The sequence below is a fragment of the Molothrus aeneus genome, chromosome 2, assembly GCF_037042795.1.
Source record: "Molothrus aeneus isolate 106 chromosome 2, BPBGC_Maene_1.0, whole genome shotgun sequence".
Taxonomy (NCBI): Eukaryota; Metazoa; Chordata; class Aves; order Passeriformes; family Icteridae; genus Molothrus; species Molothrus aeneus.
In genome coordinates, this window is record NC_089647.1 from 516,251 (window position 1) to 799,609 (window position 283,359).

The 283,359-nt window shown below is 51.0% G+C and overlaps 3 protein-coding genes and 2 long non-coding RNA genes across 11 annotated transcripts; 1 reads left to right on the top strand and 4 right to left on the bottom strand.

Moving 5' to 3' along the window:
- Positions 1 to 3,873: 3,873 nt before the first annotated feature.
- Positions 3,874 to 34,182, bottom strand: SLCO2B1 (solute carrier organic anion transporter family member 2B1). Of its 2 annotated transcripts, XM_066567910.1 has the most exons (15): positions 34,091 to 34,182; positions 26,806 to 26,883; positions 22,773 to 22,910; positions 22,520 to 22,682; positions 20,868 to 21,095; positions 19,729 to 19,827; positions 19,233 to 19,363; positions 14,162 to 14,270; positions 10,272 to 10,436; positions 8,958 to 9,150; positions 8,002 to 8,158; positions 6,585 to 6,745; positions 5,977 to 6,041; positions 4,639 to 4,759; positions 3,874 to 4,421 (listed from the first exon to the last, which is right to left on the bottom strand). In XM_066567910.1, the coding sequence occupies exons 2-15, from the start codon at positions 26,872 to 26,874 to the stop codon at positions 4,247 to 4,249; spliced, it is 1,974 nt and encodes a 657-aa protein (XP_066424007.1). In that variant the 5' UTR covers positions 26,875 to 26,883; positions 34,091 to 34,182; the 3' UTR covers positions 3,874 to 4,246. The 2 variants fall into 2 exon arrangements, with proteins under 2 accessions (XP_066424007.1, XP_066424016.1); XM_066567919.1 differs by lacking the exon at positions 4,639 to 4,759 and having other exon boundaries at positions 4,240 to 4,421.
- A 10,441-nt stretch (positions 34,183 to 44,623) lies between these two features.
- GRIK1 (glutamate ionotropic receptor kainate type subunit 1) lies at positions 44,624 to 148,699 on the bottom strand. Of its 4 annotated transcripts, XM_066571816.1 has the most exons (18): positions 148,388 to 148,699; positions 101,236 to 101,403; positions 96,797 to 97,054; positions 93,889 to 94,070; positions 88,124 to 88,177; positions 87,045 to 87,218; positions 83,388 to 83,531; positions 76,777 to 76,884; positions 76,069 to 76,113; positions 73,411 to 73,524; positions 72,199 to 72,402; positions 71,597 to 71,820; positions 67,563 to 67,681; positions 63,036 to 63,253; positions 58,473 to 58,698; positions 54,190 to 54,440; positions 50,806 to 50,971; positions 44,934 to 45,046 (listed from the first exon to the last, which is right to left on the bottom strand). In XM_066571816.1, the coding sequence occupies exons 1-17, from the start codon at positions 148,512 to 148,514 to the stop codon at positions 50,822 to 50,824; spliced, it is 2,766 nt and encodes a 921-aa protein (XP_066427913.1). In that variant the 5' UTR covers positions 148,515 to 148,699; the 3' UTR covers positions 44,934 to 45,046; positions 50,806 to 50,821. The 4 variants fall into 4 exon arrangements, with proteins under 4 accessions (XP_066427912.1, XP_066427914.1, XP_066427913.1 ...); XM_066571815.1 differs by lacking the exon at positions 50,806 to 50,971 and having other exon boundaries at positions 44,624 to 45,046; positions 148,388 to 148,691; XM_066571818.1 differs by lacking the exon at positions 76,069 to 76,113 and having other exon boundaries at positions 148,388 to 148,695.
- Positions 148,700 to 255,819: 107,120 nt separating this feature from the next.
- LOC136568072 (uncharacterized) lies at positions 255,820 to 268,199 on the bottom strand. 2 transcript variants are annotated; one of them, XR_010785181.1, is made up of 6 exons: positions 268,032 to 268,199; positions 264,828 to 264,951; positions 261,463 to 261,491; positions 258,559 to 258,626; positions 256,936 to 257,081; positions 255,820 to 255,984 (listed from the first exon to the last, which is right to left on the bottom strand). It is a non-coding gene; the product is annotated as an uncharacterized lncRNA (long non-coding RNA). The 2 variants fall into 2 exon arrangements; XR_010785180.1 differs by having other exon boundaries at positions 255,820 to 256,223.
- Positions 256,195 to 270,172, top strand: LOC136568081 (uncharacterized). 2 transcript variants are annotated; one of them, XR_010785182.1, is made up of 4 exons: positions 256,195 to 256,819; positions 256,913 to 257,033; positions 258,539 to 258,613; positions 269,411 to 270,172. It is a non-coding gene; the product is annotated as an uncharacterized lncRNA (long non-coding RNA). The 2 variants fall into 2 exon arrangements; XR_010785185.1 differs by lacking the exon at positions 269,411 to 270,172 and adding an exon at positions 264,641 to 265,144.
- A 4,025-nt stretch (positions 270,173 to 274,197) lies between these two features.
- On the bottom strand, positions 274,198 to 274,860 carry LOC136567818 (claudin-8-like). The gene has a single exon (XM_066567572.1). The coding sequence runs from the start codon at positions 274,858 to 274,860 to the stop codon at positions 274,198 to 274,200; it is 663 nt and encodes a 220-aa protein (XP_066423669.1).
- Positions 274,861 to 283,359: the final 8,499 nt, after the last annotated feature.

A 283,359-nucleotide genomic window follows, 5' to 3' on the forward strand; every position in this document is an offset into this window, starting at 1 on the left:
CATCCTGTCTCTAAGCACAGGAGATAATTCCTGATTCACTCTGCTCTGTTTGCTTGGACCTTCGAGAGGGCACAGCTGGAGGAGATGCACTTGGCAATAAGCAGGAAACTTACTCAATTCAGCAACATGGGGAGATAATTTTATGCCTCCAAGTGCAAGGGGTCATATCTTCCCCTCACAGGACAGGCAGAGAATTGTGGTGACTGCCAATTTAACTCAAAGGGACAATATGAGCCCAAAAATCTTCTGCTCCATTAAGAGCTGCTGCCACATCCCCTTTCTCCCAGGGCAAACTTTGCACCCCAGCCCTCCTTCCCCTGCCCCACTGTTTGGCTCTTGTAAATCCCAATATTATCCATTTCATACCATTTCTCCAATCTGCTCTGAAGGATTTGGATTCCAGTCCAAAGCACTCGTGTCCGTAAGCAGAAGTTTTATTAGCTCCTGCTTCTCTCATCGTCCAAGTAATTAATTAAAATATTGATTAGTCCTAGAGACAGGACAGACCCTGGTGAGATTCTTGTAGATAAATCCTTTTGGGCAGGCAGCAAACTACCTGCAGCTCCTGGAGATGGAGCTTTCCAATTAAGCCTGGTTTTTCTCCTCTTTTTCTCTCCTCTGCATAATTCCATCTGGCTGGTAATTGGTTTATGGGAACAATGTGGGACAGGGTCAAAATCCTTCCTTCAGTCAGGGAGGAAGCTTGTCCAGGTGGGACTGAAGGAGAAATGAAATGTTTGCTATGAGATCTGTGTGAGACAGTCCATGACACCTCCATCCCAGTGCTGCATGTGGATGAGTCTCCTCCTCAGCATCTTTCCAGGGACCAGCGCTGGGCTGGGTCTGGATCTGCCTGATTGCTCTGTTTTCCCCTTCTGAGATCCCTGGAAACCTCCAGTTTCTGGGAATTGTGGTTTTAATTGGTAGCGTTTCAGTGGTTCCTTGGCTCGTGTTTCAAGTGTTCCTCTGGGAACTTCCCATGTTTTCCTGAACTTCAGTGTAACACCTATGGATTGTTTTCCTTCCTCTTCCCCAGCCTGGGGGCTGGATTGCATGCCCAGCTCTGCCTCAGTCCCAGCCACAGCAATTCTCTGTCTTGTGGCTGCAAACTGTGTCTCCTCAGTGGGCATTTCCTTGAGCAGATCTCAGGTTGCCACAGGCAGTGAGTTTTAGGGGAAACATCCAGTGGGTTTTGATTCATGTTTTGTTGGCCCCCTGCGAACAGCCACAGAATCCACCTGGGACCGTCCCTATCCCCTGGAAAACCAGCAGCAAAGCAGGAGAAACCTCTGGGTCTGGCTGCAGCAGTGGCCAGGAGCACTCCAGAGGAGATCTGGCTGAGCTGAACACGCTGAGGGTGATTTAAAAGCTTCAGCTTTGCTCTTTTTTCCAGGGGAATGGGAGCTGTGCCTGGCTCTAAAGGAGCTCTTGGCTCTGTAAGTGCTTTGGGTCCTTCCCCCCAGTTCTAATTCCTCCTCTTGACCCTGTGCAATTCTCAGCAGCCCCAAAGGCACCGTTCTGCCTCCAGGTCTGTGACCCCTGGTACCACAAAGTGCTGCATGAAAACATCCAGTGCTCCCGTTCCAGGAAGTCCATGAGTCCTGGCCCAGCTGGATTAGCTCCTGTTAACCCCCCCAATGCAATTCCTGGCTGGTGCCCAAGCTGTACCCTCCAGAGCTCTGCAAATTCTGTTCCAAGCTGTCTGCAGGGGACATCTCCTCTGGGGAGAGCCTGGCAAACGGCACAGGGTGGATTTTGCTGCCTCTGCCCCTTCCTTTGCTTCCTTTCTCTGCAGCCCTCCTACCTGCCTGCCCCTTGCTCTGCATCAAACACTGCTCCTGCTGCTCCCTCGCTGCTGCCAGCCCTTTCATATTCCCTGGGCTTTTTATGGGAGCAGCCTTTCCAAACGGCCTCTCTTTCATCCTCCCTGGCAAGCCAGTCCCTTTCAACCATGTTCTTAAAGAGCACAGGGGAGGGGATGGGGAAATGGGGGTTTGTTTCTTTTTTTAGAAATTCCAGCCCAAATGGATGGAAATTGCCAGAGTAACAAGCCTAGAGCCAGGACACAGCTTGCAGGTGCCTTGGATGGTTATCCCCAGGGATCTGTCCTCTGCTGGAGGGGTAATGAGGGAAGGAAGGATTCAGGCCGTGCCAGCCTGTGCCAGACCTTTCTGTGGTGCGATGGGAGTTTCCCAGGTGGAAAATGAACGCGCAGCCCTGAGCCCAGCCATGAGAAGGGGCGGGCAGTGAGCCAGCCAGGCCACCCTGCAGGCCCCTGTGCAGCCACCAGGATCCCAGCCAGGCAGCAGAGGGATGAGCAGCCTGCCTGCCACCTGCAGCAGCACCACAGGCCATGGAACTCCCTGTTTGTTTGGGGAAAGGGGTCAGTTGTCCCCTTTCCCCCTCCTTTCTGTAAATGGAACCGCTGCTTTCAGTGGCATGGGGGGCTCTCAGAAAGGCTGCACAGCCCTGAGGGGCTCCAGTGGGATGGGGGAGAGAACCATGGAATGGTTTGGGTTGGAAAGGCCTTAACGCTCATCCCTGCCATGGGCAAGGACACCTCCCCCTACCCCAGGCTGCCCCAAGCCCCATCCAGCCTGGGCTTGCACACTTCCATGGGAAAGAATGGAATCATGGCAGATTCCTGGCAAGGCAGGAATCTGACACTGCAGCTCCCTGGCAAAGCAGGAATCTGACACTGCAGCTCCCCACTTCCCACGCCATTGGAGCGAATTGTGCTGCTGTTTGTTTGTTGTGGTGTGGAAAGTACCTTGGAGTTACTTGGGACTCAGCTGAGCACAGCAGGACAGTGCCTGGGAGCCAAGGCTTGTGCTCAGCCAGGAAAGAACCTTCTTCTCCAGGGATGCCACAGATTCCTGGGCTGCAAGGAGCTGGAACACCCCATCTCCTCCCTGCTCCTGCCCTAAGAACCTGATCCTGCTGCTTCAGCAACAGATGCTGCCTGGCAGGGCTTTGGAAAAGAGGAGAGAGCAAAACTCTCCTGGTTTTGGCTTTCTAAAGATCATGGTCAGCAAATGCTACTTGTCCTTCCCTGGATGGCTGCACCTACACCCCTGCAATGTCCACGCACTCCTCTGCCTTCTAGAACCTTCTCTGAAGCCAGACATCGCTTCTTGAACAGGGCTGTGAACTCTCAGCTTGGTGAACACAAGGCACTGCACAAAAATAGGAAAAAAACCCCAACCCAAACCCCTAAAAAATTCCAATCACCCTCCCAGTCTGCACTGAGGTAACTGGGTCCCTCAGAATGGCTGGGCAAACAGTTTGGGGGAACAGCTAAATTCAGTCACTTCACCACAGGCCTGCTCCCTTCCCTTCTCTGCACACCCAGCCCTTCCCAGGGGATATCTGCCAGGGTGGTAGGAGGGACTGAATTTTCCCCTCTGTGTGTTTCTTTTCTGCATATTTGGGTTGAACTTACAAGTTTTGTTTTCTCTACTAAATTCCATCCTGGAGCCAAAGATGACAAAGCTCCCCAGTGGCTGTGGCTGGGTAACACAATTCACTCCTGGGTGGGAAGGAGCCCCAGGATGGGAAGAATGCAGGAAACAGAGGCAGCTGAACCAAAATAGGGCTAGGCTGGACTTCCACCCCATAATTACAGACAGAACCCCCTTCAGGGAGCCCAGGGCTGCCTGGAGCTGGGCTCAGATGGTTTAGCCACAAGCTCTACCCAGTCTGGAGAGGGCTCCAACCTCATCCTCTGATCCTGGGGAAAGTTCTGCCCTTCTCAAACTGCAAAACCAGGAATGCACCTAAACTCCCATGTGCTTCAAGCACTGACCATCAGAAAGTAAGTGCTGATAACACAGAAAACGAGAATTATGAACATCAGTCACAGAGATCTGCGGGTTCAGTACAAAACCATTTCTTAAAAATGATTTATTTAAAAAAAACACTCCACAAAACCCTTCATGTTTATGGTTTCTGCTCAGTGCTGGCACCACTGAGACGGTCAGCAGGAAAAACTGCTTAGCAGGACACAAACCCAGGAGGCTGTAGAGTCCACGGGCTAAAGAGTGAGGACTAATCCATGTGAAGGAGCAACCTGCACCCCGAGGAGGAGAACAACCTGTGGATGGATCCATGCAGTGCAGGCAGAGTCCATCCCAGCTGGAAGAGCAGGAAGCAAGCCCTGGGTCCATCACTCCAAGCATCCACCCTGCACAGCTTGGCTGTGGGCTGATTCACCTCCCCAGCACAGACCAAAATCCACATTTCGCTGTCACACTTTGGATTCCGGGCTCTTTGAGGACTTTCCCGCCAGTTTCTCCTTCTCTGGCTCTGCCTTTGCCTCCTCTGCCTGGCTGGCTTCCCTCTCCTGCTTCCTGAGGATCAGATACACGGCCACAAAGCACAGGAATGCGCCCACCTCGAAGAAGAACTGAAGCCCCAGGTACCTGTGGGTGCAGAAACAGCGGGTCAGGGCAGTGGGGATGTTCCAGAGAGCTCCAAGGAACACCCCTGGGACTCTGGGGAGGCTGTTCCAGGCACGGCCTCTGCCCCAGAGCAGGGAGCTGTCCTGGAGTGACCCTCGGTGGCCCAGGGGCAGGGGAGCGTCCCTGGGTGTTCCCGGTGCTTGGCACAGGGTTTATCCCGCTGTCCCTGTGTCCCTACCTGTGCCTGAAGAGGGTATTGTTGTAGTATCTGCAGGCTGCCCTGCGCTCGCACCGCCTCTCCCACAGCACGCAGCTGGTGTCGATGGCGCTGCCGTACAGCACCGGGCCCGGCATCCACGCTGCAACAGCCACGGCGTCAGCCAGCCCGCCCTGCCCTCAGACACCCCAGAACAGGTACCGGGGGCACAGACACCCCAGAACAGGCCCTGGGAGCACAGACACCCCAGAACAGGCCCCGGGGGCACAGACATCCCGAAAACAGGCCCTAGGGGCCACAGCCTAAACCATGGACCCATGGCCACCCTGGAAACAGGCCTCAGGGGCCACAGGCCGAACCACAGCCGCGGGGGCCACAGACACCCCCAAAACAGGTACCAGGGGGCACAGACACCCCAAAAACAGATACCAGGGGGCACAGACACCCCAAAACAGGCACTAGGGGCACAGACACCCCAAAAACAGGCCCTGGGGGCCACAGCCCACACCATGGACCCGAGGGCCACAGCTACCCCGGAAACAGGCCTCAGGGGCCACAGCCATCCTGAAAACAGGCCCTGGGCACCACAGCTCAAATCAGGGACCCAGGGGCCAAGTGCCATCCCAAAACCAGAGCCTCAGGAGCTAGAGCCACCCCAAAAACAGACTCCAGGGGCCACAGCCCGAACTTGGGCCCGAGGCCCACAGCCACTCCGGAAACAGCCCTCAGGGGCCACAGGCCGAACCACAGCCTCAGGGACTACCGCCACCCCAAAACCAGGCCTCAGGGGCTACAGCCACCCCAAAACCAGGCCTCAGGGGTTATAACCACCCTGAAAATAAGCCCCAGGGGCCACAGGCTGAACCACAGCTGCGGAGGCCACAGCCACCCCGAAAACAGGCCTCAGGGGCCACAGCCACCCTGAAAAGAGGCTCCAGGGGCCACAGGCTGAACCACAGCCACGGGGGTCACAGCCACTCCAAAAACAGGTCCCAGAGGCCACGAACACCCCCAAAAATACGGCCCCAGGGGCTACAGCCTGAACCATGGCCCCAGGGGCCACAGCCACCCCAAAAACATGGACCTGGGGCCCATAGCCTGAAAACCATGGCCCCAGGGCCCACGGCCATCCCAAAAACAGGCCTCAGGGGCAACAACCCAAACCATGTCCCCAGGGGCCACAGCCACCCCAAAAACATGGCCCCAGGGACTGGGGATGGAGCCCTTGGAGCTGTCTTGTCTCATCCCCTCCACGTGCCCCCAGACCCTGCAGGGCAGCAGCCTTCCCAGCCCTGGGAAAGCCCTCTCCAAGAGCTGCCATTATTTTCCAGGAGGGTATTTTAACACATTTCAATTTACCTAAAACTCTCAGCAGCATGAACTGTATGCCAACGGCAAATGATTTGTCTTCAGGCTGGATGCTCCTGAAAAACAAAATGGAACAAAATGCCCTCTGGCAATCCCTCCAGGATGGATGCTTCCCTCCCTGGCACAGCACCTCGCCCACACACTCGTCCTTCAACCTAGCCTCCAAGGATCCCAGGGAGTTCCCATTCCCATCACCCAACCTGATGAGGGTTCATTCATTAAGGCTGAACACTGCCCATGGCCTTTTCCTGGCCTGAAAATCCTGCCAGGACCAGGAAGAGCTTGGAAGTATCATTTACAGACTAACACAGAGATTCCCCCATGGCTTTCCCCTCTGCCTCAGCTTTACCCATGCTGGGCTCCAGCTCCACCAGCCTGGGCTCCCATCTTGGCTGGCTCCATCCTGCTGCCACCTGCAATCTAGGGCTGGTTTAACTCCCAGGCAGGGCTGGTTTAGCCCCCATTCAGGTCTGGTTTAGCCCCCATTCAGGTCTGGTTTAGCCCCCAGTCCCGCAGGTGGCGAAATCCATCCCCCTGCCTCACAGACCCGCTCTGGACGCCCTCTCTGTCTGGCCAGGAGGTGCCCAAGCCGTGCCCACCTGAGGATGAGCATGAAGGAGGGCGTGTGGGAGGTGCTGGCCAGGATGCCAGCCAGGCAGGAGAGCACCACGAAGGGCACGAAGAGGTGGGAGCAGCTGGTGCCGCAGGGGCCCGGCCTGGCGGCGCCCGCCGCCCCGAAGCAGCTGCAGCCAGTGTAGTTCTGCAAAGAGGAGACAGACCACATCCACAGGCTGCTTCCAGAGGTGGAAGGGAACGCTGCCAGCTGACAGAGCCAAGGAGAGCAGGTAAGGTTTGTCTGAGAGTAATTAGCAGGAATTAGCACTCAGTACTTCGGGGAGAGCTCAGAGACACGTCCAGGGCTCCAGCAGAGCTGGAGAGGGACTGGGGATGAGGGACAGGACACAGGGAATGGCTTTGCAGAGGGCAGGGATAAATAGGATTTTGGGAAGGAATTCCTGGCTGTGCCACCTGTGCCAGGTGTTGTCCTGCTGCCAGACCCTTCACCCCGGGCAGAGCTGCAGCCACAGCTCAGGGAGTGTTAAATCAAACATGTGTAACCTCACCTTTGAGAGAGGCTCATAAATATCTACCACAGCCTTATAGCAAAGGAAAGATGCCTTGGGGTGATGGATGAGGAGTTTCTCCATTTCTCTATTTTTTAGTCACAATTATCTCTTTTTTATCTGTTTTAAACAAGAAAACTCTGGGTTGTTTCTTTTGTTTTAAAGAGACCTTTAAATAAAATGAGTACAATCTTTTGGTTGTTAGGGGGTTGCAGTTGCAGAAGAGTGATCCCAGAGGCAGGGGCAGCTCGGGGTCTCCCAAAACCTCGTTCCTACATCCAAGCTTACATGGTGCCCTCTGGGAGGGCTGCAGCAAAGCTGGGCACACAATTGCAGGGTTTTCTGCAGGCTGGGAGGGTTCCTGGAAAACCTGGGACAGGGAAAGCAGCAGGCCATGAGTGCCACAGGTCCCTGTACTGCTGAAAATGGTAAGAAAAGTGTAAAATTTCTAAGAAAGCTAGGGCTGGAAGAGAGAGGCGTTGTCTGAGGAGGAAAAAAAGCTGTTGGAAAGGATCTGCTGTACAAAAGGCAGGCGTGGGGGTGCAGGAAAGCACATTTGGGACTGAGCTCTGGCAGAAAGCACAACTGTTATCAAAATGAAGCGCCGTTAATTAACAAAATGCTGCTGCAAACCGCCCAGACAGCTCCCTGCTGCCATCACACCCTGTGCCAAGAGTGCAGGGAAAGCCACTTGATCTTCAGGTCGGGCTTTGAGTGGCAGAAGTTTCCTCAGGTGGGTCTGCTGAGCTGCACTGCCAGCAGAACAACCCACAGCAGAGGAAAGCAGGAGGGAGCAAAGCCCTGCACGGTGACCCTGCTCTCCCCTGTCCCACAGACACTCAGGGCAGGCCGGTGGGGCCGGCAGGGCCAGCTGTGGCCAGCTGTGACTCACCAGGACGGAGCCATCGGGGCGCAGGGCCACGCTGCTGCAGCCAGCAGAGCAGGGGGACGTGTACTCCACGCCGTCGGAGCCGCACACGGGGTTGAAGCCGCGCTCGGGGCAGCGGCACCGCACGTTGCACGCCATGGCGTGGTGGCCAGAGCCAGAGCTGGGGCCAGGAAAGGGTTAATGTGGGCATGGGGCATCACCCACGTGCATCTCACAGAGAAAACCCACTGTGTGTGTGCTGGGATCAGCAAAACCCACCTGACTGCACAAGGAGCCCTTCCCCACGGGAATCCCAGCATCACCCAAACCTCTGCTCTGCCTGTCAAAGCATCCCCACCACAGCTGGGCACCGGGGCCACCCACTGCCCTCATTCTTGGTCCCAAACCCGGCCTTTCGGGTTCTTGCAACACTGTGGGAGGGAGGGAGGTTCCCCCTGAGGGCCCGGACCACAGGACACTAACCAGGGAATTCAGAGACCTGGATCCAGCCTCCAGGGCACACAAAAAGCTCCTGCCCACATTTAGCTGCCACAGCTTAGATGGTGTGATCCCAGAGCTGGCCCCTGCCTGAATTATTCATCCACCACTCTTTCCAAGATGAAATCTTGTGCTGTTTGTGCCAAAAACGTGTTTACCTCGGGTTCCACGCTTGCTCCTCGGTAGGAAATCTCACTGGTGGAACCCTTACAACCCTTGCTCCTAAAAACCTCGTGTTAAAAAGGTTTTAGCCCCCAGGAGATAAAGCTGAAATGACTCCACCATGTGTGGGATAAGTCACGAAGGCGAGCAGTACATTTTCTGCCCTAAACCTGAGGACACAGAGGACTCAGATTTTCTTAGTTTACCTTCACTAGCTGCTTCTCCTGAGGGAACAAACCCATTTCTGGGCATTCTGCCTGGCTCCCACTCCCAGGAATGTGCCTGTGGCTGGGGTGTGCCCAGCCCAGGAGCTGAGGTACCTGTCCCAGTGGGTGACACCGGCCACCTTCTGCGTGGGGCAGCCCAGGAAGAGCAAGGGAAAGGCAGTGAGCAGGCAGAGCAGCATGCCCAGCACACACAGGGCACTGCACTGCCTCAGGGACATCTGGAACCGCTTCAGGATGGCGCCGCCCACCACGATCCCCACCATGGCCCCGGGGATGTTCACAGCACCTGGGAAAAGGCAGGCATGCAATCAGGGGACCTTCAGCACCACCCAGTCCCATCCCTTTCCACCATCCCAGGCTGCTCCAAGCCCATCCAACCTGTTCTTGGGCACTTCCAGGGATGCAGGGGGCAGCCACAGCTTCTCTGTCTCCCCACTGTCCCAGGGAGCAATTCCCTCCTAACACCCAATCTAAAGCCATTCCTCCTTAGTCCTATCCCTGTACCTTGTTTTCCATCTCTGGCCTGTGCCAGTCCCTTCTCACAAAGGGAAGGCCCAGAGGATTTGCTGTTGGGTTGCTATTTTTCAGCACAGGTGGTTCAGAAGGGACCAAGGTTTTTGCAGGGATTGGTGGAGTAATGCTACCAAAAAGCTGCTTTTCAAAAGGATCCCACAGCAAACTGGCTGCCTCATGGATCCATGGGTGGAAGATGTCAGGAGCAGGGGAAAGCTGGGCCTCACCCAGCAAAATGTGATTTTTTAGTGTTGACAGGAAGAAACACCAAGTCAGCCTGGAGAGGATGTTTGATTTCTGTGCAGAGCGGGATTGTGCCCATTTCTGAGGTCACCCTTGAAAAACCCCATTTCCATAAACCCCCCATTTTTGGGGGGAGACCAAAGTTCAGCTAGAGACATGCAAAGTGTTTAATTCAGCTAAGAATGCACAGGGAGGTTGCTTTCAGCCCCTCAATGCCCACGCAAGGAAGGAATTTCCAGCTACAGAAAGCTTTTTGATCTGAAAGGAAAAGGCCAAGCGAGACTCAGTGGTGGGAACAAAGGGTAGATCAATTCATCCACGGAGCACGGTGCTGACCTGAATGCAGAGGGTAAATCCAGGCTGGGAACAGCTCAGCTGGGCACCTCAGGGCAGGACAGCACTGCTTCAGCATTTAACCTTCCTGCTGCATTCAGCCCTGGCTCTGCCAGCCTGTTCTGCTCATTTTATTCTGATTTATCTGTCCCAGACCTCAGAGGCCTCGTTCCCTGAGGTGCTGTCTGCTCAATAATGTGTTTTAAACACTTCTCTGGCAGGATCTGTGAACTCTCTGAGAGGGAGGCTTTACTCTAGAGGAACCCTTCCCAATTTCTAGATGGCTTTTTAAGGAGTCAAAAGCTCAGCAGCACTTACCAATGATCATGTTGGCCAGGGAGGCTGTGAGAGAGAACTGCCTCTCCAGGAACTTGCCCATGAAGGTTGCTAAGCCAGCCACCATGGCAGAGATGTTGACCTGAGCCAGCACCACCAGCAGGTACACGGGGTGCCTCAGGTTCCTCAGCAGCACCACGGGGAAACCTGAAAGGACAAGGGAGCAAAATTCTGATCAGGGAGCCACAGAAGAGTTGGGGTTGGAAGGCACTGCAAAGCTCATCTCGTTCCACCCCTTTCCCTGCAGCCTTCTGGCAGAGCTGCTGCTAAAACAAACACAAAAGTAGATGGGAAGTCATTACAAGTTAATTTATTTGTTTGCTGTGGTTGCAATTTCAGTGTCCTTTCAGTTTCAATGAAAAAATGAAACAGAGAAAAGTGCAATTTTTTATATTGCAGCCAAGGAACACTCCAGCAAACTGCCCTGAACCCTTGAGGAGAGGTGTGCAGCCTGCTCAGCACATGGGGTGCCCCGTGCTGCCAGCTGGGAGCTGCCACTGTCCCTGCTGGAGTGATGTCCCCTTCCTGCGCACCCTGGAGCCACCTTCTGCTCCTGCTGCTGCTCCCCCAGTGCCTCCCCCTGCTCGGGCTGGCAGCAAAGGGCAACTTCCAAACAAACTGCTGGTGAGTCTCCCAGATGAGGGCCAGGGCAGCCAATATGCTGGAGCAGAGATAAGGAATTAACAGCGAGGATTAATGCAGAGGACTGCCATCAATTAATGGTGTTAATTCTCAGCAGCTGACAAACAAGAGGGACAATCTTTCTATCTGCTCCAGCACAGCGGTGCTGGGGACATCTCCCCGGGGGCTTGTCTGGGAGCTGGCCCCAGGTGGGGACGGATTTTGGCTGTCCGAAATCTTCTGTGAAGAGCAAAAGGCCTCTCTGAGGGTGCAGTGGGGTCCCCCACGTCCCCAACTCCCCTTCATGGCACCACGGCCCTTCCAGCTCAGCACTTGGCCCTCAGGTCACGCAAGCAGCCAAAAATGGTAGGGAGCTGCAAAAGCAGGTCCTTGGAGGGGCCCAGGCATACACAGCACGGACAAGGACCCTGGAATGCTGACCCTCTGCAGGCTGGCAGTCAGCAGAGAGGGAAGGAGCTGCATTACACCACTGTCGACCCACAGGGGGAGATGATTTTGCTCTCAAGAACCACTACAGGTCCTGATTTTTGAAGAGTATTCCCCGAATTTCTCTGCCATGTTGCAGATAGGAAACCTCAGCTTGCTGGCTGAAAAATCTCCTGAGAGCCAATCCAGCCTTTTGTGGGGATCCTCCACCAAAAAGTCCTTTTTCCTGGAGGTCTCTGGTCTTTTAAATCAAACCGCACACCCCAAATCAGAGGTGAAAAGCTGAGCATGTCCCCACTTCATGGTGGGAGCAGCAAGATTTCCATCCTCTGCAACCCCTAATTGGATCCTCCTTGCAGCTCCAGAGAAGCAGCTGGGCAGAAAGGAAAAGCAGTGGAAACTTTAAAATAATAAACAAAAAACATCCTTGAAACTGCCTTTGGGGACCATAAGAGAAACAAACGAGTCACGAGTGCAGCGCTCCAATTGCTTTGAAGATCACCTTTAATGGGCTAATTCCCAGTATGTGCAGCAGAGTCTGCACATCCTCCCAGGTGTTTCCAACAGAAGCCTGGAAATTAGCAATGGAAATGACTTCAGGCAAGCTAAATCCTACTTTTCCCATTACTGCAGGAAGACCTGATGCCTGCAGCAGGAGGAATTTGGGAGGAGTTAGTGAGTGTGAGGAGCAGGGTGCAAGCTGGTGTCACACAGAGTGTCTGTGCCAGAGCCAAGATCAGTGCCCAGCTCTCAGTCCAGACAGAGCTCCATGCTGGGCTGAGTGTCCCCAGAGCCTGGCCTGACCCTTACCCTGCACACAGCCCCATCCTGGTGCTGCTGCTGGGCTGGCAAAGCCCTCCCTGCCCAGACAGAGCCTCCAGCGCTCTGCACCTGCCCCTCACAGCCTGCCCAGGGAGGCTCAGGGGCTCCCAGGAGGGATGAACAGGCTCCAGCCCACCCTTGCTCTGCTTGCAGGAGTGATTTTGCTCTCTGGGTATGCCCAAAACAACAGAACACAGGGCAAAAGGGTTTCCTCCTCCACAGTCATGGAATGGTTTGGGTTGGGAGGGACCTTACAGCCCCCCCAGTGCCACCCCTGCCATGGCAGGGACACCTTCCACTGCCCCAGGGTGCTCCCAGCCCCGTCCAGCCTGGCCTGGGGCACTGCCAGGAGATTCAGGCTGGAGAATCTCATCTCCAAATGCTGCTCTCCTAAATTATCATGCTGAAAATAATAGTAAAAAGAGAAACAGAGAGAGGAAACAAAGCCAGCAGGAGAGTGGTGAATTGGGAAGGAAATTCTCTTTCCAGTGACTTGCAGATGAGCCAGTCCTGAAGTCTTTGGGCTTCACCCAAATTGTCCCAGGTAACCATCACACACTACCTGCCACCCCTTCCTGGCTCCAAAAGAGTTTTGTATTAGAGATTGCAGCCAGGCTGCTCTCTGACATAAACCACATGCTTCATTTATTTCAGAACTGGGCTTTGGGGGATAAATCCTGAGAAATAATGGATTTATTAGCACAGCCCTGACACAGCAACGCTGATTCCAGCCCCGCACCAAAGCTGCAGCCGGGAGCAGGGAGCTCATTTTGATTCGTGTTTGGGAGGCACAGAGCAGAGGGCTGGTGTGAAAATCCCATCTGAGCACCATCAATCTGTTCCCACGCAGCCTCTCCCAGCACACAGGTTTCCAAATGACAGTGCCACAAGGTCGGGGGGGGAAGGAGCCCCCGAGTGCCTCCTCTAATTGAGCGTTAGGCTGACAGCAAACGCTGCCACCAGCGGGAGGAAAGCTGCCCACGCCTGCCTGGCTGTGCCTGCCCTGCACTGCCCTTCAGAACACGGAGAATGTGCAAGAAATTGACGGGATAATAGCTGGGAAATATGGAGGAAGCTGACACGGAGAGACTTCAGAGGGTCACTTTTCTTAAGTAGCTGCCAAAGTGCAGAGGTTTTAAAAAACCCAAACATCCCAAGCATTAGCAGATGCCTCCACAGACTGAAGCCCAGCTGATCCCCTTCAGCATAAAGAGCCCACTCATTTCCAAACAATTTAATTGCACTGGATTCATCTCCCTCTGGGTTTTAACTGCCCAGACCCTGGCCCCAGGCAGGGCTGGCCACTCTCAGTGGGACAGGAGGTCAGCCTGCCTTGGACAGCATCTCCAGCCTTGCAGGAGGGAGTCTGATGAGGCTTTCTGGGGAGGAGAAGTTGCCAGTGCTGCTGTGGGACCGATTCCTGGTTCCATGGCCTGAGGGCTGAGCAAGAGCAGCCCCCAAACGCCTGTGACTGAAGGGGTCTGTCCCTTCCCATGGCTCTGCTCCAGCCCCACAGCTAGCACCCCTCCTTCCTGCCTGCATTTGGGCTCTGGTGAGACTTTGGCCTCTGATTCCCACTGCCCACATGAGCCATGGATCACAGAGTCACAGAAGGATTTGGGTTGGAAGGAACCTTAAAGCCCATCCCATTCCACCCTCTGCCATGGCAGGGACACCTTCCACTGTGCCAGGCTGCTCCAAGCCCTGTCCAGCCTGGCCTGGGGCACTGCCAGGGAAGGAATGTGACACTCAGAGTGACCAAGGCCAGGAGCTTTGGTTGGCAGGAGGTGCAGCAGGGTGCTGTGAGCAGGGAGCAGAGGGCTCAGACCCAGCCCCGAGCCTAAGGTGCATCTCAAGGGCTGATCCAGGAGCTGTGCTGAGCCCAGGGGGAGCATGCCTGCTCCCTGGCAGCACTGCAGCCCTGGCATGGCCCAGCCTGGCCGTGGGAGCTGCTGTCTGGGCAGGGGCGCTGGCTCACTTACGTCTGATGAACTCCATCAGGGAGAGGCTCTCCGTGTGCTGGGACCTCGGCCTGAGCTGGCTCAGCACGTCCTCCCTCTTCTTGCTGCCTCTGTCCTTCCCTCTCACCACCTGGGGACACACCAGACAGAGGCTGTCACTGCATGCATCATGCCCCAGCTTCCCCTGCCCTGGCCTTTCTCTCCCAGACCCTGACACACAGCAGCCCAGGATGGCCGTCCCTGTCGTGTCCAGCTGTGCTCCCTGCCCACACCCCCAGGTTTCCAGTGGGGCTGACAGCATCCAGACACACTCCCGTGCTGCAGAGGAGCTTTCCCACCTTTCTGACAGTGGTGGAGCACACTCCACCAATATCAAGCTGTGCCACTCCCCAGGCACAGCACGCCGTGTGCTCAGCTCGCACAGACTCAGGAGGGCCAGCCTTTGCAGGGAAAGGAGGTGCCAAACTCACTCAGGAGGTGCCAACCTTTGCTGGATACCCTTAGGGGGATGGTTTTGTGGCCCAGAGCTTGTTCTAGCCCTGTGTGAGAGCACAAGGGACACAGCTGGCTTCCCACCAGCACAGCTTGGGATGGAGGGTGAGCCCAGTCTCTGTGCTCCCTCACAAGCTGCTGGGCAGGAAAGAGGCAGCAATTGTAGGAGGGAAATGTATCCAGCCCGGGAGGGGGTCTGGGATGCAGGCAGGATGTTGGTGACCTCCTAAGGCAAGAGGCTGCCCAGGGCAGCGTGGGGTCCCCAGCCCTGGAGGGCTCGGAGAGGGAAGGTGCATGGCAGCCTCCCTCGGGGCGTGCCACACCCCAGGGCACAGGAAGGCCAAGGAGCATTGCTGGGATGTGTTCTGATCCCCTGCAGGAGCTGCAGGGGAGCCCCAGGAGCAGGCTGGGATGCCACTGGAGCCGCTGGCACTGCCTGCAGATGTGCTGCTGTGCCTGGCAGGGCTCAGGGCAGCGTGCTTTTGCAGGGCAAGGCACAGAGTGTTTGCAGCTCTGCCACCCCATCAGCTCAGCAGCCCTGACCCGAGCTGGGCAAATGAGTTCATCCAGCAGCAATTAAAGAGCTGTAATGGACATGAGGGAACAGCAGCTCTTGGGCTGAAACCCCTCCTCTGCTCTGAGATGAGAGTGCTCATTAAACAGCAGCGAGGTCACAGTGTCTGTGCTGTGGCTGCCACCTGCCCTTTTTGAGGGCAGAGGCAACGAACTCCTTTCCTGTTTTGAATTGCTGGAGCTCAGGCTTTCATACATTTTTCAAATGCAAAGATAAAACCCCTTTCACTTTCCAACTGCCTTACAGGGGCTCTTCTCTGCTCTGAAACTGCAGCGTTTTCCAAAAATACATTCAAGCTGCTCCTGCCCGTGGCTTCCTCAGCTTCCAGCTGTTTGTACTTCTGAGAGTCAACAGCCTGCACGTCCAGACAAAACCCCAGCTCCCCCCAGCTCCCCCAGCCTGGGATGTCCCTGTGTGTGACCCTTGCAGGCCATGTTTCCCTGGCTCAGCTGTGTGCACATGGAGCAAAGCCCTCACAGAGGGGGGGGAAGCTCCTCTCCCTGTGCTGCCTTGGCCCTGCCTTGGTGTTTGGCTGTCTGAAAGGATCAGGAAATACATTCCTGTGGGCTGAAGGAAAGCAGGGACAGAGGGAAAAGCAGGAATCCAGCCTGCTTGCTGTGGATGACGCTGGAAAGGTGCTGCTGCACCATCGGAGATGCCCAAGCCCTGAGGAGGACGCTGTGCCTCTGCCACGGGGGATTTTGGCATTCTCACAGCAGAAATCTGTCAGGCTGGAGCTGGAAGGTGCAGTAACACGAGCTGGCTGCTCAGCCCTGCCCCAGCATCTTGCCAAGGAGAAACAAACTCAGCTTGCAAAATGCCCCCACACTTGGATTCCCCTGGATGAATCCTTAAAGGACTCAGCTCCTTGCTGCCACTCGCTGCATCTCACAGTTTTGCAATCAGATTTTATCTGCATTTTTATCTGCCTCTGGACCCCTGATGTGTCCAGGTTGGACACCGGGGCTTGGGGCACCCTGGGACAGTGGGAGGTGTCCCTGCCCATGGCAGGGGTGGCTTTAGGGTCCCTGTAATCCAACCCCACTGTGATTCCATGAGTCCACTGGCATCACTGCCACCCTCAGGGGGCTGGAGGAGGCAGACAGGCTTTTTGGGGAAGGAGAATGAAGCTGCCTCACACTCTGCATCAGGAAGAGCATCCCCAGCCTGACCTTGGCCTGGGGAAATCCCCATCTCCCTGCACAGACAGGAATAAATCCGGGCGTGGCTGAGCAGGGCTCTGCAGGAGAGGAAAATGAAAGCAGCTCTCCCTGGCAGCTCCTGCTCTCCCCACCTGCTACTGCACCTGTGAGAAGGGCAGCCAGAGGTGCCAGCAGGCTGGCTAGATCCAAATACACCCCTGGAAACAGGGATAAATGACCTGCTCTGTGACAGAGAGGTTCTCTTTGTTTAATTTGAGGTTTCTGCAGAGTTTCCCTCTGGCTGTGAAGAGAACCTGGCACTCCCAGCTCACTGAAAAGTAAGGTCACAGAAGTTATTTTCATATTAGACAAACAAAGTGCAAAGCCTCACGGCTTGGGAAAGAGTTATTTTCCTTTTGACAAGGTCAGGCTCCCTACAAACACCTCATTATGCCTCTTGCAGCAGGTGTGGGTCCCTCCAGGGACCCTATTTCCAGGAGTGTTAAAATAACCAGCTGAGGGGCACCTTGCTCCCACCACAAGGGAGGTTTATTTTCAGCTGCTGTTTGTGCCTGCCTTTAAAGCTCCCTGGGGAAAGTCCAGCTGTAGAGAGCAGGATTCCTGTAGCCTGTCCTGCCACTTGGCCCTCTTTGTTCCTCAGACCGTGCCCTGTGCTGTGGCTCTCCCTGGATCCCTGGAAGTGCCTGTTTTGTCTCTGAGAGCAGCTTTGCCCCTTTCAGTCCCTTGCTGTGTCACCCTCAGAGCTGCAGGACAGGCAGAGCCTGTGTGGCAGGAATATTGGAATACTGCGACAGCACTGCTGCCTGCCTTGGGATGCAGCAACACCAGCAGATTGGCAAAGCATGAGCTAAACTATGGCCACACAGCAACTGGAGAGTGCTGGGAGCTCCTCACAGGAACAGGACACAACCCCAAGGAATGGTTTGGGCCCATGGAGGCAGGATCAAACTGGAATTACTGGGGGAAAAAGCTGTTCTTGACTGAAAACACTTGGTCCAGTATAAGAGCCTCATCCTCTCATCCCCTTCCTGATCTCATGACAGCCTCATGGCTTTGCCATGATCAGCCCTCAGGAGGATTATTCAGGATACTTTGGTGCTAGAAACCCACTGACAAGCAGCAAAGCAGAGAAATAAAAATGTTCTGGGTTTGGAGCGACTAATTTAGGAGAAAAAGATCAAACGAGCAGCCCCACATGGTCATTAATGTTAACACGAGCCATTCCAGGGACTTCAAAGAAAGAATTCATCAGGAAAAGGTGAGGCTGCAGCAGTGGAATGAAACACGCAGATGTGTCTTGGCTGGTGGGAGGAGGCAGCTCAGTCTCCAGAGGCACAGAGGGGTGGCTGATACCCAGCGTTTGCTGCACAGTGATGCCCACTGAGGAGACTGGGCACAAGCGGGACCCCACCTCAGCTGCAGAGCTGTGCTTTTCCAGGCTGTGCCTGAAGGGGTGTGCTGTGGGCAGGACAGCACACACACACAGGAAAACATCCATTTCCAGCACATCTTGGAATGTGAGCTCCTGCAGCTCACAGGTGTTACCCAGAACAGCACGTGGTAAACTCTCTGCGGAGGTTTTTATTTGAATTTTTTTAGGCAGAACCCCTTGCTGGCGCTGATACCCCCATGGGACAGGTGTGGCTGGCCCCAGTGCCTCCCCTTCTGCAAGGAGGGCAGAATTTGGTTATTTACTGTATTTTCCTATTATTATTTTTAACCATCAGCAGATTCCAAGAGCTTTCTGAGGGAGATGCAAAAATGGGGAGGAATCCAAGAATTCAAGAAATTCACATGCTGCAGAGGGACACGTGGGTGCTGGGCCATGTGGGAGTGCTCCCTACAGATCCCAGGCAGCAGAGCAGGGTGAGATCTTCCTGCTCCTTTTAAAATCAATAGCCTGCTCCCCCTTAAACCCTTCCAAGCGGCTCAGAGTGCAGCACTTGCCAGGAAGTGCAGCTGTTTTAGCTGGAAGTGCATTATCTTCTCTCGAGAGGCGTTTATGAAATTAATATTCCCATCAGCCCTAATGAAGAACTTTTCCCTAAGATGAGCCTCGAGCCTGCTAGCCCAGACCTTCCCTCAGGCTTGAGGGCAGCCCAGGCTGCAGGAGGAGCAATCAGGCACTCTGCATTTGGGGTCACCCCTCTCCTGCCATGCACAGGGCACCCCATCACCTCACAGCCCAGGTCAGCAGCAGTAAATCACTGCACCCCCAAGCTGAGCTGGCAGAACAGGTCAGGGAACCCCCAGTCCGCACTGATTCCTGTGGAGATCCAGGCAGTGTCAGGAGAAATGAAGGATTGCTCTGCACAGACTTGTTCAGACAGGGAGCTTTCGACGCTGCCTCGAGGTGCAGCACACATGGAGGGCGCTGACACCACCTCCAGCACGGCCAAGAGGAGCACAGCTTCACCTCCTGAGCGTGTCCCAGCAGCTCCAGCAGCATCCCAGCCTGCAGGAAAACCTCCTCTGCCAGCACAGCTCGTTCTGCTCTGCTGCTCCCAAGGCGCTGCCACGCGCAGCTGGGACACTCAGGGAGCTCCCGAGCTGTGACAGGCTCAGACACCCCTGGGGAGCAGCTCTGCACTGCTCAGACACTCCCTGCCCTGCTTCCCAGCTCTGCTGGAGAAGAGCTGTCCTTGTCTGCCAGGAGCCCACTGATGGAATTTCAAGTTCACCTCCAAAGTTAGTGATTTCTCCCAGACAAAAGCTGCCAGGATGGACAGAGCTGGTGCCTCTGGTAAACAAGAGAATCTGGGACTGCATCCTCCCCTCCCCAAGGCACAGAACTGCCAGTGGTTCTGGTTCCCGTGGCATTTCGGCCCCACTGAGGTGTGTGTGTGTGCAGAAGCTCTCCTACCTCTTTTGGCATGTCCCGTGGAAAGAAGAAGTACGGCAGGGCACACAGGGCCACCAGGCTGGCAGCCACCAGGAACCCGAGCCACCAGGCCCCCACCCAGCGTGGGTCCTTGTTGGTGAGCTGCACCTCAGCTGCAAGAGGCGAGGAGAGGGGCATCAGACCAGTGCTGGGACAAGGCAGGGACCCCAGTGCACCAAAGGCTGGCCCCAGCCACCCCCAGCACCAACCAGCCCCAAGGGGGTGGCTCCCAACCCGGGGACCGTCAGCCCTGGGGCCTGAGCAGCGTTTGCCCTGATCATCCCACCGCTAAATCACATCCCATGGCCTCTTTCCCATTTCACTGCTGCCCCCAGGGTGTCCAAAGAGCTCCTTTGGATGGAGACAGCTGGCACAGGGATGTGCTGGATGCCCACTCTGCCCCACTGGCACAGAGAACCCCCAGGGGGCTGGAACCCCCTCTTCTCCCAAAGCTGTGCCAGGACCTGTGGTGCCTCACCTGAGCTGACTTTGTCGATGTCCACGTAGAACCTCAGCATGGCAGAGCCCAGCATGAAGGCCACTCCTGGCCCCACGACCGTCAGGGAGAACAGGATTCCTGTGGGGCACGAGAGCAGGGAGGGCTCAGCCTGGGCAAGGGACCTGGGGGACACAGGAGCCTCAGGCTGGGCCCAGCCTCTGCTGCACCTGCCTCCAGCACAGCCCATTTCCCTGGCAGCTTTCTTATCTCCAAGAGCAACAGCCTCATGCTCCCCACTTTCCTTTCCCACGTGGAATTCCCTTTGGCTCAGACCTTTCCTGACACTCAGCCTCCTCGAAGGACTGCAGTACTCCCAGGAACAAGAGGTGTCCCTTGGCATCAGTAATCCAGGGAACATCAAGTTTTACAAGGTGAAGGAGATAAAAGTTATCAGTGAACTCTTCTCTGTGAATTGCTGATAAAAGAAATCCACACATGTAAGATTCATCTCCTACCTTACGTGTGAGAGGTTTGGATCATCTACCAGAACAAAACTCGATGCTGTGCTTCCTTTTTTCAGCAGTAATGACCTGGTTTTGATCTACTTTGCTGCTCCTTTCAGTTGGAGGCTGTGACAGGTAGCAGCTGGGAAAGGACTGGAAGGAGCTGCAAGGACCACCTTGTCCATCCCCCCACCCTGAGACACCCCTGTGGGCCTGTACCAAGCTGTTCTCCAGCAGCCCCTCTGCTGAAGGGTACCCTCCCATCTCCCAGGTGCCTGAAACTGCTTTCTTTGGTTTGTTTGGTTTGGTTTTCTTTTGCTTTCTTTGGTTTGTTCGGCTTTGCTGACAGCTAAACAGCCCCTTAAACCCACAGGTGCCACTTGTGAACACAGAGATCAGACTGTCCCTCTAGGCCTTCCTGAAGTCTCTTTGTAGGAGTTTATGGTAATTGCCTCCAGTTTTTGTCACTCTCAGGCCAAAGACCCCCAGCTTCTGCCCCAAGGGCTGTTTCCCAGCTCTCCTGCTGCCTGCCCAAGCCTGAAGCACACAAACCCTTTCTGCAGGAACCTTCCTGGCCGTGGGCAGAGCAGAAGGGCTGTAATGAGCCCTGCTCTCATTAATGCCAATTATCCCAGCCTGGCCATGCTGCCAGCTCCAGCCCAGGAGCAGCCTCACCCAGGTAGAGGGGGGAGTTCCTCTGGCTGGCGAAGTCGTCGATGTAGGAGATGCCGAAGGGCTGGATGGGCACGCCGCCGACGCCCAGCAGGGCCTGGGCCACGAACATCACCAGCAGCACCTCCTGGTTCTCCCTGGAGCCGTGGGGAGGGCAGCTGGCATCGCTCAGGTTGGCCCCAGCCCCCGGGGCCCCGGGCTGGCACAGGTCCGTGATGTTGCTGAAGGTGCCTGAGGTGACAAGGGGACAGCCCTGAGGAGCTCGGTCTGCAGGGAGGACTTCTTCATTTAGGCACTGGAAGGATCTGAGCTCTCCTGGAGCCTTCTCCAGGAGAACACCCCCAGCTCTGGATCTGCTCCAGCAGTTCCACGTCCTTATCTCAGTCCTTATCCTTATCCTTGTCTTAGATGGCAGGTGAAAGAAAACACCAAGAAGTGCAAAGATCACTGCACTGGTGTTCACAGAGACGGACGGGGTCATGAGCCTGGAAAGCCTTCAAGGCTTTTCCTCCATCAAGGGTCACTCCCAGGACCTTTGACAGACCGCCCAATACAGGTAAATGAGCAAACCTGCAGATTTTGTGAGCAGCTACCCAGGAAATGAGAGCTTGTTTTCCTGAGAAGAGCTGCCTAGGTGAAAGGGCTGATTCTAGCACCCTCATCTTCCTCAGAACCCCGGGCAAGGGGGTGCTGGGGCTCACAGCAGGACTTCCATGGTTATGCCCCAGATCCTGGAGAACTCCAAGTGCTCGGACAGCACTGCTGAAACACCAACTCAGCGTTTCCAAGTTGGGGTTTGCAGCTGGCCCCTGCTTGTAGCCAGCAATGGTTCACCTATTCCGCCTTCCTTTGGTGTCTGCAGTTGCCTGAACCAGCTGCTCTCCCTCTGGTGAGCCAAACAAAAGCTGTTCAGTGGAGGTTTCTAGAAGGCTTGCTGGAGCTTCATGGCAGGGATTGGGGAGGTAGCAAGTAGCTTGTTTTCTCCTTTCTTTCTGTTCCCATCCCTTCATTTTCCTTTAGGGAGAAAATCCCAACCCCACCCTGTCCTGTTCACTACATAGAGTGATTTAGACCTGCATGTATCTCAAGGGAGGCTGATATTCCAGTGGGGTTTAAAACCTCAAAGACAGCCCAGCTAGACCAGGGAAGGCAGGAGAGGCTGGATGTGCAGCAAACAAGGGGAATCAGAGGCACAGCCTGCATTTTGATTGTTTTCCTGCCCTTTCCTGTGGTTCCCACATCCCCCTGGCTCTGCTTTCCACCAGTAGCTGTTGCCTCTCAGGGCTGAGATGATTTAATTCTCAGAAAAATAAAATGTCCTGAGGAGAAGGCAACAGCTTGCAGCTCCCAGTGCCTGGAGGGAAGGCCATTTCACAACAGCTTCCCACTGCCAGGGGGCAGGGATAGGTGGGATGTTGGGAAGGAATTGCTCCCTGTGAGAGTGGCTGCTCAGAGAAGCTGTGGCTGCCCCTGGATCCCTGGCAGTGTCCAAGGCCACCCTGGGATGGTGGAAGGTGTCCCTGCCATGGCAGGGGTGGAACGGGACGATCTTTATGGTCGTTTCCATGCGGACCATCCCATCACTCTGTTATTTGCTCCTGGTGGCCCAGGGCAGGTTTCTGGGCGGGTTCCTGAGCAGGTTTCTGAGCACTCACTGGCCACGGAGTGGTCGTACTGGTAGGGCCCCGTGAGGAAGTGTGGCAGGGCCATGAGGAAGCCGGCCAGGGACACCAGCAGGGCCCCGCAGCCGATGAGGCGCGGCCGGTGCACGCGGCTGCCCAGGTAGCTGACAAAGACGATCAGCAGCGTGTTCCCAACCTGCAGGGACAGAGCAGCGCTGTGTCCCCGGGCAGGGCAGCACGGGGACAGCGCTCAGGGGCACGGGGACGCGGCTGGGGCGCCGCTCACCTCGTTGAAGGAGGCCAGCAGCCCCGAGGTCTGGCTGGAGAGGCCGTAGCGTCGCTCGATGGTGGAGATGGAGCTCTTCAGGTAGCCCGAGACCAGGAGCTGGGAGAGCTGCAGCAGCCCGTGGCAGAACACAAAGAACTGCCAACAGAGAAATGGAACCCCCAATAGGGTCACCGGGAGCTGCAGGGTCACCCAGAGCTGCAGCACAACCAACTGCATCCCCCTCAGAGAGGCACCATTATCCAACTTCAACCTCTGACCACGAGCCCTGGAAATATCACCCCTGCTCTGCCAGCAGTGAAATCTCCTGAGATTAGGTCAGAACCGTGGAACTGGCCCCTGCCAAAAGTCACAGCAGGGTCAGTATCTGCGAGGAGGCTGTAATTTCTTAGCTGAGAAGTGGCTTTGGACAAACACATGGCTTCAGCTGGGATGATCCCTGTTTGTGTTGGCCCTGTCCCTCGGATGCAGCAGCAGAAGGGAGGTTGCACAACACTCCTGTCCCCATTCAGCCCGAGGCAGACAGCCATCCCCAGTGCTGGGAGCTCTTCTGGGACAGCAATGAGCCCTTCCAAACACACCAACAAACAACTCCTCTAGAGCAAGCCAGCAGGTCAGGGACAAGAATTCAGGCTGCTTTCCTTTCCTTCTCACAAATCCCTAGATGTAAAACACATCTCCTTTGGAAAATGTGATGGTTCTCTTCCACTTCCAGAAGCAAACCTGGTCAAAGTCAAATAATCTGCCCTCATCTCCATCCTCCCTCCTCCATCTGAGCCACCTCCCTCCTGCTGCCTTGTGGCTCTGCCAGGCACCCCTCCAGCCCCCAGAGGAGCTCAGATATCCAGCCCAAACAGTCACACACCCTCGGGACACAGCCCACCCATCTCCCTGTGGGACAGGCTGGATGCCCTGGCTCCTTCCAGAGCTGCTGCCCTCACCCTGGGCTGTGCCCAAACCCTCGGGCACTGCTCCTGCTCCGTGTGTTTTGCAGCAGCTCCCACCAGAGAGAAACTGCTGAGCCCGGCCTGGATTTCTGCTGTACCTCATTCTGATCCAGGCCTCAAGTGAGGTCACTGCCAAACTGGGCTGCTCTGTCAGCCAAGGCAGCATCCCCAGCACAGAAAGGGGGAAGGTCAAACCCCTGGGAATGGCAGGGCTGGGCTGAGGTCACTGCACACCAGGACAGCATCCAGGACCTCTCCCCTTCCAGGCTCGTGTCACCACTGACGGCTGCAACGTGTCTGGACTGGGAAAGTGTCACCCAGCCAAAGGAAGGCGTCCCCAGAGTCAGCCTTGCTGAACCTCCTGCATTCCTCCCAGCCACTGCCTGTGTCCAGGCTCTGCTTCCTGAGCACATCACTTCAGAGGGACAGGCTGAAACCAGATCTGCTCATTGCAGGCATCCACAGCACACAGCCCCCTGAGTGAGTATCCAGATCCTGGAACTGCAGGGGTTTACAGCAGCTGCCCAGCGCTGCCCCACATCCTCTGCAGCTCAAAATGCTTTGGGAATCTGGTATTTTAGGAGAAATATCCCTGCAGAGGGCCTGCAGTGGCTGGGGCAAAGACCCCAGTCCTGTCTCCAGGGGCTCTTTGCTCTCAGCCATCAATTTTCTGTCAGGAAAAGAAAGAGCAGGCTTTTCCTGGCCTTTGGATCTGCTGGACTGCTGGGACTGATGTGCTGCCCAGCAGGTGACCTGGACTGGCAGACACCAGGCTTTTCCCAAGGCCTTTTCCCTGGCAGCAGGACAGACCACGGACACACCAGGAGCAGCCCCAGGGCTGAGCTGTGCTTGTAAAGCCTTCCCTTACATCCATGGAATTCAACAGCTCAGAGAACCCAAACCCTGGCAAGGCATTGCTGTTCCCACCCCACAAGTGCAGGGGAACAGGGAAACACCCTCCATCCTAGGCAGCCAGTAAATCACAGACCTGGGAATTCAACACCAGTAATTCCTCTCCTGGTGGAGTGGAAAAAGCCCTTTTCCAAGGGCTGCCTGTGTTTGCAGGGTGGATGGAGCAGCTTGGCAGCCAACTCTGCCCCTGAGGGCTCCCAGCTGACAGCAGCACGTCCCCACCACGCTCCCTCCTCGTGCCTGGGAGGTTCTGGGGCTTTTTTCAGAGAGGGTTTGTGCCTCAGCACGTGGCAGAGGCACACTGGGCTGAGCTCATGGCAAATGGCTCTGGGAGGAAACAGCTGGGACCAGTTTGGCTGGGAGGGGGCTTAAAGCCCATCTAGTGCCAGCCATGCCATGGCAGGGACACCTCCCACTGTGCCAGGTGGCTGCCAGTCCCATCCAGCCTGGCCTTGGGCACTGCCAGGCATCCAGGGGCCTCCCCAGCCTCCCAGGGAACAGTTCCTTCCCAATTATCCCATCTAAATCACAATGCTCCTTGAAGCCAAGCAGGGCAGGTTTTAGTTTTGTCCCTCAGTTGCATTTGGACACGTGGTCCATGGTTTTTGTGACACGCTCTCTGGAGATATAAATACCCATAAAAACTGCAGTGCTGTGATTTTTGGTCCTCCAGCCACTTCAAACACATCCAACCACATTGTGCAATGGTTCTGAGTCTCTGCAAGAGCCATTCCAGCCCTGGGCTGCAAGTTCTGTTCTCTGAGGGAGAAAACCGGAAAGAAACTGGTTTCATTTAGAAACCGGACAGGGTGGCTAACTTCTTGAAAAAAAACAAACGCAGGAGAAAAGGGGAAAACAGCCTGTGCTGAGGATAATTGTGTTCTTGGTGACAAGAGCTTCCTCCACATCTGCCCGTGGCAGGGCTTGCAACAAGAGGGTCTTTAAGGTCCCCCCCCAACCCAATCCAGTCTGGGATTTTAGGCTCTACCTTCACAGATACAGCAAAATACAGCTTGATTCTGCTGGCTTTGCCCCTCAGTGGTTCAGTCTTTGAACCCTTGGAAATATCTCCTCATGGGAAAATCAGCAGGGCCATATTTCTAGAGATAACCTTGCTGGGGAGTAAAGAAGAACCAAGCAAAGCCCACCAGATAAAAAGCAGCTGAATGGGCTGAAAGAGGACTGGGCAAGAGCCTCAGGCCTTGGCTCTGTGTCTCCAGCCTCTGTGCAGGCCCTGCTGGCCTCTGCCTCAGTGACTCACTTTGCTCCTGCCACACAAGGAGGGTGAGTAAATGCGCCAGCATTTGTAGAAAAACCCTCAAAACCCCAAATATTGCCCACAAAAGGGACAGAGAAGTCTTGAGCCTTTAAGACCAACTGTCATGTTGTGCTCTCTGGCCTGGTGAGACTCCCTAATGAGCCAGGTAATTGGCTTCCAACTACCCTGAATGTTGTAATGCACTGGTGATAGGGCTGCCACTACTGATAACAGGGAATTATCGAGCCAGAAGGGAACGTTGCAGATGTTGCAAGACACAGGGAAACATTCCAGGTGGCTCTGCAGAGCTCCTCAAACCCCCACATGGTGAGCCTGGGCTTGCACCAAATCCAGGAGGACCCAAGACTTAGAAGAAAGGCTTCACACTGACAAAGCCAGGGCTAGATGGGCTCTTGGGAAGGAATTGTTCCCTGCACAGGGTGCCCAGAGCAGCTGTGGCTGCCCCTGGAAGAGTCCAAGGCCAGGCTGGAGAGGGCTTGGAGCAGCCTGGGATGGTGGAAGGTGTCCCTGGGATGGTGGAAAGTGTCCCATGGCAGGGGTGGTACTGGATGGGCTTTAAGGTCCCTCCAACCCATCCCATCCCATCCCATCCCATCCCATCCCATCCCATCCCATCCCATCCCATCCCATCCCATCCCATCCCATCCCATCCCATCCCATGATTCTCTGGAGGAGCTGGGAGTTAAACCTGCACAGAAACATCACTGCCCCACCACTGGCTCTGGAATGGAGACAACTCCACACCAGAGGCACCTGTGCCCTGGGAAGCACAGGGGGCATTTCCCAACCCCACCTGGTGCCCATAAATCCTGCCAGTGCTTTCTGCAGGAGGCTGAGCTGCTGCTCCCCAGCCCAGGAAGCCCAGGGGGTGCTGGGGGAGGCAGGGGGTGTTTACCTTGATGCTGAGAAAGGGGCTCCTGCAGAGCCTGCTCCGGGCCACGTCCGGCTGGCTGCTCCCCGTCATTCTGTCAGCCTGTCAGGGATAAATCATTCAGCACAATGCTCCTGGCTGGGCCTCAACTCCCCCCAAAGCCCTGCCAAACACCCCCACAGTGGGCACGCAGGTCTCTCCAGCAGTCACTGATTGTTCCTGGCTTTCCTTTGCTCGGGGCACTTTGATTCTGCAAAGCGACGAAGCAGCCTGCAAAATGTGAAACCCCAGAGGCCCGGGAGGAGAAACGCTGCTCAGCAGAGCCAAGGACAACATTGTGCAACATTTCTGGGGTCGGTGTGACTCCTTATCAATGGCCTGGGTGATGGGGCACCCTCAGCCAGCTGCCAGCAGCAAACACTGGCAGCTTCCCAGCAGGGCAGCTGGCGAAGCTGATGGCTGTGCTGCCATCCAGAGGCATCTTCTCAGCTGCCTGGAGAAGTGGGAATCGAAGGGCAGCAGGGAGCTGCAGAAATGGGTTTCCAGAGGGATCCCAAGGGCTGCAGAAATGGGCTCTGAGAGGGATCTCAGTGGACTGCAGAACCCCAGAAGTTCAAGGGGATGCAAAGTCCTGGTCCTGCCCTGCCCAGGACTCTCTGCATCCCTCTGGAGGGATCTGTCCAGATCTCAGGGGGCAGCAGCTCCTTGCTCAGCAAGCCCTTCCCATCCCTCCCTGTGCTGGGCACTGCTGGATTAAAGCCCTGCATCCCTGTGCATCCCATTGTCACCGCGGTGTTCCTGCATCTCCCCTGGAAGAACTCCTCCACTCTCGCTTTTGGGCCCCCAGCCACCACCTAAACGTGACCCTGCAATGGAATTCCAGCCCGTGGGAAGCCAGCAGCCCCTGCCTGCAGGTCTCCTTCCCTCCTGTCAGTGCCTCCCTCCTCCCCAGGGACCCGCGATGTCTTTGTTGGGTTTCAGCAGCCAGGCTTCCTGCTCAGGAAGCTGCATTGTTCAGAGGCACGCCGGAGCCATTAGGCTTTAACTTGTTGTTCAGCACATTCTAATAGATGTTTTCATCTCCGCAGCAAATGGGGTGAAAGGCTTCCCATTATTGTTGTGTGTAATTCTCTTTCCCCCGTGATGAGAGGCAAAGGAGCGAGGACCCGCAGCCTCAAACTAATTAACAAAATGCAGGGGTTGATGTAACTTCTCGCAGGAGGAGCCTGCCTGCACGGTGGTGGTGTTCATAAACCCTGAGAGGAGAATTCCAGAGGGGACCTGCACGAGTTCTGAGTGCCACAGCAGCCTCTGTAGAACGCAATCGCTGCCCTCGGCCCATTCTGAGAGAGACTGCTGTAACAAATCCAGGCTGGGATCAATAGGGCGGATTTGATCCTCAGTGGAAGCAGGCAGGAAAAACTCCCCGGCCCCTGGAGGTTTGGCTCAGCAGTGCTGGGGCTCCAGCCCTGATCAATTATTGACAGCCCTGGGCTTGCTGCTGCAGCCCCTGGGGTGCTCAGGGGGCAGGAAAAGGGTGGAACACCACAGGCAGGAAACCCAAAGGAGCCTGGATTTCCAGGGATGGGAGTGTTCATGGAGCTGGAAGCAGGCTCCATGTCCTGGTTAACTGTGCTCATGTCTTTGTCCCTCATTAGAGCTGCAAACCACAAATCCAGAATGACCTCTGTCATCTTTTCCGGCTCTCCTTTAAATATGTGGAGGAGAGAGGGAGGGCAGCTGACCCCCAGGCAGTGCTCAGCAGAGATCTCAAACACCAGGGCTTGCCAGCAGGTCAAACCCCTGCCCTCAGATCCTGCCCATCCACAACTCTCCCTTAGGAACTAAACTAAACAGAAAAGTACTGTGATCCTGCTGATAGGACATAAAATATAGAGGGAGATAAGACTTAACTGATTAAAAAAAAGAAAAAAAAAAAAGAAAAAAGAAAGAAAAAAGAAAAAGCCAGGATGGATGGATGGATGGATGGTTGGTTGTTCAGAGTGTTGCAGATCCATCAGCTGCTGTTGTTCCTTCAGATACAGGTGCAGGAATTGTCCTCAAATCCCAGTTTTCCTCCACTTCTGTCCTGGGTGCATCCCTCAGAGAGGCCAGGCATGGCAATCCCTGGGTGCAGCAGCCATGGGCAGCTGAGCTCAGCCTCACACTAAGTGATGCCAGTAAAATTCTGCCAGGAATGCCAGCCTCACCTGCCTGGCACCTCCTCCCTGCTCCCAGGGGACAGTGACTGCAGGGAGCTGCAGGCTGGGGAATAACCCCCATCTGTGCAGAGCATCCCTTGGGTTGGGAGAGACCTTAAAACTCCCCCAGTGCCACCCCTGCCATGGCAGGGACACCTTCCACTGTCCCAGGCTGCTCCAAGCCCTGTCCAACCTGGCCTAGGACATTTCCAGGGATCCAGGGGCAGCCACAGAGAGGAACTCCCTGCCCACATCCCACCTAACCCTGCCCTCAGGCAGTGGGAAGCCTTTCCTGTGTCCTGTCACTGCCTATATGCGAGACAATCTCCCAGGGCATTTGCAGCACTGATTAAGATGCTCCACTTGTCCCCAGGCTGCCTCTGCTTTGACACCAGGGCAGCAGAAATGCCCCAAACGCCTCTGGGAGCTGCACCAGGCTCCAGGCTGTGCCAGCAGGGTCTGGGCTGGGTGCTCAGCACCCTGACCCATGCCCGAGGCCGTTTCTCCACCCAAAGCCCTCATCACCAGCTGCTCCCCTCGGCCGAGCAAGGAGAGGCACACGCTGGGCTCAGCAGAGCGTGAGTAAATAACAGCCAATGTAACACAGCAAATTAAACCCCAGCAGGGCACTGGAAATGCCAGCAAATATTCCAGAATCTGTCTTCCTTCTGCTGAATAATTCTGCCTCCCTGGCAGGGAGGCTGGAAGGGTGTCAGGACGTGTATTTATGAGGGGGGTAATTTGTGTATTTATGTGCCTGGGGTGAAGGGGAAGCTGGCTTGGAAAATGTGGGTGCAGAGATGCTCTGTAACACAGCAGAAGGGAAAGGCAGTGGATGCACAGCATGGAAAAAGGGAACAAAAAGGGATGCAGGGATGTGCCCAAGAGCTGTTTCTGCCTTGCACCATGTGGCAAAAAGAAAGTGAAATGAGATGGGCCCAGCTCAGTGACTCTGCGTAATGAGAAATGGGCCACAGATGACAGAAATCTTACAAGAAATTAGAATAGGAAAACATTGCTGGAGGTTAAAAATTAGAGGAAAGAGGAAAACTGGTGTTGAAATACATGACCTGCAAGCACAGGCAGTGAGGGAGAGGCTCCAGCCCTGCCCTGGTACTCCCCTGCTTTGGGAGTGATGGAACCCTGCTCCCCTAGTGTGTGCTGAGGGCTCCCTGCCTCTCCCTGGCACCCCCTGCCAGGGCTGGAGCCCTTCCTGGAGGGATCCTCTCCGGCTCCAACACTGCAGCATGTGGGGAAGGAGCTGGAGCTCACCTGGCAGCACCGCACCAGAGACGGGGACTCTCGTGTCACTGCCTGAGGATGGGGCAGCCACCGCTGCTCTGGGCACCCTGGGCCAGGGCCTGCCCACCCTCACAGGGAGCAATTCCTTCCCAATATCAAATCTACACCTACTCTGTCAGTCTGAGTCCATTCCCTGTGTGCTGTCCCTCCAGGCCTTGTCCCCAGTCCCTCTGCAGCTCTCCTGGAGCCCCTTCAGGCCCTGCAAGGGCTCTGAGCTCTCCCTGGAGCCTTCTCCTCTCCAGGTGAGCACCCCCAGCTCTCCCATCCATCCATCCATCCATCCATCCATCCATCCATCCATCCATCCATCCATCCATCCATCCATCCATCCATCCATCCACACCCCTGTGTTCTGGATGGAGGCAGGTGCTGGACACCCACCCTGCTGGCCTGGCAGGGACAGATGTGGCTGTGCTGCAGGAAAGCCTTGTCCTGTGTCCACATTCTATCTTAGCACCACCTCCTCTGTGTCTGGCAGGCAAACTCTTCCTGCCTCGAGCAGCTCCAGCCCCCGGGTGGGAGTTAAAGTGCTGAAGGAAGGAAGAAGAGCCAAATTCCAGCAGGAATCTGCCCTTCCACAGGCTGCAGGCAGTGCTTGGCTCTATGGACAAGCACCTGCCAAGAGAAGCCTGAAGGGAAGAGATCCCAAACCACAGCTTCCCCCGTTTGGGGTTTCATACACTATAAATACCTTCCTGATGCTTTTTCCCCTCTGTACTTCACTGCTGCTTGGACAGGAGTGAAAACTGAGAAAAACACAGATTTCTTGCTGAGCTCCCCTGAAAGCTGTGAGAGTTTGCAGTGTAAGGAGCAGCTGGAGGAAACGGGCAGAGCCAGAGTGGCTCCAGGGACACAGACACCTCTGGTGAGAAAAATGAACTTTTTGAAGGGGAAGCTGTTGCAAAACAAGGAGCAAGAGACCCTGCAATGACCCCATGCCTCAAACACACATCCTGAGTGGAAACCCCAGCAGCTCCCTGGAGCTGAGACCTCCTGGAGCAAACCAGAGCTTGTTTGCTATTTATTATCTGTAACTTCTGGCAAAAGAAGGCCCAACAAGCCCAGATCCTCCATCTGCACTCATGCTCTGCCCAGGACCACAGACCTGCTCCTCATGCTGAGTATTCCATGAGGAGCAGCTGCACCCCAATCCTGAACATTCATTTCCAAGGGACATTCCAGGGCAGCTCTTTACCCCCTCCACACTAACCCAGGCATTACCAACCAGAGCATCCCCAAATTTTGGAGGTGGACAGTAAAACTTGCTTCACCAGGAGCTGGGAATGGCCAGCTGCAAGCAACAGGGATGGATGGATGGATGGATGGATGGATGGATGGATGGATGGATGGATGGATGGATGGATGGATGGAGCAGGGAAATGCTGCTGCCAGGAAAGGGAACTGAGTAGAGCTCAGGAGAAGTGAGAAAATTCCTTAGCCAGCAAGAGAGGAGCTGGCTGTGAACAGCAGAGGAAACACTGCGGGTGGGACAGACCTGGTGACATTTCTGGGTGCTGATGGACAAGGAGCAAGTGCTGGAGTGAAGCCCCAGCCTGTGGCAGCTGGTGGGGGCTGGAGCTGGCACAGGAAAAGGAGGAAACGCTGGTATTTTGGGCAGCAGGGAGAACTACTCCATGTCCTTCTTCCATTATTTAACATTGGTGGACTGCACTGTCACCTGTATGCCCGGAGGGACCGAGAGAGTCCAGTGAAAATGGAATTATCTCCTGGAGGTGCCCAGACCTGCAGCTGGAGGCACAGCTGGCCCCAGCCGAGCTGCCTGACAGCAACAAGCCCTTTCCTGCATCCCTGGGCGTGATCGTGTCCTGGGCTTTCTCCAGCCATGCACTCACTCTCGGTTTTCCCTGGATGGCGCCTCAAAGCTTTGTGGTGTTCCAGTTGTGTCTCAAGGCAGGAATTCCCCTCACCGCCCACTCTGCCTCCCACACTGCCTCCACTTCCCTGGAAAATCACCTTTCCAAAGCCTGCCGTGCCAATAGCAGGTGCTGAGGCGGGAAATGAGGCTCCCAGGCCATCCCTCAAAGCCACATCATGGCTCAGGACGGCCAATATTTCATCTGCTTCCAGCCAGGGTGCATGTGGCAGGTCCAGGGCAGGGCATGGGGCAGAGCAGCACCCCCAGGAGAGCACTGGGAGCACACTGGGAGCCAGGAACCACGGAGGAACCGGGGCTGGGAGCACGTTGGGAGCCAGGAACCACGGAGGAACCGGGGCTGGGAGCACACTGGGAGCCAGGAACCACGGAGGAACCGGGGCTGGGAGCACGTTGGGAGCCAGGAACCACGGAGGAACCGGGGCTGGGAGCACACTGGGAGCCAGGAACCACGGAGGAACCGGGGCTGGGAGCACGTTGGGAGCCAGGAACCACGGAGGAACCTGGGCTGGGAGCAGACGGTGACCAGACCAAGCAGCCAGACCCAGATAGCTCCGGGCTGCTGCAGGGAGGGGAGGAGGCCAAGCAGCCCTGCAGGGTTTGGGTGAGGCATTGCAGAGCCTGGAAATGGCACCTGTGCCCAGCAGGATGGCAGGAAAACACGGGCAGACTGGGAAAGCAGGAGTGACACAGGGAGGAGGCAGAGTGTGCTGCAAAACAAGCACACAACAGTAACAAGCAGGAAGCTGGCAAGCATGAGGGCTCTCACAACCACCTTGGGCCAGGGGCTCCTCAGGAGCCCCTCAGGAGCTTTCTGAGGGAATTGGCCAAAGCAGAAGGAGTTTTGGATGTGTCTGTGCTTCCAAGGTGGGGGGAGAACCTTGCTCGGGCTGCACAGCTCAACAACCACACGAGGGTTTGGGTTGCAGGGATGTTAAATCCCACCCAGTGCCACCCCTGCCACGGCAGGGACACCTCCCACTGTCCCAGGGTACTCCAAGCCGCAGTGTCCAGCCTGGCCTGGAACACTGCCAGGGGTCCAGGGGCAGCCAGTGTTTTTTGGGACATACAGTGCCATTCCCTCCTGACACAGGAGCTGCCCCTCCAGGGGTGTCCTTGCCCTTGGGTGCCCCTCTCCAGAGGTGGAACCAGAGCAGCAGCCCCCACACAGGAGGGGACACAGCCCACGCACCTCTGCAGAGCTGTCCCCTTGTCCCCATGCCCAGCAGGGACACCGGGCAGAGCAGCAGGTGTGGCCAGCCTCACCCCAGCCCTGAAATCCGTGCTCCGGGGAGCACAGGCTGTTCCCACGGCTGGCTCCCGGACCATGAGCCCATCCCAAAGGCTTGAGGGGACACAGCAGCTCCCCGCTTGCAGGAGCCAGCAGGAACCCAGCAGCTGCTGCTCCCAGAGCCCTGCAGCCACGGAAAACTCGGCAGGAGCCGCTCAGCACTGAGCCCAGACCTTTCCATGACTCTGGGGCTGCAGGATCAGCTCTCCTCCCTGCTGGAGAGGCTCGGCTCGGGCAGGCTCCCTGTGGCAGCCAGGCACAGGTCAGATCCATGCTGCCTCTTCCCAAGATCCGGGCTGCCAAGAGCCAGTGCCCTTACAGGAGAAGTGAAACCACGGGAGAAAGCCAGCGGGGCAGCAGTGGGAACATGGGAAAATTCCCTGCAGCGGGAGAAATAAGTGGGAAGAGAAAAGACCCTCAGACAAATAAGCACAAGCAGAGAGGGAGCGACAGAGCACACGTGCAGAGGCTGGCACGGAGCAGGCACGGTGACACTCCTCTTTCTGCCCCTGAAGCTGCTCCCAGCCCCATGGGAGCCTTGCCGGAGCACGGAGTTCACCTTTGGAGAGCCCGAGGGGCGGCGGAGCCATCGTCCCTCGGCGGGCAGCTCTGCACACTCACCCTTGCTCCCGGGGCTCTCCCGATGCTCGCTCAGCCCAGGCAGCCAGGCTCTGCCCCTGCCACCGCAGCCGGGGCCATGCGCTGTGTTCCTGCCCGCCCGGAGGTGGGGATGGCTCTGCGGAGGTGGGGCTTCCTCAGCAAAAGGAGCAAGTCCGATTTTTGCAATCCCTTTTCCATAGGGTTTCTTTTATTTCTGTGATTTCCTTTTCCTGCAGTCCCAGAGTGCCAGAGTGTGCGGTTTGCTGAGCCAGGGCTTTGCCAGCTGCTTCCCCAGCCCCAGTCCCAACTGGGCTTGGCTTTCCCTCCAGCTCCAGTCCCCTCTCCCCTCCCTGCAAGGGTCCCATTCCTCCAGGGCACTTTCCTTGGGTTCATTTTCTGCTTCAATTTGCTTCATCTGCAGGGTGGTTTTTTCTGTAAACTTTGAAGCCGTGGTGTAATCCTGGGGAAACTTTGTTTATCTAACCCTGGACTATTTATTGTCAAGGTCTCCCCAGTACTCTCTTGCTCCGAGCACTGAGGCATTTCCAGACCAGACCAAACAGGCAGCCCCATCCATGCCTGCCCTCTGGCACTGGGAGCCATTCCCTGTGTGCTGTCCCTCCAGACCTTGTCCCCAGTCCCTCTGCAGCTCTCCTGGAGCCCCTCCAGGCCCTGCCAGGGCTCTGAGCTCTCCCTGGAGCCTTCTCCTCTCCAGGGGAGCACCCCCAGCTCTGCCAGCAGACCAGGTGCACAAACACAGGCAAGCTTTGCCCGGGCAAATTCACTCTTGGATTCCATAAAGTTGCAGCCCCAAGAAGCGCCTGGCTGTCCCAGCTCCGAGGGGCACATTTCCCCTCTACCCAAAGAGCCCCGACACGGGATCCTCCAGGCAGGGAAAGGGGGATACCCAGGATCGGAGAGGCGGGAATGTTCCGCTGCCACATTCCATGGAAGAAGAGCACCATCTAATGACTCAGCTCTCGCTCCGAGCTGCTCGGAGCTCCATGCCACGGCCAGGGGGTGCCCAGAGCGCCTCGTCCCGCTGCTCCGTGTCCCAGCTCCGGGACACCGCCGTGGGATGCTCCCAAGGGATGCCCATCCGTCCCGGGCAGGCTGGACAGGGCTTGGAGCCACCTGGGAGGGTGGAAGTGTGAAACCCCTCAGCCCAGCCCGATCCCAAAAAGCCCGGGGAATGTTCAGAGCAGGGCAGTGCTGGTCCGGGTGCCTCTGGAGCCGTGTCCTGCCTGCTGCTGCCGCTTTCTGGCCAAGGGATTTCCTGCTGCTCCTTCGGCTTTTGGCCCCCGAATGCCTCCCCAAAGGGTAATTCCCGTTACAGCAAGCAGAGGCTGGGTCAGGTGGGGGGGCTGAGTGCTCTGGAGTTTGTGTAGGGAGGAAAATTCCTCGGAACACTGGGGAGCAGCTCACAGGAAATGATAGCAGCACTTACTGGTGCAAAGAGATTGCCAAATCTCACATCTGAGCTCTGGGATGTGCACAGATGAAGAAATCCAGGCTTCCAGACTGGAAAATAGGGATCCCACAACTTCCCAGGTTCTGCTGCTTATTCCAGTCTGTTCTTGGCTCAAGGCTTCAGCTGGGGTTGGAAAGGAGCAGCTCCGTGTCCTGCGTGGGAAATGGGACCTGTGGCCACTTGTGGGGCTGGGGCTGATCCTTTTCTGCACGTGGGGCTGGAAAAACCAGCTGGGATTTCACATCTGGGCTCTGCTGATGCCTCACAGAGTGCCAGCCAAAAGGTGGGATGCAAATGTTTGGAATTGTGCAGAAATTGTTTGCAGAGCTGGGGTTGAAACTGGGGGGCTGGTGGTAATCAGCTGCCTTGCCTCTATGAATTTTGGGGCTGCCTTCTGAATCCCTGCTTGGATCCTGCCTTTTGATGTCTGTGTTTGTAATGCCCATAGAGGACAACAGGAAAGGGCCATCAGAACTGAAGTGAACAACTCGTCCTCTCTGCTTAATGAAAAATCCCAAACCACCACCAAAGGAAATAAGACCAGGATGTGTCAGATTCTGGGAAATGGGAATTGGGAAATCACAGGATTTCCACAGCAAGAAGAGAATTTCCCATTATTTTCTTAACAGAAAAAAAAAAAAAAGGAAAATATTTCTGTGTTTTTTTTTAATGACGATTTAATTTTTTGGAACAGCCTGGGCTGGTGGAAGGTGTCCCTGGCCCTGTTCCTTTCCCGTTCGGAACCGCAGATGGCAGCACGACCCTGGGAATCGCTGCCTCGCTGCTCCTACGGGAGAGCAGCGCCATCCCGACGCCTTGCCTTAAAAACCCCCGAGAAATCCAGCGGGAAAGGGAATTTAAACTATTGGTGGACAAATAGGGCAAAACAAAAGGCCAAGTGCCGCGTCCTGCGTGTGGATGCACATTTACGCACTTTTTAATATTAAATTTTAAGCACTTTTTAATATTAAATGTGCTATTAGTTCAAGGAGCTTCTATCTAAAGGAGAAGAGGTTTTAAAGTTCTGAAGAAAAGATTTGCAATTACCCCTTTTACACAGCATCACTTCCAGCTCTGAGCTGGTGCCATGAAACGCTGCCTACAAAGAGTTAGTGGAGATAAAACAGTAAAAATATAAATATAAATATAAATATAAATATAAATATAAATATAAATATAAATATAAATATAAATATAAATATAAATATAAATATAAATATAAATATAAATATAAATAATTATTATAACGTAGATGTTGAATTGTCTCGTTTTGCTGAGAAGTTAATTGTCATTATTTTGCTGAGAAGCTGCAGTGGGATCTGTGACACTAACACTGTGCCAGATTAATTGAGTGTATTTAAAGAAGAATGAAGAAGTTCCAAGCTCATATTTATCTGCTTACACAGATAAAATATTTGTCAACTCAGCGACACACAGGTGCTGGCAGGAACTTATCCTTTATCTATTATCCATCAGTTTAAAAACCCCCACACTTGTTAGTTCACATCTATGTGGCTCTTTTTCCCCCCCATATTGTTACAGAAAATCCAGTTATCTTTTTACAAAACTCTTCAAATACCCTCAGCAATAAAAGTGCTTTGAGGGTTATTAATTTGATTGAAAAATTACATGCTAGACTGGAAAGCAGCTTTTTGTTGGAACAATAAGTGGGAAAGTCTTTGTTCTTGAGGTATTAAAATGCAAATGCTAAAAGCAAGAGGGTAGTGGTGTCATAAAAAGAAAATCATTATCTCAAAGGTGATTATTGCTTTACAGTTGTGAGTAATTTCCAAGTACTTCACATGCTTTTTTCCTTAGTAATGGAAAATGACCTGTGTATGACTCCAATCACAAAAACAGCTTTGAAAAATCCTTTATTTAAGCCATCCAAAAATTATTTCTGCTCTATCTTGAAACCAAAGAGTTCTGCTTCAAACGAGGGAGTGCATTTTACAGCCGGCTGTAAAACTGTGAGGACACAGCCTGAAACCTGGTGGAGCCAAGGCATGACACAAAGCAGCAGCACATTCATCCTGCTTTTCTCCTGCTCTGAGGATCAGGTCTGTGATCCCAGAAATGCTCCTTGCTCACTGCATTACCCCGTGGAGCTCTTCATGGGGAAAATGTTTGTCCCTGGAGGTGGCCATGGGGCACAGCTGGGGCTCAGGGCTCTTTTCCAGCCTCAGGCATGCTGGGATTCCAGGACTCCACTCCCATGCCTGGGGTTTTGCTTGCAGGGTCACAAATTTGGGTGTCTCTCCATCAAAACCCTGCTGTGCCAGGGACCAGGGCATCCGTGGCAGTTTGGGTTTGTCCTCCCGGGGAGATGCAATTTGAGATGTTCCAACTTCCAGGGAAAATATCTTGGGGAGAAATGTGATCTCCTGGAGCCAGACTGGTGATTCACAGCCACCTGCTGCAGGGGGCCCCGGTGGGAGCTGGAGATCCTGCCCAAGATCCTGCCCTAAAAACCCAACTCTTGGGTTCTGTTCTCATATCAGAAACCAAAGTGCAGCAGGACTGTGTAGCAGGATTCAGGACTCTCCTGTTCACTGTACATAAACCATAATTTATGGTTTTTATATATATATATGTGAGAAACATGTTGTGCAAGACTCGAGAGAAGTCTTGCCCTTTTTGCTGACATCCTGCTGCAGGTTTTCATCCCTTAAAAATTTTATTTTGTGCTACTCAGGCAATATGAAAAACATGGAGAAGTGGTGTAACATTGGTCATTACTCCCCGCGGTTTTTTAAAATTACTTCACACAGGTTTTTAAATGATGACTTAATCATTTCAGGGATGTATCTTAAAAGTTTCCTAATCTTCTTCAAGGCAGGGAGGAAGATCTCATCTTAATCCTTGTATTCTGTGAGTAACATTTGTGTTGCAAAGGCACTGCACAAAAATCGGGGTGTCAGAAGCCACACTGGAAACATTCTTTTTATTCACTGAGCAGTTTTTTCCTGTGTTTATTTGCTGGTCTGTGTAGCAAATTTCTTTTTCCTTCTGACCTTTCCCTGCTCCTCTCAATAAACCCCCAGATAACTTTTGCTGCTCTGTCCAGCTGTATGTGCTCTGTAGGGAAACAATCCAGATTAAGAAAAGTTTAATTCTGGCTCACTGGCAGCAAACTAAGTTGAAAACAGTTCAAAACTCCTACTGAACGTTGGGAAATTACTTTTCCATAGACTCTGCCCCTATTTAAGTAATTTGAATAATTCAGAAACAGATAAAGCAGGAAAACCAGCAGTAACAATGAGGTAAATAAAGTGTTTCCAGGACTACCATGGAAAGTGGAGGGAAGTGAAACGAATTGTGGAATGTTTTAAAAGAAACACACCCGGGGGCTCTGGTGGATTTTAACTCCTGGCTGAAGAGGGAGAAGTGTTGCAGTTGTTCTCTGCCAGAGGATATTTACGGGCTTTCCTTTGTCTCCCCAGACCTTTCCCAGGTCTGGGTGCCTCTGGGCGCAGAAGAAAGCACAGGGGAGCTCCAGCTGTGTGCCAGAGGCAGCTCAGGGCCTCTAATCTCCAGTCTGTACACACTAGATTAAAGATCCGCCCCGAGTTTTGATTAAGAACGCAAAGTTAAGAGATTAAATACCAGGAAGCCAAATTAAAGAGCTTTAAGTCAATCTCTGAACTCATCAAAGTTCCAAATTTCTAAGCTGTCATTACAACACAGGATTAGTGCAAAGCTCCCCTACCCTGATTTGATGTCCTTCCCTGGACAATGTGATTTATTCCCCTGTGCTCCCATAAACCCAGCTATTGTCTTGTCTGCAGAGCTCAGCCCACCTGCATCCCCCGGGGGCTTTCCTGGCATTCCAGCCCTGCCCCAGTTAGCCTGGGGCCCATGGTGAGCCTCCTTTGTGCTGCCCTGCTTGGTGACCCTGGAAAATGCTCTGAGGCACCCACACCGTGGGCTCAAGGAATAAACACATCCCAAGGAATAAACACATCCCAAAAAATAAATGCATCCCAAGGAATTAGTAAATACATCCCCCTTCCTTCTCACCTCTGGCCAGACAGATCCCAAAGACCTGGGAAAAAGGGAGACACCCGAGTGGGACCAGGCCACTGTGGTTATTCACCTCCAGGTACCTGAAAATGAGCCCTTAAAGTCCAGAATTGATGTTCACACCTTTCCAGAGCCAGTTCTATCCAGACTTTTCTATGCAGGGATCAGCTAAAGCAAAGAACTGCTCTGAAAACACATCCTGCAAACTGCCACAGTTGGTTATTTAAAGCTGCTGCTGTAATGCATTAATGTCCCCCTGCTTTTCAGGATAATAAATCTTGTCCTTCCCATTTTTCATTTATGGAATGGGGATGTCTCAGCTACATTAAGATTGTGCTTTCCAGGGCTTTTTCCACAAAAGATAACTTAATAACGTTGCTAAATGCTGTGCTAATTAAAGCTTTCACTTGAAGTTACTCTCCCTTGTAAGACACTGTGCCAAGTGAGCCATTTCCAAATTTGCATCTCAAGCCTTAGAACTTTTTGTAAGAGTTAAGCACACAATTCCAAGCTTTTTGAACCCACTTTTTAACTTTCCCACGTCCCTGTGCAGAATGCCTTATCCAGAATATCAAATTAAAACGTTAAATGATGGAGAGTTCTTTTTATTTTTAAAGAAAAATTGGAACTTTTCTTCTTTATTGAATTTTATTATCCTCCTTTACAAGTGCAGTTACTATTAGTGGTTATTTAGTGTAGTTATTATTAATAGTTATTTAGTGTGGCCTTTATTAATGGTTATTCAGTGTAGTTATTACCAGTGTATTTTTACTCTTACAAGCCATATCAGAGTGAAGCTTTCCATCCTCTGGAATTACTGGAATGGCTACAGACACGGCTACTCTGTGTGGTGCCACCAACAAAAGGGGCCTGATCCAACAAGTGCCCCTGTGCCCAGTCCTGCCCAGTGCTTTAGTGCCTGGAGCATTAATTCCAGAGGTTGTGGTTCCGAGTCACTGCTTGCCCTTGTGGCTGCATTAAAAGGCTGTTCACATTTTCCCAGTTAAACTAAATTATTATTATTTCCTTCTCCTGCTCCTTCCCCCATCCAACTGTTGTTGTTTAATTAAGGATAGCGTGCTGCTCTTCAGTGGGTGTTTGTTTATAGCCTGATAAATGTCAGGAATATGCTCGGGTGGGAAGTCTTTTAGCTGGGAATACTCAGGTCCTTTTAACCACTACTGCATCTGTAAAAAAGAAAAATTGTTTCAAAATCTCCTTTTCTGATGATTTTAAAATATTTTCATTATTTATTTAAAGGAATGTGCAGTTCAAATTGTGCTTTTTGAAATAGCCTTATTCTTGGCTTTTTTTTTTTCCTTTTCCTTTGTTTGTTGTGGTTACTTGCTGGCAATCTGCATGTTTTGAACCTGGAGAGGAAAAGTGCACTTGTGATTTGCAACAGTAGAGAATCTGCACAAGCTATGGCCCATGGACACATTTATTTTTACTGGTCGTGAAGAGCACCTTTTCCAAAGCCAGCTCAAACAGCAGCAATTCCTCAGGGCCTCTGGGCTGTCCTGGAACCTTCAGCAGGCTGAGTTTGGGCTCCATTCAGAGCCAGGAGCATACAGTTTTTCCACTGCATGGCAAAATATCTGGTTGTGGTGTTGTTGGGTTTTTTGGTTAGTTGGAGTTTTTTGTTTGGTTGGTTTTTTTTTGTGGGTGTTTTTTTGTTTGGTTGGTTGGTTTTGGTTTTGGTTTTTTCTGGTTTTTTTTTGCATGGGGCTTTGTGGTTGAACACAGGCATTTTACATCGGCTTTGCCATGGAAGATTTTACGTTGCTTTGCCCTTTCCTACATATGGAGCAAAAGATTTCGTGGCCCTTTACAAAAGTCAGTTCAGCTGCCATGCTTCAATCACCTTAAAAACAAAGAAAAAACTAATTGGGAAGGTGTCTAAATGCCTTTACTTTTTCAAACTCCCTTCATCACCATTACCACAGTTAGAGAAAAGTTTATTTGAGCCCTTGGTGCATTTCTGGCGGTCGGGCTCTCCCAGGGAGAGTCCCACTAAAGGGATTCAGAAGGAGGGGGAGTGTTCCCTGGATAATGCTGACTGATGGGCCTTGCAGAGCCCCAGTCACTGAGCAATGCCTTTAAATCTGCCTTTTCCCAGCATCTTCGTCCCACGAGGTGCCAGCCCTCTGGTGCTGGAGTGCTCTCCAGGTTCTGCTCAGTTCCAGCCAGGATACAAAGCCCACAGCCTGGCACACACATCCTTGGGGGGTGCTGGTCATGATTTTGTCCTTATTATTTAGGGAATTGAATAAAGAGAAGACAAATTAGTTCAGAAATTCCTCAGGGACTTTGCCATTGTCAAGTTTGGTTCTGGGCTCTGCCAGTGATGACTTTGGGCGCTGAACACCTCTGGAATGGGTCACTGTGCAATTTCCACCTGTGGAAATTCCTGGGAATGGGTTTCCCTCTGCTTTCACTTGCCCTTTCTGCCTGGAGGGGATGGGAAGTGTCAGCTGCTTGCTTGGCTCTGCATTCACTCCTGAGCAGAGCTCAGCTTCATGGGACCTGACCTGAGCTCAGCCTGGGCAGGCTTTCCCTGCCACCAGGACTGCAGGCTGAGCAGCTCAGCTCAAGGGCTGGAATAAATGATGAGTGCTTGAGAAGCTGATATGAGAGAGAAGCACGTTTTCCTTCTCTGTGAGCAACCTGGGTGTTTTTAATGCATAGCTCTCTTAATGAAAAGCTGTAAATTCATGCTTCTCTCAGAGGTGGAGCAGCCTGCAGGTTCAGAGTGCTGAATTTCTAAGAGGCTGTCATCAATCACAGTCCTTCTGGTTTAGCCAAACTAAGACAGAAAACCCGGGGAGGAATCTCTTTGCCATGAAATTCACAGAGCAGGTTTTCAGCTTGGTGGGAAGTCACACTCCTATGCATAATTATTGCCCCTGGGACTTTATCTAAGTGTACAAATCCAGGACCATCCAGCTCTTTCAGGGCTTTCTTGGGCCATTGGTTGAGGTGCAAAACTAAATTTGGTTCTTCTACCTGAAAAATCTCCCCAGATCTCTCCACAGAGGATCTGGGAGGTGAGGAAAGCAGAAAAAATCAGCCAAGATGGATGCAGGAAGTTCAGCTCCTCATTTTGCCCACTTTCTATGCATTTTGCATAAATCAAAGGCCACGTTTTAAGTCTGTGTTAGATCATCAAATAGCTCTTTTCAAAATGTCAGCAATTCACTGCCCAAATAGCCTGCCAAATAATATTTAATCAATTGCAAATGGGATGCAGATTCTCCTGGAAACTTTGGGGAATTGTTCACCTCAGCTAAATGCAGGTAACACTTTAGGTCACTTCCTGCACTTGCCTTGGCTGAATTAGCCTGGACAAAACTCTGATTGGAATAACTGCAGAAATATGCAGAGATGAAGCTGAAGGCCAAATAAATAATGAATGCATCCCTCCTGTTGAATGCCTCTTCCCTAGCACTGGGTCTCATTAAAATCAATAGAAGGAGCACAGAACAAAAGGCCATGTATTTACTGAGTTTAGCCTGTAGATAATGAAGTGGCAAATAGGTCACGCTGCTTAGGAATTTATTTAAAGCAATTTTATTTTGATAATGCCAGCTGTCACCAAGTGCTGCTGACAGGGATGGTCTCCCGGTTAATTTTTCTTCCTACCTGAGCAAGCCTTGACCCTTGAAATACCAGCTGTGGGGGCACAGTGCAGCTCTGGGCAGGGGGCTGGAGGTGTGGGCACTTGGCATGGTAAGAGGAGAAAATGGAAAAGCGAATTTAGCCATCCATAGCTGGGCAAGTTTGCTGTCTTTAATTCCATAGCCAGATAAACTTTATATTTGGCTTTATAACACTGCCCTGCTGAAAGGATTGCAGCTCCTGAGCTCCAGGTGTGCACTGAAATGAGGAGATTACTTTGGGGTCTAGAGGAGAGCAAGGATCCCCTTGCAGGGCTCAGTTTCTGTCTGGGATGGCATTTCTGTCTGGAGAAAGGGAGGTGATCATTTGGGAAAAGTGGGGACAGTGACAGCATGCTGGAAAAGATTTCCTCGAGCCTCAGAGCATCCCCTAGGGATGCTCTGGGTGATTTAATCAGCAGGGAAAGATTATTTAATCAATCATGAACCTGGGGTTGAATTTTTTAAAGATAAGTAATTTTCTGCTCATTTTGAAAGGGAGCAGGAAACAAGTGTGTCTGACAGAAAGCTGTTCTGGCTGGGGACTGCCTGTGGTGACATCTGTGACAAGAGGAGCCTGTGTCAAACAGATGTGAACCTGGTCCTTGTGCTTCCGAAGCAGCAGAGCCTATGCATTCTGCTGTCCTTGCAGAGGGGCAGGTTCAGGGGGGTGTGTGGTGTCTGTGGGAGATGAGGGCCAGCCCCAGCCCCTGTGGGTGCAGGATCCCCAGCAGGATTTGGGAGATGGAGCTGCTGGGCCATCCCTGTGCCCTGGAGCAGAGCCCGGGCTGTGCCTCTGAGCAGGGCATTCATCTCCAGGCAATCCCTGCTGCACAGCAGAACGCTGGATTAGCAGTCAGGAGCCCTTGTGATTCCAGAGATTAACTGCTAAACACATCACTCCTTCGGGGGCCAAGCCTCCCTTTTCATTTGGAGCCGGTAGCCCGTTAAAAATTACTGCTCTGGCAATTAGGAGAGCACGAACCCGCTGACCTGCACAGGGGCTTGTGCTTCAGGAGAACCTTGGCAGCAGTATTTCTGCCTGTTTGCTTGTTAGGCAGCCCACTTTCCTTCCTCTGGACATTTAAAGGGTTGTCTTCTCAGAAGATGCTGCTTTATTGGAAGGAAAAAGACCAGGCAGCTCCAAGCCCCATCCAACCTGACCTTGGACAATTCCAGGGACCCTGTTCCAGGGCATCCCCACCCTCACAGGGAGGAATTCCTTCCCAATATCCCATCCATCCCTGCCCTCTGGCAGTGGGAAGTTCATTCCCCCTTGTCCTACCATCCCAATGAGGACATTGGCTTTCCTAACCTCTAACCAGGCTTCTCTGGAAATGGGACTTGTTGGGATACAGGGAGGAGGTCACTGCAGTCAGGGAAAAGAAAAGTTTGACTCCCAGATTCTTGGAAAAAAGAACCCTGTCAGTTGTTTATTTATTTATTTAGAAAGCACATACAGCGATGCACGGGGAGGGGATGGAGATGCAGACCAGGTGAGCACAGAAATCCAGCCCAGAGGAAGAGCCAGACACATCCTGGAGGATCAGTAGTACATCAGTCTAGGCGAGCACTTCAGCTGCTGTACCTCTAGGTTAAAAGAAGGAGCCACGGGGAGCCTCTGAGGAGCGGGAGCTTGTGTCCCCTCGGGCAGGCTGGCTCTGTCCTGGCTCACGCCATGGTCTCCTTCCTCAGCGTGCGCCGCTGCTGGCACGTCAGGATGCTCGGGAAGGACGACTTCCCCTTCGTCCTTGACCTCTTCTTCAGCTTCTTCTGGTGCTTGAGGGAAATGCCCAGCTCCTCCATGATGGCGTTGAAAGAAAGACACTGTGGGGAGAGGGGATGGCGTTAAAGCTCGGCTGGAGCTCAACCCGGGCCCTCACGGAGCCCTCACGTGAGGGCAGAGCCCAGCCTGGGCCCTCATGGAGCCCTCACATGAGGGCAGAGCCCAACCTGGGCCCTTGCGGAGCCCTCACGTGAGGGCAGAGCCCAGCCTGGGCCCTCATGGAGCCCTCAGGTGAGGGCAGAGCACAAACGGGGCCCTCATGGAGCCCTCAGGTGAGGGCAGAGCCCAACCTGGGCCCTTGCGGAGCCCTCAGGTGAGGGCAGAGCTCAACCTGGGCCCTCACGGAGCCCTCAGGTGAGAACAGAGCCCAGCCTGGGCCCTTGCGGAGCCCTTACGTGAGGGCAGAGCCCAGCCTGGGCCCTCATGGAGCCCTCAGGTGAGGGCAGAGCCCAACCTGGGCCATCACAGAGCCCTCAGGTGAGGGCAGAGCCCAACCTGGGCCCTCGCGGAGCCCTCAGGTGAGGGCAGAGCTCAACCTGGGCCATTGCGGTGCCCTCAGGTGAGGCCAGAGCCCAACCTGGGCCATTGCAGAGCCCTCAGGTGAGGACAGAGCACAAACAGGGCCCTCATGGAGCCCTCAGGTGAGGGCAGAGCCCAGCCTGGGCCCTCGTGGAGCCCTCACGTGAGAACAGAGCCCAGCCTGGGCCATTGCGGAGCCCTCAGGTCAGGGCAGAGCCCAACCTGGGCCCTCATGGAGCCCTCAGGTGAGGGCAGAGCTCAACCTGGGCCCTCATGGAGCCCTCAGGTGAGGGCAGAGCTCAACCTGGGCCCTCACAGAGCCCTCAGGTGAGGGCAGAGCTCAACCTGAGCCCTCACAGAGCCCTCACGTGAGGGCAGAGCCCAGCCTGGGCCCTTGCGGAGCCCTCAGGTGAGGCCAGGGCTCAGTCTCAAAAGATCCAGCTGGGAAAAAATCCCTGGACACAACAGGTGCCTGCAGGGGTTGTTCCCTAACTCATCTTCCACTGACTTTCATGTAACTTTGGCTCTACTAAAGATGTTGATGGACGTTTCTGAAATTCCCCACAGGTGCGTCCGCCATGTTTTGGTGGCCTCGCGTCACTTACCCTTTCTCAGTTGACCCTGGCCTTAGAAAAGATCTTGTTTTAAACACCATATACTTTAGTCACAAAAGAACCATGAGCATGCTGGAGGAAACAAAGAAGAGTTTTTTTAAGGTTTCTTTGTGGTTTTGTTATTTTTCCCTCATGAAATGAACGGACATTTGTCAAATATAGCCCAGGTCTCAATCTTCGTCTTTTCTTTGGAAGGAATCTTTTCAAATCTCGTGTGGTGAAGAAAGGAGATAATTACCACAAGAATAAGGGAGCTGAATGGCTTGGAAAGAAAGAAGAGATCTTCATTCTTCCCACCATCACAACATTAACAAAGACATCTGGGGTAAGTGGAAACATATTTTAAAATTCACAGTTGGAATAATTATGTATAACAGAAAGAAACGCAAGTAGCTTTAAGTGGAAGTATCTGGCTTTGCAAACCACCCCCCCCCCCCCCAGTATTTGTTCTGGGGAAATATACATGAATAGATGATTTATATATAAAATCGAGTGATGGCAGCAGGGGGAAACAAAGCTTTAAGCCCTTTACCTTATAAATAAATAAAGTGTGTGACTGGTTCTGCAGCGAGCTCCTGTGCTCAGTGTGGGTGTGAATTTTGAGTCCTGTGTGTGCCACCTCGTGCTGTGGGCTGGGCTGCACACAGCTGAGATCCCAGATTCACAGCCCAGCCCAACATTCTCCTTCTCTGAGGTGCTTCATGTTTGTTCATCTACGATTGCGAGGTCAATTAAACTCCCGTTAATTGGCGCCGCTGCCCAGAGTCAGTGGCGCAGCTAGGGCGGTGCATGCTGTCCTTTCAAATGGCAGCCGTGGTGGGCAGGCCTCTGCTGCTGCCATTGTCATTTAAATACCCTCCCTTTGTGGAAATAAACCCGGCATCCCGGCGCTCCTTCCCCCTGGAGCAGCAGGAGGAGCAGGTATCCTCCCGACCCTTCCTGTGTGCTCCAAGCTTTCCTGGAGAGCTGCACCGCTCATCCCCAAACCAATGAACCCAAGGGCTCTGAGCGGATTACTGCTCTCTGTGGTCTCAGCTTTAACTGGTCTTAAAGTCTGAATTACAAAGTGGATCCAGAGCTCCGTGGTAACTAGGGTCCTATTAACCCTTTGTGGGATCGATCAGTCTTTTATTTTCCTTCCCGTGTTTCTCACTAGCCTCCTAATGTGTTGTATTTAATCCCAGCCATTACTGTCTGCAGAGTGCAGACAGGGATGATTTCTGCAGGTGAAAGAGTGCATTTTACTGCCTTGTTAATAGGCTGGTACTTTAATTTTCCAACGGGATTCCTATTACTCAGAATGTGCAATCACCACAATGCCTTTCACATTCATCTCCACAAAACACCCCCTGAAGTTCATTTTGCATCTGCAGACAGATACACAGAACATATTGCTGGGAGGTTTTTCATATCTGATCTCTGGAGTGCCCAGTGGCGCCACTTCCAACTGCTTTGAATTTTAAAATAATTATTATCAGGAAGACTCCAAGGTGTTTTTAGGGAAAGTGGTGCAGAGCAAGCACAGTCTCAGCCAGAATGGTATGGGGTTTATAGGAAAGCCACGGACAAGGAACACACCCTAAGACCCTTGAGCCCAAGCCCAAGTCCTCTGAGGAGCACTTGCAAAGCAGCCTCCAAAAAGGGAATGTTGACATTAAAATTCAATTAAAAAGGGAAATATACTGTTCTTCTGTCTCATATTCAGGTGGCCAGACTGAAAGGGTTGCTTTAAAATCCCTTTTTTTCCCATGCTGGTCAGTCCACTGCTGAGGTCTGCCCAGAACAAGAGCAGAGTGGGCACAGATCAATCTCTTGTACAACTTCATGATGAATTTAACATTTTGCTTTCAGCCAGCTTAACTTTCTCATTCTGGCAGTGTCAAAATGCTGCTGGCCATGGTGTGTAAAAGAAGGTGTCATCCTTTGAAAACAGACAAGGTTCTGCTCTCTGTGTGGTGTGGGACTCTTTCTCCGTGCCCTTTGGTCGTTTCAGCAGCTGCTAAAGCTTGGTCATGAAGCTCCCAAATCCTTCCTTACACTCCCATGCAGAGGTCTGTGCTAAGCTTTAGGAGAATTACAGACTCAGAATGAAAAAAAAAAAAAAATAAATAACATAAAGTAGAAACAATGAAAAAAAAAAGAGTTGTAGTCAGGATTTATCAGTCTGTTGCTTCTGCTGCTGGGCTACCACTGAGGACAAGGCATTTTATTAATACCTTGCAAAATTAACCAAGTAGCAATAAAGAAGCCACCCAAACCCCAGTGTGTTGTGGAAGTGCTGGTAACTGTGAAAATCAAAGGATGTGGGGCCCATTTCATTCTGGAAGAACTCCTGAGCAGCTCAGGGACAGAGGAGGAAGTACAGAAGTCAGGATTTTTCTCCTGCACCCATAGCTGGGACACTGACCTGTGCCTTGTGCTGAAAGAAAATGGATTTACCTTTGCACAAAAGCAAAAACATCGGAAATAGTTTCTTTTAGTGAGGAAACTGCTGCTGGGGCACATTGAGTATTCTGTCACACAGATGGCATGAGGAGAGGCATATTCTGGTGGCATGAGGAGATCCCCAAATTAACTCCTTTAACCTGCCAGAGTCTATTGAGCAGTGACTGTCAAAACAGTGTGACAGTAACCCAGGGATTAATTTAACTCTTCCCCGCTTACAGAGACTGTTCCTTTGTGCTCTGTTCACAAGGAAAATCAGAAAAGCTGCTTGCTGGTCTCCCACATCACCTGAGCAGTGATGGTTTTTGATATGTGCTTTTGTAGCTAGGGTTGAGGCTCTGTCGGGGATAGCAGGAGCTGCTTTGGCATTCCCCCAGGGAGCTGCTGCCAGCCTGTGGGGCCGTGTGTGGGACAGCTAAACCCAGGGAATGATGCTGTCACTGCCAGCGGGGCTGTGGGACTGACAGCTGGGACAATGTTTACCCAGCAAGTGACAGAAACACTCTGGATCCGGCACCAATCTAAGGAACGATTGCAGAACCGGCCCAAGCTGCAGCCCAGAGGATTCCTTGTGTGGAGCAATGATGGAGATAAACACATTAGGCATCTTCCTTCTCCTCTGAGAGTTGAGAGGAGCTGAATTTAATTAGTTTTAAGTCTCTTCTACTGGGAGGCTGCAAATAAAAAGTGTTTTCTTAAATCAGGTATTCAGAGGACCTAATTCAGGTCTTTGCTGGCGAGAGGGAGCATTTTATGAGAGCCAAAGCTTTCAAGGCCTCATTCAAACAAGTTAAGAGATCATTCTGAGCAAGACAATTTCTTGCAGCATCTGGAGTGCAGCATAAACTTCCACCCTGGGATGGGCAGGGAGAATTGGAGCAGCCGAGCTGTGAGCAGCAGAGCTTTGTCACAAAGCACTCCAGCCTGCTGCCAGCAGCATCAGCACTGGGACAGGGCTGAGAGGAGATCACGGGGCACTGCTTGCCCTGCCTGGCCTCAGCAGCCAGGTGCACAGACACCAACCAGGGGGGAGCACTTTGGGTGCGAGGGGACGCCGTCCAGCGAGGCCCCTGACTGCACAGGGGGCAGAAATGGCCCCAGGAGAACAGAGCAGTAACCTGTCTGATGAGCAGGAGCTCCACTGGGCAGGAAAACATAAAATAGGGCTGAGGGGAGGGAGATGATGAGCTGGTGACACTGATGGGAGTATGGCATACAATGGAATACAGGTAACAGGCTTTGGGAACGGTGGGGTTTGCCACCGTTGATGACATCCCTCGAGCTGGCATTTCTGTGCACTTTGTGCATCTCAGATTGTTGACATATGTTTTTTGGTGGCAAAGCCACATCCAGTCCATTGTCCCCTGCCCTGTCAGCCCCTGACTGGCTGAGGGCTGGAGGAAATCCAAGTGTTGCGCTCCCAGGGTGTGAAACACATCCAGTGGCAGCCTCCTGCACAAAACACGCCAGCAGGGTGCAATATGCAAAGCAATGCCAGGGCTTTACTGTCTGGGATAGACTGATGCCCGACTTTCCCACAGAGGAGTTTCTGTGTTACAAATGAACCCCGTGAATTGCTCAAACAAGACGATGGAGTTGCTCTACTAATGCTCTGTGTGGGTATTGCCTGCGGGTGCTCCTGTTGAATTTGTCCTTAATGGATACATGGCATAAAATGTAACTGATGGGTCTGATTTTGTGCTATGATAGTTACTTGCAGGCTTAGAGTAATGCCTTTTAAATGGAGGACTTAAAATTCATTAAATATTGACACAGGGCGTAAGAGATGCCTGCTCACCATCTCTGGCAGCTTGTAACAGGGGTCCAGGAAGTTAATGGAGCCCTGCAGGGTGTTTGGGAGGTTCCTGAATTCAGAGGTTCCTGGCCCGCTTGCAGCAGGCACCAAGCTGGATGCTCCTCCCTGCTTTCAGTGAGGAAGCTGCCACCGTTCAGCTCGGGTTGGGGAGGAGATGAAAAGCAGGGAAATAATTTTTCTTACCTGAAGCAGGTGAATTACCCCAGGAAATGACAAGGTGACAATTGCACATGAGAGGCTGTGATAATTCTGAAAGGCTGGCACGCTCTGCCGAGCTCCCTGCTGGGGGTGTAATTATGTCCTGTGACACCATTTAAACTGCCCGATTTCGGGCCTTTGGCAATTCGCTCCAGATCAGCTCACCCCCTGCGTTAACCCTGCGTGAGGCTCTCCCGGACACACACACCTTGCTCCTCTCCTGACTACACCGTGTGGATCGAGGGCTGCGCTCGGATCCCTCGCTCCTCCCGGATTAACTTGCCACAGTCTAACTCCGTGGATAAGGTGGTGCCAGAGGTGGAGTTGGACGGGTGGGGTTGCTTACACTGCAGTCCGTAAAAGAAACAAAAGGCCTTGCATGCAAGAGAAGAGAAATGGAGAAAGTAAATAAATGAACGAAGGAAAACTGAAAACAGGCATGAGAATGATTCAAAAGCCATTTAAATCAAAAGAGACTCAACTCATGGGAACAGAAAAGTCACAGATTTTGTTCAACAATGCTTTGGATTAGCTTAGTGATAACACACCCTGCACAGCGTTTCCCATCTAAGCTGCTTATCTCACCAGGGCAAAGAGAAAACAATCCCAGAGAAACCAGAGAGAAGCACTGAATCGCTGGTATTGTGCTCTCAGTGAAATTGCTTCTGGAAAAGAGGCTGGATGTGCCACATTAACTCACTGGATGATTCTAATTATTCAGCAACACCTTGCTGAGCAGCAGCAGTGCAGGTGCAGAAATGGGGGGTGTGCACACGTGTGTGCCACCCCGAATTCTGTTATTCACCCCACTTATTGCTCAGTAATATTGCTCACCCCTGACAGAAAGCTTTAGGTCTGCTTTAGTCCTGGCTTCAGGCAGGCAGTGCCTTCCACAGACTTCTGCAAAGTTTCCAGGCTATTCTGCACCATGTTAGCACTTAAACTCAACATTTTTAATTATACTAAATATTTTAATTAGCTGCAACTGTTCTCCAAAATGTATTTGAATAAACGATCTCCTGAGACAGGAACAAAACAAAGATACTAATACATTTTTTATGCATTTTGTGCTAAAACGGGCTAAAGTACTAATTAGAAAGCTGCAATATGTGCAAATACATTAATCCTTTATCTCTGCCTTATCCCAAACCAGGGACGCTTTGACTGGCATATCCTGGGGTTGCTCCATGAGATGCATCTGTTTTTGCGGACAGTGACACCGCTTTTGATGCAAACTGCACCTCCCAGAGCAAGCTCAAAATGTTCCTTTTTCCTCCCACTTATCCCTGCTGCCTTCGGGGAGGGTCTGTGCCTCAACAGCCACTCCTGGCATTTATGTCACCACCCTTGTAGGATAACACCTTGGATGGGGAGGGGGAATCTCCCTGGAAAAGCCTTTCCCACCTCAAAGTGCAAAGGGAACTTAACCCGCTTTGAGGTGGGTACCTCACGTCTGGGAGCCTGGAGTGAGGAAATGGGAACCTTTGGGGATTCAGGGTCACCCCCTGGTCCTGCAGGGCGGGGTCCCCTTGTCCCTCAGAAAGTCCTGCTGGAGGGAAGGGAGCCAAACAGGGCCACAGCAGGGTCCAGGACAGAGCAGGACAAACTACCCCGGGGCAGGAGGGGCTGGCTGACTGCTTAGGGACACTCTGCCAGTTCCTGCTCAGCCCTGCCTCCTTCACAGGGCTGGTGGCTCTATAAAGGGGTTGTAAGGATTGATCCCTTCTCACTAAATGCTCTAACGCTCAAGGTGTGATTTACACATAGCATTTCCTTCCTTTTCCTCTGCCCTTTTAAATTGCTCATTACACTTCAGCAGAGCTATTACCAGAACTTCTTTGGCTCCACAATCTTACTTTACAGTGGCATCCATCACCTCTCAGTAGATCTCCCTGCTTTGAAGTGCATCCTTCAGCACAAGTGGTAAACCCCTGGCTCTGAAAAAAAGATGCTTTCTAGAGCAAGAGGAAAATTACTCTTGGGATTTGGATGTGCTTTCCTTGTGATAATGCCATATAAAAGACCCAACAGCCCAGTTGTGTTTTATTCCTTTCCAATGTAATTTATGCTGGAAGTCCTGAAGTTCAAGCAGAAACTGTTTGAGAAATTAATTGCCCTTGTTCTGCACTGCCCTGCTAAGCAGCACTAATTGGACCGTGGGTGAGGCACTTCCCTGTCGTTATTAATAAATTATTTGTCATTAGAGCCAGGGCTGCCTGGCGGGAGCTCAGCAGTGGGAAATGCACGCTCCATCAAGGAGGTGTGTGCTGCAGAGCCCTCCCATGGTCACTCACCAGCTCCATGGAGAGGGCAGGGTCACTTACTCACCCGCTCCATGGAGAGGGCAGGGTCACTCACTCACCCGCTCCATGGAGAGGGCAGGGTCACTCACTCACCCGCTCCATGGAGCGGGGCAGGGTCACTCACTCAGCCCCTTCATGGACCGGGGCAGGGTCACTCACTCACCCACTCCATGGAGAGGGCAGGGTCACTCACCTGCTCCATGGAGAGGGCAGGGTCACTCACTCACCCGCTCTATGGAGCAGGGCAGGGTCACTCACTCACCCGCTCCATGGAGCGGGGCAGGGTCACTCACTCAGCCGCTCCATGGAGCAGGGCAGGGTAACTCACTCACCTGCTCCATGGAGAGGGCAGGGTCACTCACCCGCTCCATGGAGAGGGCAGGGTCACTCACCCGCTCCATGGAGCGGGGCAGGGTCACTCACTCACCCGCTCCATGGAGCGGGGCAGGGTCACTTACTCACCCGCTCCATGGAGAGGGCAGGGTCACTCACTCACCCGCTCCATGGAGAGGGCAGGGTCACTCACTCACCCGCTCCATGGAGAGGGCAGGGTCACTCACTCACCCGCTCCATGGAGCAGGGCAGGGTCACTCACTCACCCGCTCCATGGAGCGGGGCAGGGTCACTCACTCACCCGCTCCATGGAGCAGGGCAGGGTCACTCACTCACCCGCTCCATGGAGCGGGGCAGGGTCACTCACTCACCCGCTCCATGGAGCGGGGCAGGGTCACTCACCCGCTCCATGGAGCAGGGCAGGGTCACTCACCCGCTCCATGGAGCAGAGCAGGGTCACTCACTCACCCGCTCCATGGAGAGGGCAGGGTCACTCACCCGCTCCATGGAGCAGGGCAGGGTCGCTCACTCACCCGCTCCATGGAGAGGGCAGGGTCACTCAGCCGCTCAGTGGAGAGGGCAGGGTCACTCACCCGCTCCATGGAGAGGGCAGGGTCACTCACCCGCTCCATGGAGCAGGGCAGGGTCACTCACTCACCCGCTCCATGGAGCAGGGCAGGGTCGCTCACTCACCCGCTCCATGGAGAGGGCAGGGTCACTCACCCGCTCCATGGAGAGGGCAGGGTCACTCACTCACCCGCTCTATGGAGCAGGGCAGGGTCACTCACTCACCCGCTCCATGGAGCGGGGCAGGGTCACTCACTCACCCGCTCCATGGAGAGGGCAGGGTCACTCACCCGCTCCATGGAGAGGGCAGGGTCACTCAGCCGCTCCATGGAGCAGGGCAGGGTCGCTCACTCACCCGCTCCATGGAGAGGGCAGGGTCACTCACTCACCTGCTCGATGTCGCTGTTCTTGCGTGACTTGTAGATGAACTCGCCGATGGCCACGAACACGGAGAGCACCAGCCCCGCCGCCAGCACGATGAAGATGCCCCCGATGTTCTCCACCCCGAGGGCGCTGGCTTCCTTGCTGTCCTCCTCGGGGCAGCCGTTGCCTCGCCACCACTTCTCCTTCATCATGTGCAGCTTGCCCTCCTCCTGCAGCTGCAGGATGGCGATGGTGATCTTGTCCCTGTATGGGGACCCTGCAAGGGGACAGTGAGGCCTGGTGGTGCTGCAGGGAGGAGCTGCCACCCTCTGAGGCAGAAGCCTCCCTTGTCACAGGGGGGATTATTCCAGCTGGAAAGGGGAATCTCTGTTGGTGTCTGCCCTAGGCACTTGGAAGCAGAAGGCTGCACTGGTGCAGTTATTTGAGAATTTGTGATAATTTTAGGGTCTCCTAGTGAGGTTTATTTAAGCCTTGGCAGTGGGTTTTCTTGCTAAGGCATTCCTCCACATCATATTTGAATATTGCTGTGAGCACTTGTTGAGAATTTCCACTTTGCATCCCTTCTATTGACTTCAGCATCTGTTGGTTTTTCCTGCTGCCTGTAAATGAGGACTGCCTCAGAGGAGTCCACAGTCACTCAGACACTTTCTCTTCTCATTTACACTCACAGCTCCACCTCAGCTACCTACAGCTTGTAAGAACACTGTATGGACAAGTCCTTTTTATTGTGATTTGCAATAATAGCGGCCCTGCAAGCTGAAAATAGGAACAATTTCATGCTTTTGGTTTGCAGGCCACCATTTGCTAAATGTTGTGTGTGCAGGCTCTGCAGCTTTATGGGCCTGGGCAGTGTCTGGTGAGGAGTGGGGTCACACTGGTGGCTCAGCCTGCTTAGATTTGTTCTCACACTGCTCAGCCATCTTCCAAAATCCTGCAGCCTGTGTTTGTGAGAGAGACTTTGTGGGACCAGGATTTTGTGATTGCAAGGAGGGGGAGCTTGCAAGAATGGTTCTGTGATTCTGTGAGATGCTGTTTGCCTCCAAAGGCACATGTGTGCTCCCAAATCCTGCCATGCTGGACTCCCTACAGCTGGAAACATTTGGAGTCTGGGCTGAAATGCAGAGCTGAAAGCCCTGCAGCTATTTCTTTCCCCTTTCCCCTCCTTTAGCAGCACATGAATAAGACATGGAAGGACAGGACACGGGGGAATGGCTTCCCACTGCCAGAGGGCAGGATTAGGAGGGATATTGGAAAGAAATTCTTCCCTGTGAGGGTGTAAGGCCCTGGCACAGGGTGCCCAGAGCAGCTGGGGCTGCCCCTGGATCCCTGGCAGTGCCCAAGGCCAGGTTGGACAGGGCTTGGAGCAATCTGGGACAGTGGGAGGTGTCCCTGCCATGGCAGGGATGGCACTGGATGGGCTCCAAAGTCCCTCCCAATCCAGGCAGTTCTGTGATTCTCAGATTCTCTTCAACCGCTATTTCACCAAAGTCACATTTTGCTGCACATTAGAGGGGTTGCAAACTCAACTCCATCAAGGCAAACCAAGCTTTAAGGCAGATTGTGTGCCAGAATTGAAGAGATCACATGGCACTTCAGAAAAATCTCACTGAGGCACCTCCTTATGCACTGAAATAGCCTTGGAAATTCAGCCCCACAGCTTCAGTTTTGCTCCTTATTTTGCTGTGCAGGACATTGTTAAAACCCCTTGTCCTGTGGACACAGGTCCCCCTTGCTGCTCTCCATTTCCTTCATCCCCCAGCCCTGTCTGAGGAGAACAGTGTGAGGAACATGGCAGCTCCTCCTTTGTTGTGCCAGCACTCAGCTGCTGCTGGGGCAGAGCACTGCCAGCACTGGGCCATGCTGTGCCCACAGCTGCCAGGAGCTGTGTGTCACACTATCCCAAATCCACCTGGCAAGCCAGAGACCAGCACTTGCTGGAGGCAGCCAGCTCTGAGAGGAAAACGTGCCCACTGTAGGAATGGATGATTTGTGTGCTTGCTGTTAAAGACCCAAAAATAACAGCACAGAAAACAGGCCAGAAACACCTCCAAAAACTGGCTTCGCACACAGGAGTGAATTATTACAACTGAAAACAGCAGTGCCTCGCAGAAGAGAGAGCAGAATTGTTTGTGCCTTGTCCCCTGCAATGTGTAAGGCTGCAGGACTCATCCATTTCCCCTGTCTGGAAGGACACAGCTGGGAGCTAAAGTGGAGCAGCCAGAGTCACAGCACAGGATTTGTGAGGCTGTTCATTCTTTCTTGGGGTGTTTATGTTGCCATCAAGATTACCACAATTCATCTGGAGGGTAACAGTCACCTCCAGATTTCTGCACTGGCTTTTAGAGTTTGTCAAGAGTGTCTGAAGAGCTGCACTGGTGGTGGTTTATTGGTGAGCTCTACCACCACCCACAAATCCATCTCCACACCTCTTTAAATATTCAGCACATTACTTACGGCCTCTGAGCTATTAACAAACCTCTTAGGCCAAGAAGGGCATTCATCTACTTTCTTAGCAGTCTCCCAAGGAACTGGGAAGAGCTTTAGTGTTAGAATTACCTGCATCAGCCTGGCACTGATCCTGGAATTAAACCTGCCTAATCCCCACCTCGTCCCCAGCCCAGAGCATGGAGTGCCACACCCAGACCTTTCTGACACCCCCAGGGATGGGCACTCCAAACCTCCCTGGGCAGCCCCTGCCAAGGCCTGGACACCCTTTCCATGGAGAAATTCTCCTGATGCCTAGAACTGCTGTATTTTACTTGCAGAAGATGCTCTGATAAAATAATACATTTCCTGGATTCAGGAATTCTCCCATTCTCCTCCCTGTTTCTCCAGGAGCCATAAGGTGCTGTCCAGCTCCCTCACTGGAAATTCTGGAGTCACAGGCCCTGTGGTTTTACATTCCCCTGCAGTTAAGCCATGCTGAAGATCTGGTGTTAAGGGTCACAGACAACCCTTTTAAATTTTTTTTTTTCCATACAGCCTGTGCAATCAATACTCTTGAATGCTCTGAGAGAAGTAACAGAGCCTTGGGGGTCCCTCTGAATAGTGGCAGGCTTATCTTGTTCATGAAATCAGTTGTTTATGAGATGCTTAATGATGCTGGATTATTCCACAGTGCTTGGGGATATATATTCCCCTGAATTTTGCAGGTTTTTCTTAACAAAAATATAAAGGTTCACTTCTCATACAAGAAGCATCTTATAAATATATTTCACAGCTGCATTTCCAATGGCTGCACTGTCTCTGAGGATTGCCATCTGTTCCAATTATTCCTTCATTGTTCTTGGTTTAAAGTGTGGCACTTTTATAACCGCAAGGAAACTCTTGCCATGAGTTTGTCATTCTTGGGGGTTTTAGCTTTTGTATCACTTTTCTCAGGGTGCCAGGGCTGTTCTTACATAGCCAGTGGAAAAATATACTTGGGATGTCATGTCTGTGACAATCTGTCTGCGGGGCTCAGCACCACAAAGAATGACAGTTCCAAGTGCAGAGGTGTTTCTCCCTTATTTATATCTGCTCTGTCAAGCAATGGATGAACCAATCCCCAGCTGGACAGGGCTTGGAGCAACCTGGGATAGTGGGAGGTGTCCCTGCCATGGCAGGGGTGGCACTTTGAGATTCTTTCCAAGCCAAACCCTTCTGTGGCTCCATAATTCTTGAACACAGGGCAAAACCTGGCTCCCCTGTGCCAATTGTTCACAAGTGCACAGCACAAAAATCTGACACAATTTTTAATGCTGTACAATTAGAAGATCTTAGAAAGGGTACTGGACATGCTAGAAAAGGTCTGCCAGAGAGAGTTCTGAGAAACTGGGAGTCTTAAAGCTCTGCATTAAAGGGGATGAATTTCTGATTTATTTCATGACCTCAGCGCAACACTGAAGAACAGTGAGGGGCAACTGCAAGGTTCTGCATCAGGGAGATGCAGGGTTTTGAGTAAGGAGTTTTCTTTGGGGCACGTACAGAATTCCAGAATAGTTTGGGTGGGAAGGGACCTTAAAGCCCTTCCAGTCAGGTGGGCAGGGACAGCTTCCACTGTCCCAGGTTGCTCCAAGCCCCATCCAACCTCACCTTGGACACTGCCAGGGATGGGGCAGCCACAGATTATCTGGGCACCCTGTGCCAGACCCTCAGCAACCTCCCAGGGAGGAATTCCTTCCCAGTGTCCCATCTAGCCCTGGTTTTGTCAGTATGAATGCATTCTCACAGGATTCAGTCCTGTTTCTGAGGTGCCAGGAGTGAATGCTTGCCTCAGGGGACACTGCTGTGCTCGCCGGGCTCTTACCAATGGGGGTGCCCACGCCGTAGCCCTTGGAGTCGATGAGGCCCCCGATCTGGGTGAGGTTGCAGTTCCTCTGGGTCACGTACTCGATGCTGGTGGACTCCATCAGCAGGGCGTAGTCGGTGGTGAGCACGCGCTGGATGCCCTCGTCGTTGTTCTTCACCAGCGCCGTCTGCTGCCGGCTGCTCATGAACGCCCACATCTTCTCATACGTCGAGATTTTGGATTTCTGCCGGGAAAAGGAGGCACGGAGTCACACCAGCACCCCAACTGCCCTTGCCAGGCGTTCCTCAGCCGCGCCAGCCTCGATGGCGGCACCACATCTGGAGTGACGGGGAAGGGGTGGCAGGGTTTCCTTCCAGCAGCACTCCCCTCTCGCTGGGCTTTATGCTGAGGAATCTCTTGTTGTTTCCTGCTTTCTTTGCAGTGCCAGGAATGGAATTACTGACCTGGCTGTCAAGTGCTCTGGAGTTTTCTGGGCCCATGCTGCTCCATGGACTGCAGCATGAAGGCAGCTGACCCAGTGCAGCTGGGCACTGCTGCCCTGGGACACTGCTGCCCCGGGACACTGCTGTCCCTGGACACTCTGCTCCCAGCCATTGGGTCACACCCACTGCTCCAAGAGCCTGGTGATGAGCAAAGCATTCCTCTGCCCCTGTCTGTTCATATCACTTGCCTGAAGTCACTGCTTCAGGGATAAAGTTTGAGGAACAGACCAAATAAACAAACTCCTGCTTTGTGCTTCCATTGCAATCAGACTTGAGGACGTGATCCTTTCGCCACAGGGGTGAAGGGCAGCGCCTCCTCAGTCCCTCAAGCCCTGTCTCTGGTTTACAGCCATCTCAGCTGATTCCAGGCTCAGTTTTCAACTCCAGCTTTGGGGGGATTCCTGTGAGAAGTTGATTTTCTGGTTCTTTGTGCTTTAAATGTTAATATGCCTTACCTATAAATTCGGTATCTGTGAATGTCACCTGAATTCCACCTCAGTTTGGTGAGCCACAGGGTACCACTAAACTCTGAAGGTGGTTGAATGGCTCTCCACGAGTAGTTACCATTTTTATAGCTCAGTTGGGAATATTTTTGAAATCGATGCTTTGTTTATGCACTAGACTGAGTCTGACGGTGAATTTAGTGGAAGAATGTATTCCTTATTCAGAGTTTGTAAGAAAGATCTTGGCTTCTCAACTTGCCAGCTACCTTTTTTTTCCTCAGGATGGATCCTGTGCCAAATTTTGGCCTTTGAATTTTCATTAATTTCAGTGGAAAAACATCTGCACTTTAGAAGGCAGGAGCTGGCACAAGCTGCAACACAGGGTTAAGATCAGTTATGATGGAGGGGGAAGAAGGCAGTGGAAGATTTCTGGACATGCTGGAAACAGAGCAGGACAGTCTGAAGAAATAAAGTGTGTCACTGCTTGTGGATGGGAAACATCTTGCCTTCAGCTGGACTTCTCCCAGATTTGGCCATTCCCACAGATGGGCAATGCTGCCTGGGGTGCTGCTGGCCTGCCCTCCTACAAGGCTTAACTGTCCTGAGATGCCCAGGTCCTGTTTTTGGGGTATTTTCATCTGCTCTGGCCAGATCTGGCATCTCTACACAGGGAAAAGGCCAATTCTGAGGTTCCTTTCAAAGTCAGAACTCCATTTCCCCCCACAAATTATTCCAGTTGCTTTTGTTTTCATTCCCCCCACTGTCTGGCTAAAAGTCACTGCAGAAAAGTGACTTCCTTGAAAAATATCTCATCCTCAGAATAATTTTTTTCTGGGGAAACGATAGGAACAGGCATTCCAAACCAGTGGGCAATCACAGCTGTTAGCACGGGCCTTACAGACACCACTAACTACAGGTGATGTCAGCTTGAATGAATGCAAGTGGAGCTTTGGGAAAGCAGTGGGAGCACCTCGCTTTTCCAATATGCTTCCTGATCTCCATCCCATCCAGCATTACACCGTGTAATCTCATCTTCCAGGGCTTCCTGCTGCTACTTTGAGCACAAAGTCCTAAATCAAAGCTCTTTAGAGTCTGCTTTGTGTTTTCCTGCGCCTGATGTCTACAGAAACCTTTTTTTCCATGTGTGTCTCATACAGTCCTGGAAACCAGAGGGATCTGAGCTTTGCCTCTCGTGTCCTACATGTCACTCCCTTGTTCCTGTCCCCTCCACAGCGAGGAATGCCCAGCACATCGCGGTTTGCTTTGAAAAATGTTGTTCTGAAAACAATCTGTTCCCCTTGGCATTCCTTGGCTTTAGTACTGTTTGATTTGACAAATCACATCTCGCAGCAGAGGAAGCACTCGAGGCCATGACCCTTCCCAGGGCACCCAGCCCCATGCCTCCCTCCTCAGGGTGTTTTTGCTGCTGCCGCCGTGATCCCTCCTTTCCCCCTGCCTGTTCCCTGCGCTTCAGCACTCGCGGGGACCGGACAGCTCCCGGGAGAGAGGCAGAGGAGCTGACACTGTGCTGTACCCTGGAGGAGAGCGGGAGTGGAGAAAGTGCCGCCTGAACTCCCTCCTGGTGCCTCCTCCCAGGCCCCTCCCTGGGCTGTGTGTGTGTTTGTTTAGCTCAAGGAGTAGATGCAGCATTTCACAGTCCCAGGAAGGCAAAGTCGGAGTGGCTTTGTACAGAGAGCCACTCCAGGATATTTTATTTCAGGTTTTGGGCAGGACAAAGAACTCCTAATCTTGTGAGGATCTGGAGATGTTTCCATAATAAAAACCCACAGAGTGTTTAGCAGTGTGATACACTGCATTTCTCATGCATTTTCACTGTGTCACCATCCCTCTGCCAGGGAATCCGTCCCCAGTTTCTGTACTGTCCTTCCCCTGTGCCTCTGTGCCCATGTATTTCAGGCACAAGCAAGCTGACACATGTAGTGCATAAATACTTAACCACCTTGTCTGAAGGTTTTCTTTTAGAAGCTCACATGCTTTAAAGCCTACATATTTCTGCCTGCAGGATTAATGGTGCAAAAAGAAATCAGTGTAAAACTAAAAACAGCTCTAGGAAATTTGTTCTGAGCTTCTCATGTACAGCTCCAGGACCTATTTCCTCTAAAAATGCAGGGATGCAACAGGATTTGAAGTTTTGTCTCTGAAGCTAAATTTGACTTCAGAATATCAATGGCAGTGAGCTTCTTTGGGCATGAAAGAGCCAGAGGAGAATCCAGAGCTTGCTTTACTGGAACATCTCCAGGTGGGTTTCCATCTCAGTGGAAATGTCAGCTCATCATTTCAGGAGCTCACTATAGCAAAATGCTGTAGTTGGTGTTTTTCTTTCAGCAAGGAAACATCTCTGTTCAGCCACAGCAGAGCCTTGGCAGGGGCAGTTTACCCTTGGCAGCACCAGCAGGGACAGACTGCCCAGAGTCCCAGAATCCTGGGATGGTTGGGGTGGGAAGGGACCTCCAGAGATCACCCAGTCCAAGACCTCACCAAGGCAGGGTCACCTGGAGCAGGTGGCAGAGGAATTTTTGATTTTTGAGTTTTTGGGATGTCCCCAGAGAGGGAGAGGTCTCTTGTCACAGATGTTGTTCTGCCCCACTGCTTCCCCCAGAGTCTCCTCCCCTCCTGAGGCCCTGTGTGTGTGACTCCATGAACACCATCCTCAGAGACCACAGGGAAAGGCCTGATCCGGGCTCATCCTGAGCCTGGCCTCCCTGCTGACACTGCTGAGGGAGCTGCTCAGTAATTCTGACTGCCACAGGATTTCTGTGCACGGATTCTGTATTTATAGCTTGTTGGCTTTTGCACTGACATTTTATGAGATTATCCATTTGGTCTGTAATTAATACTAATAATTAAGAAAAAGGAAAAAGACATAATTATCACAGTTGTCTACCACACAATTAGCCACAGAAAACACTTGCAGATGTGTTCAGGTGTGTGTGTGGCTCCTCTATTGATAGTCTGGGTAATATGACCATGGAGCCCTCAAAAAAGGGACAAACAAACTTGCATTTTCCTGTGGAATTACCATGATGCAAATGTGGCTTTCAGAAGGGGAAGTGCACTTTTCCAGCTGCTTTTTAGTGAAGTGGCTGGGAGGAAATCGCATCCCAGCTGGAGGAGAATATCCCCATGTCCATGCCCTGGTTGCCATCAGAGGCAGATGGGTTTACCCCTCACTGCACTTCACTGCCAGGCTGCTCTTCTACATGTCCTGGGGGAAACCTGCTGGGTTTTACATTCCTGGGGCTGAAGGATCCCCTGAGGCTGGGGTGCCTGCTGTATTTACCTTCTCCAGTCCCTCAGGATGCTGTGGTTGTGGCTCTGGGTGAATTATGTATTCACCCACCCCTCCAGTCCCTCAGGATGCCGTGGCTCAGGTTTTGGGTGAATGCTGCATTTCCCCATCCCTGTGACCCTCGGGGGATGCTGTGGCTCTGGTTTTGGGTGAATGCTGCATTTCCCTATCCCTGTGACCCTCGGGGGATGCTGTGGCTCTGGTTTTGGGTGACTGCTGCTTTTCCCCACCCCTGCAATCCCCAGGGATGCTGCGGCTCCGCCTCCCGGCCCCGCTGGAGCGCCGGGAGCGGCTCCGGCCCCGCGGCTGCCCCGGGCTGCCTTACCTTGAAGAAGGTCATGGTGGATCCGTCCCTGACAGCCCCGTACTCTATCTTGGTTTGCTTGGCCAGGTCATCTGCCGAGTCGATGGGGGATTCCATCCTCTCCACGGTCAGGAAGGCAGCCAGGTTGGCAGTATAGGATGAGATTATGATTAAGGTGAAAAACCACCATATTCCTCCAACTATTCTGGTGGAAAGAGCTTTGGGCATCAGCTCTGATCCTGTTACAACACCATCAAAACAATAATATTAAAATGAGGCTTTCCTGATACCACGGCCTGGTTTTAGGCACAGAATGCTTTTATGAGCTGTAGCATGATAAAATGATTTCAACAATAATCTCACAGATGCACAGCTGACATTTATAATGGTAACACACTGGGAAGGGGATGTGTGCCATGATACATGACAAATGGAATTATCCTTGGGTCTAAGCCCCTTACCTCTCTGAGCTAACCAGCCTTGTGATATTAATCTTGTACATCCCCAGCAAGCTACTCTGGTATTTCTGTCTGCTTCTGGAGCCCCTTTGTGCCCGTACACTGCAATCAATTTTGTAACCAGAGCTCTCTAGCAAACGCTCTTCTGCTCACAGCTGCCTGACAGAAATACCTCACAGGAGGAGCCTGCCCCGTGCATCCTATTGACCATCTCAGCACCAACAGGGAGATCAATGCAGCTCCAGTCACCCCCACTGGACCTCAGCTCAGTCCCCACAAAACCTCTTCTAGCAACGTGTGCTTCACATTTGAAAAATCAGAGGGTCCATGCATGCATCCCTTGGATCCTCAGGGCGATGCAAAGCTTTGGACAGTGACTTTAACACTCATCATTCTGAGCAGGTTTGAGCAGCTCTCTGCCATTGCCATAAATCCCCACAGAGCAGCACGTGGGGTTTCCAGGCACTCAGATAACCTCTGTTTCAGCCACAGAGATTCTCTGGTTTCTAAGCATTCTGAGGCAAATTTTCTGCTCTTTAACTGGGGGGCCATTCCCTCTGTGCATAATGTGGGATTTGAGGATCTGGTTCAGCAAAGCTCTTAGGTAGCCACCTGAGTAATTTGACTTCAAAGTAAAGGTTTTGCATCATTATTTTTCTGATGAGGGATGGACTTAAGAAAATACTTAAGAGCCTGTGAACACAGTGTTCAGGGCTAAAGCTTTTGATTTGACAAACATTTTTCTATTACTGGAAAAACATGTTGACATATTCTGTGTCCTCAGCTATTCACTGAGTTCTGCAAGAAATTTCAACATTGCAGAGAACGTTTTCAGACTTTGCAAAAACTCTGAATGTGACTTTTGGGGCAGAGACCAAAAGGGTAAAGCCTTCCCCACCAACCAGCAAACAGATTGGAGCTGTATTTGTAAACACAGAGCTGTGTCTCTTAAAGGTCAGAGCTAAGCTTAGCCCAAGGGTTGGAGTGTGTTGACAGAACTGCCAAACAGCGAGAGCAGTCTGAAGGCAAAAACTCTCACTTGAAATTTTCCAGGCCAAATGGAGTTGTTTCCAGAGCTGTAGCTCTGCCTGGGTTTGTGTTTGGGCTTCTGCTGTACTTTCTTGCTTTGCTGATTAGATTTTTTTTTTTCTTCAATACATTGAAGTATTTCCTCACTGCTCTCTATTTCTAAGCTGGGGTTGAACTGCAGAAGCTGTGCTCATTCAGGTCATCCTGAAGGGATTCTTGCTTTTAAGCTTAGGCAGCCATACAAATAGAATTCCTGCACTTGGCCCCTGATGCTGTGCACACACATGGAATGTGCCAGCGCTGCTCAGGAGAGGATGGAAAATCCCTGTGAGCTGCACTTGTGGGGTGAGATGCCAAAGCTGTGATTTCCTGCAGCCAAAGATGGTTTGTAGGAAAGAATACACTCAGTTCCCACCCTGGTAATCCTGCCCTGAGTGACTGCTCTGGTGAGGTGAGAGCAAATCCTGCTCCTGGCTGAGCTGAGTGGGGCAGCATCTCGTTTTCCCCATGGTTATTCCAGGGTTCACTTTTCTGAGTGCCTCGGTTCCAGCAAAAAGCATTGGTTTATCCTAGAATAATAGAGTGGCCTGGGCTAGAAGGGACCTTGAGGATCACCCAGTGCCATGGCAGGGACACCTCCCACTGTCCCAGGCTGCTCCCAGCCCTGTCCAGCCTGGCCTTGGGCACTGCCAGGGATCCAGGGGCAGCCTCAGCTGCTCTGGGCACCCTGTGCCAGGGCTTCCCCGTCCTCACAGGGAAGAATTCTTTCTTAACACCAAATCTACACCTACTCTGTCAGTCTGAGTCCATTCCCTGTGTGCTGTCCCTCCAGGCCTTGTCCCCAGTCCCTCTGCAGCTCTCCTGGAGCCCCTTCAGGCCCTGCCAGGGCTCTGAGCACCCCCAGCTCTCCCAGCCTGGCTCCAGCCCTGGAGCAGCCCTGGAGCCTCCTCTGGGCTCTCTCCAGCAGCTCCAGGTGCTGCTGCTGCTGCTGCTGTGTCCCCAGGGCTGGGGCAGCTCTGCAGGTGGGGTCTCACCCGGGGTCTCACAGGGACAGAATCCCCCTTTTCCTACTGTCCAGGCTGTGGACTCAGCCCAGGATCTGCTCCATCCCCCCTGCTCCACCTGGGCACTCCCTGCTCCTGCCTGCCCCGTTCCTGGCTGAGCTGAGCTCTGAGGGACAGCTCTCCTGTCTGACAGTGACAGCTTCCCTGGATGGATTGGATGAAATGTGCCCTGTTTGGATGCTTTCAGAGGATGCAAACACATCTGAGACTTCCAGGGGAAAAACAGGGGAAGCAGCATCTAAATCAAAATGTTGCCAGCAAGACTCGGGGGCAGAGACAATACTTGCTGAAGTCTCTCTAGTGCCTTTTTATGGCAGACATGACAGCCAATCCTGATCCAGACTTTGCTCACGCTCTGTAGAAAAGAGAAAGTCTGATCATCACATTTTAAAATTTAATCACAAGTGGCTTCCAGTCAAGCATAACGAGCAGCTGCTGCCAAGGAGGAGGAGTGCAACGCTAGACCCAGACTTCCACCACCGCTCCCATCATGTCCAAACTCTTCACGTGACCATGGGGCACAGACAATCACACCACAAGTTTGCACATGGAAACATTTGTGTTGCCTTACAAATGTTTGCTTTTGCCTTTCTTTCTTTTTCTCTCTTTCTTTTGTTTTGTTTTGAATCTCCTTAAAAGACAAGCAGAGTCTGGTTGGGGCTGACTGTCATGTACCCAAGGTAGTGGTAACGAGCAGACACTGCATCCCACAGTTTGCTGTGGATGATGGTAAACTCCAAAAAAGGCAGGACAGGAAACACAAAATCCTGGGGCACTTTCACACACAGGGCAACCACAGTTAGATACACACACCTGCCTGATACTGTAAAACCTCAGCCTGTGCTTTACTGGCAAATTGGAAGGAAAACAAAACAAAAAAGCTCCAAAACAAAGCAGAAATGCTCTTCTTTCATCCAACCTCCTTCAAAGCAACTTCTGTGGGGAAGCTCTGTATCCTCTCAATACAATAATGCACCACTAAGAGCAAGTGCCTCTTAGGTCAATACAAACTTTATTCTCTACCACATCTAGGAAAAAATCCTCTTTATTTTTAAATTTCTTTTACTCATGTCTGTTAAAGAGGAAAGAACAAACTGTACCTGTATGAATGCAGAGATGGTTTTACATTCCTCACTTAAATGTTTAGGAATTTAATACCAAGGTACTGCTGGGCTTTGCCTTTTTGGTTGTCGTGGGGTGGGGTCTTTTTTGTTCAGCTTTCATTCAACTTGAAATGTTTGTCAGAAAACATTTTCTCTCTTTTCAGTGGACCCCAGTTTTGGTGAAAAGTGATTTAATTGGAAACCTTGGAACATAAATGCCATAAACAAATGTGTTTAGTACATAGGTCTATTTGACTTCCCACATGGAGAAAGGTTCACTGCCCCTCCTTGGCATCTGAATAAAATGTCAGCTGTTTCCAAAATCATCAGTAACGGGGGCTTGTGACCAGGTTAAGTTAAGACTTCTAGGGTTGGATGATTTACAGGATAGGGCTCATACCTGCAGAAAAGCCATAGAAAACCAGGGTTTGGTGTTGGTTTTAAACAACATGTTTGACAAGTGCCTACAAACTCAACAACCCTTCTGGAGAAAGAGCATCTTTCGCTGTTTGACAGCTGGAACAGTTCTTCTAGGGCAGCTAAGGCTGTTTGTGTTGGGATGGAGCCCAACATTTTCCTGTTTTCAAACTTCTAATGCCAATAAACTCAACTTCAGCACGAGGCACTTCATATCCCTCTTGCAATTAAATTCCATTTCAGCTGCAGAACTCCCACGCTCCCCTTTCTCTCAGATGCTCGCCCTCCTTCCTCCTGGCCTGGGCTGCAGAGTTCCCCAGCGGCAGTGGCCCTTGGCCTCCCTCCCCTGTGCTAGCCTGCGTGTGTGAGATCAGGTTTTACAGTACATGCTGCGTTTACAGAGGGTGGAGTTTACCAGCACAGAAGCCCTTGAGCAGACTGTGGGACGTGTGCGAGAACGAAGTGTAACCGGTGTACCTTGCTGCATGAGAGCTCCAACTCCAAACCAGAAACTATTTAGTAAAGTAAAATTGTTTTCCACCACATCTGAGTCTGGGTTGCACGGGTGGGGGTTATACCACTCGTATGGTGTAAACCTGTGGCAGTCAACAGAAACAGTCTGTAAACATCGAGCAGAGGACACACAGCAAACCTGCTGAGCAGCACGCCCCGGCACGGCACCACGCACGGAACGGGCACGGGAGAGCCTGGCACAGAGGGCTGGCCCAGGCCAAAGGAGAGCTGGGCATGAAGGGTGTCCCTGGACATGGGCACTGCCCTTTGCCAAAGGAGAGCCTTGGCATGAAGGGTGTCCTGGGACATGGCACTGCCCCGTGCCAAAGGAGAGCTTGGTGTGAAGGGTGTCCTGGGACATGGCACTGCCCCGTGCCAAAGGAGAGCTTGGTGTGAAGGGTGTCCTGGGGCATGGCACTGCCCCGTGCCAAAGGAGAGCTTGGTGTGAAGGGTGTCCTGGGACATGGCACTGCCCTGTGCCAAAGGAGAGCTTGGTGTGAAGGGTGTCCCTGAACATGGGCACTGCCCCGTGCTAAAGGAGAGCCTTGGCATGAAGGGTGTCCTGGGACATGGCACTGCCCTGTGCCAAAGGAGAGCTTGGTGTGAAGGGTGTCCTGGGACATGGCACTGCCCTGTGCCAAAGGAGAGCTTGGTGTGAAGGGTGTCCTGGGACATGGCACTGCCCCGTGCCAAAGGAGAGCTTGGTGTGAAGGGTGTCCTGGGGCATGGCACTGCCCCGTGCCAAAGGAGAGCTTGGTGTGAAGGGTGTCCTGGGACATGGCACTGCCCCGTGCCAAAGGAGAGCTTGGTGTGAAGGGTGTCCTGGGGCATGGCACTGCCCTGTGCCAAAGGAGAGCTTGGTGTGAAGGGTGTCCCTGAACATGGGCACTGCCCTTTGCCAAAGGAGAGCTTGGTGTGAAGGGTGTCCTGGGACATGGCACTGCCCTTTGCCAAAGGAGAGCTGGGTGTGAAGGGTGTCCCTGGACATGGCACTGCCCTGTGCCAAAGGAGAGCCTTGGCATGAAGGGTGTCCTGGGACATGGCACTGCCCCGTGCCAAAGGAGAGCTTGGTGTGAAGGGTGTCCTGGGACATGGCACTGCCCTTTGCCAAAGGAGAGCTGGGTGTGAAGGGTGTCCTGGGACATGGCACTGCCCCGTGCCAAAGGAGAGCTTGGTGTGAAGGGTGTCCTGGGACATGGCACTGCCCTTTGCCAAAGGAGAGCTTGGTGTGAAGGGTGTCCTGGGACATGGCACTGCCCCGTGCCAAAGGAGAGCTGGGTGTGAAGGGCATCCCCAGACACTGGCATTGCCCCGTGCCAGCTGTGCATCAGCTGTGGAGCGATGGGTGGCATGCTGCTGGGCCTGGCACAGGGCTGCTGCTCCTCTCCTCCCTGCCACAGCCCCATGGCTCCCTGCCCCACTCACGGGGCACTGCTGGGAGCCACGGGGCTGCTCCTGGGCTGCACTTTGGGAACAGGGAAGGAACAGCAGCCCTGTCAGGGCAGCACCACTCTCTGTCAGTGCATGCTGGTTGTGCCGTCCCTGCAGCAGCACTGCCCAGCATTCCCAGGATCACGGGGTGTTCTGAGCTGGCAGGGAGCCAGCAGGACCACGGAGTCCCCCTTGGAGCAGGTGCCCATTCAGGACCAGCCCCACAGGGCAGGCATTCAGAGCACCCTGCTCTCCCCAGCTTGGGAGGCAGCTCCCCAAGGCACAGGACACAGGATGGGCGCTGCAGGGATGGAGCTGCACAGGGATCCCTGGAAGGGCTCTGGGCTGAGCACGCACCCAGCAGGAGCACCCCAAGGACTGCTCCTCCTCCCCAGTGCCACGTGGCTTCCTCGTGGAACGTGTGGATGCAGCTTTAATTGACAGCCTCACCCAACACATTCTAATTACTGTTGCAACAATATAATTAAGCATTGAATTTATGCACGGCTGCGAGCGGAGTGCCTTGCTCGGCTGAAGTAATGAAGTCTGGTAATAATGAACCCGTTAATTGGGAGAGGATGTAGCTTAGGATGCCATCAGCTGCACAATACCCAGAACGAGAGTATAAAAAATCATGACAAAAGACAAAGTTTCCAGGTTCAAGTTACAACAGTTCTGCATGCACCCATCAAAAGAAAAGTAATTCCCAAGTTAGATGTTTCAGATTTCTGCTGTAATAATGGAAGCAGGTGTTGTGGAGTGACCAGACTCAGCTCATGCACACAGAGGGAAACACATCCTTCACAGGAGAACCCCAGTTAGCACCAGTAGATCTCCAACAGCCCTAGGAGTGAAGAGTTCCCCCCACAGTGTTCACACAGGGCAGGAAGAAGAATAAATCCCTCTGCCTGACCTGCTTGGGAAGCCCAAGGCTGGAATTTTGCATGGTTTCAGAAAACCACCACATTCAGCGAGCTGGAAAGACATGTCTCCATCACAGAAAGAGTAAAAGGGCCATGAAATTCTGGCAGCAAGGCCTTGTCTTCCAGACTGGGAAGGTTTTTCTAGCCCTGGCTACATATTTCACTGTGTTAGTAGGGTGTATGCCTCTTTTACACCTCAAAACAAAAGCTGGTTTTCTTCTTGTGTTTCTATTGCTGCACTGAGCTCTGGTTTACAGTCCAGCAGAATTCACTGCTCAGAGCTTCTGCTTTCCTGGCCTTTTTCCCCCTGGTTTTCTCCCTCTTCAGCAGCAGCTGTGCTGAGGTTTCTGATAAAGTTGAGATGCTCAAGGTCACCTGAGCACCTTTTTCCACTGGGTCTGTGTGACATTATTGACTCAGCTACTTGGCTCTACCTTCACTGACGTAAGAGCACAGCTGAGATGGCATTAGCAGAAAGGGAAATTTTGGCAGAAAACACCTTGTTCATCCACTGGCAGTGTACTTGGAACAGAGCTTTGCCAGTCTGCAACCCTTCACAGCGATAAAAACTTCAGTGTTTGAGTTTTAAAATTAATGTAACAATGACAGGGCTATGTAAGGCTCAGAGACAAATGAGAAATTATTCAGCTGCTGAAAAGTTGAAAGAAATGACAGGAGGATTATACCAGTCTGTGCAAATTATTCCCAAGTATTTGTTTTCCAGGAACTGATGTCAAAATGTGAGTAGCCATGTAATTTTCTGTGACAGTGCTAAGAAATGGATGGTTTCTGGGGTTATTAAAAGCAAACAATATTTGCTGAAACACTTTGCAAATCTTACAGAAATCTTGGTGCATTTGGAGACATGGACAGGTCTCACTGTGGATTTCAAGAGCAGCTTAGCTTAAAATGTATAAATCTAAATTAACATGAGCACAATTTCACTTCTTCAGTCCATGCAGCTGAATCTAACTAGGCACTGCTCTCAGGCATCAGCTCAAGGAAAGCATTTGTGCTTCCTTCCACTGTTCTGAGGTGGAGAGGGCTGGGGGACGTTTTCAGTCTTGGCACACAAGAGCAGAAAAGTCAATCTGCCAGAGAGGAGCAGATTTAAGATTAGTCATGACTGAGATCATGGGTTGTGTACAGTGGAGTTATTATTTATGGTGCACTGAGGCACTGCAGGAGCCTGTGGGAAGTGGTGAGTAACTGCACACAGCCCCACAGCTGCTGGGGCGGGATAAACTCCTCTTTCACCTCAGGCCACCCCTGGGGGGGTTAACCCATGGCCTCTCCTCCTCCAATGCACAGAGCAATTTTGGGTGGAAGAGAGCTCTGAGGCTGGGCCTCCAGCAAAACTAAGGAACAGGGAAATGCCTACATGCAAGTAACAAACTGCTTTTCAGCACATGTCTGCTGGGGTGGTGCCTCCTGATGCATCCCATGGGATATTTCACTTGGAGCAGCCCTTAAAGAAAGCAAAACCTCAGTGCAATACAGAAAAGCGGTGTTGATGAGAAAATACCAAGACTTTGCAGAAAGGTTTAGGACCGGATAACCCCCTTAGGATGGTACTTCAGAGCCCATCTAACACCTGTGAGGGGAGAGGCTGTGGGTGCATCTAGAACCCTGTCCTGGCCTTACCTGGCAATGACAAAGAGGACACAGCTGACTCCAAGGCAGGCCAGGAGAACATACATCCAAATATCTGGAGAGAGAGGGTTTAAAAAGGAGAAAACGCCGGGGTTGGTCCCGTTGGGCTTCCGGTACAAGATGCTGATTCCCAGTGTCATGAAGGGCTTGGAGAAATCAATCACTTTCTCTCTGACATAGGTAATGGTGAGAGGAGCAACAGCCAGGTCAGCTTTCTGGAAGCACAAAAGGGAAAACACTCATCTCCCTCATGCTCAGCAAACCCACCGCAATTCCCTCAATTTCTTTCCCGAGTATTAAAAAACAAACCACTTTTGGCTCAAATTCAACAGAATTTAACATTTCTAGGGTATTTTTGGGGGGTGTGACATTTCATTTTCTCTTTTTATAAGGAAGGGGGACATTTGGGACGTGGCCACCGATGGGCATTTCCCTCCAACACCTGCAAACTTCTCATTCAGACGTTCCTGCTCTGATGGGTGGCAAAACAGACACAGCAGTGGCTCTAAGGGGTGAAAACCCCAGCAAAGATTTCAGATACATAATACTCCAGGGAAAAGGAAAGCAGAGAGAGAAGAAGGGTTCAGTCTTACATGATCTATGAGTTCCTTGACCATCCCATTCCACTCTCCCTTGTCATTCTGGGCTCCGTATTTGCCGTCAGAAACGAGTTTGACCTCATAGATGAAGCCTAAAATGTTTGACAGCTCCTTCAGCAGGTCCAGGCAGTACCCCTCAAACCTGTCATTGCCATACAAGGGCTTGTCAGACTTCTTGTACATCACATAGGGATCTTCCTGCAGGAAAACACAGCAGACAGGCAGTGAGAGATGTGAGCCTTGGCTCGGGTTAGATCACTTTCTCTACACGATGCTGATGTTTTCCACGGGGATTGCAAGTACATGGAAACCAGCAATTTATTGCGTGCATTAAAAGCTCTTCTAGGTGTGTCAACAAACTCACAGAATGAATTAGTGATGAGCATAGGGGCCCTAATTTTCAGTGGGATGGACCATTTGGGGCTCCCAAGAGCTTTAATTCCAGTTGTGCCCAGCAGCTCCAAACTCAGACCAAGGGTCTGGATCCCACATTGTCCCAGGGACAGGAAGGGATACAGAAGGACAGAGGATCCTAAATTACAGAAAAAAAAACCCATTAGGGGAAACTAGCATTTTGTATTCTGTGAAAAATAAGTCTTTACTGAGAAAAATCTTCAAATGGACCAAAAAGGGAATGGAGAACAGCAAAGGCAGATTGCAAAGTACATTTTTGCTTCCCTTTTACAGGATTTAGGATAGAAGAAGATCTGGGCAAGCAGTTTAATGTGGCAAAACACCAGTGTAGTAGTAGTAGACATGTAGTGTAGAAGGAGCCTTTGAGCTCTCTCCCTCCTCCTGAGGAACTAGGCAGAGCAATTGAGAAAAAAAGTGGCATTGCTGGGCATGTAGAGAGCACAATGCAGAGCAGCTCCCAAATACCCAGTTAAACCCTTTCCATTCCTCACACAATCTAAGCACAATGACTCAATCTGTCTGTCTGCTGTTTACCACTTCCCTTCAGCCCTCTTTGTCTCATTTCCAGTAAAACAAAGGCTGTATGAGCAGTGACTGCAAAGCTGCGTGTTTGTGGGTGTTCCTTCTTCTGGGAGGAAAAGTGCGCGGGGTTCGCCTGAAACGCTGGCAAAGGGGAAACAGTTTTGGAGGCAGAGGTTCTGGGAGCCTCCCAGTGGCAGTGTGGTGTTTTGGGGTCAATCTCGTGTGTGTGTGTGTGGACCCTGAGCCGGAACGGAGCTGGGGCAGCCTTACCAGGATGGTGGTGACGATGAGCGTGCGGTTGGCCAAGGAGTCCGTGATGTTGGTGGAGCGGTCCTTGTTGCTGTCCGTCATGTTAAGGCCACTGTAGGAGTTCCAGACCCCAATCTGCACACAGAAGAGCGGGTCAGAGGCTGCCCTAACCCCCTAAACCCCCAGAGCACTGCCCTCAGGGCTCACTCAGGAAGGGACCCTGTGCTAGAAGAGGGCAGCAGCTGGGAGAAAGGCAGCAGCACCATGGGCTGGTTCAGAAATCCCAGGCAATGACTGCAAAATGCATAAATACAAACCCAGGAGCACTGAGAGTGTGAGGCTTGGCAGTGCAGTGCTGGGGTGGCCAGCTGGCTACTAAAGTGGAACAGGCTGGCTTTGTTCCCTGCTAAAAAAATAAAGCCAAATGTCTATTTTTATGGGTTTTTAAAAAATTTTGTCAGTGGTGGAGCTGAGACATGTGGCAAGACCTCTCTGTTCTGATAGAACAGGTTAAAAGCCTGAATAGCTACCCTGGAACTGACTGATGGATGCACTGGCCTTTTGCTTGCCCTGTGTCTTCAGCACAGGTTTAGCAAAGATTATTCTGTCATTCTGGACTCCTGGATGTGCCAGAGCTATCAAGGTGGTACATTTCACACCCCGAGCAGTATTTGCTCTGCAAACATCAGTGGCCAAAGGCAAATTCCTTTCCAGCCCTGGAGACAGTGAAAACTCCTAGTATTTACTTCCCAATCCAAAGCCTCCAGGGAAGATATTTGTCATTTCAGTGGATTTGGATCTACGCTGTGGGGGCAGAAATTATAACCATGTTATTTCTTCACATCAATATTTACCCAACTTAAATGCAGGCTGGAAGCATCTCCAGGGGTTTTGCCTTTGGATTTTCATGCCCAGCCTGGCTGAGGGCTGATGTGAGGAGCTCCAGGGGAGGAGCTGGCTCAGGCAGTTTGATTTATGCTGGGCATTGTGGAGAGCACAACAATTTCAAGCAAACTTGGGGTTTGTGTCCCCAGGTGCCACTGCTTTTGCCCCTTACAAACTTTTTTTTCCAAATTCTTAATGGGGACACCCATGCCATTAAAAAAAAAAAAAAGCCAAGCATTTGTCAGTCATTCCCTTTGTTTCCAAAACTAGATCAGGTTGGGAAGCTGATCTGGAAAGTGCCCAGATTTACAAAGGAGATCAAATGTTGGCTATTATGGCAGCCTGAGCCAGGAACACAGTAAATATCCGTGTCCTTGGACTTGCACCAGGGTGGATGAGCCCTTCTGCCCACTGTTACTGACTGGGAATGTGTTTGTTGGCCGGCAGCAGGGAAAGAGGAGGACAGCCATGGCACCAGGGAGCAGCAGAGTCACAGAGCACACAGAGAACAGCAGGAGAGCACTGCGCGTCCGGGCAAAGGGACAGCACTGCAGGACAGCCCTGCCTGGAGGGGCCCCAGGGAGGAGGAAGGATCAGACCGAGGTAGGACATCACGGAGGAGCTCAGGGGATGTTTTGCAGTTTAGTGACAAGTGTGACAGGTGCCACGGGCCCTCCCCAGCGAGCCCCTGCTCTGACCCAGCTGTAATTCGGTTTAAATCAGCTCAGCAGAACACGAGATGCCTGCAGTCCAAGGGGAGATTGCTTCTGCGTGTCAGGGGATGATCTACTCCCCAGGAAGGAGGGGAAAGGGCCTTTGTGCCTCAGCCTGATCTGCTGCAGGTTAAACTGGGTTATTAAGGATGCACGTGCTCCATGAGAACAGGAAGGGTGTTTTACACTGGTCTGTTCTCACAAAAAGAGCACAACCCCAAAACCTTTCTACACTGTGCAAGAAGGAGGGGTGTGGAATAATGAGACCTGTGTGGACCACGGGCAAAATACAATTCTAAGCACTACAGAAAGTTTCTGTCTCATGACTGCAGAACACTTCAGACTTAGTGGATGCAGTTTTTATCTTCTCCTCATAGAACAGCAACCAGGGGTTGTAAGTCCTGTGGGGAGCTGTGCGTGGAGCTGCTCTCCAAATGCCACTTTTGTGTTTCAAGGACCTTATGTTCAAAGACGGATGAGGCTCCTGGGGTAATTTACATCTTTTATAAACAAGCTTAGTCCCAATTTCCATATGTTTGTGAATGACAGCACCCACTTAATCATCTCTATTCTTTTCTGTAAGGAGCTAATAACACACTCATCCAAATTTTGAGGCAATAATGCTTGAACACTGCCAGCACTGAGAGGTTTGTGTGGGGAAAAACGCCCCCAACCCTGCACATTAAGCCAGACTTTGGAGCTGATGCCAATACACATCCAAAATACTGTAATTCTACCCTGTAAATTTTAGGTGAATCAGGAAGGATGGCACAGGAAAAAAGGAATGGTTTTGCTGCAGCAGGGGCCTTTACTCAAAGATGGGAAAAGCACAGCTCCCAAGAAGTAAAATAATATTTAAACCCTCCTGATTTTGGTGAGAAAGCTGAATCCTGCCAAGATCTTCTTAGTCTTTGCAATTACAGTGTCTCAAGTGGAGAAAAACTTATCCTAGCAGGAAAATTCCTGCTTTCAGAGGGACTATTGTCTCTAAACTGCAATAGGAGAGTGACCATTAAAACCCAAAGGCTGAGTGAGAAGACCCAGCCCAGAGGGTTTTGGCATCACCTGTCTGTGTACAAACCTTCTTCCACACTTTATACAAATGATTAGAACCCTCGCCAGCAGCCTTGGTACAGGGAAAAACAAACAGAGCGCTTCATTAAAAATGAAAAGAGAAGCTGTCTGGAGAGCTGTGTGGGAGCAATTACAGTTAAATTCTCCATTAACCCATCAGCAATTAGCACCCAGAGCTGAGCCAGCACACAGAGCAGGGGCCAGCAGCCTCGGGAGCTGCTGTCACCTGGGCTGGGCTTTGGGACACCCGCAGCTGCCATCCCCAGGGCAGCCCATAGCGCTGGCTGAGGGCTGGAAAGGGGAAAGAGAGCAAATCCAACCCCAGAAACCTGGAGAATTCCCAACACCTCCGCTGTGTTGAGGCTATTACTCAAGCACCTTCTTTCCTCTCTCCCTCATGTCACATTCATCTGTGCACTGCTATATAGATTTATCTATCTCTGTGTGTGGATTTACCATCCACAGTTGCAGTGGCAAGAATTGAAAACGAGGTGCATTTAAGATGATTCTTTCCATTAGATGATATTGCCTGCCCCACATTCCTCTCCCATACCTCGAAATGCACTGCACAATGAAAACCCAATCTTAGCAGCTCTGCTTTAACTCTGCCTCAAATCACTTGAGAATGGTGGGGTTTTTTTAACCCTAGTCACATGAGATTCAAGCTGAGGAACCGTGCCCTTGTCAAAGGAACTTTTGGCCATGTTTTTTTTACCTTTTCTGTGCCTTCCTCCTTGAGGCTGATGATGTCCAGGTCAAAGTCCTTCCGGAGCCCGTCGGTTTTGTTGAAGGCGATGCGCCCGGTCAGGCCCTCCCACCGTGCCTGGGGACACAAACACACCCTGCCTGTGGCACCCAGCAGGAGCCACTCTGAACCCACGGCAAGAGCTCTCAGTAATAGCTGCCATTTAAATACACCACTTCCAAATTTGGGGGCTTTTAAGCATCCGTGGCTTTGCTGCTCTGACAAAACCCCTTTTTTAATTTTGTTGTTTAGTTTCTTTCTGATCTGTTTTGCATTTTGCAACCAGGCACAAGTCTGTGACAGTTTACATAGATTGATGTACATATGTGTGGTACTGATAAAAAGATGTAGACTGACCCAAGAGAAAGGGAGAATTGCAGGTGCCCAAAGCCAGGGCAGTTCTGCCCTGCACAAGAATTCACTGCACTTTCATTCTCCTGTATCTGGTGAGCCTTCCAGCAAGCCTGTTTGCCTTGAAATGAGATCTCCCTCCCTCCCACCCCATTTTGTCCCCAGAGCTGGTGCTTATCCATAAAACAAAGTGATGGGTTTAAAAGTGCAGACAATCTTGATAATCTATTTTTGGGAGGCCCCCCATTAGATTAAATTTGTCAGAGATACAAGGAGAGCTGACAATAAATGATGGCATTGTTCCTTCGTGTGTGTCAGCCATATAATTTTAAATTACAAGCTTTTCCACCACACATCGTTCCTTGCCTCATTTAATTTATTGGAGACAGAGGACAGAAGTAAAGCTGCATTAAAAATCACACTTACAGACTGGTGTCCCCCCTCCCTGCTTAATCTGAATTCCAGCCCTGAATCTGCAGGATTTAATCTTGGATGCTGGGGAGTTCTCACCACATGCCTCAGGCAAATCTGGTGCTTGTGGAATTTGTGGAAACAAAATACACACTTGGATACACACTTAAGTAACATAAGAATGCAAAAGCATCAGTGCAACAAATTTGCTGTGAGATTTTCCATCTTAATGACTTGGGAGCATACACAAGTCTCTGCTGTAAACAGTGAAACACTTGCAGGGTTATTTATTACTTATTTATTATAATGATATAATCAAGATAGCATATGGATGAATGTGGACACATATGGATGAATTTCAATCTCTAACATGCCTTTTTCCAGCCTGTCTTTTTATTCCTCTGATGTGCCCCCATCTCTTTTTCATAAAGTTGGAATATTTTATAAAATCTGCTCTTTAGAGATCAGTTTCTCAGGAGTTTCAGGGAGTGTTTCTCAGAAACGTTAAATGATGATGGAATTTTTAAATCCTAATGGTGAGGAACATGCTTCAGATACCATCTGAATTCTGAATTTAATTTCTGAATTTTATTTTATTGCTTCTAAACCAAAACAGAGAAAGCATCATATGCAGAGTTCTTGCTAATTAACAAGCTGAAATGAAGCAGAACTTCCTGAAAAGCCAGGAGCTGCATCTGTGTGTATCACAGGGATGGGATTTCATGCTTTCACACACAGGATTTATAGCCATTTTTATGTTTCTGGTGACACATTGAGTGTTACAGGACATAATAAAAGCTGAATTGGAGCCTGATCAGGTAATTGATCAAACAGAATCACTGTGAGCAGCTGCTCAGACCCTTAGAAGGGAGTGGACAGACAGGTTACAGACACAGCTTCAGCCACCTTCAGAGGCTGGCAGGCACCTGCCATGGCCAAAATACACAAAGCAGCCTAGAGAGAGCTGTGGAACTCCCTGCTTTCACTGCTGGAAAAGATGGGGACTGTGGGGAAAGCACAAGCTGAGCTCTGGGGTTAAATATTCCAGTTACAATCCTTACCAATAGGGTTAAATATTCCAGTTACAATCCCTACCAATAGCTTGATGGGAAATTCCAACATAGGGGAACAGAGCTGACTCAGCCTCCAAGGTCAAACACTCCAGAGGAGCTTTATCAATTGCCACCCATCACAGGCTCTGTATCAATTTCCACTTCACCATCTTGGATCAATGCAGCAGCCTCCATTCCAGCCTGAGCCAATCAACAGTTCAATCCCAGAATGGATCAGTTCAGCTGCTTCCAGACTTTTCAGAGACTCATGGAATGTCCTGAGGGGGAAGGGACCCCCAAGGATCACCCAGCCCAGCCCCTGCCCTGCGCAGACACCAAACAATCCCAGCCTGTGCATCCCTGGCAGCAGTGTCCAAACTGACTTGAGAAATTCCCCTAACAGAACAGATCCAGTTATTTATTGTGTAGAACAGACCTGCCTTTTTTATTCTCTCTCTCTCTTTTTCCCTTCTCTCGCTGTTTAAGTGTAACTTGAAAATTTGGAAACTTTTCCCTGAAGGCAAGCAATATGGGATTTTCCCTGGCTTTAATGGGAGTTTGGTCAGAAATCAGTCACTGGACTGTTCCTTGTGGGAGGAGTACACTCAGAAGCTGGAGTGAAGTCTACTTGGGGATAAGAATATCCTCCTGCCTGCTCTGTTCTGTCCTGGGGTTATTTTGACCCACGGTATACATATTTAATTCTTGGGGTCATATTCTGTTTATTTGTTATCAGAAGTTCCTAGGAAAAATGAACATCAGTTATTGATTTAATGTACATTGCTAATTGACCACAGGGGTGAAGGAACATATATTCCCAAATTTCTGAGGGCTTTGATGGTACCTGAATGAAAAATTCAAAAACCTAGGAACACCTAAACCTACAATGCTCAGAACACCTCAGGTCTCTCTTATGTAACAAAACCTCCCAAGGCCATAAATAACAACACCACTATAAAAATAAATAATAAATCAATAAATAATAACCAAAATGCTACTGACCAAGACCAGCCTAATTTTCCTTTGGTTTTCTTTCCTTTGGGAAGAGAAAACCCCTGCTTTATTGGAATTGCAGAGAGAGCTGCCAGATTGAAGTGACAGTGATATTGCTTCTCCTTGGAGTGGGAATCGTGTGTGATGAGCCACACATCAACTTGTCAGCTCTCACAATTAATCCTCTTATTACCAGAGATCCCCCAGGATTATGGAATTCAGTGAGTGAGGGTATGGCTTGGCCATTATCCTGCTCCAAATCTGGCATAACTGATGGAATAAAGAGAATTTCAGCACTCGCCAGCACAGGGCTTTATCTGTGGAGATAAACTGAGAATTATGATGCTCCACAGCCTCTTTACTTGGAAGAGGTCCAGGAAAAGTCCTGGCCTTTCCCTGAGCAGCACTGGAATGGAAATGAGGCAGTGAGAGGCAGAAAGGGGCATTTTCCACGGCCAGAGGGATGGGATTTTAGTGGACTGTGAACGTGGAAAATTGTGCACTGTGTTTGGGTAAGCCTGGATATATTAAATATGTCCTGAAAAAATGTTCTGTGTAGCAAATATCAAAACATCCTCCATATATTCAGATAAAGTCACTTTGTAATGGTTCTTGCTTGTTTTTTATAAACAAATCTATTGCCCAGGAAACATTTAATGAGCTGAAAACAGAATGGAAGAAAATATATGCAATCTTTTTGTCAAACAGCTTGTTTTGATTTTGGATATCACAGTGCCAGTACCCTGGCAGATAATTTTTTATCAATTTTCATCAATTCAATATGTATTTATTCCCAGCATGCAATCCTGCAATTACTTTGCAATCTGGGCATAGATAATTCCATAAATAAGTGTTTTTCCACTTGAAATTTGATTTCAGAGTAAGAATGCCTATTGACATTGCCCTCAGCCTCATTGTCTTCTCGGGAAGCTGAGCTTTATTTCCTAATAAAGCACCATAGGATGCAGGTCAGGCAGTTGTTTTGTTTGCTCTCCTAATTAAGAGTTTCCAGGCCAAAGGAGCAGCCACTAATAGGCTCATAGCAGAAATGCACTTCATGGACTAGAAGTAAAGTTTATGAGAAGTGGAACAAAGAAAAAAGATTGTTTTAGTGAGAGTGAATCAAGTGTTGCTGTTAAATTACCTGGTGAGAGAAGCCCTACCAAAGTAAACAGCTGTTTCAATTTGATCTAACTGGATATTGTAGCACCAGAGCCCAGAGAAAAAATCCAGCCAGCACCCCCAGACCCTGTCACTGGCTCAGTGCTAAAATGCAATAAAAAAGATGCAGCAGAAGAGATTTTATTTCATGGTTTGGAGAAAAATATTGCCATCTTTTCCCAGTCATCGCACAAAGATTTCAGTGCTGCCCCACAGCCCCTGTCTCAGAGAGCAGGGGAGACTTCCTGGCTCTTCTGGCATCAGGCTCTGGTGCTGCCCTCTCCTTGTTATCTGTTCCACTCTGCAGGAAAGCACTCCCGGGAAAACACTGACATGCTGGCTCTGGGAGTAATCAAAGGCCATTAAACAACAGAAATGTTCAGTTCTCTTAGGAGATTCTTTGTGCACAACAAATTGATGGATACCTCTGCAGATGGATTGCTTTCCCTTCTGTCATAATTTAGATTTCTACTTTTACTGTAATGAGAAACCTCCAGTTCCTTCTCCTTCCAGTTCTGAATGCAGATGGATGGCTCTCCCTCCTGGTCTCAGTGTTTGCCATGGATCTCCTCAGAAACACAGCAGGAGCTGAAATCTCTTCAGATCTCTTTCAGTCTCTGAGATCTTTCTCTGTGATTCTGCCTGAGGGCATTTAACAGTCCCTCAAAATCCAATCTGCATCTCTATCCTTCTCTCTGCAGTTGCTGTTTTCATTGTGGCTGGGTTTGAACAAGGGGAGCTCACACTGGTTTTGATGATAATTGAAAAACAATCATAATCTGGGTCCTTATCTTGTGCTTTAGAGGGAACATGAGCAGAACGGGATCATCCAATTATAAACATATTTCATGTTTACCCCCATTTTTCCTTCAGAAAAGGTGGGATCATCCTTTCTGTCGCTGTTCCCCCTCTGCAGACAGCCAATAACCTCCTTTTCCCTCTGAGCAGGGTAAGGGGCACTCCCTGCAAATGCCTCCAGAAGGCTCCAGGATTGGAACATCCCTCAGCTGTGAATGGCACTGGGTCACTGAGAGACACAGCTTCTGACAAGGATTTACTTCTCATTAAAAACTCCTTAATGGGCTGTTGCAGAGCCTTGATCTCAGACATTGCATAGAGCTGGCCCACAAAGCAAATGAGGTGACCTCAGTTCTTTTCACCACCAAAATAAAATGCAAAAACTCACCAGGGAGCCACTGAAGCACTTGTTAACTCCAGCATCTGCAGGAATCACTGCAGGCAAATTCTTTGTCTGAAACTGGTCTATTTAGACTGGAGTACTGAATATCTGTCTTTAGATCAGTCTGTAAAATGCCTTCACAGAATGTCAGTACCACATCAAAAACAGGACAATTAAATTCTGCCTATGTGGGCCCAAGCTATCACTCTGCCTCCTTGACTTTGTTTTCTCCATACCTATTCACTGATTCCTGATTATAAAGTTCCTCCATCCCTGTTGAACAAACCAGACCCTAACATGATCTGGGGTCCAAATGTATTTGCTATTTGTTTCCAACTCGTGTTTTAGGCTTTACAGGAAACTCAATATGGTCTTGTTAAACCTTATCCTCTGCTTTTAACAACCACCTTTTTTGGCTACATCAGCCCCAGGAAAGTCAGACTCTCGGAGTACTTAAATGAGTGTTTTACTGACCATGAGAGACTCTGTTTGCAAGGCCATCAGTAATTAGCTCCCATATCTCACTCCGTGCAAGACAAGCTGCCTGTCCATGATAAATGAGAGCTGTGTCACTGTTCAGGCTTTGAACTGATCTGCTGGGGTGCATCTGCTACTCTTGGGCAAAGTACTCCGGTTCAGGCTTCAGGAACCCTTAGTTTTATACTCAGCATCCCCCAAAATAAGGAGGCCACGACTGCAGGGGCATTCACTGATACAAAGTCTTTTGTTAACTTTTAATTTCATTGTAATTATTCTTCAAATGCAGGGACTGAGGTGGGGAAAACGTAAAACATATGTGGGATGCTCCACCTAATTTCCAATTTCCATTTCCACACTTTTCTAAAGGAGAGGTTTCCATTTGAAAATCAAAACAAAACCGGGACTTTTGAAAGAGTGAAGGCATTTCAACTAAAATGAGCATTTTTAGGACATCTGTGGCTCAAGCTCAGTTGTCTTGTAAGAGAGAGCATTGCTTCAGGAAGCAATTTCCTTCTTTGGAAATACCGGCTGCAATGTTTTCTGGATATTGATCCCCGATCAAACAACCTGCAACACAACAACTGTTGCAGTTGTCTCACATTGTTTAGAAATAGTCACCATCCACAACAAACATTAACCAAATAAAAAACCTGGGAAGTCTTACAGCGTGCAAGGGAGGAAAGGCAGAAAGGTGGAAAGGTGTGAGGGAAGGAAGGAAGGAAGGAAGGAAGGAAGGAAGGAAGGAAGGAAGGAAGGAAGGAAGGAAGGAAGGAAGGAAGGAAGGAAGGAAGGAAGGAAGGAAGGAAGGAAGGAAGGAAGGAAGGAAGGAAGGAAGGAAGGAAGGAAGGAAGGAAGGAAGGAAGGAAGGAAGGAAGGAAGGAAGGGAGGGAGGGAGGGAGGGAGGGAGGGAGGGAGGGAGGGAGGGAGGGAGGGAGGAAGGGCTCTGCACTTGCCTCTTTGATGAGGTTCATGAAGCGGGGCCCGAAGCGCCAGGGCTTGTGGCGGTGGCACTGCAGGGAGCTGACGGTGATCTGGGCCGCTCGCTGCGAGGCCACGGCCACCATGTACACGGCGTCGTACATCAGCGCTGCCTCCGTCTGCACAAACACGGCCCTGAGTGAGTCACTGCTCACTGCTCTGCACAAACACGGCCCTGAGCGAGTTACTGCCTGCCCCCACTGCAGCCAGGAGCAGCCAAATCCAGTCCTTTGTGTTGTTTTGGAGTGTTTTCAGCACTGGCAGGGAAACCACACCAGGTAGCTACAGAGAGCTAGAGCTCAGGGGTCCCAGGCAGGCTGGAGAGGGGTTCTAAGAAGTCCCAGGTGTATGAGCCACTCTTCTCATGGCACTTGTAGGATTGATTCCTTCCCAACAGGACAGGCTGGCTCTGCTTTCCCGGGAAGCCAATCCCACTGATCACCTGGGACACATCCCACTGCCCAGGTATCTGCTGCCCTCCAGGATCCTGGCTTTTGGCACAAATGTGTGCAATGGTGTTCTAGGGAGAGGGAAAATGTCCTCTGGAGGTGTGCTTTGGGGGATTAACTTGGACTCACACATCTAGCTTCCCACTACAGCCCTTGGATCCTTGAATATTACCCCATATATTCAGACACCAAAATTACTGGGTGCTCCTTGTGCATCTGTGTTTCTTTTGGGAGTGGGTTTGTGGGTTTAAAGGCACAGCCTCAAAGTGACATCGCACACTCTGTCCCACTTTGTCACCTCAGAAAAGTCTCACCCTCACCCACACTGGGCTTCAGTGCTCTCACAGTGAGGTGGGAATGGCTGTGTCTCCCTAATGATGCTGCACAAATTACCTTCCAGGTAAACCTAATGAATAATTAAACCAGGGCCTGAAGGAAAGAAGGCAGCAATTCTGCAGATGAGAAACCAGACTCCTCTATAGGAACTACAGAGCTGATCAGTTTTCTGCTTCTTCTCCATGCAATTCCTCTGGGAAATTAATACATTTGCCTCTTTGTTTGTGCCATTTACTTGACTAAATTACAACAGCATCAGCGGTCCCAGCATTGGAGGTTTTGCTCAAGTGTATCTGAATTTAAGGACTAATCTTAAGATAGAGCAGAAGAGGAACTGGTCTTGATGCGCTTGTCAAAATCTGCCCAAAATAATGCTCCACATTGGGAGCAAATTGTGAGAACAGAAAACATTGTGAATGATGAGTCAAGCAGGAGGAGACAATGCCAGCTGTTCTCACTGTGAAGTGTCTCACAGCAGACAGTTGTTCCAAGCACACTCAGGGCATAAGGGCTGACCCCAAATCCCTCAAAATCAATGGAAATATCCCCATCAGTGCCAGCAGACCTCAGTTCTTACACTGGACTGGGCACTCAGGGTTGGATTTTACTGGCTCTGCCTGTGTCCCAGAGACCCTGGGAGGAGAAGCTTGGTGAGAAAGCTCCTCTGTCCTCGCTCTGCTCTGTCTGGCAGGGCTGACGCTTTGCCCTGAGCCCACGGTGTCTGCGGCACTGCCAGGCCTGGCTGCTCAGCCCTTTCCTTGCGCCACTTGTCGCCGGTCCCTGCCTCGTGTGGCAGCGGGGAGCTGCGCCACCTCCCTGGGCTCGTCACTTCTCCCCTCGCCGTGGCACTGCCTGGGGCTGTGGGGTGCAACAGTCACCTCATTTCCCAAGCACCTCGCCCTGACTTGTGCGCTTTTATGTCAGGAGAGAGAGACTCAGAGTCAGGCCTGGAACTTGTTTTTCTCATTTTTGTGTGTTGCTGAAGCCACTGCAAAGAAAGCCAGAGATCTCATTAGACCAGTTGTGCCTCTGGGTGCAGTTTGGGCATCCAGCAGGACGTGAACTCAGAGCTGTCTTGCTTGTGCCCTGCTGACTTCCCACAAGCTGCTTTCAGGGCAAACAGCAGAGCATGAACTAGAAGGGATAAATCCTGAGTTAATAACAGGATGTACAGTCCTGATCTCCGTGCACTCTGCCGCCTGTCACAGCCTTATTGCTAAATGAAATGCAGCAGTGGTGCAGCTCTCCATCAAACTGGGCAATAATGGAACCTGCTGGGAATACTGAAATGATCCCAGCAAGGAGGGAGAGCCTCCCCTCAGTGCTGTGCCAGGGCATCAAGGACACTGAGATATGAAGATGCAAAGGAGAGCACAAGAGTCAGGGACAGCAAGGAGAGCAGAATAGTGCTGAGAACTTTGCTTTTCCCAGTGCTGTATTTGGGGGATTTCTGCGTGGATTCCCATCAGGAATTCCCAGGGACAACCTTCTCCCTGCTTTGGATATGAGTGAGCATAGTGACAGAGACCAAAGCAGCACCAGTGTGTGCAATGCCAGGGACAGCACACTTAACGCATTTCTCCTCAGGATGTTAAGACATTTCCAAATTTTCCCTGCAATCATCTGCAATAAAATCTATTTCTTATCGCTTTGAGCTCCACATTATTTCATACTGCAAAGAGATGGCAACCCTTCACCCTGCCAAACTGAATGGAGTCATGCCGTCCCTGTAATTGTTCCTACACTTTCCCTTCCTCCTTGGGGGAGTGCTGGGAGGAATCCTGATTCCCTGCCTTGATGATACCTCTCATCTATCTTTAAATTACCTCTCAAAAGCCAGAGCTTCTGTAGAGATGGAAATGAAGAGAAAGGGCACTTCACCCTTTTAAAAATGCTACTCCCTTCCCACACGTGTGGGATCTGCCCCTGCAGGTCACAAATCCTGCACCTGCTGGGGAAGTCCCATTTTCTGCTGCATTTCCTTCTGCACAGTGCAGAGGGTGATGGGAGAAGTGGGGCAGCATTTCAGTCATCAGCAGTGTGAGATGAACGATGGCACCATGCTGGGGCCACCTCTGGCAGCATTGGTGCTCACTTAGTGCCACCATGCCACCCCTGCCAGCCTGGCTGCTCACTTAGTGCCACCATGCCACCCCTGCCAGCCTGGCTGCTCCCTCCCTGTCCCTGTGCCACCCCTGGCAGTGTGGCTGCTCCCTCCCTGTCCCTGTGCCACCCCTGGCAGTGTGGCTGCTCCCTCCCTGTCCCTGTGCCACCCCTGGCAGTGTGGCTGCTCCCTCCCTGTCCCTGTGCCACCTCTCAGTGTGTGGCTGCTCCCTCACTGTCACCATGCCACCCCTGGCAGTGTGGCTGCTCCCTCACTGTCACCATGCCACCCCTGCCAGCCTGGCTGCTCCCTCGCTGTCCCTGTGCCACCCCTGGCAGTGTGGCTGCTCCCTCCCTGTCCCTGTGCCACCTCTCAGAGTGTGGCTGCTCCCTCACTGTCACCATGCCACCCCTGGCAGTGTGGCTGCTCCCTCACTGTCACCATGCCACCCCTGCCAGCCTGGCTGCTCCCTCCCTGTCCCTGTGCCACCCCTGGCAGCGTGGCTGCTCCCTCGCTGTCCCTGTGCCACCCCTGCCAGCCTGGCTGCTCCCTCCCTGTCCCTGTGCCACCCCTGGCAGCGTGGCTGCTCCCTCGCTGTCCCTGTGCCACCCCTGCCAGCCTGGCTGCTCCCTCCCTGTCCCTGTGCCACCCCTGGCAGCGTGGCTGCTCCCTCGCTGTCCCTGTGCCACCCCTGCCAGCCTGGCTGCTCCCTCTCTGTCCCTGTGCCCCCCTGGCTCACTCACAGTCATGGTGCCATCCCGGAGCCCCGAGTCAGGCTTGGGTGGTGCCTGCAGCCTCTCCATGGACCACTTGTCCACCACGGCCGACACGTGCGGGTTGTCGATGTTGAGCAGCCGAAAGCCTGTCATGTTCACCCCGCTGTACCTGTAGGGCTCCAGGTCCAGGGCAAACAGGTCCTAAAGCACCAGCAGGAACACAAACAGAACCATTTCTAAAGGAAATTGTGGGGCTTTTTCCCCTGTGCCCGCCCTGGCTCCTGTGTGAAACCTGACTGAGCCAAAGCTGTGTGAGTGAGATGAGTGTCACAACACACAGCTGCTTTTGGGAGCCAAAAGATCAATTCCCCACTGCAGAACTGCTCTGCAAGCAACCTGCACATGTGAATTTATAGCAGTGCTGCAGCTCTGACAGGCTGACATGAGGAATTAGCTGGCCAGTGTCAAGCTGCTTTCTAAGCTGAGAGGAGGAAAAGTCCGAGAGACGCGGTGAGGGCTGCACTTTGGCTGCTTAGGAATCCCAATTTCCCCTGCCATGGCTCCCCAGGCGCCTCTGCCAGGCTGTGGCACGCACAGGTCAGTGCATGCAGGCTCCACGTGCTCCACATGGCATTTACAGGGCACCTGGGGTGACTGAACCGTGTGGGACCTTCCTGAGCCCTGTTCGTGCCACCAAAGAAAACTCTTATTATAAAATTTCCTCAGTGCTTTTATCCGTTTGTGGCTCTGTGGTTTTATAAGTAGATGAAACAATTAAACAGTGATGAACCAGCAGTGCCCACAGTGCAAAGCCATTCATTCTTTATTTTGTTTCACCCTGGTCCATCTGTACTGAAGGTTTCTCATTAATCAGCATAACTGCAATTAATTTTCACTACATTAAAGTGTTGGCCAGCCCCAGAAATGGGGCCAAACAGCTTTCTTAAGAAATTGTGGGTCCTGATATTCCTAAGGAGTGTTAGCACCCATTCTCCAGGGGTTTCCTTGACTAATGGCAACAAAGATCTCCTAGAGAAAGGGGAAAATTTATCTGTCTTTTCTGAAACAGAGGAAATTCTCCCCCAGATGTTTATAGTGTTCCTTACCAGTGTTGTAAAAAAGTAGTGGTAGTATTCTGTCATCATTCCCATGGAGAGAATCTGAAAGAGATGGAAAGGTGAAGGTACTTTACTCTGGAAGCTCCCAGTGTGCTGCAGTGCCTTTGGAAAGCAAGGGTTAAGCATGTCACAGGTCATGAGAGCTTGATTGCAATAAACCCCACATTTTTCTTTAGGAGCCAAAAATACCCTGTTGTATTTAAATGATGTTTTTATCATCTCTGCTCAGGAAAGAGATTAAAGATTGCAAAACTTCCAGGACAAGAAAAATTACTAGACATAACGAGATGCTGATTTTAAAAATCCTTTAGTCTGCAGTCTGAGAGTGCTAAAAATGAATTTATTAGCAGACAACACGGTTGGTAGGAGAAGTGCTTAGGGACAGGTTTTTGTATTCTGCTGCCAGGTGAGAACAGGACACTGCTGAGGGCTCAGGAGTAAAGCAGGAAAACAGAAACAAGGAAGATTCTCTAAGTGCCTGTTGTTCCACTGGGGAATGTGGGTCAGCAGGAGGGTGACAAAACTGCTGGGATGGAAGAAACTTCAGAAGAAACAGCCTCCCTGCAGCCTTCCTCCACTTATCCAGGAGAATTCAGCCCTCTCTGGGATCCTGTGAGGAGGAGGAGGAGGAATTACAAACCGGGAAAGTGCTGAGGAATTCATTGCCTCAACAGCAACACAGACCAAGGTTAATTCCTGCTCAGTCCTGATCACAGCAGTGCAAGGATCTGTTACTAATTCCCTTTTAGGACAGTTTTGGAGTGCCTGAAGGGCTGTTTGAAAGGCAGGGGGAAATAGAGGGATTTGGCTGGCCAAAATTCCCTTTGCTGACAGAAGCCTCTGAACATCAGTTAAGTGATTGTCTATGGCAATTCCTCACATTAAAAAAAAAAAAAGGAAAAAGAAAGGGAGAAAGAAAACCCTGAACTTTCTGAGCTGCAGCAGATAATAAAACTAGCTCAGTGTTAATCGCAAACAACTGATCCATTTCCAGCCACTAAAAGTCAAGCCAGAAGGCAACTATTTCATTGAAATGCTCCACTGGATTTACACATCAAAATTGCCTTTTTTATTTCTGATTTTATTAATCCTCTCCTATTCTGTTTCTTGGAGCTCTTTTATTACCTGTAGAATAAGCTGGAGGCTGCTGCTCCTGCCCTGTTTATGCACAGATAAGAACACAGGGCTGAATCCGGGGGAACTTTTGTGTGCTGTGTTTCCCAGCTGACCTGGCTGGACTCAGTCCCCCTCCCTGGAGCCACTGGATTTCTGTGGCTTTGCAAAGGAGGTGCCAAATTGATGGGATTTTTATGATGCAGATCTCCTCTGAGCTGGAACTGCACTGAAAGAGCCCAGTGGGAAGTGATTGCAGAAGTCATGCTACAGGTTTGTTCCTTAAAGCACAACTACCCCAAGACAAGGCAGAAAAAATGTCCAAACAAACATGCAAAACTTCCACACCCCAGGACAAGCAGAAACAAAGCCCCTGAGGAGAACAGCCTCAACTGGTTGTCCTCCCCTCTCTCAGTCATTAAGGATGAGAATTAGCTAAAAGCTATTTAGCACTTTGACATGTGCATTAGATACTAAATAGGGGCTTTTTATTCGAGGATCAGGCAGAATTTGCAATAATAATTCATGTTTAAGGGTAATATGGCTGCTAAGCAAAATTCACACCAAAGGACAATTTAATGCTCTGATGCAGGGAAACAGGAGGTGGAATCAAGTCAAAGCAAAAGCAAGAGGAATGCTGAGAATCAGGCTGGACATCCCAAAGCATCAATAACTCCCAAGCCTTCATTCCCTGGCTGCTCCTGCCAGTGTAAGTAGGAGTGTCCAGGGCTCTTCTGCTGAGTGTTTGCAGCACAGCAGACACAGGACAGCAGCTCCCAGCAGCTCCCAGGAGCAGGACAATAAAAGCCTGCTTGGAGCAAGGATGGATCTCAGGCTGGGACGCCCCTGAAGCACCTGGCAAAGCTTCCCACAGAGCAGGTGACCTGAAAGAGAGAAGCAGCTCAGGAGAGAGGGGGGAAGGCAACATCTCTGTCTGTGTGCCTGCCCACAGGAAACTGGGATGAGGCTTCACTGCACAGCGCTATTTAAATAACTTTGCATGTAATTATGTAAATAATTATGCACCTGATACAAACGTCCTATTTAAATAATAATAGCTTTTACTTACAGTGGAACTCAGATGAATGTAAACTAGGGAAATCAGCCTCAGATATTCTCCTTGTACATCTCCTGCCCAGCCTTCCCTGTACAACATTTGTTCTTCAGCCAAACTCAGATATGGTTGGACAATGGGAGATAAAGACACTTCCATCTCTAATTATCCCTTCCAGATCAGGAGCCTGGGCCTTGTCCTTTGCAGCTGTGCACTTTCAGCTGTGGGTCATGAACCATGAAGTGAATCCAAGAAAATATCAGTGGTCAAATTATATATGGCAAGCTGACAGAGACTGGGTAAAAATACTCTCTCTTATGTCTGAAAATCTCTTTTGGGTGCCCTGTTCTTGGCTTGAATCACATCCCAGCTCTAACTTGCATTTGTTCATCTTGTAAAACACTCCCTGCCTCATTTAGATCCATTGTCAGTCTGCCTTCGAGGCGGGCTGGAACTGGAATGATGGGCAAGTGCATTAGTGGGAACTGCACCAAGTCCTGTGCTTGCTTTCACTCTGCATTTCCCTCACTCGAGCTGTTATTTGATTTCCTGACCATTAAATGCATTTCATTTTCCAATTAATTATCCCTCTGTTTTCTAAGGGCAGTCCATCCCTGCTTCTCACCCACAGAGGGGGGATGTGCCACTGTGTTTCTCCTGTGGAAGTGGGAACAGAGCTAATCCAGCCTTTTCTTAGCAGGGAGTGGGCTCCAGCCTTCCTGCCAGGTTCCTGGAAGGAGCAGAGTCAGGAGCTGAAGTTTTCTATTCCCACATCTATCACTGTACCAGGAATGTACTCCATGGTGACACCTGGTTTTTCTGCCTTCTGGAGGAACTGAATTAATGATTCTTTTCATTGTCTGTCACATCGTCTTTATAGGATGCTCTGTGAGGGCCTTAAACCTGATTAAATATACAGTACACTTCCTCAAATGTATTTTGGGGGTGTGAAGAAAGGAGTAGGTAATTTAAGGTTGGCAGGGATGTACTTTCTGAGAGGTGAGTTTGCCTAGCAGTAAAATCTGTGTTCAGATCACTGTTCCGGGCGTGTTAGCACAAACTGAGGGTTAAGCACAACAACTCAGCCTCTTCAGCCAAGTTCCTCACACGAAAGGCAATATCAGACTGAACAGTGTGCAGGGTAAATTGCAGGCTTTGTGCATAAAACATTGCAATTTGCAAGAGCCACATTTAATTTGCTCGGAGCACAGACCCTCTGCCCACCAAATATTGCAGGTGAATGCCACAACCAGCAAAGGAGGGCCAGGCCTTGTGGGGCTGGGCAGGGGCTGAGGGAATCCAGGCTCCCTGAGCTCGTCAGAGAGAAAGGGAACAGCTTGTTCAGCTGAGTGCAGGCTCTGTACTTGGGTTGAATCGTGTTATTGATTCACCTGTTCTTGTTGTGCACACAACAAGCATGGCTTGATGGGGCTTTAGTGGAAGCCATAAATAAGCAGAAATTAGAGAAGAAATCTGTCTTTTGTGGTGTTTTGTAAAGCAGAGGCTGGAGGAGGCGAGGGAAGAGGTCCCTGGTGCACACACTGCCAGCACATCTCCAGCAGAGTTCTGGGCTGATCCTTCTGCTCCCAGAGGAGCTTTTGGGCATCTCCCTCCCTGGGAAACAAGCAGTGTCCCCTCCCTGCTCCATGGGCTACTAAACACCTACTAAACACCTACTACCTCACCCAAATACAGCGAGCAGACAAGAAGGAGCTGCTTTGGGGACAGCTCCAGGTGACCCTGAGTCCTGCTCCTGTTAGAAATCTTACATAATTTAACAACACCACCTGTTTTTCCTGTGACAGCTACTGGATTGTTTGCAAAGTCAAAAATATTCTCTACTGACTCACAGAGTTTCCCTGAAATGATCTCTCCAGTGTTTGATGTCTTGCTTCCACCCAGGGCACGATGACAGAGGGGTTTGTGAGTGCAGAGATGGGGAGATGAGCAGGGCTCTTCCTGTAAGCTGAAATCAGAGGAGTGCCTCAGGAATTCAGAGCCCTGCACACCTCCACATTTCACAGCTGCCTCTGGCAGGGAGGAACTCAGCCCCTGAGTTATTGCTGCCCACATCTACACTCAGCCACAGAGCTAGCTCACAGAAAAGCCATTTCCCCTTTCTTTCTAGCCTGTATTTATGTGGTTCCCTCTCCCACAGGGCTGACCCACAGGTGTACCTCTCTCAATTTTCCTGCTTTCTCCCACACTGTCATTCCCCCTCCTTCCCCCAGTTCTTCAGGCACTGGAGAGCATTATCTGTATCTGCAGCCTGTCACTTGTCTGGCTGATCCATATCCCACACAAACTTTTCTGCTGCTTTGCCCTGCTTTAGTGCATCTTTCAGCACTCCCTCCTCTTCTTTTGACACCCAGGTATTGCTTTTTATGGTTTGTTTCCATACTCAGCTTGGCATATTGGAAGCTTTGTGCCTTCTGCAGGGTGCCAGACATCTGCACCTTCATCTTGCTGGTCCTTCAAAATCTGTGTTGTCAACTTAACTCTTCCCCCACAAATCTCCTTTTGGGGATGCTTTTGGGCAGCTCTGCAGGGAGCAGAGTGGGGGGACAGCCCACTCCCCCTGCCCAAACAGTGCCGCTGCAGTGCCCTCCCCACCCCTGTGCCTCAAATCAGTCACACCGAGGAAATCCTAACATTTCCTGCAGGACAGCATTCCTGGGAGCAGGAAATCTCACCCTAAGGCTCACAGGAGCTGTGTGCTGCAGCTGATCTGGGATTCTGCAAGCCCCAAGCCCCTCCAGCCTGGAGAGGAACATTCCAGGCTCCACACGCGAATGCAGTAACTTGCCTTACCAACTTGGGCACAAAAAGCTGCTCTGCAGAACTTCAGCATTTCAGTAAAACATTCTGGGATGGGAACAGAAAGGGACCTTTATGGGCATTTAGTCAGTGGAAGCTCTCTGCTGCTCTTTGGGATCAGGGTATCCCATCACATTGCCTGGCAGGAGAAATAACAACTCATTCTTCATCCCTAGGGGTGCAGCAAGAAGGGAACTGCCCTCTAAATGTATGGAGCTGTTTCCTGCAGGTGAACAAACTGTGCTTTAGACTTTGATTCGAGGAACGTGCAGCAAGTGGCAGCAGCAAATTGTAATTCCCTCCACTCCCCGTGTGCCCCTGGGGACGTCCAAGCCCGCTAATGTCAGGCTGTGTTTGTCCTTGCCTGCTGTGGCTGCCCAATCTCACACTCAGGCTGGGCCAGCCCTCGCACAACAACCTCTCCCACTGCTTCAAAGGAGAGATCTTCCTTCTGATTCTGCCTCTATCTTTGATGGGAAAGAAATAAAACTGTTGATTAAAGCAGGACAAGCTGAAACACATGGAGTGGTGTCCCTAGCCAGGCAGGACCTGGCATGTCAGAAAGAAAAGCTGTTTGCTCCTGTGGGCACACGTGGGGCTCTCTGGGGGCGTCAGTGCACCTTTGGCTGTGACTTCTGTCCCTGCATCCACAAGCCCCCGGGCCAGGCTCTGGGGAGTGCCTTTGGTTTTGGTGGAGGTGGGATCAGAGAGGCTGGCAGATTTTGGGGATCAAGGCTCCCGTGGAGTTCCGCCTCCCCGTGCCCGGTACCTGCTTGAGGATTTCTGCTGCTGTCTCGTGCGAGCAGTCAAATATCACGTAGAACTCCTTGCCCTTCTTCATTTCCTTCAGCAGAGGCCGGGCATCCTTGTTCCCAGAGGGCAGCTGGCGGATTTTGATTTTGATGTTGTACCTGGAAGGGGCTTTGATGAGCTCCTGCAGGCGAATCAGCCCTGAGAAATGACAGGCAGTGACACAATCACCATCCCGTGCCACGAGGATTTATTGTCATTACACACTCCACACCCCCTAAGGATAATTGCTAGTTCCATATTTGCCAGCTCCCTAGCTAATATTATTAAAGCTTTTCGTTCCTATGTTTATACTTGTCTTCTAAATATTTTGGAAGGTGTTTTCAGCTGGTTGACTACAGGATATGTTTGCACTGATGTAATACACTATAAACATACTGTAGTATGTTTAAACTGAGACATGAAAAGCAAATAAGGCTTCTTCCTGTGCAGCTCATTATTATTCCAACTCCAACCAGCAACAAGGTAAAATTGAGGGAACCTCCTCCTAACTTTCCTGCCTGGTGTCACTCAGCATCTGTGAGCTCTTACAGAATCTTTTGGGATGCAGTTCTACATCCTCCAACACGGGTGATTTCTCAGACTCGGTGTTCAGCTGGCACAGCTTTACACGCCTCAGCTGAAGTCAGTGGAGCTCAGCCAGAGCCCTGTCCAAGTGTTTAAACACACTGCAGCTCGACTGGCTAATTCAGCACTCCTGTGTAATTTGCACTGCCTCCAAAGCCGAGGGAAGATAGTTAAGAGCTCTTTGAGGTGTGTGATTACAGCCTCGCATTATCCACAAATGCAATTCACCCACAAAAAATTCCTGATCTCCTGCTGAGGGGAAGTAAAAGGCTGCCTTAAAAATATGCATAGAGAGAGAGAGAGAACACAGGCAAGGAGCACTTCTTGGACAAAAATCAAACAAATTATTAAAATGAAGGAGCTCTTGCCTCTCCTGCTGGGAGTGGGGATAATATTTGTGTGGGGTGAGAGTGCCCCTGGTTGAGTGGCACATCTAAGGCAAGACAAAGCTCCCTCTTCCCTCTGAGCTTCGAGGGCTGCTGGCTTTCACTCAAGTGCTGGCAATGCTTGGGAAAAAGCTGCTCTGCCCCCGCCTGCAGGGCCAAGCCTGCTCCTCTCAGGTTTTCTAGTACCAACAATCAATAGAGAAAATGAAACATGATGAGCATTCAGCTGGAAATGCTGCAGGCACCCGGAGCTGGGCCTGGCCAGGAGCCAGCTGAGGAACAGAAACCACTGGAGCTGATTCTGATGGGAATGGGCTCCCAACAGTCACTGACAAAGGGGCTGGGGTCACCTGGCTGGGAAGGTGCAGCCTGGGTGCAGTGCCTGGGATGGCAACTCCAGGAGGGAAAATGAGAATTGGGAGGAGGAGTCTGGGAAGCCTTCATCTCATCCTCACCTCACACTGAGAACTGGTGTTTGTCTCCCCAGCAACAAAAAGTACTTGAGTACAAGTGTGGTGAAAAGCAAGAAAACTAAAGGATTTGCTGACCCACTTCCCTCTCCTTTTCAGGGGAAGAAATTACTGTGTGCCTTAAAATATCTCCTTTGGTCCCATCAGACTGGGGGACCTTGCACTTCCCAAGGCCTCCTGCTGCCACAGGAACTGGAGATGGAGCCCAGGTGTGGTGTCCTGCAGAAGCCACAGCAGCAGTGCAAAGAACTGCAGCTATTTTTCTGGAGCACATGGCAAAGCCTGAGCCCATCCAGTGCCACCCCTGCCCTGGGCAGGGACACCTCCCATGACACCAGGGTGCTCTGAGCTCCGTCCAACCTGGCCAAGGTGTTTTTACTTCTTGTGGTGTAACAATGTCAAACATTAGGGATAAGAAATGAAAGAGCTTGAGTTAACTGGCGTCACTCTAACCCCAAATCCAAGGACTATTTATACTGATCAAAGTTGACATGTTTACTTTCCTGACTCTGAGTTAATAAGATGATTGATGATTAATTTACTTTGTAAATACCTCTGCAAATGAAATCTCTTTAATATCAGGCTTTTTTTGTGGCTGAGCAGGTACACAGCACTTGGTGTTTTGGAATGCCAATTTGGTTATGGGGTGGGCTGGAAAAGACCTCTCTTTGTTTCTATTCTGTCTAGAAGGTTTATCTAGGAGCTACTGGAGAAGGACCAGTGGGGTCCACAGAGAGAATGAGGGGTCTGGAGCATCCCTCTTGTGAGGAGAGGATGTGGGAGCTGGGCCTGGTCAGTGTGGGGAAGGGAAGGCTCACAGGGGATCCATCAATCCATACAAATACCCCATCAATCCTCACAAATACCCCATCAATCCACACAAACACCCCACCAACCCACACAAATACCCCACCAACCCTCACAAATATCCCCAAGGGCTGTCACAGGATGGTGCCACACTCTGCTCAGTGGTGCCAGTGACAGGGTGAGGAGCAGTGGCCATGAAGTGAAACACAACGAGTTCCACCTCAGCCTGAGGAAGAACTTGTGTCCATGGAGGGGGCAGAGCCCTGCAACAGCTGCCCAGGGAGGGCCTGGAGTCTCCATCCCTGGAGACACCCCAAACCCACCTGGAGAGTTCTGTGTCACCTGCTCCAGGTGACCCTGACTTGGCAGAGGGATTGGACTGGGTGATCTCCAGATTTTGGGATTCTGGGATCAGTTTGAAGCTGTGCTATGGGTTCCACAACCAGAAAGCAGAATGGGATTGACTATTCAAACCCTAGAGGCTCCTTCCCACAGTCTAGTGAAGTGAGCAGCTTTCCAAAAGCCATGGCAGCAGCAGGACAGGGGTTTTTCCCCCGTGAGCCAGGAAAGCTGCAGAGGGCATGGCAGAGTGAGCTGCCCCACGTGTGGCGGAGTCTGACAGCCCCACAGCACTCACCCGTGCTGTCCTCGTAGACCACGGTGACGATTTTCCAGTTGAAGTAGAGCACGAGGTCCAGGACAGCCCTGCTGATGGCGGCGTAGTCGGGGTACAGGTTGATGTAGAAGGCGTCCCTGTTGTCCACAGTGGGGTGCTTCCAGCGGGTCTGGATGTGGGGCACCTCCAGGGCGTTGCAGATGGACTGCACGGCGCTGACCGAGGAGCTGTGCGCCGGCCCGAACAGCGCCGCCACGCCCAGCGCCAGCTGGTCACAGGCTGCGGCACAGCAGGGCACAGGCACCTCAGCGGGGACAGCGCGGGGCCTGCGGGCGCTCACTGGGGCTGTTACCCTCCCTCCATCCATGCATCCATGCATCCATCCATCGATTCACCCATCCATCCATCCATCATGCATCCATCATCCATCCATCCATCCATCCATCCATCCATCCATCCATCCATCCATCCATCCATCCATCCATCCAAACCTCCATCCATCCATCCATCCATCCATCCATCCATCCATCCATCCATCCATCCATCCATCCATCCATCCATCCATCCATCCATCATCCATCCATCATCCATCATCCATCCATCCATCCATCCATCCATCCATCCATCCATCCATCCATCATCCATCCATCCATCCATCCATCCATCCATCCATCCATCCATCCATCCATCCATCCCTCCATCCCTCCATCATCCATCCATCCATCATCCATCCATCATCCATCCATCCATCATCCATCCATCCATCCATCCATCCATCCATCCATCCATCCATCCATCCATCCATCCATCCATCATCCATCCATCATCCATCATCCATCCATCCATCCATCCATCCATCCATCCATCCATCCATCCATCCATCCATCCATCCATCCATCCATCATCCATCCATCATCCATCATCCATCCATCCATCATCCATCCATCCCTCCCTCCATCCATCCATCCATCCATCCATCCATCCATCCATCCATCCATCCATCCATCATCCATCCATCATCCATCATCCATCCATCCATCATCCATCCATCCATCCATCCATCCATCCATCCATCCATCCATCCATCCATCATCCATCCATCATCCATCATCCATCCATCCATCCATCCATCCATCCATCCATCCATCCATCCATCCATCCATCATCCATCCATCATCCATCATCCATCCATCCATCATCCATCATCCATCCATCATCCATCCATCCATCCATCCATCCATCCATCCATCCATCATCCATCCATCCATCCATCCATCCATCCATCCATCCATCCATCCATCATCCATCCATCCATCCATCCATCCATCCATCCATCCATCCATCCATCCATCATCCATCCATCATCCATCATCCATCCATCCATCATCCATCATCCATCCATCATCCATCATCCATCCATCCATCCATCCATCCATCCATCCATCCATCCATCCATCCATCCATCCATCATCCATCCATCCATCCATCCATCCATCCATCCATCATCCATCATCCATCCATCATCCATCATCCATCCATCCATCCATCCATCCATCCATCCATCCATCATCCATCACCCACCCATCATCCATCCATCCATCATCCATCCATCCATCCATCCATCCATCCATCCATCCATCCATCCATCCATCATCCATCCATCCATCCATCCATCCATCCATCCATCCATCCATCATCCATCACCCATCCATCCATCCATCCATCATCCATCCATCACCCATCCATCCTCCATCCATCCATCCATCCATCCATCCATCCATCCATCCATCCATCCATCATCCATCCATCCATCCATCCATCCATCCATCCATCCATCCATCCATCCATTATCCACCCATCCCTCCATCATCCATCCATCCATCCCTCCCCATCACTTCCAATGAGATCAGAGCATTGAGCTGCTCCCAGACCCACCCAGAGATGTGCCAGTGGTTCCTGAGGTGTTCAGGGGTGGTTTAGAGGGTAAAGGGAGAGGCTGAGGGAGCTGGGCAGGGGCTGAGCCCGGAGCACAGGAGGCTCAGGGGGGCCCTTGTGGCTCTGCACAGCTCCTGACAGCAGGGCACAGCCGGGGGTTCGGGCTCTGCTCCAGGGAACAGGGACAGGAGGAGAGGGAACGGCCTCAGGCTGGGCCAGGGCAGGCTTGGGTTGCATGGCAGGAGAATTTCCCCATGGAAGGGGTTGTTAAACAGTGGCAGGGGCTGCCCAGGGAGGTTTGCAGTGCCCATTCCTGGAGGTGTCCAAGGAATTCCTGGATGTGGCACTCAGAGCTCTGGGCTGGGACAAGGTGTGCATTGGGCACAGCTGGGACTCCATGCGTTGGGAGGGCTTTTCCAGGCTCAGTGATCCTGGTTTGATTGTGGTTCTGAAAATGGCTTTACTGATCAGCTTTGTGCCCTTGACCTTGCTTGCTGCAAATAAAACCTTCTCTGCTGGTTGCCTTGCAGATCACACGAGCTGCCTTTCTCAGAATGGCTCTATCCCAGAGGAACCAGGGATTCCTGAGCTGCCTTCCTCAGAATGGCTCTGTCCCAGAGGAACTAGGGCTCTCTGCCTGCCACAGAGTGTCTCAGCAGTGAAGTTCCACGGCAGAGCATCAGGTAATCATCCCTGCAGCCACAGCAGGCTCGCCAGGGATGCCCCTGGGACTGGCACCTCTCTGCCTGTGCCAGCTGCTCTCATTGCAGGCAGCTGCAGGCACACGAGCAGCAAAGGGCACCACGATTCACTGCCCTCCATAATCTGTGCTTACAGAGCAGGCAGGAGTGCCCAAAGCTCCAGATAACAGCGCAGGGAAATAAAGAACCCACACACTGACATTTTATACCCCTCCAAACCAGCCAAATACATCAACAAAGCTCTCCTTCTCCTGCGCCCATATCTCAGCCTCAAGAACCCTGCCTGGAGCTGTCTCTGCATTTTTCTTTCTCTCCCATGTCTGTGCAGGCTGACAGACAGTGGCTGAAGTAATATCAGTTATTTCTGTCCAGTGGTAAAATTTACTGCCAATGTTTTTAACACAGCTCCCAAGTGAGACAAAGCCCTGCACTGAGCTGCAGGGCTGCTCTCCTTGTGAGGGTGGGAAGTTCAGAAATTGCTCTGATTGAGGGAAATATTAAATACACCGACTGCCACAATGAGCTGAGATTCTTTAAATTCACATTTAGCTCTCTGACTGTAATAGAATATGGCAGAAAATCAATTATTTTCTGTTTCCATTCTACAAATGGGTGTTTCACGGACAGCATGGAGTGCACAGGCTTTCCAGGTTTAATTCAGAAGCCTTTCTAAACTATCACAGGTTTAATGTGAAAATTTCATAAATAACTTCAATAATTCATGATGAGAAGAAATTACTGCTGTCTGTGTGAGTTTCTTGCATGTACATTAACAACTTCCTACATATTAAATGGAGGAGGCACTTTCACAACAGTCACAGAAGAGATTCTCACTCTAGAGGGAATCTGAAATACTGTATCAGCCTGGATTATACAGATTATAAATCCCCCATGCTTGAGATTCTGCAGCATATGGCTCCAGCATATACCTGATAACTGAAAAAAAATGCAAAAAATGCCATTTAAAGCTCTTTTCAATGCTCTTTGAACTCATTCTCCTTTTCTCCACTCTTGCTAACAAACCGAAGTGGCACAAGGAAAATTTGGTAGTGCAGATGTTTGAAAGGTGCCAGCTCACCAGCCTGGTTTCTGAAGCGAGGCATTTTTATTTTCCAGCAAGTCCAGTTCCAGGAACTGGGCTGCTCTTTACAGCATTTTATCAAACTTTAAGCTTGGTTCCTAGAGGCCAAGGAACACATGGAGCTTAAGGACAGTTGTGACTTATTACCTCTCTCTGTTTTGGCCTGCAGGTCAGTTAGATGGGAGTAAATTGGGCCATAATTTTCCCTCTCAGGAAAAAACAAAAAAGAAGAAAGAAGAGGTAAAAAAAATTCCACACTTGACCACTCCAATTCTTACAGTTGTTTATAACAGAGAAACTTATTTCTGTCTCCAGGAAGCTCCTGGAGCATTAATATTTCAGGTCAGGGGGGCTACTGGCCGATGGTCTTTAAAAGGCAGTAGAAATAATTTACCAATAATGGGCATCTGTGCTAATTATAGGCTGTGACATCCCACTGTGCTTCCTGTGAGTCTGTGATAATTTTTCTGCAGAATTCCAGGTGGCAAATCTATGTTTTGGAAAGACAAATGGCTTGGACTTGCCACCTGCCATCTGGGGCTCTTAGCATGCAGACAGGACGTAGGGGTTTACTCAGAAAGCACATGACAGCTCCAAGCCCAGCTTGATTCTTAGTTCAAGCACCTTTGAAAGATTAATTTTATGGTACACCTGATACGAAAGAGCAGAAAAGGAGATCAGGCTGGGGAAAGGTATAAAGCACAAAGCAGGGATGTAACTGACACAGTAATTGAGATATTTACCTCTCCTTGAGGCTTCAAAACTATCGAAAAGGTTAATTCTCTGGATGTCATAGGTTAATGTGGTATTAGGCATCAGTGTTCTGTTCCTGTTAATGTTGGTGACAGCAAACTTGAACGCCAATTCTTCAATATTCACAGGTTCATTTTCCACAGTTTCGAATATCCCTCCTGTTGGAACAGAGATAAATTATGGGGAGGATTATTCACCTCTTAATTGCCACACAGAAACAAGGAAAAATGAATGATGAGCTGTAATTTCTGAGTGTTCATCTAGGAAAACCCAGTGGCTGTCCAAAGCACTGCAGCAAGAGCAGGGTGGATGGTTAGATTTTATCTGCTGTGGCACTGGGGTAACTCAGAATTATGAATGTTGCTCCACAAGCATCTATCTGGGGAAGGCAACGCCTGTTTATTGTCCAGCCTTTTCAGAGGAGCGTGTTAAATGCTTGTGAAAACTCCTGTGCAGCTCCTTTCTAATGAAACCAGGGATGGGCATGGGCCTTGCCCTGCCTGCTGCAGTGTAATTTATCTTTGGAGATGGAGCTTGGGCGTGTGGATGTTTGCTGAGGTGTTCTGCACACCCGGCCAGTCCAAGATCCACGGAGGAGATCGAGAGCAGATGGACTGAGAGTCAGTCCCCCTCAAGCTCTGTGCTCCCTCTGCTTTCTCCTAAACCCCAGGCAGCTCCTCAGCCTCAGCAGCTGTTGGTCATTGCTGTTTGCCCAGGGACAGGGGAATATTTTTGCTTTTTCCAAGGAAAAGGAGCTGAACCTGTGGACACCAGCAGGCTTTCCAAAAGGGGAGCGTAAATAACCCAAATTTAGGAAGTGTAATGATTTTCCCTGCAGTGTATCCTGGGATGGGGAAGGTGTCTCAAGGCCACAGCCTGTCCCAGTAGACTGGGATGGCCAGTCCCTCCAGCCTCTGGAGACCTTATTACGCCAGCAGCACATTCCCACTGTCCAGGAGCAGCGGGATTTGAGGAATGCACTGCACACACAGCTGATTTTAAAAAATAGCTCCTCTAAACAGCAATCTCCAGCTTCACTGCTTGATTTTGCAAGTATAATTTACTCATTTAGTGCAAGTCACTAGAGAATACTTTGGATTTCTCACTTACTTATTTCCCCATGTTAAATTTGAGGCCTCTCTCTCTGTAATTTCTGGCCATCTGAGTGCATTCAGCTCATGCTGCAACCTCCTGCAGTTTTGATGTCACCCATGTGGGAACAGAGCAGTCATTAGCTGACCATCAGAAATGGGAACACACTGGAATCAAACCTGGTTTGAATTTGAATCCAGCAATGAAGACCCTGGAGGCTACCAACCCCACTCTGGTAATATTATCCCTGGAATAAACAGCATTGTTTTGTCTCCTGAACCCACACAGAGCAGTGCCTGGACATGGCTTAAACAATCTGCCAGCTTCAGCAATTTTCTTGTACACTCCATGGATTTCTCATGTACAATGCAAGGTATCAGAACCCTAAAGACTTCTTCCCTCTTCCTCAGAAAATGTCCAAGTGATTACAAAAGAGTGTGATACACAAAACCAGCCCCCAAACCAACCCTAAGTGCAGGATTTGGAACCAAAACATCGAGTGGAATGCAAAAAATCACCAGGATTTTCCAGAGCTGCAAACTCCAGATCATCTGAAGGGAATAAAATCTAAAGCCTGTCCTTTCAGATCCAGTCCTGTAATTCCTCATTCCAACTATGATCCCAGCAAGTTTAGTGGTTAAATTCAATTCTCTTTCCCTCATTTCACCCAAGGAAGACAATTCTTTTCAGTCAGCTGCAATGCCAGCCTGGGCCTGGGCCAGAAAGGTTCCACTGCTGAGTTTTCCTGGAATCCCTGCTGCAAGCAGCAGAGCATTGCTCCACCAGGGAGGGTGGATGTCACAGGACAGCCTCAGATCACCTGGAAATAAGGGCACCCACAATCCCTCCCCACTTCCAATAGGATGGGTATTTTGCCATTTCATCTTGGCCAAAATCCCTTCCACCTCAGAAATTATTACTGTGCATTCCATCACTTTCTCCTTCTTCTTCTTTTTTTTTTTAATTAATTAAAACTACTTCATCCAGCCACCCTTGAGGCAACCTTCATACCTGGATGTACACAAGCACTTCCTCATTCTAGGGCCAGACCCATTTCCATCCCTCTAATCAACTGCCTATTAAATGAAGATTAATTTGAATTAATGATGTATAACCAGGACCTATTTGTGCTTCATTAGCAGAATTCTGCAGGATTTTTCCTTTTGGAGAAGAGTGCAAGCCCAGTGGGCAGCAGGAGGGCAGGGAGGGAAAGAGGGGAAGTTTTGTGTGGGTGTGTTTTCTGAGCAAACAAATCAAAACTCTGCACACACTTCCAGGTTCCTTTTGCACACATGAACAGAGCGGGAGAGCACTCAGGATTTATTTGCGGGGGAGATACCCCGGAGAAAGCATGGAATCATGGAATGGTTTGGGTTGGAGGGGGCATTAAAGCTCATCCAGTCCCACAGCCAGGGAATTTGTGGAGGCAGTAATTCCTCACTGCGACTGAGCTGGGGGATATTGCACTGAAAAGGCTCGGGCTGTACCTATTTGAGCTTGATTCTTCTGTTCAGGCCCATTCAGCTGCTAAAAAGGAGCTGCATGACTGGGTAAATCTGCATCACAAACAAGCTGTGCTGGAGCATTTTCATCCATACATCCCTAATGAAATCCAGCAATCCCATAAATAGTCTGTTCTCCTTCTTCTGCTGATGACTGACAGCCAAGCTCAGAATTTATTGTAAGGTCCAGGTTAAAAGAAAAATAGCAGAGTAAGTGACAAGTTTGATGAAGAACCAGTTTGTCAGATGATTCATTTGAATAAAGTAATTACTGTATAACATTTTAAAAACAAATTAAGCACAGCATTATACAAGGGAAGGAAGGAAGGAAGGAAGAAGAAATCGATGTTAACTCAATATAAATGATGTTCCAGTAATGAAGCTGTTATTGCTGAGTGTGAAAACAAGCACTGGCTTTCATGTTGGGCTGCTGGTAGCACTTAGGTGGCAAAAATTGTAAATTTTGGAGTCCTCCCTTTCAGCTCCCTCCTCCCTCAGTCAGAGAGTGAATCCTCCACAGCAGACCAAAGGCTGCTGAGTGGCAGAACTGACTTTTCCCTTACAGCACATCATTTGTAACGTGATTTCTTCAAGGATGAAGGGAAAGCCAGTATCTGCCTCTCCTTGGCATTGAGCAGTGGAAGATAAGAGGGAATGACAGCCTGGGTCCAGCTGCTGTGCCAAAAGGGGCCGAGCCACGTGAGTCAGTGACAGCATCAGCTCCATTCACTCTCTGAGCACAAAAATCCCCACAGCAAGGGAAACGTCACAACTACACAGCACACCTCAGCAGGCACACCTGGAAAAGCTCCTCCAGCTCTCCCAGGCAAGCAAATATTTCCATTTCAAGGAGTCATCAGGGACCGAGGGAGTTTCAGCAAAGGTCAAGGCTGAGTCCATCCCCAGTGGGGGATTTTACAGCTGTGACTGTTTCTGGTTGAGGATAAAGCCCTGTTTGTGCATGGTTGGTGCCCACGTCTCCCGTCCTGGCTCAGAGGAGGAATTTTCCCGGGCTGGGTGTCAGCTGGGGCACGGCTGGCACATGGAAGCAGCCATGTGGAAGCACAGGCCCTGCTGCATGCTGCTCCCTCCCACAGCTCCCAGAGGCAGCCCAGGGCCAGCACTGGCAGGTGCTTTGCCAGCAGGGCTCCCACAAACACCTGGACATCCATTCCTGCAGGGATTCTGCTCCGAGCAGCCTCCCCTCCTTCCACAGGGAACCCCGGGAGGTGCTTGGGAACTCATTGGAACCCACCTGGCAGGCACTGCAGGGAAAGGAGGGCTGAAATCCCAATGGCTGTGAGCTCTGTGCTGCTGCTGCTGCTGCTGCTGCCAGGCTAATGCAGGGGATTCAAGAAGCCAAGTGAGCACAAGGTTTGCCCTGGGCCTCTTTGACAGGGCTGTGGATTCCAGAGGGGTCTGGATCACAGGCACTCAGTGGGGCTGGGGGCAGATGGAAGGCTCAAAAAGGAGCAGGGCACAGCAAAGCAGCGCTGAGGAAGATGTTTTTCTCCAGATAATTCCCTCTGACAGAGCTCCACTTGCACTGAAACACCTGCTACTGGGAACACCCTCCAAGCATATTTTCCCATCCTTATCTCTAAGCAAAGGACAGATTCTCCTGTGCCATGTGGTGTCCAGCTGGGAGCCAGTACCTGTGCACTCACCACACTCATCTGCCCAGAAAATAATCACTGCTCACAGTTTAGCAGCATCTTCCTTTGCAAAGTCACCTCTCTGACAGTGTAACCCAGAAATTGGCTGTTAGCTCTGGTTTGGACAGCACCCATCAGCTACTCTGCTCTGTGGATGTGCACTAGAGGTTTCTCAGAAGCGTGGTGAACAGCCCCAGCCCAGTAAGGAGCAGTACAGCAATTTGCATTTGCACATCCTGCAGGCTGCAGAGGGTTTGCCTGCCAGGCTCTCCTGGGGCTGGAGCACAGGGCTGTGAGTGGCTGGCAGAGCCCACCCTGAGCCCATCAGCATTCTGGGCACTGCTGAGCCTGCAGCAGCCCTGGGAGCAGGAGCTGTTGCCATCCTCACTGTACACCCACTGGAGCTGGGAGCCACGTTCCCAGCACCACTCCCTGTCCAAGCTGCTCAAAAGCTGCTTTGGAAGCCTTCCATGCTTTGTGCTCCAGCCCATTCCCACCCTCTCCCAGCCCCTTGGCATCCCTGATCCCTGCATCCCTCCTGTGCCCCACCCTGTGCTCCACATGTCACTGTCCCTGCCCTGCCCCTGCCAGCTCCGGGATCATTGCCCCCTGGAACCCATCACCCATCTGGGGGCTCCTGCTTTTCGGGTGCACCCAAACACAACCCAGGGCTCTGCCCGTGCCCTTCCTGCACCTTCCCCTCCTTGTTCCCAGCCATCAGAATCCCCAGGGAAAGGTGGTGAGCACGGAAAGGCAAAATCCCCCCTCTGGACCCCCCTGGATTTCTGCCTCCCTTAGCCCAAATAACTCCCTGTCCCTGTAGATTGCAAGCTTCTCAAGACTGTAAGAAATCTGTAGCCAAACAGAGGAATTTTCAAGTGTAATAAATGCAGGGCTGGCTCTGGGCTTGGGGGATGGTTTAATTCTCCTTCCTGTGGCTGTGGGCAGCTGAAACCTGGGACAGGCCCAGAACCCAAACCCTGACCAGGGGAGGGGATGAGCCCCAAGAATCAAACTCAGCAAAGGGGATTTTTTTTAAGAAGACTAGGCTTGTTTATAGCAAGGTCCCTGCCTATTTGTCACATGTGGTATCTCCTCTGTTCCAAACTGCCTATCCAAAATCCAGCTCCATGTTCCAGACGTGGTTTTATTCCAGCTGCTTTTGTGAAGGTTTTGCCCCCAGCTGTAACAAGGCTGCTCAAATTTTGCTTGATTTTTTTTTGCTGAACTCTCAGAGGGACTCAGCCTTTCTGTCCTTTTCATGCAGCATGGGTGGTGCTGAATGACCAGAGACAAAACTGCCTACAAATCCCACTTTGGGCTAAATAAAAATGGTTATTTTCCACCCAAAATATCCCCCCGTGAGAGCCAGAGCAGGTTTTTATAATTATCTGCACTCCAGAAAGGTGCATTCAGCCCTGATTTGATCCTTTGTAAGCAGAGGGATAAAAATACATGTGTGTATGTATATATAGAAAAAGTTGAGCTTATTAAGATACAAGGATCTGCCTTTTCCAATGGGATTTATTTCACTTCAGCTTGCAAGTGGAGATGGTTCCCAAAGGCACAATTGGCATGATTCATGGTACAGAATTTCTAAGTAATGAACTTCTTCCTTTTTACAAACAGCAAAAGAATCTGGTTGACCTGATTTAGGTATCTCTTGCAACATCAGGCAGGAACTAAAGCATGATTTTCGAGGTGCAAGCTCTCAATTTGATAGGAAGTTTTAAAAGTGTTGCTTTTCTCCTTTACATTTTATATTTCCCTCTGCCTGCACTGGGGCATGGGTTGTGGGCTCTTCCAAGCATTTCTCCTGATTCCAGCAGGGTTTGATCAAATTCCCTCATGGCTGAGCGTTGTAACAGCTTAAATAGTCTCTCTGGAAAAGAAACTTGCTTTCTCCTGCCTTTGTGAGTCTTTCAGAGCCCTGCTTCACAGGTCTGCTTTGCCTGAGTGTCTGAGAGGATTTCCCTCTGAGACACCCAGACATGCTGGCACATTCACTGCTGACCGTGTGCAGGGCTACAGGCTGCTGCTGGGAATGGAGGGGCAACAGGAAAGCAGAGAGGAAGGAACAGTCACAAAAAAAACCCCCAAACAAACAAACAAAAAACCAAAAAAACCCCACAAACAAACAAACAAACAAACAAACAAACAAAATCAATGCTTATATTAAGGATTAAAGGAAGGGGAAAAGAATTTGACAGAAATAAAAAAGCAGATGAGGAGAGCGGAAAGCAAGCTGGTGGGATGAAGGTTGAAAGACTGATGGCACTGCTGGAGTTTTTCTTTGCTGCTTTTATCTGAGTCCATCTCAAAAGTATTCCATAGCTTACAAATATGGTGAGGTTGTTTTTTTTTTGGCAGATACAAAGCAGTTGTACCTTTCACTTGAGGAAACCTCAAACCCAAGGAAGCCACAGAGACCCCTAAAAGAACAGCAAGGAAAATTGAATTCAGAGGGGGTTCTGCCGCTGCTTTGACACAGACACCTGGTTAAATGAGGAGGATATTTGTACAAAAAGTGCTTTACACTGCCCTGTGCAGTGGCTGCAGGAGGTGACACTGCCAGGATGCAGCAATAAACCAGGTTTTTCTGCACTCTGACAGCAGATGAGCCTTGGAAACAGAAACATTCACTAGAGAGAGCCCTGAAAGCTACCCCAGAGAGGAGCCCTGAGGGGAGGGAAGATGGCCCTACTACAGAGCAGTTGGGAGCTTGCATTTGCAATGGAACTGCTTCAGGAAGAGCCATTTTTCTCCAGCTGTTAGCCAGGAATAGAAAGGCATTTCAAAATCCAAGACAATGCTTTGAAATGAGCGCTAATTAGCAAACAGCGTTTTTGTGCATAAATGTCAGGGTTATATCTTTAAAAATGACACAGTCTGTCTTTTCCTGAGTGCCCATTAAGCACTATTATCTCTAAGATGCTTAGGAATATAAGGTCTTTATTGAAGCTGAAGAAATCCGAGTTTATCCTGAAAAAGCATGGATAAATCAGATCACAGACTGTCCCAAAGTACATCCCTTCCAGAGAGGAGGTGCTGGAGGGAGGTTAAAGTTGGCAGGGGGGACATTTTAAGCTCCAACTTTGGTCTTTGGCTGCTGTGTTTCTGGATTCCAGCTGCTCCAGCTGCCCTGAAGGCAGAGCTGCCTGTCCAGCCAGGAGTGATGGCCATGGGGGATGCCTGGAAGCCCCAGGGCTGCAGCAGATCCCCCATCTGGAAACTGCTGGGCACACTTGGCACTCGGAACCATGCAAAAATCCTGTCCTGATCAGGAGTTCAAACGTTAGGGATCCGAAACGACAGCAGCTCCTGCTGGCACACGCTCTGCACGAGGCCAGGGGGAACTCTGGCTTTGCCTTCCTTCCCAACAATTCCTGATGGCAGATTTCTCTGAGGCTGCAGGGGCTCCTCTCACTCTGGGAAAAAGGCTTAAAATCATTCAGCTAAGCTGGACAGGACTTTGCCTGTGGCTGTCCCCATCCTTCCTTCTCGCCAGATCGTGCCAGGCCTGGTATTAAGGGAGGATAAACCTGAAGTTTAAAAATAATAAAAACTGCAAAGAGACATAAGTGATTTGACTGGTTTTCATGATAAGAAATAAATCCCCCCCTTTAGCTTTCCTTGGCATGGAGGAAGGATATAAACCCAAATGTTTCCAGGTTTCCCACTGGATCCTTGGCTTTGATTCTCCCGAAGCTCCAGACACACATTTGGTGTTTGGGGGACACGAGGAAATGTGCAGGTTTTGCTCAGGATTTTCTTTAAACCTTACAGCAGCTTATTTTCCCCGTGCTGCTGCATCATTATTCTGCCTCCCTTTAAGTGCCATTAATGACGTTTCATCCTTAATTCCTCAGGTACCAGGAAGGGACAGAGAGAAAATGGGCTGCCATTCTCTAGTATTTACCTTGCAGCCTCGGCAGCAGCTGTTTTAGAGAAAACCAAGGCACATTTCCAGTCCTGGGAAGTGCAGTGTCTGAGGAGCTCATGTGAGACGACGATCTCAAGGGTGGGGGGGTGCAGATTTTCCAACAGTTCCACTCTGTGAGCAATGTTTAATCAGCACCTGTGCTCTGAGCTGCCACATTTCCTCATCATAATGATGGCTGGCTCTTGAACAGACACTTACTGGAGGTGCCTGCAGTTTAAAGCTTCCCTGGTAATTATCAATCTGGAACATTTCTATTCCTCCATCTTCTGAGGGCCATTTGAGTCTGAAGAATGCCTTATCCAATGTCTACATTTGCAAATATTAAAGCACCAAGTGTAAGCAAAGCACTGCTGAACCTGATGACAACTGTACATCAAGTGCTAAATTACACAACTCCAAGAGAAATATGGGATGGGAACCCAAACAACTCTAGGAACACTTTCTCTTTGTAATGCTTCCCTCAAAAGAGAGCTCAGAATGTTCTTCACCACAAATCACACTCAGATTGAGACATTCCACTGCAGCAGCTTCACTGAGAATAGCTTTATCAGGAATTATTGGCATTGATTAGAGATGGTAGTTACAGCTATTACATTTATTATATTAAAGGTATTAGTTGTAATCATTACACTTATGGATAGGGAAGTTAGATATGTACTTTGAAAACTGGCAGGAAAATCCTGGGTAATTTTACCCAGGGGTTAAAACTGTGTTTAAAAAATTAATAAAAACATTAAAGAAAGAAAAATACAATTATCTGAAAAACTGATACAATATCTCCAGGCCCCACAAGGTGAATATTTGAGTCACTAAATTGTTACTGATATTTTTAAAACATGAAAGTTTATGCTACTGGGCATAAATATTGTAGGGGTTATTTTTAGCCTCATAATTTCCATCAAAAGTCCATAAAATACCCTTGCCATGAAGAGGAAACTGTAATTAGTACAGTGTGTAAAGATGGCTTCAATTCAATTAAATATTTCCATAACTGATGAAACAAATGATGGCACATAACGGCCATCATTTCCATGTGTTACCACCAGCCTCCTGATTGAACAAGTTAAATTTCAAAACAAATTTAAACATGCAGCTGCTATTTTTCCTTGCTCAGTTTTCCTCGGTGTATGTCACATTTCCCACTCAGGGTGTTCCATGAACATATTTGAACAGGTTTACGTTTTTTGGCAGAACTGACTGGGCTCTCTTTTGGGGTGAGGGCATGGAAAGGAGGCTGCTTGTTAATGCTGGGAGATCCTTGGAGATTCTCTGCTGCTCCTGAAACTTTCTGAAGTCCCGGAGCAGCAATGAATGCTCAGACAAGAGGGGGAGGCTGCAGTGGGGCAGGGGAGCCGCTGGCAGAGGGCTGTGTGCCACAGCACGATGTGACAACACCAGCTTTGCTCTCACTCCGTGTTTTCTGAGGCACGGAACGCTGAGAAATGGTGAAATTACCCAGCGCAATGCATCCCCTTTGCAAATGGAACGCTGTGTACACACACCACTCTGGCGGCGATTACGGCTCACGACGTGACATATGTCTAATGATTTAGATTGGCTGCTCTGGAGAGGGATTTCATTTAAGGCACTTATGGCATTGGGCTCAAATTATTTCCAGGAGCTGATTGAAGCTTATGTTTCACCCTGCAGCTTGTGCTCAGCTGAGGATCATCCGCCGCCCGCATTCCATTTGTGTCCTGCAGGATCTCAGCTGGCTCGGGGCTCCTGCCACGCTCTGTGTCTCTGTGCAGTTGTGCAGCCACTTCCCAGAGCAAGCAGAGCCTGCTGTGGAACCTGCTGCCACGGCAAAATCACCCTATCCTGGTACTTATTTATTTATTTATTCACTTGTGATGTCTGCAGTTTTTAAAGCCACCTTGGCAACAGGTTTTGGATATCTGTTCCCATGAGAATTAGGAAGAACTGGCCACCCACCCCTTAGGAACCTTCTCCATTCCTCCTGTCCCTCAGTGCTCATCAGGAGGTGCTGAGTGAAGGAACCTGTGGGCTCAGAAGTGTCCCCATGGAATGTGGTGGCAGCCTGAGCTCAGTGTGGGCCGCAGCTGCCAGGGGATTGCCTGGGATGTCACAAATCCCATGGCAAAGCCCAGCCCAGGGTCCAGCAGGCACAGAACCCCTGCAGGTTCAGGCTGCGATGAGTGGGAGGGCAGTGCCCAGCCCCCCTGGAGCTGCCTGGCGGTGAGGCTGGGGTTTGATCCCACATGGAAGGGCTTTCCAGGAACTTCCCTGGCCTTTGGACAGCCCCAGCACTGCCTGCTCTGGCAGCAATGCTGGTGAAATCAGGGAGAGCTGAGGGTCAGTAACGGAATGAACGTGTCATTTCCCCTTGGAAAAGGCTCAGGGACACTGAGCAGTGCTGATTCCATTACCAGAGAATCCCGGGGCCAGGGAGGCTGGAGAATCCCCCCAGGATCACCCAGTCCCAGCCTTGCCCCATCCCCACCTTGTCCCCAGCCCAGAGCACTGAGCGCCACCTCCAGCCCTCCCTTGGGCACTCCAAACCTCCCCAAAACCCTTTTCCTTACAAACCCAGCCCCTGCAGAGGAGATCTGCACTCCTCCCTAGCCTAGGAACATTCTGGAAATGTTGGTTTTCCTGAGGGGAACAGAGCCAGCTTGAGCTCTGTGCTGCATCAAAAAACCTCTTGCTCAGTGAAACCTGTACAGAAAACCACCTGGGATTTGAGAGAGCATTAAATAGAAATCAGCTAAATGGCTTTGAGAGGAGAACAAACACTAAGCTTCTTTAAATAAAAGAGTTAGAACATGGAAGTGTGAAATTTCACACTTTTCTGCGTGTGGATATCTTGTAAAGCTTCATTCTGATTCCTCTTTGCTCCCTGATGATTATTTCATCTCTCTTGCACAAAATATGGAGTATTTCCTGAGAGGAACCATTGCCTTCATATCCACTGTAGCAAATGAAATCTTTGAAATGCTGAACTGTTTCAGAAAAGGGAAATGAGGGCACCCTTTAACTCCCAGATGACTCCAGTCTGGGTGGGAGTGCTGGAAGGCTCTGCAGAGGGATAGGTTGGATATCAGGGAAATTCCTTCCCCAAAAGTGTGAGCAGAGGCAGACTGAAGGTTTGAATTCCAGAAAAGGCAGTAAAAGTACATTATTAGGCATTTAGAACTCATTTTAGTTCAATCAAGCTGCAGCAGGGAGCCGAGTTAGCTTATTAATATAAGAAATTGCTGCTGGTCCTTAACACATTTCGATCAACGTGTGAGAACTGGCAAGAAATGAAGAGCAGGAGAAAATTAAAAATACCATCCAGAAGTTTCTGACTGGCAAACTCCTGCTGCCTCAATCCACTGTTTGTTTTTGCAGGTGTTTTCTGGTGAGCTCCTGGGATCTTTCCAAAGGGCTGGAGATCTTCAAAATCTCCTCAAGTGGACGTTGGGCATTTTTTACACCAAGATGTAAAAATGAATTTCATGGTGCTTCTGCCCTGGAAGGAATCTTGCCACATGCCCTACCTAAATCCAGATGAACTTGGGAGATTGTGACGTGAACTTTACCCAACCTGCCCCATGACATCCATCAAATTAAACATTAAAAATCAGGAGGGTTGTACAATAGTAATGCAATCTTAAATTAATTCATTTTCTCCCTCTTTTTTTTTCTCTGCTGAAAATGGAGAGATGTGAGAACCATCTGAAAACCAGTGGAATTTGTAAAAATGAAAATAAAGTGTTTTCCACATTTCAAGCCTTTGGAAGATTGCTGATGCAGCTTTCCAGCAAGGAGGAAATGGAGAGACCAAAGGTTTGTCCTTTTATTTAAAACACAGCATGGCCTGGGCTTGCTTTGATGTTCTAGCAGTGAGACTGATTTTTCCTTAGCACACAAAATTATATTGTGGCATTAGGATAATAAAAAAAAGCAAAGCTCAGCTAGAAGCTGTATGGCTCCATCCAGAGTGCCAAACACATTTTTGGTCTTTTCTTTTTGCTTTTAGGGAGCATTTTCTGCTGGTTTTCTTAACAACTCTCAGACATCCCTAGTTTAATAAAATCATCTCGTGTTCTGAAGCATTTGGGTAATGAACTGAGTGATGGAGCTGTCAGCTCTCTGCTGCTCAGCTGACCAGCTGTCACACCAAGGACTCTTTGGCAATTGGGAGATGTTGGGTTTGATGTTTAATTCCCGTATTCCATCAAAAGACTTTATTTGAAAAGAGTCTTTGAATCATGCATGTGCTGGAGATGTTCCCATATCCAAATCATCTGCGAGCAGCAAGAAGGTTTTAAAGATCAAATCACTTAAAGATTTATTCTTTCTTAAAGAAATGAAGTTTTTTCTTCATGTGGAGACTTCTGTTATGAAAGTGCTTCCTTTGCATTATTCAGGCTTGGTGGTGATTAATCACAGATTCCCTCAGCCAGCACAGTGCACCTTGTGCAGAATGTGCCTTGTGCTGCCGGGGCTGGCTGTGGAGCAGTGTCCACGTGCTGATAGGAAATGCCTTGGCTTTTAGGAGTCTGTGCAACTTGCAGCCTACCCAAGCCACCTGCAATAAATTATTCAAGGTGTTATGCTCCCACTTTTTGGGATTAGCCTCTGTGCCTGCAAATACTTACAGGTACAACTCAAAGCAGATAGGGGCAAGGGTAGCTTCTGGCAGTAGATCTCTGCCTGCCTGATTATCCCACAAAAAGATGGTTCTGTGCATGGAATGTTCCCAGAGTAATCTGTCCCTGGAAAATTGCTCCCATAAAATCAGGGCCTGGCTTGAAATCCTCTCTCAAAAAAAAACAAACCCACCTCCCAAAAAAAGTAAAATGGTAATTATACAATTACTCTATATCTATTTTTGCAACACAGCTCTAAAGATCTTAAAAATCCTTCTTTAAATATGTGCTTTATTGTTATAATAATTTCCCTGGGGTCTGCTGCACTGGCAAACTTATGGTGCATTACCTAAAACATCACTGTGGTGCCTTTGGCACACATAAAAAAGACAGATCATCCTTAATGTTGTTCTAAAAACTATTTCCATGTTCCAGCATTTGGATTTATGAAGCATGGGCTATATGTATTATAAAATTTTATTTTAAAGTAGTAGAGTTACAAAAAGTAAACAGGGCCCCCATCAAGTAAAAAATAAAAGTATCACAACAACAAAAATAAAAGGTATTATGTTAAAAGAGGCAAAGCACCAGGGGTTTTATAAAACTTAATTTCCACTCTTCTCCATAGGTTTGAGAGTGCTTACATCTAAATATTGTGGGTAATTCAGATTCACACCCGGTGTGACAGAGGTTGAATGCCCCCCTCCCCAGCAATGCTGTTTAATATGCAAAGGAGGCAGGGGATGCTGAAATGGGCTTTTCCCCTCCATGAAGCCACTGTGCAGCTGGAAAATCTTGTCAGGGCTGTTAACTCTCCTGGAGAAAAATAAAAGCTGGGTCTTGCAAATGTAAATGCTGCCATCCTTACCCACTCAGGTGGGTAAATGTGCAGCCAGTGAGACACTGAGGCAGCAAGAGGATGCTGCCTCATAAACCCTGGGGAGCTGAGCTATTCCCTGCAGCCCCAAGTGCTGCAGATTCCACTCAGGTGTAGAACAGCTCCTCCGAGCAAAATCTCTTTGCATTTCTGACAGATCCCCTTTTCTGACCCTCTCATAACGCCTCGGGCCCAGCCTCCTGGACTAATCCGCTCAGAGAAACAAGATTTTTGTCTCCTGCTGAGCTTCCATTCTGAGGCTTGCTCCTCTCTCTGCTCTTCAGTTGGGTGATGTTCTATTTTCCCAGAGCTGCTGGCAGCTACGGTGAAATTTCACACCACAGAAAGCACCACAGAACTGGGGAAGATGTCATTGCAATAGATGTATCCACAAACTTTCCAAATGGCACACACCACAAACATGCCATGGATTTCCCAGGAAAAGCTACCACAGGGCAGGATTTGGTGGATGGATTCAAACCGTGATCTCCACTGAAATATTTGGGTGTGGGACTCGTCATATTTTTCCCCATATCCTCCATTTGGTACTACTGGAGAATGCCAGACAGGAGAAACTTCAATCAATAGAAAATGTGTTTAAAAAGTAGGAATTCCATCCAAAATGGAGAGGGAATGAATATTTTATTCAAAGTATGTACATTGAAAAAAAAGGAAAAAAAAAGAATCAGTTCATTTTTGCAAATATGCTAAAGCTGTCACAGAGCCCTTGCCTGATCTAGACACGGGGGAAGTGCAGCAGGAAAACTGGGGAATATTAAATAGCAACATTTTAGTCACAAAAATGGAAGGGTTCTTTAAATTTATTCAAATCCTAGCCATAGTGCAGATGGTGCTGGAGAATTACAGTGAATTTGGGTAAGAGCGTTTTGCATCAAGGTCCAAATGCACAATCAAACTGAGAGAGGGTAAGTTTAGATTGGATATTAAGAAAAAATTCTTTACTGAGAGCAGCGACACACACACATGTTGGAATTAATGTGCTCCATCTCCCTGTCCTGGGCAGTGCTTGGATCAAAGCACGCAGATGCCCCAGTTGACCCTGCCATGCCCATGGAAGGAGGTTTCCTCATGGATCTGGGGCCATGCCACACATCAAAGTGCCAGAAAGGAGCAGGATGGGGGCGGCCAAGGAAACAGGAATGTGGAGCTGCCACGGGCCCCTCTTTGCTGCCTGAACACCCCCAGGATGGGGGAAGCTGAACTCAGGGTCCTCTCAGACCTCTCCTCTGCCCTTCCTTCCCCCCACCCCTTCTTTTCCAAAATAAGAACTGAATCTGTGGTGCTTTGTTTCCTTTCCCTTGGTGCCCTCGTTCCTTTCTGCCACTGCCTTGGTCCCTCCTCCAAAAAAAGCCATTTGGTTTCTTTCTGTGTCCCAGTTTGCTTCTCATCCCTACTTGTATTCACTCATCACTTCTGGTCTTTCACCCTGTGCCAATATTTACTTTCCTTGCCAATATTTTCCTTCCTAAATCACTTTATTCCCTTTCCAGCGCATCCCAACCAACATTACTTTGAATCTCACATTTTATTCTTTATTCTTGCATAAAATTGAGGCTCCTTTCCTAAAAAGCCCCAAAGTGGCAACAACTTGCACACTTTCCCTCTCAAGCCCTTATTCAGCTGTTCTGTTCCTCGCCTTGGTTTTTAGCTCGCATCATCCTTCTGTTATCCTGCCTTCCCTCTCACTTTTCATTTCACTTTCACCTCCTCCCCTTCAGCTTTCCCCTTAAGTTTCCATTACTCAGCTACACAGCTTTCCTTGTATTTCCCAACTGCATCTCTGCTGCAGCCCCACCTCTCTCCCCCTCCTCTTCCCTGAGGATCCAAGAGTTTGCTCCTTCTCCTGGCACAGGTTTTGCCAAGGATAGAGAGATACTCACCCCTGCATCCCAGAGCAGCGGGTGCCTGAGGCTGGGTAATGGAACAGAGATGAGAGCCCTCATTTACCATTGTCCTCAAAATCAACTGCACAAAGAGATTCCAGCCCAAAAAGAGGTTGTAACTTTTGAGGAGAGTAAAAGCAGTCTGTGACAATCAAATCTGGAACCAGGAATTAAATGAACTCTCAGGTCCCAGACTCGTTGGCTTCTAACTTAGCCATAACTCAGTCAATACCAGACATAATTCCCCTGCTTAAAAAGTTATTAAAATCTTAATAAAACCAAGGAGATGCTGGGACAAAAGCATATTAAGATGGCATAAAGGTTGTGCCTACATCTCATTAATTTAAAGCCGTTAACCAGAATGACTTCATTGAATATCTCCAGATGTGAGCATTCCTAGATTTCCCTGGAATGCATTTTCAGCTCTGGGTAGAGCAGGTTTCAGCTGCCTGGTGCCCGTGGGGTGTGAGCCCTGTGCTCACAGGAGATTTTGCCCTGGGAGCCTGGCAAGGGCAGCTCCCCCAGCCCCACAGCCAGAGGCCGTGGCTCTGCAATCAGCACCTTGGCCAGATTATTTCCCCAGGGTTTTCCCGGTGCCTTTCTGCACCCGTGGGAGGCTGTGAGCTGCCCTGTGGCAAGAGGTGTCACAGCTGGCCTGCAGGTTGTGTGAGGAGCCCTTTGCATCACCCCTGCTGCCAGTCTGGGCTCTGGGCAGCTGCCCTTGGTGCAATCCCTGTGTTCAGCAGGGCCAGGAAAGCTCACTCTGTGTTCATCTTCTCCCCCTACCCGTGGTGATTTCCCAGCCCTCTGTCTTTGCTGGCCCTGCACTCCTTCCTGCCATGCTCCCAGCTGTCCCCTGTGTCCCTGCACACCTCCAGCATCCCTCCCTGGCTGTGGTCTGCCTTTGAAATCCTGCTCTCCAGGCTGAGCCCTTTGGTGAGCTCCAGGCCCATCAGTGCTCAGCTGAGCCCCAGCTCAGTGTGGCAAACACAGAATACAAACAAACCCCAGCAGCAGCTAACTCCCAAACTCCCACTGGTACAGCTATTACATATATAGAAATCTGTCTTTGGGGGTTACTCAAACCTATTTTCCTTCAGTGGAGATTCTGGCAGCCATCAGAATTAGAAGGAACATTCTCAGTAAATTGCTTGTGCAGTTATCAAATGTCCCTGGGTTCATTTCAGCATTTAATCACCCTCAGAGCCTGGATTTGCCTCATATGTTTGGGCATCCTTTAATCACGGAGGAATTAACTGCCAAATCCTGCTGGGGTTTTTTTGTTTGGTTCATTGGTTGGTTTAGGTTGGTTTTGTTTTTTTTTTTTTTAAGGATATTCATTTCATGTACCAAATGAGGAATTATAGGGGTTTGGTTTTTGCTTTTTTTTTTTTTCCTTTTTTTCCTAAAAAGGACCCTGTGCCTTCCTGCAGGTTGCCTCCAGCCAGCCTCACCCAAACCTTGAGCTGCAAGAGTTCTGAGCATCCCAGACCTGGTGCTGCTGGCACAAACCCCATCCTGAGCAAAGGCAGGCAAAACTTGGGGCTGGAAAATTCACCCCTCGCTCTTTTCTGTGGGACAGAAGAAATCCCTCTCAAGAGCATCCTTTAAAATGCACCCAGAGCAGAAGCAGGGAAATGAGCCCTGTTTGAGATGCAGCCCTGACCCAGCTCCCTGCAGGGGCTCCCTGCTCATGGCACAGCAAAAGGCTTTGGGTTTTGTCCCCAAAACCTTCCCTGCAGCCCTCTAGGGTGACCATTCCCAGCCACCCACAGGACAGGGATGCTCCAGGGAAGGAAGAGGTCCCAGGAACAAGTGCAGGCACAGCCCTACCCCCATTAATTCTGCTGAGACCTCGCTCACCCATCTCTGGGATGCTGCAGGTGCATTTATTAACAGCAGAGCCCCTGGTCACGTGTTGGGATCCTCTCTGACACATTAAGCCATTTTTAATTTGCTCCCATCATCCCCAGCCTCTCCAGCAGACCTTGGATAACTCTGGGGTCCTAAATAAGCCACAGTGACTCGGGGAGAAAGCAAGGGAGTTATTAATCTTATGCAAATGCCTGTTTAATTTTCAGGATCCTGGCACCATTGTAAGTGCTGAAAGTCACGGACTATAAAGAGAAAAGGTAATTTCCTGTTTGTTTAATTGATCTTCTGTAGCTTCTCTCCTGGCTGGCAAAGCCAGGTAATGGAATTTGCAATGTAAAGTCATTATTAGAAGTGCCAGTATGACATTTGATTAATCCAGGCTATTTAGGCTTAATAATACACACTTGACTTATGTTCTGGAAGCAAAATTGCCTGCTACTTCCCCTCCTGCTTTTAAAATATATTTATAAATATCCTTAGCGTGATGATACATGAGCCCATTCCCTCAGGCATCGTTATTAGCAGTGATACCTCCTCCAAAGTGTGCTCCATCAGCAGGAGGATGTTTGCTCTCAGATTTGCACCCACGGGCAACTTGTGGCCCAAGGATTCCTCCAGGGGACCTGCAGGTGCCCTCCTCAGCTCCCCCCAGGTCAGCTCTGCCCCTCCTGAGTGGCAGATTCCCAGGGGAAAGGCAGGCAGGAGCTGACACTGCTGTCCCTCAGCTGTGCCAGGGCTCGGATCAGCCGGAGAGAACAGCCCTTGTGAGCGTCCAGGGAGGAGAGGGGCCCTTTGTCACCTCCCCTCCTCGCAGTGTCACACCCAGAGCTTCTCTCTCCACACACATCCCCTGGGCCATTCCTATCACATGCAGCATCCTTTGTGGACCCCCAGCCCACGGCTAAAAATCCTGTACATCATTCCTGGCACTCCTTGAAGCAGCAATGGACCAAGACATTTCCTGTCACAAAGTGCTCTGGAGTGAAAACAACATTTTCCAGGTAAGGTGCAAGCACTGCAGGAGATGACAAGGGCTGGGAAGATCAAGGTTAATTTATGGAAGTATTTTTTTGCACTTATGGTACAGAAATTTTCTGTTTCAGGTTTAACTTCATTTCAGGATAATTGCTCTAACTTCTCTTTCCACCCCAGTAATATTTACTGCAATCATATCCATTTAATTTGATCCTTTATGTTCCACTGCCGTGGCCAAAACAGGCAGTTCACTGCTTCACAGTACCATTGGTTACACCTTACTAAACCAAACAAAAACAATCATTGCAAACACTCCTGGACTGGTGCACATTGCACTGCAAAGTGGGAGGAAAATGCTTTTAAATTGAATTATTTTCAGGGGAAAAAAAAATTCCCTTTGTTTTGTTTGTAGTTGCTCTGTGCTTCATAGCCCAGCTGTGGTGTGTTGAGCCAGAATTGTAAGGGATAAGGAATATTAGTCAAAAACCAGTAGTGTTATTCCACAACAGCCTTCAAAACGCGATTATTTCTGTAGGTTGTACTTAAATGCTTCTCAGTGTATGTCTGCCTGAGGGGTGCCCACAGGAGAGCTGGAGAGGGCCTGGGGACAAGGGGTGGAGGCACAGCACACAGGGAATGGCAGAGGGCAGGCATGGATGGGACACTGGGAATTAGGAGTTGTTCCCTGTGAGGATGGAAAAGCCCTGGCACAGGGTGCCCAGAGCAGCTGTGGCTGCCCCTGCATCCCTGGAATGTTCAAAGCCAGGCTGGACAGGGCTGGGAGCAGCCTGGGACAGTGGGAGGTGTCCCTGCCATGGCACTGGGTGGGCTTTAAGTCCTTTCCAACCCCAACCACTCCAGGATTTTTTCAAGGTTAGGGCTGCCTGCAGAGAACACCCAAGCAGAACAAACACAGGCAGGGCAGATGTGAAAACAAACACCTTACAAACACACAAACAAACAAACAAACACCATCTGGCCTGCAGCCAGTGTTCTGAAGCACTTTCTGCTGGGAAGCCTGGATCTGACTGAGGCCAGAGGTGGGTGTGAGTTTGCCTTCACCAGGAGCTGCACAAGAACAAGTGCAGCTGTCAGGGATGCTGTGGGGTGGGATGGGGCTACCAACACCACCGGCTCTTCCCAAATCTCCTTTCTCCATGACCCCTGCCATCCTCCCCTCCTGGCTTTGTTCTGCACCTCTCACATAATGCAGCTCTGACTTCTGTGCAGTCAGAGCCAGATGGGGACTGGGCAGGGAGCAGCCTGATTCCCCCTGGAGTGCCACAGCTGCTTCCAGAACAGAATGTTCCCTTTGGAACAAAGTGCAGCCTCTAAAGGAAGTGGCAAAGTTGCAGCAGCCTGGTGTTTGCGTGGAAATTTCCTGTCTGATTGGATTGGGCTCCCAGGAGCATGGAAAATGAAATCTCTGGGTGCTCCATCCCCTAGAAAGTGCAACCTCCTGCTGAGAGCTCCCCAGGAGCACAGCACACAGTCCCCATCTCCTGCACATGCCAAAAAGCTGAGCAGAGACTGCGGCCAAGGTGCCCAGGAGGAGGGAAAATCCATCCTCAGAGCAGGGGATCGGCCAGAAAGGCTCAATCAAAGAGCAAAACAGCCTGCAAGAGCAGTGGTTCAACTCCTAATCCCAGTTTTGGTGGTGTGGAGTGGGGTGCAAAGGGAGGGAAAGGACACAACCAGCACAGGAGATGTGGCTGTGAATGAATAAACCAAAGGCACCTCTGGAGCAGGCTCCCATCACAGCGGGCTCAGATTAAAAACTGAGTTCTCAGAGGGCAGTGGGGGGAAAAGGGGGGGGAAAAGGGGGGGGAAAAGCTCCTTTCTTCCACTCCCTGCTCCTCCCCTTCGTAAGAAATCCAGGTTTGGGTGAGGGAACAGGAGCAGGGGCAGGGGCAGGGAGCACTCCACACTCCCAAGCACTGCTGGGGAAGGGGAGCTGTGTTCCTGCGCCTCAGCAGGAAGGACAGGCAGTGATTTCCTCCTCTTTGGTGGCTGTTTATAAACTGCTTGTGGTGCTGTAGGCGTATTTGATTACCCAGAGGATAGGTGTGTTTGACAAGCCCTAAGTGTGAAATATCTGCTGGCAGGGCTCTGCTCAGATGCCTCTGCTGCCTCTGTGCAGCATCCTCTGCTTTCTCCTTTGTTTATCACTGTGAGCTCCTGTCCTGTCTGATGCATTCCCTGGCCTGGAAATGCAGCTTTCATTCTGCACTTAACGGTGCTGAGGAGTTCAATAAATTGCCTTCCAGTCACGCTGCATTTTCTCCCTGCAGTGCCTCCTATTTGCACACAGAAATAGTTATAATTCATTCTGGCTGGCACTGAGAACCCACACAAGGTGAGCCTCCACCTGTCTCAGACCTGCCTCGCTTTGTGGGCTGCACAAACAGAGCAGAATAAAGCAATTTGCTTTTCCTGCACCCTAATAAATTCTGCATTACAAAGTATTGTGCTTACAACATTCTATTAAATTCATTTTACCAGCTTAATAGTGACTGTTAGGGAAACGGTGTGCTCAATCTTTGAGCACACTTTGGTTCTCTAAAATGGATCTTGGCTTCCCTGTGCCCCATTCCTCCAATGGAAATTGGTATGTTCAACTTTTTAAAGATTTTTCTTGAGGTGTTTAATCTTATCCTAATAAAGTAAATATTGGTTAATCGAAGCTTAAGCTAGCAAAATATTAGAGACATTTAATTAGTTAAAATTATAGCTCATACTGTAGTATAGTAAATTAGATTAGACAGGCTTTACACTTCAAAAACACATTAATGACTGTATGCATTTTCCTAATATTAAAATCTTTAATTTTAGATCCCTGTAGATACTAATAAGCCTCTAACCCATCACTGACTTTAACATCATTATTTAAAATCAGCTTTAAGTTACAGGAAGTAATTATGCAGCAGAAAAAAAAGGCAAAATTATGCACCAGAAAGAGGCAAGCTCATTCAGAATGTGAGATTTAAGTGAACCTGTTGTGTCGATATTGCAAATATGGGATGGCAGGGAGCAGCTGGCCGGAATTTAGGGAGAGATGTCCCTGTTCCCACTGCCCTCACATCCCTCCTTGCACAGGGACACATCCAGCTTTGGGGAACGAATGTCTTTGGTCAGGAGGCCTTCTCTGCAGAGTTGCACAGAGTTATCCAGGCTGGAGAAGGCTCCAGGATCACCAAGTGCAACCTGTGCCCCACCCGCACCTTGTGCCCAGCCCGGAGCACTGAGTGCCCCCTCCAGCCCTTCCTGGGCACCTCCAGGGATGGGCACTGCTCCAGACCTCCCTGGGCAGCCCCTGCCAGGGCCTGAGCACCTCTCCATGAGGAAATCCTTGCTGATGCCCGAGCTGAGCCTCCCCTGGCCCAGCTGGAGGCTGTGTCCCTGTCCTGCCGTGGTTTCATCTCCCTGCATGTCCCATGGGGGGACTGCAGGACAGCACCACGGCTTGTTCTGGCTCCCAGGAGCCCACAGGCACAGATTATATTGCATTTTATATATTTAACAGATCATTGCACCTCCTGCGTGCAGCACACGTGCAGGTCTCCAGAAGGCAACTGGGACACAGGAGCAGAAACCCCGGGATGTTCAATTGGGGTCAGGAGCCTCTGGTTCAGGGGCTCAAGCCCAGCCCACCCTGAGCAAGCCTAAAAGCCTGACAGCAAAACCTTCTGCCCCAATGTCTGAGCCCACTTTAGAGGCACAATTCCTAAGGATTTTTTCCCCCCACAAAACCTCATCTTTCACCTGAATCCATTCTGTGCAGCTCCCATGTCCCTGCCCACACTGCCCAGGGGTACTGGGGAGGAGGGGGTGGCACTGGGAGAACTCAGCAGAGCTGGGCACACTCTGTGCTCCTGGAATGGGGGAAAGAAGAGGAAAAATCTCTTCTTCATGAGAGGATTGGAAGTGAAGAGCAAAACAAAGACGTTCATGTTTCAGCTCTGCTGATTTGGGCACTTCCATCCCGCACGTAAATCAGGATTTCTTCTGTCGATGGAAGTCACAAAGGACAGCAATAAGTACTGGGAACTGACAGTGTTCCTACTTAGAAAGTTTTTCCTCTTTCAGGGACATTTTCTTAATTATACTAATTTGTCAAATGTATCTTCAGTTTTACAAGAAGTTTCCCTCTCTGCATTTGTTAAAAGAAAGATAATTGCATCTGGAAAGCAGCAAAATGAAAAGAACCTTAATTATGCATTATAATAACAAATGTGTTCTAGTTCAGGTGAGCCAGACCAATTATATGTGATTAGTGAATGGAAACAATTGATGTTTTTGCATTTTCATTTGGGTCTGCTGACCTTTCCTGGTGAATGAGCTACAATCTGTCTTCCCTTGGTGCTCAACACAGAACAAATATTTTAATTTATAGAGCCATTTGGAGAAATTATTGCAGTCTGATCAGAGACAAGTTTTACTGAACTTGATCTATACTCCAATCTCACAGAGGAGAAAAATGATTCTTTGCAGGTCTTTTTTTGAAAGGATGCACAAGGAGGCAAAGCTTGGATTTCCTCTGGAAATGTTGACATAGTGGAAGAAAAAGTAATTAAAACTCTTATTAAAAATTAAGCTGCCTTTAATATATCCTTCATTTTCCTCTGTGACATGTGGCTTTTGGTGTTTACTTTTGCTTAGCACTTCTGAGTCTCTTAATCAGGTGCTTGAACCACTTGGGACACTTTAAAATGCCCTCTTTAATAGAGACACAGAAAAGATGCCATGCAAATGTACATCACCAGCAGCTCCAGTAACTCCTCATTTTACCAAACCCCAGCTTAGGTAGAAGTGTTGCTAAGAAAATCAGTTTCAAATGGGCTGTAAAAACAGATCAAAGCCTTGCAATTACTGTGTCCCACTTACTTCAGCTGATATTTTCCTTCTGAGTATTTTGTCCCCCCTCAGAAGTTCAGCCAGCACATCTGGGTCCTGCTCAGCAGCAGCAGCAGCAGCAGGATATTCTGCAATTGATGCAATATTCCATGAGTCCATCCCTCCCAGGCCTTGCCTTTGGATAAACCTTTGCAGATTCCCTCAGTCCCAGTGAGTTTGTACGTCCTGGATGCACCTGGAGAGCAGCAGGGCTGCACAGAGGGAGCTGAGGGCAGAACTTGGCTGCTTACAACGATGGTGAGGGACAGGAGAGAAACCCCTGAGCCTCAGAATGCACAGAGAGCTCGGGACAGGAAAAGGCTGCTTTGTTCTGGGTGAATCTGACACGGGAGTGGGGGGCACGGTGAGCGCCACGGCTTCCTCACACCTTCATTGTGAACCTGTTTCCATCACCAGAGCTAATGGCACTCTGATTCTTGATGAAATTAACTGCAGTAACCCTCAGTAAGAACAGAAGCCCATGGCAGGGGACCTGATGGCTCAGGCTTGGAGGCAGAGCAGAGGTGGCCACGCTGAAACTCCATGAGGGAGGGATGGTGCACCTAAAAGCCTGACCATTTTTTACCAAGGGTCTCAGGTGATCAAAGACCCACCCACCCACGGTGTTCTGGGACACCAGACAAGCTGGAAGAGGAGGGGATGAATGGAAGAAAGAAACCTGTAGGTTTTCCTGGCCCTTTTCTCTTTCATTCCTCAAGGATGTCTGCACAGAAAAGCACCTTTTCATTCCAGTGAATGACACTAAGGATTACCTTCCCAATTGCAACTGATAAAGTTATTTTCCCCATAATCAGAGAGCATTTCATCCTGTGCAATTGGGGAGATAATGATTAGTATTTCCGTGCTGGGAACGTTGGGACTGAGCACAGATTAGAGGCTAGCTGTCCCCATGCATGTTCTGCAATCACTGGCAGCTAGCATTAATCAAAGCTAAATTGTCTTCCCAATTCTGCAGCACAGAGTGAGGATTCCTGTTAGCTCTGCACACAGGGAAGCACACAGGAGGACAGGGAGCATATGGCAGATGAATAGGAATGAAGGGAAATGGATTTGCATAAGTTACGGTTTTGGATGTAAAGGAGGAATTTTTTCACAGAAAGGGATCTTAAACCTCACCTGGTTCCTCTTGGAAGACAGATCTATTTGCCAGGAAATGCGAAACACTCACTGCACATGGCCAGCAGCAGCAATTCAATGCCAAATCATCCTACCTGATGCATCACACAAGAAGTTAGCTATTACCTACCTGTGCACCAGCAGTGATTGTTACTCATTTGGAAATGCATTTCCCACCAGACTGGGGAGCAGTGCTTTCCTCTGAGCCTGGCCCGCACAAACCCCACAGTTTGTGCTTTCCAAAGGCCTGTGCTGAATATCCCTCTAAACTGGTTATGATTTATCACCTGAGGAGCATAAGTCTTGCCTGCTTGTGAAGAGAAAACTAAAAATCAGATGAGGAATAGTGCAGCAAAAGTTTAGTGTGTGTTAGTGTTTCACTTGTAAATTGAGATATCTTTCTGTTTTACTCTCTCAGCTGTTTCAGACTGTGCTGTGCTGCAGTCTGACATGGTGGATAATTCATCAGCCTGTATGTCTTTTATTATTATTACCGTCACAAAAAAATCTTGAGTTTAGGAGAAACAAAACAATAATTTTGCAATAATGTCACAACACGCTGGGTAAGAACATAATAAACCTTGTTCTTATGGTCCTGGAATGGCAAGGAATCACTGAGCAGGGTACACAGGAGCGTTCATCCAGAATGCTTAAACCACCCCGTGGATAAAATGAACTTTCAAACTCACAGAGTCTCACAACGAGCACTCAGCTGCACCTTTTGGGTCAAAACCTGGATCTGCTCCCGATGCAGCTCTGGGCCAGACATTGTGCCAACACACAGTGACTGCGGGAGATCATGGAATCATGGAATGGTTTTGGTGGAAGGGGCCTTAAAGCCATCCCACCCCATCCCATCCCATCCCACCCCATCCCATCCCATCCCATCCCATCCCATCCCATCCCATCCCATCCCATCCCATCCCATCCCATCCCATCCCATCCCATCCCATCCCATCCCCTGCCATGGCAGGAACACCTCCCACTGTCCCAGGCTGCTCCCAGCCCTGTCCATCCTGGCCTTGGACACTTCAGGGATCCAGGGGCAGCCACAGCTGCTCTGGGCACCCTGTGCCAGGCCTGCCCACCCTCACAGGCAGGAATTCCTTCCCAGTATCCCATCCATCCCTGCCCTCTGTCAGACTGAAGCCCTTCCCTTTGTCCTGTCCCTCCAGGTCCTTGTAAACATTCTCTCTCCCTCCTCCTTGTAAATCCCTGTGAGGTGTAAACAGGCACAGCCCCACAAGCTGTCAGTGCAGGGCTGATTTAACTGTGCTGATGCTCTCTTGGCCATAATTTTGTAACACAAACACGCTCAGGTGGCAGAGCTCCAGCCTCAAGTCTCTGCTTTGCTGCAGGTGACAGCCACTGCGCGTCCCTGCTGTGCCACCCCTGGGGTTCCAGGAGATTGGGGAGCCAGCACTGGCAGCTGGGGGCTGAGAGGGCGTGCAGGAGTTTAGGGGAAGTTTTTGGACATGACCCTAGCAAGCATTTTCCCACCAAGAAGGTGCTCAAACACTGGCACAGGTTTCCTGGAGAGGTGGTCGGTGCCCAAGCCTGGGGCTACTGTGCCAAAGGCACCTGGATCTTGGCTGGAATTGGCTTTGAGCTGGAGCAGAGACTTTCCAGGGCTTTGAGCTAGAGCAGAAAGTCTCCACCAGAGCAGCTTTTGAGGCTCAGAATTCCCAGAAACAGCCCAGAACTCTGCTGTCCTTCCTCTGCACCCAGCAGTGCCCGTGGGTGGCACTTCCCTCCCAAGTGCTGAGCCTGCCGCCCAAGCAGAGGCACAAGGAGCTGATGCAGAGGAATTTGTGCATCACCAGGGCCTCTCCAGCACGGGAAGCTGTCAGGAGGCTGTGCAGAGAGCTGCCAGGCTGAGTTAGCAGTGACACTTCCCTCCCACACCATCAGAGCTCTCCTGCATGCTCAGGATGGATTCACCTCATGCCAGGCTGGGCACGGCCAGGGACCTTGGCACAGGGAGGGGCAGAACCTGAACCAGCGCACATCTGGGATAATCTCATCAGTGACTGCCCCTCGAACTTCTAATGGGGTGTGAAATGCCATCAGAAAGCTCCCTGCTTTTATCAAATATTCCCTGTTTCAGCAGGAATTCAGACATTGGCACCGGCGCCTGATGCAAACTGTCTGTGTGCATATGGTCTGGCAGGAGTGGGAAAATCAGTGGGGAATTGTGAACACACACTGCCTTCCAGGGCACTGCTTTCTGAACATAATGCCTCCCAGAACCACGCTTTCTGAGCATGCTGCCTCCCAGAGCCATGTTTGTGCCAGGCCTGCTGCACACCCAGAACCAGCACGCTGGGGCCACCTGGCCACAGGGAACCGTCTCACCCGTGCAGGAAACAAATCCGCACAGAAATGCTGAGTGCCAGCAGTGCCATGATGGGCCTCCAGCACAGGGCATTGCTCTCCACCAGAGAACAGGCCCTGGAAAAGAATCTGCCCATTTCCTCTGCCTTTCTGCCCATCTTCACACTCCGGAGAGGATCCAAAACAGGCATCGGGCACTGGAACAGGCACCCGAATGAGGTGCTAAGGCAGGATCAACAATCGATTTTCTTCTATCAATGCACACAGAAGTGGACAAGCTGGACAGAGAAACACAAAGGTTTAAGAGGAACTTCCTGCACCGAGGGGAAAAAAGCAGCCTCTGTATTAGAATATCAATCCATCATTATTTAAGGATATCATTAATTAGCTCAGCCTGGACTCTTGCCTTTACCTCTCCTATTTACTCCAAGATTGTGAGGAGAAAACAGCTGATTCTGCACAGAGGATTTCTATTTTGTGTCTGTTCTGTCTGCAGGGACTTTGATGGGCAGCAGGAAGGGATGCACAGAGGGATTATCAGTGTCTATCCCTTTGAGAATCATCCAGGGAAACACAGTGCTGATCCCACAGCAAGAGGCTGGATCCAAACCCCAATCCCTCTAAAATGTGCCACCTAACCAAGACACAGAACAAAAATCACATTCAGTTTTAAACGTTCAGAAACTATAATGAAGTTATGAGGCCTAAAGATTTTTGTGGCTTTTTGGCTCAGCCTGTAACTCCCAGGAAATGTTTCATCATTTCATGGCTTGCATCTGCCCAAAAATCCCCAAGCATTCCCTGAGTCCTGATTTTTACATTTCAATTCCATTCAGGTTGGAAGTGGTACAGGATTAGCTCATCTCATCAGGAACATCAGTTCAGGGAAGTTCACAAATAATTGCATTTTAATGAATTCTAGTAATTTGCAAACTGATTTTTATTTTGTCCTTTTATTAAGCAGGATGCAAAATCATGGCTTTATAAGCACAAAGAAATTCCTTATCTTGCCACATGAGCAAATAATCAATTTTTTGGGATTTAAGTTTTACTTTTTGGGGGTCATAAGAGATTTTGGGTAGGGATAGATCTCATACTTGTACTTTTCAACTTCCCAGTTTTACAGTAAACACAAGATGAGAAAAAATACACCACATTGAGATGTCTGTGATAAGAACATCAGGAAGAAATTGAATTTGTGGCTCATCCATTTCTTTCATGTTCCTCAGAAAGAGAAATAAAACCAGCTCAGAAGAACATGGGAGAAATATAACCTTTGGATCACTGTTTTCATTTTCCTCCAAAGATTTAGGGAGGGGGTTCCCTGGGATTTTATATTTCTGCTGTAGACTCCACTAAACCAGGTCAGAATGGCCAAGTGGCAGCAGGAATGGGAGAGGCAGAAATAGGATCACACCCTGGGCATCCCTGAGAGCACCATTTGAATATATATTTGTGTTGTGCACAGAAATTTTCCCTGAAATAATGATGTTACATCTCTGGGAGGAAAACAAAGAGATGTTTTCTGTGTCTTCAGGTACATTAGCACACTGATTTTCATGTCTTTGCAAGTGTGCACAGCAGTACTGAAGAAAAGCCTGATTTCTCAGAAGGGATCTTTCTCATGTTAGATATTCATCTATACAATTATTTTCTGGATCTAGGTTTCCTTCCCAGCTGTTCACCAGCTCCAAACTGATGACTACAAAATGAAAGGCGTTTCCTACTGAAGGATGTTTTCTGCTGCAGGATAGGAAATCTCCTTGGGGAAATGCTTTGAGAGGGGCACGGTGAGCCCGGTGTTTGTGCCCCAGCTCTGGTCCTCTCTGTGGGGCCACTGGGCCAGAGGAGAGCTGGATCTGGCCCTGCAGGGTGGCCACACAGGGCAGGAGGCCTCTCTGGCAGGGAAAGGACATTTATGATGTCAAGCACTCAGTGCAGTGCCCAGGACTCTGTTCAGTGGCACCTGGGAGGCTGAGCTGAGCAGGGGGGAATGGATGGGTACCAGGGTTACACAGGAGGAGGTGAAACCCAGCAAAACCAGGGAACAATCCCATGCATCCAGCAGCGAAATGAGCCAGTGTAGTGACAGTGACACGGTGGGCAAAGTGGGAGAAACAGAAGCCAGGAAGGGGAAAACACAGAAGGGAATTTGGGAAGAGGAGATTAGCTCTTGCTCTAAGCAGCACATCATCTAATTCTGGCACAAAGGACACTGCTGCAGAGGTCAGGGAGCACTGTCTGAAAGGCAAGCGAGTGCAATGAAATAACACTAAAAGGGTTCTGAGTATCCCAAATGGAAATTAATTCCTTAAAGTAGATGGCCCCTTTGAAAAGAGCTGGACACACATCACAGGAGATGTCACAATGCCATTACCCTGTGCCTGGTTAAGAAAGCTGCCAGCTTTACAAGAACTTGTGCCTGAGGAAAGGGAAACACCAGGAAGATGTGGCCAAAGTTATTCTGTGGTTCTCCCAGATAAAGTCCCAGCTGTGCCCCATCCCTACCTTGTCCCCAGCCCAGAGCACTGAGTGCCACATCCAGGAATTCCTTGGACACCTCCAGGGATGGCCGCTCCAAACCTCCCTGGGCCCTTCACTGGAATTTTTCCGCGAAACAATTCTTCCTCAAAATTGTTCAAATTGAAATGATTCCAGCAGATGACTCCATTGCTTTGCTCAGACGGCACCTCCAAGGGACCCTCTCTCCCCACCTCCCCAGGGAGCGGCAGAGGAGCCCCAGGAGCAGCCAAGATCCCTGCAGGATCCAGGCTACCTGAGGGCACGCAGTTCCTCTCTTCCGAATGCGAGCAGCTCTGCAAACCCAGCAGGTGAGCAGGCTGCCTCTCCTCTGGCGTTCAGCACACCCAGAAGGAGCAGCAGAAGCATTCTGGCGCCACAGGATGACTTTTCCTGCCCCTGCTGCGTCCCCCCTGGCGTCGGCTTGGAGGGAAGGGCCCTGTTTGCTGCATGTCTGAGAAGAAGCTGCATCCCTTCAGAAAAAGGCACTGTCTGCATCCACAAGGCAACAAGGAAAACAAAATAAACACAGGAAAGACCAAACAACTTAATTTTTGCCTGAGCACCACATTTGCTTAGAAATATCTGGACCGGAACCAATGTACAAAATGCAATTTGGAGCAATTTTTCAGTGTTCAAGCTATTAAGTGAAATCCATACTTACAACAAAAACCTCTTCTGAGAATTGGCTTTTATTTGCCACTTAAATAACTCTCAGCCTGGACAGGTACTGCTGGCACTGTTCATATTTCTTAGGGGAGCAGCAGAAAAAATCACAACAATTCCACACGGACAACCTGCAGTAACCAGTTTTCCACCCGGGCTGCACACCATTGATCTTGATAAATGAGTCCTGTCAAAATGGCTTCTTTTTTCCCCCCACAAACTTCCTCTGTGGTCAGTTTGTCTCCTGAGGCTGATCCAGCCTCTGGGAAACGCCTCATCGGATCAAAGCTGTCCCCATCAGATCAAACTGCAATTTATCCCTCCATTTTCTTTGACCAGGGAATCAGAAAATAGGAGGCATTGAGTGAAATGGAAAACAAGCCATCAAATTCATGATTTATTCACACATGAATCAAACACAAACTCTGCTTTTAGCAGATGGGCACCCCCACAGCAGACAACACTTATTTATAAACAAGGAAATGTTTCAATATGAGGACAGCAGACTTATGTCCATCTCTAAGCACACACACAAGAAGGAATAACCCAGGAGGGAAAACTGTGACCACACTGAGGCTGGAGGCAGCTGGGAGAACCCCAGGTTATTGATGGATATTGAGGGGTGCCATTTTTCAGCAAATGCACTGTGTTCTCATAATCCTGGCACAAATCTGTGGCTGCTGAAGGGACTTTTGTCAAAAACAGAGAGCTGAAAGTGGGACATGGGCAGAGTCTGGGGTGGGATTCCCTCCCTCCTCACTCCAGTCCCATGGGCAGGGACTGTCCCCAGGTGACCTGCCACACTCTGCTCTCTGCCCCACTGTCATTTATTTTGGAAAAAGCTATTAAAGTTTAAATTTAAAAAGTGACATTTCAGCGCTTACAACTGCATCAGGCCAGGCAGTGCTGAGCCACCTAGCCCAGGGTTCAGGAGAAGGATGGATATTCTCTAGAGGCTCACTAAGTATTTCATTTACCTGTTTGGGTTTTTATTAGTTTATTTAGCCATTATTTTTTTCCTCTCTATGTAGACAGGCTTGGGGGGGGGATAATGTGTTTGGGCACTGCAAAAGCACTCGTGGTGAGCTTCTGTCTGAAGCTTCTCATCTCAGAGTTTCCCCACGACGCTCTCCTTTGTACAACAAACAGCTCCAGCACATTTCCCAAACCTGAGTGACTGACACCTCAAAAGAACCCACAAAACAGAGTAAAAACAAAGCTCAGGGAGAAAAAAAAAAAAAAATAAAAGAAGCCAAAAAGAGCTTTACAACTCATAGGATTGAGATATATAAATAGGGGTTTAATCTTCAAGGCATGAGTAAAACTTCCATTTCTTCAGCTTCTGTGTGGCTGAAGCCCAGGGAGCAGCAAACAGCTTCCCAGGACAGCTTCCTAGGGAAAAACCACCCCAGCATTCACACTGCCCTGGATTTTCCACAGGGGAACGTTCTCAGATCCTTTCTGAGCTTATTTTAGGAAATATATCAAGCAAAGGAGAACAAAGCGTCCAAACCAGCATCTTGCCTTGTGACAAGGGAAAAAATAAAAGGGCAAAGGAGGATTTTTTTAGAATGCCCTGAACCTGAACAGTTCTGGAAAGCCCCGAGGGCCAGGGGCATGAACGAAGGCAAACAGCCTGGTCTGTGCTCTCCTTTCTCCAAGTGCTCCCTGCAGGAACAGCCTGCAGGAGAAATTGTTGGGAAGCTCAAAAATCCACCCTGCTGCCCCCCCTGACGTGGGGCTAACCCCAAACAGGGCACCAGAAAGCTCCTACATTTACCTTAAAACAGGAAAGCTGGACTGGGTGTGGAACCTGCTCCCTGGCTCACTGCCCCTTTCAGCTGAGGCAGGGAGTGGAAAATGAAAATACACAGCGTGTCTCCTGCCTCTTTGAGCCCTCATGTACCTCCTGAGAGGGACAGAGACGTCTCAGGAATCAGAGTGAACTGTTGGGCAAATGATCTGGTGGGCCTGGGCAGTGAAAGGGCTATTTCTGTGCCCAGTAAAGGGCTATTGCTATTTCCATTAAAGGTTATTTCTGTGCCCAGTGAAAGGTTATTTCTGTGCCCAGAACAGGGTTATTTCTGTGCCCAGAACAGGGTTATTTCTGTGCCCAGTAAAGGGCTATTTCTGTGCCCAGTAAAGGGTAATTTCTGTTTCCAGTACAGGGTAATTTCTGTGCCCAGTAAGTAGAAATGAAACAACTCCTCTGTATTTCCTCTGTACCCACCCTGTGCTGGCATGGGCCAAGGCCCCCCAAGCATCTCCAATTCTGTTGATTTGCAATCTTTACACCATTAGGAGATAGGAACTCGAAGCTGTTGGATTTCACTGCAGTTTGGAACTGCATTTCCCATTTGCTCCTGTGAGGAGTGTGTGCCTGGCCAGCACCTTGCTCAGCAGACATCCTGTTAGGGCTTGTCTACACAGATATGAAGCATCTTTATCAGCATCCCAGGAGGGGGAATGAAGGCAGGGGCTGGACAGGAGCCAGGGCAGAGCTCCCTTTGCACAGCTCGGCAGCCTGGGCTGCTCTGCAGTGATTTACTGACACCTCCTCTGGGCTCAGCTCCGTGTGCTCATCCAAGCAAGTGCAGCCTCACAGCCCTCTGGGGACTGGCACAGAGAAATCTGCAATATTTCCTACTTCTCAGAGGGCAGAAAAGCCAGGTTTCTCGGGGAAGTGAAAGGCAAGGGAAGTAAAGGTGATTTTAGCACACATGGTTTAGTGGCAGGCTGGGCAGTGCTGGGTTAGGGGCCGAACCTGACTCTTTCAGAGGCCTTTTCCGAACTGAATGATTCTGTGGTTCCTTGGCACACAGCAGTGAGTGTGTATCCCCATGTTTGTGTATTCCTCAGGGAATTTGCTCCTTGCTATGCAATCCCCCCACCCTGGGGAAAAAGGAACCCTGCTTCACCATTCCAGTTCTCTTGTCGGGAAAGACAGGAGCACTCTGCCCTCCCTGGGGCTGTAAAATGCAGTTTTAAATACCTAATCCTTTGGGAACGGGTACATAATCAACTGTCATGATCTCAGGAATCCTTCCATGTAAATTCCTCCTGCTGTTATCCCTCTTCCCCATAAAATCCCACAATCCAAGAATCGCTTCCTGGTGTGGCTTTCAGGATTTAAAGAACTGCTCTTCTTTCTATGTAAAAAATGCTCTGCAGTTGCCAGAATTCCTGCATGGGAATTAAAAGCAATGGGATTGGTAAATATTAATATAGCTGGACAGGACTGGACAACCACAAAGCCCCTGTGTCTTTTTTATGTAGGTGCATAAATATCTACTACAGCATTATCTGAGGACAAACACAGAGAGCCGGAGTCCAACTTTTCTGTCTCATAAAGTGACCAAACCCCTTCAGAACAGTAAAATGGAGAGAAAGCAGAGTGCTGAATGAAAGGCAGGGGGCTGTTTTCGAGGGAAACCTTGCCTGCCAGGTGGGACAGCCCACCTGGGGAAGAGGGAACTCTGAGCGGGTTGCAAAGCGTGGTGTAGTCCCTGATGTCCTGGTTTACACATGGAAAATGAGCACTTTCTTTATCTTGGTGGGTGACCTTGAAGTGCTGTGTCCAAAAATCTACAAAGCCAAGAGAGACTTCACCTCAGCAGGGCACTCAGGAAAAGGGGATTTTTTGGGAGATCAGGAGATGCTGCTCCTCTCAGGGCATCCTTTTCTGGCAAAGGGAGGAGAGAGAGCACAACCAACAGCACAGATGCACACCCCAAGCTGTGAAATTCCTGCTGCTCTTGTTTAACCTTGGAATCTTCCTTCAGGACCAAAAAAATTCCCATTAGGATGACTCCAGAAGGAAAAGCAACCTCCCTCTGTTCTCTTAGCTGGTTCTTTCCTTCTCTCTCAGCAGAGAAGGATCTTTTCAAACCAGAGCTAAAATTGGGGTCCGAGTTAATACTGAGGGCAATGGAGGCTCCCAGCCTTTGGGGATGGAGCAGCCAGCAGATGGAACAGAGCAGAGAAAATGGGATGCAGCTAGAGAAAATAGCAAGAGGGATACAGGCAGAAGATTATCCTCTCCAGTTGATCCTTTTCATTTGTGTGGGTACAGGCAGATGCTCGGAGAAATGGGAACGCACTGCATTTGAGAGGGATAAAAGGAAATGCAGTTTGATACAAGGGATAATTAACTCAGGGAATGTGTGGCTGCAAGGTGATCCTGAGAGCTCGGGGTTTGGGGGATTGAGCAAAAGAGGAGGAGAATGGGAGGGTGAGAACAGCTCGATTACATCAGATAAGATTAAATGCAGAATTCATGCTCGCTGGTAATGGGCGAAACACCAGAGGGTGAGGAGCTGGGAATGAGCTTTCTTGAGGGATATCTTTCCATAATACTCCATTACAGGGCTTCTAATTTCATCCTTTCAAACCTCCACCACTGAACACTGTTTGACATTGAAAACTGAAATGAAAAAGCTCCAGAGGATGCTCATATTGTAATTCCTCTGATTTATGTAACCATTTCTGGGAAGTGCCTATTCTCTGAAAACAAACTGCCTGAGCGTGGAGGAGGTAAAACTGCATTTCAGTATTTACCTGGGTGAAATCACCCTTCTGTTTCTGAGCCAACAGCGAACGTGACCCGTGCCCTGGGGCCCACCTGCAGCCCCTTGGCCAGGGTGTGTGACCTCAGTCTGCCCCAGAGGCCTCCCAAGAGAGGAGCCCTCCTTGCATGAACCCGTGCTCATTCACCCTGGCACACTGCAAACCCCCTCTGGCTCCCAGGCAGGCGGGACACCTCTCAATTACTGCCCAGACCTCCTTTGATTGAGCATCTGTGTCTGCAGTGCCATCCTGCTCCCAGCTTTGCGCCCAGAGGGCAGGAGTTTCTGGCTGGGCTGTGCCTGGCACTGGCACCATGTGCTGGAGAAACATTTGTGGCTGGGCAGAAATAACCCAGCAGATTCCAGCTCGGAGGGGAAGCCCATTTGCTGTGATTTATCCACTTGCTGCAGAGGATAAACACTGATGCCATCATGATTGCCCCTTGTAAAGATGCTGTCATCTGCAGCAACCTGTCTGTCCAACTGCTCTGGCTGCTGCTGCACAGCAGGGAAGCCCTGCAAGGTGACTGCAAGTGACAGGCTGGCAGCAGCACTCAGAGCTGCCTGGGCACTGCCACTCAACTCAGGCTGAGCACTTCCAGGGACAGGAAACTCCCTGTCCTCCTCACAGTTTGGCCATAGCTTTTTCTCACCCTGGGCAAGAAGCACTGAATGTCTCTGAGTCTTAATTCAAAGGTATCCCCGAAAGCAAGATCAGAAACCTTTTATTCCTGTTAGCTGCAAATCCATTCTGGCACTGCCTTGGAGGTTTTCTGAGCACATCCCCATGAGTTGCTGGATGCCTGAGTTCCCACTGCAGTGTTCTCTCAAGTTGGGGGCACAGCACAATGTGCCAGGATGAGAGAAGAGTGTTTGAGAATTTCCAGACAGTTCTGGCACTAAATCCCACACCCTGTAATCCCTTGAGCATGTGGCATGCTGGAAAGCACTGGAGTTCCACTAAAAACCAGGCCTGAACACAGCTCCCATGTACTTAAGATTACCATCAACCTGCCAATTCCCTCTTATCTGAGACTTTTCCATTCTGTTTCCTTCTCTTTATCCCCTCTGCGTATCGAGCTGGTGCTTGAGCCCAGGATGACAGGAGATCCTGAGCCTGCAGTCCAGAGCTACTGCGGGGCTCCAACCCTGAATCCCAGAAAAACGGCACCTCCAGAAGGCTCGGGGGAAATTCTGCCTCTGATTTTCTGCTCATCATCCCCGAGGGGCGATGCAGGCTGAGCTGTGGGGAGGATGCAGATCCCTGCCAGGGCGCTGCTGAGCTCCCCTGCTCCCGCATTCCCTGCACAGGTTTGCCTCTGCTGAACGGAGAGCTGAGCTCCTGAGGGCCCAGGAGCTGCTGCCGAGCCCTTCCCCTTGCTGGGTGCCCACAGCAGGCAAGGAAGGGAGTGCTGCTGAGTTTCTGATGGCTTGGATGGGAGCAGCAGGAACCAGGATCCCCCCGGTCTCACCTTCAGCAAAAGCACAAAGTTCATGTGCAACTTGGGTTCTGATGGCACATCTTCAGCACGGGCAAACCTGCATTTTGGCTATTCTAGGTATAAGCTAATTCATAGGCAAGGTTAATCCAAACACTTTAGGTCCTTTTTCAGTCAGGTTTTCTAGGGAAAAGTATCTGTGTGCATTTAGAGATTGATTCTGGAGGGAAATTATTAGTTTTTTGGTTTTTTTTTTTTTATATTCACTAGGCATGAATACAAAGGGGATTTTCTACTTTGTAGCACACCACTCTGGGCCTTTTAAATTTCTTTTTGGCCCTCTCAAGCAGGAATGTGCCAGGCTGGCTGCAGTTCTTCAGCTGAGTCCAGGCTTTGGGAATGGTGGGAGCTGCCCCCTTTCCTCCCCTGCTGCTGCCCTGATGGATCCCCCAGCTCCAAGGCTTCCCCAGCCTGGGTTCCTCCCCTGCCACTCTCACCTCCCTGAGCAGTTGTGCCAGATGATATTTAAATATGACCCTTTTAATCAGGTTACTCAGTGTAACACAGGCAAAATGGTGATGAGATGGATGCTGGTACTGCATTCCCTATTTTTACCTCCATTGATTCTCCCGTGTCTCTCATGAATCACCCTCCTGAAGAAGTGACAGCTTTATGTCAGCCACAACAGGGCTGTAACAATATTAGCTCCAGCACCAATTCAGCATGACACCAGAATTGTGTCATGCTTGACCCTATTTGATAGATCCGTGCACAGAATCTGTGCTGAGCTGCACGGAGCAGGGCCAGACTCTTTCCCAATAACACATTTCCCCATCTAAAGGCAGCTTTGTGCTTTTACTGCTCCAGCCATGGGATTGCACGTAAATAGTGATGTTATTTCTAGAGACTGTGGCTCAAAGACACCCCAGCCCTTCAATTCCAGCCTCTTCACTCCATCCCAGCTGGAATAACTCACTGCTCTCTGCTTCCTACTGCAAACTGGGGAGTTTGGGCCTCCTTGCCCTGGGCTCTGCAGGGCAGAGAAGGAAACCTTTGCAGAAGCGGGAAACCTTGGCAAAATCAGTGGCTGGGGATAAAAGAGAGAGAGGAGGAGGCCTTTTCCTGCTGATTTCCTCGAGCTGAGGGAATACAGAACCTTCATTTGCAGTTTGGATGAGCTGCAGTAAATTGCCCAACTGTTCTCCTCTGCCAGAATAATGCACTTGCCAGAACCTCATCACTGTAAACTGCTGCAGCTCCATTGACTCCGGCACAGGCAGAGCTGAAGGAGTCTTTGGGTCATTTGTTCTTTTTTTTTCCCTGAGAAAAAGTGTTCTGCCACTTAAAACAAAGGGCAGGCAGCCAGAAGAGATGAATTTGTACCAAATTTTCTCACAGATTTTCTGCAAGAGCTCACAGAGAAGAGCAAGGGCTTGGATTTGAAAGAAGTTTTGCAGTTAAATTTACTGAATTTAAAGCTCCTGTCACTGAAATCTCCTGGAGAAGCTGGATGTGAATTCGCTGGGCTCTACCTGTGGCCAAGGAGGTTTCTAACAAGGTGACTCCCATGGGACAAGGACCAAGTTTTGACTCTTTGAAAGCCTGTGCCCCCTTTCTTCAGCCCTGCCAACAATAGAAAATGATTTTAAATGTGAGGCATGAGCTTGTCAGCACCACTTTGCTTAGCAGGAATCGAGGCTCATTCTAAGAAATGCCATAAGAGACAACCTTGGTGTGGGAAACAGATGAGTGCAGACATAAAAGTCTGGATTTTTAGCATTAATTAAAGCTCCCCAGCAAAGTTTGCTCTGCATCTCCTAAACTACCTTATTTAAATTCCTTAAACCCCCCCTAGTTCTCACTGTGCAGATGCTCTGGTACCACAGAGCGACTCAGCCCCCAGCTAAACTCTTCTTATGGATGCTAAAAGTCATCAATTCCAATAAACATGCCAGGGAAATAACAGTTCCCAGCTTTTCCTGACTGGGCAGGGGTGCTGGCCTCCCAAGAGCTCTCACTGCCTCTCCTCACCAGGACACAGGGACAAACCTGGATGGGAAAGCTGGCTCAGGGTTAGGCAGGGACATGGTTCAGCAGCTGCCGCCACGGGCACGGGAAAGTCACGCTGAGGTCATCCCAAAGCCTCGTGCCCCGGTGAGCAGGCCCAGAGCTCATCCTGCTGCCTCCTCCAGGCTCACCCAGAGCTCCAGGTCCTGCCTGAGCTGTGCCAGGGCCAGGGGGGGTGGCACAAGTGGCGTGGGGAGCCCTTCCCATCCTGTCCCCCAGCCTGAGAGCTGGCACCCACCTCAGGCCTGTGCTGCCTTTTCCAGCCAGCAGCCCTTGGGGTGCTGTGCTCTCTGGCTCTTGTGTGCACCCGTGGGAGACCATTCCTAGGAGGAAATCTGCCAAACTGAGCTCCAAAAGGGGCAACAAAGCTGTTTTTCACGCTGGAGCCCGTGGATGCTGGGTATTTTTAAAGGAGGCCCCCACTCAGCTCTCTCCCAGAACAAGCAAAGGCAGGCAGGGACCTCCCCACCACGGAGAGCCAGAGGAGAGGGCTGCAGGCAGGAGTGCAGTGTTTCAGGGAGTGTTTTACCTGTCTGGGTTATTGTTTAAACCCCCTGCATCCCAGCACAGGGGCTGGCTGGAGGGGAAGGGCTGCACACAGCACGGGACGCGTTTCCCCAGCCCCTCTTCCTCCCAGCAGCTGGCGTGCCTGCATGACAGCAGCAGGATGGCAGCTCCCCAGGGCTCCTGCAGGTCGGGGCACAGCCACCCTCACCCCCTCTGCAGATGCCTTCAGTGGCAGGACAGGGCTCAGCCCCGGGCTGTGTCCCCAGGGAGCAGTGGGACGGGAAAGGCTTGGGCAGCCATGCTGGGGCTCTTCATTGCACAGAGGAAAACCTCCATTCTTCACAAAACACTGCTCAGAAATTGAATCTTCGTGCAGCTCAATGGAGCAGCCTCATCATTTACAGCAGCAGATAAAGCTGGGAGATGTAATGTGAAATCTCTGAAGCAGCTCTCCCCCTGATTTAAAATGCACCTTGGGCAGCAGAGCCTGAACTCCCCTCGGCGTGTGTTTCTGGCAGATAAGTAAACAATTTGGGACTTCCTGAGATAGTCACAGCCAGGGAAGCAGGAGCTCACATCAGGCTGCAGCTGCAGAGCCCCACTGATAAGGTTTTGGGGCAGTTGGGCACAGCTGAAAGGAAGCGGCGCCGGAGGAACAAAAAGCTCTTTGTGTACAAGTTGTTGGAGCAGAGATAGCAAGGAGAAAGACATCATTTGTACAGGAGAGCTCCCAGAGTGGCCTCGGTGAGGCTCAGGCACAGAGCTCATGATGGGGGACAGGGGGACACAGGGGGACAGGCTGGGAAGCTCAGAGGACATTTCTGGCTGTGTTTCACACAGGGACAGAGAGCTGGACTCAAGCCTTTCCTATAAACACGTGAGGTTTAAAAGGGAAGGCCCAGAGGATGGGAAACACCACGCTAACGTTGACTGAGCAACTCCAAAGCTGCACTTTTGTTACCAGCCGCACACCAGCTCCACAGGATTCCTGCCTCCTCTACTGCAGCCTTTCCCTGTGGCATTTTGCATTTAGTATTTGCAAGTACAGGCGAATGAATTGGGGCTTCAGGGCGTTTTGCTGGGAACCACAGCACATGCTGAGCTGGAAGGGCTCCATGGGGATGACCCAGTCCAGCTCTGCCCCTGCACTGACAGCCCAGAGCCCCACCCTGCCCTGGCTGTCCAAGCCCTCCTTGCACTCAGACAGGCTGGGGGTGTTTGCCACCAGCCCAGTTTATCACACACACAAAATGCGTCTGAACAATTCTGGGCGAAAACAGCCCAGCAGTGACTCCATGTCCTTCCTGTGCCCTGCACCAGGTATTTACTCATTCCTCTCCCATCCCCACAGGCTATCAAGGATCATCTCTTTGATCTTTTTAAGTCTTTTCCTATGCACCTTTTGGATTCTGAGATGAATGAAAATAAGCAAAGGCAATCCAAAGGTTTTGGGGTTTCAATCTGAAATTTGCTCTGCATCTCCGAAATTGCAATTTCGTCTCCAAACTGCGGGCAGGAATTCCTTTAACAGTTCTCGGTGGTTCATTGCTCCCTTATTTTCTGTGGCCAGCTCAGCTGTGATCCCTGTGGGACTGCTGAAGTTACTCGGGGTGCATTTCAAGCGCCCAGCCCGATGATCGTGTCAGTGACTGCCAGCCCCTGGAGAAGTGCAGCGCAGCTCCAAACCTGACCTAACTCTCAAGCAGCCTCCCGAGCGACAGTGGCACGATCAGAGGGAGTTTTACACGTGTCAGCCTGTTGCTGCAGCAACCCGGCTGCTCTGGCTGCTGATAGGCACGGCTCTGCCTGAGCCCGGCTCGGATGGCTCCGATTAATCCCCTGCGATTGTGCCAGGAAATCGGGACTCGTTTGCAGCTCCTCCCGGGAAACCACTCCCGAAATTCCTCCCTCGCCCCGAGCCTGCGTGGGAATGGCTGGGCTGGCACAGGGCCCCAGGGTGGCCAGGAGGAACCTCTGTGCCACAGCAAGGAGCTCCAGCGCGGATTTGGCTTTTATTGGACTCTCTCCCGAGCGTGAGCACAGGAAAGGTTATTTTGGGGCAAGCAGGAGCTGTGTGTTTGGGGGTTGCTTTCCCTCTGGGGGTTTGCATGTCAGTGCGTCCAATCTCCAGCTCTCCGGATCTTTGTAGGGAGGCAGTGAAAGCCAAGGAGTGTGAGCAGTGAGCTGAGCCTTTCCCAAAGCCAGGGTTCAGCCCAGCCAGCCTGGCTGGAGGGTGGCATCAGGGCAGCTCTGATCAGCATCTGGACACCTCAGCATCTGCAGGCACATCCCACATCCTGTGGATGCTCCAAAAGCCCCTGCTGGCACAGACAGGCTGTCAGAGAACAAATCAGGGCAATTCTGTGTTTGCCGCTGAGCAACAGGCCAGGAAAACCTTTCATGACCTTCCCAAAGTGCACAGTACCCTTCTGCAAAGGCCTTAAAACCCAAAATGCTGCTGCTGCTGTGTCCAAAATCTCTGTAATTACAGGGGACCTGCATGCCACAGTGGAGAAGTCTGTGGGAGTGCCAAAATGGGGGGGAAATTTGCATCATAAGACCCCAAGAGTACCAATTTCCATGAATTTGCCTTCTAATTATACCATCCCAGAGTTGAAGGTGTAGAAGTTTCTCTTCTCAGTGCTGGCTTGCTGAATCACACCGAACCTGGCTTTTCTAATCCAGAACACCCTGGCAGGAATCTGCTCTTTCCCTCTCCCCATGGGAGGAGGACAATTATGTTGACATGGTTCTCCTTCTTTGCTGACAGCTGCCCGATGCTGTCCCTGTAAAGCAGAATTTCCCCCTCTAGGCTCCAGCTGGGACACAGCGGGACATCCCCTGCCCCGTGCGGGCAGTGCTGCCCCGTGCTCACCCAAATTCTGCCTTTCAGGAGGTGCCTCTGCGCTCTGGCTGTCACTTCCACCCAGCAGGGTGGGAGGGGGCTGCTCCCCCTGTTTGCAGTGTGCTGCAGACAGAATTTGCCTTGAAATAGGCCAAGCTTGGGTGTGCAGGGCGTGGGAACAACCTCAGGGCTAAAAGAATTTATAACTCTCCTCTTTTAAACTTGTGCAGTCTGAAAGCTCAAAGGAAAAGCAACAACCAACCGCAGCCCAGCGAGAAGGTGTGATTGCAAAAAGCCTGATGGACCAAGAAAAGAAGCTCAAAACTGAGCCTTTGACACCAGTTCTGCCTCTTTGGCCACAGAACCCGTTCCCATTTCCCGCTGTTTGTGCCACCTTGATTTAGTGAAGATCTAAGAGTATGTAAGGAACTTTCTGCACTGTCAGAGGAATTCAAAAACAAAGAAAGAAAAGAAGAAGTTACTTTAACAGCCCTATCAGAGGAATTTAAAAAGAAAGATAAGAAAAAGTTACTTTAACAGCCCTATCAGATACTGGCTCCTGTAGCTCAAGTGAAAACAATGCCAGTGTGGAATAATGAAGCTGTTTTGATTTGGAATTTTGATTTTGCCCTCAGAAAGCAAATTCATCGTTTGAGAGCTCGCAATTTCCTGGAAAATACCCTCTAACCCTCAGCAGGGAGAGAGAGGGAAGGGTAATAACCTCCCACTGCAAAGCTTGCCCAAGATCATACACTCATTACTGCAAACTGAAATCTAAAGTCAACCCAAACTAGGACAGAGTGGGCTTGCTGGTCACAGCCCCAAAGCTGTGCAGTAAAACTAATCAGTTCTGGGATGGGATTTGTTTCCTTTGCTGCAGTACAATCTATAGTTTAGTTGGTCAAATCAAGCCTTTCTGAGAAAAGAAGATTAGAGGCAGTTGTTTAAAGTATTGAGGGGAGAGCAGGATTTAGGCTTTATTACTGACCAGGACATACAAAACAGACTGTAATGAAAAAACAGTATTGGGATTGTACTTCCAGCCCAAATGGAAATGTTGAGAGAGGACAGGGCCATATGGAGGAGCTTAGAGCTCAGGCAAGAGGAAATGCCCTGGAAATCTGAAATGGGGTGTTGTGGGGAAGCCAGGGGACTTAAAACAACAATTAGCACACCTGAACGCCACAAACAGGCTGCTGGGCAAGAGATGAACCCTGGGAAATGGCTTTTGATCCTGTTTGCAGGGGAGGCTCCTCCTGCCCCAAGCACCTGACGGCAAACTCTGCTCCCGGGTGGAATGTGGGCAGTTCCAGCACTGCCAGGACCCTGTCCCGTGTTTGAGCTGCTCCTGGGGTTACAGAAGGGAGGCTGCAGGGTGCCCCATCTCCCAGCCCCGTGTCAGTGAGGGCAATAGTGAATTACCCAGCACAGTGAGGGCAATAGTGAATTAATTATCCTGTCCCACAGCCCAGTGGCTGCTCACCCGGACAGCGAGGGGAGCTCTCCACGGAGCTCCTGGGAAACGCAGCACTGCCACTATATCTATATTTGACTTTATTAGGTGTTTCTCAGGTTTCTCAGTCCCTCAGCCGCGCCTAAACCACCCCGGCTCTGGTGCAAACCCAACCTGCCTCCCTCAGTTTGCACCGTCTGGCTCGGGACCTTTCCTTGGCTCTTCCCCACCAGCCTTTGGGGACAGGTGGTGCAGGACAGAAGCCGCTCACACCTCAGGTTCTGTTAACACAGCCCTGCTGCAAATCCCTCTGCATTATGGAGTATTTGAGGACCACCCTGCACCTCTCCAGCTCATCTCTTCCCTGCCCAAGGAGGGATGGGGAATGCCCATTTAGGATGCTCTGGCAATGGAGGCCCAAGCTGGTGATTTTCTGGGACAGTTTCCCTGTCCCCAGCAGTCACCAGGTCCAGGCACAGCCACTCACCAAGGCAGCAGGAGCTCCCTTGCTGAGGGGCTGCAAAGCATTTTTCAGCAGCGTTTTTAGGGATTTTTAACTCAATTGCCCATTTGAACTCAGCCAAACATTGCCCTGCCTCCCACTTACAGTACAGTGCTGTCACATCCAGTGAGGAGGGAGAGGTGTGAAAATCAGATTTTGGATGCTTTGGTGACAATCCTTTAGAAATATTTGCAGCAAAACAGTTTTCCCTAAGTGTAGAATAAGGAAACGTAGGTAAAGTGTATCACAAAGAATTGATAAACCACTGAGCACTCAGAATCCAGTGAACAAAATGTATTTAATGTCTCATCATCTGATGAGAAAAATGCAGCTGCACTTCCTATCATATAATATCATATCATAAAATAGAATAACTTGTAGAGATACCTGGTAACAAATACCGTAAATGAACATTTTTCATGATGTTCAAATATGATAAGAGACTTTCCAAGAAGGGGTTTTGCCATTTCACATTGATGAAGCACAGATGTGTGTTTGTACCATTCCCTTCACAAACAAAATCTCAAAAAGAGTTGGTGCAAAGTAGCAGATTTGCAGAGAAATTAATGAGGTTTCTGCCTTTATCATTCTCATGAGGGGAAAATGGCAATTTCACACAGGAAAAGAACTCACAGCTTTAGCCCCGCTGGGGGAAATCCAACAGAGATTCTGAAATCTATATTGAAAATTCCAGCTTGTTAGAAATTGGTATTTTGTGCGTTAGGTTGAGTTGCATGTGTTTGGTTTAAATCTGATATTTCTCACTTGGAGAGAAATGTTATGGGGCTAGTCCTCTATTGTGGGAAATTCTCTAAAATTGGGAATTTTGCTTGAGTAAGGAGTAAATCAGTGCAAAGGATGAACCCTTATGTAAATATTCCATTTACAGAAATACACAAATTACCGAAAATCCTTCTGGTTTCTGTCTACTCACCCCGAGCAACTCCTGAAAACCTGCCCATTTGTTCATTTCCACGAGCTGGTAATTTCAGAGATAATTCAAGACTCATCCATTATTTCTTTAATAACTCCAGTGCTTTGTTAAGAACTTGCTGTTGGTCAGTTCTAACCAAGAATGGAGTTCAGATGACGACCATCTGTAAATTTTCACATAATATCACTGTATTTTACCCTTTTAACCTATTCAGAATCTGTAATATGTCCAGGAATGAGAGCTCTGCATCCAGCACCAACAAATGGATTATTCTGTGGCTGCTGAGATGCCTTTGGAAGCTGTTTCTGCACCTGAGCATCTGCTCCAGTTAATTACCATTCTTTCTTGGAGATCATTTATTTCATACAAGTGGTGCAAGTAGCAGAGATAGGAAGGACTTGGTGTAAAAACTGAAAATTCCTTGGAATTCAGTAAGAAATATTGGGGTCATGAACTTCAAACACACTTTTATGTAATACAGTCTGGTGGGAAATGTGCAGATAAAGATGGTATTTCCTTGGACAGCTCCATTAGCTCTTGTGTCAAGGGAAAAGCTTTTGAGCAGGAGCGGGGAAGAAATACCCGGCAAGACAGCAGCATTTTATTTTATTTTATTTTATTACTGAAACTTCAAGCTCCATCTTATCTCAAAATCCATTACTTTTATCCTAATGAGTCAGTTTTACTTGGTCACATTGCCATCCCTCATCTTTTGTTTAGAGAGCTGGAAAAGGAGTCGTTAGTCAGTGCTGAGGAATAACTAGAATTCATATCACTCACACGTCCTCTCTCAACTAATTAAGCACCACCAAGACAATCCATTCATCCCTATTACAAGCCAGGAAAAAAAATTAATAAAAAACAAATCTGAAAGCTCCCTGACAGCGGAAAATGCAATTAAACTCTGAGCGTATGAATCCGGGCACAAACTGCTGCACTTTCTTCCCTTAATTAACTAAAACACGGGGAAAACAATCTGATGGCTTAATGGCATTTCCTTCGCTGTCAGAAATGCTTGGGGATGGTTTTATGATGTTATCACGGAGAGATTCGGAGGAGTTGCTGCCATTACTCCTCCCTGCCACCTCCGAGAGCGGCGGATTCCACGGAGGAACTTCGCAGCCCCTAACGGACGTGGAGGATTCATATTTTATAACATCATTACTCCGCAGGCAGCAGAGCCACGGCAGGAAGGATACACTCAATATTTCATGCATTCCCAGCCCCCTAGCACACTGACTGCCCTGCACGTCCCTCTGCACGGGTACGACTGGAAGCCGAGCACTTTGTCGGCTTTGTGCCTCGCCCTGTCCTGCTGGCAGCGCTGGGGTCCCAGCCCCGGGAGGGCAAATCTGACCCAGAGATTCACCGGCCCGCACCCCCCTTCGCAGGGCAATTTCGGGGAAGGAACGCTGGGAGCAGCACAGAACTTCTGCAGGGCAAAGGGGGCACCCCGAAGCCCTGCCCGGCTCCCTGCGAGCCTGGAGGCAGTGCAGAGCCGAGCTTTCGTCCTGCACACGGGCATTTAGGCTCGGCTCAAGCCCTTTAAACACTGGCACGCTGCTCCTTCCTTCAGAGCTGTTCCCACCAAACCAGAGTAAGTTACGGCAGCATTCTGTGCGTTGCCAGAGCGTCCCGCTGCTGCCTGCGGCTCAGGGATTCCAACGGGATTTTCCTCCCCAGGTTTCACTGGGGGGAACGTCCCTGAATCCCCGCTGTGGTTGTGGGATCGCCCGGCTTTGCGTGGCGCGTGTTGCAGGAAAGGAATGAGCGGGGAACAGCGAGCTCGCCCCGAAGCCCCGGGGAAAGGGGAGCGCCCCCCGAGCGGGCACAGCCGGGAGCGGGGCAACATCCGAGGCTGCGGGGGCGGCGTGCCCGGCTCTGCCCCCGCAAGCCGCCGCCCAGCACTCGGAAGGGCTGCACCTTCCCTCATTTCAGTGCTGCTCCTCCGCTCTGCGGGCACAAGGAGCCTTCCCCTGGGCTTCAGGGCTCCGATCTTCAGCTCCGCACGGCAGCGCGCCCTTGGGAATTGCGGGATGCTCTCCCCGGCGCCGCAAACAGCTTCTTTGCCTTTTTTCAAAAAAATTTTTTTTTCCTCTTGTTTGTTTCCTTTTTCCCCCGCCTCATGTTCAGTGTTTGCCAAGCGAAAGAGGGATAAACAGAAACAGCGGCGTGCCAGATTCTGCCTACATCTTTCCCACAGTCTCTCCTAACCCCGAACTCTTCCGACACTTTGTATGCACCGTCTCACTTGACTGACACAAGAAACCCACTGTAGGAAGAGAGGCTTCCTGTGAGCCGAGCCCCGTTTCCATGGTGCGGAGTTTTCCACTCAGAAATAAATTCCCGTTCCGCGGAGTTTTCCGCTCAGCCCCGCGGAGCTGCCCCTGCCCGGGGGTAGCGGCAAACGCGTCCCGCATCCCCCCGGTCCCGCTCCGGAGCCGCAGCCGCCCGCCCTGCGCTCCGAGCCGGGGCTCTCCGCACCCCTCGGCACCGATTTCAGGGTCACCGAACCCTTCCCGCGCCTTTGGGGGCCCCTCGCAGCGCGCCCCGCGGAGCGCCCGGAGCCGACACCCCGCGGGATCCCCGCGCCCAACTTCCCCGGCACCGCTCACCGGGGCCAACTTCGGGCAGCCGAGCGTCCCCGAGCATCCCTGAACATCCCCGAGCATCCCCGAGCATCCGTGAACATCCCCGAACATCCCCGAGCATCCCGAGCATCCCTGAACATCCCCGAGCATCCCGAGCATCCCCGGCTCCGGAGGCGCGCGGGTCCCGCCGCCGCCCGGGCGAGCTCCCCGCGGCCCGGGAGGTGCCCGTAGCCCCCGGCCGGCCCCGCGGCGCCCCGGCGGCACTCACCGATCCGCAGCACCTGCTGTGCGCTCCGGGGCAGCCCGGCCGCGGCGCAGAGCAGCAGCAGCAGGAGCCCCCCGCCGCCGCCCGTGGCCGCTCGGCGGGGCCAGCGCGGGCCGAGGCCGCTCGCCATGCTCAGTTCATGCCGGCTACCCCCGGGCGGGCCGGCTCCGAGCCGCTCCGCGCCGCCCGCCCATGGCGCGGGGGCTCCGCGCTGCCGCCGCCCCGCGCCCCAGGGACGGAGGGAGGGATGGAGCGGGAGGGATGGAGCGGGAGGGATGGAGCGGGAGGATCCTCCCGCGGGGCGGCCCCGGGCGGGGCCAGGCGGCTCCGGGCTCTGCGCGCACACGGGGACACGCGCGCGCGCGCTCGGGGACACGCGCGCGCACACGCGCAGGGACACGGACACGGACAGGGACAGGGACAAGCCCCGGAACAGCTGCCCAGGGAGCCTCCCGCTCCGGGGACATCGCAAACGCACCCGGACGCTCCGGGTGGCGACAGGGGTTCGGTGTGGATGCTCTCAATCCAACGCAGTCCAATCCAATCCCCGGGACTCTGGGATTCCGCGGTTCTGGGACAGGGACACGGACAGTGACACGGACAGGGACAAAGAGGGCGGCAGAGCTGTCCCTGCCGCTGTCCCTGCAGCCCCTCCTGGGCACGGAGAACCTTGTCCCCCCGTGCCCTCCAGCCCCGCAGCTCCCGATCTTTTGCCGTGCCGGGGGTTCGGGGGGATGTCCCGATGCGCGGGGCAGCTCCGTCCCGCTGCGCCTGGCGTGGGACAGGTGACACGCACGGGAGTGCGGGCTGAGGGACAGCCCTGGGACAGGTGACACGCACGGGAGTGCGGGCTGAGGGACAGCCCTGGGACAGCGGAGGGAGGGAAGCACTCCCGGCAGGGTCTGTGCCGCTCTGTGCCAAGCGAGGGACAGGCCACCTGTCCCCAAGCGTGGCAGGAGCCTCACGGGGCACAGCAGGGCTGGGGCCAGGTGTCCACGGAGCCATGGATGCTCGAGGCCGATTTGGAACTCTCACTCAGAGGGATTATAACATCCCCTGGCCTTGGTTCGGCCCCCAGATCGCTTCCCCTGGTGGCTCGGAGTTGTCAAGTAAATGTTTAAATTTGGTTTTTGCGGTTCCGTGGGACTCGGAGTGCTCCACCGTAAAGCAAACATATGGGTCCTGAGCTGCTCTGAAAAAAGAAAACAGCACCAGAGGAGAATGACTCCCACCTAGCAACAGAACTAAAATTGCAGAGCCGAGATCCAAACCTGAAATCGTTCAGATTTGTTTACTTAGCATTCCTCTCCAGCCTGCCGAACTATTGTTGCAGAAATTAACTGCTCCGAGCAGCGGCAGCACACGCTGGAGCGTGATGGAGGGAAAAGCACCCGCATGATGCCTGCCTCCGAGGGGTCCTGGAAGGAGCTGCCTCGTGTTTACACCGCACTGCAGGCTGTGCAGGGTTCCCAGGGCTGAGATTCCCGGCGGGATTCCAGCCAGAGCCGCACCTGGCGTTTCCCAGCTGCGTCTCTCTTTGTCTTTACCTGCGCTCCAGGTGCGGCGTAACCTGAGCTTGGCCCTGCCCAGGAGCACCTGGGCCGGGCTCTGAGCCCAGCAAACAGCCCTGGGCGCCCACAGCGGCTCCTCCTGCTCTTCTCCTGTTGGACAACACTGCTGTGCCCTGCATGGCACCACATTCCCGCCCCACACTTCCGAACGAGTGCCCACCCCGAAAGTGGCCGGGATGAGCCATCGGTGTGCCCGCAGCCCGGCCCCTGGCGCCCTTTGATCTCTCCAGGCCGTGACCAGCAATCCCCCGCCCCTCAGGAGGTGCCAAGACATCCAACGTGAGTATTTCGCCCACCCCCGAGGGGGGTTTTTCCACTTGCTCTATTTTTTTTGGCAAGATTTTTTATATCGCACTAGCCGTGCGTGTGCACACCCTCGGCCCTGTGCCATAGCAATCTGGGAATTAAGTGAAGTTATACTTCTAATTTAGCCTGAATGCTGTTAAATATTGTTCCTCTGTTAGATTGTTGTGGTTAAGCCATAAATTAAGCTATAAATTAAGGTATAAGTTAAGTTAAAGTGCTGCTAAGTTTAAGTGTTGTTATGCTTTCCATCCTCGTTCACACTCTACGCACACACCTGGGTAGTTTCAACTCATTCCTGCTTTGATTGCCTGGATTTTGTTTGGTTTTGGTGGTGCTTGCTTTCCTTGTTGTGCCTCAGCTGGCCTTTGTGAGCAGAGTGGATCTTGCCAGAGAACCTGTTGAGCTTTGGAGTTCAAAATTAATTCTGACTTTTCCCCATACCCTTGATTTTTTGAGTGATCTCAAGCACACTTTTGGGGCAGAGCCCCCCTGTGCATTTCTCAGCCATGTTTTGGGGGGTCAGAGTCTTGCATTTTTCCCAGCATGTTTTGGGGGGTCAGAGCCCCTTTTTGCATTTCTCAGGCATGTTTTGGGGGGGTCAGAGCCCCACTGAGCATTTCTCATGTTTTGGGGCGGTCCCAGCCCAAATTTGCATTTTTCCCAGCATGTTTTGGGTTCTCCCAGGGGCATTTTCCCCTGAAATGAGCAATGCTGATTTCTTGTTTCTTTAGCTGAGGATAAACACGTAGCACATGGATATTAACAGTGGTGGCAGAGTCCTTTGCACGGGAATTTGAAGGTTTTATTCTTGTTCCACAGTGTGGAATTCCAGTTGGATTTAATGGGTGATTTTTAGACAAATTACAGTTTATATGATGCTGTCAGGCTGATAGCTAAATCCTTGTCTGATATCAGGGCCTCATGACTGAATTTGGGGATGTAAAGCACCTCATTCCCACTCTGTGTCCTTCCAGAATTCTGTTTTGAGTTTGGAAGCAGCCACAGTATCAGAAAAACAAGTGTATTCTAACACGTTGGGAAATGTGGAAGTTTAAAAAAAAACACAGAAGTTTTCTTAATTTCTTGGTCAAGTTCTGAGAAATTTTAATTCTGTTGCCCTCAGGACTTTAGCAGCCCTGACCCAGCTTAAGGTACTGCAGAATATTTTGATAAATTTTTCCTCTCCATCTTTAACTGCATGTGACCAAAACACCCTTAAATTCCTTGTAAGTGAGGAGGTAAAATTAGTTTTTAAACTCAAAAATGTTAAGCCCCAAGTACTTTTTCTGGAGCACCATGACACATAGGAAAGCAAATACCAATTAAAAGATCACTGTGATCACAGCAAGTTTAAACATTACATTCCAGAAAGCTGTTTTTGGAGGCGATGCTGTGTTTATTTCTGTCCCCAGAGCCATAAAATCGGTCCCTTTTCCCTAAAAATGGCAAGGGAAGCTCAGAGCAGCCCTGCCCTGGCCTCCCCCATGGGCAGGGTGGCAGTAACCTGCAGAATGCCTCTCCCTGAGCTGGGGGCACCTTCCTGCCCCTCAGTGTTCAGCTAAAAGGCACAAACAACCCACAAATAAACAGCACTGCAGACCATTCTCAGCCCGAGCCCTGCTGGGGTTCTTCTCCAGTGTGGGAAACACCAGGGAGCTTTGGGAAAGATCCCCCCTCTGCATACACAGAGAATCCTGGCACATCCTGCCTCCAGGAAGGGCCTTGTGTTAAATTCTGTTCAGTTCTGCTTGGTCACGCTCACAGGAACCTGGAAAGTTCCCTAAAATGAGTGGGAGCCTCCAGCCTCTGACCCAGGGCAGAGTTTCTGCTCCCTGGAGCTCCTCCCATTGTTCCTTTTTACAGGGGAAATCAGCCCCCAAACCAGCAACCTTTCAGCAGATAGTGAGGGAGGGAGAAGAATTCATTTCATGTTTCTATTCCACTGCTCTGTTTCCCAGTGCATATTTCTCTTTTCTGCCATTAGTTACTATTAATTATGAGCAAGCTGGTAAATTAATGACTGTCCCAAATCTCTGCCAGCATCATTTCAAGGTGTCCTAACTCATTTTCCTCCTTCCACACTTATTTCAAAGGAGTGACTTGAATCTCAACCAGAGAGTATTTCACTTTATTAACTTCGTTCACCCTGCTTCTGGCATTGTAGACTCCCTTCCACTCATCCACACATGTGGGACAGGATTTTGGGGGGAAAAAAGAAAAGCTTCACTGCTTAAGAACTACTAAAAGTTTGCTCACAAGCAGGAATGTTTATATATGCTTTGATAGCCCATATCATCAATTGCATAGCACCTGGCAAAATGAAACCCACAGACAGCTGCAGTTTTTGGGTTTAAATCTCTGCATTCTGTGGATGACTCTGGGAATGTTTTGTCTCTCCCTTGGCATTTGCATGATCTATTTTATATACCCACACACAATAAAATGCGTCATAAAAACAATAGATGGGCTTTTGAGGATGTGTGTAAACAGGTTTAAATTTATGTGTGTCAGCACACAGCTGAAAGGATACCTAGAATATTTGAAGATCCGTGTATTACACATATATAAGATATAATCTGTGTGTGTATTATATATAAATGTGTCACTTTTCTCCTGTGAGCTGCAGCTGAGGAGGGGAGGTGGGGGAAGAAGGGGAGCGGAGCTGCAGGGAGGCCCTGGGGAGGCAGGAATTCTTTGGCAGGGATGTGCTGGGGACATCCCATTGCAGTGGCTGCCACCATGGGCAGGGAGCCCCTGGGCCGGCGCAGAGCTTGGCACGTGGCAGGGAGGAAGGAGGAGGATTTGATTCCTTGGAGGAAGAACAGGGAGTTTAGTCTGCAATGCCATTTGTGGTGCAGCATGAGGAGCCCCTGGGTCTCGTTGTTGCTCAGTGACCCTTGCCAGGGCTCAGCAGGGCCCCAGCTCAGCCTGGAGCCTGCGTGTCCCAGCCCCAGCGAGCACTGACAGCCTGCCAGGGGCTCCTGCTCCTTCCCTGCTGGCACTGGCACTGGCACTGAGCATTCCCTGTCCTGCTGCTGGCACTGAGCATTCCCTGTCCTGCTGTTGGCACTGGGATTGGGCATTCCCTGTCCTGCTGTTGGGATTGGTCATTCCAAGTCCTGCTGTTGGCACTGGGATTGGGCATTCCCTGTCCTGCTGTTGGCACTGGGATTGGGCATTCCCTGTCCTGCTGTTGGCACTGGGATTGGGCATTCCCAGTCCTGCTCTTGGCACTGGGATTGGACATTCCCTGTCCTGCTGTTGGGATTGGACATTCCCTGTCCTGCTGTGCTCTGCCCCTGGCGGTGCCTGTTCCATCCGCCCCAGGGCTTGCAGCAGCTCTTTCATGTTCTGCTCTTGGACAGCAGCCCAAAGCCAGCACAAACTGCATTTCTGCCAGTTTGCATTTCTGCAAACTGCATTTCTGCCAGCACCCTGTGGTGTTTCTGAGGGGCACAAGTTCACGTGGGTCTCCATTCCCTCTGCCCTCCATTCCTGCCTGGTTTGGTTTTGTTTTGTGCTTTTCTTGGCCTGGCTAATTCACATTCTGCCTGCTCCATTGTGTTGCTGCATGAGTGCTCTCTGCAGCCAGCTGATGAGACCATGCTCTGACCCACTGGAGGCACGTTTCTGCTGGAAACAGGACAGGACAACGCATTTCAGACAAACTCCCTCTTTTTCTCCCCTCTGCTGTGTCAAAAAGTTAGGGCTGGCATCGTCAGTTGCTGAAATGTCCCTTAGGAAAAAGCCCTGTCATGACACACTCAGGTGCCTCTGGGCATCTTTTCCTCTCCAGCCTTGGCACTGATCACCTGTGACCCAAGGCAGGGGCAGGAGGAGATGGTCAGCTCTGAAACCATGGAGCTGTAACTGAGAAACCCAAGACCAGCATTCCTAGAGCTCTTTTTTTTTGCAGTTCTTAGGCAGCTTGAAGTGCAAATGAAATATTCCAGTTGATGCAGGGCAGTGGCTTTGAGGAATGAATGAAATGCCCAAGCTGAGAAGTTAATCAGCACAGTTCTTTTTATTGCTTTGGGTTACTGAAGTCTTCCTTCACAGCACTAATTCCTGATTCTCTCCTGCTCATGTCATTTATACAAATCTGCTTTTCTCACCATGATAAATAAATTGTTTCTCCCTCCTGGCTTTACGTGTTTGACCAAGGAGGAGAGAAGAATGGAGGGGTGTCACATGAAATATTGGAAAAAACCCCAAAGCAGCAGAGAAAGCTTCATTATTTTGTGCCTGTAAGTGGATCTGCTTACATTGATTATCCATATTACCGGCATAAAACCATGCACAGAACCAGGGCAGGACAATTCTGAGCAGCTCTGTGTGCCAGGCTGTGCTGCTGAGGGCACAGCTGCTGTGCCACCCAGCCCTTGGGCTGTGACAGTTGTAGAGGGAATATTCCATCCCCCAAACCCATGGAATTGGCCCATCTGGTGTAACATCCCAGTGCTGCAAGCTGAAACAACTGGAAAGCCACACATGACGATGGGAAATGAATCAGATTCCTATCCTGAGCTGCAACACAGTCCAGGGACCCAAAAATCCATTGGGAGTGCCATTAAAAATGAGGAGCTGCTGGCAGGGAAGGGAATTCCCAGGGTCCTGGATGCAGCACCAGAGTTTAACTGTGGGGCAGTCAAAAACCCAAATAAATCCATCCTCACCCGAAGCATTGAGGGCTTTCCCTCTGGGCATTTGGGATCAAATTGCTGCCAGTGGCCTCAAAAGATTTATGTTTTGTCCCCTCAGATTAGACATAGCATTGAGAGCAGGCAGAGGCCAAAATCCTTCACGTGCTCCTCTGCTATTTTATGCTCACCTGGTGCTCACTGCAGAGGATTTCAGCCTCAGTGGGGTTGGGTTTATTCTGAGCTGCTGGTTGGCATTCACCCCGATGTTATTTCTGGTGGTATTAGCTCCTGCGCAGCGATTTTTATCAGCTTTACTAATTTTATGATAACCTTGCTGGGCCACCTCCGCATGGGAATATTTTAGGGGGAGATTCCTGATTAAAAATATTGACAAAAGGATATGGAAGTGATGGTGTTGTTCAAGTGCTCTGGCTAGCAGGTCCCCTTGTGAAAACCACCTGGGATTTCTGGGAGGAGAAAGCTTGGGCAGGCTGTGCCAGGATGGCATGTTCCCATGTTTGTGTTTCCACCTGGCTTGCAAAAATAGTCATTTTTCATGGCTAAATTAACAAAGATTCCCACTAAATTCAGGAGTGTGGGATCCACAGTCCCAGCCAAGCCTCCCCTCTGGATCACAGAGTGGCTGAAGCTGGGGGACATCCCTGGGAATCCTCTGCTTCCACCAAAACCCGTTTTTGGGATGCTCAGGTCACTTCCAGGGATTTTCAGCATCTCCCAGGACAGGCGCAGCCTATGCCAGTGTTTGATGGCTCTGCCAGGGAAAACATCTCTTCTTGTGCTCACAAGTCTGATCCAGGTGAGAAGCCATCTTAAACCAGATTAAAAATGGGACAAAGGCTTTGGGCTGCAAAGTCTTCTAAAAATATTAAAAATTTCCTCTGCGCAACAGCAAAATGAGGTAAAAAAAATATTTTCTTCCTTTGTTCAGCAGCAGGAAAAGCGTGAGCTCCACAAGGGGTGACCTACATATGCTCTTGCTTGTTTGTTGAGCTCCAAACCTTTGCTCACATCCCATAAATCAGAATCATTTAGGTCTGAAAAGACTTCTAAGATCACAGAGTCCTCTGTGAGTTTCTGAAGTGTCCACATTAATTCATGTTGAATCTCATTAATCTTGAATTGACAGAGGGAAAAAAAAAACCCACACAGAACTGTGGACAGCATTCCTCTTAAAAAACCCAAAAAGCTGAAATTTGGGCTTTTCCTGGGTTTTACAGAATGAGTGCCCTGTGTAAAATCTGACTTTTAACAACCTGTTGAGTGAAGGAACAGCAATTCCCAGTCCCAGATCCCTGGAAACACATAAAAAGGAAAACCAGACTGGCTGGCAAGGAATTGGGTATAAAACCAGAGAGTTAACACACAGAGCAAAGAAATTCATTGTGTGCAATAGTGTGGCATGCACAGAACAAGGGGAAAACCTTTGCGTTGTTCAGTATTTCCTAATTTTAATAATTATAGCTAAAAAGTCTCCCAGACAGGGTTGTGATACATGGAACTCATTGCAGTTTGCTGATTCTCCATCTGAGATGAAGGGAGAGAGAAAAATGATTGCTCAGATTCCTGCCTTTGCATATCCCTTTTCAAATCTATAATTTATTATCGTGTACCTGTGTATATTTTAGCCTTCATTTTTCAAAAAGATGTCCATAAATTAAACAGGAATTCGGCAATCACTGAAGATTTATTTTGTCACTAATGATGATCTAGTGGAGATACAGGTAAAATTCTAAAGGCAATCTCTTAGGGCTTGAATAAATTTACTTTTTAGCTTGCTCTTTCTGGAAAAGTTAACAAGAAGCAGCCTGGCCATTTCTGGGAGAAAAATGTCTATATTTCCCCAAGGTTATAGAACAACAATCAAATCTTACAGATATTTCTTTGAATTGTTCCTTCATGTTCCAGATCATGAATTTTGCAGGGCTTTTTTCCATCTGGCTGCTCAGGGGGTGCTGGAACCTGAAATGCAGGGAGTTCTCAGAACTTTGGGCGTGTAAGCCAAGAATTAAACATAGGATTTGGTCTGAGACCTTGGGAAAGGCTCCCAAACTGAGGTGCTGGAAGCAAGCATGTGGATTTGTAGTTTAAAGTAGAGACATGTTAAGCTAAGTAAAGGAAAGTGTAGAGTTCTGGAGTCTAAGATATAGAAAAATAAAAGTAGTTCCAGAGATGAACAAGCAGTTTAGAATGCAGCACTGTGGGTTTGTGTGTCACATCATCATTGGCTAAGAAAGCTCACGCTGGGTCCATAAGACAAAATACTTAAGGATTGGGTCAAAAACATAAATATCCTTGTTGGCAGTGTTTTATTAATCAATAACTCCTTAAAAGGTCTTGTGACTGAGGGTCTTGGGACATTGTGGCAGTGCCCCAGGCCAGGTTGGATGGAACTGGGAGCACCCTGGGGCCGTGGAAAGTGTCCCTGCCATGGCAGGGGTGGCGCTGGGTGGCTTTGTGGTCCCTCCCAACCCAAACCATCCCAGAACCTTAAGGGAAATTTGGTGTGCTGTCTCAGAAACAATCCCTTTTCTTTTCCAGTGAAATCTGCACGGGGCTCTCGCTGTTTTCACCTGAATAACCTGCCAACCATGACAATTTGTGACTTTTGCAATGAGTCAGGCTATTTTGATCCTAAGCGATGTAAGAAAGCAAAGCTTTCTGCTGACACAAAAATAAACCAGGTCTTGCTTGTGGCAGAAGGGCTCTGGATGCTGCTGCAGCACAGAACTGTGTGTTCAGAGAGAGAAAAGGGAATTATAAACCCCCCTGCACTCTGTGGGTAGAGCAGCACTTTGCCCTCGTGTGAAATACCTGTAGAACAACCCCAAATGTGTTCCTTTCATCGAAAATGTCAAAAGAGATCTCTTCCTGCACAAAAGCACTCTGCAGCCACGTGCCACAGAGGTGAGATTTAATTCCTGCTTTGTCAGCCTGGTGAAATCCCCATTGCAGGGGGCAGAGGCTCCAAATACTCCAACAGGGGATTTATTTCGGTGTATCGGGATGTCAGTGGCATTGCAAGATGTGAAGACAATGACAAAACTTTGCCATTTGCCACATAACCTCAGGGAAATGTACTCTGCTGTTATCCTGCACTTGTTAATTGGAAGGCCTTGGCTCTTTGTAATGGGGTTGTTTGTAACAATGAATTGTGCTTCTAACAATGCTTCCAGAGAGGAGCTGAGTCTGTATTGGGGTTTAGTGAAATTAATAATAACTCTGAAAAACCAGAGAATTAACTAGGTTGGGAAAGGCCTTTGAGATCATCAAGTCCAACCTGTGTTTATCTAAAGCACTGCAGGATGTTGTGCTGACACCTCAGACAGTGACAAAAATTCGGGTGAGCTGGGGAAGTGCTCAGGTCTGACTGACAGGAGCACCCTCTGCAGAGAGGGGCTGATGGAAAGTGCCATTTTATTATTTCTGTTCTTCATTATCTCTATTTTGCCTCAGCCATGCTCAGAGGCACCACACAGGGAGTGGTTTTTCCAAATCCACCCTTAAAATAAACCTGGGAAATGTGTAAAGGTTTTCAGGGATCAGGTGATGAACAGGATTTCTCTGAAAAAGAAGGGTTAATTGTTAGTGGCATCACTGCTATAACTTCAACATCTTTTCTGTTGGAAGGAAATCGGACATTCTTACAATGAAAGTGTCAAATGCTGTGCTGAGAATTAAAGGGGGCAAGAGAGGGAGGAAGGGTTATTTAATTTTATTGGGAGGATTGAAATGCACTGAGTGACTGGGGTACACAAAATTCTCATTATGTGTCCTTCAGTTTTCTGCTCCTGTGAATCCTTGAACAGAGCAAGCAGAAAAATCTGTGAGCTATTCCACTTCTGCTGAGCAGTGTTATCTTAGTGATTTGGGGTGTTTTGTTCATTGCTGCCATCTCCATCTGAAGTGTGTGAGGGAAGGCAAGAGCTGCTGACAGGAGGAAAGGGGGGTGGGAGGGAGCGGTGTCACAGATGGACACCACCAGAATTCCCTTCAGCCCATACATCCCTCGAAGCTGAGCTTTCAGCAGCTTTGCACTCATTAAAAAGTGCTTTACCCTCATGTCATAATTACTGCTGTCGTTTCCATGATGCCTTTTTGATGCATGGAGGTGGCAGGCAGGCGGGCCCTGCGCGGTGCCAGCCTTGTGACTTGGAAATGCAGGCTTGGCTTTTGCCTTTGCTGACCTCCTGGGGCTCTCTGGGTGCTGGGATCTCCCAAGGGAGAGCTCTGGGACGTGCTCTGGGTGCTGCACTCCCCTCCCAAAGCAAGCAGCTATGCCCATTGGTCATGGTCATTTGTCCAAGTTCTATTCAGATCTCTCATTTCTGGTCATCCCTGGGCTGTGGGTGGCAAAGCTTTGCCTCCTCCTCTGTGGCTGTCTCAGAGGTTTCTGCAGAGAGTAGCAGGGGGTGGGAGGGAAAGGAAAATGGGGTTTTTACAGAGTCTGGAACTTCTCTAGGGGCACCTGGTACTTGTGTAGGGAGGGCTGTGTCCCCTCAGGGAGCCCTAAGGAGACACAGGAAGGGAAGAGGGTGCTGGGGACTTCTGAGAGGGGAAACAAGAAGCAGAAAAGGCCTTTTAGTGTGGGGGGAGGGAATATCAGGAATATCTTTATTCCTGATACATAAAGAAAACCCTCTGGCCAGAATTTTGCATCAGCTGAGGCTGAGTTTATGCTTTGGAAAGGAGGAAGAGGAGGACCCTGCTCAAGGTGGTGCTAGAGGAATCCAGCATTCCTGGGAAGATGTGGCCAAGGCTGTCACCTGTGACTTTTTTGCTTTTTCTGCTGGGAGAGGGCAGGAAAATGTCACATGTGCATGCAGAAGAATCCTGTTTGACATTTTCTTTCCATTCAGGAAAGTCATTTTTGCACAGCATTTCCCCATGTGTCACCATGTTCTCAGTGAAGGGAACAAGATTAAAACATATTGTTGGGGGGGAAAAGAAATGAGCCATTTCCCATTTTAAAAAACGGCTTTTAAACCTTCAGCTTCCATTTAGATGAGCTAAATACCAATAAAGGGCAAAAATCAGTGTTGTGCCTGGGGGCCCTCTCCCCTTCCTCACTGGTGTGCCCAGGTTTCATCTCTTTTGTCTGGATTGCAGGCAGTGCAGCAGCTTTTAGAGTTTTGTTAATGCCAGGTTCTGGCCTATATTTTCCATTTTCAATCATGGCTATTATTCTGGTTTGTGCAGCCCTGTGGGTGGGCCTGGCCCTTTGTGGGTGAATGAAAAGGCCACCTCTTCTCTGCAGAGCTGAACATGTCCATGTGGAGCTCCCATTCTGTATTTTCAGAGCCCTTTCACAGAGCACAGAGCCAAGGCCTGGGCTCTCCTCCCTGCAGGGACACATTAAATGTTCCACTCATGTCCCTCCATGCCCCTGAACAGCTTCAGGGAAAAAAAAGGAAAAAAAAAGAGCCTAGTTCAGGCTGCTCCCATCATCAGTGGCATTACACTGAGCATGATATTGCTTTGTTGTTCCACACTCCCACAAATTAATGATTTCCTGAATGCCTGGAAAGTGAGCAATCCCCTGGGGACTCTCCTCAAGTGCTGTTAGTGAAGCAGGGGCTGTGTTCTGCAGGATGTAAGTCCCAGCTTGCTGTTGGGTGCTCCAGGAGCATTCTCACACCATGCACGTGGATTTTCAAACCCCAGGAAAGCAGCAGCCCCTGAGGTGTTCTGTGTGCCCCAGGGGCCAGCAGGGGAGGGGATTCTGTCCCTGAGCCCAGGTGAGACCCCACCTGCAGCCCAGGGGACACAGCAGCAGCAGCAGCAGCACCTGGAGCTGCTGGAGAGAGCCCAGGGGAGGCTCCAGGGCTGCTGCAGGGCTGGAGCCAGGCTGGGAGAGCTGGGGGTGCTCACCTGGAGAGGAGAAGGCTCCAGGGAGAGCTCAGAGCCCTGGCAGGGCCTGAAGGGGCTCCAGGAGAGCTGGAGAGGGACTGGGGACAAGGCCTGGAGGGACAGCACACAGGGAATGACTCAGACTGACAGAGTAGGTGCAGATTTGGTGTTAGGAAGGAATTGCTCCCTGTGAGGGTGGGAGGCCCTGGCCCAGGGTGCCCAGAGCAGCGGTGGCTGCCCCTGGATCCCTGGCAGGGCCCAAGGCCAGGCTGGACAGGGCTGGGACACCCTGGGACAGTGGGAGGTGTCCCTGCCCATGGGACAGTGCAGTGATGGGACCCTCATGTCCCTCCCAGCCCAAAACCATCTGTGACCCCACATTCCCATGGCTGTGGTTTGGGTTCCCCATTCCTGATGCCCCACCGCTGGCACTGGGAACTGAGAATCCCAGATTCTCTCTTGGGATCCTGATGGGCAAATTGGGAAAATCCCAGTTTAGGAGCTCCCAGTGGCAGGGCAAGGCCCCAGTTAACAGCTTGTTATGCTTGAGGAGCAGAGAGCACTGGGAATCATTCTGGCCCATATGTTACTGGAAGGGTTTTAATGTGGATTAGGGGCTTATGTAACGTGTGGGCCTAACCCACATCGGGCTTAATTTATGGTGTTTTCTCCTCATCTTTAAAAAACCAGCTTGTTTCCTAATGATAAGCTTGAGTACTAATTTAATTTACATTTTACTGCTCCCAGGCACAATCAGAACACAGTGGAGTAAACATTTAAAGCCCCTTATGAAACTATTTGTTGGGTTTGCCATTATTCTTTTGGCTTTTTTTTTTCTTCTTTTTGAGCAATGTTCTTGCTTTCCTCTGATGAAATAGTCTACTTAGGTTTGATTTGGAATTATAGGATGCACAAATTAAAACAATGAGTCTGATACAATCTGTAGTCTCCTTGGAGAAATGGAAAAAACCCAAAAAACTTCAGGAAAGTTCAGTAACAGCAGGAATTTTCCAAGCTTCTGGAACAAGAAAAGACCAGAACATAGCTTCAGACATATAGAAAATAGAAAATAAAATAGATAATAATATAATACAATAGATAATAATAGATAAAATAGATAATAATAGATAAAATAGATAATATAAATAATAATAATGTAGAAAATAAAATCAAAGTCTAGAGCAAAAAATACTAAAATTAAATAATTAGATAGTGTAGTTAGTGGGGGAAAAAAAGAGGGTTAAATTGGTGATGAATTCTACGTTTATCACAAAAAACCCTTTAAAAATCTCAAATCCTGGAGTGTGTTTTTCATTCCTTGTGTTTCCCAACAGGCAGTGCCATGCCTCCAGTGCTGCATTTGGGAGGATGTGGGCTGTGTGTTTCAGAGCAGACATATGTTTGCTTGTGATGTGTCAGGGTTCTGTTGCCAGCTTGGTGTACTCTGGGGCAGTTCTGAAATGCTGAGCTGTTGTAGAAACTGTTCCAAATGAAATCAGGAACGTGCAGAGATTCAGATTCTCTGCCAGCCAGCTAAAAAAAAAAACCCAAAAAGACAAAAAGTCATCTGCCTTTTGTTACATGGTGTTATATTTATTGCTAATTTGAAAGGAATCTCACAAATTCACCAGGCAATTCTACCCTGCACAGAAGCCAGGGGAATATTTGCCCAATTTCCATTTATTCCTGTACACAATTGATTTTGTCCTTGTTCAGACTAATTTACCCGCACAGAAACTGGAGGGCTTTGGGGGTTTTCTTTGAAATTCCTGAATTCCTCCTGTCCAGGATTAATTCCTGTATTTGTTTTAGATGTCTTTCCATACATCCCTGTCTCTGGCTGTGAGGCTTTAGGGACCTGCTGTGTGTGTGAATCCCTTTGGAATCACTCAGTGCCTCACCCTGCTCTCACCGTGGTTGCAAGCTCTGGAATATCTCGTGCTGGGTGCCAAGAGTTCATTAATAAGTTATTTCCCAAACCCTGATGAAACTCCCTTTTCTGAACAGGTATTTTTGAACTCCTCCCTGCAAATCATTCCTGCTAGGGGCGCATTTGGGGTGGGGTTTTCCCCCTCTGGAAAAGCCTTTTTAAAATGTTATTCCCTGCCTGGAATATGGTCATGTCCTGAAGTGCTCTTTAGGTTACCTGCAAACATTTTACTTTTCCAGTAGCTCCTTTTAATGGCTTCTCAATCTTCTTTTTCTCTCCCCTGATTGTAATTCCACTTCTTAAGTTAAATGTTATTATCATGGGTTTGTGTTTTGACTTCCCAGCCTCCCAAAAGGTCAGGTTTGAATACTTTATGGCCTCCTTTGCTGAGAAAAAGTTCAGTGGCTGCATCTTGAAACAGGTCACATACTCTGCTTGAAATTAAATCAAGAATGGCTTGGGTTTGGGGCCAATTAATTGAAGAAGCAATCCTTGACAGTGTTTAAACTAATGCTGCCTGCAAGAGGCCCTGTCCTGATGGGTACTGGGTTTTTGTCAGCACAAAGCCAAGGCCAAAACTCAGCTCCATCCCAGCCACCCCAGTGCTCACAGAGGGTCTGTGCCTGCCTCTGGGGGCACTGGGGCTGCTCCCTCCAGCCTCTCTTCCTCACAGAGCAGCAGTCAGCACCTGCTCACTAGGAGGCTTCCAGAACACACAGGAGTGGCTGTTTGGGATTGTCGTCTCTTAGCAAAACAGGTTCATTGGAGTGCTCCGTTTTTATTAGTTCTCTTCATAATTAAACGTTTTCTAGATATTTTATCTCTTTTGTAGCCTAAAGACTGCTCTCATGAACCCCTTCAGAGCAAAGATAAAGCTTCTTTTATCCCCCTGAAAGACTTCTCGTGCTCTGCATGGTTATTTGTCCAAGTTCTCTTCAGATCTCTCATTTCTGGTCATCCCTGGGCTGTGGGTGGCAAAGCTTTGCCTCCTCCTCTGTGGTTGTCTCAGAAGTTTCTGCAGAGAGTAGCAGGGGATGGGAGGGAAAGGAAAACGGGGTTTTTACAGGGTCTGGAACTTCCTTGGGGGCATCTGGTACTTGTGTAGGGAGGGCTGTGTCCCCCAAGGGAGCCCTAAGGGGACACAGGAAGGGAAGAGGGTGCTGGGGACTTCTGAGAGGGGAAACAAGAAGCAGAAAAGGCCTTTTAGTGCGGGGGGGGTAATTCCTGATACATAACGAGGCCAAAATTCAGCTCCATCCCAGCCACACCAGTGCTCAGAGAACATTTGCCTTTTTTTGATTCCAAGTACTCCTTAAATCCTGATTTTCCTCCCTGAAACCAGGCCTGGCCTGACTGCCCCGGTTTTCTGCCACGTCCCTGGGTCCGTTGTGTGGGTTTTCAGGCAGGCAGCCCTGTTTCTGCTGGGAGCTGTGGCACGGAGCACACAGGCACACCTGTCTCCTCCTGCCTGCCTGTCTTCTGGCTGTGCTGCCCTGGGAACAGCCTTGTTAAGCTGGGCTTTGCTGTCACTGTGCTGTGCCTCTGTTCCAGCCCATCCTGTCCCTGACAGCTCAGCACCTGCCACCCCTGGGAGGGCACAATCCTGCACTCACCGTGCTCATCCACGTCCTGCCTTCCTCCCAGCCTCAGCTTTGCAATTCCCCTTCACTTGTCAGTCTTAATTCTCAGCCACAGTGCTGGGATCCTCTGGGATCACAGCTGTCCCCTGACCTTTGTGTTTCCCATGCAGGGTTGGGGTTCAGCCTTCCTGTGCCTCCCCAGCTCCAGCCCAGCCCTGCTGCTGATGCCTTGTGCAGGCTGCCCTGGAGCAGAGGCTGGGCAGAGTTCCAGAATAAAGCAGGGATTTATGAAAAGCATCTCCTCCATGGATCCACCTTGGGCAGCACAAGAGCCCAGCCAGGGCTGCACCCCAGATGAGCCAAAATGGGGATCCAGCTCCCAGTGCCTCTCTGTTGCTGGCCACGTGCCCTTAGTGGGGTGGGTTTGTTCTCCCTTGGCTGCTTTGTGCACACAGCAATAAAAACACGCCATGGAATGGCTTACAGCTTTATGGCAAAAGTGTTTTTTTCATCTGGAAATGAGTTTTAGCATTCTAGGTGGAAGGAGTAGCCTGTGTGTGAGTATTTCCTTTGCAGGTGGCACAGCTGTGGACATAATTTTTCACAGTTGAACCAAATGACATAAGTTATGCCATGCTTGCCATCAGCTACCTGGTGTATTTGTCAGAGCTGCTGCTGGGATGGAGAGGAATAGGGTGAGTTCCACCTGCTTCTAACCATAAATAGCAAAAAAGGCACAAGAGGAGGCATTAAAATCCTGCACAGCATTTTGTTTGCAATAGCTAAAGCGAAACTGTCTTCCTGAAATGGTTCAGCATTGACCTGAAACTGAGTTTCATATCCCCTGGATCAATTTCTTGTCACATCCCTCCAGCAACAGACACGTTTTTATTGTGTGTGCAGAGTTGGAGGGAATTGGAATCAAACATGAGGCAAGGACCCTTTGTGCCATCCCTCAGCAGTGCTGAGGCTGTGCCTCACAAAGTGAAATGGAGCAGGATGCCCCCAAAGGAACACTCCAGTGACGAGCCCAAAGCAGCAGGGAGGCTGAAATGAAGGCTGGTTTTACAGCCCCCCTGGACACGTGTGAGGACATGGAGAGATGTGGGCATTGTGCTTCTGAAAGGGGAAGACAGCAGAGATTTGTTTTGCTCTTTTCTGCAGTCAGGTCCTTTGGGAAGGCACAGCTGTACCCGAGCTGGCAGGGGCACCCTGAGCTGTACCTTGCCCTTGAGCTCAGCACAGCTGGCACTGCAGCCTGCCACTGCCATGCTGTCCACAGTGCCTCAGGAACCCACCTGGGGCAGGTGATGTCTCACCTCACATCTCACCAGACCCCCCCAGATGTGTGCACTGCCTCCCCTGTGCTCAGTGTGCCCCAGGATTGGAGCCCCCAGCCCTCCCTGCAGAAACCCATGGGAAATACCTGGGGACATCAGGGTCACTGCTGGAAATGCAGCTCTGCCATCAGCCCAGTCCCTCCTGGCTCCAGGGCAATGGGCTCTTCTCACACTTGTGTCTTTGTTGTGCTCAGTCTGCTTTGGGCTGCATCCTTGTTTCTTGGCTCAAAGCTTTGTCCTAGCACATGAAATTGTAAATATTTAATTAACACCTGGGAAAAAATGAGCTAATCTGGCTTAGTAGCTGATAAGGATCTCCAGTCTATTGTCAGATCCTCTTGCTTTCCTAATTCTTTTGCGGTTGTAACATATGAATACAAAAAGATAGATCCTTTTTTTTAATTTTTCCTCAAAACCTCTGAATTAGCCTTTGATTATTTTTGTTTTTTGAGATGCATCTGTGATCTTTCTAAAAATCCCTTCATTGTCTTTCTGCTCTGCCCTGCCTCCATTAGCCAAACAAGGGAACAGCATCAAAAAGAAGCAAAAATTTGGACAGTGCCCCAGTGAGTTCAGCCCTTGAGCTGCTACAAGCAGAGGTGACTTCCCTTGACTTTCCCTTGACTTTGTGACAGCCCTTGACTTCCAGTGAGTTCAGCCCTTGAGCTGCTACAAGCAGAGGTGACAGACGTGAGAAAGGACATTGCTTTATCTGCAGGCTGCCTTAGGCTGGCCACTGTTTGGCTTGAAAGGTGAGGGTGTCCTTCAGACCCCCTCAGCTGGCTGTGTTTAAAACACAAACCCTGTAGGTGCCAGGAGTCCCCTCTGTGCCCGCAGTCACTCTGGGGTGTGAACGCTTCCAGCAGGGCCTGTTTGGGGTCCCGGTGCTGCTCTGCTGCTCCAGGAGCAAGCACGGCCTGCAGCAGGGGCCTGAAGCTTTGCTGCTCCAAGGGTGCAGCTCACTCCTCCTCCTGCCGCTCCCTCACAAATCATTCCTTGTGCTGCTGCGAGGAGCTCTGCTTGCCTGCTGCCAGGCAGCTTTCCCAGCACAGAAGGCCAAGTGAGGAGCGTGTTAAATGCTGCTTCACAGGAAGTCATTATTCCAATGCATTGTCTGAGTGCTCCTGTAAAAGGTGCAGTTAATAAAGATGCATTGACTCGACTCTTGTCGTGCACAATGCCCAGTCCCTCAAGCTTAGCAGGCAGCAAAGCCTTGCTACAAAACACATTTCTACTTCCTAATTAGTGACCTGGTGATTTCTGCCAGGTACAGCTCTCTGTTTGTAATTAGTGAAGCAAATGATGCTAATATCTGGTGCTGAACAACCCCTTTTCCCCACCCTGGAACTTATGCCAGGGAAAACTGTGGGTTTTTGAGTCCTAACCTAAACAGCCTCAGGATGGGGTTTGGTCACTTTTATAGCAGAGGTTGTGGGCAAATGTGCATTCAGTATTTTGAAATAAATGTTTTGAAATAAAGCAGCCTCCAGAGAGCAGGGCTGTGTGAGCAGAGAGGAGCACTGCAGCCTGAGACAGAAATCGTGGCTGGGTCCTGGTTTGGGCTGGGTTTTGAAAGTGTTTCCCTGTGCAGGGGGAGCAGCTCCAGGTGCCTCTGTGTCCCTGCTTGTCCAGGGCCTGTGGTGGTTGGAATCCTCAGCGCCTGCAGATGGATCCACACTTGCAGGCAGCTTTCTTCCAGCTTTCTTCCAGCTTTCTTCCAGCTTTCTTCCAGCTTTCTTCCAGCTTTCTTCCAGCTTTCTTCCAGCTTTCTTCCAGCTTTCTTCCAGCTTTCTTCCAGCTTTCTTCCAGCTTTCTTCCAGCTTTCTTCCAGCTTTCTTCCAGCTTTCTTCCAGCTTTCTTCCAGCTTTCTTCCAGCTTTCTTCCAGCTTTCTTCCAGCTTTCTTCCAGCTTTCTTCCAGCTTTCTTCCAGCTTTCTTCCAGCTTTCTTCCAGCTTTCTTCCAGCTTTCTTCCAGCTTTCTTCCAGCTTTCTTCCAGCTTTCTTCCAGCTTTCTTCCAGCTTTCTTCCAGCTTTATTCGAGGAGCAGCCCCAGGGCCTGCCTCGGGAGCTCCTCTGTAGTGGCTGTGATGTGGCAAACGTAGTCATGCATGTGCTGAGACAGAAATGAAAGGGAACGGGGAGGGGAGTGAGAAAAGAGCCCTGATGAGTGCTCAGGATGATGGATTGGCTCAGGAGGAGACTCCAGCCCCCATTGCTGTGCAGCAGGAGCCCTGCTGGAGCAGGGAAAGGCAGGAGCAGCTTGGGAGCCCTCCTGTTCAAGGGACAGTCCTGCAGCTCCAGGCACGGGTGGCACCTCTGGGGCCAGCCCAGGGAAGGGCTGTGTCCCTCCCACAGGGGTTCCAGGGCAGGCTGGCCATGGCCATCCCTCTGCCCTTGACATCCCTGGGCCTGCTCTGAGCACTCCCTGTCAGAAATGGGTTTGCCTTCAGCTGTGTTAGCATGAATTTATGGCTGAGCAAGGAACGTGCAGGACTCGTTACCTGGATAAATGCTAAAAGTGTCAAAATAATGTAAATAATTGTAAAAGTTCAGCATGAGAAAAAGCTGATTTACAGGCAGTGTTCTGGTCCCTTTCCAGTATTTTTGCACATAAATACAAAGGTCGACAAATGGAGCTTGTTTTCCATGGAGACTACAGCAGCCCTTGATTTAGTAAACCACAAGAGTCAATGTATTAAAGCAAATAATTTCTTAATTCATTGTAGCATTTTAATGACTCAGTGTTTATTTTGATTTAAAGCTGTTTTTTAAGCTGCCTCAGTTCCTTTCTACTCAGGTAGAATAGATAATTCTCTCTGGCATGAAGCAGGCTCTGCTACCTAGTGCACAAAGATCTCTGTAACCTTAAAGCACTGCAGAAGATTGATTGCCCCAGTCCTGTGCCCAGTAATAAGATTGGAGAGTCTCATGGAAGGTCTCAATGATCCCAGGAAGGTCCCATTTCTTTTGGACAGACCTCAGCATCATTTAGGGGCTCAAAGTTCTTGTCCAAGCATTGTTTACCCTGAGGAAACGTCAGTCAACCAAACTCCCCATGATTTTCCCATCATTCTTATTTAGGTAAAGGAAGAAAATCTCTGATTTCTGGGGGGTTTCTTGGGTTTAGAGCCTTTATTTCAGTCTCTAAATTCAGGCTCACAGTCTCTACTTCAGTTTTGTGTTTCCAGTCTCCTGACTGTTGGTGACTTTCAGTGATGGAAGAATCCGCAGAATCAGCCCCAGGTTTGGGGGTGCCATGCTCCAGAATATCTGAAAGGACAGGGACAAGAGGGAAATGTAAAATGTCCCTGTTTGTCCCAGGGGGTGCAATACCCACCAGTGCTGCTGCCAGGGCTGGGAGCAGCTGCAGTTCTGCTTTCCAGGCAGGATGAAATCATCTCCATGGTGTTGGTTCCTCAGCTTGTACAGAGATGGAGCAACTGAGAGGTTTTAAAAGATTTTATTTTCAGTCTTGATGAACAGTGAGACACAAGAGATGTAAAACTCAATGCTTTCTGTCAGAGGCTAATTTATTTTTTGGTTGCAACAGTTTGTGTTTTTTAGCCTACTAGCTTATGCTATTACTTCTATCACTAATCATCTGTATTTTTCTCCACCTGGTCTTGCCACAGTGCACCTTTCACAGTTCTAATTCTCTAAAATACCTGGTGTTTTTGCAGGGCTGTATTTTGAAACTCGTTGAAGTGTGTTTCTAGCTCAGTCCCTCTCTCAGCAGTGTCATCTCTGTTCTGTGGGTTGAGGCAGCACAGCTCATCTCAGAGTTTGCACGCAGATGTCCAGGGCTGTGTGAGCTTTCTGTCAGGTTTGAGAGTCCTTTACAAACCCATTTCTCACAGCTGGGGGTGCAAAGGGCTGCAGGCTCAGCCCCAGCCGTGGTCCCCTCCTCTGAAACAGCCCAGCCCTGCCTTGCCAGGCTCTGAGTGTGCAGCAGCATCTCAGGCTGTGGAAGAAATCCCTGCAGAACCCCATGGGAAATACCTGGGGACATCAGGGTCACTGCTGGAAATGCAGCTCTGCCATCAGCCCAGTCCCTCCTGGCTCCAGGGCAATGGGCTCTTCTCACACTTGTGTCTTCGTTGTGCTCAGTCTGCTTTGGGCTGCATCCTTGTTTCTTGGCTCAAAGCTTTGTCCTAGCACATGAAATTGTAAATATTTAATTAACACCTGGGAAAAAATGAGCTAATCTGGCTTAGTAGCTGATATGGATCTCCAGTCTATTGTCAGATCCTCTTGCTTTCCTAATTCTTCTGCAGTTGTAACATATAAATACAAAAAGATAGATCCTTTTTTTATTTTTCCTCAAAACCTCTGAATTAGCCGTTGATTATTTTTTTAGAGATGTATCTGTGATCTTTCTAAAAATCCCTTCATTGTCTTTCTGCTCTGCCCTGCCTCCATTAGCCAAACAAGGGAACAGCATCAAAAAGAAGCAAAAATTTGGACAGTGCCCCAGTGAGTTCAGCCCTTGAGCTGCTACAAGCAGAGGTGACAGACGTGAGAAAGGACATTCCTTTATCTGCAGGCTGCCTTAGGCTGGCCACTGTTTGGCTTGAAAGGTGAGGGTGTCCTTCAGACCCCCTCAGCTGGCTGTGTTTAAAACAAGTGTCTTCGTGAGTGTCAAAACTCACCAATATTTGGGAATTCTGCAAGCCCTGTGTGCTCAGAGTCTCTTTCTCAGCCCCCTCACGTGCAGGAACTTTGGGGCTGCAGATCCTGAGAGTTTTCAGTCCAAAATTAGCAAGATTTTCCCATTAACAAGCAGGTGGTTGCTTTTCCACACAAAGAAGATTGCAGAGCTGCAGCACATCTGTGCACGTGTGAGAGCAAAAGAGAGCTGATCAAGCAACAGAAACATTTTTATTTTCTGTACTGGGTTTTTTCCTTGTGTCTCCTGGTTGCTTTCAAGGACACATCTTACACACACACACACAAAAAAAAAAAATCTAAATAGATAACCAGAAAGTCAAAAATTTGCAAAATGATTAGATGTCACTTCCAGTAAGTGGGTGGCTGGGTCAGCAAATTCAGAGGCCAACATGGGCCAAAATTGCTGCATAATCTGCCTATGCATTTACATTGGTCTTTCTCCAAGCAATGTGCTGTCACTGAGAAGAAATGCGGCCTTTCCAATGGCCACTGCTTCCCTGGAAAAGATGATTTGTCAAGTCTGAGGCTCAACATTTAGCAAAAAGGAAAAACATCTTGTCCTTCTTTTGAAAATGTTGGGTCTTCAGCAAGCCTGGATGATTTGTAAGGGTTGTGTGGGTAATAAATCCCCAAATCCCAAAATGCAGCCACATCTGGAGCCAGGGCAGGGGAGGAATAAGGGGAACATCTGGAAATGGCTGGACACTCACAGGAAAGGAAGGAATGACATTGTAAACTTTTAAACTCCTGAAGATCACGTAATAATAGTGCCATTTTCAGCTTTGTGTGCCGCTCAGCGGGTGTGAAGTCTCCCGTGGTTTCATTTGGTGCTGTGTTCACTCTGTGTGAACCAGCAAGGGCACAGCCATCCCCAGAGCTCTGTCTGCAGCTGCAGGGGGGTGTTTTACTGGAAGGGACTGTGGGGTGCCCAGGGACAGACGGGCACTGAGGTCCCTCCTGATGAGCACACCACACCCAGCTGCTGCCCTTGCCCTGGCCTCCCACAGCCAGCCCTTGGAGCCTTCCTCCTGCCAAGGAGCCAGCACAGAGCATCTGGGCAGCTGCCAGCTCTGAGAAGTGAAGATGTTCTGATTTTGGGCTGGGGGAATGACAGTGGGTTGTTTTTTTCCCCTTGGATTAGATGGAAGGTGCAGCATAATTAGCAAAGATCTCCTGGAGGTGCTGGAGGCCCCAGAGATGCTGAGGGGTGTGGAGCATCTCTGAGGAGAGGCTGCAGGAGCTGGGAGATGCAAGCACAGCCTGTGTGTGTGTTAGGGGTCTGCAGAAACCCCTCCCTGGTGCTGCTGAGTGCAGGCACAGCCTGGCAGGCAGGTGAATGCATTTCTGACAGCCCTGTGACCCCTCAGCTGCTGTGGAGCTGAGATTTGCTCTCTCCATGTGCCTGCAGCAGCTGCACAGGCAGGAAGGGCTTCACCACTCGGGGAAGTTCAACTCAAAGTGTGAAATAATTACAAGCTCTTGCAGTCACACGGGCTGCAGACCAAGTTCTGGCAGCAGCGTGATGTTCTTTGCTTGCCTGATTTGCATTCTGGAGAGTCTGGGCCACTCCTTGGGGTACAGAAACGTGCTGTGCTCTGTGTTCCACCTCCTGTGTTGTCTGAGGCTGCTCGTTCATCTCAGCCTTTGTGTTTAGTTCAAACCCTAAACCTGAGTGTTCCTCTGAGCCTTTGTGCCCAGCTCAAACCCCAAACCTGAGTGTTCCTGTGAGCTCAGCTCAAACCCCAAACCTGAGTGTTCCTGTGAGCCTTTGTGCCCAGCTCAAACCCTAAATCTGGGTGTTCCTCTCAGCCTCTGTGCCCATCTCCATCCCAAATCTGGGGTTGCTCCCAAATCCTCTCCAGCCACGGGAGGCTGGGGATGGGGAGGCAGCGCTGTGGCCACAGGGGAGAGGGACAGGCAGGAGAAATCCCCTCTGTGGGGCTGGCACCCAGTGCAGGCTCCCATGCTGCTTCTCCCCGAGCACTCAGCAGCTTGGCAGGCAGGAGGAGAGGGCACACACCCTCCCTGTGCCTGCCTGAGGGGTACAAACCCCCTGAATTTACCCTTGAGACCCGTCAGACTGCAGCAGGGCCCTCTCAGCCCCCCAACACACCCCCCCAGTGTGTGCCCCATGGTTGTAGTGACAGCAGCTCCTTGGCTGCTCCTCCATTCTGTGCACTTTCACTGCACACAGGTTTGCAGTGGCAGTGAGGAAAACCAGCTTTGCAGTTTTAAACCCCCAGCTTTTGGCCCCAGGAAGAGCCAGCCCTGCAGGAGACAGCTGGGAGATGCAGGAGGCTCAAACCCTCTTTGAGCACCCCGGGAGAGGGAGTGAAGGGAAAGGAACTTGTGCATGTTCACTTCCCTTCATCTGAGCATCCTGCAAACCTCCTGGGAGCAGCTTCCACTGCACCTGGGGGCTTTCATCCAAACCCATCTGTACCTGAGCAAAACCATGTTCCTTTTAAGCAAATAGAAACTTATGGCTTTCCATAATCATGCATCAGTTTGGGCTCAGCTGCTTCAGTGTCTGTTAAAAGGATCTCAGAATCAGCTTTTTTCAGGGGTATAAAATCACTGCAGGGAGTGATGCCCCAGACATTCCCTTCCAATTACCCTGAACTGGAAGACTCAATTGCTCTGAGTCATTTCATTCTGCAATGACTGTTTTCATGGATGTGATTTAAATTATGCCAAAGGTTTTTTAATTAAAGTCACCCTTGTCATGCAAATATTTAATTTGGATTGATATATTTTTAGCTATAAACCAGTGTCTTGATTTTTGGAAAAGGCTCTTTAAAATGCATGAGGGTGTTTTGGTACAAGACTGTGTGTTGGTTGTGACATGAGGTGTCTGTCAGTCATTCCCTCCCTGCCTGGCTGCTGGGGCTGGAGAGGTGAAATTCCACCTCAGACTCTCTCGGAACAGCAGAGGCTGTTGCTTGGCTTGTACTGTTTCAGCAGAACAGGAATAAAAATAATATTTCATAAAGGTGGGCTCGCAGAATGTTGCAGCTTCTGCTGAGCTGGTGGAGTCGCCCCCCTGCAGGACGAGCTGAAGTGTTTCAGTGGAGAATTCTGGTCTCAGTGTTCAGCATTTTAAATAAGTGTTTTAATATGAGAATTTTCAAGAGTCTGAGTCCAAAAAGTGAGCAGAAATAGCTGCAGACATCTTTCTTTTCTTTTTTTTAATTTTTTTTTTTTGCTTTTTCCTGGCACAGCACTGAAGTGGAGAAGCTGTGGAGTGTCTGTCCTTTGAGTTATTCTGATTACAGAAAGCAGCTGATCCACTGTTGAGCAGGAAGCCAGATTAGGTGGCCTCTGGAGGTCTCTTCCAGCCTATGCTTGCTAAAATTGCATGATTTGAAAGTCATCCTCACAATAAGTTATAAACCTGAGGATTCCCATTTACTGAAAATCAGTATTTTTTTTCTCTAGACCTTGAAGGAGTCTCTATTTATTGTGCTTCTATGGTTCCTGCTGCATAATTCTTTAAAAATGGTAAATGGAGCAACAAAGGCAGCAAACAATTCCGAGGGAACTTTGCTGCCTTTCTCTTCCTTGCACAGAATGCTGATGAGGGCTTTTTTGGGGAGGGGTGGGGGCCGTAAACAAAAATATTCCTGCAGCTTTTGGCTGCAAAATAGCAGAGAAAAGCCAAGAAGATTCCTGAGCACGTTTCTGTTCGGTTCAAAGATTCTCTCTCTTTTCTTTGCAGCCACATCTGATATTCCCTGCCTGTCCAAGGTGCATTTAGATACACCTCCCAAAAATGCCTGAGGTCAGAAGGAGGGCAGGAGAGGAGGGCACACATTCCTGCAGGAGCCCACGCCAGGGAGGGGATGCTCCTCGCAGCCTTGACTCCAGGGGTTTTGCTTTAGCTCAGGACCTCCCTTTGCTTTGGGGCATGAGTCTGGCTTGGCCTTGCACTGCTCCCTTTTCCAGGTGGCCTCTGGGACACAGAGAAAGGGCTCTGAAAAAAATGTTCTCTCAAGGGGTGCTTTAGGAAACAGAAAAGCTGCAGCAGTGTTGGGTTTTGAAGGCCCAGCAGCAAGGCAGAGATTCCCAGCACAGAACCAGTGGCACCCTTTGGTTTAATCAAAGGTTAATTGAGTCTGCACTGCCAGGCAGGCTGGAGGAAGCAGAGCAGGGTTTTAGAGAGCAGCATCAAAAAGCCCCATTTAGTGATCTGCAGAGGCTGCCAGCTGCTTGACAGGAGTGAGCTGAGCTCTTTTTAAAACAAGCTTCTCTTATTAATAATGCTTCTGGTCTCTCTAATTACCCACTCATTGTTCTGTAAAAGACAAGGCACTTGGAGTGTTCCAGCTAAGAAATCAGGAGCTGCTGGTACCCAGCAAGGGAATGTGACAGGAGCTGACCCCAGCACTGTTTGTTACAGCTGCTGTCCCCCCCGGGCCAGCCCAGACCCCATCTGCCTCTGCAGACACACAGCACCAGCCTGATTCCCTTTCTGGGCATCTCACAGCATCCTCTGCTGAGGCACGCAGCTGCCCTGTTCCTCTGTTCTCCCAGAAACAGGGGAGATAAAATCACAGACATTCCAAATAAATCACTGCTTTGCTTTGCAACAAAAAGCAAGAGAAGCTTTTTTTGGTTTTTTTATTTCCAGAGAAAGGCAACTGGAGCAGTTCACGTGCTCTTGTGTTCCCCTGTGCCTCTGGACAGGCAGGTGAGGGAGTCAGGGGGTGATGCTGGAGGGAGTCAGGGGGTGATGCTGGAGGGAGTTGGGTGATGCTGGAGGGAGTTGGGTGATGCTGGAGGGAGTTGGGTGATGCTGGAGGGAGTCAGGGGGTGATGCTGGAGGGAGTTGGGTGATGCTGGAGGGAGTTGGGTGATGCTGGAGGGAGTCAGGGGGTGATGCTGGAGGGAGTTGGGTGATGCTGGAGGGAGTTGGGTGATGCTGGAGGGAGTCAGGGGGTGATGCTGGAGGGAGTTGGGTGATGCTGGAGGGAGTTGGGTGATGCTGGAGGGAGTTGGGTGATGCTGGAGGGAGTCAGGGGGTGATGCTGGAGGGAGTTGGGTGATGCTGGAGGGAGTTGGGTGATGCTGAAGGGAGTTGGGTGATGCTGAAGGGAGTTGGGTGATGCTGGAGGGAGTTGGGTGATGCTGGAGGGAGTTGGGTGATGCTGGAGGGAGTTGGGTGATGCTGAAGGGAGTTGGGTGCTGCTGAAGGCCACCTCTGCCAGAGCAGGAACTGTCCCTGTGTCTCACCAGCCCAGCTCTCAGGTGCCAGGCATCTCTCCTTGGCTGGAATTGGCAGCCAGGCTCATGGCACTGGTGCCATTCCCCTCAGCACAGGAGCCCCCCAGCCTCTGACCACAAAGCAGTGAAATTGGATTGATTTCCATGCCTGTTAGGGCTGTTTGCCCCATTCCAGTGCAGGGTGTCCCTCCACTGAGGGATGTGACCTTTTGAAAATGAGCATCAAACATTTGACTTCAGGGGTTGCCGTGTTTGCATAAAATCCACCCAGTTTCCCTTGCCAGGTTTATGGGTACTGCCCCCTCCTTGAAGTCAGTAATTGCTGGTTGTACATCCAAACACTTCAGAGGTGCTGCACTTGCAGGGCCTTTGGCACATCCCTTATCCCAGAATCCTGGCATGGTGGGGTTGGAAGGCACCTCTGGACTTCACCCAGGTCCCAGAGCAGGTGACACAGGAATTGGGGATTTTTGGGATGTCTCCAGGGATGGAGACTCCAGGCCCTCCCTGGGCAGCTGTTGCAGGGCTCTGCCCCCTCCATGGACACAAGTTCTTCCTCAGGCTGAGGTGGAACTCTTTGTGTTTCACTTCATGGCCACTGCTCCTCACCCTGTCACTGGCACCACTGAGCAGAGTGTGGCACCATCCTGTGACAGCCCTTGGGGATATTTGTGAGGGTTGGTGGGGTATCTGTGTGGGTTGGTGGGGTGTTTGTGTGGATTGATGGGGTATTTGTGAGGATTGATGGGGTATCTGTGTGCATTGATGGGATATTTGTGAGGGTTGGTGGGGTATTTGTGAGGATTGATGGATCCCCTCTGAGCCTTCCCTTCCCCACACTGACCAGGCCCAAGGCTTTGTGAGACCCTCCACAACCATTTTTGTTTGAGTAGGAGTTTGGATTTTCCTTCTGACGGGTCTATGGCCATGATTAGGCTCACTGTGAAATGTAAATCCATCTCTGTGATTGCTGGTTTCCCGTTCCCAAGGTCTTTCTCTGTTTCTGGTTTTTATCCAGTTTTAAGTGGTTTTTAGCAAATGTACTTCACCCAAATTGGATATAAGCAGTAATTTGCCACTTGCATTCCTTACAGCTGGGGTGACAGCAGTCCCTTCCTCATTTGTGTCACTTTGCCACCCAGCACTGTTGTGATCCAGCACCTCCCACTCCAAATCAGCAGGAGCCATGGAATTATTCATACATTTACAAGCTGAGACTCTCTCTTCTCACCTTTGGGTGAAAGCTCCCTTGAGGCTAAATTGAGGGAGTTAATTTTTCACATTTTCATCCTCGCACGGACAAACCCTTGATTGGTGTGATTTGCTTCTCAAGAGCGTTTGATTTAGTGTGGTTTTTCTGGTAACAAACTGGGGCATGGACCATCACTGCACCCAAAAAGTGATTGCTGAATGGGTTCTAAACAGTTATTTCCTAAATATGCTTTTGTTCTTTGTGTCTTGACGTGTCCAGATCAGATCTGCCAGGGACCCTCTCTGGTTTCTGCTCTGGCAGTTGGGCAAATGTGACTTGCACAATGGCCAGCCCTAGTAAAGGTGTGATGGGATCATTGTCTGCCATGTAATTGTTGATTCCTAGGGTTTGGCCACCAGGGTGTCTGGCACTGCTGCTTTCTGCAAGGGGGCAGGGTACAATGCACTAATAATTGTCATCATCTGTCTGTGGCAAATAAAAACATCTCTGTCTTTGGCAGGGCTCTGTTGTTCCATCCACTAGAGATGCTTTGCAGGCATTTTCTGAGAATCAGACTGTGGTTTTAACAGACTTCATGTCCAAATTTATTTTTACTCTTCCTCACTCGTTTTGCATATAATATGACTATGTAAACAATAATAATGAAAAAGAGCTGGTATACAATAATTACATGGGTAATATCAGAACAATTCTCATCAATTCCTGCTTCCCTCCAGGAGCCCCAGCAGCAGCAGTTGTTGCTCCCTCTGTGTGATGCAATTTCAGTGGTGTGTGCTCAGTGCTCTGGGTGCTGACACAGAGATTACAGCGCTTTTACTCTGGCCTTGGCCAAAAAGAGAAGGGTGAGCAGTGTGTGGTGAGGCTTTGGGGCAGCACTTGTGAAAGAGAGCAGCTCACCTCCCCAGTAATTCCAGGGACAGGTGAGGACATTTGGGCCAGTTCTGCTGAGTGCTCCCAGGTTTAAATGGATACAAGGCAAAGAAAGGCCATTCCTGGGGAAGAGAATTCCCTTTCGTGGAGGCTTTGGCCACCTCCTGTCCCCCTGGCCCAAGCTTGTTCTGAACACAGATGCCAGGGCAGAGGGGGAGCCTCAGGCATCCCCCTGCGTGTTCCAGGGTGGCCTCCCAGACAATTCTCAGGATTTCTTTGGAAAGCTGGCTGCATTTCCAAGCCACACTTACCCTTTTCCTTCCATAGCTGTTGTGTCCAGTTCCCCTGGAATGCAGCACAAACACAAATGCTCACACACACTTTGGGTATCTCTGGGTGCTCTCGTCCATCACACCCTCTCCTGAGCTTTTCAAAAAGTTCCCTTTGCCAGGTTTTCCAAAATCTGCTTCGTGCACTCACTAGGGCAGTGATAGATGGTACAACATGGGACTTCCAGTGGGGGAAAAGTAGGGAATTATCAATTGAGGTCCATCCTCAGAGGCCGGTTAGGACAAGGAACCCAGAACAAGGGACTCTGCCCCATTGTGCTCTCCCTGCAGATGCAGAGCTGCACCTCCCACCTGAGGGGAGATGTTCTCCCTCCGTGCTTCCCTGGAAACAGGAGATCCAAGGCTCCTGCTCAGAATGCAGAGTTTTCCATGCATGCTCCAGTCAAAATGGTTATTCCCGGCTCTCCTCACAGTGCAGAGCAGGTGCCCTGTGCCAGGGGGATGCTGCACTCATCTGATTTATTTCTGCACTCATCTGATTTATTTCTGCACTCATCTGATTTATTTCTGCCACCAGGGCTGCCTGGGGGTCACTGGCAGAGCACTGGGTGTCCTTGGGGTGAAGTGGGCTGCATCCTGCTTTATTTCATTTATTTGGGAGATTTTTGTTCCTTGGCTTGTGTTGTTTGGGGTTTTCATTCCATGACCAGTGTAAATGCAGTGTGTCCCTGGTCCAAGTTAATTACACGCTTGGGTTAATGACTCGTTGCTTCAGGCTCTGGAGTGGGGAACATGGCCAGTCATTGATGCACTGGCCATTTTCCTGCCTTGGAGCTGAGGTCTCCATCCAGAACCTCCAAAGGGGGCCCTCCAGCAGCCAGGTGAGACCCAGGCAACATCTCTTCTTCTCTGAAACTGCCACTGAGCCCAGGAGGAGCAGGTGTTGGGCAAAGGAGGCAGCTCAGGGTGCAGGGAGTTATCCCAGTATCAGTGTGATATCAGATTAATATCATGTGATATCAGGGAGTTATATCAGATTAATATCAGTATGACATCAGGGGAGTTATATCAGATTAATATCAGTATGACATCAGGGGAGTTATCCCAATATCAGTGTGACATCAGGGCAGTTATCCCAATATCAGTGTGACATCAGGGCAGTTATATCACATTCACAAAAAACTACCTGGGAACTTGTCTTGGGATGAGAAAACCTGCATATAGGTCAGAAACCACGAAACCCCAGTGGGCTCGAGCCCCATACTCAGGGGGAATTGAGCCAGAGCATTTCCAGCTGTGGTCTGGGGGAAGCAGGCACTACTTTTGTTTCTGGGGGACAGAAGCACATCCATCACTGTGATTCTCTGTAGAAGTGACTCCAGCACCTTTGAGAATTCCCATCTCTTAAGAAAACCAGATGTCACTGACCACTGGAGGCCTTTATTCCCCCGAAGGAGAGAGGAGGTGGAAGCCTAGAGTGCAAATTTCATTATGCTGCTAATTACACGTTCCTCTCCCGAGCTGGTTAGCAGCTATTTTGATTAGCTGATGTTCAAGACCACTTAGTGTCAGAATTCTGGCAGTTCTGCCCAAATTAAATGTTTGTTTCAGGCAGCTCCTCTCCCCTCCCCAGGTAAGGCAAGCCTCCGTGCATCTGTTTGTACTCGGTGTCCCCAAGGCAATGTTTGTTTTCTTTGTTTGGCGAGGCAGAGGAGTCGGCGCTCTCATCTTTTATTCATGCAAGTATTTCTTGTGAATGTGGCCTCCGGTATGTATCAGGGGCAAAAATATCACTTACAGTGATGCCTGAAAGGCTCTCTCCTTGTGTTACAAATGGGCACACAAATTAAATCCCTGCTGTTAACGCGTGCCCACCCCATAACTGCAGCCCGGTTTGGAATGCTGCTGAAGCAATTATCCCCGCTCAGAACTGCAAATCGGGAGTTGGCTTTAATGGGAAAGGAGGACGTCTCATCCTCAGCAGAGGTGCTGGCACACACCTGACAAATGAGCGTGGGCTTGGCAGGACCTACCCAGTGACCCTGTCCTGCCAGCCCAGCTCCAGAGGAAGCTCTGACCAGGCAGGGCTTGGTCCCTCTGCTCAGCCCTGGAGCTGGGGAACAGGGATGGGGTGTTCCAAACCCCCAAAATTCCCAAAGATGAGATCTGCATGGTCCTAGGAGCCAGGGAACAGGGATGGGGTGTTCCAAACCCCCAAATTCCCAGAGCTGGGGAGCCCAGCCAGGCTCTGAGCCCCAAGGGCAGTGATGTCTGGCAGATCCAGCTCCTGAGTGTCCCTTGCACCTCTGGAATTCTCTCTCAAACCCCTTTTGTTCCCCTTTTTGGCTCTCCACATCCTTTTGGCGTGGCTGAAAACTCGAGATCCTTTGGTGACAAATTGCTGTTCCACCACAAATAGGGTGCCTTTTTATGTCCTCCAGTGGGAAGGAAAAGCAGGTTTTCTTGGAGGAAGCTGAGTGCCAGGCCAGAGACGGCATCCAGCTCCCACTCAGGCTTGGGTGATAACCTGTTGTGGCTGGAGATTGATTGATTTCATGCCAACATCCTCATTCTTTGGGCACAGGGAAGGGCTCACAGAGAAAACAGAGCTCTCTGTGCTGCAGGAAGTTTTGGAGGTCACTAAGGCAGAACTGGGTTTTGTTGTCGTCGTGCTGCTGACAGGGCCCTGGACACAAATTTCAGCCAAACATTTTCACGGAGAATTAAACTTGCTAGGAGCTCTGGCTGCCCTGCCATGCACAAGCAGAGCATAAGGAAACAGCTGCAGCTGAGGAAATGGGACAACTTTGGAGCAGGGATGTGTTCCCAGCTCTAAAAATACCATCCTTAACAAGCACTGGAACAGGGAAAATTGTCAAGTGCAGCTCTCGTTCCTCTGAGCTTTAGCACAGGCCCTTCTGCCTCCTAATTCCTCCCCAATATTTCACCTTTTGGTAGCAGAGCTGCAGAGTTTTCAGTTCCCAGGGGAAATTAGTTTAAAGTAGGGCTTAGACTGAGAATTTCTATTGCAGAGCTGGGCAGGGACCGAGGTGCAGAGCCAGCAGCTCCTCAGAGCAGCCCCGGGCTCAGGCTGGGGCATCCCATCCCAATTAGCAGTGGGGAAAAAACCCTGGTGGCAGCCCCGGAGCCAGCAGCAAGGCCAGGGGAAATCACCTCTGCTCCCTGGGCAGGCAGCAGAGCCCTGGAGCTCCAGAGCAGCAGGAACCAATGCTAAACCTCTGCTCCCTTGGCTGGACACGAGCAGTGCCAGACAAAATGGCAAAACCCACCCCAGATGAGCCCTGGGAGAAATAAACAAAGAGATCAAGAGCTGATCAAAGCGTTGCAAACATTCATGGGTTGTTTATGCCAGAGGTGACATCCATGGCCTACAGGAATTCAGGCTCAGGAATTCCTTTAAGGAAGGGAATAAGGGTTTTTATTCCAGTTATGTGCCTATATGCAAATATATATGCATATATATACATATATATATATATGAATTTATTACGCCAGCTATTAGGATTTAGTTGGAAGTGTAGCTGTGTTTGATGTTCTTAAAATCCTTTGAGTCAATGGATTAAGGAAGAATCCAAACTTTTGAAGTTCTTCCTAACTTAAAACATAACTCCAGCTTTTATGATTTCATGCAAAATTCATGAAGAAGAACCTAAGGACTTTGGGATCCAGAACACATACAAAAACTCCAAGTCAGTCATTTGAGTTTAAAATACGATTTTAAGCCAATTTGAAAAATTTCATGGTGGTGGCAAAGAATTCTACACTCTTTGGTGTCAGCGAGTTTGATTCAGGTCCCAGACTCTGATTCCCAGCCTTCAGAACCCCCAATATTTAATTTGATTTAATTTTCATTTGAATTTATTTAATTTCAATTTTAGTTTTAATTTTAATTTTTTAAAATATAATTTAAATTTTTTAAATTTAATTTAATTTGCCAACACTCCTGCTTTTTCACTCAGTTTAATGCCAGAACCTCCCAAGTGAGGCACTCCGTGGACACGTTCGGTGTGTCCATCTCTGCAGTGCTGAATGCCCAGCTGCAGGAATTGGAGGTGCCTGTGCAGCAGGATGTTCTGGATGCTCCCCCAGCCAGCAGCTGCTGCTGAATGAGGTGTTTTCACTCCGTGCTGGTGTTTGTGGAAGCACAGGGGAGCCTCCTTGTACAGCTGACCTGGCTGAAAACTGACTCTGCCTTTGTTTAGGGGCTTAGCTCCAGCAGCAGCTTTCAGCCCAGTGATCTCTCATAGAGCCACAGGAGGCTTTGGGCTGGGAGAGACCTTGAAGATCATCCACACACGGGCAGGGACACCTCCCACTGTCCCAGGCTGCTCCCAGCCCCACCAAACCTGGCCTTGGGCACTGCCAGGGATCCAAGGGCAGCCACAGCTGCTCTGGGCACCCTGGGCCAGAGAACAATTCCTTCCTTAGTATCCATTCTAAATCTACTTTTATTATTTTTTTTCCATCTTGTCCCTCCCTGTTGTCCCCTTTATGCCACAAATAAATGCATTTGTTTGTGTTTCCCTGTCCTGGTGAGTTACGATTTTTTAAGGCAACTGTGTGAAAAGCAAATTATTTTTATCCTGGGACACTTGAGGAATGTCTGCAGCTCCCCATCTGTTGCCTTCTTGTGAAGGCCGCGATGACCTGGTATCGGAGTCCAGCACTGCGATCTTCTCCTTGGGATCCTTCGTGGCCAATAACGGACGCTGACACCAATGTGGTGGACGGTTAAAGGCGTTTATTGAGGGGTCTTGAAGGTATTTATGGACTAAGGGGCTTCTCTACGTCAGACGGGGGTCTGGCTATGCTTTCTAGGGTTAGTATGGAGTGGAAAGTTACTGGCATGCATAGGTTAGGGGGGCTACACGTCTGGCTACATTCCAAGGGTGATCTTTATCTATGGGGAGAGGGGTAGAAGGATTCCTGTAATTTTCCGTCACAGCCCGAAATCTTCCGAACGCCTGTCCCTATGCCTACTACGCTTCCCCCCCCTCTTTCACAAATGAACGAGGTAGTCTTATACGTAGGCACTGAAATGAGGTAGGAGGTTGAGATCTGACTAGGGAAAAGGGTCTTGGGAAACCTGAGTAAGTTTCTGCCAGGCAAGTCTCTCGTGACTGGCAGTGTTCTCTGTTGAATTCACAGTAATTGTTGCTGTCCCACGAACAGGATGTTAGTCCATTCTAGGCGGGCCTGAACGAATGAGACTAGCTTGTTCAGCAGGCATGGCCCGAAGGTAATAGCTAAAAGCAGCATTGCCAATGGACCTATTAGGGTAGAAATCAGGGTGGTTAACCATGGTGATCGATTGAACCAGGATTCGAACCAGCCCTGTTGGGCTTCCCTGTCTTTCTGTCTCTGAGCCAGTCTGTTTCGGAGTTCTGCCATGGAGTCTCTAACGACTCCTGTGTGGTCAGCGTAGAAACAACATTCCTCTTTCAAGGTGGCACACAGGCCCCCTTGCTGCATGAACAGGAGATCCAGTCCTCGCCTGTTCTGCAGGACCACTTCTGAGAGCGAGGAGACTGACTTTTCTAGAAAGGAAATGGATTTCTCGATCCTCTGCAGGTCCTCATCGATGGTCATCTGCAGCTGAGACAGTCCTTGGTGTTGAGTTGCTAGGGCTGAGACACCTGTTGCCGTTCCAGCTGCTCCTAGGCCGAGCAGCATTGCGATAGTTATACCTGTTAATATCTCTCTCTTGTGGAGCCGGCTGTTTTCCTCGAAAAGGTGGTACACCTCCTCGTCTGAGTGGTACAGGATCCTAGGGATGATCAGAACTTGAACACAAAAGTCGTTAGAGTTATCGAATTTGGCAAGAGACACGCAGGGACTCACTCCAGATCTCTGGCAAACCCACATTCCAGATGCGGATGGGACTACCCACTTATTATTCCTCCTGTCAGGCTCAACTACTTCGGTGCAGACGTCGCCTTTCCGCTTAGCTAGGGTTGCATTGCCAAAGCATCTGCCCTGACCTGTGACTTGACTCAGGGTAATTCCTTTGCGGGGTGTGTCCCATCTGCACTGGCGAGGGGCATCGGCTGTGGAATAGCTGAAGGGGGTATCTAAAGCGATTCCTTCGTAAAAGGGGGGTTTAACATCGTAACAAAGCCAGCAGGAGTCGGTTAGGTTAGGGTTAGATTCATTCAGGGATAGAAAGGTAGCTTCTAACATGCGAAGGATTGGGTCCGGGTCCGACCTGGCTGAGTGGCCTATCTGGAAGGCTTCCTCATCGCCAGTCGGGACCTCGGTGACCCTTGTGGGCAAGGGTTTGGGGTAGGTCATGTTTCTCCCTTTCTGTGTGCTTTTATCTGTGGGAGCATAGGGTATGAAGATCCCCTGCCCCACTGTGGGTTGGCATAGATGGGCCGTCTCGCCTCCATAGCGGGAGGGGGCCGAATATGGCCCGCACGCCCCCCCCCTCTCCCGTTTCCCCGGGGCCGGGATCTACAGTCCCTAACAAGGTGACCTCTCCTCCCACAGTTCCAGCAGATCCCTCTGGGGCGCTGCTGGGGCGAGGGTGTTGTCTGAGGAAGCTGTGCTGGTTGAGGGCAGCTGGCCGCGACATGAACTGACTGGCCACATTTAAAGCAGGCCATCGCACTGGTTAGGGTGTGGACGGCTGCTTGGAGTGGGGTCAGCTGCTCTTCCCTCACAACATGCTTAATCATGTCAGCCAGGCTGGCCCCGGCCAGCAGGGAACGCAATATATCTTTGGTTACGGTGTTACATTGCTGCCGAAGGCAGTCGGTTATCACCGGACCTTTAGCAACAGCGGGTAAGTTAGAAGAGTCTACCGCAGCCTGAAGGCGGTCAACAAATTGTGTAAAGCCTTCACCCTCCCCCTGTTTGATGGTCGACCATGGTGTTGGTCTGGCCACAACCCTGGATGCGGCGCGTATAGCTTCTCTGGCCGCCCGGGAAGTCGCCCTGACTTCCTCAGTCCGAAGCTGCGCAGCTTGTTGCTGGGGTGTGGCTACTTCGTCATGCTTCCCTAACAACCTAGATAAACTCGACCCGTGGAGTGGTTGCCCTTCTCCCGCTGCCTGAGCGAGCATGGCCGTACATCGGTCTGTCCATTCCTGTTTAAATATTATCAAACCCGCCCCATCAAAAAGCATACGGCTTATTTGCACTATATCAAAAGGGAGTAAATCATCATTGCTAAAAAGACCGTCCACGAGAGTGGAAACCACTCCTGAGTTAATTCCTTTTTCTGAAATAGCTTTTACTATTGTTTGAACGTCTTTGGAATTAACGGGAGTATACGTTCTTTGCTGGTTCCCCTGGGGTCCTGTAATTCTCACCGGGAAGGCATGCACCGATGCTGCGGGTGCCCATCCCGCGCATTCGATTTTGATTTTACCCCAGTCGGTGAGTTCGTATTGGGGCTGGTTCTCGATTGTGTTAAAAGTTTCACTTGGTTTCGTCCGAAACTGCATTGATTCAGTTTTCTCTGCTTCCGAGTCGCTGCTGGACTCGGTGGGCTCTGTAGAGCAATCCGAGGAGCTGTGGCTCCCTTCAGAGTCGGAAGTCGACTGCCAATGAACTTCCGGTCTCTGCTGCCGTTTTGTTCGGCTTCGGCCCCGCTCCTCCCCTCGGGGGCGGTGCCAGTGCCGCTCCCGCCCCCTGGGCTCGCCCCGCCTCCCGCAGGGAGGGATCTCTCCCATATATGGTGGCATCAGTGGGCGCGGCTCCCGAGCGAGTGTCCGCCCTCTGTCGCACCCCCATGCATGCGCGTCTGCTGGAATCCACAGCTCCCGGCTGGGCATGGGCTTAGCGCTGGTTTCCCGCGCATGCGTGTTCGCAAAAGGACCGTGCGAGTCCCTCCGCTTCTTGCGCTAAGTCGGCTATCGGCGGGGAAGGGATGGGCAGGGGGTCCGCGGGCACCCCGGGGGGCTCCGGAGGTGGTCTGGGCCCCGGCGGGTCCCCCGAAGGGGTCCGCGGGTCCCCCGGGGGCTCCGGGGGCTCCGGGCTCGGGGAGGGATGGGATGCGCCCGGCCCCCGCGTTTCCCCGTTTTCAATCGGGTCGCCACCAGGAGGGGTTCGCGTTATCGCCCCCTCCCCCCGCTGCGGCGTGATTAACAGACAGGAGCGCGCAGTGTTCCACGCCTCCTGTTCTTCTAATGCTTTGCGTAGGGCGGCTTCTGCCTTCCCCCACGCTTTCAGGCTTTTGCTGCTGCCTGTGGCTTTTGTGTCCTCTGCTAGCGCGACAGTACATTTCTGCCACACCTCAGAGTGTAATATATCTATGGGTCGAGCAATGACCCCAAGCTCTAAGAGTCTCGTCAATGCGAGATTAAAATTCTTGAGCTCACATTTGATTCCCCATTGCATATGTATCAAACTTACGACCTTCGCTATCGCTTCCATACGAATCGCGGGTCCTGGGACGTCCCCCTTTTTTGCTATAGCCATTCCGGCGTTGAGTGCTGTCCCCTGGCCAGGAGTTCCCCCGTCGCCCGGACTCGTTCCCGGTCCCGGGTTTCGGCACCACTATGTTGCCTTCTTGTGAAGGCCGCGATGACCTGGTATCGGAGTCCAGCACTGCGATCTTCTCCTTGGGATCCTTCGTGGCCAATAACGGACGCTGACACCAATGTGGTGGACGGTTAAAGGCGTTTATTGAGGGGTCTCGAGGGTATTTATGGACTAAGGGGCTTCTCTACGTCAGACAGGGGTTTGGCTATACTTTCTAGGGTTAGTATGGAGTGGAAAGTTACTGGCATGCATAGGTTAGGGGGGCTACACGTCTGGCTACATTCCAAGGGTGATCTTTATCTATGGGGAGAGGGGTAGAAGGATTCCTGTAATTTTCCGTCACAGCCCGAAATCTTCCGAACGCCTGTCCCTATGCCTACTACACCCATCCTGTTCTCCAGGGCACCCAAGGAATAGCAGAGTGCATCCTGCTGCAGCTGCAGGAGCCAAATGGCAACCTGGCTTCACAGGAAAACCAGAATAGCCCTGGGAGAACAGAATTTGGAAAAGGGCTGAAAGAAAGGCAGAGGAAAGCAGATGGAGAGAGGAAAATAAAGGAGAAGACAGCTGGGGAAATGCCACTGAAAAGAGCACAGCTTCAGAAATCAAAGTGTACAGGACAGCCCAGGTGTTGGGGTGTTGTGAGGGTCCCCAGGACAAGGTGAGAGATGAATATTGACTCTTAAGCTCTCAGAAGGCTGATTTATTGTATTGTGATATTATATTAAAAGAAAATTATACACTAAAACTATACTAAAGAAAGAGAAAGGAGACATCAGAAGGCTGGACAAGAATGAGTAATACAAACCCGTGACAGACTCAGAGAATCCGACACAGCTGGACTGGGATTGACTATTAATAAAAACCAATTCCCATGCTGGGTAAACAGTTCTCCAAATCACATTCCAAAGGAGTAAAACATGGAGAAGCTGAGGCTTCTCATCTTGCCAGGAGAAGATACCCAGGGCAGAAAGAAGAAGTGGGTTTAATCACTCTCCTCTCAGCGATGTGGTTTATTAATCCAGGACTGAAAGCTGTGGTTTCTCTTACAATAACTGCAGAATCTGAGTTATCTCGCCCCAGTCCCCCTCCAGGCTAAGTGGTGAAGGACAAACAAAGCTGGATGTGTCTGTGGATGAAATTAAACTTGTTAAATTATAACTCTCCTGGTGGGGCCAGACTCTTCTGCTCCTAAAGTCACAACAATGAGTTTAGATTATCTAGGACTTTTAAAATATGGGGAAACTATTTTTTATTTGTTTGGAATTTTTTTTATTATTTGTTTTACACACAGAAGGATCTACCCTTTGTATTTCCTGGAGTGCAAGTGGCAAAGTAGGACTCAAATTTAGGTGTAAAAGTGTGTTCTTTGCAGGGACACCTTCCACCAGCCCAGATTGCCCCAAACCTCATCCAGCCTGGCCTTGGACATTTCCAGGGCTGGGATCTGTGATTCTGTGACTGTTTGCTGGATCGTTCTGACTCCCACCCCACACATTGTTCTTTCCCTTACAGAGTCCAGGGTTTACCTCCCCAAATTCACCCACTTCCAGCACATTTATTGTTGGTTCTTCAGCAGCTCCCTGCTGGCACTGGCAGGACGAGGCTGCCCAGTGCCAGTGCTCCCTGCTGTAATGGAATCTGATTTTCATTTTGGCTTTCTGGAGTGAAATGTAAGCAAAACTTACACTTTTGAAGCACAGAAAGGGACCACCATGGTGAAATTAGCATTAAAATGTTTAAAAAGCCCAGTTCTTCTGCTCCAAGAAAACCACAAACTGCTCATTTACATATTAATAGATAAGTTAATGCTCGGGAAGATAAAAAATGCAATCTTTGGCCAGATGCAGAGAATTAATTACATCAGTGAAAGGATCCTGTGAAAAGCACAAAGCAAGGCCTGAATATTGTCAGAGAATGTTGTTGTCAGTCAGGTTTGAGTGTGTGTAGGGAAAGAGAGAATTGTTGTGTTGTTGCAGGGCAGATATTTAGGATGGGCTGTCCCTTTGGGGACATGCTGCCAAAGCAGATAGAAAAAGATAAAAAGAAAAAAGATGAAAAGATAAAATGGAACACAGAGGGTCACTAGAACCAGCCCCTGGGCATTTCTTTTTCTGTACTTCCTTCTCTTACTCTGGACTGTTGGTACTCATCCTGGGAGTGTCACTGTTGACATTAACCGAGGTTTTCTCACTGAAGTTCTAGGAAATACGTTTGCCACCACATGAATTATGTAGGGAAACATGGCAGCATCAAACCCCATTAAAGAGATCTTTTCAGCTCTCCTTCTCCTGTTCCACAGGGGCTCAAACCTCAGAGACAAATTAGAAACAAGAGATTGCAGGGAAGGTGTTGAAAGGGAATAAAAGAAAAACAAACAAAAGAAACCCAAAAAGAATTACACAAAAGAATTCCATAAAACAAAAGAATCACACAATTTTAAAAGTTCCCAAATGTACCTTAAAGGGAGGGGTGGATTTTCAGTCACTTGTTAGGGCAGTTAAATACACAGTGAGTAATCTGTGCTTGGGTATTTCCTGCTAACCCTTGGGAGAGCTCCATGGTTAGCACTTGATCCACCAGTGACAGGAGATTGTGAAATCTGGGAAGGGGTTTAGGGCATGGGCTGCATTGTCCATGCAAACCACCAACCAAACATCTCCAGGGCTGCAGGGCATTGTCCATCCCCTCCAACCAAACATCTCCAGGGCTGCAGGGCATTGTCCATCGTGTGCCCTGTATGGCACAGTGGCCACTTTTTGTGTACCCTGTAAGAGACAACGTGTCACCAAGGCCTGGCCTGGTACACAAAGGGATTTTTTTGGGGTCCTCGAGAAGGTGAGTGATTTTGCAAAGAGCTTGGTGGCTGTGGGAGGGTGAGAGCCCACATGCAGGGGATGGAGAGGTGGCTGAGTCTGCCAGGAATTGTTTAGAAAGGGATCCCAGGTTTGTGAAAGGTGTGGAAGAAAGTATGAAAAGGTGAGGGTACCGGCAAGGATAATGGTGCAGTTTTTACACCCCCACAGGTTTTTACAGGGAGCCCCAGGAGCAAAGGGAAGGGGGCAGCCACCAGGACAGTGACTGGGAAGGAGTCAGTGTGCCTTTTGTAAAAAAGACCATTAGAAATGGATTGTTGAGGGTGTCAGGATCTGCTCTTGTACCCGGGCTCACCACACTGCAGCCCTTGCTGGGCCAAGAAGTGTTCCTGGCAGGCACAGCAACTTCTCTGTCTGATGGGAATTTTGTCCCAAAGGGGGAACAGTTGTTCAGATGTTCTTTAGTGAAGTGGGAAGGATGAGCAGGTGCATTTGATTCAAGCACTATTGGTGAATGTGTGTGGATGGGAATGAGCACTCTGTGTGTTATATCCACAGCTGCCATTCCCTTCACACACCTTGTACAGGGCTGGGAGAGGCCAGGAAGAATTGAGACATGAGCAGTCTCGTGTCCACCGAGTTGTTTTACACTTTTTCTCTGTGGAACAATATGAATTACTTTGGTTTTTTTAACCCAGTTTGGGACTCTGGGTACTGACTGTGTGCAGCAGAACGGAAGGGCTGCCACGAGCCAGGTGAGTTCTGTGGCTGGCTCAGATCCTGCTGCTGAGGAGCCAGCTCCTGGAGAAGAAGCGATGGATGGAGGGACCAGGCAGGGAGGGAAGCAGTGGGAGAGCCTGCCTGGCACCCCTGCCCCTGCCAGCCTGGATCTGGGGCCGGCTTCTGGTGCCTGGGCTGCTGCAGGCTGCTCCTCCCTGGGAGCTGAGGGTGCAGAATCCCGGGGCTGCTTGAGGTGACAGGGGTTTCCTGAGGTCACAGGGGTTTCCCGAGGTCACAGGGGTTTCCTGAGGTCCTTTTGGGTTTCATGATGTCATTTGTGGTTTCCTGATGTCACTGCAGTCCCTGGGTGTGGTTATGTCTTAGGTGAGAATGGAAAATGAAACTGAAAGTATGCATCCCCACCTCCGTGAGCTGTTCGAACAGCGCGGACAGTGTTCTTTCTCTCCTCCATGACTCATCCCCAAGAACTCTCTCCACGGGATATTTCCGTGCAGGGGGCCCCCAAAATCTCTCTGGATGGCGCCTATGTGACGTCACCCCATGGTGAGATGCCCCGCCCAGGGGGAGGAGCCAAGCAGTTCCACCTGCATATAAGCCAGGACTTGGAGCACCAGGAGCCTTTTGCCTGCGGAGTTCCCAGAGGAGAAGAGGTTCAGGATCACCAGGGGACCTTCAGAGGAGGACCAGGCCCTTCTGCAGGATCACAGCTCCGACAGAACCACGTCCATCCCTCCCAGCGAGCCTCAGCCACCCTTTGATCAGACCACCGGCGTGCCAGGTTGTAGTCTGTCTCTGCCACTCGAAGCTGGTGCTTTCTGCCTTTATTTTATTTCTCCTGTTAAATTGTAGTTCTGACTTGGGATCTCCCAGTGGTTTGCTGTCAAACTCTGGTGCACATTTTGGCGCCCTACGTGGAGCCAGTCCTGAGAGAAGTCAGAATTGCAATTTTGTGTTACAGAAACCTCCTGTTCACCGCGGTGCTCGCCGTGCTTACGCGGCTCTTACACCTTGCTCTCTGTCTGTTTCCACACATGGGGAGCTGCCTGTCTGCTGTAGTGCTGCTCCTGAGCTCAGGGAATGCTATGAAAATTGGTTTGTTGATTTATTGTATCTATTGCATGATAACCTCTGGGGAAGTGAACATAACTTGGAGAAGAAATTCACTTTTGTTTGCTTGTCCTGGTCTAGGCTGCTGCATCTGCATCCTCCTCAACAATCACAGCCAGCCCTTGGGGGAAAGAGCAGAGAGTGGTTTCTCCCTGACTTTCAGACTTGACAGAGCAGTTTTTGAAAACTTTGAGTTCCCTCTGGGTGTCAAAGATGGCATCATCGTCTTGGTGTTAGTTCTGCTTTGTCTTCTCTCTGTAGCCTGCGCCCTCTGCACCCTGTACACCCTCTGCACCATGCTTAGAGACAGAGAAACACCCCGTGTGGTACAGCAGCGTCGTGAGGAGGAGGAGGGAAGGACAGAATCAGCAGCCACCACGTCTGCACAGCCTGCCATGGAGAGAAGAGGAGCCCAAAGGGCAGCCAGTGCTTCCACACAGACCGTCACCCATCCAGGGCAGCCCAAGCCAGCAGCAGCTGCCCCCGTTCAGAAGAAGAAATCCCAGAGCAAATGCATCCAAACAGAGACTGATGAGGAGGGGGCTGGAGCCTCACACCCAGCAGAAGAGCCAGAGCCAGTGGTCATCCCTGTCCCTCTGTCCCTGCGCGGGCTGCGAGGCCCCCAGACCAACGAGGCCACCCTGGCCAGTGACAGCACTCTGGGCAGGCAGCTTGGGATCCCTGTCCTGGGATGTGGTCATGAACCAAGGGATCAGAAGAAGCCAGGGAACTCTCAGGCCCTGGCAGTGACTGCTGGTGAGTGTAAGGGACGAGTGCTTTGTAAAGAAAACCTCCAGGTGCACCAGGGGAGAGGGAGCACAATGGAACAAGGAGGTTGTTCTTCCCTAAGAGCCCCAAGGGTGTCCAGTGCACGTTGCAGATGTGGATGGGATTTGCACAGCTTGGACCAGAGATCCTCCTGTTCCCTGGAGATGCTGCAGGGGGAAGGAGAGGACAAGGCAGGAGCACTGGTCAACAAATTAATAATTTACAAGAACACTGCCCTGTTATGCACCCATCTCTCATCCATGGAAACAAAGCTGGCTGAGCACAGCTGGAGCTTGGAAGAGAAAATGGAAGAGGGCCACCAGAAACTGAGAGAGGAGCTCCAGGAAGGGATTTAGCACTTGAGGAATGAATTTACCACTTCAGGAAGGGATTTAGCACTTGAGGAATGAATTTACCACTTCAGGAAGGGATTTAGCACATCTCAGCAGAACCAGCTAGTCTCTGCATTAGGAGCAGGTGTCCCCCAGCCAGGCAGAGAGGATGCACTCCACGAGGTGATTTCTGTTTTCTCTTTCAGGAGCATGGGATGGGAACCCCCCTCCTCCTCAGCAGCCTGGGCAGCTGAACTGAGAAGAGGAACTCCCACCACCAGAAGCTCATCAATGCTGCTCCAGCCCCTCGTGGACAGAGCTCCTGTTGGAATAGCAATGATAACACGACAGGTTCTCGTGAAGGAGCAGTTCTTGTTCTCAGCAGCACATTTACAGGAGGAGACAGCTGTACCTTGACCAGGATTAGAGGGGCCCTGCTGCCAGCCAGCTGGAGGAGAAGGAGAATTGGATCTCCTGGACTGTGTGGGTCCATGGCCTGGCACGTCTGACCCACAGAGGGACAGCTGTGGTGCACACTGGCCCTCGGCGTCCCCTGGTGCCACCAAGGGGCGTGGGAGTGGATCCCATTTCCATTTCTGGGCTCACAGGAGGACCCCAGCAGCTGCAGGGAATTACCTGGGAAGGAGTGGCACAAACAGCCCGTGGTGGCTGGCCCAGAGGCTCTGCAGCCCCAGCACAGACCGGCTCAGCAGTGAGTGCTGCAAAGACCCAAAGGACAGCGCCGGGCTTTTGGCATTGCTGCTGCACAGACAGAAGCCATCAGAGAGCTGAGTGCCCTGCCTGGTCCCTCACATCAGCCTCTGCTGTGGGACTGCTGAGGGCTGAAGAGCAGCAGGTACCAATCCCCACAGCAGCCCTGCACCATCAGCAACTCCTCATCATAACACGAACTGGCTCTAGAACAGCCCAACAAAGGCAAAGTGCTTTGGTTTCTTTCCTCCCCTTAATTAAACCAAAATAAAGCCCTAAATAAGACTTGTCTCAGCTTGTGTCTGTGATTCCCATTCCCAGGAGATGATCTGGGAACTGGGGAGCCACGGGGGGGGGTCAGCAAGGCCTGTTCAGCCCTGCAGGGCCATGCCTGAGTCCAGTGGACATTGGGGATTATTTTCAAACCAGTACAGGTTATTTAAAGTCATTTAAGCCCCTACTCAGGTTACTTTAGGTCACAGGGTCACGGGAGGTCATTTGAGGTCACAATTGGGGTTACTCCAGGTCATAGGAGTCATTTGAGGACACAAAGGTTACTCTAGGTTATTTGAGAATTTTTTGGTTTTTCCATGGGTTACTTTAGGTCATTTTTTTTCCCCATCCCCTCAGAAATGACCAAACATCTCCAGGGCTGCAGGGCATTGTCCATCGTGTGCCCTGTATGGCACAGTGGCCACTTTTTGTGTACCCTGTAAGAGACAACGTGTCACCAAGGCCTGGCCTGGTACACAAAGGGATTTTTTTGGGGTCCTCGAGAAGGTGAGTGATTTTGCAAAGAGCCTGGTGGCTGTGGGAGGGTGAGAGCCCACATGCAGGGGATGGAGAGGTGGCTGAGTCTGCCAGGAATTGTTTAGAAAGGGATCCCAGGTTTGTGAAAGGTGTGGAAGAAAGTATGAAAAGGTGAGGGTACGGGCAAGGATAATGGTGCAGTTTTTACACCCCCACAGGTTTTTACAGGGAGCCCCAGGAGCAAAGGGAAGGGGGCAGCCACCAGGACAGTGACTGGGAAGGAGTCAGTGTGCCTTTTGTAAAAAAGACCATTAGAAATGGATTGTTGAGGGTGTCAGGATCTGCTCTTGTACCCGGGCTCACCACACTGCAGCCCTTGCTGGGCCAAGAAGTGTTCCTGGCAGGCACAGGAACTTCTCTGTCTGATGGGAATTTTGTCCCAAAGGGGGAACAGTTGTTCAGATGTTCTTTAGTGAAGTGGGAAGGATGAGCAGGTGCATTTGATTCAAGCACTATTGGTGAATGTGTGTGGATGGGAATGAGCACTCTGTGTGTTATATCCACAGCTGCCATTCCCTTCACACACCTTGTACAGGGCTGGGAGAGGCCAGGAAGAATTGAGACATGAGCAGTCTCGTGTCCACCGAGTTGTTTTACACTTTTTCTCTGTGGAACAATATGAATTACTTTGGTTTTTTTAACCCAGTTTGGGACTCTGGGTACTGACTGTGTGCAGCAGAACGGAAGGGCTGCCACGAGCCAGGTGAGTTCTGTGGCTGGCTCAGATCCTGCTGCTGAGGAGCCAGCTCCTGGAGAAGAAGCGATGGATGGAGGGACCAGGCAGGGAGGGAAGCAGTGGGAGAGCCTGCCTGGCACCCCTGCCCCTGCCAGCCTGGATCTGGGGCCGGCTTCTGGTGCCTGGGCTGCTGCAGGCTGCTCCTCCCTGGGAGCTGAGGGTGCAGAATCCCGGGGCTGCTTGAGGTGACAGGGGTTTCCTGAGGTCACAGGGGTTTCCCGAGGTCACAGGGGTTTCCTGAGGTCCTTTTGGGTTTCATGATGTCATTTGTGGTTTCCTGATGTCACTGCAGTCCCTGGGTGTGGTTATGTCTTAGGTGAGAATGGAAAATGAAACTGAAAGTATGCATCCCCACCTCCGTGAGCTGTTCGAACAGCGCGGACAGTGTTCTTTCTCTCCTCCATGACTCATCCCCAAGAACTCTCTCCACGGGATATTTCCGTGCAGGGGGCCCCCAAAATCTCTCTGGATGGCGCCTATGTGACGTCACCCCATGGTGAGATGCCCCGCCCAGGGGGAGGAGCCAAGCAGTTCCACCTGCATATAAGCCAGGACTTGGAGCACCAGGAGCCTTTTGCCTGCGGAGTTCCCAGAGGAGAAGAGGTTCAGGATCACCAGGGGACCTTCAGAGGAGGACCAGGCCCTTCTGCAGGATCACAGCTCCGACAGAACCACGTCCATCCCTCCCAGCGAGCCTCAGCCACCCTTTGATCAGACCACCGGCGTGCCAGGTTGTAGTCTGTCTCTGCCACTCGAAGCTGGTGCTTTCTGCCTTTATTTTATTTCTCCTGTTAAATTGTAGTTCTGACTTGGGATCTCCCAGTGGTTTGCTGTCAAACTCTGGTGCACATTTTGGCGCCCTACGTGGAGCCAGTCCTGAGAGAAGTCAGAATTGCAATTTTGTGTTACAGAAACCTCCTGTTCACCGCGGTGCTCGCCGTGCTTACGCGGCTCTTACACCTTGCTCTCTGTCTGTTTCCACACATGGGGAGCTGCCTGTCTGCTGTAGTGCTGCTCCTGAGCTCAGGGAATGCTATGAAAATTGGTTTGTTGATTTATTGTATCTATTGCATGATAACCTCTGGGGAAGTGAACATAACTTGGAGAAGAAATTCACTTTTGTTTGCTTGTCCTGGTCTAGGCTGCTGCATCTGCATCCTCCTCAACAATCACAGCCAGCCCTTGGGGGAAAGAGCAGAGAGTGGTTTCTCCCTGACTTTCAGACTTGACAGAGCAGTTTTTGAAAACTTTGAGTTCCCTCTGGGTGTCAAAGATGGCATCATCGTCTTGGTGTTAGTTCTGCTTTGTCTTCTCTCTGTAGCCTGCGCCCTCTGCACCCTGTACACCCTCTGCACCATGCTTAGAGACAGAGAAACACCCCGTGTGGTACAGCAGCGTCGTGAGGAGGAGGAGGGAAGGACAGAATCAGCAGCCACCACGTCTGCACAGCCTGCCATGGAGAGAAGAGGAGCCCAAAGGGCAGCCAGTGCTTCCACACAGACCGTCACCCATCCAGGGCAGCCCAAGCCAGCAGCAGCTGCCCCCGTTCAGAAGAAGAAATCCCAGAGCAAATGCATCCAAACAGAGACTGATGAGGAGGGGGCTGGAGCCTCACACCCAGCAGAAGAGCCAGAGCCAGTGGTCATCCCTGTCCCTCTGTCCCTGCGCGGGCTGCGAGGCCCCCAGACCAACGAGGCCACCCTGGCCAGTGACAGCACTCTGGGCAGGCAGCTTGGGATCCCTGTCCTGGGATGTGGTCATGAACCAAGGGATCAGAAGAAGCCAGGGAACTCTCAGGCCCTGGCAGTGACTGCTGGTGAGTGTAAGGGACGAGTGCTTTGTAAAGAAAACCTCCAGGTGCACCAGGGGAGAGGGAGCACAATGGAACAAGGAGGTTGTTCTTCCCTAAGAGCCCCAAGGGTGTCCAGTGCACGTTGCAGATGTGGATGGGATTTGCACAGCTTGGACCAGAGATCCTCCTGTTCCCTGGAGATGCTGCAGGGGGAAGGAGAGGACAAGGCAGGAGCACTGGTCAACAAATTAATAATTTACAAGAACACTGCCCTGTTATGCACCCATCTCTCATCCATGGAAACAAAGCTGGCTGAGCACAGCTGGAGCTTGGAAGAGAAAATGGAAGAGGGCCACCAGAAACTGAGAGAGGAGCTCCAGGAAGGGATTTAGCACTTGAGGAATGAATTTACCACTTCAGGAAGGGATTTAGCACATCTCAGCAGAACCAGCTAGTCTCTGCATTAGGAGCAGGTGTCCCCCAGCCAGGCAGAGAGGATGCACTCCACGAGGTGATTTCTGTTTTCTCTTTCAGGAGCATGGGATGGGAACCCCCCTCCTCCTCAGCAGCCTGGGCAGCTGAACTGAGAAGAGGAACTCCCACCACCAGAAGCTCATCAATGCTGCTCCAGCCCCTCGTGGACAGAGCTCCTGTTGGAATAGCAATGATAACACGACAGGTTCTCGTGAAGGAGCAGTTCTTGTTCTCAGCAGCACATTTACAGGAGGAGACAGCTGTACCCTGACCAGGATTAGAGGGGCCCTGCTGCCAGCCAGCTGGAGGAGAAGGAGAATTGGATCTCCTGGACTGTGTGGGTCCATGGCCTGGCACGTCTGACCCACAGAGGGACAGCTGTGGTGCACACTGGCCCTCGGCGTCCCCTGGTGCCACCAAGGGGCGTGGGAGTGGATCCCATTTCCATTTCTGGGCTCACAGGAGGACCCCAGCAGCTGCAGGGAATTACCTGGGAAGGAGTGGCACAAACAGCCCGTGGTGGCTGGCCCAGAGGCTCTGCAGCCCCAGCACAGACCGGCTCAGCAGTGAGTGCTGCAAAGACCCAAAGGACAGCGCCGGGCTTTTGGCATTGCTGCTGCACAGGCAGAAGCCATCAGAGAGCTGAGTGCCCTGCCTGGTCCCTCACATCAGCCTCTGCTGTGGGACTGCTGAGGGCTGAAGAGCAGCAGGTACCAATCCCCACAGCAGCCCTGCACCATCAGCAACTCCTCATCATAACACGAACTGGCTCTAGAACAGCCCAACAAAGGCAAAGTGCTTTGGTTTCTTTCCTCCCCTTAATTAAACCAAAATAAAGCCCTAAATAAGACTTGTCTCAGCTTGTGTCTGTGATTCCCATTCCCAGGAGATGATCTGGGAACTGGGGAGCCAAGGGGGATGTCAGCAAGGCCTGTTCAGCCCTATAGGGCCAGTGCCTGAGTCCAGTGGACATTGGGGATTATTTTCAAACCAGTACAGGTTATTTAAAGTCATTTAAGCCCCTACTCAGGTTACTTTAGGTCACAGGGTCACGGGAGGTCATTTGAGGTCAAAATAGAGGTTACTCGAGGTCATAGGGGTCATTTGAGGTCACAATTGGGGTTACTCCAGGTCATAGGAGTCATTTGAGGACACAAAGGTTACTCTAGGTTATTTGAGAATTTTTTGGTTTTTCCATGGGTTACTTTAGGTCATTTTTTTTCCCCATCCCCTCAGAAATGACCAAACATCTCCAGGGCTGCAGGGCATTGTCCATCGTGTGCCCTGTATGGCACAGTGGCCACTTTTTGTGTACCCTGTAAGAGACAACGTGTCACCAAGGCCTGGCCTGGTACACAAAGGGATTTTTTTGGGGTCCTCGAGAAGGTGAGTGATTTTGCAAAGAGCTTGGTGGCTGTGGGAGGGTGAGAGCCCACATGCAGGGGATGGAGAGGTGGCTGAGTCTGCCAGGAATTGTTTAGAAAGGGATCCCAGGTTTGTGAAAGGTGTGGAAGAAAGTATGAAAAGGTGAGGGTACGGGCAAGGATAATGGTGCAGTTTTTACACCCCCACAGGTTTTTACAGGGAGCCCCAGGAGCAAAGGGAAGGGGGCAGCCACCAGGACAGTGACTGGGAAGGAGTCAGTGTGCCTTTTGTAAAAAAGACCATTAGAAATGGATTGTTGAGGGTGTCAGGATCTGCTCTTGTACCCGGGCTCACCACACTGCAGCCCTTGCTGGGCCAAGAAGTGTTCCTGGCAGGCACAGGAACTTCTCTGTCTGATGGGAATTTTGTCCCAAAGGGGGAACAGTTGTTCAGATGTTCTTTAGTGAAGTGGGAAGGATGAGCAGGTGCATTTGATTCAAGCACTATTGGTGAATGTGTGTGGATGGGAATGAGCACTCTGTGTGTTATATCCACAGCTGCCATTCCCTTCACACACCTTGTACAGGGCTGGGAGAGGCCAGGAAGAATTGAGACATGAGCAGTCTCGTGTCCACCGAGTTGTTTTACACTTTTTCTCTGTGGAACAATATGAATTACTTTGGTTTTTTTAACCCAGTTTGGGACTCTGGGTACTGACTGTGTGCAGCAGAACGGAAGGGCTGCCACGAGCCAGGTGAGTTCTGTGGCTGGCTCAGATCCTGCTGCTGAGGAGCCAGCTCCTGGAGAAGAAGCGATGGATGGAGGGACCAGGCAGGGAGGGAAGCAGTGGGAGAGCCTGCCTGGCACCCCTGCCCCTGCCAGCCTGGATCTGGGGCCGGCTTCTGGTGCCTGGGCTGCTGCAGGCTGCTCCTCCCTGGGAGCTGAGGGTGCAGAATCCCGGGGCTGCTTGAGGTGACAGGGGTTTCCTGAGGTCACAGGGGTTTCCCGAGGTCACAGGGGTTTCCTGAGGTCCTTTTGGGTTTCATGATGTCATTTGTGGTTTCCTGATGTCACTGCAGTCCCTGGGTGTGGTTATGTCTTAGGTGAGAATGGAAAATGAAACTGAAAGTATGCATCCCCACCTCCGTGAGCTGTTCGAACAGCGCGGACAGTGTTCTTTCTCTCCTCCATGACTCATCCCCAAGAACTCTCTCCACGGGATATTTCCGTGCAGGGGGCCCCCAAAATCTCTCTGGATGGCGCCTATGTGACGTCACCCCATGGTGAGATGCCCCGCCCAGGGGGAGGAGCCAAGCAGTTCCACCTGCATATAAGCCAGGACTTGGAGCACCAGGAGCCTTTTGCCTGCGGAGTTCCCAGAGGAGAAGAGGTTCAGGATCACCAGGGGACCTTCAGAGGAGGACCAGGCCCTTCTGCAGGATCACAGCTCCGACAGAACCACGTCCATCCCTCCCAGCGAGCCTCAGCCACCCTTTGATCAGACCACCGGCGTGCCAGGTTGTAGTCTGTCTCTGCCACTCGAAGCTGGTGCTTTCTGCCTTTATTTTATTTCTCCTGTTAAATTGTAGTTCTGACTTGGGATCTCCCAGTGGTTTGCTGTCAAACTCTGGTGCACATTTTGGCGCCCTACGTGGAGCCAGTCCTGAGAGAAGTCAGAATTGCAATTTTGTGTTACAGAAACCTCCTGTTCACCGCGGTGCTCGCCGTGCTTACGCGGCTCTTACACCTTGCTCTCTGTCTGTTTCCACACATGGGGAGCTGCCTGTCTGCTGTAGTGCTGCTCCTGAGCTCAGGGAATGCTATGAAAATTGGTTTGTTGATTTATTGTATCTATTGCATGATAACCTCTGGGGAAGTGAACATAACTTGGAGAAGAAATTCACTTTTGTTTGCTTGTCCTGGTCTAGGCTGCTGCATCTGCATCCTCCTCAACAATCACAGCCAGCCCTTGGGGGAAAGAGCAGAGAGTGGTTTCTCCCTGACTTTCAGACTTGACAGAGCAGTTTTTGAAAACTTTGAGTTCCCTCTGGGTGTCAAAGATGGCATCATCGTCTTGGTGTTAGTTCTGCTTTGTCTTCTCTCTGTAGCCTGCGCCCTCTGCACCCTGTACACCCTCTGCACCATGCTTAGAGACAGAGAAACACCCCGTGTGGTACAGCAGCGTCGTGAGGAGGAGGAGGGAAGGACAGAATCAGCAGCCACCACGTCTGCACAGCCTGCCATGGAGAGAAGAGGAGCCCAAAGGGCAGCCAGTGCTTCCACACAGACCGTCACCCATCCAGGGCAGCCCAAGCCAGCAGCAGCTGCCCCCGTTCAGAAGAAGAAATCCCAGAGCAAATGCATCCAAACAGAGACTGATGAGGAGGGGGCTGGAGCCTCACACCCAGCAGAAGAGCCAGAGCCAGTGGTCATCCCTGTCCCTCTGTCCCTGCGCGGGCTGCGAGGCCCCCAGACCAACGAGGCCACCCTGGCCAGTGACAGCACTCTGGGCAGGCAGCTTGGGATCCCTGTCCTGGGATGTGGTCATGAACCAAGGGATCAGAAGAAGCCAGGGAACTCTCAGGCCCTGGCAGTGACTGCTGGTGAGTGTAAGGGACGAGTGCTTTGTAAAGAAAACCTCCAGGTGCACCAGGGGAGAGGGAGCACAATGGAACAAGGAGGTTGTTCTTCCCTAAGAGCCCCAAGGGTGTCCAGTGCACGTTGCAGATGTGGATGGGATTTGCACAGCTTGGACCAGAGATCCTCCTGTTCCCTGGAGATGCTGCAGGGGGAAGGAGAGGACAAGGCAGGAGCACTGGTCAACAAATTAATAATTTACAAGAACACTGCCCTGTTATGCACCCATCTCTCATCCATGGAAACAAAGCTGGCTGAGCACAGCTGGAGCTTGGAAGAGAAAATGGAAGAGGGCCACCAGAAACTGAGAGAGGAGCTCCAGGAAGGGATTTAGCACTTGAGGAATGAATTTACCACTTCAGGAAGGGATTTAGCACATCTCAGCAGAACCAGCTAGTCTCTGCATTAGGAGCAGGTGTCCCCCAGCCAGGCAGAGAGGATGCACTCCACGAGGTGATTTCTGTTTTCTCTTTCAGGAGCATGGGATGGGAACCCCCCTCCTCCTCAGCAGCCTGGGCAGCTGAACTGAGAAGAGGAACTCCCACCACCAGAAGCTCATCAATGCTGCTCCAGCCCCTCGTGGACAGAGCTCCTGTTGGAATAGCAATGATAACACGACAGGTTCTCGTGAAGGAGCAGTTCTTGTTCTCAGCAGCACATTTACAGGAGGAGACAGCTGTACCCTGACCAGGATTAGAGGGGCCCTGCTGCCAGCCAGCTGGAGGAGAAGGAGAATTGGATCTCCTGGACTGTGTGGGTCCATGGCCTGGCACGTCTGACCCACAGAGGGACAGCTGTGGTGCACACTGGCCCTCGGCGTCCCCTGGTGCCACCAAGGGGCGTGGGAGTGGATCCCATTTCCATTTCTGGGCTCACAGGAGGACCCCAGCAGCTGCAGGGAATTACCTGGGAAGGAGTGGCACAAACAGCCCGTGGTGGCTGGCCCAGAGGCTCTGCAGCCCCAGCACAGACCGGCTCAGCAGTGAGTGCTGCAAAGACCCAAAGGACAGCGCCGGGCTTTTGGCATTGCTGCTGCACAGGCAGAAGCCATCAGAGAGCTGAGTGCCCTGCCTGGTCCCTCACATCAGCCTCTGCTGTGGGACTGCTGAGGGCTGAAGAGCAGCAGGTACCAATCCCCACAGCAGCCCTGCACCATCAGCAACTCCTCATCATAACACGAACTGGCTCTAGAACAGCCCAACAAAGGCAAAGTGCTTTGGTTTCTTTCCTCCCCTTAATTAAACCAAAATAAAGCCCTAAATAAGACTTGTCTCAGCTTGTGTCTGTGATTCCCATTCCCAGGAGATGATCTGGGAACTGGGGAGCCAAGGGGGATGTCAGCAAGGCCTGTTCAGCCCTATAGGGCCAGTGCCTGAGTCCAGTGGACATTGGGGATTATTTTCAAACCAGTACAGGTTATTTAAAGTCATTTAAGCCCCTACTCAGGTTACTTTAGGTCACAGGGTCACGGGAGGTCATTTGAGGTCAAAATAGAGGTTACTCGAGGTCATAGGGGTCATTTGAGGTCACAATTGGGGTTACTCCAGGTCATAGGAGTCATTTGAGGACACAAAGGTTACTCTAGGTTATTTGAGAATTTTTTGGTTTTTCCATGGGTTACTTTAGGTCATTTTTTTTCCCCATCCCCTCAGAAATGACCAAACATCTCCAGGGCTGCAGGGCATTGTCCATCGTGTGCCCTGTATGGCACAGTGGCCACTTTTTGTGTACCCTGTAAGAGACAACGTGTCACCAAGGCCTGGCCTGGTACACAAAGGGATTTTTTTGGGGTCCTCGAGAAGGTGAGTGATTTTGCAAAGAGCTTGGTGGCTGTGGGAGGGTGAGAGCCCACATGCAGGGGATGGAGAGGTGGCTGAGTCTGCCAGGAATTGTTTAGAAAGGGATCCCAGGTTTGTGAAAGGTGTGGAAGAAAGTATGAAAAGGTGAGGGTACGGGCAAGGATAATGGTGCAGTTTTTACACCCCCACAGGTTTTTACAGGGAGCCCCAGGAGCAAAGGGAAGGGGGCAGCCACCAGGACAGTGACTGGGAAGGAGTCAGTGTGCCTTTTGTAAAAAAGACCATTAGAAATGGATTGTTGAGGGTGTCAGGATCTGCTCTTGTACCCGGGCTCACCACACTGCAGCCCTTGCTGGGCCAAGAAGTGTTCCTGGCAGGCACAGCAACTTCTCTGTCTGATGGGAATTTTGTCCCAAAGGGGGAACAGTTGTTCAGATGTTCTTTAGTGAAGTGGGAAGGATGAGCAGGTGCATTTGATTCAAGCACTATTGGTGAATGTGTGTGGATGGGAATGAGCACTCTGTGTGTTATATCCACAGCTGCCATTCCCTTCACACACCTTGTACAGGGCTGGGAGAGGCCAGGAAGAATTGAGACATGAGCAGTCTCGTGTCCACCGAGTTGTTTTACACTTTTTCTCTGTGGAACAATATGAATTACTTTGGTTATTTTAACCCAGTTTGGGACTCTGGGTACTGACTGTGTGCAGCAGAACGGAAGGGCTGCCACGAGCCAGGTGAGTTCTGTGGCTGGCTCAGATCCTGCTGCTGAGGAGCCAGCTCCTGGAGAAGAAGCGATGGATGGAGGGACCAGGCAGGGAGGGAAGCAGTGGGAGAGCCTGCCTGGCACCCCTGCCCCTGCCAGCCTGGATCTGGGGCCGGCTTCTGGTGCCTGGGCTGCTGCAGGCTGCTCCTCCCTGGGAGCTGAGGGTGCAGAATCCCGGGGCTGCTTGAGGTGACAGGGGTTTCCTGAGGTCACAGGGGTTTCCCGAGGTCACAGGGGTTTCTTGAGGTCCTTTTGGGTTTCATGATGTCGTTTGTGGTTTCCTGATGTCACTGCAGTCCCTGGGTGTGGTTATGTCTTAGGTGAGAATGGAAAATGAAACTGAAAGTATGCATCCCCACCTCCGTGAGCTGTTCGAACAGCGCGGACAGTGTTCTTTCTCTCCTCCATGACTCATCCCCAAGAACTCTCTCCACGGGATATTTCCGTGCAGGGGGCCCCCAAAATCTCTCTGGATGGCACCTAAGTGACGTCACCCCATGGTGAGATGCCCCGCCCAGGGGGAGGAGCCAAGCAGTTCCACCTGCATATAAGCCAGGACTTGGAGCACCAGGAGCCTTTTGCCTGCGGAGTTCCCAGAGGAGAAGAGGTCCAGGATCACCAGGGGACCTTCAGAGGAGGACCAGGCCCTTCTGCAGGATCACAGCTCCGACAGAACCACGTCCATCCCTCCCAGCGAGCCTCAGCCACCCTTTGATCAGACCACCGGCGTGCCAGGTTGTAGTCTGTCTCTGCCACTCGAAGCTGGTGCTTTCTGCCTTTATTTTATTTCTCCTGTTAAATTGTAGTTCTGACTTGGGATCTCCCAGTGGTTTGCTGTCAAACTCTGGTGCACATTTTGGCGCCCTACGTGGAGCCAGTCCTGAGAGAAGTCAGAATTGCAATTTTGTGTTACAGAAACCTCCTGTTCACCGCGGTGCTCGCCGTGCTTACGCGGCTCTTACACCTTGCTCTCTGTCTGTTTCCACACATGGGGAGCTGCCTGTCTGCTGTAGTGCTGCTCCTGAGCTCAGGGAATGCTATGAAAATTGGTTTGTTGATTTATTGTATCTATTGCATGATAACCTCTGGGGAAGTGAACATAACTTGGAGAAGAAATTCACTTTTGTTTGCTTGTCCTGGTCTAGGCTGCTGCATCTGCATCCTCCTCAACAATCACAGCCAGCCCTTGGGGGAAAGAGCAGAGAGTGGTTTCTCCCTGACTTTCAGACTTGACAGAGCAGTTTTTGAAAACTTTGAGTTCCCTCTGGGTGTCAAAGATGGCATCATCGTCTTGGTGTTAGTTCTGCTTTGTCTTCTCTCTGTAGCCTGCGCCCTCTGCACCCTGTACACCCTCTGCACCATGCTTAGAGACAGAGAAACACCCCGTGTGGTACAGCAGCGTCGTGAGGAGGAGGAGGGAAGGACAGAATCAGCAGCCACCACGTCTGCACAGCCTGCCATGGAGAGAAGAGGAGCCCAAAGGGCAGCCAGTGCTTCCACACAGACCGTCACCCATCCAGGGCAGCCCAAGCCAGCAGCAGCTGCCCCCGTTCAGAAGAAGAAATCCCAGAGCAAATGCATCCAAACAGAGACTGATGAGGAGGGGGCTGGAGCCTCACACCCAGCAGAAGAGCCAGAGCCAGTGGTCATCCCTGTCCCTCTGTCCCTGCGCGGGCTGCGAGGCCCCCAGACCAACGAGGCCACCCTGGCCAGTGACAGCACTCTGGGCAGGCAGCTTGGGATCCCTGTCCTGGGATGTGGTCATGAACCAAGGGATCAGAAGAAGCCAGGGAACTCTCAGGCCCTGGCAGTGACTGCTGGTGAGTGTAAGGGACGAGTGCTTTGTAAAGAAAACCTCCAGGTGCACCAGGGGAGAGGGAGCACAATGGAACAAGGAGGTTGTTCTTCCCTAAGAGCCCCAAGGGTGTCCAGTGCACGTTGCAGATGTGGATGGGATTTGCACAGCTTGGACCAGAGATCCTCCTGTTCCCTGGAGATGCTGCAGGGGGAAGGAGAGGACAAGGCAGGAGCACTGGTCAACAAATTAATAATTTACAAGAACACTGCCCTGTTATGCACCCATCTCTCATCCATGGAAACAAAGCTGGCTGAGCACAGCTGGAGCTTGGAAGAGAAAATGGAAGAGGGCCACCAGAAACTGAGAGAGGAGCTCCAGGAAGGGATTTAGCACTTGAGGAATGAATTTACCACTTCAGGAAGGGATTTAGCACTTGAGGAATGAATTTACCACTTCAGGAAGGGATTTAGCACATCTCAGCAGAACCAGCTAGTCTCTGCATTAGGAGCAGGTGTCCCCCAGCCAGGCAGAGAGGATGCACTCCACGAGGTGATTTCTGTTTTCTCTTTCAGGAGCATGGGATGGGAACCCCCCTCCTCCTCAGCAGCCTGGGCAGCTGAACTGAGAAGAGGAACTCCCACCACCAGAAGCTCATCAATGCTGCTCCAGCCCCTCGTGGACAGAGCTCCTGTTGGAATAGCAATGATAACACGACAGGTTCTCGTGAAGGAGCAGTTCTTGTTCTCAGCAGCACATTTACAGGAGGAGACAGCTGTACCTTGACCAGGATTAGAGGGGCCCTGCTGCCAGCCAGCTGGAGGAGAAGGAGAATTGGATCTCCTGGACTGTGTGGGTCCATGGCCTGGCACGTCTGACCCACAGAGGGACAGCTGTGGTGCACACTGGCCCTCGGCGTCCCCTGGTGCCACCAAGGGGCGTGGGAGTGGATCCCATTTCCATTTCTGGGCTCACAGGAGGACCCCAGCAGCTGCAGGGAATTACCTGGGAAGGAGTGGCACAAACAGCCCGTGGTGGCTGGCCCAGAGGCTCTGCAGCCCCAGCACAGACCGGCTCAGCAGTGAGTGCTGCAAAGACCCAAAGGACAGCGCCGGGCTTTTGGCATTGCTGCTGCACAGACAGAAGCCATCAGAGAGCTGAGTGCCCTGCCTGGTCCCTCACATCAGCCTCTGCTGTGGGACTGCTGAGGGCTGAAGAGCAGCAGGTACCAATCCCCACAGCAGCCCTGCACCATCAGCAACTCCTCATCATAACACGAACTGGCTCTAGAACAGCCCAACAAAGGCAAAGTGCTTTGGTTTCTTTCCTCCCCTTAATTAAACCAAAATAAAGCCCTAAATAAGACTTGTCTCAGCTTGTGTCTGTGATTCCCATTCCCAGGAGATGATCTGGGAACTGGGGAGCCAAGGGGGGGGGGGTCAGCAAGGCCTGTTCAGCCCTATAGGGCCAGTGCCTGAGTCCAGTGGACATTGGGGATTATTTTCAAACCAGTACAGGTTATTTAAAGTCATTTAAGCCCCTACTCAGGTTACTTTAGGTCACAGGGTCACGGGAGGTCATTTGAGGTCACAATTGGGGTTACTCCAGGTCATAGGAGTCATTTGAGGACACAAAGGTTACTCTAGGTTATTTGAGAATTTTTTGGTTTTTCCATGGGTTACTTTAGGTCATTTTTTTTCCCCATCCCCTCAGAAATGACCAAACATCTCCAGGGCTGCAGGGCATTGTCCATCGTGTGCCCTGTATGGCACAGTGGCCACTTTTTGTGTACCCTGTAAGAGACAATGTGTCACCAAGGCCTGGCCTGGTACACAAAGGGATTTTTTTGGGGTCCTCGAGAAGGTGAGTGATTTTGCAAAGAGCTTGGTGGCTGTGGGAGGGTGAGAGCCCACATGCAGGGGATGGAGAGGTGGCTGAGTCTGCCAGGAATTGTTTAGAAAGGGATCCCAGGTTTGTGAAAGGTGTGGAAGAAAGTATGAAAAGGTGAGGGTACGGGCAAGGATAATGGTGCAGTTTTTACACCCCCACAGGTTTTTACAGGGAGCCCCAGGAGCAAAGGGAAGGGGGCAGCCACCAGGACAGTGACTGGGAAGGAGTCAGTGTGCCTTTTGTAAAAAAGACCATTAGAAATGGATTGTTGAGGGTGTCAGGATCTGCTCTTGTACCCGGGCTCACCACACTGCAGCCCTTGCTGGGCCAAGAAGTGTTCCTGGCAGGCACAGCAACTTCTCTGTCTGATGGGAATTTTGTCCCAAAGGGGGAACAGTTGTTCAGATGTTCTTTAGTGAAGTGGGAAGGATGAGCAGGTGCATTTGATTCAAGCACTATTGGTGAATGTGTGTGGATGGGAATGAGCACTCTGTGTGTTATATCCACAGCTGCCATTCCCTTCACACACCTTGTACAGGGCTGGGAGAGGCCAGGAAGAATTGAGACATGAGCAGTCTCGTGTCCACCGAGTTGTTTTACACTTTTTCTCTGTGGAACAATATGAATTACTTTGGTTATTTTAACCCAGTTTGGGACTCTGGGTACTGACTGTGTGCAGCAGAACGGAAGGGCTGCCACGAGCCAGGTGAGTTCTGTGGCTGGCTCAGATCCTGCTGCTGAGGAGCCAGCTCCTGGAGAAGAAGCGATGGATGGAGGGACCAGGCAGGGAGGGAAGCAGTGGGAGAGCCTGCCTGGCACCCCTGCCCCTGCCAGCCTGGATCTGGGGCCGGCTTCTGGTGCCTGGGCTGCTGCAGGCTGCTCCTCCCTGGGAGCTGAGGGTGCAGAATCCCGGGGCTGCTTGAGGTGACAGGGGTTTCCTGAGGTCACAGGGGTTTCCCGAGGTCACAGGGGTTTCTTGAGGTCCTTTTGGGTTTCATGATGTCGTTTGTGGTTTCCTGATGTCACTGCAGTCCCTGGGTGTGGTTATGTCTTAGGTGAGAATGGAAAATGAAACTGAAAGTATGCATCCCCACCTCCGTGAGCTGTTCGAACAGCGCGGACAGTGTTCTTTCTCTCCTCCATGACTCATCCCCAAGAACTCTCTCCACGGGATATTTCCGTGCAGGGGGCCCCCAAAATCTCTCTGGATGGCACCTAAGTGACGTCACCCCATGGTGAGATGCCCCGCCCAGGGGGAGGAGCCAAGCAGTTCCACCTGCATATAAGCCAGGACTTGGAGCACCAGGAGCCTTTTGCCTGCGGAGTTCCCAGAGGAGAAGAGGTCCAGGATCACCAGGGGACCTTCAGAGGAGGACCAGGCCCTTCTGCAGGATCACAGCTCCGACAGAACCACGTCCATCCCTCCCAGCGAGCCTCAGCCACCCTTTGATCAGACCACCGGCGTGCCAGGTTGTAGTCTGTCTCTGCCACTCGAAGCTGGTGCTTTCTGCCTTTATTTTATTTCTCCTGTTAAATTGTAGTTCTGACTTGGGATCTCCCAGTGGTTTGCTGTCAAACTCTGGTGCACATTTTGGCGCCCTACGTGGAGCCAGTCCTGAGAGAAGTCAGAATTGCAATTTTGTGTTACAGAAACCTCCTGTTCACCGCGGTGCTCGCCGTGCTTACGCGGCTCTTACACCTTGCTCTCTGTCTGTTTCCACACATGGGGAGCTGCCTGTCTGCTGTAGTGCTGCTCCTGAGCTCAGGGAATGCTATGAAAATTGGTTTGTTGATTTATTGTATCTATTGCATGATAACCTCTGGGGAAGTGAACATAACTTGGAGAAGAAATTCACTTTTGTTTGCTTGTCCTGGTCTAGGCTGCTGCATCTGCATCCTCCTCAACAATCACAGCCAGCCCTTGGGGGAAAGAGCAGAGAGTGGTTTCTCCCTGACTTTCAGACTTGACAGAGCAGTTTTTGAAAACTTTGAGTTCCCTCTGGGTGTCAAAGATGGCATCATCGTCTTGGTGTTAGTTCTGCTTTGTCTTCTCTCTGTAGCCTGCGCCCTCTGCACCCTGTACACCCTCTGCACCATGCTTAGAGACAGAGAAACACCCCGTGTGGTACAGCAGCGTCGTGAGGAGGAGGAGGGAAGGACAGAATCAGCAGCCACCACGTCTGCACAGCCTGCCATGGAGAGAAGAGGAGCCCAAAGGGCAGCCAGTGCTTCCACACAGACCGTCACCCATCCAGGGCAGCCCAAGCCAGCAGCAGCTGCCCCCGTTCAGAAGAAGAAATCCCAGAGCAAATGCATCCAAACAGAGACTGATGAGGAGGGGGCTGGAGCCTCACACCCAGCAGAAGAGCCAGAGCCAGTGGTCATCCCTGTCCCTCTGTCCCTGCGCGGGCTGCGAGGCCCCCAGACCAACGAGGCCACCCTGGCCAGTGACAGCACTCTGGGCAGGCAGCTTGGGATCCCTGTCCTGGGATGTGGTCATGAACCAAGGGATCAGAAGAAGCCAGGGAACTCTCAGGCCCTGGCAGTGACTGCTGGTGAGTGTAAGGGACGAGTGCTTTGTAAAGAAAACCTCCAGGTGCACCAGGGGAGAGGGAGCACAATGGAACAAGGAGGTTGTTCTTCCCTAAGAGCCCCAAGGGTGTCCAGTGCACGTTGCAGATGTGGATGGGATTTGCACAGCTTGGACCAGAGATCCTCCTGTTCCCTGGAGATGCTGCAGGGGGAAGGAGAGGACAAGGCAGGAGCACTGGTCAACAAATTAATAATTTACAAGAACACTGCCCTGTTATGCACCCATCTCTCATCCATGGAAACAAAGCTGGCTGAGCACAGCTGGAGCTTGGAAGAGAAAATGGAAGAGGGCCACCAGAAACTGAGAGAGGAGCTCCAGGAAGGGATTTAGCACTTGAGGAATGAATTTACCACTTCAGGAAGGGATTTAGCACATCTCAGCAGAACCAGCTAGTCTCTGCATTAGGAGCAGGTGTCCCCCAGCCAGGCAGAGAGGATGCACTCCACGAGGTGATTTCTGTTTTCTCTTTCAGGAGCATGGGATGGGAACCCCCCTCCTCCTCAGCAGCCTGGGCAGCTGAACTGAGAAGAGGAACTCCCACCACCAGAAGCTCATCAATGCTGCTCCAGCCCCTCGTGGACAGAGCTCCTGTTGGAATAGCAATGATAACACGACAGGTTCTCGTGAAGGAGCAGTTCTTGTTCTCAGCAGCACATTTACAGGAGGAGACAGCTGTACCTTGACCAGGATTAGAGGGGCCCTGCTGCCAGCCAGCTGGAGGAGAAGGAGAATTGGATCTCCTGGACTGTGTGGGTCCATGGCCTGGCACGTCTGACCCACAGAGGGACAGCTGTGGTGCACACTGGCCCTCGGCGTCCCCTGGTGCCACCAAGGGGCGTGGGAGTGGATCCCATTTCCATTTCTGGGCTCACAGGAGGACCCCAGCAGCTGCAGGGAATTACCTGGGAAGGAGTGGCACAAACAGCCCGTGGTGGCTGGCCCAGAGGCTCTGCAGCCCCAGCACAGACCGGCTCAGCAGTGAGTGCTGCAAAGACCCAAAGGACAGCGCCGGGCTTTTGGCATTGCTGCTGCACAGACAGAAGCCATCAGAGAGCTGAGTGCCCTGCCTGGTCCCTCACATCAGCCTCTGCTGTGGGACTGCTGAGGCCTGAAGAGCAGCAGGTACCAATCCCCACAGCAGCCCTGCACCATCAGCAACTCCTCATCATAACACGAACTGGCTCTAGAACAGCCCAACAAAGGCAAAGTGCTTTGGTTTCTTTCCTCCCCTTAATTAAACCAAAATAAAGCCCTAAATAAGACTTGTCTCAGCTTGTGTCTGTGATTCCCATTCCCAGGAGATGATCTGGGAACTGGGGAGCCAAGGGGGGGGGGGTCAGCAAGGCCTGTTCAGCCCTATAGGGCCAGTGCCTGAGTCCAGTGGACATTGGGGATTATTTTCAAACCAGTACAGGTTATTTAAAGTCATTTAAGCCCCTACTCAGGTTACTTTAGGTCACAGGGTCACGGGAGGTCATTTGAGGTCACAATTGGGGTTACTCCAGGTCATAGGAGTCATTTGAGGACACAAAGGTTACTCTAGGTTATTTGAGAATTTTTTGGTTTTTCCATGGGTTACTTTAGGTCATTTTTTTTCCCCATCCCCTCAGAAATGACCAAACATCTCCAGGGCTGCAGGGCATTGTCCATCGTGTGCCCTGTATGGCACAGTGGCCACTTTTTGTGTACCCTGTAAGAGACAATGTGTCACCAAGGCCTGGCCTGGTACACAAAGGGATTTTTTTGGGGTCCTCGAGAAGGTGAGTGATTTTGCAAAGAGCTTGGTGGCTGTGGGAGGGTGAGAGCCCACATGCAGGGGATGGAGAGGTGGCTGAGTCTGCCAGGAATTGTTTAGAAAGGGATCCCAGGTTTGTGAAAGGTGTGGAAGAAAGTATGAAAAGGTGAGGGTACGGGCAAGGATAATGGTGCAGTTTTTACACCCCCACAGGTTTTTACAGGGAGCCCCAGGAGCAAAGGGAAGGGGGCAGCCACCAGGACAGTGACTGGGAAGGAGTCAGTGTGCCTTTTGTAAAAAAGACCATTAGAAATGGATTGTTGAGGGTGTCAGGATCTGCTCTTGTACCCGGGCTCACCACACTGCAGCCCTTGCTGGGCCAAGAAGTGTTCCTGGCAGGCACAGCAACTTCTCTGTCTGATGGGAATTTTGTCCCAAAGGGGGAACAGTTGTTCAGATGTTCTTTAGTGAAGTGGGAAGGATGAGCAGGTGCATTTGATTCAAGCATTATTGGTGAATGTGTGTGGATGGGAATGAGCACTCTGTGTGTTATATCCACAGCTGCCATTCCCTTCACACACCTTGTACAGGGCTGGGAGAGGCCAGGAAGAATGAGACATGAGCAGTCTCGTGTCCACCGAGTTGTTTTACACTTTTTCTCTGTGGAACAATATGAATTACTTTGGTTTTTTTAACCCAGTTTGGGACTCTGGGTACTGACTGTGTGCAGCAGAACGGAAGGGCTGCCACGAGCCAGGTGAGTTCTGTGGCTGGCTCAGATCCTGCTGCTGAGGAGCCAGCTCCTGGAGAAGAAGCGATGGATGGAGGGACCAGGCAGGGAGGGAAGCAGTGGGAGAGCCTGCCTGGCACCCCTGCCCCTGCCAGCCTGGATCTGGGGCCGGCTTCTGGTGCCTGGGCTGCTGCAGGCTGCTCCTCCCTGGGAGCTGAGGGTGCAGAATCCCGGGGCTGCTTGAGGTGACAGGGGTTTCCTGAGGTCACAGGGGTTTCCCGAGGTGACAGGGGTTTCCTGAGGTCCTTTTGGGTTTCATGATGTCGTTTGTGGTTTCCTGATGTCACTGCAGTCCCTGGGTGTGGTTATGTCTTAGGTGAGAATGGAAAATGAAACTGAAAGTATGCATCCCCACCTCCGTGAGCTGTTCGAACAGCGCGGACAGTGTTCTTTCTCTCCTCCATGACTCATCCCCAAGAACTCTCTCCACGGGATATTTCCGTGCAGGGGGCCCCCAAAATCTCTCTGGATGGCGCCTAAGTGACGTCACCCCATGGTGAGATGCCCCGCCCAGGGGGAGGAGCCAAGCAGTTCCACCTGCATATAAGCCAGGACTTGGAGCACCAGGAGCCTTTTGCCTGCGGAGTTCCCAGAGGAGAAGAGGTCCAGGATCACCAGGGGACCTTCAGAGGAGGACCAGGCCCTTCTGCAGGATCACAGCTCCGACAGAACCACGTCCATCCCTCCCAGCGAGCCTCAGCCACCCTTTGATCAGACCACCGGCGTGCCAGGTTGTAGTCTGTCTCTGCCACTCGAAGCTGGTGCTTTCTGCCTTTATTTTATTTCTCCTATTAAATTGTAGTTCTGACTTGGGATCTCCCAGTGGTTTGCTGTCAAACTCTGGTGCACATTTTGGCGCCCTACGTGGAGCCAGTCCTGAGAGAAGTCAGAATTGCAATTTTGTGTTACAGAAACCTCCTGTTCACCGCGGTGCTCGCCGTGCTTACACGGCTCTTACACCTTGCTCTCTGTCTGTTTCCACACATGGGGAGCTGCCTGTCTGCTGTAGTGCTGCTCCTGAGCTCAGGGAATGCTATGAAAATTGGTTTGTTGATTTATTGTATCTATTGCATGATAACCTCTGGGGAAGTGAACATAACTTGGAGAAGAAATTCACTTTTGTTTGCTTGTCCTGGTCTAGGCTGCTGCATCTGCATCCTCCTCAACAATCACAGCCAGCCCTTGGGGGAAAGAGCAGAGAGTGGTTTCTCCCTGACTTTCAGACTTGACAGAGCAGTTTTTGAAAACTTTGAGTTCCCTCTGGGTGTCAAAGATGGCATCATCGTCTTGGTGTTAGTTCTGCTTTGTCTTCTCTCTGTAGCCTGCGCCCTCTGCACCCTGTACACCCTCTGCACCATGCTTAGAGACAGAGAAACACCCCGTGTGGTACAGCAGCGTCGTGAGGAGGAGGAGGGAAGGACAGAATCAGCAGCCACCACGTCTGCACAGCCTGCCATGGAGAGAAGAGGAGCCCAAAGGGCAGCCAGTGCTTCCACACAGACCGTCACCCATCCAGGGCAGCCCAAGCCAGCAGCAGCTGCCCCCGTTCAGAAGAAGAAATCCCAGAGCAAATGCATCCAAACAGAGACTGATGAGGAGGGGGCTGGAGCCTCACACCCAGCAGAAGAGCCAGAGCCAGTGGTCATCCCTGTCCCTCTGTCCCTGCGCGGGCTGCGAGGCCCCCAGACCAACGAGGCCACCCTGGCCAGTGACAGCACTCTGGGCAGGCAGCTTGGGATCCCTGTCCTGGGATGTGGTCATGAACCAAGGGATCAGAAGAAGCCAGGGAACTCTCAGGCCCTGGCAGTGACTGCTGGTGAGTGTAAGGGACGAGTGCTTTGTAAAGAAAACCTCCAGGTGCACCAGGGGAGAGGGAGCACAATGGAACAAGGAGGTTGTTCTTCCCTAAGAGCCCCAAGGGTGTCCAGTGCACGTTGCAGATGTGGATGGGATTTGCACAGCTTGGACCAGAGATCCTCCTGTTCCCTGGAGATGCTGCAGGGGGAAGGAGAGGACAAGGCAGGAGCACTGGTCAACAAATTAATAATTTACAAGAACACTGCCCTGTTATGCACCCATCTCTCATCCATGGAAACAAAGCTGGCTGAGCACAGCTGGAGCTTGGAAGAGAAAATGGAAGAGGGCCACCAGAAACTGAGAGAGGAGCTCCAGGAAGGGATTTAGCACTTGAGGAATGAATTTACCACTTCAGGAAGGGATTTAGCACATCTCAGCAGAACCAGCTAGTCTCTGCATTAGGAGCAGGTGTCCCCCAGCCAGGCAGAGAGGATGCACTCCACGAGGTGATTTCTGTTTTCTCTTTCAGGAGCATGGGATGGGAACCCCCCTCCTCCTCAGCAGCCTGGGCAGCTGAACTGAGAAGAGGAACTCCCACCACCAGAAGCTCATCAATGCTGCTCCAGCCCCTCGTGGACAGAGCTCCTGTTGGAATAGCAATGATAACACGACAGGTTCTCGTGAAGGAGCAGTTCTTGTTCTCAGGAGCACATTTACAGGAGGAGACAGCTGTACCTTGACCAGGATTAGAGGGGCCCTGCTGCCAGCCAGCTGGAGGAGAAGGAGAATTGGATCTCCTGGACTGTGTGGGTCCATGGCCTGGCACGTCTGACCCACAGAGGGACAGCTGTGGTGCACACTGGCCCTCGGCGTCCCCTGGTGCCACCAAGGGGCGTGGGAGTGGATCCCATTTCCATTTCTGGGCTCACAGGAGGACCCCAGCAGCTGCAGGGAATTACCTGGGAAGGAGTGGCACAAACAGCCCGTGGTGGCTGGCCCAGAGGCTCTGCAGCCCCAGCACAGACCGGCTCAGCAGTGAGTGCTGCAAAGACCCAAAGGACAGCGCCGGGCTTTTGGCATTGCTGCTGCACAGACAGAAGCCATCAGAGAGCTGAGTGCCCTGCCTGGTCCCTCACATCAGCCTCTGCTGTGGGACTGCTGAGGCCTGAAGAGCAGCAGGTACCAATCCCCACAGCAGCCCTGCACCATCAGCAACTCCTCATCATAACACGAACTGGCTCTAGAACAGCCCAACAAAGGCAAAGTGCTTTGGTTTCTTTCCTCCCCTTAATTAAACCAAAATAAAGCCCTAAATAAGACTTGTCTCAGCTTGTGTCTGTGATTCCCATTCCCAGGAGATGATCTGGGAACTGGGGAGCCAAGGGGGATGTCAGCAAGGCCTGTTCAGCCCTATAGGGCCAGTGCCTGAGTCCAGTGGACATTGGGGATTATTTTCAAACCAGTACAGGTTATTTAAAGTCATTTAAGCCCCTACTCAGGTTACTTTAGGTCACAGGGTCACGGGAGGTCATTTGAGGTCAAAATAGAGGTTACTCGAGGTCATAGGGGTCATTTGAGGTCACAATTGGGGTTACTCCAGGTCATAGGAGTCATTTGAGGACACAAAGGTTACTCTAGGTTATTTGAGAATTTTTTGGTTTTTCCATGGGTTACTTTAGGTCATTTTTTTTCCCCATCCCCACAGAAATGACCAAACATCTCCAGGGCTGCAGGGCATTGTCCATCGTGTGCCCTGTATGGCACAGTGGCCACTTTTTGTGTACCCTGTAAGAGACAACGTGTCACCAAGGCCTGGCCTGGTACACAAAGGGATTTTTTTGGGGTCCTCGAGAAGGTGAGTGATTTTGCAAAGAGCCTGGTGGCTGTGGGAGGGTGAGAGCCCACATGCAGGGGATGGAGAGGTGGCTGAGTCTGCCAGGAATTGTTTAGAAAGGGATCCCAGGTTTGTGAAAGGTGTGGAAGAAAGTATGAAAAGGTGAGGGTACAGGCAAGGATAATGGTGCAGTTTTTACACCCCCACAGGTTTTTACAGGGAGCCCCAGGAGCAAAGGGAAGGGGGCAGCCACCAGGACAGTGACTGGGAAGGAGTCAGTGTGCCTTTTGTAAAAAAGACCATTAGAAATGGATTGTTGAGGGTGTCAGGATCTGCTCTTGTACCCGGGCTCACCACACTGCAGCCCTTGCTGGGCCAAGAAGTGTTCCTGGCAGGCACAGCAACTTCTCTGTCTGATGGGAATTTTGTCCCAAAGGGGGAACAGTTGTTCAGATGTTCTTTAGTGAAGTGGGAAGGATGAGCAGGTGCATTTGATTCAAGCACTATTGGTGAATGTGTGTGGATGGGAATGAGCACTCTGTGTGTTATATCCACAGCTGCCATTCCCTTCACACACCTTGTACAGGGCTGGGAGAGGCCAGGAAGAATTGAGACATGAGCAGTCTCGTGTCCACCGAGTTGTTTTACACTTTTTCTCTGTGGAACAATATGAATTACTTTGGTTTTTTTAACCCAGTTTGGGACTCTGGGTACTGACTGTGTGCAGCAGAACGGAAGGGCTGCCACGAGCCAGGTGAGTTCTGTGGCTGGCTCAGATCCTGCTGCTGAGGAGCCAGCTCCTGGAGAAGAAGCGATGGATGGAGGGACCAGGCAGGGAGGGAAGCAGTGGGAGAGCCTGCCTGGCACCCCTGCCCCTGCCAGCCTGGATCTGGGGCCGGCTTCTGGTGCCTGGGCTGCTGCAGGCTGCTCCTCCCTGGGAGCTGAGGGTGCAGAATCCCGGGGCTGCTTGAGGTGACAGGGGTTTCCTGAGGTCACAGGGGTTTCCCGAGGTCACAGGGGTTTCCTGAGGTCCTTTTGGGTTTCATGATGTCATTTGTGGTTTCCTGATGTCACTGCAGTCCCTGGGTGTGGTTATGTCTTAGGTGAGAATGGAAAATGAAACTGAAAGTATGCATCCCCACCTCCGTGAGCTGTTCGAACAGCGCGGACAGTGTTCTTTCTCTCCTCCATGACTCATCCCCAAGAACTCTCTCCACGGGATATTTCCGTGCAGGGGGCCCCCAAAATCTCTCTGGATGGCGCCTATGTGACGTCACCCCATGGTGAGATGCCCCGCCCAGGGGGAGGAGCCAAGCAGTTCCACCTGCATATAAGCCAGGACTTGGAGCACCAGGAGCCTTTTGCCTGCGGAGTTCCCAGAGGAGAAGAGGTTCAGGATCACCAGGGGACCTTCAGAGGAGGACCAGGCCCTTCTGCAGGATCGCAGCTCCGACAGAACCACGTCCATCCCTCCCAGCGAGCCTCAGCCACCCTTTGATCAGACCACCGGCGTGCCAGGTTGTAGTCTGTCTCTGCCACTCGAAGCTGGTGCTTTCTGCCTTTATTTTATTTCTCCTGTTAAATTGTAGTTCTGACTTGGGATCTCCCAGTGGTTTGCTGTCAAACTCTGGTGCACATTTTGGCGCCCTACGTGGAGCCAGTCCTGAGAGAAGTCAGAATTGCAATTTTGTGTTACAGAAACCTCCTGTTCACCGCGGTGCTCGCCGTGCTTACACGGCTCTTACACCTTGCTCTCTGTCTGTTTCCACACATGGGGAGCTGCCTGTCTGCTGTAGTGCTGCTCCTGAGCTCAGGGAATGCTATGAAAATTGGTTTGTTGATTTATTGTATCTATTGCATGATAACCTCTGGGGAAGTGAACATAACTTGGAGAAGAAATTCACTTTTGTTTGCTTGTCCTGGTCTAGGCTGCTGCATCTGCATCCTCCTCAACAATCACAGCCAGCCCTTGGGGGAAAGAGCAGAGAGTGGTTTCTCCCTGACTTTCAGACTTGACAGAGCAGTTTTTGAAAACTTTGAGTTCCCTCTGGGTGTCAAAGATGGCATCATCGTCTTGGTGTTAGTTCTGCTTTGTCTTCTCTCTGTAGCCTGCGCCCTCTGCACCCTGTACACCCTCTGCACCATGCTTAGAGACAGAGAAACACCCCGTGTGGTACAGCAGCGTCGTGAGGAGGAGGAGGGAAGGACAGAATCAGCAGCCACCACGTCTGCACAGCCTGCCATGGAGAGAAGAGGAGCCCAAAGGGAAGCCAGTGCTTCCACACAGACCGTCACCCATCCAGGGCAGCCCAAGCCAGCAGCAGCTGCCCCCGTTCAGAAGAAGAAATCCCAGAGCAAATGCATCCAAACAGAGACTGATGAGGAGGGGGCTGGAGCCTCACACCCAGCAGAAGAGCCAGAGCCAGTGGTCATCCCTGTCCCTCTGTCCCTGCGCGGGCTGCGAGGCCCCCAGACCAACGAGGCCACCCTGGCCAGTGACAGCACTCTGGGCAGGCAGCTTGGGATCCCTGTCCTGGGATGTGGTCATGAACCAAGGGATCAGAAGAAGCCAGGGAACTCTCAGGCCCTGGCAGTGACTGCTGGTGAGTGTAAGGGACGAGTGCTTTGTAAAGAAAACCTCCAGGTGCACCAGGGGAGAGGGAGCACAATGGAACAAGGAGGTTGTTCTTCCCTAAGAGCCCCAAGGGTGTCCAGTGCACGTTGCAGATGTGGATGGGATTTGCACAGCTTGGACCAGAGATCCTCCTGTTCCCTGGAGATGCTGCAGGGGGAAGGAGAGGACAAGGCAGGAGCACTGGTCAACAAATTAATAATTTACAAGAACACTGCCCTGTTATGCACCCATCTCTCATCCATGGAAACAAAGCTGGCTGAGCACAGCTGGAGCTTGGAAGAGAAAATGGAAGAGGGCCACCAGAAACTGAGAGAGGAGCTCCAGGAAGGGATTTAGCACTTGAGGAATGAATTTACCACTTCAGGAAGGGATTTAGCACATCTCAGCAGAACCAGCTAGTCTCTGCATTAGGAGCAGGTGTCCCCCAGCCAGGCAGAGAGGATGCACTCCACGAGGTGATTTCTGTTTTCTCTTTCAGGAGCATGGGATGGGAACCCCCCTCCTCCTCAGCAGCCTGGGCAGCTGAACTGAGAAGAGGAACTCCCACCACCAGAAGCTCATCAATGCTGCTCCAGCCCCTCGTGGACAGAGCTCCTGTTGGAATAGCAATGATAACACGACAGGTTCTCGTGAAGGAGCAGTTCTTGTTCTCAGGAGCACATTTACAGGAGGAGACAGCTGTACCTTGACCAGGATTAGAGGGGCCCTGCTGCCAGCCAGCTGGAGGAGAAGGAGAATTGGATCTCCTGGACTGTGTGGGTCCATGGCCTGGCACGTCTGACCCACAGAGGGACAGCTGTGGTGCACACTGGCCCTCGGCGTCCCCTGGTGCCACCAAGGGGCGTGGGAGTGGATCCCATTTCCATTTCTGGGCTCACAGGAGGACCCCAGCAGCTGCAGGGAATTACCTGGGAAGGAGTGGCACAAACAGCCCGTGGTGGCTGGCCCAGAGGCTCTGCAGCCCCAGCACAGACCGGCTCAGCAGTGAGTGCTGCAAAGACCCAAAGGACAGCGCCGGGCTTTTGGCATTGCTGCTGCACAGACAGAAGCCATCAGAGAGCTGAGTGCCCTGCCTGGTCCCTCACATCAGCCTCTGCTGTGGGACTGCTGAGGGCTGAAGAGCAGCAGGTACCAATCCCCACAGCAGCCCTGCACCATCAGCAACTCCTCATCATAACACGAACTGGCTCTAGAACAGCCCAACAAAGGCAAAGTGCTTTGGTTTCTTTCCTCCCCTTAATTAAACCAAAATAAAGCCCTAAATAAGACTTGTCTCAGCTTGTGTCTGTGATTCCCATTCCCAGGAGATGATCTGGGAACTGGGGAGCCACGGGGGGGGGTCAGCAAGGCCTGTTCAGCCCTGCAGGGCCATGCCTGAGTCCAGTGGACATTGGGGATTATTTTCAAACCAGTACAGGTTATTTAAAGTCATTTAAGCCCCTACTCAGGTTACTTTAGGTCACAGGGTCACGGGAGGTCATTTGAGGTCACAATTGGGGTTACTCCAGGTCATAGGAGTCATTTGAGGACACAAAGGTTACTCTAGGTTATTTGAGAATTTTTTGGTTTTTCCATGGGTTACTTTAGGTCATTTTTTTTCCCCATCCCCTCAGAAATGACCAAACATCTCCAGGGCTGCAGGGCATTGTCCATCGTGTGCCCTGTATGGCACAGTGGCCACTTTTTGTGTACCCTGTAAGAGACAACGTGTCACCAAGGCCTGGCCTGGTACACAAAGGGATTTTTTTGGGGTCCTCGAGAAGGTGAGTGATTTTGCAAAGAGCCTGGTGGCTGTGGGAGGGTGAGAGCCCACATGCAGGGGATGGAGAGGTGGCTGAGTCTGCCAGGAATTGTTTAGAAAGGGATCCCAGGTTTGTGAAAGGTGTGGAAGAAAGTATGAAAAGGTGAGGGTACGGGCAAGGATAATGGTGCAGTTTTTACACCCCCACAGGTTTTTACAGGGAGCCCCAGGAGCAAAGGGAAGGGGGCAGCCACCAGGACAGTGACTGGGAAGGAGTCAGTGTGCCTTTTGTAAAAAAGACCATTAGAAATGGATTGTTGAGGGTGTCAGGATCTGCTCTTGTACCCGGGCTCACCACACTGCAGCCCTTGCTGGGCCAAGAAGTGTTCCTGGCAGGCACAGGAACTTCTCTGTCTGATGGGAATTTTGTCCCAAAGGGGGAACAGTTGTTCAGATGTTCTTTAGTGAAGTGGGAAGGATGAGCAGGTGCATTTGATTCAAGCACTATTGGTGAATGTGTGTGGATGGGAATGAGCACTCTGTGTGTTATATCCACAGCTGCCATTCCCTTCACACACCTTGTACAGGGCTGGGAGAGGCCAGGAAGAATTGAGACATGAGCAGTCTCGTGTCCACCGAGTTGTTTTACACTTTTTCTCTGTGGAACAATATGAATTACTTTGGTTTTTTTAACCCAGTTTGGGACTCTGGGTACTGACTGTGTGCAGCAGAACGGAAGGGCTGCCACGAGCCAGGTGAGTTCTGTGGCTGGCTCAGATCCTGCTGCTGAGGAGCCAGCTCCTGGAGAAGAAGCGATGGATGGAGGGACCAGGCAGGGAGGGAAGCAGTGGGAGAGCCTGCCTGGCACCCCTGCCCCTGCCAGCCTGGATCTGGGGCCGGCTTCTGGTGCCTGGGCTGCTGCAGGCTGCTCCTCCCTGGGAGCTGAGGGTGCAGAATCCCGGGGCTGCTTGAGGTGACAGGGGTTTCCTGAGGTCACAGGGGTTTCCCGAGGTCACAGGGGTTTCCTGAGGTCCTTTTGGGTTTCATGATGTCATTTGTGGTTTCCTGATGTCACTGCAGTCCCTGGGTGTGGTTATGTCTTAGGTGAGAATGGAAAATGAAACTGAAAGTATGCATCCCCACCTCCGTGAGCTGTTCGAACAGCGCGGACAGTGTTCTTTCTCTCCTCCATGACTCATCCCCAAGAACTCTCTCCACGGGATATTTCCGTGCAGGGGGCCCCCAAAATCTCTCTGGATGGCGCCTATGTGACGTCACCCCATGGTGAGATGCCCCGCCCAGGGGGAGGAGCCAAGCAGTTCCACCTGCATATAAGCCAGGACTTGGAGCACCAGGAGCCTTTTGCCTGCGGAGTTCCCAGAGGAGAAGAGGTTCAGGATCACCAGGGGACCTTCAGAGGAGGACCAGGCCCTTCTGCAGGATCACAGCTCCGACAGAACCACGTCCATCCCTCCCAGCGAGCCTCAGCCACCCTTTGATCAGACCACCGGCGTGCCAGGTTGTAGTCTGTCTCTGCCACTCGAAGCTGGTGCTTTCTGCCTTTATTTTATTTCTCCTGTTAAATTGTAGTTCTGACTTGGGATCTCCCAGTGGTTTGCTGTCAAACTCTGGTGCACATTTTGGCGCCCTACGTGGAGCCAGTCCTGAGAGAAGTCAGAATTGCAATTTTGTGTTACAGAAACCTCCTGTTCACCGCGGTGCTCGCCGTGCTTACGCGGCTCTTACACCTTGCTCTCTGTCTGTTTCCACACATGGGGAGCTGCCTGTCTGCTGTAGTGCTGCTCCTGAGCTCAGGGAATGCTATGAAAATTGGTTTGTTGATTTATTGTATCTATTGCATGATAACCTCTGGGGAAGTGAACATAACTTGGAGAAGAAATTCACTTTTGTTTGCTTGTCCTGGTCTAGGCTGCTGCATCTGCATCCTCCTCAACAATCACAGCCAGCCCTTGGGGGAAAGAGCAGAGAGTGGTTTCTCCCTGACTTTCAGACTTGACAGAGCAGTTTTTGAAAACTTTGAGTTCCCTCTGGGTGTCAAAGATGGCATCATCGTCTTGGTGTTAGTTCTGCTTTGTCTTCTCTCTGTAGCCTGCGCCCTCTGCACCCTGTACACCCTCTGCACCATGCTTAGAGACAGAGAAACACCCCGTGTGGTACAGCAGCGTCGTGAGGAGGAGGAGGGAAGGACAGAATCAGCAGCCACCACGTCTGCACAGCCTGCCATGGAGAGAAGAGGAGCCCAAAGGGCAGCCAGTGCTTCCACACAGACCGTCACCCATCCAGGGCAGCCCAAGCCAGCAGCAGCTGCCCCCGTTCAGAAGAAGAAATCCCAGAGCAAATGCATCCAAACAGAGACTGATGAGGAGGGGGCTGGAGCCTCACACCCAGCAGAAGAGCCAGAGCCAGTGGTCATCCCTGTCCCTCTGTCCCTGCGCGGGCTGCGAGGCCCCCAGACCAACGAGGCCACCCTGGCCAGTGACAGCACTCTGGGCAGGCAGCTTGGGATCCCTGTCCTGGGATGTGGTCATGAACCAAGGGATCAGAAGAAGCCAGGGAACTCTCAGGCCCTGGCAGTGACTGCTGGTGAGTGTAAGGGACGAGTGCTTTGTAAAGAAAACCTCCAGGTGCACCAGGGGAGAGGGAGCACAATGGAACAAGGAGGTTGTTCTTCCCTAAGAGCCCCAAGGGTGTCCAGTGCACGTTGCAGATGTGGATGGGATTTGCACAGCTTGGACCAGAGATCCTCCTGTTCCCTGGAGATGCTGCAGGGGGAAGGAGAGGACAAGGCAGGAGCACTGGTCAACAAATTAATAATTTACAAGAACACTGCCCTGTTATGCACCCATCTCTCATCCATGGAAACAAAGCTGGCTGAGCACAGCTGGAGCTTGGAAGAGAAAATGGAAGAGGGCCACCAGAAACTGAGAGAGGAGCTCCAGGAAGGGATTTAGCACTTGAGGAATGAATTTACCGCTTCAGGAAGGGATTTAGCACTTGAGGAATGAATTTACCACTTCAGGAAGGGATTTAGCACATCTCAGCAGAACCAGCTAGTCTCTGCATTAGGAGCAGGTGTCCCCCAGCCAGGCAGAGAGGATGCACTCCACGAGGTGATTTCTGTTTTCTCTTTCAGGAGCATGGGATGGGAACCCCCCTCCTCCTCAGCAGCCTGGGCAGCTGAACTGAGAAGAGGAACTCCCACCACCAGAAGCTCATCAATGCTGCTCCAGCCCCTCGTGGACAGAGCTCCTGTTGGAATAGCAATGATAACACGACAGGTTCTCGTGAAGGAGCAGTTCTTGTTCTCAGCAGCACATTTACAGGAGGAGACAGCTGTACCCTGACCAGGATTAGAGGGGCCCTGCTGCCAGCCAGCTGGAGGAGAAGGAGAATTGGATCTCCTGGACTGTGTGGGTCCATGGCCTGGCACGTCTGACCCACAGAGGGACAGCTGTGGTGCACACTGGCCCTCGGCGTCCCCTGGTGCCACCAAGGGGCGTGGGAGTGGATCCCATTTCCATTTCTGGGCTCACAGGAGGACCCCAGCAGCTGCAGGGAATTACCTGGGAAGGAGTGGCACAAACAGCCCGTGGTGGCTGGCCCAGAGGCTCTGCAGCCCCAGCACAGACCGGCTCAGCAGTGAGTGCTGCAAAGACCCAAAGGACAGCGCCGGGCTTTTGGCATTGCTGCTGCACAGACAGAAGCCATCAGAGAGCTGAGTGCCCTGCCTGGTCCCTCACATCAGCCTCTGCTGTGGGACTGCTGAGGCCTGAAGAGCAGCAGGTACCAATCCCCACAGCAGCCCTGCACCATCAGCAACTCCTCATCATAACACGAACTGGCTCTAGAACAGCCCAACAAAGGCAAAGTGCTTTGGTTTCTTTCCTCCCCTTAATTAAACCAAAATAAAGCCCTAAATAAGACTTGTCTCAGCTTGTGTCTGTGATTCCCATTCCCAGGAGATGATCTGGGAACTGGGGAGCCAAGGGGGATGTCAGCAAGGCCTGTTCAGCCCTATAGGGCCAGTGCCTGAGTCCAGTGGACATTGGGGATTATTTTCAAACCAGTACAGGTTATTTAAAGTCATTTAAGCCCCTACTCAGGTTACTTTAGGTCACAGGGTCACGGGAGGTCATTTGAGGTCAAAATAGAGGTTACTCGAGGTCATAGGGGTCATTTGAGGTCACAATTGGGGTTACTCCAGGTCATAGGAGTCATTTGAGGACACAAAGGTTACTCTAGGTTATTTGAGAATTTTTTGGTTTTTCCATGGGTTACTTTAGGTCATTTTTTTTCCCCATCCCCTCAGAAATGACCAAACATCTCCAGGGCTGCAGGGCATTGTCCATCGTGTGCCCTGTATGGCACAGTGGCCACTTTTTGTGTACCCTGTAAGAGACAATGTGTCACCAAGGCCTGGCCTGGTACACAAAGGGATTTTTTTGGGGTCCTCGAGAAGGTGAGTGATTTTGCAAAGAGCTTGGTGGCTGTGGGAGGGTGAGAGCCCACATGCAGGGGATGGAGAGGTGGCTGAGTCTGCCAGGAATTGTTTAGAAAGGGATCCCAGGTTTGTGAAAGGTGTGGAAGAAAGTATGAAAAGGTGAGGGTACGGGCAAGGATAATGGTGCAGTTTTTACACCCCCACAGGTTTTTACAGGGAGCCCCAGGAGCAAAGGGAAGGGGGCAGCCACCAGGACAGTGACTGGGAAGGAGTCAGTGTGCCTTTTGTAAAAAAGACCATTAGAAATGGATTGTTGAGGGTGTCAGGATCTGCTCTTGTACCCGGGCTCACCACACTGCAGCCCTTGCTGGGCCAAGAAGTGTTCCTGGCAGGCACAGCAACTTCTCTGTCTGATGGGAATTTTGTCCCAAAGGGGGAACAGTTGTTCAGATGTTCTTTAGTGAAGTGGGAAGGATGAGCAGGTGCATTTGATTCAAGCACTATTGGTGAATGTGTGTGGATGGGAATGAGCACTCTGTGTGTTATATCCACAGCTGCCATTCCCTTCACACACCTTGTACAGGGCTGGGAGAGGCCAGGAAGAATTGAGACATGAGCAGTCTCGTGTCCACCGAGTTGTTTTACACTTTTTCTCTGTGGAACAATATGAATTACTTTGGTTATTTTAACCCAGTTTGGGACTCTGGGTACTGACTGTGTGCAGCAGAACGGAAGGGCTGCCACGAGCCAGGTGAGTTCTGTGGCTGGCTCAGATCCTGCTGCTGAGGAGCCAGCTCCTGGAGAAGAAGCGATGGATGGAGGGACCAGGCAGGGAGGGAAGCAGTGGGAGAGCCTGCCTGGCACCCCTGCCCCTGCCAGCCTGGATCTGGGGCCGGCTTCTGGTGCCTGGGCTGCTGCAGGCTGCTCCTCCCTGGGAGCTGAGGGTGCAGAATCCCGGGGCTGCTTGAGGTGACAGGGGTTTCCTGAGGTCACAGGGGTTTCCCGAGGTCACAGGGGTTTCTTGAGGTCCTTTTGGGTTTCATGATGTCGTTTGTGGTTTCCTGATGTCACTGCAGTCCCTGGGTGTGGTTATGTCTTAGGTGAGAATGGAAAATGAAACTGAAAGTATGCATCCCCACCTCCGTGAGCTGTTCGAACAGCGCGGACAGTGTTCTTTCTCTCCTCCATGACTCATCCCCAAGAACTCTCTCCACGGGATATTTCCGTGCAGGGGGCCCCCAAAATCTCTCTGGATGGCACCTAAGTGACGTCACCCCATGGTGAGATGCCCCGCCCAGGGGGAGGAGCCAAGCAGTTCCACCTGCATATAAGCCAGGACTTGGAGCACCAGGAGCCTTTTGCCTGCGGAGTTCCCAGAGGAGAAGAGGTCCAGGATCACCAGGGGACCTTCAGAGGAGGACCAGGCCCTTCTGCAGGATCACAGCTCCGACAGAACCACGTCCATCCCTCCCAGCGAGCCTCAGCCACCCTTTGATCAGACCACCGGCGTGCCAGGTTGTAGTCTGTCTCTGCCACTCGAAGCTGGTGCTTTCTGCCTTTATTTTATTTCTCCTGTTAAATTGTAGTTCTGACTTGGGATCTCCCAGTGGTTTGCTGTCAAACTCTGGTGCACATTTTGGCGCCCTACGTGGAGCCAGTCCTGAGAGAAGTCAGAATTGCAATTTTGTGTTACAGAAACCTCCTGTTCACCGCGGTGCTCGCCGTGCTTACGCGGCTCTTACACCTTGCTCTCTGTCTGTTTCCACACATGGGGAGCTGCCTGTCTGCTGTAGTGCTGCTCCTGAGCTCAGGGAATGCTATGAAAATTGGTTTGTTGATTTATTGTATCTATTGCATGATAACCTCTGGGGAAGTGAACATAACTTGGAGAAGAAATTCACTTTTGTTTGCTTGTCCTGGTCTAGGCTGCTGCATCTGCATCCTCCTCAACAATCACAGCCAGCCCTTGGGGGAAAGAGCAGAGAGTGGTTTCTCCCTGACTTTCAGACTTGACAGAGCAGTTTTTGAAAACTTTGAGTTCCCTCTGGGTGTCAAAGATGGCATCATCGTCTTGGTGTTAGTTCTGCTTTGTCTTCTCTCTGTAGCCTGCGCCCTCTGCACCCTGTACACCCTCTGCACCATGCTTAGAGACAGAGAAACACCCCGTGTGGTACAGCAGCGTCGTGAGGAGGAGGAGGGAAGGACAGAATCAGCAGCCACCACGTCTGCACAGCCTGCCATGGAGAGAAGAGGAGCCCAAAGGGCAGCCAGTGCTTCCACACAGACCGTCACCCATCCAGGGCAGCCCAAGCCAGCAGCAGCTGCCCCCGTTCAGAAGAAGAAATCCCAGAGCAAATGCATCCAAACAGAGACTGATGAGGAGGGGGCTGGAGCCTCACACCCAGCAGAAGAGCCAGAGCCAGTGGTCATCCCTGTCCCTCTGTCCCTGCGCGGGCTGCGAGGCCCCCAGACCAACGAGGCCACCCTGGCCAGTGACAGCACTCTGGGCAGGCAGCTTGGGATCCCTGTCCTGGGATGTGGTCATGAACCAAGGGATCAGAAGAAGCCAGGGAACTCTCAGGCCCTGGCAGTGACTGCTGGTGAGTGTAAGGGACGAGTGCTTTGTAAAGAAAACCTCCAGGTGCACCAGGGGAGAGGGAGCACAATGGAACAAGGAGGTTGTTCTTCCCTAAGAGCCCCAAGGGTGTCCAGTGCACGTTGCAGATGTGGATGGGATTTGCACAGCTTGGACCAGAGATCCTCCTGTTCCCTGGAGATGCTGCAGGGGGAAGGAGAGGACAAGGCAGGAGCACTGGTCAACAAATTAATAATTTACAAGAACACTGCCCTGTTATGCACCCATCTCTCATCCATGGAAACAAAGCTGGCTGAGCACAGCTGGAGCTTGGAAGAGAAAATGGAAGAGGGCCACCAGAAACTGAGAGAGGAGCTCCAGGAAGGGATTTAGCACTTGAGGAATGAATTTACCACTTCAGGAAGGGATTTAGCACTTGAGGAATGAATTTACCACTTCAGGAAGGGATTTAGCACATCTCAGCAGAACCAGCTAGTCTCTGCATTAGGAGCAGGTGTCCCCCAGCCAGGCAGAGAGGATGCACTCCACGAGGTGATTTCTGTTTTCTCTTTCAGGAGCATGGGATGGGAACCCCCCTCCTCCTCAGCAGCCTGGGCAGCTGAACTGAGAAGAGGAACTCCCACCACCAGAAGCTCATCAATGCTGCTCCAGCCCCTCGTGGACAGAGCTCCTGTTGGAATAGCAATGATAACACGACAGGTTCTCGTGAAGGAGCAGTTCTTGTTCTCAGGAGCACATTTACAGGAGGAGACAGCTGTACCTTGACCAGGATTAGAGGGGCCCTGCTGCCAGCCAGCTGGAGGAGAAGGAGAATTGGATCTCCTGGACTGTGTGGGTCCATGGCCTGGCACGTCTGACCCACAGAGGGACAGCTGTGGTGCACACTGGCCCTCGGCGTCCCCTGGTGCCACCAAGGGGCGTGGGAGTGGATCCCATTTCCATTTCTGGGCTCACAGGAGGACCCCAGCAGCTGCAGGGAATTACCTGGGAAGGAGTGGCACAAACAGCCCGTGGTGGCTGGCCCAGAGGCTCTGCAGCCCCAGCACAGACCGGCTCAGCAGTGAGTGCTGCAAAGACCCAAAGGACAGCGCCGGGCTTTTGGCATTGCTGCTGCACAGACAGAAGCCATCAGAGAGCTGAGTGCCCTGCCTGGTCCCTCACATCAGCCTCTGCTGTGGGACTGCTGAGGGCTGAAGAGCAGCAGGTACCAATCCCCACAGCAGCCCTGCACCATCAGCAACTCCTCATCATAACACGAACTGGCTCTAGAACAGCCCAACAAAGGCAAAGTGCTTTGGTTTCTTTCCTCCCCTTAATTAAACCAAAATAAAGCCCTAAATAAGACTTGTCTCAGCTTGTGTCTGTGATTCCCATTCCCAGGAGATGATCTGGGAACTGGGGAGCCAAGGGGGGGGGGGTCAGCAAGGCCTGTTCAGCCCTATAGGGCCAGTGCCTGAGTCCAGTGGACATTGGGGATTATTTTCAAACCAGTACAGGTTATTTAAAGTCATTTAAGCCCCTACTCAGGTTACTTTAGGTCACAGGGTCACGGGAGGTCATTTGAGGTCACAATTGGGGTTACTCCAGGTCATAGGAGTCATTTGAGGACACAAAGGTTACTCTAGGTTATTTGAGAATTTTTTGGTTTTTCCATGGGTTACTTTAGGTCATTTTTTTTCCCCATCCCCTCAGAAATGACCAAACATCTCCAGGGCTGCAGGGCATTGTCCATCGTGTGCCCTGTATGGCACAGTGGCCACTTTTTGTGTACCCTGTAAGAGACAATGTGTCACCAAGGCCTGGCCTGGTACACAAAGGGATTTTTTTGGGGTCCTCGAGAAGGTGAGTGATTTTGCAAAGAGCTTGGTGGCTGTGGGAGGGTGAGAGCCCACATGCAGGGGATGGAGAGGTGGCTGAGTCTGCCAGGAATTGTTTAGAAAGGGATCCCAGGTTTGTGAAAGGTGTGGAAGAAAGTATGAAAAGGTGAGGGTACCGGCAAGGATAATGGTGCAGTTTTTACACCCCCACAGGTTTTTACAGGGAGCCCCAGGAGCAAAGGGAAGGGGGCAGCCACCAGGACAGTGACTGGGAAGGAGTCAGTGTGCCTTTTGTAAAAAAGACCATTAGAAATGGATTGTTGAGGGTGTCAGGATCTGCTCTTGTACCCGGGCTCACCACACTGCAGCCCTTGCTGGGCCAAGAAGTGTTCCTGGCAGGCACAGCAACTTCTCTGTCTGATGGGAATTTTGTCCCAAAGGGGGAACAGTTGTTCAGATGTTCTTTAGTGAAGTGGGAAGGATGAGCAGGTGCATTTGATTCAAGCATTATTGGTGAATGTGTGTGGATGGGAATGAGCACTCTGTGTGTTATATCCACAGCTGCCATTCCCTTCACACACCTTGTACAGGGCTGGGAGAGGCCAGGAAGAATGAGACATGAGCAGTCTCGTGTCCACCGAGTTGTTTTACACTTTTTCTCTGTGGAACAATATGAATTACTTTGGTTTTTTTAACCCAGTTTGGGACTCTGGGTACTGACTGTGTGCAGCAGAACGGAAGGGCTGCCACGAGCCAGGTGAGTTCTGTGGCTGGCTCAGATCCTGCTGCTGAGGAGCCAGCTCCTGGAGAAGAAGCGATGGATGGAGGGACCAGGCAGGGAGGGAAGCAGTGGGAGAGCCTGCCTGGCACCCCTGCCCCTGCCAGCCTGGATCTGGGGCCGGCTTCTGGTGCCTGGGCTGCTGCAGGCTGCTCCTCCCTGGGAGCTGAGGGTGCAGAATCCCGGGGCTGCTTGAGGTGACAGGGGTTTCCTGAGGTCACAGGGGTTTCCCGAGGTCACAGGGGTTTCCTGAGGTCCTTTTGGGTTTCATGATGTCGTTTGTGGTTTCCTGATGTCACTGCAGTCCCTGGGTGTGGTTATGTCTTAGGTGAGAATGGAAAATGAAACTGAAAGTATGCATCCCCACCTCCGTGAGCTGTTCGAACAGCGCGGACAGTGTTCTTTCTCTCCTCCATGACTCATCCCCAAGAACTCTCTCCACGGGATATTTCCGTGCAGGGGGCCCCCAAAATCTCTCTGGATGGCGCCTAAGTGACGTCACCCCATGGTGAGATGCCCCGCCCAGGGGGAGGAGCCAAGCAGTTCCACCTGCATATAAGCCAGGACTTGGAGCACCAGGAGCCTTTTGCCTGCGGAGTTCCCAGAGGAGAAGAGGTTCAGGATCACCAGGGGACCTTCAGAGGAGGACCAGGCCCTTCTGCAGGATCACAGCTCCGACAGAACCACGTCCATCCCTCCCAGCGAGCCTCAGCCACCCTTTGATCAGACCACCGGCGTGCCAGGTTGTAGTCTGTCTCTGCCACTCGAAGCTGGTGCTTTCTGCCTTTATTTTATTTCTCCTATTAAATTGTAGTTCTGACTTGGGATCTCCCAGTGGTTTGCTGTCAAACTCTGGTGCACATTTTGGCGCCCTACGTGGAGCCAGTCCTGAGAGAAGTCAGAATTGCAATTTTGTGTTACAGAAACCTCCTGTTCACCGCGGTGCTCGCCGTGCTTACACGGCTCTTACACCTTGCTCTCTGTCTGTTTCCACACATGGGGAGCTGCCTGTCTGCTGTAGTGCTGCTCCTGAGCTCAGGGAATGCTATGAAAATTGGTTTGTTGATTTATTGTATCTATTGCATGATAACCTCTGGGGAAGTGAACATAACTTGGAGAAGAAATTCACTTTTGTTTGCTTGTCCTGGTCTAGGCTGCTGCATCTGCATCCTCCTCAACAATCACAGCCAGCCCTTGGGGGAAAGAGCAGAGAGTGGTTTCTCCCTGACTTTCAGACTTGACAGAGCAGTTTTTGAAAACTTTGAGTTCCCTCTGGGTGTCAAAGATGGCATCATCGTCTTGGTGTTAGTTCTGCTTTGTCTTCTCTCTGTAGCCTGCGCCCTCTGCACCCTGTACACCCTCTGCACCATGCTTAGAGACAGAGAAACACCCCGTGTGGTACAGCAGCGTCGTGAGGAGGAGGAGGGAAGGACAGAATCAGCAGCCACCACGTCTGCACAGCCTGCCATGGAGAGAAGAGGAGCCCAAAGGGCAGCCAGTGCTTCCACACAGACCGTCACCCATCCAGGGCAGCCCAAGCCAGCAGCAGCTGCCCCCGTTCAGAAGAAGAAATCCCAGAGCAAATGCATCCAAACAGAGACTGATGAGGAGGGGGCTGGAGCCTCACACCCAGCAGAAGAGCCAGAGCCAGTGGTCATCCCTGTCCCTCTGTCCCTGCGCGGGCTGCGAGGCCCCCAGACCAACGAGGCCACCCTGGCCAGTGACAGCACTCTGGGCAGGCAGCTTGGGATCCCTGTCCTGGGATGTGGTCATGAACCAAGGGATCAGAAGAAGCCAGGGAACTCTCAGGCCCTGGCAGTGACTGCTGGTGAGTGTAAGGGACGAGTGCTTTGTAAAGAAAACCTCCAGGTGCACCAGGGGAGAGGGAGCACAATGGAACAAGGAGGTTGTTCTTCCCTAAGAGCCCCAAGGGTGTCCAGTGCACGTTGCAGATGTGGATGGGATTTGCACAGCTTGGACCAGAGATCCTCCTGTTCCCTGGAGATGCTGCAGGGGGAAGGAGAGGACAAGGCAGGAGCACTGGTCAACAAATTAATAATTTACAAGAACACTGCCCTGTTATGCACCCATCTCTCATCCATGGAAACAAAGCTGGCTGAGCACAGCTGGAGCTTGGAAGAGAAAATGGAAGAGGGCCACCAGAAACTGAGAGAGGAGCTCCAGGAAGGGATTTAGCACTTGAGGAATGAATTTACCACTTCAGGAAGGGATTTAGCACATCTCAGCAGAACCAGCTAGTCTCTGCATTAGGAGCAGGTGTCCCCCAGCCAGGCAGAGAGGATGCACTCCACGAGGTGATTTCTGTTTTCTCTTTCAGGAGCATGGGATGGGAACCCCCCTCCTCCTCAGCAGCCTGGGCAGCTGAACTGAGAAGAGGAACTCCCACCACCAGAAGCTCATCAATGCTGCTCCAGCCCCTCGTGGACAGAGCTCCTGTTGGAATAGCAATGATAACACGACAGGTTCTCGTGAAGGAGCAGTTCTTGTTCTCAGGAGCACATTTACAGGAGGAGACAGCTGTACCTTGACCAGGATTAGAGGGGCCCTGCTGCCAGCCAGCTGGAGGAGAAGGAGAATTGGATCTCCTGGACTGTGTGGGTCCATGGCCTGGCACGTCTGACCCACAGAGGGACAGCTGTGGTGCACACTGGCCCTCGGCGTCCCCTGGTGCCACCAAGGGGCGTGGGAGTGGATCCCATTTCCATTTCTGGGCTCACAGGAGGACCCCAGCAGCTGCAGGGAATTACCTGGGAAGGAGTGGCACAAACAGCCCGTGGTGGCTGGCCCAGAGGCTCTGCAGCCCCAGCACAGACCGGCTCAGCAGTGAGTGCTGCAAAGACCCAAAGGACAGCGCCGGGCTTTTGGCATTGCTGCTGCACAGACAGAAGCCATCAGAGAGCTGAGTGCCCTGCCTGGTCCCTCACATCAGCCTCTGCTGTGGGACTGCTGAGGCCTGAAGAGCAGCAGGTACCAATCCCCACAGCAGCCCTGCACCATCAGCAACTCCTCATCATAACACGAACTGGCTCTAGAACAGCCCAACAAAGGCAAAGTGCTTTGGTTTCTTTCCTCCCCTTAATTAAACCAAAATAAAGCCCTAAATAAGACTTGTCTCAGCTTGTGTCTGTGATTCCCATTCCCAGGAGATGATCTGGGAACTGGGGAGCCAAGGGGGATGTCAGCAAGGCCTGTTCAGCCCTATAGGGCCAGTGCCTGAGTCCAGTGGACATTGGGGATTATTTTCAAACCAGTACAGGTTATTTAAAGTCATTTAAGCCCCTACTCAGGTTACTTTAGGTCACAGAGTCACGGGAGGTCATTTGAGGTCAAAATAGAGGTTACTCGAGGTCATAGGGGTCATTTGAGGTCACAATTGGGGTTACTCCAGGTCATAGGAGTCATTTGAGGACACAAAGGTTACTCTAGGTTATTTGAGAATTTTTTGGTTTTTCCATGGGTTACTTTAGGTCATTTTTTTTCCCCATCCCCTCAGAAATGACCAAACATCTCCAGGGCTGCAGGGCATTGTCCATCGTGTGCCCTGTATGGCACAGTGGCCACTTTTTGTGTACCCTGTAAGAGACAATGTGTCACCAAGGCCTGGCCTGGTACACAAAGGGATTTTTTTGGGGTCCTCGAGAAGGTGAGTGATTTTGCAAAGAGCCTGGTGGCTGTGGGAGGGTGAGAGCCCACATGCAGGGGATGGAGAGGTGGCTGAGTCTGCCAGGAATTGTTTAGAAAGGGATCCCAGGTTTGTGAAAGGTGTGGAAGAAAGTATGAAAAGGTGAGGGTACAGGCAAGGATAATGGTGCAGTTTTTACACCCCCACAGGTTTTTACAGGGAGCCCCAGGAGCAAAGGGAAGGGGGCAGCCACCAGGACAGTGACTGGGAAGGAGTCAGTGTGCCTTTTGTAAAAAAGACCATTAGAAATGGATTGTTGAGGGTGTCAGGATCTGCTCTTGTACCCGGGCTCACCACACTGCAGCCCTTGCTGGGCCAAGAAGTGTTCCTGGCAGGCACAGCAACTTCTCTGTCTGATGGGAATTTTGTCCCAAAGGGGGAACAGTTGTTCAGATGTTCTTTAGTGAAGTGGGAAGGATGAGCAGGTGCATTTGATTCAAGCACTATTGGTGAATGTGTGTGGATGGGAATGAGCACTCTGTGTGTTATATCCACAGCTGCCATTCCCTTCACACACCTTGTACAGGGCTGGGAGAGGCCAGGAAGAATTGAGACATGAGCAGTCTCGTGTCCACCGAGTTGTTTTACACTTTTTCTCTGTGGAACAATATGAATTACTTTGGTTTTTTTAACCCAGTTTGGGACTCTGGGTACTGACTGTGTGCAGCAGAACGGAAGGGCTGCCACGAGCCAGGTGAGTTCTGTGGCTGGCTCAGATCCTGCTGCTGAGGAGCCAGCTCCTGGAGAAGAAGCGATGGATGGAGGGACCAGGCAGGGAGGGAAGCAGTGGGAGAGCCTGCCTGGCACCCCTGCCCCTGCCAGCCTGGATCTGGGGCCGGCTTCTGGTGCCTGGGCTGCTGCAGGCTGCTCCTCCCTGGGAGCTGAGGGTGCAGAATCCCGGGGCTGCTTGAGGTGACAGGGGTTTCCTGAGGTCACAGGGGTTTCCCGAGGTCACAGGGGTTTCCTGAGGTCCTTTTGGGTTTCATGATGTCATTTGTGGTTTCCTGATGTCACTGCAGTCCCTGGGTGTGGTTATGTCTTAGGTGAGAATGGAAAATGAAACTGAAAGTATGCATCCCCACCTCCGTGAGCTGTTCGAACAGCGCGGACAGTGTTCTTTCTCTCCTCCATGACTCATCCCCAAGAACTCTCTCCACGGGATATTTCCGTGCAGGGGGCCCCCAAAATCTCTCTGGATGGCGCCTATGTGACGTCACCCCATGGTGAGATGCCCCGCCCAGGGGGAGGAGCCAAGCAGTTCCACCTGCATATAAGCCAGGACTTGGAGCACCAGGAGCCTTTTGCCTGCGGAGTTCCCAGAGGAGAAGAGGTTCAGGATCACCAGGGGACCTTCAGAGGAGGACCAGGCCCTTCTGCAGGATCGCAGCTCCGACAGAACCACGTCCATCCCTCCCAGCGAGCCTCAGCCACCCTTTGATCAGACCACCGGCGTGCCAGGTTGTAGTCTGTCTCTGCCACTCGAAGCTGGTGCTTTCTGCCTTTATTTTATTTCTCCTGTTAAATTGTAGTTCTGACTTGGGATCTCCCAGTGGTTTGCTGTCAAACTCTGGTGCACATTTTGGCGCCCTACGTGGAGCCAGTCCTGAGAGAAGTCAGAATTGCAATTTTGTGTTACAGAAACCTCCTGTTCACCGCGGTGCTCGCCGTGCTTACACGGCTCTTACACCTTGCTCTCTGTCTGTTTCCACACATGGGGAGCTGCCTGTCTGCTGTAGTGCTGCTCCTGAGCTCAGGGAATGCTATGAAAATTGGTTTGTTGATTTATTGTATCTATTGCATGATAACCTCTGGGGAAGTGAACATAACTTGGAGAAGAAATTCACTTTTGTTTGCTTGTCCTGGTCTAGGCTGCTGCATCTGCATCCTCCTCAACAATCACAGCCAGCCCTTGGGGGAAAGAGCAGAGAGTGGTTTCTCCCTGACTTTCAGACTTGACAGAGCAGTTTTTGAAAACTTTGAGTTCCCTCTGGGTGTCAAAGATGGCATCATCGTCTTGGTGTTAGTTCTGCTTTGTCTTCTCTCTGTAGCCTGCGCCCTCTGCACCCTGTACACCCTCTGCACCATGCTTAGAGACAGAGAAACACCCCGTGTGGTACAGCAGCGTCGTGAGGAGGAGGAGGGAAGGACAGAATCAGCAGCCACCACGTCTGCACAGCCTGCCATGGAGAGAAGAGGAGCCCAAAGGGAAGCCAGTGCTTCCACACAGACCGTCACCCATCCAGGGCAGCCCAAGCCAGCAGCAGCTGCCCCCGTTCAGAAGAAGAAATCCCAGAGCAAATGCATCCAAACAGAGACTGATGAGGAGGGGGCTGGAGCCTCACACCCAGCAGAAGAGCCAGAGCCAGTGGTCATCCCTGTCCCTCTGTCCCTGCGCGGGCTGCGAGGCCCCCAGACCAACGAGGCCACCCTGGCCAGTGACAGCACTCTGGGCAGGCAGCTTGGGATCCCTGTCCTGGGATGTGGTCATGAACCAAGGGATCAGAAGAAGCCAGGGAACTCTCAGGCCCTGGCAGTGACTGCTGGTGAGTGTAAGGGACGAGTGCTTTGTAAAGAAAACCTCCAGGTGCACCAGGGGAGAGGGAGCACAATGGAACAAGGAGGTTGTTCTTCCCTAAGAGCCCCAAGGGTGTCCAGTGCACGTTGCAGATGTGGATGGGATTTGCACAGCTTGGACCAGAGATCCTCCTGTTCCCTGGAGATGCTGCAGGGGGAAGGAGAGGACAAGGCAGGAGCACTGGTCAACAAATTAATAATTTACAAGAACACTGCCCTGTTATGCACCCATCTCTCATCCATGGAAACAAAGCTGGCTGAGCACAGCTGGAGCTTGGAAGAGAAAATGGAAGAGGGCCACCAGAAACTGAGAGAGGAGCTCCAGGAAGGGATTTAGCACTTGAGGAATGAATTTACCACTTCAGGAAGGGATTTAGCACATCTCAGCAGAACCAGCTAGTCTCTGCATTAGGAGCAGGTGTCCCCCAGCCAGGCAGAGAGGATGCACTCCACGAGGTGATTTCTGTTTTCTCTTTCAGGAGCATGGGATGGGAACCCCCCTCCTCCTCAGCAGCCTGGGCAGCTGAACTGAGAAGAGGAACTCCCACCACCAGAAGCTCATCAATGCTGCTCCAGCCCCTCGTGGACAGAGCTCCTGTTGGAATAGCAATGATAACACGACAGGTTCTCGTGAAGGAGCAGTTCTTGTTCTCAGGAGCACATTTACAGGAGGAGACAGCTGTACCTTGACCAGGATTAGAGGGGCCCTGCTGCCAGCCAGCTGGAGGAGAAGGAGAATTGGATCTCCTGGACTGTGTGGGTCCATGGCCTGGCACGTCTGACCCACAGAGGGACAGCTGTGGTGCACACTGGCCCTCGGCGTCCCCTGGTGCCACCAAGGGGCGTGGGAGTGGATCCCATTTCCATTTCTGGGCTCACAGGAGGACCCCAGCAGCTGCAGGGAATTACCTGGGAAGGAGTGGCACAAACAGCCCGTGGTGGCTGGCCCAGAGGCTCTGCAGCCCCAGCACAGACCGGCTCAGCAGTGAGTGCTGCAAAGACCCAAAGGACAGCGCCGGGCTTTTGGCATTGCTGCTGCACAGACAGAAGCCATCAGAGAGCTGAGTGCCCTGCCTGGTCCCTCACATCAGCCTCTGCTGTGGGACTGCTGAGGGCTGAAGAGCAGCAGGTACCAATCCCCACAGCAGCCCTGCACCATCAGCAACTCCTCATCATAACACGAACTGGCTCTAGAACAGCCCAACAAAGGCAAAGTGCTTTGGTTTCTTTCCTCCCCTTAATTAAACCAAAATAAAGCCCTAAATAAGACTTGTCTCAGCTTGTGTCTGTGATTCCCATTCCCAGGAGATGATCTGGGAACTGGGGAGCCAAGGGGGATGTCAGCAAGGCCTGTTCAGCCCTATAGGGCCAGTGCCTGAGTCCAGTGGACATTGGGGATTATTTTCAAACCAGTACAGGTTATTTAAAGTCATTTAAGCCCCTACTCAGGTTACTTTAGGTCACAGGGTCACGGGAGGTCATTTGAGGTCAAAATAGAGGTTACTCGAGGTCATAGGGGTCATTTGAGGTCACAATTGGGGTTACTCCAGGTCATAGGAGTCATTTGAGGACACAAAGGTTACTCTAGGTTATTTGAGAATTTTTTGGTTTTTCCATGGGTTACTTTAGGTCATTTTTTTTCCCCATCCCCTCAGAAATGACCAAACATCTCCAGGGCTGCAGGGCATTGTCCATCGTGTGCCCTGTATGGCACAGTGGCCACTTTTTGTGTACCCTGTAAGAGACAACGTGTCACCAAGGCCTGGCCTGGTACACAAAGGGATTTTTTTGGGGTCCTCGAGAAGGTGAGTGATTTTGCAAAGAGCTTGGTGGCTGTGGGAGGGTGAGAGCCCACATGCAGGGGATGGAGAGGTGGCTGAGTCTGCCAGGAATTGTTTAGAAAGGGATCCCAGGTTTGTGAAAGGTGTGGAAGAAAGTATGAAAAGGTGAGGGTACGGGCAAGGATAATGGTGCAGTTTTTACACCCCCACAGGTTTTTACAGGGAGCCCCAGGAGCAAAGGGAAGGGGGCAGCCACCAGGACAGTGACTGGGAAGGAGTCAGTGTGCCTTTTGTAAAAAAGACCATTAGAAATGGATTGTTGAGGGTGTCAGGATCTGCTCTTGTACCCGGGCTCACCACACTGCAGCCCTTGCTGGGCCAAGAAGTGTTCCTGGCAGGCACAGGAACTTCTCTGTCTGATGGGAATTTTGTCCCAAAGGGGGAACAGTTGTTCAGATGTTCTTTAGTGAAGTGGGAAGGATGAGCAGGTGCATTTGATTCAAGCACTATTGGTGAATGTGTGTGGATGGGAATGAGCACTCTGTGTGTTATATCCACAGCTGCCATTCCCTTCACACACCTTGTACAGGGCTGGGAGAGGCCAGGAAGAATTGAGACATGAGCAGTCTCGTGTCCACCGAGTTGTTTTACACTTTTTCTCTGTGGAACAATATGAATTACTTTGGTTTTTTTAACCCAGTTTGGGACTCTGGGTACTGACTGTGTGCAGCAGAACGGAAGGGCTGCCACGAGCCAGGTGAGTTCTGTGGCTGGCTCAGATCCTGCTGCTGAGGAGCCAGCTCCTGGAGAAGAAGCGATGGATGGAGGGACCAGGCAGGGAGGGAAGCAGTGGGAGAGCCTGCCTGGCACCCCTGCCCCTGCCAGCCTGGATCTGGGGCCGGCTTCTGGTGCCTGGGCTGCTGCAGGCTGCTCCTCCCTGGGAGCTGAGGGTGCAGAATCCCGGGGCTGCTTGAGGTGACAGGGGTTTCCTGAGGTCACAGGGGTTTCCCGAGGTCACAGGGGTTTCTTGAGGTCCTTTTGGGTTTCATGATGTCGTTTGTGGTTTCCTGATGTCACTGCAGTCCCTGGGTGTGGTTATGTCTTAGGTGAGAATGGAAAATGAAACTGAAAGTATGCATCCCCACCTCCGTGAGCTGTTCGAACAGCGCGGACAGTGTTCTTTCTCTCCTCCATGACTCATCCCCAAGAACTCTCTCCACGGGATATTTCCGTGCAGGGGGCCCCCAAAATCTCTCTGGATGGCGCCTAAGTGACGTCACCCCATGGTGAGATGCCCCGCCCAGGGGGAGGAGCCAAGCAGTTCCACCTGCATATAAGCCAGGACTTGGAGCACCAGGAGCCTTTTGCCTGCGGAGTTCCCAGAGGAGAAGAGGTTCAGGATCACCAGGGGACCTTCAGAGGAGGACCAGGCCCTTCTGCAGGATCACAGCTCCGACAGAACCACGTCCATCCCTCCCAGCGAGCCTCAGCCACCCTTTGATCAGACCACCGGCGTGCCAGGTTGTAGTCTGTCTCTGCCACTCGAAGCTGGTGCTTTCTGCCTTTATTTTATTTCTCCTATTAAATTGTAGTTCTGACTTGGGATCTCCCAGTGGTTTGCTGTCAAACTCTGGTGCACATTTTGGCGCCCTACGTGGAGCCAGTCCTGAGAGAAGTCAGAATTGCAATTTTGTGTTACAGAAACCTCCTGTTCACTGCGGTGCTCGCCGTGCTTACACGGCTCTTACACCTTGCTCTCTGTCTGTTTCCACACATGGGGAGCTGCCTGTCTGCTGTAGTGCTGCTCCTGAGCTCAGGGAATGCTATGAAAATTGGTTTGTTGATTTATTGTATCTATTGCATGATAACCTCTGGGGAAGTGAACATAACTTGGAGAAGAAATTCACTTTTGTTTGCTTGTCCTGGTCTAGGCTGCTGCATCTGCATCCTCCTCAACAATCACAGCCAGCCCTTGGGGGAAAGAGCAGAGAGTGGTTTCTCCCTGACTTTCAGACTTGACAGAGCAGTTTTTGAAAACTTTGAGTTCCCTCTGGGTGTCAAAGATGGCATCATCGTCTTGGTGTTAGTTCTGCTTTGTCTTCTCTCTGTAGCCTGCGCCCTCTGCACCCTGTACACCCTCTGCACCATGCTTAGAGACAGAGAAACACCCCGTGTGGTACAGCAGCGTCGTGAGGAGGAGGAGGGAAGGACAGAATCAGCAGCCACCACGTCTGCACAGCCTGCCATGGAGAGAAGAGGAGCCCAAAGGGCAGCCAGTGCTTCCACACAGACCGTCACCCATCCAGGGCAGCCCAAGCCAGCAGCAGCTGCCCCCGTTCAGAAGAAGAAATCCCAGAGCAAATGCATCCAAACAGAGACTGATGAGGAGGGGGCTGGAGCCTCACACCCAGCAGAAGAGCCAGAGCCAGTGGTCATCCCTGTCCCTCTGTCCCTGCGCGGGCTGCGAGGCCCCCAGACCAACGAGGCCACCCTGGCCAGTGACAGCACTCTGGGCAGGCAGCTTGGGATCCCTGTCCTGGGATGTGGTCATGAACCAAGGGATCAGAAGAAGCCAGGGAACTCTCAGGCCCTGGCAGTGACTGCTGGTGAGTGTAAGGGACGAGTGCTTTGTAAAGAAAACCTCCAGGTGCACCAGGGGAGAGGGAGCACAATGGAACAAGGAGGTTGTTCTTCCCTAAGAGCCCCAAGGGTGTCCAGTGCACGTTGCAGATGTGGATGGGATTTGCACAGCTTGGACCAGAGATCCTCCTGTTCCCTGGAGATGCTGCAGGGGGAAGGAGAGGACAAGGCAGGAGCACTGGTCAACAAATTAATAATTTACAAGAACACTGCCCTGTTATGCACCCATCTCTCATCCATGGAAACAAAGCTGGCTGAGCACAGCTGGAGCTTGGAAGAGAAAATGGAAGAGGGCCACCAGAAACTGAGAGAGGAGCTCCAGGAAGGGATTTAGCACTTGAGGAATGAATTTACCACTTCAGGAAGGGATTTAGCACATCTCAGCAGAACCAGCTAGTCTCTGCATTAGGAGCAGGTGTCCCCCAGCCAGGCAGAGAGGATGCACTCCACGAGGTGATTTCTGTTTTCTCTTTCAGGAGCATGGGATGGGAACCCCCCTCCTCCTCAGCAGCCTGGGCAGCTGAACTGAGAAGAGGAACTCCCACCACCAGAAGCTCATCAATGCTGCTCCAGCCCCTCGTGGACAGAGCTCCTGTTGGAATAGCAATGATAACACGACAGGTTCTCGTGAAGGAGCAGTTCTTGTTCTCAGGAGCACATTTACAGGAGGAGACAGCTGTACCTTGACCAGGATTAGAGGGGCCCTGCTGCCAGCCAGCTGGAGGAGAAGGAGAATTGGATCTCCTGGACTGTGTGGGTCCATGGCCTGGCACGTCTGACCCACAGAGGGACAGCTGTGGTGCACACTGGCCCTCGGCGTCCCCTGGTGCCACCAAGGGGCGTGGGAGTGGATCCCATTTCCATTTCTGGGCTCACAGGAGGACCCCAGCAGCTGCAGGGAATTACCTGGGAAGGAGTGGCACAAACAGCCCGTGGTGGCTGGCCCAGAGGCTCTGCAGCCCCAGCACAGACCGGCTCAGCAGTGAGTGCTGCAAAGACCCAAAGGACAGCGCCGGGCTTTTGGCATTGCTGCTGCACAGACAGAAGCCATCAGAGAGCTGAGTGCCCTGCCTGGTCCCTCACATCAGCCTCTGCTGTGGGACTGCTGAGGGCTGAAGAGCAGCAGGTACCAATCCCCACAGCAGCCCTGCACCATCAGCAACTCCTCATCATAACACGAACTGGCTCTAGAACAGCCCAACAAAGGCAAAGTGCTTTGGTTTCTTTCCTCCCCTTAATTAAACCAAAATAAAGCCCTAAATAAGACTTGTCTCAGCTTGTGTCTGTGATTCCCATTCCCAGGAGATGATCTGGGAACTGGGGAGCCAAGGGGGATGTCAGCAAGGCCTGTTCAGCCCTATAGGGCCAGTGCCTGAGTCCAGTGGACATTGGGGATTATTTTCAAACCAGTACAGGTTATTTAAAGTCATTTAAGCCCCTACTCAGGTTACTTTAGGTCACAGGGTCACGGGAGGTCATTTGAGGTCAAAATAGAGGTTACTCGAGGTCATAGGGGTCATTTGAGGTCACAATTGGGGTTACTCCAGGTCATAGGAGTCATTTGAGGACACAAAGGTTACTCTAGGTTATTTGAGAATTTTTTGGTTTTTCCATGGGTTACTTTAGGTCATTTTTTTTCCCCATCCCCTCAGAAATGACCAAACATCTCCAGGGCTGCAGGGCATTGTCCATCGTGTGCCCTGTATGGCACAGTGGCCACTTTTTGTGTACCCTGTAAGAGACAACGTGTCACCAAGGCCTCGCCTGGTACACAAAGGGATTTTTTTGGGGTCCTCGAGAAGGTGAGTGATTTTGCAAAGAGCTTGGTGGCTGTGGGAGGGTGAGAGCCCACATGCAGGGGATGGAGAGGTGGCTGAGTCTGCCAGGAATTGTTTAGAAAGGGATCCCAGGTTTGTGAAAGGTGTGGAAGAAAGTATGAAAAGGTGAGGGTACGGGCAAGGATAATGGTGCAGTTTTTACACCCCCACAGGTTTTTACAGGGAGCCCCAGGAGCAAAGGGAAGGGGGCAGCCACCAGGACAGTGACTGGGAAGGAGTCAGTGTGCCTTTTGTAAAAAAGACCATTAGAAATGGATTGTTGAGGGTGTCAGGATCTGCTCTTGTACCCGGGCTCACCACACTGCAGCCCTTGCTGGGCCAAGAAGTGTTCCTGGCAGGCACAGGAACTTCTCTGTCTGATGGGAATTTTGTCCCAAAGGGGGAACAGTTGTTCAGATGTTCTTTAGTGAAGTGGGAAGGATGAGCAGGTGCATTTGATTCAAGCACTATTGGTGAATGTGTGTGGATGGGAATGAGCACTCTGTGTGTTATATCCACAGCTGCCATTCCCTTCACACACCTTGTACAGGGCTGGGAGAGGCCAGGAAGAATTGAGACATGAGCAGTCTCGTGTCCACCGAGTTGTTTTACACTTTTTCTCTGTGGAACAATATGAATTACTTTGGTTTTTTTAACCCAGTTTGGGACTCTGGGTACTGACTGTGTGCAGCAGAACGGAAGGGCTGCCACGAGCCAGGTGAGTTCTGTGGCTGGCTCAGATCCTGCTGCTGAGGAGCCAGCTCCTGGAGAAGAAGCGATGGATGGAGGGACCAGGCAGGGAGGGAAGCAGTGGGAGAGCCTGCCTGGTACCCCTGCCCCTGCCAGCCTGGATCTGGGGCCGGCTTCTGGTGCCTGGGCTGCTGCAGGCTGCTCCTCCCTGGGAGCTGAGGGTGCAGAATCCCGGGGCTGCTTGAGGTGACAGGGGTTTCCTGAGGTCACAGGGGTTTCCCGAGGTCACAGGGGTTTCTTGAGGTCCTTTTGGGTTTCATGATGTCGTTTGTGGTTTCCTGATGTCACTGCAGTCCCTGGGTGTGGTTATGTCTTAGGTGAGAATGGAAAATGAAACTGAAAGTATGCATCCCCACCTCCGTGAGCTGTTCGAACAGCGCGGACAGTGTTCTTTCTCTCCTCCATGACTCATCCCCAAGAACTCTCTCCACGGGATATTTCCGTGCAGGGGGCCCCCAAAATCTCTCTGGATGGCGCCTAAGTGACGTCACCCCATGGTGAGATGCCCCGCCCAGGGGGAGGAGCCAAGCAGTTCCACCTGCATATAAGCCAGGACTTGGAGCACCAGGAGCCTTTTGCCTGCGGAGTTCCCAGAGGAGAAGAGGTTCAGGATCACCAGGGGACCTTCAGAGGAGGACCAGGCCCTTCTGCAGGATCACAGCTCCGACAGAACCACGTCCATCCCTCCCAGCGAGCCTCAGCCACCCTTTGATCAGACCACCGGCGTGCCAGGTTGTAGTCTGTCTCTGCCACTCGAAGCTGGTGCTTTCTGCCTTTATTTTATTTCTCCTATTAAATTGTAGTTCTGACTTGGGATCTCCCAGTGGTTTGCTGTCAAACTCTGGTGCACATTTTGGCGCCCTACGTGGAGCCAGTCCTGAGAGAAGTCAGAATTGCAATTTTGTGTTACAGAAACCTCCTGTTCACCGCGGTGCTCGCCGTGCTTACACGGCTCTTACACCTTGCTCTCTGTCTGTTTCCACACATGGGGAGCTGCCTGTCTGCTGTAGTGCTGCTCCTGAGCTCAGGGAATGCTATGAAAATTGGTTTGTTGATTTATTGTATCTATTGCATGATAACCTCTGGGGAAGTGAACATAACTTGGAGAAGAAATTCACTTTTGTTTGCTTGTCCTGGTCTAGGCTGCTGCATCTGCATCCTCCTCAACAATCACAGCCAGCCCTTGGGGGAAAGAGCAGAGAGTGGTTTCTCCCTGACTTTCAGACTTGACAGAGCAGTTTTTGAAAACTTTGAGTTCCCTCTGGGTGTCAAAGATGGCATCATCGTCTTGGTGTTAGTTCTGCTTTGTCTTCTCTCTGTAGCCTGCGCCCTCTGCACCCTGTACACCCTCTGCACCATGCTTAGAGACAGAGAAACACCCCGTGTGGTACAGCAGCGTCGTGAGGAGGAGGAGGGAAGGACAGAATCAGCAGCCACCACGTCTGCACAGCCTGCCATGGAGAGAAGAGGAGCCCAAAGGGCAGCCAGTGCTTCCACACAGACCGTCACCCATCCAGGGCAGCCCAAGCCAGCAGCAGCTGCCCCCGTTCAGAAGAAGAAATCCCAGAGCAAATGCATCCAAACAGAGACTGATGAGGAGGGGGCTGGAGCCTCACACCCAGCAGAAGAGCCAGAGCCAGTGGTCATCCCTGTCCCTCTGTCCCTGCGCGGGCTGCGAGGCCCCCAGACCAACGAGGCCACCCTGGCCAGTGACAGCACTCTGGGCAGGCAGCTTGGGATCCCTGTCCTGGGATGTGGTCATGAACCAAGGGATCAGAAGAAGCCAGGGAACTCTCAGGCCCTGGCAGTGACTGCTGGTGAGTGTAAGGGACGAGTGCTTTGTAAAGAAAACCTCCAGGTGCACCAGGGGAGAGGGAGCACAATGGAACAAGGAGGTTGTTCTTCCCTAAGAGCCCCAAGGGTGTCCAGTGCACGTTGCAGATGTGGATGGGATTTGCACAGCTTGGACCAGAGATCCTCCTGTTCCCTGGAGATGCTGCAGGGGGAAGGAGAGGACAAGGCAGGAGCACTGGTCAACAAATTAATAATTTACAAGAACACTGCCCTGTTATGCACCCATCTCTCATCCATGGAAACAAAGCTGGCTGAGCACAGCTGGAGCTTGGAAGAGAAAATGGAAGAGGGCCACCAGAAACTGAGAGAGGAGCTCCAGGAAGGGATTTAGCACTTGAGGAATGAATTTACCACTTCAGGAAGGGATTTAGCACATCTCAGCAGAACCAGCTAGTCTCTGCATTAGGAGCAGGTGTCCCCCAGCCAGGCAGAGAGGATGCACTCCACGAGGTGATTTCTGTTTTCTCTTTCAGGAGCATGGGATGGGAACCCCCCTCCTCCTCAGCAGCCTGGGCAGCTGAACTGAGAAGAGGAACTCCCACCACCAGAAGCTCATCAATGCTGCTCCAGCCCCTCGTGGACAGAGCTCCTGTTGGAATAGCAATGATAACACGACAGGTTCTCGTGAAGGAGCAGTTCTTGTTCTCAGGAGCACATTTACAGGAGGAGACCAGCTGTACCTTGACCAGGATTAGAGGGGCCCTGCTGCCAGCCAGCTGGAGGAGAAGGAGAATTGGATCTCCTGGACTGTGTGGGTCCATGGCCTGGCACGTCTGACCCACAGAGGGACAGCTGTGGTGCACACTGGCCCTCGGCGTCCCCTGGTGCCACCAAGGGGCGTGGGAGTGGATCCCATTTCCATTTCTGGGCTCACAGGAGGACCCCAGCAGCTGCAGGGAATTACCTGGGAAGGAGTGGCACAAACAGCCCGTGGTGGCTGGCCCAGAGGCTCTGCAGCCCCAGCACAGACCGGCTCAGCAGTGAGTGCTGCAAAGACCCAAAGGACAGCGCCGGGCTTTTGGCATTGCTGCTGCACAGGCAGAAGCCATCAGAGAGCTGAGTGCCCTGCCTGGTCCCTCACATCAGCCTCTGCTGTGGGACTGCTGAGGGCTGAAGAGCAGCAGGTACCAATCCCCACAGCAGCCCTGCACCATCAGCAACTCCTCATCATAACACGAACTGGCTCTAGAACAGCCCAACAAAGGCAAAGTGCTTTGGTTTCTTTCCTCCCCTTAATTAAACCAAAATAAAGCCCTAAATAAGACTTGTCTCAGCTTGTGTCTGTGATTCCCATTCCCAGGAGATGATCTGGGAACTGGGGAGCCAAGGGGGGGGGTCAGCAAGGCCTGTTCAGCCCTGCAGGGCCATGCCTGAGTCCAGTGGACATTGGGGATTATTTTCAAACCAGTACAGGTTATTTAAAGTCATTTAAGCCCCTACTCAGGTTACTTTAGGTCATTTGAGGTCAAAATGGAGGTTACTCCAGGTCATAGGGGTCATTTGAGGTCACAATTGGGGTTACTCCAGGTCATAGGAGTCATTTGAGGACACAAAGGTTACTCTAGGTTATTTGAGAATTTTTTGGTTTTTCCATGGGTTACTTTAGGTCATTTTTTTTCCCCATCCCCTCAGAAATGACCAAATATCTCCAGGGCTGCAGGGCATTGTCCAAACCCTCACAAACCAACAACCAAACATCTCCAGGGCTGCAGGGCTCTGCCTCACAACCACCCAAACATCTCCAGGGCTCCTGGCAGCTGACCCTGGGTAACTCTAACTGGGGCTGACAGGTCTGACCTTAAAGATCAGCTGGTGACAGCAAGGACCTTTGCAGGGGCTCCAGTAACTCCTGACCTTCACCCTCCTCAGGAGTGTACAGGAACAGCCAGAGCATTTCTGTGCCAGCTCTGGCATCCCTGTGGCCCTGTGCCACCGCAGGGGTGCAGGGATGTTTTGGCTTTGTGTGTGAATGGCACTGTCCTGCAGTGCCACATGGAGGCAGTGAGGCACAGAGCTCTGCACAGGCTCTGCTGGCAGCCAGGTTGCCCTGGGACCCCTGAGTGGTTCCTGCTGGCAGGGCAGGGTTTCCAAATGTGCAAATAGGTTTTGGGTGTCACACAAACCCTGCTGGCTGTGGTGAGCCCAGCAGAGGAAATCCCTGAGGCAGGGCTGGGCAGGCAGTGCTTCATCACCCTGCCCCACAAACTCCATTTCCTGGTGCTTCCAGGCCCATCCCTGCACAGGCAGTGCTTCCTCACCCTGCACACATCCCCTGCCCCACAAACTCCATTTCCTGGTGCTTCCAGGCCCATCCCTGCTCTTGGCTGCCTCAGGAGACGTGCACAAAGCTGGGGAGTGGAGTGAGAGCTGCTGGAGACGCCCTGGGGCAGCAGCACACACATCTGGGCACCTGCACCGTGCCCCTGCTCACCAGGAACCCCTTGGAGCCCCAGAATCATTCAGGCTGGAAAAGGCCTGGAGGATCTCGGGGTCCAGGCTGTGCCTGATCCCCCATGGGGGATTTTGGGTGTCCCAAAAGGCTCAGGGCAGCCTGGCCCTGCAGAAGGCGCTCAGTCACCAGCATCCTTGGCCTGCACAGGTGCAGTTTGTGTTGGCAGTTTTTGCTGGACCCCACTGGATGTGCCAGTGTGTGAGGCAATGTTTGCTGGGCTCTGGAGGTGATTTCCTGCCCCCATCAGCCTTTGGAAGCTCCAGACGCAGCAGCATTGCCCTGCCAGTCCCTGGGGCTGCTGGGCTCATCACCTCTGGCAATTGAGGGCAGCTGAGAGGATTCAGGCCCCAGGCAGCAGTGGGGAACAGAATTCATGCCCTTGCTGTGGCTGCTCCAGGTGAGATTTCTGCTTTTGAAGTGTCTTTTTTGCACAAAGGTGTTGGATTTGTCACTGAGATTGCTGCGAGCCCTTAATGTTTTGCTGTTGTTGGAATGAAGAGAGATGTTTAAAGGAAAGGGGGTGCTGGAGGGAGCTGTGTGAGGTGTTCATGGATACACAGATTGTGTGTGGTTGAAGCTGCACCTCAGAAAACTGCCCTCAGCAGCAGGAATTGTTCTGGGGGGTGCTTTAAAGAGCAGCATCACTGACACAGACCCTGCTGGGGCTCAGTGCCTGGCAAGAGAAAAGTAAAAGTTTACAGCAAAGTTTACTTTTCCATAATGCCTCAGAATTTCCACGGCTCATGTGGACACATTGGAGTGAGGAGCCTTTTTGGAGGGACAGGCAAAGGATGAGATAAAAGAACAAAAAGCCTAATGGTAAAATTAGCTCCTTCTTTCATTTTTAAAGGGCTGGGAGCGGAGGGCTGAGATCTCAGGTAGCCATTTGTGCTCTGCTTTTGTTCTGCTGCACACAGCTGAGGTCAATACAGCATTTTCTCTTTCCCCCTGAATTGTTTTTAGGATGAGACAATTGGTTGTATTTGCTGTCACTGAGGACACACTGGCTTCAGTCCCTTCTGATCCCTGGAATGGAATAAACTCTGTGGCTGTACGTGGCTCGTGAACCCTCCTGTCACAGCCACTGCTGCTCCTTGCTGTTGCTAAAACCAGAACACTTGTGCTTTTGAGTGCGTTTTGTTTGTCCTCACTGACAGCTGGAACATTTTCTGCATGGTAGCCCAATAGAGGAAGCACTGACAGAAATCCCCAGCTGAAAATGCCCTTCCCTTCCAGCACAGTTCTCGTTTTCTCCTGCTCTTTGCTTCTACAAGTAGTCAGGAAATGTCAGGTGAGCCTCAGTCAGGCTCTGGGATGGAATCAGGAGGGCAGAGTGGATATTGAATCAAATTTCAGGGAGCATTTCCAGGGCAGGCAAAGGGAAGGGGCTGTTCACTGGGGGGTCAGCCCTGGCCCAGCTCCCCAGGCTCCCCTGGAAAAGCCTCTCCTGCCTTTTCTGAAGGCTCCTGCTGTGTGAGGGCTCACAGGGATCTGCAGCAGAGCTGTGACATTTTTGAGCACAAACACATTTAGTCTCAATGCCCCTCACACCTCAGGACTGAGCACTGCATGTGTTTATTTGTCTCAGAGCCTGAGTCCTCTCCCTGCTATAATGAAGTGTTTTGCTAAGCCATTGTTTTTACCTTAAATATATTCCCCTGGCTGCATCTTTGTGGTGGATTATTTGCTCCAGAATCTTTTCTTTTCATCTCAGAGATGAATATACATTTCGGGACCAGGTTTTGAAATACCAGTTTGCTTCAGGAAACTTCTTATGAGCAAGTCTGGGAAGCCAGCACTAAATCACTTTTGTATATTTTATTTCCCAAGGAATCAGGCCCACTTTGTTTATTATCTAGCAAAGTCCCAAGCAGAATGTAAAAACCAAGACTGAACCAGAAAGGAGCATTATAAAAATACTGAAGCTGTCTTTCCCTGGCAATGGGGAAATTCATTGCTTCACTTTAATGTGAAAAAGAAATGGTACAGTGGTAAAGGAATAAAACCAAAGGCAACTAAGAGTCTGGGAGGAAAGCTGATGTGTTCACAGACAGTCTGAGGGGTGAAGCTGTGGGTGTGAAGCTTTGGGGTGGGTTTGTGCCTCTGCTGACTTGGGGCAGGTTTGTTGCACAGCCCAGGCACTCTGGGGTCCGCACAAGAGTTTCCGAATTTTGGGGTAAAAGAACAGGTTCAGGGGGGAAAGGGGGCAGGTGGCTCAGGAAGGTTTGGTAGTTTGGGATTAAAGGAGGCTGCAGCCCTGAGAGAAACGGAGGGAGAGAGAAAGAGAGAGAGAGAATAAAATGGGGAGAGAGGAAAAACCAGGAGAGAGAGAGATAGAGAGAGAGAAAAAGAGAGAATAAAATGGGAGAGAGAAAGGAAAAAAAAAACGGGAGAGAAAAAAAAAAGGGAGAGAAAGGGAGAAAGAAAAAGCCCTTGGGCACGTTCCCCAGTGGCCTCTCCCTTTACTGGGCTGAAGTTGCAGGACTCTCTCCTTTCTGGGATACAGCTGTGGCATTTCCTGGCCGGTGGGGGCTTGTCTGGGATCCTGGCACTGCCCAGGTCCAGCACGTGGCCGGGGGGGCTGGAGGTGCCTGGCCCAGTTTGGTGCCCCCAGTTTTGGGGCCCAGCTCCCTTGGGTGCTGGCTGGCACCTGGAGGTGCATGGGGCACCTGAGGCTGTAAGAGCCCAAATGAGGGATGCAGGAGCCCAGGCAGCTCTCCACAATGCAGTTTATTGTGTCCAAGACGTTTCAGCAGTCCAGGGTTGTGGGTGACAGAGCTGTGCCTACAGCTGTCAGCTCTGGTGTCCCTGTAAGGTACAGGACAGGCTGTGGTGTATGGCACAGGGACCACTTTTTGTGTACCCTGTAATGTGTCACCAAAGCCTGGCCTCCAGGCCTGCCTGCAGCTGCATTTTGTTTTGTTTTGTTTTGGTTTTAAGGAAAGGGATGGGGTGAGGTGCTTCCTTTCATATCTTGTGTCCCTGAAGGGGAGACCCCCGGGGTTCTTTTCTTAATAAACACTTCTGATCACACCATCTGTACACTTCTGCTTTAATGGAAATACTGATTTAAATGTTTGTCCCTGGAAGCAAAGCATGGATCTCCTGACTTCCCTGCTATTCAGTGTCTACTGAAAGTGCTGGGCATTTTCCTAAGCTAATGGAAAACCTCCCTGTGGTTCTGGGATTTCCAAAGGAACAGCATTAGGGTTTTCTTGTCTCCATAGCTTTAGCTTCACTCGTGCTCAAAGACAGGAACGATTCAATAACTATATGTGGTGAATTGTTAGTTTGGCAGGGCTTTTTTGCAAGTTCAGGGCTAAAATGGGATGTAAGAAAAGGCTTTTTTTGCAGCATTAGATTTTTGCAGCATTGCAGCTTTTCAAGCTTTCCAAGTCACCTCATTCCGATTTAAACTCTCTTGAAATATGCTTAATATGTTGGGCTTTTTTCATTGTTATTTTTGTTGGTGGTGGGTGGGGTTTTTTCTGTGTTTTGTTTTTTTTAATTTGTTTTTCTTTTTTGCCTGGCTTAGGAAAATTTAACAGATCTACTTTTTCTCCTCCAGTTGCGTGTAGTGTTATCTTCTTAATTCAAAAACCCTTTGCTGTGTGGTAAACCCTCTTGCCTTGTGAAAGGACAGGTAGGAGCTGTTTCAATGGCCAGTGCCACAGCAGTGCCCTGTGGCACAGAGGTTGCCAGGCAGTGGGGAGCCCTCTGCCAGGCAGACACACCTGGCCAGGTGCCTGCGGCTGCTGCTGCTGTGCCTGCCTGATGAGGTGATACCCAGCCCGGCTCCACTGCCAGACAAAACCCAGCAGCGTCCCTGTGAGTCCCAGCAAACTGGGCTTTGTCACTCAGCCTCTGCTTCCACTGCTTTGGAGGGGCTGGATCCCAGTTTCACCCCAGGATTGCCCCTCCATCCTTTTTCCCCACTTTTCCGTTCCAATTGTGGGAAATACTTGGGTTTTGGTTTTTCCCCCTGCAGCTCACTGCAGATCCCAAAACCCCACAGGAGGGAAGATGTGCTTCCACCAGCAGGTGAGGAGCCTGATTTTGGAATGTTTGATGGAATTGGCCCAGGAGCTTTTACTGCTGGGCTTCCCCAGCCTGTCCATGGCAGGTCCAGCCTGTGCCTTCAGCTTCGAGCCCTCAGTCCTCAGGGGAAGGGAGCCTTGGGGAAGTTCTCACAGCTCTGCCCAATGCTCTGGGAATTGTGATGTTTTCCTGGAAGTGGGCTGTCCATTCTGACCCGTTTTCTTCCCTCTCCCTGCAGACTGTACCTGCTGAAAGGCTGAGGTGACACAGGATCCGTGAAATCCCTGACTCCCCGGGCCTTCCTGAGGCTGAGGCTGCGTTTGCTGTCAGTGACCGCAGAGGGGAAGATGCTAAAGACTGAAAACTTGGCGTTTTTTCTCCTGAATCCCAGGACTCTCTCTGCAGCTGTACACTGTCCATCTCTTAAAAGAGTTTCTGGCTTTTTAAAGGTTCTTACATTCTGCAATATTTATCTGTAACTCCATTAAAAAGAGTCATAGTGTATCAATGTGGTGTTACTGACTTTGTTGGTTAATTAAAGCGAATTATTGATAAGGGGTTTGAGCATCCCTTAGTTGGAGCTGGCAGCTCCTATTTAATTTCTCTTCATTCCTTTAATTCCTTTCAATTATTTCTTAAGCAATTACTGCAATTAGGATATACAATAAGGACAGCAGCATTTCTGCCCTGCTGGACTGGGAAATCCAAGCCCAATTCCTTGGAGAGATTGAGGGGATGGGTTTTGACAGTGGGACTTTGGTGAGGAAGGAAGAGGAGCGGTCCCACAAAAAGTGGTTAAGGCCAGTTCTGCTGGTTTTGGGTGTTCCTACCCAAAAAATCACCCTGATTAAAGGGAACGTGAGGAAGCAAGGGGCCCTGTGCCAGGGGGGGTGTGCTGGCACCCCTCCAATTCCAGCCGGAGGTGCTGGGCGCTGCCAGACTGTGGGACACGGTTACTGAGAGGCTCCACTCACTGCCTGATCCAGAGGGTTTGCCCATTATTTCCTGGCGTGCTCTGCACCAGGCAAGTCATTACAGCCCCACGGGCTGAGAATCCCATCGGAGCAGGTGGAACCACAGACGAGCACACAGAAACCAGTCTGGGAGAGGAAATGGGCTGTGCCATAGATTTATTGTTCGCAATGCGTTTTGAATTTGTACCAGCATCCCTCCTCTCCCCTCAGATCCCGTATCCTTTTTGAGGTTTGAGTTTTCTCATAAAGAATTCTCGGCCTACACTGGGAAAAATAATTCCGTGGCACCGGGGGAGCGGCGGGGTCTGGGGGTCCCGGGGCCGGTTCCGTCCGTGCGGGGCCTCTCCGTTCTGGAGCTGCCGCCCGACCGCGCCCGCCGCGGGAGAGGCGGCGCCGCCCGGGACCCCGCGACAGCCGACACCGACAGGAGCCGAGCCAGAGCCCCGGGCCCATCCCCGGCCCCGCCTCAGCGCTCGGGGCTCCGCGCAGCGCCGGCAGCAGCCCCGGTTCGGCCGGGGGGACACGGGCGGGGCTGGCCTGGATGGGGACACGGGCGGGGCCGGTCTGGATGGGGACACGGGCGGGGCCGGTCTGGATGGGGACACGGGCGGTGCTGGTCTGGATGGGGACACGGGCGGGGCCGGTCGGGGGGACACGGGCGGGGCCGATCTGGATGGGGACACGGGCGGTGCTGGTCTGGATGGGGACACGGGCAGGGCCGGTCGGGGGGACACGGGCGGGGCCGGTCTGGATGGGGACACGGGCGGGGCCGCGAGCGATGGCCCCGCCCCCATCCCGGACAGGGCGGGGCGGGCTCGGGGCGGGGCCGGGGGCGGGCTCGGGGCTCCGGGAGGCCGGGCCAGGGGCGGAGCCGGCGCTCCGTGAGGCGGCCCCGGGGGCGGAGCTTATGGGGCGGGTCCCGGTACCGGCTCAGGTGTGCGGGGCGGGTCCCGGTACCGGCTCAGGTGTGCGGGGCGGGTCCCGGTACCGGCTCAGGTGTGCGGGACCCCAGGGCGGCTGCGCGGGGCGGGGCCGAGCTTATTTAGAAGCCGGAAATCGCCTTGGCCGCCATTTGCTCACTCTGAGCACGCTGCGGCCGGGTGGCTCCTGTCCCCGCTCCGCAGCTTCTTCTCCCCTCCTGTTCCCCCCTCTACCTTTCCTTTCTCGTGCTTGTATTCCCCTCCTTTCTCTGCTTTTCTCTCTCCCCCCTTTTCTCTCCTCCTCAAAGCCGACTCCTTTCCCTCCTCGTTCGGCCTCCCCTCCTGTCTCCCCCTCTACCCTTCCTTTTCCTCCCTGTATTCCCCTTCTCTCTCTTCCCCCCTTTCCTTCTCCTCCCCTTTCGGCCTCCCCTCCTGTCCCCTGCTCTACTCTTCCTTCTCCTCCCCGTATTCTTCTTCTTTGTCCCCCAGACCCTCCCCTCCTCTTCCCCTAAACCTGACCCTAACCCGCTCTCCTCTTTCCTGTCCTGTCCCTACTCCGCTACTCCCTTCTATTCCCCCTCTCTCCCTTCTCTGTCCACTGTCGCTCTGCCCCGCTCCCAGCCTTTCCCTTCCCCTTTCGCTTTCCTCCCTGCTATCCCTCCTCTCTTCCCGTTCTCCCCGTTCCTTCTTTCCTCTCAGCCGCGGGGCTGGGGGTGCCGGACAATAATAAAGCCCAGAGAGCCGGAGTCCGGCGCCCCCGGTCCCGCTGGAGTCCCCGGTGGTGTCCCCATGCAGTTCCATGGTTGTGAACGCAGGGGACACGGCCGGGGCTCCGCTTCCCCCATCACACGGGCCCCCCTCCTTTGGACGGGGTCCCGGGGGTGGTGCGGGGTCGGGTTTGGGGACCCCCTTGTTTGGAGGGGGTCCCGGGGTGGGGGGCCCCCTCATTAGGAGGGGGTCCGGGAGGGGAAGGGGGCTTAGGAAGGGCCCCCTCATTAGGAGGGGGTCCTTGGGAGGGGGGGGGTTAGGAAGGGCCCCCTCATTAGGAGGGGGTCCTTGGGGGGGGGGGGGTTAGGAAGGGCCCCCTCCGGAGGGGGGGGTCCCGGGGGGGGCGGGGCGGGCCCCCTCCGGAGGAGGGGGTCCGGGGAGGGGGGCGGGGCGGAGGGGGGGCATTCCCCCCTCCAGGTCCCGCCCCCCTTCCCCGGGCCCCCTCCTCCGGACGGGGTCCCGGCCCGGCCCCCTCCCGGGGACCCCCTCCTCCGGACCGGGGCCCGGGGGGAGGGAGGGGGGCGGGTGGGGTGGGGGGGAAGCAGAGGGGGGCACGTCACTCTGCGCCGTGACAGAAAAACACACGCGTAACAAAAAAAAAAAAAAAAACAAACCACGCACACACGAACAGCCCTCCCGTCCGGGCCCCCTCCCTCCCCCCCCGGGCCCCGGTCCGGAGGAGGGGGGTCCCCGGGAGGGGGCCGGGACCCCGTCCGGAGGAGGGGGCCCGTGGGAGGGGGCGGGGCCCGGAGGGGGAATGCCCCCCCCCCTCAGCCCCACCCCCTCCCCCGGACCCCCTCCTCCGGAGGGGGCCCGCCCCGCCCCCCCCCCGGGACCCCCTCCTCCGGAGGGGGCCCTTCCTAACCCCCTCCCCCCTCCCCAAGGACCCCCTCCTAATGAGGGGGCCCTTCCTCACCCATCCCCCCCCCCTCCCTCCCCAGGACCCCCTCCTAATGAGGGGGCCCTTCCTCACCCACCCCGGGACCCCCTCCTAATGAGGGGGCCGCTGTAACCCGCACCCCCACCCGCCCAGTGTGATGTAGGGACAGCCGGAGCCCCGGCGGTGTGGGCCGGTGTATTGGACTGGAATCGGGGGGACCCGCAGAGCGGCTCCGGCCCCGTGTGGGGACCCCAGCGAGGGCGGGGGCGCCGGGCTCCGGCCCTCTGGGCTTTATTATTGCCCGGCACCCCGAGCCCCGCAGCTGCGAGGAAAGGAGGAGAGCGGGGAATGGAGAACGAGAATAGGGGAGCGGAGGGGCACGTGAGGGGAAGGTGGGGAGAGGTCGGGGTGTGCAGGGCGGCAGGGGACGGGGCAGGGGGGAAGGCAGGGTGGGGAGAGAAGAGAGAGGGGAAGGATGGAGGAATAGGGTAAGGTAGGGCTGAGTAAGGGAATAGAGAGGTGGGATGGGAGGAGGGGGCGGGGGGCGGCCGTAGGGGGGGAGGGAGGGGAGGGCTAGGGGGGAGAGGGAGGGGGGGGGCTTGGGGGGGGGGGTGGGTGTAGGGGGTGGGGGAGGGGAGGAAGGGAGGGTAGAAATGAGAGGTATAGAGAAACAGAGATAGAAAAGAAAAGAAACACAGAGGAAAATATAAAGGAACAGAGATATAGGGCCCCGGCCGGCCGCAACCTCCCTCACCGAACGCCGAGGAGCAAATGGCTCTGCTGGGCCCTCCCCGCGCCTTAAATCCCGCCAGGCCCCGCCCCGCGCAGCCGCACTGGGGTCCCTCACACCTGTGCAGGCCCCGCCCCTCACACCTGTGCCGGCCCCGCCCCCGGGGCTCCGCCTCCCCCCCGCCCCCCTCCCGCCCATAAAACCCGGCGGATCCGCGCCTGTCCTGCTTTCTTCGGGGGCTGCTCGTCTCGGGATGCTGCGGGAGCGTCGGTCGGAGCGCTGCGAGGAGATCCGGATTGGGGCTGTTACTGGTGCTGTGTGGAGCCCGAGGTGCTCTGGTAAGACCAGGATCGGGATCTGGGCCCGGGGATTTGAGTCCTGGTTCTGCTGGTGTCTGTTGTGTGAGGCGGGCAGGGTGTGGGTGCTGGGACTAGATGATCGAGGCGGGATTGGGGCTGGGATCGGATCAGTATCGCAGCAGGTGGGAAGAGCCGCTCCGGGATGGGGACCGAGCCCGGCACTGCCGCTCCTGCTCCGGCCGGCACGGGGCTGGGGTCCCGCCGGGGCTCCGGCTATGATGGTGCTGGGCCGCCCGGAAGACGGCGCTTCCCTGGAGTTGCCCCTGGATTGCGGCTGGAAACGGGTAGGGCAGGGGAATTGCCTGTGGCGACCCCAGGACACTGGCGGATGCGGCGCCGCCCCTCAGCACCCGGGGGGACACCGAGCCTGGCCCCGGCAGCATCGCGGCCACCGCGCTCCCCTGTGAGAGCTACAGCGCCCACATTGTCCTTCTCCGTGTCCGCATCCCCGGGGAATCCCTGCCAAACGACCGGGGCTGTAGCGCTGGGGCCGCTGCTCCCGCTGCAGCTGTGCCCGGTGTGGGCCCGGAGGAGGCCAGAAGCCCCCGAAGGGCTGGCAGCCCTCACGCCTTGGGATCTGCAGGAGGAGCTGTGCCTGCAGCGTGCCGAACACGCGTCCCGGCACGGGCACCGGGGTACCGGGACAGCCCTGGCACAGACACAGCTAAAGCACTGCCTGTGGCCCCTCAGCCAGGGGCTGCTCTGAACAGGCAGGTGGAGACACCTCAGCCCGGACAGACGCCACTGACAGCCCAGAGGGACCCCAAGGAGCAGCTGGCATTGCCTGGAATGGAGGCACTGGCCGTTTGTAGAGGGCCTCAGACAGCAGTTCCCATTTCCGATCTCCCAGAGCTCCCACACAGCTGCCAGGTATGTCCTGGCTACCCCAAGTCCTTTCCCTCCTTTCCAGCCTGAGGCCATCGTCCCTCACAGCATTAAAGCCAGGGCCATCTTCCCTCACAGATATTGAATCCCAAGCAAAATACCTTGGAGATGCCTTAAAATCAGAGGTTGGAGCAGGATGAAGTTTGGAACTTTCCAGGGAGCCAGCTGGAAGTGCAGAAGTGGTGGAAAACTTTTGCAGGTGGGTCCCACTGGAGGTGTGCTGAAGGCAGGGATGTGCATCCCTTTCCTGAGGGGAAAAAACATGCAGAAGGCTTCTGCTGAGGCTCTGAAGGGAGCTGGGCTTCTGCAGGGAGAGGTGTGCTGCCTCAGCACAGGCTGGGATCATGTCCAGCCACCAGCTTGTCCTGCTTTGAAATATCAACTGGAGCCTGAGCTCCGGGGGAGGGGGGTGAAATCACCTGGGTTCCAGGGAACTCTGTCAAGTGATGACCCCAGGGACATCAGTGGAGCTGGGGGATGATGAGGGTTTTAAATAGCAAGTTCTATGGAATACAGACCTGTCCTTGTCCTGATCCCACTCAGCTTCCCTGGAACCTCTGCTGGCTCCTGACACAGCTGGTGTAACAGTAGTACCCCTACATGGGAATTTCCACTCTCCATGAGCTGCTGTCAGGTTATTCCAGCAGGAATTCATCAGGGAATGTGGGGCTGTGGGTACAATTCATCTGAACTAGCAAAGCTGATACCAAACCCCAAATCCAGGCACCACATAGAGAACAATCTTAGTGCTGCCCTGTCAGCTAAAACCCCTGGGCTGGGAAATTTCAGCAGCCAAGTACATGGAATAATCTAAATCCCAGCAGCCAGCGTTTCCCAGAGGGACAATCCCAGTCCCAGGGTGGCAGCTCGTGTCGTTCCCCTGCTGCTGGTGGGACAAATTCCCCTCAGGATGGGCGGGAGCTGGGAGCGGGGATGGGGCAGCGCCGCCGGGAGATGAGGCCGCTGCAATGTTGGGAACGTTCCTGCCCTGCAGGAGCCAGGAGCCAGAGCAGATCCCTCCTGGCCAGGCTGGGGGCAGCCGCTGGGTCTGCTCTGGGGGAAACACCAAACACCCTGTCCCTGCCAGGAGCCCTGACCCTGCTTTCCTCCCACTCCTGGGCAGGGCCAGGGCCGCCCTGAGGGGGTTCCGACCCAAAAAACCCCACAGCCCACAGAGTGAACGTTCCCAACAGGGAAATGCAGTGCTGGAATAAAAAAACTGTTAAAAAGGCTATGACAACACTGTAGTGGGATTCCCAGGAACCTCCTGGTTTGCTCCTGGTTCTGTTTTTATGTATTTTAGTCCCTCAATGGGCAGTTTGTAGGGTTTATTCTGGGACTCGGAGGTTGAGCAGGGCTGGCTTTGGATTGGCCTTCACCTCTGGTCGCACTTGGGCCAAGCTGGGTGAACTCCTCACCTCAGCTTTTCCCTCCAGAATATCCCTCACTCATTTCCCTGCAGGTGAGCTCGGGTTTTGCCCCAAACTGGCTGCTCCTCACCTGCCCTTGCCCTCCCAGTGTCCCTCCTGTTCCCCACAGGTGACACCAGGGAGGCCCCTCTGCCTTCCTCCTGCCCCTCTCCAGCCCCAGCTGCTCCTCTGCTCGCTCCTCTGCCTTGTCCCACACAGCAGGGCACCAAAGGGGAAAGGCTTCATTAATTTAATTCATTCTGCTATTAACTAATTAATTAATTCCATTCCCCAGTGAGAAGAACAGGAACTCACAGCCACTGAGGCCTGACAGGTTCCTGCAGCGAGGGCTCAGCGCACGTCCACAGAGGTAAGTCCAGCATCTGAAAGAAAAAAAACACAGCAGAAAAATGTGATTTATTTGGCTTCTAAGTTATTTCAGGTTCTTAGAGCCCAGCCAACATTTGCTCTTGATTTTGGTTGGGTGAATGGTGAGCAGTGGGCACAGGTCATGCCATTCGTAGGGGCAGAAAAAGTAGATTGAGCTCACCTGATTTCAAGTTATTAAAAAAGATTTATAACCCTTTAAACACAACACCCTTTAATTACCAAAATGCTTCTTCCATGATTTTAACTGGTTCTCAGTTGTTTTATAAAACTTAAAATAACACCTCCTCCTTAACAGACTCATAAAACATTAGACAAAAAGTTCTAATTCCAGTCTCAGGCTTACACAAGAGACCCTCCCCATAACCAAACAAAAAAATCAAACTAATGTACCAAAAGTGGACCTTATTAACATTAAAAATACAACTCAACCATATCCAAAAAAACCCCAAATTTATTTCCTCCAAACACTAAATACTCTTCAAATTCTAAATCAAGAACTCTAAAAAGGAACAAAACCCATAAAAAAATTCTTCAAATACCAAAAACCTGAACCTAGAAGTAACTATTACTCAAAGCCCACAAAAATATAGAACAATCTAATCAATATCCCAAATACAAAAAAGCCCCACTATACAAATTAGTACCATGCTAAATAGAACAGCAATGAAAATCTTTTACCAAGAAACATAGCTCCCAATAAATAAATAAAACCACCATGTAAAGATGTAGGTAGTAATAGTAACCCAACAATCTGGAGTTTCTCCAAAACACTTCAAAAACTTCAGTATTTATAAATAACAACCTTCAGTAACTCAAGTATTAATAAAATCAAACAAGATTAAATTTCACTACATTTAAGTCTAAATAGTCTTAAATTTCATTTTATCACTGTAATGTTCTATTAAAGTTAGGTTTATTACTCCTTACTATCAGAATTAATTATTACTAAATTTAAATGTTATTTAATGAAACTTATCCTAAATTTTATTGAAAATCATTTACCTAAACTACAAAGTATAGAGTTCATTTTCTTTAAAAAGTACAACTCCAATTAAAACAACTAAAAATGAACTCTAACAAATACCTACTCATAAGTAAAAAAAATAGTTTATTACATCATCAGCTGCATAAAAAATTCTATTCTTCATTACAATCTCTAGTTTTTATCTTTTATAAATAACACCAAAGAATAGCAATTACTATTAATATCATACTATTTTAAGATTTTTATTCTATTTCCCTCATATATAAATATTTTTATCAGTTATCTTAACTTCTCCAAACACTTAGTACTAATCTACTAATTATAGAAAATTATTAATTTTATAATAGACATTATTTATAAAACATTATTATAATATTCACAACAGACTTTCACATACTTTACCATCTCTTTATATAATTACCAAAAACATACAGAATTTCAAAATCCCACTTTTTTATTCTCTAACCACTTGTACCTCTCTCAATCCAAGTTAACTCCCTAACTAATCTCTACACTAACTCTATAATTTAACCTAATATTATCTCATAATTTTAAATATTTTTTCAAGTTAAAAAAATTCAAATTTATTAAACCTATTAATCCAAACTCCAAACTGTTAATCTTATTACTTTGCTCAGTTATTATTACAAAAACACTTCAATGAAAAATCCAACTACAACATTAATTTATTTTCTAAGTTCCATACCAAGCGATCAATGTCTCCTACATTTCCTCCACCCTCACACTCTCAATATCCAAATCCAAACTGACAATCCTGTCTATAGCCACTTTCAAATCTTTAAAAAATAAGGTTACTATATTCAAAACATCTCTATTCTTAAAACACTTTAAAAAACCCAATTATTAAATAATTTCATTCATCTTTCATCCTAAAATTTTACTCATAATTACCATTTTAAAAAACATTATATAAAAATGTATTAAGTAACACCCACGAATTAAAATTAAAACTATAATCAAACCCTAGCTCTATCTAAATAAAATAATTAACAACAAACCCAAATATTTGCTACATCAAAAATAAAATTCAAATAATTTTAACTTCAACAATTTAACTTTATCAATATAACAACTAAACCTATTTTTAACAATTATGTAACCTTCCACTAATTAAAAATTTATCAACTGTTAGAAACTCTAAAATAATGTACAGTATTTTAATATTTAATAAATATATAATTTCACATGTTACTAATTATATATATAATCTAAATAATTCCTAATTAATTTAATTTTTTCTTTACTGCATACATTATTTTAATCTAATATTTCTTCATACTTATAACAAAATAAAATTATAATAACAACAACTTAAATAAGTATCTCTCAAATCTCTAAGCAATTTCATAAACCAAAATGTATCGATAGTTTATTTCTCGTATGAACATAAAGTTTACTTACATCTCAACAAGTGCAAAAACCCAGGTAAATTTCAATAAAAGACACAAAAAACCACATCACACAAAACCCACACTGACCACTCCACCACTAAAAAAAAAGTCAATTACACAATGTAAAATACAAATGTAAATTACACAAAAATTCCAACCTACACCTAACAGCTTGTATTACACCCACCAAAAACTATCAACTGTAGGTTTCTTTATAAATATAAAAATCAATAGTATAAAATTCTTACTAAATAATAACTTAAAACTATAACATTCAATCAATATGATGCCTCTATTTAGGCTATTTACTTTTAATTATACAACTTTACCAATTACCCAACCTAAACCAAACAATTAAAAAACTTTAAAGTTTCAGGTTTAAATACTTTGTATTTATCTATCACTACTCAAAAAAATTCATTCTTTACTTACCTAATCAATACACCAATTACAAATAATCCCTATAATGAAAAACAAGTGCATTATTAACTCTTAATATAAAAATTATTACCAATATAAAACATAAAAAAATCATTTATTCATCAATACTAATCAAAACGCAAAAATAATTTCAAACCTTGAAACTTAAAAAAAAACCACATCACTTTTTATGCCACCTATTACTTCAGCAACACTAAAATGATGAAATAAATTAAAATATTATCTAAATAAGCAATCTAACACTACATCCTTTACATGAAATAACTTTTTAACAGATAGCAAAAGTATTAAACACGCAGTTTTACAAAACAAAACAACAGTGAATTTTCTTTTATTAACACACAAACATAAATATAAAAATTTTAATGAAATATATTCTATACGTTTATCTAATAACTCAAAATCTATTTATAAAAATAGACAACTTTTAAAAATATCAAAAATAAGAATAAATAATAAAACTTAATGGAACAATTTATTTAATAAATCAAATTTAACACCATCATTAAAAATAAAACAAAATTATATATTTTAATTTTTATAATATTACTACTAATAATAATAACACCTTATTTACATTAATATATGCAACCAATGCTTAACAAATCTATTAATAAAAATTTCTTAATACAGAGAGAGAGGGGAGATGTGGGAATTGGAAAACCAGAAACTTCCAGGGACACCAAAAGATTGGATCTGCAGGTGGGAAGGAGCTTGGATTGATGTAGAAATACAACACAGAGGCATTAGCAGAAAATCATCCATAAAATAATGATGTGTCTATGGTTGTAAGTGAGAAGCTGTAAAGGTGAGGTGGTGAAGGGTTTCTGATGTGAGGCTGGGGCTGTACAGAGCAAACCAAGAGTTCAGAATCATTACAGAAGCTCCTGTGGGCAAGGGAGAAGCCATTGGACAAAGTGCCCACAGTGCAGCAGAATTAAGTCAAGGTGATGGGTTAGAAAAGCAAAATCACCCTGTGGCAGCTCTGTGGGTTAGAAAGTGACACATGGCCTTGTGACAAAGAGCTGGGACTGCTCTTGAACAGTAGCAAACTGCAAACTGCTCACCCCTGTAAAGTGTGCTGGGCTCTGGGGCTGATCTGTACCTGAGCAATGAATCCTTCCTGCCCCAGAGCCAGCCCCTGAGGCTGATCTGTACCTGAGCAATGAATCCTTCCTGCCCCAGAGCCAGCCCCTGAGGCTGATCTGTACCTGAGCAATGAATCCTTCTCACCCAGAGCCAGCCCCTGAGGCTGATCTGTACCTGAGCAATGAATCCTTCTCACCCAGAGCCAGCCCCTGAGGCTGATCTGTACCTGAGCAATGAATCCTCATGACCCAGAGCCAGCCCCTGAGGCTGATCTGTACCTGAGCAATGAATCCTTCCTGCCCCAGAGCCAGCCCCTGAGGCTGATCTGTACCTGAGCAATGAATCCTTCTCACCCAGAGCCAGCCCCTGAGGCTGATCTGTACCTGAGCAATGAATCCTTCTCACCCAGAGCCAGCCCCTGAGGCTGATCTGTACCTGAGCAATGAATCCTCATGACCCAGAGCCAGCCCCTGAGGCTGATCTGTACCTGAGCAATGAATCCTTCTCACCCAGAGCCAGCCCCTGAGGCTGATCTGTACCTGAGCAATGAATCCTTCCTGCCCCAGAGCCAGCCCCTGAGGCTGATCTGTACCTGAGCAATGAATCCTTCTCACCCAGAGCCAGCCCCTGAGGCTGATCTGTACCTGAGCAATGAATCCTTCTCACCCAGAGCCAGCCCCTGAGGCTGATCTGTACCTGAGCAATGAATCCTTCTCACCCAGAGCCAGCCCCTGAGGCTGATCTGTACCTGAGCAATGAATCCTTCCTGCCCCAGAGCCAGCCCCCTGTACACAATCTGTACCTGAGCAATGAATCCTTCTCACCCAGAGCCAGCCCCTGAGGCTGATCTGTACCTGAGCAATGAATCCTTCTCACCCAGAGCCAGCCCCTGAGGCTGATCTGTACCTGAGCAATGAATCCTTCCTGCCCCAGAGCCAGCCCCTGAGGCTGATCTGTACCTGAGCAATGAATCCTCATGACCCAGAGCCAGCCCCTGAGGCTGATCTGTACCTGAGCAATGAATCCTCATGACCCAGAGCCAGCCCCTGAGGCTGATCTGTACCTGAGCAATGAATCCTTCCTGCCCCAGAGCCAGCCCCTGAGGCTGATCTGTACCTGAGCAATGAATCCTCATGACCCAGAGCCAGCCCCTGAGGCTGATCTGTACCTGAGCAATGAATCCTCATGACCCAGAGCCAGCCCCTGAGGCTGATCTGTACCTGAGCAATGAATCCTTCCTGCCCCAGAGCCAGCCCCTGAGGCTGATCTGTACCTGAGCAATGAATCCTTCTCACCCAGAGCCAGCCCCTGAGGCTGATCTGTACCTGAGCAATGAATCCTCATGACCCAGAGCCACCCCCTGAGGCTGATCTGTACCTGAGCAATGAATCCTTCTCACCCAGAGCCAGCCCCTGAGGCTGATCTCTACCTGAGCAATGAATCCTTCTCACCCAGAGCCAGCCCCTGAGGCTGATCTGTACCTGAGCAATGAATCCTTCTCACCCAGAGCCAGCCCCTGAGGCTGATCTGTACCTGAGCAATGAATCCTTCTCACCCAGAGCCAGCCCCTGAGGCTGATCTGTACCTGAGCAATGAATCCTCATGACCCAGAGCCACCCCCTGAGGCTGATCTGTACCTGAGCAATGAATCCTCATGACCCAGAGCCAGCCCCTGAGGCTGATCTGTACCTGAGCAATGAATCCTTCTCACCCAGAGCCAGCCCCATCCCTTGGTTGCTGACAGTGGTGGCTCTGGGCAGGGCTGTCTCTGTGTCTCCTCCAGCAGACAGGGCTGGGGCTATGTCACAGACATCTTTTATGGAAAGTCCTTTCCTTGGGATTTTTCCTCCTGAGAAGCTGAGAGACCTCAGGAACAAAATGTCAGCAATGGTTTTCTGCTGCTGTGGGATGCAGCAGGTGCATCTGGGATTGGGCTCATGGGGCTGTTTCTAATTAATGGCCAATCACAGTCAGCTGGCTCAGACTCTCTGTCCAAGCCCAAGCCTTTGTTATCATTCCTTCTTTTTCTATTCTTGGCCAGCCTTCTGATGAAATCCTTTCTTCTATTCTTTTGGTACAGTTTTAATGTAATACACACCATAAAATAACAGATCAGCCTTGTGAAAGATGGAGCCAGCTCCTCGTCCCGTCCCTCACCCTCGGGCCCCCGTGAGCACGGTCACAGGGCTGGGCTGGCAGCAATGGCATTCCCAGGCAGCTCATGCCAGCAGAGAGGAAAAGGGGAGCCCTGTGTCCCTCTGACTCACCCCACAGCCTGGGCAGGACCAGAGCCCTCCAGTGCAGACCCTGCTGCTGAGGCCTCGTGGCTTTGGCTGCTCAAACACCGAAGATTTGGGCAAAGATGGGAGGAGTTTGGTGATTTCTCCTGTCCTGAAAGAGAGGAGGAAAAGAAAATTAAGTCCAGTGTGGAAGTCCAAGGATCCAGTTTTCACACTTCTGCTCTGATTGCTCGCTATGAGGTTTTATCCATGAGAGGTGACACCAGTTCAAACATAAAAGTGCCCTTCTCCAGCATTTTCATTCCTAACTATTTCAGACATTAAAAGGAAGCTCATTTTTCTTATTGCATTCTTTGCCTAACTTTAATAGAACCGTTTTCATCTCACATCTCACTTGTCAGTGCTTTACACTGGACTTTGTACAAAGGGCTGGTGTATCACAAGAGATCCCAAAGAGAAACCCCTCCAGAACCTGCCAGGGGAGGTTCCAAGGCACTCCAGAGCACAGCCAGCTGTTCCTGCCTTGCCAGGCCACACCATCCTGTCACATCCAGCTGGGCTGTGCAGGCCAGGCAGAGGCTGCCCTTCCCTCTGGGGAGCACCTGAAACAACAGGGGAAAGGCAAAATGGAAATGTTTACTGTCAGAAAAGGAGTGCCTAAAATCAGAACTTCTGGGCAAATTCACTAACACCTCTTTCACATGAGAAACACAGGCCATGGCCATCCTTCCTGTGAAAACAGGAAGGAGAACTACAGGAAAAGCAGGAAGACAGAGTCCCTGATTTGGATACATTTCCCAAAGTCTCTTCTGCGTTGTACGCTCTTTGTGCTCTTTAAAAGAATGGATTGCTGCTAAAAAAATAACATTTTATCAGCCACAGCCAGGGGGTGAGCTACAGCTGCAGAGGCAGGCGTGGGGGAGAGCTGGAGAAGTGAAGGAACAGGCAATCCTGTCCAAAATAAATCTTGTTTAGATTCATCAGCGCTGGGAACGAGGAAAACACGCTGTCCTGGATGCATCAAGGCCACAATGGCCCTGGCTTGGTCATTGTCCTTTGCCCCTGAGCTTTGGCTTCACCCCCTCTCCAGAGGAGCAGGGAATGCCTGCAGGGAAAGGGGACTCAGGTCCCCCTCAGGGATGTGTCAGGAAAGGAGGGGAGCTCTTTGGAGTAGCTGACCAGTCAGAAGCTGTGCCAGGGGCAGCTGGGGCTGGAAATGCTCACTCAGGATTGCACACCTGGGGGTGCCAGGAAGCAGGGGCTGCACATGTGCCCGATTCTGTGATGGGCCAGTCAGAAGTCATGTAACCCAGCAACTGCTCCTCTCTGCACCACTTAGAAATACATGAAAACCAGAAAAAAACCAACCAAACAACAACTGCAAGAGAGAGGGCTCCGTGCAGCATCACCTCAGTGTTCTGCTCAGTATGGGCAGAAGGAAGGAGGAAAGCTGTTCCTGCAGTACTGCCAGTTGTGCACCAGGCAGTCTGAGAGAGCCAGAACTGCCCTCAGCTGCAGCTTCCTCCTTGCTCTGAGGGACCAGAGGCACCACACAGCCCAAAACTGGCAGCACTCACCCCCTGCTAGCACGGACACCTTCACATTCCCTCTTTGGCCAAACCCGGGATGGTTTCAGCACTCACCCCCTGCTAGCACGGACACCTTCACATTCCCTCTTTGGCCAAACCCTGGATGGTTTCAGCACTCACCCCCTGCTAGCACAGACACCTTCACATTCCCTCTTTGGCCACACAAACCCGGGATGGTTTCAGCACTCACCCCCTGCTAGCACGGACACCTTCACATTCCCTCTTTGGCCAAACCCTGGATGGTTTCAGCACTCACCCCCTGCTAGCACAGACACCTTCACATTCCCTCTTTGGCCAGACAAACCCGGGATGGTTTTGCTTTCCTGTCAGCCTTGGCACATTTCACTGACATTTATCCAGGCAGCAGACTCCCTGTGTGGCTCTGGGGTCAGATCCCCTTGGCACAAAAACCTGAGAGAAGATTGGAAGGAATCTGTTAAATCTTCCTCACACAAAGCACCAATTTATCAGATTATGCTCCTTTCTGACCCACAGATGGGGCAACTGAGGGGCCTTTAAAAACTTTGATTCCATGTTCAGTCTCATGTGAAGGGTGAGACAATACAGATGTTATAATTCACACCATCACAATCAGAAGCCATCTATTTCCTAATTCCAATACACTCTAAGTGTTTCTTGGCCTGTCAGCTTTTGTCACACCATGCTGTAAATTCCTTAAAACCAATCATCTAAAGCTACCCCTCCTGAATCTTATTACAATGGATCTTTCATAGTTCTATTTCTCCAAAGTACCCAGCCTAATTTACAAAGTCACCCTTTAAAACTTGTTTCTAGCTCCAGTTCTCTCTCAGCAATGCCTGTCCCATTCCGTGGCATTTCTAGTCAGCGTTTCTTATCTCAACATCTCCATACAGACACACGCTGTGTGAGCCTTCTGTCAAACTCTGAACGTTTCCTGCACATCCATGTCCCTCACCAGAGCTGCTCTCGGCCAGCACGGGGCTGTGAGTGCTGCTGCAGGGCACAGGCTCTGAGGAGCGCTGCGGCAGTGACATCAAAGCCAGCAGAAGCCATTGCCGAGCAGACAGAGATCCTCCCCTGCTCTGACGGCTGAGTCCCTGCGGCTCATCCCCACCGCGTCCCTGCTCCAGGGAGGATGCCCTGGGGCCACACGCTGCCCTGCCGGCAGAAGAGAAAGGGTTAATGAAGCTTTTGGGGCACATCCTGTCCCAGAGGGGTTTGACACAGGCACGGGAAGCTCTCACACGCAGATTGTCCTGAGCCGGAGCACTCCGGGGCATCCTTGAGACAGAGAGCAGGAAAAAGCCGCAGCTGCAGCTCTGATCCTGCTCCGTGCTCTCCCAGAGGGGCAGGAACCCCATTTCCTCCCGACCCCGGGAGCCCCAAGGAAAATCCCTTACTGGGCTGGCACTGGAGCTGCCGCTGGAGCTGCCGCTTTCCTGGCACTCTTGCCCCAGAGCCAGCGGTTTCTGCGGGAGCAGGAGGTGTTCGTGCAGGTCAGAAGCTGCCCGTGCCTGGAGCATTCCCTTGGGGACACGAAGCTTCCCACGTGCATTCTGCAGCCCGATTTGTCATTTAGGCGCGTTTCAAGAGAGTTTAAATGGGAGTGAGGTGGCTTGGTGCCAGCACAGCGTCAGATACGGGGCATCAGGAGACTCACCGGACGACATTCCCTGCAGACTGTCCCCTCTCAGCACCACAGCTGCAGCATCGCGTTCCTCACCGAGCTCTGTTTCCAGGACTCCCCTCAGGAAACTGGTGGCGCTTCCAGATGCAAATCCCCGAGGCACCACCGCTCCTTTCCCCCCGCGAACCCCCCTCCCTCCGTCCCTTCCTCCTTTTATAACCACGGCTCCACCCAGGATTCAAAGGGAGGCTCCCAGGTGCTTCCCGAGACCCAAATCATGCCAGGTGTTTCGGGAAAGAAACAGAAATAAGCTCGTCCCTTTTGGGGTACCAAATTATCTTTTCCCACATTCCCCCTTCTGTCTCCTGTTCCCTAAGGCAAAGCACCCGGATCAGGTGGGGGCCAGGGGGGAAGTGACTGCAGCCGCCCTTGGGCATTCCTGCTGCTCCCAGGGGGAAAAACCGCCTGGGAATGTGCTTCTGGTCACAGTCATCAGCTGTGTGACGGGAGTCCCCGAAATAGAACTGAGCATCTGTGACAAATAAATGGGGGTGCTAAAGATGGAGTGATAGCAGAGGGAACCTTGTTCCTGCCAGTGACCCGTGGGAAGAAAGCAATTCCCAACCATCTTATGCTTGGGAAACGGGGAGAGGGAATTCTGTGTCCTCTCCTGCTTGGGATACACATCTTCGCTGTCCCATAAAGGGACCATCTGAGGCTTTAGAGAGATGGCCGTGGGTCAAGGATCTGCTGCCTTGGCAGGGCAGAAGGTTGAGCTGCTGTTCGTGATGGTGACAATGACCTGAATAATTAGAGATCCGGCCTGGGGAGGGGGGTCCTGCCCAGACCCCCTGCACTGGCCTGGGGAGGAATGTGGGTTTTTACCCTAAAACCACTCTGGGAAGGACGAGATGCAGAAACCCTCACCCCAAGGCTCACCAAGTGGTTTGAGGGCAGTGCAGCACTGGGCTCTTGTGCAGGGCAGGCTGGATCCCTTTGCCTGACACAGACCACGAGCCTCAATGCACCCCAGAGAGCTGCTGAGCTCCCAGCAGGATTGTCCCTGCATGGTGGAACGTGTTCCCAAGCTCCCGTGGAGCTGGGTGAGCACCCTGGAGTGACATCCACCCCCAAACCCATGGCACCCTGAGTGTGACTGAGCGCTGGGTCTGAGGCTGCCAGGAAGGGCTGGGCTCAGGACCAGAGGCTGGAGGCCAAGGTGGAGTGAAGAAAGACCCCTTTGCCTCCTTTAAAAACCCTGAGTTTAACCCTTGGTGCCCCACAGGCAGAAGGGTCCCTCAGGATGTGCCCTGAGCCTCCACACTCACACCTGAGCTCCATGGGCACGAGGCCCTGACACCTGGAGCCACCTTGGCCCCATCCCTCGAGGTGATTTCTGTTTCCTCTTTCAGGAGCATGGGATGGGAACCCCCCTCCTCCTCAGCAGCCTGGGCAGCTGAACTGAGAAGAGGAACTCCCACCACCAGAAGCTCATCAATGCTGCTCCAGCCCCTCGTGGACAGAGCTCCTGTTGGAATAGCAATGATAACACGACAGGTTCTCGTGAAGGAGCAGTTCTTGTTCTCAGGAGCACATTTACAGGAGGAGACAGCTGTACCCTGACCAGGATTAGAGGGGCCCTGCTGCCAGCCAGCTGGAGGAGAAGGAGAATTGGATCTCCTGGACTGTGTGGGTCCATGGCCTGGCACATCTGACCCACAGAGGGACAGCTGTGGTGCACACTGGCCCTCGGCGTCCCCTGGTGCCACCAAGGGGCGTGGGAGTGGATCCCATTTCCATTTCTGGGCTCACAGGAGGACCCCAGCAGCTGCAGGGAATTACCTGGGAAGGAGTGGCACAAACAGCCCGTGGTGGCTGGCCCAGAGGCTCTGCAGCCCCAGCACAGACCGGCTCAGCAGTGAGTGCTGCAAAGACCCAAAGGACAGCGCCGGGCTTTTGGCATTGCTGCTGCACAGACAGAAGCCATCAGAGAGCTGAGTGCCCTGCCTGGTCTCTCGGATCAGCCTCTGCTGTGGGACTGCTGAGGGCTGAAGAGCAGCAGGTACCAATCCCCACAGCAGCCCTGCACCATCAGCAACTCCTCATCATAACACGAACTGGCTCTAGAACAGCCCAACAAAGGCAAAGTGCTTTGGTTTCTTTCCTCCCCTTAATTAAACCAAAATAAAGCCCTAAATAAGACTTGTCTCAGCTTGTGTCTGTGATTCCCATTCCCAGGAGATGATCTGGGAACTGGGGAGCCAAGGGGGGGGGGTCAGCAAGGCCTGTTCAGCCCTGCAGGGCCATGCCTGAGTCCAGTGGACATTTGGGATTATTTTCAAACCAGTACAGGTTATTTAAAGTCATTTAAGTCCCTACTCAGGTTACTTTAGGTCATTTGAGGTCAAAATCGAGGTTACTCCAGGTCATAGGGGTCATTTGAGGTCACTTGACTCTTTTTAAATTTATTTTATAATTTAGTTTATTTTCCTTTAAATCTTTCCTTGACTTAGTTTGGGATGACTTGAACAGGAAGCCCAGTGCACAGGGACTCTGTCTGTGGCCTTTGGTGTCCTTAACATGCAGCCAGGACAGCAGGACAGCAGCCAGGACAGCTGGACACGAGTGGCCATCCCACACTCGGGTCAGGGTCTGCAGAGCCCTGCAGATTTGGATTTCTCAGCTGGAAGAGAGGGCTGGGAGAGCTGGGCTCTCAGTGGGCAGGGAGCTCAGGGATTCAGGGGCAGGCAGAGCTGCCAGGGTCTGCTTTACTCCCTGGATTTCCTTGCAGGCAGCAGACAGAGGCAGGAGGGGCCGGTCCAAACGTTCAAACGTTGTTAAAAGGGTTAAGGCGGTGACAACCAGGGTTGGTAGGGCCACAGTGAGATGAGGAGGGACTGGGAGGAAAGAGGAGTGCTATGAACAGTCTGTACGAACAGTTTGGGGGTGTCAATATGTCCTGCAACCACCAAACATCAAAGCAAATAAAGCAGCAGGATATTACAGCAGAGATTTACTAATATTTAACAGTATTACTACATTTATTAATCTATAACAATATAACAATATTTACCCGGCTCTTTCCCAGCAGCGCAGGGAGGCTGAGGGCTCTGCCAGCTGTGCCTGGGCTGTGAGCACAGAGCCCCAGGGCAGCTTCACCCCTGCAGGAGAGCAGAGCTGCAGCCCACAGGAACCCGAGCCAAGGTTTTACAAGTGACATTCCCCGGGCCAGGCCTTCCCTGCCACAGCAAAGTGCAGCCAGGAGGGATTATTCCCACCCCTGGAGCACAGAGGGACTCCTTCCCAAATAGCCTTTGCTCTTGTTCCTGAGCATCCTCGCCTCACCTGTCTCATGGAAGGACATTCAGCCATCCAGAGAAGCTCCAGGAATCCCCCTGGACACTCGGGGTCACTGGATGTGGGCTCTGGCTGGGTATAAGCCAGCAGGAGCAGCCCTGGGCATGGGGATGTGTCCCAGCTCCTCCACCAGCCAAACTTTTCCTGTTCCTCTCAGGAAACTCATCCACAGCAGCAGGTCAGTTGCAAGGTCCAGGGGTTTTTTGCTAAAGCCTTACAGCTTCTTCTTCCTGGTCCCAGAGTCAGTTCAGAGCATCTGACCAGGGCAAAGGAGGAGGAAAATCTCTGTGTCCCTTAGCAGGCACACATGCACCCCTTCAGCGGCAAATGCCTTCCCTGCATACAGACATAAAACACCTGCTGATCCTCTGAGAGGGATTTTCCCCACCAGAATCCACAATGTGGGAACTCCAGCTCTGCTCAGCAGCAGGAGGCAACCCCCAGTTCCCTGTCCTGCAGATCAGCTCCACCTGAGACAGCTGTTCCTGCAGCAAACTCAGAAATGTTAGTGCCACACACTCTGAAACTCTGTATTCCTGTGAGCCTGAAACGCCCCACACGTCACCAGAAATTGCCACTCGTGCCACTCAATCCCAGACATGCCAGCAGCAGCCCAGCCTGGCTCTGCCCTTGCAATCAGGGCTGGATTCCAAGCCCACACAGGAGCACGGGGCTGTCTGAGCTCCCCTTTTGATCAGCTGGAAAAAGACAGAAATGGGGAATATGCAGTCATCAGGAGCTAATGCCAGACATGAAAAGCTCAGGTTTGCTTTGAAATGGATGTTAAATGCTCAAATAAAACAGTTTTATCTTTGTGCTCTTTGCAAATAAAGTTGCCAGTGCAAATGGCACACCCGGTTCCAGTTTGGTTCCTAGATGAGCCCACTGATAGTGGAAGCACTCGGGATCCTCTAATTAATGTTACAGAAAACTGTACTTAATTACTTCTTAAGCACTTACATCTGCATAAAGTTGCATTACACTGAATACATCATCATTTAAATCCATTACCTACACATAAATATGTATCAGATTTGCATTGCAAATGTCTTCATCCTCTGCTTTGTTAATCAAAATGTCATATCTAAATTACTCCAAAATGTGCAATTCTGGCTTACTCACCAAATAGTTCCATATTAAACAAAATGAAAATCACAATAAAGAAAAAAAAATCACAATAAAATAGGAGGTGAGGTTCCTCAGGGTGGAGGAAATTATTACCAAAGTCACCAGGATGACTCCACTGAAATCAGCTGTCAGTGACAGCTGCCCTGACAGACTTCATAGAGACAATAGGAAAAAAAAATATTGTTTAGTGCTAGAAAAACCTATTTACAAGAGCTTCCTTCAATTTCCATCTAGGATTAGTAAGTGCTGATTTGACTGCTCGAGTGATGAGCTGGAGACATTAAACCAGTTTTGTGGGGCCTGGAAAATTCCCCGTGCAGGATCTGAGCTGGTTGCCTTCAATGCAAATGCTCCTGAGTTAATCCATGTAATGAATTTCTGTGGAGCACGGCGCTGTCTCATCTCAGTTCATCTGAAGGCAAGTTAATAAAAGGCTCCTTTAATTAAATGCAGCTTTCCATGTTCCCTTTCAAATGGAGCAGCCAAATGAATGCACAGAGACATTGCTCTCCTCAGCCCAAACAGCCATTACAGATTTTCTCAGCAGCCACAGGCACAGCAAAGGGTCAGCCTGAGCCCTGTGCCATGAAATTGTCCCTTGAATGCTCAAGTCCATCACTGCTGGGTGAAAAACCAGGAAAACCCTGCTGAGCTGGGCCTTCCTTGGGCACTTACCATGGAAGTCAAATGCAGGCTCCAAGGCTTTCAGCTGGGAATACTGGAATTCCAAACCATGCAAATGCTGTTGGATCCTGCAGGACAGACAGACAGACAGACAGGACCAGGCTGCATTCCCAAGGCAGCCTGGCAAGCCCAGAGCAGCTGGAGCAAGGTCAGGGCTTGGCTTGTTGGGCGTGCTGGGAGCAGCTCTGTGCTCTGAGGGGCAGGTGGGGACTGCCTGTGCATGCCCTGGCTGGGAATTGCACTTGGCACGAGCACAGGGCTTCCTGAGCAGGGCCAGTGCTGAGTTTTACAGAGCAGGTGCTGCCTGCAGAGCACGAGGGGTGGCAAGCAGCAGGGAAGCCAATACTGGGGGTAAATGGTTAAAAATCCGTTCCACGAGCCACGTTCCGTGCCCTGCAGAGGAGATGAGGAGGATGCACCAGCTCCACGAGCATCAGAGAGATCCATGGGCAGTCCCAGAGGCCTCTGCTGGGGTAGCACAAACATCTCTGTGCCAGGACTGGAAGCTGGAGGCTTCTCTGTTCCCTGAGCTGTGCTGCCAGCTCCAGGCCTGTCCCAGGACATTCCTCAGGGACACTCCACTCCCCAGGGAAATGCCCTGCTCCCTTTGCCCCTCAGGGAGGGGTACTGCACAGCAGCTCCTTCCCTGCAGCCCAGCACAGGCTGCTCACCTTCCCTGAGAGCCTCCTGACTGCTGCTGCCATTCCTCATTCCCAAAGGGAGGGAGGCTGTGCTCTGACCTAGCACCTGTGTGAGAACAGCTCCTGCCAGGCATCACAGAGCAGAGATCCAAGTCAGCAGCAAACAGCAGAGCAACAGCATCACTCCTCCTGGAGGCAAATTAAGAAGTCAACCAGCACATGCCGAGCAGGGAGATCACAGGCTGCCCCTGGACCCCTGGCGGTGCCCAAGGCCAGGCTGGACGGGGCTAGGAGCATCCTGGGACGGTGGAAGGTGTCCCTGCCATGGCAGGGGCTGGGATGGATGATCCTCAGGGTCCTGTGGAGCCCAGACTCCCCGTGGGCAGCAGCTACACGTAGGCATGGACGCACGGGGCCGGCGCTCCCGCCCGGGGCAGCGCTGCCCGCGCCGCCAGCCAGGGGTGGCTGTGGCTGCCAGCCGTGCCAGCCCGGGCCCAGACGTGGCAGTACATGGCTCCTGCAGCCAGCAGCAGGGCACTGCTGGCCCAGCCCACGTACAGGGCAGCCCCCAGCTCCCGTTTCAGGGGCACGGGCACCGCGGGGTCGTAGAAGTCGCGGACGATGGCGCCCCCGGTCCAGGACACCGGCACCAGCACCAGGCCGCCCGTCAGCAGGAAGGCCACCCCCGCTGCCAGGATGAAGGTGCTGACGGCCTGGGGCCCCTCCTTGCTGGGCTGGCTGTACTTGACCCCCACGATGGCCACGAGGAAGGCCACGATGGCCAGCAGCACGGCCAGGCACATCAGGGCGCGCAGGGCCTCGAGCGGCGGCGGCAGCGCCAGCACCGAGTTGTAGAGCTTGCACTGCAGCCTGAGGCCCAGCTGGCTGATGCAGTCCATCCACAGCCCCTCCCAGATGCTCTCAAACACCACCAGGTTGGCCTCCACGTGGGCAGACACCCTCCACTGGGGCATGGCCGTGGCCGCCAGCGTGCCCAGCATGCCCACGCCGCCGAACACCAGCCCGGCGATCTGCAGCACGCAGCAGGACATGCTGCCCAGAGATGATCCTCCTGCTGCCCCAAAAAGGTTCCAGCTGCCCCAAAGGAGCTCCTCCTGCTGCCAAAGTCACCTGCTCACACCAGCCATGCACTCTGGAAAGCTCCAATGGAATCTGCAGGACGGGCAATGTCTTCTCCAGCGTTTCCTGGTGCAGCAGGTCGGGTTCCTGGGGAGAGGCTGGCTCCTGCCTGGAGCTCCAAGAGGTGGAAATCCATTCCTGAGTGCTCCAAGGCCCTGCTATTTATTGGCTTTAAATCCCCCTTGAGTGCAGCCCATCAAGCCGGGCAGGTTTGCAGCCAATGGCAGCCTGGGAGAGGTGGGGCAGGGCTGGTTTCACTGCTGCTCACAGGCTGCCTGAAGTGCTGCTGTAATTAGGCAAGTGACAGGGATTCAATTAAAGGTGCCTCATTGCAGGGCTAACAATTTCTTAACTGCAAGATTGCAGCTCTGTTGAAATCCAGCACAGGAGGCCTGAACTTCCTCCTGCTGGAATATTGTTTGAAATGGGTCATTACAGTTGTTCTTACAACAAAAGCTCAACTTGAGGCTTGAGTGGGGCTCATTTCCTAAGTGCTGGGAAAACAGCTGATTGTTATTTCCTTTCCCATCAAGCCAACAGGTACTTGGTGCAGCCCTTTAATGCAGATTTCTCGTTTTGATCAAGCACAAAAGCCTAATCAGGATCTTAGGCAGGTACAGGAAAGTCAAGTATTCCAGCCAACATCAAAGCCTCGCTCTTCCAAAATTCTTTCAAAATTCACCAGGGCAACAAAGCAAAGAGGAGGCTGAGCTTCAGAGCTGCTGCTTTGGATGCAGGAGCAGAGGCACAGCTGGGGGATAATCCCCCATGAGAACCAGGAGGAGAACGTTGTCATCGTGTGGTCTCAGTGACACTGGGGGTGCTCTGGTGTGCTGAGGATGTGCAGGGCACAGATCCAGAGTCCCTCCCAGATCCCTGCAAGCCTGGGCAAACACCCCTGGCAGAGGCTGCTCTGCCTCAGGCAGCCCAGGAGATGCTGCTGCACCCACCTGGGCTGCTTTCTCTCCCACCCTGAGGTTTCTGCCTGATCTGATCTGATATTATTCACAGATATGTAAGAAAGGCAATTTTTTTTCTCAGTAGAATTATGTCTGAAGTATGCTTTTGCATATATATTTTTATGTGGCTTTTATATTTAGGTGCTAAGTGCCATTTTGTATTCACTACATTAATCCTGTACAAAACTGCAGATGACACTCTTAGTGGCCTTAATGATTTGGTGTAAACTGCTGACACTGAGAGTTGTCTGACCTCTGAATTTCATAGAATTAATATTATTCTATTAAGAATTATTCTATTCTTAATGGAATAATATTAAGTATCAATATTAATTGATACTTAGTGTAAGTTTTCTAATATATATCGATATATCAATATAGCAGTATATTGCTAAATACTGATATATATATATATATATATATATATATCAGTATATCAATATAGCAGTATTGAGACAAGGCTGGATGGTGACAGCTCACAGCTGGTGGAGAAGCTGATGTGCTGCTGCTGCTTTCTCCAGCTCTTTGAACCAGCTAAAAAAAATACAAGTTAAAAAATAAACTTATAATTTGGCCCACCAAAGCCCTAGAAGTGCTGTGGAAGAAGGAAATATTCTGGTTTTTTTTTTTTTTTTTGCTTGTGTGGAAATACCAGGCATTGCCTGTGCTGGCATTAATTTAATTACAGCTTTAGGTGCCTGCACAACATGCTGAAAGCCAAAGCTAAAGCCATGAAAAGGAAACTGTCCACCCAAACCAGCCACAGCCCAGCTGCTTCTTGGAAGGAAGGAAGTGCCAGGTAATGCAAATTAATTCAGTAGAATGTCCCATTTCCAGGTGGAAAATGCTCCCAAGGGATGTGGGCAGTTCAGCTTCGAGTGCACAGCCAGGAATGTGGCCAGGAAAGAACGTGCTCAGCGGAGGGGTGAAACACAGAAACAAAGCCATCCCCAGGGCTGTGCTGCAGGGAGAGGAGTTCCTCAGGCCGAGGAGAGGAAGAAGAGCCCCGTGATGCAGGAACTGGGGGCACTTTGCTCCCTGCCAGAAGGAGGAGATGGAATCAGGGGCCAGAGATGGGTCTGAAAGAAGCTCCTGTCCCTGGCAGGACCCTGCTCCCTCACAGGAACACTGCACACAGCCCTGAGCTGCTCTCCTTCAGCACAGCCTCCAGCATCTCCCTGGACCTCTGAATTCCCCAAACTGCTTTGGGGATTCCTTATTTTAACTACACAACCAGAAATCAATTCATGATGGGAAATCTCTCTTAAAACCAGCTTTTAAATGTAATTTTTTTTTTTTTTTTTAGACAGGCGAACCCTTTGTGTGCAAGGTTTCCAGGCAGGCAGCCCCTGAGGCAGAGCACAGCTGGAGCACAGCCCATGCCTCATGCCCTGCATCCATTCCCCTGGCTGCCTGATGCAGCAGGGCTGCTGGAAATGATTGTCCTGGGATGCTCTGGGAGGGGCAGAAACGCAGGGAATCACCAGGGCATGGCTGCAGAGAGGATGAAAACTGCTCAGGAAAACGGGATTAAAGTGCAGCAATACACCCAGGGAGTGCCCCATGGCTGGGTGGGGCCCCTTTGCAGCAGCAATTGGAGCCTTTGGTGGGTGAGACACAGCAGCAGGAGAGGGGACACTGCTGTGGGACCAGGGGACACCCAGGGGACACCCAGGGGACACCCAGGGGACACCCAGGGGACACCCAGGGGACACCCAGGGGACACTGCTGTGAGAAGCTGAGGGGCAGGAGGCAGCCGAGGGAAAGCCCCAAATGGAACCTGCAAGCGAATTTCAGGAGCTTGAAAAGAGTTTTGCGGCTTTCAGAAGTTTACAGGAGACAGGCTGGGATAAAACCCCAAAACTCTTGTGAGTATCTGGGACCTGGGAAAGCTCCTGATCCTCCCCCAAATGCCAGGGTGGGCACTGCAGACCCCAGGGATTTGGGGTCAGGTGGGAGGAATTCAGGGGAAATCCCTGTGCACCCTCCCTGTGCTGTGCTGTTTGAAAGCTTCCCTGCCTCAGGAGGACAAGAGCAGCTCTTATCCAAAATGTGCCTGCAGAGAGGAGAGAGGCAGCTCTGAGGGAGCACGCAGCCCTTCCAGCTCATCTCTCCCTGCTTTACATCAAGTTTCTGGGGATTATTTTTTCATTTCCACAAATTCCTGATGTATTACCTTAAATATTGTGCCTAGCCATGGTGCCAACAGATTGGGCAAGGTAACCAAAAACTTCTAATTTTGTTCCACAAAGCAATATTGAGATTTTACAGACAGCTGCAAGAACAAGTGAGGTTCATTGTTCCTACTAACTCACAGTGCACTTAACTCCTTAAAAAGAACTGACAGAGCACTGCAAGCATGAGAGAGTGAATTTCATCTGGGCAAGAAATATCTCCATACACAGACTGTCAAAAAATAATAGGCAGAATAGAACAAAAGAACTGGAATAAGGCCGATCTTTGAGAGGAGGAGGGGGGGTCATCTTCACTTGAGAGAAATATTTTCTGCCTTGACTTACCTTCTGCCCAGCTTCTCAGCGGGGCAAAAACCACAGGAAAAGCGATACATATGAATTAAATATCTATTCCCCACCCCATGGGCACGGAGAGCCTCACAGCAGCAGGCTGGGAGCTGTTGGGCACGATGGTTCAGGGGCTGGCAAGGGTGTCACCCTCGGCCTTCCCAGCCATGAACCCAAACCAACCTCAGGCTGGCCACAGAGAGGTGCCAGGAGATGGCTGAAATAATTGTTGTGTTCAAAAGTGCTTGAAAAACAAAACCAGAGTAAGATGCTTTTGTCCCCAGCTCAGGACAGCCAGATAACATGGTTCAATCACATCCTCATTTTTATCAGCTGGGACCTGATCCAAGGCCATTGCCAGTGAGGTGGCAGTGCCTGGAGCAGCCAGGGAGAGCAGCTCCTCTGATCCTGTTATCCTGCACTAATTACACTGGGCACCTCAGGGATGCACACGTGGATCAGGCTCAACAACTCCTCAGGAAGTAAATGGGAAGCAAAATAAAATTCAGCACGGGTGTAGCAAAAGATAAGTTCAGGTTTTGTTTGGTGTCAAAAGTTGATTAAATCTAATCTATTTGGGCCTTATTAAAGCACCTGGCATGGCAGTGGGGAGGAACAGAGACACTGGAGGGATGGCAGAGAGCAACAGGAATGTAAAATGCAGGCAGAAGCCAAAAAAAAACCCCAAAACAACAACAGGCTGTACTGGGGGGAGAACTGCCACATTCCTATTTCCAGGATTTCTGGATTTCTGCTGCTGTTGGAGGCAAGGATTTCCCTGGGGTCCCACCCTCCTCTCCTCAGGAGTCCAGCAGCAAAGGAGGAAGAGCAGCAAGGGAATCCACTTTAGACACCCCTCTGGGGGATGTTCTGGCCCTGGCTGAGCCCCACAGCCCGGATAACGGGGTTCAGGGAACCCCACACACCCTGGAAGGGCTCTCCTGGCTCTGGGAATCCCTTTCCTGGGCTGTGGTCACCTGGGGCAGTGTGGCTTCCCTGAGATGCCCTGTTCAGCTCTCCCCTGGAATCCTCTGGGCAGCTTCCCTGGGGCTCCCTGTGTGCCTTTGGAAAGGGAAACCTGGAAAGGGAGAGGAGAAGCAGCCCAAAGCAGCCTGAAGGGGCAAATTGATGTAAGGGGGGAGACAGAGGGGAAAGGACCTGAGCAGGAGAGGCTGCAGAAGTCAGGTGTTAGCAGGGAAGGATTCCTGGGCAGGAAATCATGGAGCAGCCTCAGCTGCAGGGAGGAGATGGAGCCCAAGCTTCCTGAACACCCTTCCTGCATCCATGGCACCAGGAAGGCTCCAGTTCCATGGGATGCAATGCCCAGAGAGCAGAGTGGGACAGGGCAGAGCCCCTTGGATCAGCTCCCCTGCTCATTCCCCAGGTCCCTTCTCTTGTCCCCAAGCAGGAAAGAAGGGATTCACATCATAAACCTCCCATGAAACATTCAAACCCATCAGTCAAACTCCAGAACAGGAATGCTGTGCTCCATCAGACACCACAAACTGAATTATGCTCCCAGTTCAGTCAATGGCAGGGTTCCATTGATTTCTGTGGGTCTGCAGTTACACTTTATTAATTGGTTGCAAAATCCTATTAAAATATTGCTGCTATTGATTGGTTTGGATCATTCCTTGAACAAATTTGCCAGGAATTACTCATTTTTTACTAGGCTTTGTTTCTTTACATCATTGCTTATCATGGCAACACGACCTTAATGGGAATAATGTAATTTAGCCTGTTTTAATGGGAACTGTGAGCAAATCATGTGGTTGTTTGTGTTCCTTATGCCTATAAACTGTGCTGGTGTATGTGAGTGGGTCTCAGCAAAAATCTTGGGCTGATTGTACAAAAGATCCCTGTATAAAAAACATACATATTTTAAAAAATTATATATGTTTTAAAAAATAAATAAATAATAATTTAAAATATATATTTATATACATACCACAAGAGTTCTGTGGCAAGCATCCTGTGTTTGTGGGTGAGTGCAATGCTGGAAGAGAAATGCTGTGAGCCACAAGTTTGCTGCCTCTAAAACAAGGTTGTGAATGAGTTTGACCTAAATGGGCTGCAAAGGAAATATTAGCTTTCCCTGAAAGGAGGATAATTAGGATGTGCATAGAGGGCTGTGTTTATTCTCTGAAATAAGGGATATTTTTTCATGTATTTCAGCTTACCTTCCTCTGCTGGATAAACTCTCCAGGCAACCCTCCATTAAGCCTACAGTAAATCAATCCCTGAGTGAATGCTTTTCTTTTAAACCATTATTATCTTGTCTTTATTCGCTGTTATCCCTTCTTTCCCAGGCAGAAAAAAAAAAACCCCAGAACCCCTCAGCTGCTTAACTCAGCTCCTCATTGCAGCAGGGCAGGGTTTCAGTGTGATCTCAAGCCCTTCATTACTGCTTGTCACACAGAATGCACCCCAAGGCAGGAGCAGAGCCTCACCACACAAAAGCTGCTCCAAAATAACAACTCAAGTTACTGCCAAAATAACCAAAGCACTTCCAAAATAACACAAGGTTATTTTAGTACCAAAATAACCCAAATTACTACCAAAGTTACACAAGTTTACTCTCAAAATAACCCAAGTTATTTTCAAAATAACCCAAGCTGCTATCAAAATAACCAAGGCACTACCAAAATAACACAAGGCGCTATCAAAATAACCAAAGTACTTCCAAAATAACACAACCTGCCATCAAAATAACCTAAGTACTTCCAAAATAACCCAGGGTACTGTAAAAACAACAGAAGTTACTACCGAAATAACCAAAGTTACTATCAAAATAACACAAGGCACTACCAAAATAACCCAAGGCAGTATCAAAATAACCCAAGTAGGTATCAAAATAACCCAAGGCACTACCAAAATAACCAAAGTACTTCCAAAATAACCCGATTCACTCTCAAAATAAGCCAAGGCACTACAGAATGACCCAAGTTAATACCAAAATAACCCAAGCTACTCTCTAAATGAGCCAAGTTAATACCAAAATAACCCAAATTACTCTCAAAATAATTTTGTTTTGTTTAGGAAAACAAAACAAAACCCTTTAGATTTATGGCAAGAAGGTGAACTGCCCATTGAAGAGTTCTTGTCTTTCTTTTCTGCTTTCCTGGAAAATGCCAGGTGAAGATAATTGTGAAAACCAGAACAACAGAAACCAGGAGTAAAAATCTAAGGGAAAAAAAAAAAACCCAAACAGACAGGGAACAGTAGATCCTTTTTACAAATTCTTCTAGCTATGAATGTATGCATGAAATATTCAGCCCAATCTCTGATTGTGCCCTAGCATGGGAAATAAAAACCCAGGCATAAACCAGGATACCTCTGTGGCCAAATTGAACTCCATATGTTCAGAGAAAACCTAATTTGTTACACAGTAAAAGAACAATTTAGGCTATAACTAGCTGGATATTGAAACCCAAGCCTGCTGCTATTCATCTGAACTTTCTTTTTCCCCTTGCCATTTACATCTCTTCAGAAGCAGAAAGCAAATGCACAGGTGCTGAATGTGCCAGCTCACTGGCACGCCAGGGACAGAAAAGGGATAAGAGTCCCATTTCCAGGGAATGTTTTGTGCTGCCCAGGTGTGTTTCTGTGTGCAAAACCATGGTTTGATTATATTCTATATTTCTATATTTCTATATTTATTATATATATTATATATATATAATATATATCATATAATATATATAATAAATATTAATATATAAATAATATATAATAATATATAATATATAATATAGGAATAAATATATAATGTATAATAATATATAATATATATTATTATATATATTATATACAATATTTATATATTTATTATGTTATATATTTATAATATTATATAGATATAATATATAGATATATATAATATAATAGATAGGAGGGGAGGCAAAGATTCTAGAAATCTTTCCACATTCAGCTTGTCTGTCATATCCAGTGCCCTACCCAACCTCTGCTGCTGGCTCTGCCCACAAAAACATGGAAAACAGGGAAAATGGGAAGGCAGGGGGCCTCTCCTGCTGCTTCTGGCCCCTGGAGCCCTGATTTGTCCCTTTGGGTTTTCTGCAGCAGTCACTGCTGGGTGCCTGGGCACAGGGCTGCAGGAAAACCGAGTGGGGAACTCTCCTGGATAACCAAATTCCCGGAATCACAGAGGAATTCAGGTCAGAAGGAGCCCCTGAACATCACCTCACTCACCCCACGCTGGGAGCTGCGCCCTTCAAAATCCCTGGGAACCCAGTCCAGGCCCATCCCCAGCATCAAAAATGTCCCCAGGGCTTCCCAGAGGGTGAAATTCTGCTTCCCCCAAGGAGGGTTTGGGGGAGAGCCTGGAAATGCACAGCTTTTCCCTGCTGGAATGGATTTGGCAGGGTCAACACAGTGAAAAAAAAATGGAATTATCATTGCAGCCCCCTGGCTGCCAGTCAAGCAGCAAAGGAAAAGCTCCCAGGCCAGCAGAACAAACAAACACACACTTCAATAATGCATCAGCAGGTAAACACCAGCGGGGCACAAACAGCAGGGCTGGTTTCTCCCTGGGACCGATGCAGCTCCAATTTACAGGACACGGAAAATAATTAGCTGAGCAAATATCATTTAACCATGTTATTGATTAATTTACAAAAGCATTAAGCTTCCACAGAAATTCGCGGTCAGATTGTGTCTGCATCAGGGATTCAGTGTTTGTGCATTCTTGGAAGGATTAAATTAAAGTGCCTTATCTTGCTCAAAACCACTTTTGAAAGGAAATGTGGGGAAATCTTATTTGATGTTTTGAATTGCATCTGCTTGTTTATAATTAAAACACAGGAAAGGGGCAAGGCAGGAATCTCATTAGTTGTTCTTCTCTGCATTCAGACATGTCATTTCATCATGGGGAAATATCAAAATGCCTGTGAGCAGCTAATCACAGCTCACT

Coding starts and splice junctions, on each gene's coding strand:
- GRIK1 (XM_066571815.1), bottom strand. CDS start 148,514: ATGGCGAGCGGCCTCGGCCCGCGCTGGCCCCGCCGAGCGGCCACGGGC. Junction 94,071..96,796: donor GGTCTACGAGGACAGCACGG/GTGAGTGCTGTG, acceptor GTCATTTCTCAG/GGCTGATTCGCCTGCAGGAG. Junction 71,821..72,198: donor TCAAGGAACTCATAGATCAT/GTAAGACTGAAC, acceptor TTGTGCTTCCAG/AAAGCTGACCTGGCTGTTGC.
- SLCO2B1 (XM_066567910.1), bottom strand. CDS start 26,874: ATGACGGGGAGCAGCCAGCCGGACGTGGCCCGGAGCAGGCTCTGCAGG. Junction 22,683..22,772: donor TGCTGGCCTCCTTCAACGAG/GTGAGCGGCGCC, acceptor CTGTCCCTGCAG/GTTGGGAACACGCTGCTGAT. Junction 8,159..8,957: donor GGTGTCACCCACTGGGACAG/GTACCTCAGCTC, acceptor TCCTGGCCCCAG/CTCTGGCTCTGGCCACCACG.
- LOC136567818 (XM_066567572.1), bottom strand. CDS start 274,860: ATGTCCTGCTGCGTGCTGCAGATCGCCGGGCTGGTGTTCGGCGGCGTG.